The sequence below is a fragment of the Chelon labrosus genome (assembly GCF_963514085.1).
Source record: "Chelon labrosus genome assembly, chromosome: 12".
NCBI lineage: Eukaryota > Metazoa > Chordata > Actinopteri > Mugiliformes > Mugilidae > Chelon > Chelon labrosus.
The window spans coordinates 28791659-29077503 of NC_140345.1; the positions used below are offsets into that span (position 1 = coordinate 28791659).

General features: G+C 43.6%; 21 protein-coding genes and 1 long non-coding RNA gene across 26 annotated transcripts in view; 13 read left to right on the forward strand and 9 right to left on the reverse strand.

Moving 5' to 3' along the window:
- etsrp (ETS1-related protein) overlaps positions 1–2540 on the forward strand; it is a 3927-nt gene extending 1387 nt beyond the window's left edge. Inside the window, exons 3-8 of the mRNA XM_084556403.1 lie at positions 1–141; positions 225–299; positions 386–520; positions 604–837; positions 919–1037; positions 1593–2540. Of these exons, the coding sequence (XP_084412529.1) occupies positions 1–141; positions 225–299; positions 386–520; positions 604–837; positions 919–1037; positions 1593–1859 (971 nt within the window). The 3' untranslated portion in view covers positions 1860–2540. The remainder of the gene's footprint in view (positions 142–224; positions 300–385; positions 521–603; positions 838–918; positions 1038–1592) is intronic.
- Positions 2541–4156: 1616 nt separating this feature from the next.
- LOC311496629 (apoptosis-associated speck-like protein containing a CARD) lies at positions 4157–7520 on the forward strand. Its single transcript, XM_084556527.1, has 3 exons — positions 4157–4435; positions 5474–5515; positions 6015–7520. The coding sequence occupies exons 1-2, from the start codon at positions 4183–4185 to the stop codon at positions 5497–5499; spliced, it is 279 nt and encodes a 92-aa protein (XP_084412653.1). The 5' UTR covers positions 4157–4182; the 3' UTR covers positions 5500–5515; positions 6015–7520.
- A 1167-nt stretch (positions 7521–8687) lies between these two features.
- Positions 8688–11335, forward strand: LOC311496628 (apoptosis-associated speck-like protein containing a CARD). Its single transcript, XM_084556526.1, has 4 exons — positions 8688–8979; positions 9731–9775; positions 10695–10742; positions 10882–11335. The coding sequence occupies exons 1-4, from the start codon at positions 8727–8729 to the stop codon at positions 11142–11144; spliced, it is 609 nt and encodes a 202-aa protein (XP_084412652.1). The 5' UTR covers positions 8688–8726; the 3' UTR covers positions 11145–11335.
- A 31593-nt stretch (positions 11336–42928) lies between these two features.
- On the forward strand, positions 42929–50082 carry LOC311496566 (NACHT, LRR and PYD domains-containing protein 1a allele 5-like; the record flags this gene model as incomplete). Its single annotated transcript, XM_084556453.1, has 6 exons — positions 42929–43051; positions 46490–46618; positions 46728–46863; positions 47214–47243; positions 47943–47990; positions 49820–50082. Coding segments are annotated over 6 exons (729 nt in total), but the record flags the coding sequence as incomplete, so codon positions are not given.
- Positions 50083–52481: 2399 nt separating this feature from the next.
- LOC311497603 (NACHT, LRR and PYD domains-containing protein 1 homolog) lies at positions 52482–59852 on the reverse strand. Its single transcript, XM_084557914.1, has 14 exons — positions 59654–59852; positions 58522–58565; positions 57388–57754; positions 57191–57234; positions 56563–56893; positions 56231–56268; positions 56040–56113; positions 54780–54994; positions 54441–54691; positions 54199–54345; positions 53954–54089; positions 53540–53569; positions 53048–53095; positions 52482–52850 (listed from the first exon to the last, which is right to left on the reverse strand). The coding sequence occupies exons 1-14, from the start codon at positions 59763–59765 to the stop codon at positions 52588–52590; spliced, it is 2100 nt and encodes a 699-aa protein (XP_084414040.1). The 5' UTR covers positions 59766–59852; the 3' UTR covers positions 52482–52587.
- Positions 59774–66332, reverse strand: LOC311496567 (uncharacterized protein; the record flags this gene model as incomplete). Its single annotated transcript, XM_084556454.1, has 14 exons — positions 59774–59798; positions 59851–59942; positions 60023–60063; positions 60306–60588; positions 61295–61329; positions 61550–61844; positions 62142–62185; positions 62340–62715; positions 63490–63533; positions 64369–64657; positions 64738–64778; positions 65020–65302; positions 65969–65997; positions 66224–66332. The coding sequence occupies 14 exons, from the start codon at positions 66330–66332 to the stop codon at positions 59774–59776; spliced, it is 1986 nt and encodes a 661-aa protein (XP_084412580.1).
- Positions 66333–66811: 479 nt separating this feature from the next.
- Positions 66812–171620, reverse strand: LOC311497074 (uncharacterized protein). The gene is made up of 8 exons (XM_084557195.1): positions 171537–171620; positions 171168–171456; positions 168737–168780; positions 73591–73873; positions 73308–73348; positions 72939–73227; positions 68072–68115; positions 66812–67297 (listed from the first exon to the last, which is right to left on the reverse strand). The coding sequence occupies exons 2-8, from the start codon at positions 171277–171279 to the stop codon at positions 66971–66973; spliced, it is 1140 nt and encodes a 379-aa protein (XP_084413321.1). The 5' UTR covers positions 171280–171456; positions 171537–171620; the 3' UTR covers positions 66812–66970.
- LOC311496638 (dnaJ homolog subfamily C member 28-like) lies at positions 76223–78366 on the forward strand. The gene is made up of 2 exons (XM_084556537.1): positions 76223–76239; positions 77188–78366. Exon 2 carries the CDS (start codon positions 77204–77206, stop codon positions 78350–78352), a length of 1149 nt encoding a protein of 382 aa, XP_084412663.1. The 5' UTR covers positions 76223–76239; positions 77188–77203; the 3' UTR covers positions 78353–78366.
- LOC311496639 (potassium voltage-gated channel subfamily E member 1-like) lies at positions 79402–79915 on the reverse strand. The gene has a single exon (XM_084556538.1). The coding sequence runs from the start codon at positions 79848–79850 to the stop codon at positions 79428–79430; it is 423 nt and encodes a 140-aa protein (XP_084412664.1). The 5' UTR covers positions 79851–79915; the 3' UTR covers positions 79402–79427.
- LOC311497475 (uncharacterized protein) lies at positions 87324–99216 on the forward strand (the record flags this gene model as incomplete). The annotated part of the gene is made up of 9 exons (XM_084557796.1): positions 87324–87494; positions 87715–87749; positions 93567–93889; positions 94060–94135; positions 94216–94504; positions 95260–95303; positions 98104–98380; positions 98779–98819; positions 98893–99216. The coding sequence occupies exons 1-9, from the start codon at positions 87440–87442 to the stop codon at positions 99214–99216; spliced, it is 1464 nt and encodes a 487-aa protein (XP_084413922.1). The 5' UTR covers positions 87324–87439.
- LOC311496747 (uncharacterized protein) lies at positions 120105–145948 on the forward strand. Of its 2 annotated transcripts, XM_084556711.1 has the most exons (21): positions 120105–120371; positions 120592–120626; positions 124812–125097; positions 125340–125749; positions 126505–126548; positions 129349–129625; positions 130024–130064; positions 130138–130426; positions 138434–138477; positions 139252–139534; positions 139689–139732; positions 140030–140315; positions 141715–141752; positions 141870–141943; positions 143157–143371; positions 143460–143710; positions 143804–143932; positions 144042–144174; positions 144549–144578; positions 145179–145226; positions 145489–145948. In XM_084556711.1, exons 4-21 carry the CDS (start codon positions 125638–125640, stop codon positions 145749–145751), a joined length of 2601 nt encoding a protein of 866 aa, XP_084412837.1. In that variant the 5' UTR covers positions 120105–120371; positions 120592–120626; positions 124812–125097; positions 125340–125637; the 3' UTR covers positions 145752–145948. The 2 variants fall into 2 exon arrangements, with proteins under 2 accessions (XP_084412837.1, XP_084412836.1); XM_084556710.1 differs by lacking the exons at positions 124812–125097; positions 125340–125749; positions 126505–126548.
- On the forward strand, positions 155579–157382 carry LOC311497672 (apoptosis-associated speck-like protein containing a CARD). The gene is made up of 3 exons (XM_084558019.1): positions 155579–155825; positions 156774–156821; positions 157035–157382. The coding sequence occupies exons 2-3, from the start codon at positions 156812–156814 to the stop codon at positions 157295–157297; spliced, it is 273 nt and encodes a 90-aa protein (XP_084414145.1). The 5' UTR covers positions 155579–155825; positions 156774–156811; the 3' UTR covers positions 157298–157382.
- On the reverse strand, positions 160149–167957 carry LOC311497476 (NACHT, LRR and PYD domains-containing protein 1 homolog; the record flags this gene model as incomplete). Its single annotated transcript, XM_084557797.1, has 11 exons — positions 160149–160411; positions 160522–160535; positions 160607–160637; positions 161080–161109; positions 161528–161663; positions 161773–161919; positions 162014–162264; positions 162353–162567; positions 163283–163356; positions 163474–163511; positions 167597–167957. 11 exons carry the CDS (start codon positions 167955–167957, stop codon positions 160149–160151), a joined length of 1560 nt encoding a protein of 519 aa, XP_084413923.1.
- A 16113-nt stretch (positions 171621–187733) lies between the features above and the next one.
- LOC311497217 (dnaJ homolog subfamily C member 28-like) lies at positions 187734–191013 on the forward strand. Its single transcript, XM_084557414.1, has 2 exons — positions 187734–187842; positions 188781–191013. The coding sequence occupies exon 2, from the start codon at positions 188797–188799 to the stop codon at positions 189943–189945; it is 1149 nt and encodes a 382-aa protein (XP_084413540.1). The 5' UTR covers positions 187734–187842; positions 188781–188796; the 3' UTR covers positions 189946–191013.
- A 30-nt stretch (positions 191014–191043) lies between these two features.
- Positions 191044–191491, reverse strand: LOC311496568 (potassium voltage-gated channel subfamily E member 1-like; the record flags this gene model as incomplete). Its single annotated transcript, XM_084556455.1, has 1 exon — positions 191044–191491. Exon 1 carries the CDS (start codon positions 191464–191466, stop codon positions 191044–191046), a length of 423 nt encoding a protein of 140 aa, XP_084412581.1. The 5' UTR covers positions 191467–191491.
- Positions 191492–194602: 3111 nt separating this feature from the next.
- Positions 194603–206546, forward strand: scn1ba (sodium channel, voltage-gated, type I, beta a; the record flags this gene model as incomplete). The annotated part of the gene is made up of 5 exons (XM_084557022.1): positions 194603–194660; positions 203332–203498; positions 204909–205146; positions 206075–206216; positions 206458–206546. The coding sequence occupies 5 exons, from the start codon at positions 194603–194605 to the stop codon at positions 206522–206524; spliced, it is 672 nt and encodes a 223-aa protein (XP_084413148.1). The 3' UTR covers positions 206525–206546.
- Positions 206547–211497: 4951 nt separating this feature from the next.
- Positions 211498–242585, reverse strand: gramd1a (GRAM domain containing 1A). Of its 2 annotated transcripts, XM_084557986.1 has the most exons (20): positions 242023–242149; positions 239918–240631; positions 232922–233168; positions 230043–230063; positions 229834–229918; positions 228690–228793; positions 228467–228562; positions 228160–228240; positions 226334–226452; positions 224884–225202; positions 223555–223708; positions 222344–222490; positions 220712–220833; positions 219970–220112; positions 219092–219195; positions 218431–218661; positions 217363–217447; positions 214451–214558; positions 213232–213352; positions 211498–213050 (listed from the first exon to the last, which is right to left on the reverse strand). In XM_084557986.1, the coding sequence occupies exons 2-20, from the start codon at positions 240301–240303 to the stop codon at positions 212949–212951; spliced, it is 2775 nt and encodes a 924-aa protein (XP_084414112.1). In that variant the 5' UTR covers positions 240304–240631; positions 242023–242149; the 3' UTR covers positions 211498–212948. The 2 variants fall into 2 exon arrangements, with proteins under 2 accessions (XP_084414112.1, XP_084414113.1); XM_084557987.1 differs by lacking the exon at positions 239918–240631 and having other exon boundaries at positions 242023–242585.
- Positions 242586–243242: 657 nt separating this feature from the next.
- On the forward strand, positions 243243–247741 carry LOC311496569 (sodium channel regulatory subunit beta-1; the record flags this gene model as incomplete). Its single annotated transcript, XM_084556456.1, has 5 exons — positions 243243–243288; positions 246098–246264; positions 246827–247061; positions 247215–247374; positions 247494–247741. The coding sequence occupies 5 exons, from the start codon at positions 243243–243245 to the stop codon at positions 247537–247539; spliced, it is 654 nt and encodes a 217-aa protein (XP_084412582.1). The 3' UTR covers positions 247540–247741.
- Positions 247742–248507: 766 nt separating this feature from the next.
- LOC311496570 (uncharacterized protein) lies at positions 248508–255814 on the reverse strand (the record flags this gene model as incomplete). The annotated part of the gene is made up of 5 exons (XM_084556457.1): positions 248508–249256; positions 250090–250140; positions 252210–252473; positions 254825–255184; positions 255793–255814. 5 exons carry the CDS (start codon positions 255812–255814, stop codon positions 249156–249158), a joined length of 798 nt encoding a protein of 265 aa, XP_084412583.1. The 3' UTR covers positions 248508–249155.
- A 4381-nt stretch (positions 255815–260195) lies between these two features.
- psmc4 (proteasome 26S subunit, ATPase 4) lies at positions 260196–267542 on the forward strand. Its single transcript, XM_084556919.1, has 11 exons — positions 260196–260240; positions 260848–260946; positions 262062–262248; positions 262806–262952; positions 263202–263311; positions 264189–264282; positions 264388–264555; positions 264645–264721; positions 265388–265556; positions 265763–265818; positions 267039–267542. The coding sequence occupies exons 1-11, from the start codon at positions 260208–260210 to the stop codon at positions 267150–267152; spliced, it is 1254 nt and encodes a 417-aa protein (XP_084413045.1). The 5' UTR covers positions 260196–260207; the 3' UTR covers positions 267153–267542.
- A 1643-nt stretch (positions 267543–269185) lies between these two features.
- Positions 269186–283836, forward strand: LOC311496896 (beta-1,4-galactosyltransferase 3). 3 transcript variants are annotated; one of them, XM_084556921.1, is made up of 7 exons: positions 269186–269337; positions 275811–276884; positions 280298–280533; positions 281456–281643; positions 281731–281853; positions 281930–282034; positions 282143–283836. In XM_084556921.1, exons 2-7 carry the CDS (start codon positions 276611–276613, stop codon positions 282366–282368), a joined length of 1152 nt encoding a protein of 383 aa, XP_084413047.1. In that variant the 5' UTR covers positions 269186–269337; positions 275811–276610; the 3' UTR covers positions 282369–283836. The 3 variants fall into 3 exon arrangements, with proteins under 3 accessions (XP_084413047.1, XP_084413049.1, XP_084413048.1); XM_084556923.1 differs by lacking the exon at positions 269186–269337 and adding an exon at positions 269504–269561; XM_084556922.1 differs by lacking the exon at positions 269186–269337 and adding an exon at positions 273309–273422.
- Positions 283837–284502: 666 nt separating this feature from the next.
- Positions 284503–285845, reverse strand: part of LOC311496910 — a 5745-nt gene continuing 4402 nt past the window's right edge. The window contains exons 4-5 of the long non-coding RNA XR_014699361.1: positions 285783–285845; positions 284503–284673 (exon numbers count right to left, since the gene is read on the reverse strand). The exon at positions 285783–285845 is cut by the window's right edge and continues 43 nt beyond it. This is a non-coding gene — a long non-coding RNA (uncharacterized lncRNA). The remainder of the gene's footprint in view (positions 284674–285782) is intronic.

Genomic DNA, 285845 nt, shown 5'->3' on the forward strand with positions numbered 1-285845 from the left:
ACTTCCCTGGTGAAGACCTGTCTTTTCTGTTAGACAGTAAAATGCCCCCCCAGCAGCAGCAGCAGCAGCAGCAGCAGCAGTACGTGGCAGACAGCAGCTACCCAGAGCCGCCAAAAGCCTCCCACCCTTATGACGCCAAAGGTAACGGCTCCGGACGTCCAGCCTGCTTTACTCTTGACAGCGTCGTTGGTGTTTTTGACTCATCTTTTGCTCTTTGCCCTCAGCCAGCTCCAGCGACACCGCCCTCTTCAACCTGGACTCATACCAGGAGTTCAACTGGTGGAGCTCGTACCCCCACGGTGAGCCTCTCTCTGCTCTCACTCTTTAGACTTTAGCGTCTGTGAGGGACCCTGTTTTTGTGACTGACCTTCTTCCTGTGGTGCAGACGGGCCGGCGGTGGACCAGGCCCCAGGCTACCAGGAGCCTCTGCAGACGTACCAGAGCCTGGTGCCTCAGAGTGGCCAGTTCAGCCCGGCCGTGGAGGGCAGCCACAGCCCCTTCCTCGCCGGCTCAGCACAGAGTGAGACATATTTCACCTGCAGATGAATTAAAACGCCTCCGTTTGTTGTTCAGCTCAGTGAGTAACTCTTCCTCCTGCTGCAGGTGAGACAGATCAGAGCTACTACGACTCAGATGGACAGAGGCAGCCCTCGTCCTTCTGGCCTGAATACCCCAGCTTCGCCGCCCCGCCGCCTCACCCAGCACTGGCGTCCTGCCCCTCCAGCCACGGCCCTCAGTCCTCAGAGCCATACTGCCCCCGTGTGGCCAAGCGGAAAACCACGGCGCCCCAGAGACCAGACAGGGAGGGCCAGATGACGGGAATGTCAGCTTATCCAGGTCAGAACCGGCGACCTGTGGTGAATCACATTAAACTGAACTGATCCGCCTGTAACCAAATGAATCAACGTCTTCCCTCAGGGTCTGGTCCAATCCAGCTGTGGCAGTTTTTACTGGAGCTTCTTCTGGACTCCGCTTGTCGAACCTTCATCTCCTGGACGGGAGACGGCTGGGAGTTTAAGATGTCCGACCCCACAGAGGTAAGAAGGAATCCTGCTTTGGATTCTGGTACTTTACACTCTTTGCATTCTCACAAAATACATTCTCTACTGCCGGAGCACTTTTTCAACATGATGTCAGGCCCAAAACCAACAAAGCTGCAAAGGTGATTAGTCTCCCTCCGCTAATCGAGTCCATCACGCACTTTCCTGTCGTCAGGTTCCAGGTATAGAACCATCGGTACCTGCAGCCTGAACAGTTTCCCCTTAGGTACAACCGTAGACTGTAAAAAAAGTGGACGCCATGACAAGTGACAAGTCTTCAGATGGTAGTTATCATTTACAAACCATTTAAAATAAATAAAGTGTGTAATCCAACCTTTATCAGTAACTGGTGGAGGTAGAGCAGAGATCAGTATTAACCCAAAACAAAACTAAAACTGAGCTGCTCAACGTTTCCTCCTTTTAAACTTCCCAAATTTCAGCTGCAAAATATTTGTAGGGAAGAGTAATCACTTGGGATTTGTAGTTTTTTTGCGTCCTTGTTGTTTGTTGGTACTGTTACCTGAGTCTCCGTGGTTCCTGTGGATCCTTCAGGTGGCCAAACGCTGGGGTCAGTGCAAGAACAAACCCAAGATGAACTACGAGAAGCTGAGTCGCGGCCTGCGCTACTACTACCACAAGAACATCATCCACAAGACGGCGGGGAAGCGCTACGTCTACCGCTTCGTCTGCGACATGCAGGGCATGCTGGGAAAGACGGCGCAGGAGGTCCTGAGCAGCCTCAACGTTTTACCGTCAAGCCCCGACTCGTGGCAGCGTCCCGCCGCCGAGCACAGCAGCGAGACGTGGCCTTCGCAGTAGGAAGAGAGTGAGGCGCACGCTCTACAGAGTACTACAGCCTGGACTGGGACGACTGCAGCGTCCTCCCATCATGCATCAGTCTCTGAAGACAGGGACGACTGCAGCGTCCTCCCATCATGCATCAGTCTCTAAAGACTCTCAGTGGCTCCTTGACCTCAGGGCAACCACACACAGATACTATGTGTAGTGTCCAAGAAGGAGTGGATTTGTAAATAGTGTTTATATGAACCGTATGTAGAGTTTTGTGCATTTATGTTCTAATTATTATTATTATTATTCTAATTATTATTATTAACACAGAACTCCGGTCTACCTCTGTCTCACTGTGAAGGTTTAACTGTCATCTGTAAATAAACTGTATATGAACATACAGCGTGTTTTATATTTGACTCTGATGATGGTTCTACAGTCACCTGGCCAGTTCATTAGGTACACTAGTGAATGCATTCTGACGTAAATCCTCCTCCGTGACCATTGTGATGTTCAGAAAGGTTTTAATTCACCTGGATGATCAGTGTGGAGGTGAGACACATTTTAGAACCAGCTACAATTCAATGGTTCTATAAAATGAATCAACATCTCTCAAAACTAAAGCTGAACATTAGAACCCTCATGGAGACTAGATTTAGAGCAGGACTGGTTCCACTAGTGTACCTAATGAAGTGGCCAGTGAGTGTAGCCCAAGCTTAGATTTGCTATTTCCATGTAAATAAAAACATCTTCCTTGTGTTTAATTTACCAAAACCCTTATATGCTTTATATGATACCATTCTATAGTCTTTATTATTTATATTCTCATTTTAATGTTTTATTATTTAATTTCAACCTTTTTGAATTTCATTTCAACTCTTTTACACATACACTCACCCGGCCAGTTTATTAGGTACACCAGTGAACTCATTCTAATACAGTCCTGCTCTAAATCCTCTTTCACGACTGATCTAATGTTCAGAAAGGTTTTAATTCACATAGACCTCTCTGAGTTCTTAGAAACTAATGTTGAATACAAATATACATTCATTAGCGTACCTAATGAACTGGCCAGTGTGTGGAGACAGTACAGTTTACGTCCTATGCATCCTCGTGGAGATTAAAGATGATCTGCTCATTCACATTAAAACTGATTCTTATTACTGGACGTCAACATCAGCTACAGCTGCTCCTCCATCATCACTGGAGGACCTCTGTGTTTTTAACGAGCTCTATCACTGAGATAGTCTAAAGTAGTTTTTACCGCCTGAGAAACATTTCCAAGATCCGTTTACATTTTGTCGTTTAAAGACACAGAGACTATTTTATTTCATCTCCAGCTGCCAGCCTTTAACCAGAACCAGGAAACATGGTTCTATCAGATCTCCACTGATTTTAAGGTCTCATTGATCACTTTTAAATCTCTTCATGGCCCCGGGCTGCACCGCTGACCGGATCGTACCTCGAGATCCTCAGGCAGAGGTCAGGTCTGGTTCCAGGGGCCCGGCTGAAAACTAAAGGTGAAAGGTCGCCCTCGTCTGAGGAATGAGGAAGGAAACCCGAAGAAGTTGGGTCAGCTGACTCTGTGACGGACTTTAAGTCAAACTTTAATCTGAGAGCATTTCCTGGTTTTATCTATCTTCTAGTTTCTGTTTTTATTAACTTAGTTTTATTATTATTATTATTATTACGAGTTAATCTGCGTGGGGTCTGATGATCGTTCTCTAGAAACAGAGAATTCAACTCAACTCACTGATCTTTTATTTATTTGTGTATCGAGGTTTAAATAAAAATCACTGAGTCAGTGTTTACATCTAATTAGCACTAATTAATCTGCAGGTACCTCAGTCTAATTATAATACTACAGTGTACTGAGCTATAACACAGAGTTGTACTGTACAGTATTCTGTTATATTACACAGTATTATACTGTAGTAGATTACATTTATTATACTACATTGATTCATGTTGTACTCTACTATAATGTATAATATACTTATAGTTTACTGTACTTTCCAGTACTATATAATGTACTGTAGCCTATGTTTAATGTACTGTCCTCTAGTAATACTATGAATTGTATTATAATCTACTGTATTATTGTACTATATGTGACCCTGTACTACTCCATGTGAATTACTATAATAAGTTGTTTATGTGATGGCTGTGGTAGTAACGATGGTGACACTCATATTTCCTATTCTTCTTGGCCTTGAACGCACCCTTCCTGGAAGTCATCATCGTCCTCAGCGGTTGATGTGTTGGCGGTAAAAAGTTCTGAGATTCGTCCCGTAGCTGTTCAGACTGAACCCCCCCCCCCCCCCCACCTCACCCACCCAGCAGAGACCGAGCTATGCCCCCCAAGACCGTGAAGACGTCTCTGGCGGACGCCCTGGAGGACCTGACGGCGGAGGACTTCAAGAAGTTTGTCCACCGGCTCGTGGACCGAAGGGAAGAGCCGCGCGTCCGACGCAGCAGGGTGGAGAATAAAAGCTTCCTAGAAGTCACGGACGTGCTGGTGTCACACTTCACAGAGGCGGGAGCCGTGGCCGTGGCCGTGGAGATCCTGAGGAGCATTGGCTGCAACGAGGGCGCAGACGCTCTGGGTGAGCCCCCCCAGCCCCCCCATCCCACCCCGGGTTGGATCAGACTAGAGAGACCAGTGGCTGTAACCAGAACAACAGAGACACGGTGTTCAGTTTAAAAGACACCACAGGCTCTGAAGGTGGAGAAGAAAGTCAGATGTTTGTATAAAAGCAGGATTCAGAGACATTTTAAATTAGCAGCAAAGATATAAAACATAAAAACCTGAACCAATAGATGGACAGTGACGTGGATACGATGCTTTGATGCTTCAGGAATCTGAGAATAAAACATGATCAGAGGGTTGATGCTGCAGCTCAAGGTTAAAATAGACCATGGAGTGGATTAGCTTAGCATAGCATAGCATAGCATAGCATAGCATAGCATAAAGACTTGAAGGTGGAGGAACCAGCCACACCGGTATAAGAGCTAAAATAATAATGTTTGTGTGTGTGCAAAAAAATGACTTGTGGCAGATTAAAATAAATAAATATGGAGCTCATTAGCTTATTTTAGCTTAGCATAAAGACTGGAAGCTCGGGTTATCTTTGACACAGCCTGAGTATTTTCATTCCACCACAGCTGAAACCGGTGCAGCAGGATTTTAACGTATCATGACTGGTTTCTCCAGACTCTCTGAGCTGTGGGTGTTATGTGGGTCACAGTTTTGAGTCTCTATAGGACAGGACAGTAAACACACAACTTTATCTCTGCTTTACAGCCCTCACTGTCCCACCCCTCTTATTGTCCCACCCCTCTTATTGTCCCACCCCTCTCATTGTCCCACTGTAAACAAAGACAGGAATGAAGTCAAATGTCTCTCTCTCTGACTGAGGGGACCAGATAACTACTGAAATGAAACTCATGTAAATAACTTGCAAGAGCTGATCAAGAAATAATTATATAATAAACTTAATCCTGCAAAGTCCTAAAATAATATTATCACACAACTTATGTAAGTTATTATAATCTAACTATATCCATAGAATAGTCCAGGGGTCACAGCATGTTGGACTCTGAGCATCAGGTGACTAACGCTGACTTCCTGTTGTGTTTTACAGTCAAGGAGACAAGTGGAGGACGTTGAACGTCTCATTCTCACAGTGAGTTGTCTTGTAAGGACTTTTTTTTGTCCTGCATGCGCTGACGCTGCTGCAGAGTTATTTCACAGGAACTCATCATTTTGTTAGAAGTTCTATCTCAGTGAAACGTTGAATAATTGGTCAGTTTGTTTGTCTTTATACGCGTATCAGTCGGCCATGGTGCCGTCCTTTCTGCTCAGGATTTCATCAGCTCCTCTCAGTGCTGCTACTTACTGCTAATGCAAAGGGAGCGTTTAGTTTTGTCTGACTTCTTCTTTACCAGAATCTCTGCACATGACTGAAGAGGAAATGCACCAGGAAGTAGAGTTTAGATGCATTTACAGACTCATCAGAGGCTAAAGGTCAACGCTGGTGATTTAACTCGTTAAAACGATCAGATTTTTAATTTCACCGTTTCCTGATTTTGAACTTTAATCCTCTTCGTTCCAAAGGTTGAACGATCAGTTTTTATGTTCGCCTAAGTCAAACTAATCCACTCTGTCGTTCTCCTTTTCTTCAGGGAAACGTGGCGTGCATCAAAACGTTCTCTTCAAGCGAGTGATCAGCGTTGGATGAAGCGCCGCCGTCCAGCAGCCGCCGTGCTGCAACCGCCGTGCTGCAACCGCCGTCCAGCAGCCGCCGTGCAGCAACCGCCGTGCAGCAGCCGCCGTGTCGTCAGCATCAGTTAACGGAGGGTCAAAAGAGACATTTATGGATCCATGAAGGAGGGTCTGGGCATTTCTTTTAGTGTATTAAGTTTGGTTTTAGACTCCAAAATAAAAACTAAAGGAATAAACTATAGAGTTGATTTGATTTCCAATTTAGAAAGAAAGAAAATTTACCTTTGGTCCTTTAGTACATATCAACGGTCGCGTTAACCAAATATTTTTCTGTCACAGTTTATCTGTCATTTTGACAGATTGCAATTCACACCCTGACCATTTAAATTATTTATTTATATATATAAAAAAACCTGCCTGATGGAAGCCTTGATAAAAGTGGGTTTTTGTGCAAATTGTACAAAAAAAAAAAAAAGGAGTTTGCATACCACCGAAGAACTTCAACCCTACGGTGCCATCTAAGAGCTGTTAGCGCTAGCAGTACCGGTCCGTTTTTTATTTTTTTAACCATTTAAAGTCAATACTGGTCTGAAAAAGTACTTCCATGACTTAAAATGTCACTTTCCCTGTCTGTTAAAGGGAGCTTGTTTTTTCTGAGGGTCACAGACCACCATGCTCTGCCTCCTTAGAAACCTTCCCTCTTTATTCTCAATGACAATCTGACTCTCTCTCTGATTTTCTGCATCTCGAGCCCCAGATGAGTCGATCAGATCCTCCAGAGTCTGAGCTTCATTTGATCTGATCAGTTTACCTGATACACACCTGGAGAGAATCTGAAACGTTTCATCTTCATTATCCACCTTAGTTTCTTTAACTGTTGGTGTTATGTTCACTTGCGTCTTGTTCCTGAGCAAGATCTGACACGTTATAAAGTATTATTAAACTGTGCAGCATGGTCTTGGTCTGAGTCACTCCTTCTAGCTGCATAGCTGGCGTTATTCTCCAGCAGCCGTTTAAAACGTTGGTATCTGTTCTCGTCAGACAGGATCTCTGCCTTTCCTTCTGTCTTACGGGACGATCTCGATGTCAATCAGCCCGTGACGCCTCCGGCTTCTAGACAACAACGTGAGCATTACTTCTGAACTTAACGTCTGCTCAGGCTCTGGTTTTTAAATCTGTCTGAATATGAACGAACCAAAACAGGACCTGCACTGGTGTCATGAAGCCTCCAGAGTGACATGAATACACGTCCATGTTTTATTTCTGCTTCCCTGCATCGATTCTTTTTCTTCTTCTTATTATGGATTCATTTATTCCATCCTGTAGAGCTTTCTGCAGGGTTTACTCATTTGATGTTCACCACCCAGAGGAACATTTAGTTTTACCTGCAGACTCACATCAGAACACACACAAGCAGGACGAGGCTGATTCTCAACACCGGTGCTGAGGCTCAGTTCAGTTCTGACTCCCAACACCACTGATGTCCAACCACAGCGCCTCAGCCTCCCTGCAGCCGGTGGAAGACGGCAGCGTCTGGATCGCCTCTGGAAGCGGAGGACGATCAACATTTGTCCTGTGCTGCAAAGGATTCTTCTGCACGGCCACCATGTGTACCTGTGCTTCTACACCAGATGCAAGGTTCAAAGAGTTTATTGTCATGTGCAGAGTGCAGAAACCTACAATATTAAAAGAAATAGAATATAAAAAGACACATATTAGGTGCACCTGGAGAAAAGCCACGCAGGCACAGAGACAAACATGCAAACTTCACTTATTTCACTTTTAAATGACTTGCTAACTTTCAGTCAGAGCTGTTGCTATCTCACTTTGCTGCTGCTGTAAACCTCGAACCTTAAACCCTGTTGCTTTCAAAGGCGGTCAGGAATACTAACTGACCAACTTCCTGTCACGGTTTAAGGTCTCCATGATGCTATGAGGACAAACTCCAAGGTGTTTGATACCAGAGGGCCATGTGTTTATCAGCTGACCCCTAACAGAGTCAGATCAGTCGTGATGAACGTGATGAATGGTCGTTTCTAATGTTCTACAGAGAGAAGGAATCTGTGCAGGTTTACAAACAGTCAGTGCAGGAACCAATGCTCCTGCATGGTGAGAGCTTCTTTATGTCCAGCCTGTACAGACATGAAGCTGCTGCACGTCTCCTTGTACACAAAGGTCTGAGAGCTTTAAATTAAACAGAATTAGAAATGTTCTAATCACGTCTGTCTGACTGAATCAAGTCCTCAGCCCTTAAACTGAACGTTGCCTCGTTGGGTTCGTCCTGTCATCAGGTCTTTCCTCTTTGCGCCGACCCTCTCCCTCTCTGCTCTTTCTCAAAAACTTCCACTGCTCTAAAACATCACCCCCTCCACAGATCACACCCCCAGGTCTCCAGCGCTCCACGGGCTTCCTGTTTATGTTTGACCCTGTTACAAATACAATTACATTTTTTATTTGATCACATTGTTTGTTAGATTCTTATGTCTTATGTGTGTATTATGTATATTTAATGTGACCTTGAGTGTTTTTGAAAGGCGTCCTCAAAAAAAAAAAAAGATTATTTCGAAACCAATGAGTTCAAAATTTCCGACAGCATTGAATGCACCGCAGCTCTCTTCCTATTTCTTGTGAGTTTTGCGCTTTGTTTCTGATCTGAGCCTCGGAGCAGATAAATGGCTCCTAAAAGCACCAAAGCAGTTCTGCTGGAAGTCCTGGAGGACCTGTCCCAGGACGACTTCAAGAAGTTTGTCAACAGGCTCCTGGACCGCAGGGATGAGCCGCGCGTCAGGCGCAACAAGGTGGAGGGTAAAGACCGCATAGATGTGACCAACGTCCTGGTCTCCACGTTTACCGAGGCGGGAGCTGTACCGGTGACTCTGGAGATCCTGAAGAGCATTGATTGCGCAGACCTCGCGGAGAATCTCGGTAAAGACCTCGCGGTTATGTAGACTAGTACAGTATATGATTATTCTACTTATAAACACGATGCTCTGAGTTTTACTTCCCTGATGGCTGCAACCAATCCGGTTCCTCCGTTTAGGAGGGAAAGGGAACTGTTCAATAACATAGAGAACATATTATTATATTATATATTCTTTACTAACACATAATATGCATTAATTACTGTTCTGACTACACTCTCAGTACCATTGTTTGAGGAGTTAGCATTAATCAACCTCTCAGAGAGTCTCCTCCTCCTCTCATTGGTCAGAGTGAGGCTAAAACTCCAGGGATGCAGGCCACGCCATCTTAAGAGTTTGGAGCATAGACTGTACAAAAAGTGGAGGCCATCATGACAGCTCCTCAAAAGTGAAACCAAAGGGTGTGTAGCTTCACCTGGTGGCTGTATGCTGCAGCCGAGGTCATATAAGCCCCGCCCTCCTACATGTTAGTGTGTTTGTCCCTCGAGAATCTTGAAAACTGAGAAAAAACTGATTTGTTATTCATTTAATTAATACTACACTCTGCTCTACCTCCACCAGTTACAAAGAAAAGTCACATTATACACTGTACTCCCACTGTATAAATAAGTCCCGCCCACTAACATGGAGGAGGTGGAGCTGCTGACCTATACTGCAGCCAGCCACCAGGGGGAGCTCTACTTGCTCTGCTCACTCAGTCATTTTCATGTCTGTCTTCATCTCAGTCTAACACCGTGTCCTCTTCATGTTTGTAGTTAAAGAGACAGGAGGACAATCCTCCACTGCTGCTTCCTGTGACAGTGAGTTGTTACCGTTCCGTTTTCTTTTTGCACTTTTGCACTCATCACCGATTACCTGTTGAATTCCATATTATTCATTCCTCTCTGGTACGATTGTTAGTCAAAATGTTGGTAGGACCCAAATGAAGGACGCAGCAAAACTTGACCTGGTTTACATCCACAAAAGACAATAGCTCTGAAGACACACAACAGGACTTAGACTGTCCATCTTAACTCTTGACGTCCCCTCAGCAGCACGTCGTTAGTCAGGACAGGAGCTTCCACTGCCAGTATTTGCAGAGTATTTGCACAAAAGACGGAAGTTTTCATCCGTGCGTCAGCAAAAGACGTCAACAGAAGATCCAGAAATGATCGAATCACTTTAATGATTGTCTTTGACGTCACAACATCAACAACTAGAAGAAAGTCGCCTGCTAGGTTTGAAGGACAATGGTTGAAAAGATCTAATGTTCAAACCAAATTAGGAGACACTGATCATGACTCCTAGTTTGAATGAGGAGAAGATGATGGAGCGTGGCTTGGCCTGCAAACATAGAATAGAATAGAATAGAATAGAACATCCTTTATTGTCATTGCAGAACACAGGTTGTACAGTGCAACACGGTTTAGTTTACAGGTCTACAAGATGCTCAGTACAAACAGTAAAGACAGTATTAAAAAGATAAAAATAATAATAAGAAATATCTAAATCTAAGGTGGAATGGATGGACTGTAATATAAATATTAATAACTATATAAATATGTTATATGCAGAGTAATGTGTCATTCAGTATAGATATGGATTATTTAATGCTCCTAAAAAATAAACAAAACACACAAAAATCATATTTTCTCACAATTATAAATCCTTTTTTTTTTTAAACTAAACCAAGCTCCAGTTTGTTTCTGAGTTGTTAGTGAAGTCTGATATTTGTTTCAGCTTCAGGGGCCTCAGCCGGAGCAGCTGGTGGAAGGACAATGGCAGAAGGTAGGTGTCTTAATTAATGCAACACTTGGTAATCCGTAGAAATCAGAGTCTTAAAGGACAATCATGAGTCGCTCTAACTTTTAGAAACGACAGCTTCATGTCCAGTCACCATGAGGATCATCTCTGCTCCTTTTTCCAGGCAAGCACTTTGTGGATCAACACCAACTGGAGCTGATCAGAAGAGTGAGCAACATCGCGCCCATTCTGGACGAGCTCCTCGTCAAAGACGTTATCCAACAAGAAACGTATGATCAAATCAGAGTTATGTCGACCTGTCAGGACAAGATGAGGGCGCTCTACTCCGGTCCGCTCAGAGCCAGCGTGAAGTGTAAAGATATCTTCTACAAAATCCTTCAGACACAAGAGAGATATCTCATCAGCGACCTCAACAAGGGCCAGTGAACGTACATTATCACATGTGATGAGATTTAAAACCTGATGCATCAAATGTTTCTCTGCTATTTTTATCATGTGAAAAAACAATGAATGAATGAATGTTTTCACCAGAAGTTTTTATCCAGCACACGTCAGACAAATCAGGAGTCTGTTTTTAACCTCATCATTTTTAAATAAAACTGAATTTTTCTCCTCAACGTTTGCATGTTCTTCGTCCCAGTAACGAGGCTACGGTATGTCGCCCTTCTTCAGACGTTTGGGGGAAGGAACGCTGCAGTGCTCAGATGGGTTTCTATCGGTAAATGTCTGAAGAACTCCTGAAGTAGGTCCTGAAAGTAGAGAAAGAGAACCCAGTCAAACATCTGGATTCTTTCCAGGGTTCAGAACGAGCAATGTTGAATCATGGAACTAAAACTGAAGAAGCTCAAGAAACCTGGAAGCTGATGAATCTTAAGGAAGGTTCATCTGGAGTCTCTCCACTGGGATATCATCTGATCACCATGGAGATGAATTAGTGTAGATAGATAGATAGATAGATAGATAGATAGATAGATAGATAGATAGAGCAATTCTGTGTCCAGTAGCATCATCACATAGAAACAGTCAAAGTAACAAAGAGGATTCAAATTCAAATACATCTGTTTTGAGTGGTTCTGTTATGATTCTTAATGACTCTGGAGACTCAGTCATGAGGTTTGAATGTTGGTTAAAACATTCTGTGGACAGATGTTCAGACTAAAGACAGGATCAAAGATCAAACCTGATTCCGGGATATATTCTGGATATTTGACTGAGAACCTTCACAAACCAGTTTATCACTAAATATTCTCACTGACTGCAAAGAAAACTGACACGTACAGACTAATATAAGCATTTATTCTGGTAAATAAGCCAACCTCCTAAACTTTGTGGGTGTCATGTTCGTCTGTCCACTATGGAAGTATTTCTGCCATCTGAGGTTGAACATAAATTTCTGAGGTTGAATTTTTTCAGCATGAAAATAATAAAAAAAATCATCAAATTTCTAGCCCTGAGTTTTTTTTTTTCAATGTCAAAAAATTCAAACTCAAAAATAAATTCAAGCTCAAAAAAAAATTCAACCTCAAAAACTTCAACCTCAAAAAAAATACAACCTCCAAAAGTACAAGCAGAGAGTGCCACCAGAGCCCATCTACGGAGAGCCTTGCCACTCTCTATTAAGTCCCATTGTAACGAATTTTGGTTGCAGTTCCACCAGATTTCCACTGGGGGCGATCGCCATGAGTGCAACATGAATGGGACTCTATGGAGCTAAACGGCTAAATGTGTCTCTTTCACCCGACTGTCGTTGAGAAATCTCAGATTTGATTGTAGGTTTTGCAAGTTCAACATGGGTGATAGGTCAAAAGTTGAATGAACGAGAACTTATGTCCTTTCGTTTTCTTACAGGTTGAGTTGTTGTTGCCCATAACACGCTAGCATTGTGCTAATGAACGCTGATTGGTCAGTGAAGGACTGATTACGACCAGATCCCGCTTGACGGCATCGTGGCATCCGAAGCGGGACCAGAATGTTAAGGCGGACTTTTTCGCCCAAGTTTTTTTTTTTTCAGCCCGGTCTTTTAAAACAACAAAACAAAAACTCTTCTAGCACGTGTATTTACCTGTGGCAGCTGTGTTGTCCATGCCTTGAGAGAAAAGAAAGTGCAGAGCGCGAAAGCACCAAAGCAGTGACTGAAGGATTAAAAAAGCAGTATCTCTGGTCGTACGATGTGTATGACGTCATTGACATTTTAAAATACTTTTTAAAGCAAATAAGTGACTCTAAAAAAATCTAACACCCAGCAATATGTCATTTCTTTGCATCTCCTTTCAAATACAATATTCAAATTACTGCACAAAAAATTATATCCTGAGAAAAGTGGATTTTGAGGGGTATCGCTCCATAGACAGCCATTCATTCTGCACTCGTCCTGAGAGCGCCCTCATATGGAACCAGAGTGGAACTGCAACCAGTTCAGAAGCCGGAAGTTCACTGAGAGGGGCACTTCTCCCCTTATTAGACATTCTCTGGTGCCACTTCTCTTCCTATTAGACATTCTCTGGCTATGTGGCGATCTCCAGTGTCTTTGTTTTTAGCATTTCTAGCTAACGTTAGCTATCACGACCAGTGGTTCTCACATTGATGTCATTGTCTATCTATGTACAATAGTCTTGGTAGTCTGGTCAGAATCATCTAACAAACAAATATTGTCAGATCTGTGATTGAGATTGCCCTATGGACGGTGGAGAATTATTTTATAGACTATATAACATGACGTAAACTACAGTTATCCCTCCTTCCTCTCAGTACAGGGTGTTAATCACATTTATTTTATCTAGGCTGCCTAAGTGCTGTCACAGATGTAAACTCTCCAGACTGGTCTCCTACTTTCATCTTGGCTACCAGAGAGGTAAACCAGCGACAGAGGCATCACGTCAACGTGAGGAAAGATTGAGGGCCAGAAAAGCTGATCAGAGCAACACTGATGCAGAAGAGACCTGCACCGAATACAGGATAATACATGGAGGTTGCATGTAGCCATGTTACATTAACTGTTTTGATAACTACGTATCATACCCACGTATTTGTTTACCTCAGAATTCAGCCTAAACAATTACCACCATCTTGATGAATACAGTTTGTAAATTATACAACTAACCTATCTTTCTCCCTCTCGCCCTCTTTGCCAAATATATTCTATATATGAAATTAAAATATTTTAAATGTTTCAATACTATTACTTGAGTAAGTATTTTAGTCAGATTTTACACAAGTATCTGTTCTTCCAACTGATCATGAATGTATGTACTTTTGACACCTCTGTATATTGTATATGTGTTTTTATATTTGTCTTCTTACTGATAGGTATTAAAAATATTTCATACTTTGTTTAAAAACTACAGAGGGAAGGAATCTGTGCAGGTTTAAAAACCGTCAGTGCAGGAACCAATGCTCCTGCATGGTGAGAGCTTCTTTATGTCCAGCCTGTACAGACATGAAGCTGCTGCACGTCTCCTTGTACACAAAGGTCTGAGAGCTTTAAATTAAACAGAATTAGAAATGTTCTTATCACGTCTGTCTGACTGAATCAAGTCCTCAGCTCTTAAACTGAACGTTGCCTCGTTGGGTTCGTCTACAAGTCCAGTTGCCTTTTTTGAAACTTTTTGGATATACTAGAAACATTAGGTAAAAACCAGTTAGCTACAGTTAGCCAGCTAGCTTGTAGCCTGATGCCAGTGGTACATTCATGTAACGTTACATTAAAGTTGAAACAGCAATGTAAATAGAGTGAATTACATTTACTCACCAGGTCAAAAATAAGACAGGAGTCATTCAGTGCTGCTTTGGATCTGAGGCCGCTGACCCAACCACGTATGCCTTCATTTGGCTAGCGGTATAGTCTCGTCTCGTCTTCTCCCGCTTATCCGGGTCCGGGTCGCAGGGGCAGCAGCTTCAGCAGGGAAACCCAGACAGCCCTCTCCCCAGCCACTTCAGCCAGCTCCTCCGGAGGAACCCCCAGGCGTTCCAAGGCCAGACGAGAGATATAATCCCTCCATCGTGTCCTAGGTCGGCCCCGAGGTCTCCTTCCGGTGGGACATGCCCGAAACACCTCTCCAGGGAGGCGTCCGGGAGGCATCCTTACCAGATGCCCTAGCCATCTCAACTGGCTCCTCTCGACGTGGAGGAGCAGCGGCTCTACTCTGAGCTCCTCCCGTATGTCCGAGCTCCTTACCCTATCTCTAAGGCTGAGCCCGGCCACCCTGCGAAGGAAACTCATTTCGGCCGCTTGTATTCGCGATCTTATTCTTTCGGTCATTACCCAAAGTTCATGACCATAGGTGAGGATTGGGACGTAGATCGACCGGTAAATTGAGAGCTTCGCCTTTCGGCTTAGCTCTCTCTTCACCACGACCGACCGGTTAAGCATCCGCATCACTGCAGATGCCGCCCCGATCCGCCTGTCAATCTCCCGCTCCCTCCTACCCTCACTCGTGAACAAGACCCCGAGATACTTGAACTCCTCCACTTGAGGCAGGACCTCCTCCCCGACCCGGAGTAGGCAGTCCACCCTTTTCCGACTGAGGACCATGGCCTCAGACTTGGAGGTGCTGATCTTCATCCCAGCCGCTTCACACTCGGCTGCGAACTGCCCCAGCAAGAGCTGAAGGTCGCTGTTCGATGAAGCTAAGAGGACCACGTCATCTGCAAACAGCAGAGACGAGATTCTCCGCCCACCGAACCCGATACCCTCCCCCACCCGGCTACGCCTAGAAATTCTGTCCATAAAAACTATGAACAGAACCGGTGACAAAGGGCAGCCCTGGCGGAGTCCAACCCTCACTGGGAACAGGTCCGACTTACTACCGGCTACACGGACCAAACTCACACTCCTTTGGTACAGGGACTGAATGGCCCTTAGTAAGGAGCCATCCACCCCATACTCCTGGAGCACCCCCCACAGGATGCTCCTGGGGACACGGTCGTAAGCCTTCTCCAGATCCACAAAACACATGTGGACTGGTTGGGCAAACTCCCATCTCCCCTCCAGCACCCTAGTGAGGGTAAAGAGCTGGTCCATGGTTCCACGTCCGGGACGAAAACCGCATTGTTCCTCCTTGATCTGAGGTTCAACAATCGACCGGACCCTCTTTTCCAGCACCCTGGCGTAGACTTTGCCGGGGAGGCTGAGGAGTGTGATCCCCCTATAGTTGGAACACATCCTCTGGTCCCCCTTTTTAAAAATGGGGACCACCACCCCGGCCTGCCACTCCAGGGGTACTGCCCCCGATGTCCACGCAATGTTGCAGAGACGTGTCAGCCAAGACAGCCCTACAACATCCAGAGCCTTGAGGTACCCGGGGCGGATCTCATCCTCTCCCGGAGCTCCACCGCCGCGGAGTTGTTTCACTACCTCGGCGACTTCTGCCCCAGAGATTGGACCACCCAACCCCAGGCCCTCCGGCTCTGTTTCCTCTATGGAATACGTGTTGGTGGGATTGAGGAGCTCCTCAAAGTATTCCTTCCACCGCCGGACAATATCCCCAGTTGATGTCAGCAGCTCACCACCCACACTGAAAACAGTGTGGGCATGTTGCCGCCTACCACCCCTGAGGCGCCGGACGGTTTGCCAGAACCTCTTTGGAGCCGATCGATAGTCTTCTTCCATAGCCTCACCGAACTCCTCCCACGCCCGAGTTTTTGCCTCAGCGACTGCCCTTGCCGCGGATCGCCTGGCCATCCGGTACCGGTCTGCTGCTTCAGGAGACCCACAGACCAACCATGCCCTGTAGGCCTCCTTCTTCAGCCTGACGGCTCCCTTCACCTCCGGTGTCCACCAGCAGGTTCGGGGGTTACCGCCGCGACCAGCACCAGCGACCCTGCGACCGCAACTTGAAACAGCCGCCTCAACAATGGCGGAGCGGAACATGGCCCATTCGGACTCAATGTCCCCCACCACCCCCGGGACGCGGTTGAAGCTCTGCCGGAGGTGGGAGTTGAAGACCATCCTGACAGGTTCTTCCACCAGGCGTTCCCAGCAGACCCTCACTACTCGTTTGGGTCTACCAGGTCTACGTGGTGTCTTCCCCTGCCATCTGATCCAACTCACCACCAGGTGGTGATCAGTTGACAGCTCTGCTCCTCTCTTTACCCGAGTGTCCAGAACATATGGTCGCAGGTCAGATGATACGACTATAAAGTCAATCATCGACCTACGACCTAGGCCTTCATGGTGCCAAGAGCACCGATGAACAACCTTATGTTCGAACATGGTGTTAGTTATGGACAAACTGCGACTCGCGCAGAAGTCCAATAACTGAACACCGCTCGGGTTCAGATCAGGCAGGCCGTTCCTCCCAATCACGCCCCTCCAGGTCACGCTGTCGTTGCCCACATGAGCGTTGAAGTCTCCCAGCAGGACAATGGAGTCCCCAGTCGGGGCACCATCCAGTGTCCGTCCCAGGGCCTCCAAAAAGGGTGGGTACTCTGAACTGCTGTTCGGCGCATATGCGCAGACAACAGTCAGGACCCGTTCCCCCACCCGAAGGCGTAGGGAAGCAACCCTTTCGTCCATCTGGGAGAACCCCAACGTACAGGCAGATAGTCCAGGGGCAAGCAAAATGCCCACCCCGGCCTTCCGCCTCTCACCCGGAGCAACTCCAGCAAAGAAGAGAGTCCAACCCCTCTCAAGGACTTGGGTTCCAGATCCGACGCTATGTGTCGAGGTGAGGCCGACTATATCTAGTCGATAGCGCTCCACCTCTTCCACAAGCTCCGGTTCCTTCCCCGCCAGAGAGGTGACATTCCATGTCCCAAAAGCCAGCTTCCGTAACCGAGGATCAGACCGCCAAGGCCCCCGCCTTGGTCTGCTGCCCAATCCACAAAGCACCGGACCCTTCATGAACCTCCTGCGGGTGGTGGGCCTACAGGGAGGCGAGTCCATGTCACCAGTTCGGGCTGGGCCCGGCCGGACCCCATGGATAAAGGCCCGGCCACCAGGCGCTCGCCCACGAGCCCCAACCCCAGGCGGTATAGTAAGACGAGATAATTTGTGATGTTGATGGCCTCATACGACGCAAGTAGGAAAAATCACCTTTACTTAGTGTGTATGGGTCATATCTTTTTTCACATGCAGGCTCGCCCAAAGATTTTGCGTACTCGACTTTCCATCATTTTTAATTACCGTTCTCCACTTCCTGGCCCTCATCTGAATTTTGCGCGTCATCGGAATTGCAAACCACCTATTGGCAGGACGTTGGATGAATTGAGACAGAGATCGATTGCTTCTCCCTGGTTACCCGGATGTTGAGTCTTGAGGTTGAAATTTTTTTGAGGTTGTATTTTTTTTGATGTTGTATTTTTTTTGATGTTGAATTTGTTTTTGAGGTTGAATTTTTTTTGAGGTTGAATTTTTTTTTGAGGTTGAATTTTTTTTGAGGTTGAAATTTTTTGAGGTTGTATTTTTTTTGAGGTTGAAATTTTTTTGAGGTTGAATTTTTTTTTGAGGTTGAATTTTTTTTGAGGTTGTATTTTTTTTGAGGTTGAATTTTTTTTGAGGTTGAATTTTTTTTTGAGGTATTTTTTTTGAGGTTGAATTTTTTTTGAGGGTGAATTTTTTTTTGAGGTTTTTTTAACATTGAAAAAAAAAAACTCAGGGCTAGAAATTTGATGATTTTTTATTATTTTCATGCTGAAAAAATTCAACCTCAGAAATTTATGTTCAACCTCAGATGGCACAGAAATACTTCCATAGTCCGCCTTCCTTGAAAATGTGCGCGCTCCCGCGGCCGAGGGCGCGCCTCCTTCCGGGAACTTTGCCAGGACGCTGGGCTGACGGTGAGCACCGAGTCTCCGTTATCCCGGTCACATCAGCCATGGATACTTGACTGTTATTAAGAAAAACAAGTGGACGGATTTCAGCAGAGCGACTGAAGGTAAAAAACGATTTAATAAATGACATTTGTGTGTTTTACTTTCACTTCTGCAGTTTTACTTCCCCTTAGCAAAAAGTAGTATACTTGAAGTTCATTTTATATGCATGCTTGAGTATAAGGATACGTATAGTAAGTATACTACAGACCATGTACTTGTAGTGTACTAGAAAGTATATACTTTCAAATATACTGCCTCAATTTTAGAATAAAATAAATATACTTGTAGTACTACACTTGAATAAACTACTTTTTGCTAAGGGTCCACCTGAGAGACGTTTTCAGCCAATGACATTCTTGTGAGGTCTCCCACCCATAAAGTAAAGGTTTGGTTCAGGTTAATGACCTCCTCCAGTGAAAAGTGTGTTTTGCTCATTGTTACGTGATGTTTAACCTTCTCTGTACAGGATGTGGTGATCCTACATCACTGCTGTCAGATGGTTTGTGTTTACGTTCTCACCAGAATCAGTCCACCTGTCAACTTTTGATGTAGAACATTTCTCCGAACACCGGCAACATTCAGTACATTTTCACCGAGCTCAAATAGAAGCTTAACTTAGTACATTACCACTGCTGTAGTTTGAGGATAGCAGACCTCCCTAAGGGCCCTCAGGGGTTAACTTCAAACGTTGTTGCATTGCCACTGCTGTAGTTAAAAGTTAATCAGCCCTCTCTAGAGCCCTTCTGTCGCTGAAAACTTTGCACATTGCCAAAGCACGTTAGCATGTTGCCAGTAACGTAGTTTGAAGTTTGTCCAATAGGGAGGTCTCCTACTGTTGTTAGAAACTTTGATTATTGCCACTGCTGTAGTTTAAAGTTTGTCGGCCCTTAGGGAAGTCCCCTACTTTCATTAAAAGCTTCTTTCAACACAGATAAGATACAGAATGCACAGTGAAATGTATTTTTGTACCTGCAGCCAGTAGTAAAAAAGTACTACAGTAAAACAGTAATAATTGCACATAACACACAAGGTAAACAACGTGGTGGTCCTCCCAGCACCAGTCCTCCAGGTGGGACACCTCCCTCCTGTAGGCTATCTTGTCGTCGTGGGAGATTAGTCCTACAACAGTGGTGTCGTCAACTTGATGATAATGTTGGAGTCTGACTTGGCGTCGCAGTCGTGAGTGTACAGCGAGTACAGCAGAGGGCTGAGCACACAGCCCTGGGGGGGTCCAGTGTTGAGAGTCGGGGGGCTGAAGTGTGGTGACCCACTCGAACCACCTGTGGTCTGACGGTCAGGAAGCTGTAGATCCACCTGCACAGGGAGGAGTCCAGACCCAGGTCATGCAGCTTAGAGGCCAGTCTGGAGGGGACTATGGTATTAAATGCTGAGCTGTAGTCAACAAACAGCACAATGTCCACATGGGAGAGGGTCTTGTGGAGGAGGAAGGTTATGAAGTGACAAAAACCCTGATTCACATTCGGTCCTACATGTCCTGTGTGATACGTTCTTATCATTTTCCAGGCAGAAACAATGACGACTGAGAAGATCCTCGTTGAAACACTGAATCAGTTGAGTCCTGAGGACTTTCATCAGTTCAAGTTACTCCTTCACACAAAACGTTTATCACTCAAACCATGGGAGCAACTGATAAAAGCAAACACAGAGGATGTAGTGAAGCTGTTGGTGGAGTTGAACAGAAAAGAGTGTGTGGAGGAGACCAGGAAGATTTTATTGAAGATGAGGAGGACTGATCTGGTGAAGAGGTTGTCAGGGGTCGACTCAGGAGCCAAAGGTAAGACAATGAATTATTCTAATAATATACAGGAGGTCTTTAATATGAAAATCTAGCAGGTTATATGAAGAAATCCATCCAGCAACCTCCAGCATCTGCAGATTGTAATCATGTCACTGTTGAACAGGTTTTAGTGTCACGTTGAGATGAAATCTTTTCTGTTCTAAACCTTAATGAACCCTGACGTTAAACAATTCATTAATAAGTCTTTGTTTCTAAGTTTCAGATCAGCATCAGATTCCACTGACCCACAGAGTGAGTAGTGTCACATTAATCCATTTCACACAGTACAACTTGAATTCATCGTAAACACATCCAACACAAATACAGTTTCTAATTTTCCTCCCATATTCTCCAATATTCTCCCGGGCCCCTTCAGGAGGTCTCCTACTGTTGTTGAAGACTTAGCACATTGCCAATGCTGTAGTTTAATGTTTATGTCAGATGGGGGCCATTTAGGGAGGTGAGTGACTTCACCTTTGACCCATGAACATTTCTTTTGAATTTACCAGGTGGAGATGATGGTGTCTGTTATAGAGCTGCTCCTGGAAACACTGGCTGATCTGAGTGACATCCAGCTCAGAGACTTTCATCGTCACCTGAGAAGAATTCATCGTCCCAGATATGACTCCAGCTTCTCATTGATGCTGGAGGACTCAGACCTGCAGGACACAGTGTTTACAGTGGTGCAGACCTTTGGTCAACAGTCTGTGGAGGTGACCATGGAGGTTTTACAGAAGATGAAGATGACTGATCTGGTGAAGAGGCTGTCAGACAGCAGCTCAGGACCCACAAGTAAGACAACAAAGACAAAAACATGTAATAATCTGTCTCATTAGCTGTGATAGAGGAGAAGTGTTGGGAGGGTTACTTTTAAAATGTATTCCCCTACAGATTACAGATGTCCTAAAATGTAATCTGTAATGTATTCCCTTGAATTACTCAGGTAATGTATACTAAATACTTTTGGATTAATTTAAACTCACTTCAAAATTGTCTAGCTGTGCGTGTTTATCTGGGACACTGAACACATGCTTTAGAGAACGATCTAATTACTGTCTTCAGAGAAAAACATAAATGTGGTGCGTTCTGTCCTGCAACTGATACTATGAGGGAAATTAAAGTGCAACATGGCTGCTTTAACAAGCAAGTGTATAACAAAGCAAAAACATGCTCTGAATGTGCATAAATAAAAATTGTAAATTGCAATCATGCACTTCGTGAACTCACAGTAAACACATTATCAGTTCACAGAAGTAAGGTTGTGCACTGCCAGTCACAAAGTCAAAAATCAGCACATTAACTTTGCTCTGGGTAGCGGTGGCAGGTGCTGCGATGAGCCGCTAACATTTATGCAGAACGCCCTTGTAAAAATACACAATTTAAAACAGGCCTTGTTTGTGAGTGTAGGACAAACAACATGCGAGCCGGTGGACATTAACCCTCCTTTCTTTCCCTGCATGTGAGCACTCTCAGCCAGCGGAGCTGGATTAATAGTTACCAACTTACTTAATTAGCCAATTTACCTCATGAAACTCCTTCAACTTAGACGATGCTGAAAGCAGCTTCATTGATGGTTAGCTTGCACTGCACTGTGATGTTGCGACTTTCTTGACCAGGTTTGTAGGTAAAATGTTCTCTAAATTTCCATGCCAAAAATTAATTTGTCCTCCTCCAGGTCATTTTTCTCATCCTCTGCCATTGTCATTCGGTTGTGTGTGGAAAGTCCTCTCATGCATTGACTTGCAGCGTAACTGCACACATAATGCCACCTGCATCCGCAAAGTGCAACCTGTTGACCTGTGTGTAGTGCCGTAAAGTAATCCCTAAGTAATACGTTCTTTTGAGAAAGTAACTGTATTCAGAATACAGCAAATTAAACTGTAACTGTAACGGAATACAGTTACTCTTATTTTATATTTTAAATACGTAAAGCCGTTACATGTAATCCGTTACTCCCCAACACTGTAGAGGAGCAGGGCCAGATTAACACTTCACTGTACCCTGGGCAACAATATTCAAGGGCCCCATCATCATGACCCCAGGATCACCTTAATCTGGCAAAATACAGAATTAATTACAGTAATATACAGTAAATATACTCAATACTTCAATAACTAAAAGTCATCAAGTGCATTTTGATGTACAGATGTGCAAATGCTCATAGAACTACAAATGCACCACTATGTTCTCTTGTCAAGGCCACTCACTCACTTATGATGTTATGAAAACAAAACACATCGGCATCAGTATAATCTAGCAAAATTGACCCACTACATAGAGAGGGAAGGAAGCGTCCTCCATTTTCACAAAAAAAGCAACCCCTTTCAAAGCATTCAAAATGTATTTAACAACACCTACTCCCAGCACAAATGTATTGAATTGATAGAGCCATCACAGAGGAAGTCCACAGACAAGACACAAACAAAAATCCATAATCTCCTAGAATCAAGTAGCATTTTGGTCCTCAGCTCATTTTAAACAGGACAATCAAGTTATAGTGGAATATAAACATTCTAAAATCTGCCTGTTTTCTCTCAACAACATCTAATTATAACACCCATTAATGAAATAAATTCTTCACACACAGTTGAGGACAAGTAAGATGGTTTACCTCTACCCTTATTGCCATGCTTCTCAAGGTGCTCCTTTAAAAAGGGGTCAAACTCCGCTATCAGTTCAAGTAGTCCCAAATAGTTCCCATTGTGCACGGAGCCCAGCAGTTCGTTGTCGCCTCGAAATGTCAGTCCTCTCACTCCCAAAAATTTAATAATGGCAACCACACATCTAAGGACTTTTTTCCAGTATGCTGTTCTGCTTCACACTGTCGGGCAAGAGAAGTGTCAACTCTGTATGCGTATTTAGACCTGTGCAATAAGGAAAGCGTGTTTTGTCTGTGTTCTGAACTCTTTTCACGGTCACTAATCCTCTCTGGATGATTCCAATCACAGAATCCGCTATTAAATGCATGCTTTTGGGATGACAGGAGTTTGCAGGCATAGCAATAGACTGATCTAGCTGATGGTGAGTAAAGAAGCCATTCCCATGGCACAATTTGATTGTTTGGGACACGGCAATGAAGCAGATCATTGGTGAGGGAGCGTGTCCTACTCCCAAGTCCAGACCCCCTCACCGATGCAAGATACTTGGCAGCCCGGTTCTGGAAAGCTGCAGGCCCTCGGAAGATCGCCTCTTCCTGGAGCGGCTCCATAACTGGCCTCAACAGTGCAGGATCCCCTGGGAGTAGAGGCGTTGAGGTGCAGGGGCTGCTCGCAGACTCGACGAGCGGTTCAGATGGCAGTGAGACTCGAGACCCATCACCACTTCCCTCAACGGTCGCACTCGCAGTAGAATCCGGGCCGTCGGTTGAAGATGCTGCCAGGGGCTCTTCACTCTCAGGGCTAACATTAGCTAGTGCCGGCAGTGAAGAAAGGTCCTGGCTAGCTAAGCTGTCCTCGTTGACGGATTCCGTCTTAGCAGAACATTTGCTAACACTGACTAGCGTGAAGAAATTCCCTATTTTCGGTATATATTTAATATTTTGTGCTTTCCTGATATCCTTCTCCTTTTTTAATTTCTGTTTAGCGCTCCTACTTAGCTTCTCCATGTTTGCATTTTTTGAGTTGTGTTGTGTAGCGGCGCTTGACGTCACGCGACCTGCTCAGTGCACGTTGATTGGCGTCACCTTTGACCTGCCTCATACGGTCTAACCAATGAGGAGAGTCTCAGCTCACGGTCACAGTCACAGGCAGCCAGGGGCAGAGATTATGTGCAGCGCATAGACTGTATAAATTCAGCGCAACGGCTCCGGCTGACATTTTAATATATAAACGAGATATAACCAGATATTTTGCTTGTGCCCTCACTACCCTGGGCCCTTTATAGGTCGTGGGCCCCTGGCCAATTGCCCAGTTGCCCATATAATCCGTCCTTGTAGAGGAGGTGTAATTGTAGTTTAGCACATCTTTACAGAGCCACATTGTCTGATACAAAGAGCTGATGGTTGTTAAATCACTCAGGAGTCTTTTGTCTCCTCAGAGAAACACTCTGTGGACGAACACCACTCTGCACTGATTCAGAAGGTGAGGAACGTGACTTCTGTCTGATTCAGTATAAGACAGCTTTCATTCAAAAGATGCTTCAGTGTTCACAGTACGTGAAAAAGCTTCAGCATGAAAATTTAAAGAAAAAACAACTTTAATACAATGAGGTTCCAACCTCTGTTGGTGCTTGGACCCATAATAAGGGAAAAGGAACCATTGTTTGGTTTGTAGTTTGTATTGATGAATATACAAATGGATCAGGACCTTGTGAAATCTTGGAGACACATTCATGATCATCCCAACAGATTAAACATCCTGAATGTATTAACTGTTCCAGGTGGCAACAATGGCAGCTGTTGAACAGCTGCTTGTGGAAACTCTGAAAGATCTGTCCTATGGGGAGATGTATTTATTCATTCAGCACCTGCAGAGGATTGTCTACCAGAGGAATCCCTCACACACCCCAAAGATGCTCAGGGCGTTGAGTTACACATCATTAAGTTCATATATACTGGATGTGATGATGAATGAGGTTGGCCAACAGTCTTTGGAAGTGAGCAGGAAGATTTTAGAGAAGATGAACAGGACTGATCTGGTGGAGAGATTGTCAGGGGTCGACTCAGGAGCCAAAGGTAAGACAATGAATTATTCTAATAATATACAGGAGGTCTTTAATATGAAAATCTACCAGGTTATATGAAGAAATCCATCCAGCAACCTCCAACATCTGCAGATTGTAATCATGTCACTGTTGAACAGGTTTTTGTGTCACGTAGAGATGAAATCTTTTCTGTTCTAAACCTTAATGAATCCTGACGTTAAACAATTCATTAATAAGTCTTTGTTTCTAAGTTTCAGATCAGCCGCAGATTCCACTGACCCACAGAGTGAGTAGTGTCACATTAATCCACTTCACACAGTACAACTTGAATTCATCGTAAACACATCCAACACAAATACAGTTTCTAATTTTCCTCCCATATTCTCCAATATTCTCCCGGGCCCCTTCAGGAGGCCTCCTACTTTTGTTGAAGACTTAGCACATTGCCACTGCTATAGTTTAAAATGTATGTCAGATGGGGGCCATTTAGGGAGGTCTCCTACTGTCACTGAAACATTGGTACATTGCCACTGCTGTAGTTTGAGTTTTGTCAGGTGGGGGTCCCTTCAGGAGGTCCCTTACTGTTGTGGAAGACTTAGTACATTGCCACTGCAATAGTTAGAGGTATGTCAGCCCTCTGGGGCCTTTCGTACATGAGGCCCCAGGTGATGAGATCAACATTTCAGGTTTTTTTCACATTCGGTCCTACATGTCCTCTGTGATACGTTCTTATCATTTTCCAGGCAGAAACAATTGAGAAGATCGTTGTTGAAACACTGAATCAGTTAAGTCCTGAGAACTTTGATGAGTTTAAGTTATTCCTTCACACAAGAGGTTTATCATTCAAACCATGGAAGCAACTGAAAAAAGCAAACACAGAGGATGTAGTGAAGCTTTTGGTGGAGTTGGACAGAAAAGAGTGTGTGGAGGAGACCAGGAAGATTTTATTGAAGATGAGGAGGACTGATCTGGTGAAGAGGTTGTCAGGGGTCGACTCAGGAGCCAAAGGTAAGACAATGAATTATTCTAATAATATACAGGAGGTCTTTAATATGAAAATCTAGCAGGTTACATGAAGAAATCCATCCAGCAACCTCCAACATCTGCAGATTGTAATCATGTCACTGTTGAACAGGTTTTAGTGTCACGTTGAGATGAAATCTTTTCTGTTCTAAACCTTAATGAACCCTGACGTGAAACAATTCATTAATAAGTCTTTGTTTCTAAGTTTCAGATCAGCAGCAGATTCCACTGACCCACAGAGTGAGTAGTGTCACATTAATCCACTTCACACAGTACAACTTGAATTCATCGTAAACACATCCAACACAAATACAGTTTCTAATTTTCCTCCCATATTCTCCCGGGCCCCTTCAGGAGGTCTCCTACTGTTGTTGAAGACTTAGCACATTGCCACTGCTATAGTTTAAAATTTATGTCAGATGGGGGCCATTTAAGGAGGTCTCCTACTGTTATTGAAAAGTTGACACATTGCCACTGCTGTAGTTTGAAGTTTTTTAGACCTCGGGGGACCATTAGGGAGGTCCTTTACTGTCACTGAGAAGTTGGTGCATTGCCACTGATGCAACTTGAAGTTTGTCAGGTGGGGGCCCCTTAAGAAGTTCTCCTACGGTAGTTGAATACTTAGTACATTGCCACTGCTATAGTTGTAGGTTTGTCAGCCCTCTGGGGCCCGTTAGGGAGGTCTCCTACTCTCACTGAAAAGTTTAAAGCTTGTCAGGTGGGGGCCCCTTTTGGAGGTTTTCTGCTGTAATTCAAAAAAATCTAGCATATTGCCACTGCTGTAGTTTCAATTTTTTTTAGACCTTGGGGATCTTTAATAAACTCAGTTCCTTACTCTCATTGAAACGTGGTACATTGCCACCGCTGTAGTTTGAGTTTTGTTGTGTCATGTGGAGGCCCCAAAATTAGGACTCTAATGTGGGGAGTAGGTGTTGATGCTGTTTTTGAAGAGGAAACATGACAGTTTATAATTACAAGAAAATATGGAACTATTAAAAAAATAAACCTAAAAACAGAAAACAATGAGTCACCTTGTGTCAACTAAAGACATGGACACACACACACAGGTGTAGTTTACTGTATTTGATTATTTGGACAAACAGTGTTGTCACTGGTGACGTTAGTGGATTTAACTGTGATACTTTTTCTTATTTCTAAAACATTAATGAACAGAAATGAACAGATGAGTGACTTCACCTTTGACCCATTAACATTTCCTTTGAATTTACCAGGTGGAGATGATGGTGTCTGTTATAGAGCTGCTCCTGGAAACACTGGCTGATCTGAGTGACATCCAGCTTGAAAGATATCAGTATCTCATCATGGAGAAAATTCATTATGTCAGATCTTTGTCATTGGAGTCATTGATGCTGGAGGACTTAGACCTGCAGGACATAGTTTTTACAGTGGTGCAGACCTTTGGTCAGCAGTCTATAAAGGTGACCATGGAGGTTTTACAGAAGATGAAGATGACTGATCTGATGAAGAGGCTGTCAGACAGCAGCTCAGGACCCACAAGTAAGACAACAAAGACAAGTAGATGACCGCAAGTGATCATAAACGGGTCCATGCCGTGGCCAAGTCGTCCTTGAGCGTGACACAGAGGCATTTACACATCACCAGTAGTGCCCCTTATAGACCATATTGCACGAAACTTGGTGGGCTTGTAAGGAGTCATCCACAGATTATTACTGTCAAATTTCAAGCAGTTTACTGAGGTGGTTTGTGAGATAAACATGTAGTCGTTGTAGCGCCAACTACAGCCCAAATTTCAATAAACGTGGCATGAGTGTACGCAAACATATTATAATGACGGTTGCTAAGTTTCATAAGGATTGGGTGAATACTTCAAAAGTTATAGGCATTAAAGTCATATGAAATGTTTCCATGTCACCTGTAGCGCCCCCGTAGACGTAATGTCACGCAACTTGATGGGCATCTACACAATATGTTACAGATTGTGTATGCCAAATTTCATGAAGTTAACTATTACAGTTTTTCAGATATTGAATTGTTGCGTTTGTAGCGCCCCCTAGAGACAAAGGGTCACAAACGCTGGGGTGCTTGTACAGAATCATGTTATTATCAGTGATATGAAGTTTGATTAAGTTTGGGTATATACTTCACAAAATATTAGCTTTGGAGTTATACTGTGCCACGCGGTAAAAATTAATTTGCCATTAACTTTGTTTCATCAGAAAAACCCCTGGATGAACATCTGTCTGCTTTGATCCACAAAGTGAGTGATGTGTCTTCTGTCTTTTAATCAATAAGAGGCAGATTTACATTTACATAGTTTCTTCATGATCATGTTTTGAATTTCCCAGGAGGCAACACTGGTAGCCATCAGAGAACTGCTTCAGGAAACACTGAAGGATTTGAGTAAACAGGAGCTCAGTAAATTTAAGTGGTTCCTACAGTGCACCTGCTTCCAGAAAAGCCTTCCACAAATCCCACTTGAAGTATTACTGACTGCTGATTCAGCAGCTGTAGTGGATGTCATGATGAGAACATGGGGCCAACAGTCTTTGGGGCTGACCATGGATGTCCTCATGGATATCAGCAGGACTGATCTGGTGCAGAGGCTGTCAGAGACCAGCTCTGGACCCAAAGGTATGAAAGAGTAGACTGCTGTAACAATAATCTGAGACAACCTAACAAATAAATGTGTTAAAAAAGTTAACTGAAGGGACGTCAGGAAAAAGTCTCAGTCAAAGTGTTTCAACCCACATTCTAGGTCTTTGTCCTGATGAGCCATAACTGCTGATGCTCACCAACATGACCAAAGGCTCCTGGAGCTCAGCCGTTAGATTTCTAGTGTCTGCTGGGTCCATAGTTGCTCAGTTCACACTGTAAAAATGATCACAAAGGAGGAAGACCCTAAGGGCCCCTAAAAGTTAATCAGCCCTCTGGGGCCCCTTAGGGACGTCTGCTATTTGGCACATAGCCACTGCCATAGTTTAAAGTTTGTCAACCCTGGGGGTCCTTAGTGAAGTCTCCTACTGTCAGAGTTGGTGCATTGCCACTGCTGTAGTTTAAGGTTTGTCAGCCCTCAGGGGAGATCCTACTAAAATGTGTTATAGTTTGAAAAGGCATCAGTATACCTTAAAAGTAATTCTATACCTCCCAACCCTATCATCACCTGAAGAGCAGCTGTTCTCTTTATCTCAGAACGAGCCGTTCATCTCTACATAGCTTCTCTTCCATCCAGTCCACCATGTTGAACCACCATGTTCTACAAACCTTTTGGGTTTTCAGTGTCCACCACAGCTTGTCCTTCCTGCAATCAGACTGCTGGATATGTCTAAATCCAACACACTGGTCTTTTGAATGAGTCCTTTCATGTTTGTTGTCTCCTCAGTGGAACACAGAGTGGATGAACGTTGGCCTGCACTGATCCAGAAAGTGAGTAATGTCACATCAGGCTGCACCAAACACATCATTCAGTTTCAGGTAGTTACTGACTTGCAGCGCAGGAATTCTGCTTTCTTTCCTTTTTATTTAAATGTCATTGATAATAACATATATATGTGGAACTACATTAAGAAACACACATGAGTATGAGTTCCACTGCCTCTCCCTCTGCATCCAACAGTTCCTCCTTAGCAACCAGCTGGTCTACCTCCAGCCACCAACCTTCTTCTTCTTCTTCTGGTTGTGTTAGCGGTTAGAAAACCAGCGTGGAGGTTTATTACTTCTACCTAGTCCTGCTGTCCACCTGCTCAGCAAACTGTAGCTATGTATATGATCCACAGATTGGTATAAGCTGATGGTTATATCAAAGCAGTTTTACAAGTACAAGTACATGAGCGATACCCATACTAGTATCAGTACCAGGACATCCCAAATTATTCTTCTTATTATAATCTGACTGACTTAAGACAATACAGCTTCACTTCAACAGATAAAGGTTTGTGACATCTCCAAAGTTAAAAAGTGACTTAAACTTAATTCCTGATTTTCATGAAGAACTGAAGCTGCATTGAGTTGTCTTGTGTTCATATGAGGTAGGTCTTCAGCAGCTCATAAATCATCATGAACCTGTTAACAGAAATAGAATGACTGTAAACTCATCATAGTCTTATTTCTAAAACATTAATGAACAGAAAGGCCTGTAACCATTCCAGATGAGTGACTTCACCTTTGACCCATGAACATTTCCTTTGAATTTACCAGGTGGAGATGATGGTGTCTGTTATAGAGCTGCTCCTGGAAACACTGGCTGATCTGAGTGACATCCAGCTCAGAGTCTTTCATCGTCACCTGAGAAGAATTCTTTATTTCAGACGTAACTCAGGCCAGTCATTAACACTGCTTGAGGACTTTGACCTGCAGGACACAGTGTTTACAGTGGTGCAGACCTTTGGTCAACAGTCTGTGGAAATGACGATGGAGGTTTTACAGAAGATGAAGATGACTGAACTGATGAAGAGGCTGTCAGACAGCAGCTCAGGACCCACAAGTAAGACAATTAGATGATCGCACGCGATCATAAAGGGGTCCATGCTGTGGTGAAGTGGTCCCCGAGCTTGACACAGAGGCATAAGCGAGTCGGACACAGCCTGAAAAGAGACAAAGTGTCTGCGGAGGAATCCTTTGGCTGACAAGTGAATGAGAGTCTGGCACTTTGGAAGCAATGAAATTTGGTGGGCTTGTACGCAGTCTTCCACAGGTGCCATTGCCTCAGTCTGTCACTAGAGGGAATCATAGGCTAAAGCAGGTGGGAAAAGACCTTACAGGAGGTCAAGTGTGACTAGGGGAAAGCTGGGTCTGCCAACTGAGTAGGAGATAGGACTCAAATATTTACATGTTACCATTACCGCCCCCTATAGACCGTATTGCACAATCCTTGGTGAGCTTGTAAGGAGTCATCCACAGATTATTATTGTCAAATTTCAAGCAGTTTAGTGTGGTGGTTTGTGAGATGTAAACATGTAGTTGTTGTAGCGCCCCCCTACAGCCAGAATTTCACAATTGCAACTTTGCATGATTGTATGCAAACATATTACAATGATGGTTGCTAAGTTTCATAAGGCTTGGGTGAATACTTCAAAAGTTATAGGCCTTAAAGTCATAAGAAATGTTTCGCATGTTCCAGCACCCTCTGTAGACATAATGTCACGCAACTTGATGGGCATCTACACAATATGTTACAGATTTTGTACGCTAAATTTCATGAAGTTAGCTATTGCTGTTTTTTAGATATTGAAATGTTGCTTGTGTAGCGGCCACTAGAGAGCAAGGGTCATAAAAGTTGGGGTGCTTGTACAGAATCATATTATTATCAATGTTATGAAGTTTGATTAAGTTTGGGTGTATACTTCCCAAAATATTAGCTTTGGAGTTATACTGCACCACGCTGTAAATATTAATTATCCATTAACTTTGTAATCAATAACCCTGCTAAAGTTCTTTTGAAGAATTTCACTATCTTCATCCATAAATGATACATGCCAGGTTTGGTGAGAATTGGACGAACAGGCTAGGAGGAGTTGATTTTGCTTTGATATGCAATTTTTTCAAAATGGCGGAGAAAAACAATGGCAGGCGGAAATGGGTGTGGCATAGTCCATTAGAACCAGTGCTGTGTAAGGAATCAGAGGGATATAGAATTTAGTTTCTAGGGCACACAGTTCTCGAGATATGAGGCAAAACAAATTGGCTTATTATAGCGGCACCTAGCTGCAGGCATGTGTATTGACACTTTGGCAAAGTGTATTGCTAGGACTTCTACCAAGTTACCAGGTTTAATGCCTTTCACCCTTGCAGTTTGTCCTGGGCAGACACTTTTAGGAAAATAGAAAAAAACGAAGGCAAAGAATAATAAAAATCACAACAAAATCAATAGGTTTCCTGCAATGTCGTTGCATGGACAACTAAAAACATGTAATAATCTGTCTCATTAGCTGTGATAGAGGAGGTGTAATTGTAGTTTAGTACATTTTCACAGAGCCACATTGTCTGATACAAAGAGTTGATGGCTGTTAAATCACTCAGGAGTCTTTTGTCTCCTCAGAGAAACACTCTGTGGACGAACACCACTCTGCACTGATTCAGAAGGTGAGGAACGTGACTTCTGTCTGATTCAGTATAAGACAGCTTTCATTCAAAATATGCTTCAGTGTTCACAGTATGTGAAAAAGCTTCAGCATGAAAATTAAAAAAAAAAAACAATTTTAATACAATGAGGTTCCAACCTCTGTTGGTGCTTGGACCCATAATAAGGGAAAAGGAGAAAATTGTTTGGTTTGTAGTTTGTACTGATGAATATACAAATTGATCAGGACCTTGTGAGATCTTGCAGACACATTCATGATCATCCCAACAGATTAAACATTGTGAATGTATTAACTGTTCCAGGTGGCAACAATGGCAGTTGTCCAACAGCTGCTTGTGGAAACTCTGGAAAATCTGTCCAATGAGGAGCTTTATTTATTCATTCAGCACCTGCAGAGGATTGTCTACCAGAGGAATCCCTCACACACTCCAAACAAACTCAGTGCAATAAGTTATACATCATTAAGTTCATATATACTGGATGTGATGATGAAGGAGCTTGGCCAGCAGTCTTTGGAAGTGAGCAGGGAGATTTTAGAGAAGATGAGGAGGACTGATCTGGTGGAGAGGTTCTTAAAGACCAGCTCAGGACTCAAAGGTAAGACACACAACTGTCACATTAGTTCAACAGCACCACATTTGTTAATACACAGGATTAGATCCTTTGTCCCAATATCCCAGGCAAAACACATTTAGAGGCCCTGTCCAACTGAGAAACCCTAACAAACTTACAGTCATGAGATATGACGATTAAACCTACAGTCTAAATTAGCTAACCAAATGTTGCTGGTTTGTCTGGCACACTCAGCCTCTAAACAAACAAAGAAATATCGCTACCAACAAGAAGACATCAGATACCTGGCCTAGTCAACAGCAGTATGCAGCATGTCATTGGGGTTTTCAAGTGGGCACCTCCCTTCACCGATGTTAGGCCCACGACACCTCGAGAAGGCTTAACAGTAAATTCCAGCATCCTGGAGTCATCCCCGTCCTCGCTGCCAGTGCACAACCCCGTTTTTTCACCATTCAGTAACTATCAACAACTAATATTTAAAGCCTAGTCCTTTTATGTAGCAGTCAAACGTACCTGATAAGTTGATGCGGACTGAATCGCGACAAACAAACAAATCTACCATGGTTCGCCCGGTTGATGCGGACTGAACCTCGGACCAATCGACTAAATCTATCATGATTTGCAAACACACTAAAGTCACGCAGCCATCCTTACCTTTAGTGAGCTCCCCAGCTAGCATGCTTCCTCCTTACCCACAGCCACTCACTTGCTCTCTCTGCTGCCCGGGACATGTTGCATACCATAGTCCTCTGGCTTTTTCCGCATATGCCCAGTTTGCTCAGAAGAGCAATCGCAGATTTGCCACAAATCCACGGCAGCCCACTTCTACCGGGCAGACATGAGCCCCACAGGCATTATACTCTGCATCTACTGCCAACTCTGCATACTTAGCTCTCTTGCGCTCGTTAGCCTCCTCAACTCTATCTTCCCACGGGACAGTCAGCTCTATGAAATAGACTACTTTCTCTGGCTCAGCCCACAACAGCAGATCTGGCCGTAGTCAGGTGTTAGCTATCTCTGTTGAAATAACTAGCTGCCCATTTACATCTGCCCTCATCTCCCAGGCTCCTCCTACTCTTAGCTGTCCCATGTTATGCATGATGCCTGCTAGTCTAGCCTTTCCTCCCTCCTGTACAAACTTAATGCGTCTATTCTCTCTGTTAACGGCCATGGAATTTACATTCACCCGTTTTTCCTCAATTACAGCTGCTAAACATCTCAGTACCTGATTGTGACGCCAGGTGTAACATCCTTGGGAAAGACTAACCTTACAACCTGTCAGAATATGGCTAAGCGTGCAGACACAAGTGCACAGTGGGCAGGCAACATCCTCACCTACCCACTGGTTTAGGTTCTGGGGAGTTGGCAGCACAATATAAGTGGCCCTATTATAAATCTAATCCTGCTGGCCTCCATGCTCCAAAGCTCTCTCCACTTCAACTTCCTTTTCTCCACACTCTCCCAGTTCACCCATTGACCCTGCTTAGCCTGCGACACTGCCTTAGTGCATCTTACTGCTTCCTCTTGTTTCTGTACCTCTTCCACTACCATCTTTCTCCTTTCTACTACTGATGCCTTGCTCCACAGTGGTTTTCCTGCACACAGCCCTAGGCCTCCACGCCCTTGCTGTACATGACCTTTGATATACCTGTGCCTAAGGGCTGCCTGTGCTTGCTGTACTTCCACTTCCTCCCTGTCTGAAATCGTGGGCGCTGCACTCCTATCCACTGAATCCTTCAACTGACTGAGTCATTTCTAGTCTAACCTTAGCACCAGACATGTGGACTCGAGTCACATGACTTGGACTCGAGTCAGACTCGAGTCATGATTTTAATGACTTCAGACTCGACTTGATAAAATTCGCCATAACTTGCGACTCGACTTGGACTTGAATGCTATTCACTCGAGACTTGAATCGGACTTGGCCTCTTTGACTTGTAATGACTTGACATGTCTCGAGTCAAAAACTACATTTCCTGATCGTGGACCAAGACACCCCAGAGACTCATTCACTTCCGCGAGGAAAAAAAAAACAAAAACATGCGAGACGAACGGGCAGAGCCTGCTGACCGATACAGAGACATGCAGCCGAGCGTCCGGTCTGCATGACAAACAAAATACCGTAAATCCTCTAATAGAGGCCCAGGCCTTTATTTGACTCAAGCGCATCGCGGCCCCGGCCTTTATTGGAAGGAGGCCAGAATTAGAGGCAGGCCTCTATTTCTATTTGAGCAAAACGAACTACCAGTAGAATAAATATAAACAAGATTTTGTGTCTATTTGAACCTATAAAATACCAGGTTCATTTATTGAAAACGTACAGTTACCATAACATGGTATGCTTACAGAACATTAACAACAAATACCGGTAATTCAGGCTAAATTCCAGTGTAGAAATATGGTAACAAAAACGTAGCAAACATACCGGTAGTGCATTGTAAACACTTAACCATACACGGTGATAATTACCGGTAGGTTATCGTAACAGAAAGCAACAGACACCTTACCACTCCAAAGTTTAACCATTCCTGTCTCGTTTGGTTTGAAGCAAAAAAAATAATAATAAATAAATCCTCCAATTCAATTTAATCCTCGTCCTCCTCAGTTTCCTCCTCCTCTTCATATCTCCCTGTAATCTCCTCATCACTTGCGCCAGCCTCTACAACAAGTTCATTATTGTATCCCGTGGCGAGCGTTCCTCCGCTCGCCATGACTACGCTGTGTGTGGACTGAACGTTTATAAATCAATCCGCGGATCACGTGTGTTCCGAACCGAAGACATTGATCCGAACGGATCACGGATCAATGATCGTTTTTCAGTCACGGGTAAAAACTACACGTAGGCTACACAGTCAACATAGTAAATTATCTAAATGTACAATGTACAAACAATTTAGACCTTAATTGTTTTAGGGCTTTATGGTTTTATTTATTTTCATTGATAACCAGTGCCTTTGGTTGCAGCTTATTTTTACTCTCTCTCTCTCAAGTCTGCTGTTTTTGTTATGCAGATTAAACATTGTTTTATTGAAATATTAAGTTTCATTGTGATTTAAGGAAAATGTTGACCTACTATAACTGGCATCCACTGAAGCATCCAGTAGTTGCCAGTTACATGCATCCACACAGTTCATGCCTCACTAGTCAAGGCGCTTTACCAACTTTAGGATGACAGTGGGTCCTTCCGTGCTAATACATTTCCAACCCACCATTCACACACAATACTTTGAAGGTCTTTGGGCGCATGTGTATATACAGATAAATAAAATATATGCATATTTTAATTTGTGTTTATAATAAAAATAAAATACTGTAGATTAGGTTGATATGTTGAAATTATGATAGTTAGTCTAATAATGGCATTATTAAGTGAAGAGTACATGATGACTTGTTCAGGACTCGAAGAAGCTTGGGACTTGGACTTGGACTCGACTTGGCTTTGGTGTTACTTGGACTTGGACTCGACTTGCCCTTCTCTGTCTTTACTTGGGACTCGACTGCTAAGACTTGGGACTTACTTGGGACTTGCCAAACAGTGACTTGGTCCCACCTCTGCTTAGCACACTTAAACTCCTCTGTTAGGCTGGTAACTGGGAGCTCCAATATGCCTTTCCCATACAAGGCTGCGTCGCTTAAGCAGCGTGGGACACCGAGCCACTTTCTGATAGATGACTTAATTATCCTTTCTAACTTTTCCACCTTTGAAAGAGGAACCTCATACACCATCAGTGGCCACATTAGCCGGTAAACCAAATTGCAAGCACCATAATTTTAACTTCCCTGGTAGCCCTCAATCTGCTGGTACAAGGAGTGGTTGACATTGTAGTCGTCATGTCGTCCTTATAGGCCCCAATTGGAGGGAAGCGAGGCCCTCCCTGCAGCTTTTCTACCCATTTGGAAGCCCTAATAATGACCTCCATTCCTCCATTCAAAAGGCTAGTGGAGAGATTGTACATCCTGCCATGATGCCTACCTCCAGCTGCTGCCATGCTGTAGTGTACTCTGCTGTGGTAAACCGGAGTTGTATGTCTAAAAAGTAGGCTTTGACTAAGCTTTTTATACTACCTGGGACTCTAAACCAGCAGATTGCTGGATAAGTTAAACAGCAACCTGCAGTGGGCTGGGATGAAAGTGAAGCCTAGTAAATCTAGGAGTATTTCAATTGTTAAAGGAAAGGTAGCAGATAAGAAATTTGCTATAAATGATGAGGTGGTGCCCACAGTGCTAGAGAAGCCATTGAAGAATTTGGGGAGATGGTGATAAGGTGCAGTTTGAAGGGTTAGGCAGGAAATGATTCAAGGCATTTCAAGCATAGAACGGTCAGGACTCCCAGGGAAGTTAAAATTATGGTGCTTGCAATTTGTTGATTAAACCTTTACATGAGTAAACTGCTTGTCACGAAGGGGTAGTGGGAATTGGGAGTTTTAGGACCTAAATGCAGAACTTAAGAGGCAGGAGATGACAAAAAAAGATATTTAATACAAAAAGACAAAATTTACAAAAACTAAGGACACTGCCGACGAGGCAGGATATCAAAAAAGGCAAAAATCCACACACTTTGAAAAAAATACAACTTGACATGATACTGTGGCATGGCAGACATGGACATGGCAGACAAACAGTATGACAAACGGAACAAAGGCGAAGGCAGGGCTATATATACACACTTGAGGAACAGAGGGGTGACGAGACACAGGTGAAGCAAATCAAGGAACAATACAAGGTGAAACCTAGCCTGGGTGTTCCCATACTGCTTTGCGCGCGATTTCATTCTCGCTGCAAAAGCAGTCTGGAAACCATCGCCCATATTTTCGCCTGAGATAGGGAACCAATCACAGAACGGGGGGGGGGGGGGCAGCAAGACGATGACAACGTCTATGCGCGACACCGAAGCTTGTAGTGTGTTAATCCAACATGGCAGCGGACCTAACGTTACCGTTCGGTGCAGCCTTAGACAGTGTTTTAAGTAGCTTAGAACGCAAGTTTATTTTAAAAAAAGAGCAACGTTTGGCGTTGAAAGACTTCATTGCCAAGAAGGATGTGTTTGCTCTGCTACCAACAGGCTTTGGCTATGAATCGCGCGCAAGGCAGCATGGGAATTACCAGGCGCATTTGATAGACATTCGTAGCGCCCAATAAACGGCTCTAGGCATTTGTAAAACCACGCCTCAAATACGAGAAAATAAACACGTAGTTTCCAGACCAGCATCTCATTGAGATGTGCAGTCGCGTCAGCCAGGCTAGGTGAAACCAATGACCTAATCAAAAAGAAAAAAGACATGGAGTAACACAAACAGGAAATCCAGTACTTAACAAAATAAAACAGGAAACAGAACAGAAAAACTAAACACTAACCATGACTATAAAAAAAACAAGAACTTAACAAAATACAATAATCAGAAACCCAAGAAAATAAACCATGACAGAAAACATGACACTGCTGTGCAGGAATCTGTATTTAATCTAGTTTTTCTCTCTTTGATTTTTCATACTGTCACTGAGTTATTTACATCAACACAAAATACTTTGACATCCAAAATCCCTGATTGCAAACAGAAGTTCAGGCAGCTCCATCTTAGACTTCACTCAACATCTTGTGCTGCTTAACCTGTTGCTCTCATGTTAGACCAGCGTTACATAGAACATGGTGATCAGACAGAAAGACATGTCCAGTTACTGTGTGGCTTTAAAAGTCAACGTGACTTGATCTGAATTCAATTCTGTGTCTCAACAAGAACCTTCAACAAATTTGGATCCTGAAGGAAGCGTTAAGGTAATCCCTTACATTCATCCATTTGTTCATGTTATTATTGTTTCATTCATTTGTTCTTTACTGTGATGTTACCAAGTTAAAATCTGCCCTCATGTACACAATGATGTTCCTCTGCAGCAGGACTCCAGCGACTGGACTAAACTTGAACCTGAGGTGAACAGGACCGATGCAGCCATGGCTCCAACTTACAGGTAAAAATATCGTCCTAAACACAAAAAGTTCAACTGAGTTATACTGAGATCTTTTTGTCTGATATCACAGTAATGCTGTGCTACATTTTGCATCAAATATAATTACTGCTGCAACGTTGATTTGTGTGAAATACGTCAACGCATTGCTGTGTTGCAAAACTGACTAAATCACAAAAGAAGAAGTTTAAACGCTTATTAAAACTGAAACCTCTATCCATTGTAGCTGAGCTGCTGAGTATCTGGACTATTCCAGTTTTAGTTTAGTCTGATTGATGGTTGGTGATCAGAGCCTGGGAGCCTTAGTTGTGTCTTCATCAGCTATGTTAGTAGTGATGCTAATGGATAGCATGGTTCCATCAGTTTGTTCCTGCACATATAGTCCTCTAAAACTAAACCAGGTAGATTTCCATGAACGTTCTGCTCTAAGTGGATGTCAGCAACCTTGGTTAGCATCACAACCAGTGGTTAGCATCACACCATGAAGGTTCTGATATATAGGGCTACAACAGTCAACAATAATGAGTTGATTTGTGTGGAATCACGTTGCCATTTCGTAGTGTTTATGTCAGTCCCCATTTATTGAGGCTCACTCTGTAGGGAAAATGGAAAAAGGACTAAAAGACAACAAACTTAGCCTCAAGAGTGTGGGAAGTCACTAAACAGAGTAAAAAAGTACGATCATCTCAACAGAGCTCCTCCGAAGAATCACCACCTTAATGTGGTAGAGGTGTTTGTGTGTCCCTGTGATCTTCAACTCCCGCCTCCAGAAGAGCTTCTCATCGGAGGTTGGGGACATAGGATCGGGCCATGTTCAAATCCTGGTGGCTGGTGGGGGCTGTGGCCAGAAGGTTATCGGTGCCTGCCGTGGTGGCAACTAGTGGTGAGGGAAGCCGTCAAGCTGAAGAAGGAGGCCTCTCTGGCCTGGTTAGCCCAGGGGACTCGGGAAACAGCAGGCAGGTATTGGGAGACCGGAAGGGCTGCAGCTTCTGTGGTCTCAGAAGCAAAAACTCAGGTGTGTCACATGGAGGTCTGGGACAGTACCTGTGGAATGGCAGTACCTGGGTTGGTGGTACCCATTTTTAAAAAAGGGGACAGGATGGTGTGCTGTAACTATTTAACTATCACTACTTGGCCTCCCTGGGAAAGTTTATTCCCGGATACTGGAAAGGAGAGTCCAACCGATGGTTGAACTTCGGATTTGGATGAAGCAATGTGGATTCCGTCCTGGTTGTGAAATAATGGACCTGCCCTCATGTACGAAGGTTGCGTGCGTACAAAAACGTTACGTACTCGCTCACAGAAACGTTCAGATGTATCAAGAGTGAAATGTCCGGGAACTTTGTACGTGCCTACGCCAACGACGTGGCTGGCGTACGTTGGATTCTACAGATATCGATCCTTTGGCGACACTTAGAGGTGATGCCGGGAAACTGTCATCATAAAACTGTGAAAACAATTGTGATGTGCCCATGAGAGACACACGAAAAATTAACACTGATGAACAATTAACACACCCAGGTGTCTGTAATTATATGAGTGGATATAAAAGCATGCGCAAAGTGGTGCAGAAAATATCGTTAACAACAATGGCAGCTTTAGCGTTATTAGAAGATATCGCAAATGGTGCAATAAGAAGAGAGCGTGTATTCAGAGACAGAGATGATTTACTGGCAAATAAAGACAACTGGCTCATCAGCCGCTTTAGGTTCCCGAGGGCAATCCTTCTGGAACTGTGCGCAGAGCTGCGGCCGGCACTGGAGCGCGACACAGCAACGAGCAATGCGTTGCCTGTGTCTGTACAGGTACTGACCGGTATTAACCGGGGCATTCCAGAGGGAGCTGGCCGACCGCTCGGGACAGAGCCAGACCCTGAGCAGAGCCATGCCAGCAGTGTGGGACGGAGTTATCTGCATGTCAGCCAGGTATATCAGATTCCCATACAATGCAGCTGAACAGGTCAACATTAAAGAGCAATCTGCAGCGAGAGACGGTTTTCTGAATGTAATCAGAGCTATCGATTGCAAACACATTGATATGCGCAAATGCAAGTAACCAACATTGTGGCAGCGTGCCAAAGAGCACATTTTTGCACATCTCCACTCCAGTGAGTAGCGTCTCCAATTCGCTTTCTGTGAAGTTCTTCTTTTTTCCTGTCTTATTCACTCTTATGTTTTCGTTTTCTGGTCACGCAGAGAGGGTAGTCTCAGGTGACAGGTCAATTTAAATATAATTTGCATATTTAAAAGTTGCATAGACAGGGAGTTGCATATTTAAAAGGGGCGTGGACCGGGAGTTGCATATTTAAAAGGGGCGTGGACAGGGAGGGGTCGGGTATGCTCGATTGGGATGTACAAAGGAAATGTGCTTCTAAATGCTTCTAAATCTGAGCGTGCGCCACATTTTAGAAGGAAGTCCACGCAAGTCTTTGTACATCAGGCCATCGCTCTTTACCCTTGCGGTGCTCCTTAGGGAATAATGGGAGTTGGGCCATCCAGTCTACGCATGTTTTGTGGACTTTTAGAAGGCCTACGTCCGTGTTCCCTGGGGAACATTGTGGAGGGTACAGAGGGAGTACAGGATACCGGGACTGTTGTTACGAGCCATCTGGTCCTTGTATAACCATACGGACACTAAGAGGGCTGTGTCTGTATCCTCGGCATAAAGTCCGGACTCTTCCAAGTCTGTCCCTTGTCCCCGGTACTGTTCATGGTGTTCATGGACAGGATCTCAAGGGTGAGGAGGGTGGAGCGAAGATGGACAGATAGTTTGTAGTAGCAGTTACAGTAATGCGGGCACTGTTTCGATCTGTCCTGGTAAAAAGGTAGGTGAGCTGTAAGAAAAAGCTGGGTTTAGTCTTAGACATATGGTGAGGAGCTCGCACATTTGGAGGGAGCTCGCAGAACCGCTGCTCCGTCACATCAAAAGGGGCCATCTGAGGTGGTTCGGGCATCTTGTTCAGATGACCCCTAGGCGTCTCTCTTTTTTCAGATTCAGATTCATCTCCTTGGTTTTACTGACGTTCAGTTCCAGCTGTGAGCTGTCGCACCACTCTATGAAATCCTGAAGAGCTGGTCCATGGTGATGCGAGGGGCCCAACAGCAGAGACAGGAGAACTGTGTCGTTGGCGTACTTGACCAGGTGGCAGTTGGGCTGTATGGATCTGCAGTCATCGGTATATAGGATGAAGAGCAGGGGTGATGGCACACAGCCCTGGGGGGAGCGAGTCGAGGAAAAACGGAAGTTTGAGAAGAAGTTGTTGACCAGTACTCTCTGGGACCTGTTAGTGAGAAAGTCCAGGATCCAAAGAATTAACTGGTCGTCTAGGTGGAAGTGGGAGGAAAGTTTTGTGGCCAGGATGTGGGGCTGCAGGGTGTTGAATGCCGAGGAGAAATCAGCAAACATTTGTCTGGCTGAAGAGTCTGGGTGCTCCAGGTGTTTGTGGATACTGTCCATGATGAATGTCTTTTTCTTGCGCAATATGCGAACTGGAATACGTCAATCAGAGGGTCTGTTGCTCTGATGATGTGGTGTTTTATGATCCTCTCCATGGCTTTCATCACAAGGGATGTGAGAGCTACTGGCTGAAGGTCATTCAGAGCCTTTGTTTTACTTTTTGGGGGGCTAGGGATGACAGTGGAAGGTTTCCAAAGATGGGGGACGGTTCTACTGTCTATGGAGTGTTCTAAAACTAAACCAGGTAGATTTCGATGAACGTTCTGCTCTAAGTGGGTGTTAGCAACCTTTAGCAGTGGTTAGTATTGCAGTATGAAGGTTGTGGCTAATCCAAAGAATCAATCAACTACTGAGACAATGGTTGGTAGGGTCATTAATTTGCTGCAGCCCTAAATAAAATGTGACCCTGTCATGTCCCCTCATGAGGTCATAGAATGTAACATGTCTCAAATTTCAGCCTACAGTCTGAAGCAGGACACTTTGAATGCAGTGTGTCTGGTCTGCGCTGGGTCTGTGAGGAGAAGGCCAGCTTTAAGTACCAGTTCTGGTCTTGGGAGGGACACATGGAGAGGATGGAACGTATACATTACATGCCTGCAGGTCCTTTAATGGACATTACAGTCATGACTGGGAAGTTAAATGAAGTCCACCTGCCGCACTGGATTTGCATCGGTAAGAGGACATGAAGGAAGTAAGTCAGATGTGTGAAGTACATTTCTGATGCAGATGTTCTCGCTGTGTCTTTGTCCATTTTGTTCAGACGACAACCCAGATATACTGAACCAGTTTGCAGTGCTTCACGTAAATGACTGTGGAGACGATGTGGAAGACGCGTCCGAGGTCACGGCATCACACGTTAAGTTAAAGGAACCGATTTTTTCCCCGAGGGCGGTCCTGCTGAGAGCTGGCTTACCTGTGAAAATCAACTGTAACGTGTTGATATATCAGACCAACACAGCTTTCCTCACTCTGCATGTTTATCTGATCCCACGGGACGACGGCCTGAAACAGGTTATCACATGTCTAATTATGAAACATTAAACTACTTGTAACACTTACAATAGAATATTCCTATTAAATAATACACAATAGATATGAAGAATAAGAATAATAATTTGCTAGGCCACTATATGTAATTTTGGGCTAAGGTTCGACTCAGAAGGTGGTGGTAGAACACATTGTCAAAGCTGACAATGTTGTATCCCATTTCCACGGTTCTTCTCGACTCCGAGCTTTTTCTGGAAAAACTACAAGACCCAGTAATGAAGCGGACTATGAAACATGGCGGACCAATGTGGATTTGTTTCTTACTGATCCTTCTATATCTGACTTGGATAGATCTCGGAAGATTTTTGAAAGCTTGCTGCCACCCGCTGCAGAGTATTGTCCCAACAGCCTCGACAAAACTGTTTCAGTAGATGACGATTGCATTCAGTGGGAGAGACACCACCTCGTTTCATGGCTGTGTTCAAGACAACTTGAAGACGATGTAAATACTCAGAGGGGTTTTCTCCAGAATTTTGACAAGTGCTCAAAAACTTTGCAAAGCACTCATCCCCATCTGCTACTGTACCATATGCTGAATCCAAGAGCTCAAGATATACATACGGTAAGGCTCGAGGGCCCAAGTGTTTGACAATATCTGCAGCGGGTGGCAGCAAGCTTTCAAAAATCTTCCGAGATCTATCCAAGTCAGATATAGAAGGATCAGTAAGAAACAAATCCACATTGGTCCGCCATGTTTCATAGTCCGCTTCATTACTGGGTCTTGTAGTTTTTCCAGAAAAAGCTCGGAGTCGAGAAGAACCGTGGAAATGGGATACAACATTGTCAGCTTTGACAATGTGTTCTACCACCACCTTCTGAACTTCTGGTGGATTAAGCATATCACTTGATAGGATGGAATGACTGGGATGACGCTTTGCTGTTGTTGGAGGGGCAATATAGGAAGCAAATGTATTAGTTAGGCTTGATGGAGTCGTTTCAAGTGGTGTTGGATTGATATTATCAAAAGATTCTTTGGAAGGACATTTCACTTTAGTTTCTTTAGTAGTGGGTGATGCTTGTTCACCACTGTTCAATTCCGGCTTCACCTCAAATTCAAGAGAAGAGGGGGTAATCTTTGCCAACTCCTCCTGTAGCAAAAGTTCAAATGGCTTAGCACTTAATTTTGCAATTGCTTGCAATGATTCCAGGAAAGTCTGGGTGGCGTTACTACAAGCAAGGGGACTGTATATACTAGCCAAAGAACAAATTGTGTAGGTGACATTTGGTGCAGTAGGACTTGTGTAGGTTAAAGGAAGCATAGGGGAAAGATTCTGCATTGCTGTGCCATGGGTAAATTCTATAATACCACGTCTTGGGTATTCAGGAGTGTCAACATAGAAAACACGGTGCACAGAACCAAATGTTGCAAGATAAGTTTCAATTTCCTTATCTATGTCGGTATTAGTCAGTCCGACTATTACAACTGAATCTGGAATTTTTATGGACTCTTGCATTACTATTTCCATGATTTCACAGGTTTTCACTCAACAAACCCAAAAATATATGTTCATTAATCTTCAAACACAGCTCCTGGCTAGCTCGCCAAGTTTTATGTAACACTTACAATAGAATATTCCTATTAAATAATACACAATAGATATGAAGAATAAGAATAATAATTTGCTAGGCTACTATATGTAATTTTGGGCTAAGGTTCGACTTATGGAGCTGTGTGAAGATCAATGAAGCACATGACACAGTACTGATGTTACCGGTATGGTATTGAATATTCTTAGAACAAAAAATACTTGAAATGCATCAAGAAAAACAATGAGCAAAATTATAAAGCCAAAACAATAACACAAAAATCTCACAGTTGCAATGCAATAGGTTATATTCAGTCCTACTAGTAGCGGTTTCAGTAAAAGTTCATTAAATGCACCTCTAAGTCTCAAATTCAAACCTTTCAATCACTTAAATCAAAAGCAGTATGAATTGACAGTTCTTTGTTCATGAGGTGAACAGTGAATGCAGTGTAGGATGTGATGTTCCTACCACACCATTGAGAAAGGCATGAAGCAGGTAGGCTTGAGGCCTGCCAATAGGTGGGGTGGGTGAATGGGTGAATCCTCGAACCCTTCAGAAGTTGTCCAGTTCTTTCAAAGGGGTAGCTCGCCATCAATCTCAAATCTCTCCATCCATAAAAGCCTAACCAGTGTTCAGCCAAAAGTCACTATCCAGAAATCCAAGGCAGCAGTAGAAATGGTTGGGTAATGGAATGGTGGAGGCCAATCCAAGGAGAAGTCCTGTTTCCAAATTCCTTCTGGTTTACGATACAGATTCTGATGTGGAGTGATATGGTGCGATCGAGTGGCTGCTGTGTGTCTGAATGAAGCTGAGTTCACTTCAAACAAAGGAAAGGGTGAATACCAGGTGGAAAGGACTGCAGGTGATTAGCAAGACTGCAGGTGATTGGCTCAGGTGACAATGAGGAAGTCCAGTGCTTTGAAGGTTTCTGATTGGCTGTTTCCTGTTGTGCTTCAGGTTGTGATTTGCGTTGGCCAACAATAAACTATGGCAGAGTGACTTAAGTTACCAGTGCTACATACTGTTACTGCTGCTTCCTGGAGCCTTGTAGCATCTTTTATTGTGTTTTATTAGGGGTCCATGCAAACGAAGTTGCAGGAACCCTATTGATTTTGTTTAGATTTTTATTCTAATAATGATTTCTCTTTTTCTGCGTATGCATAGCTAAAGTGTCTGCCCAGGACAAACTGCAATGGCGAAAGGCATCAAACCTGGTAACTTGGTAGAAGTCCTAGCATGTCACTTTGCCAAGGTGTCAATACACATGCCTACAGCTAGGTGGCGCTATAATAAGACAATTTACGTTTTGTCTCATATCTCGAGAACCGTGTGCCTTAGAAACAAAATTCTTTCTCCCTCTGAATCCTTATATAGCACTGGTTCTAATGGACTAGGCCATAACTAACTTCATGAAATTTGGCATACACAATCTGTAACATATTGTGTAGATGCCTATCAAGTTGTGTGACATTACGTCAACAGGGGGCGCTACAGGTGACACGGAAACATTTTATGTGACTTTATATGACTTTAAGGCCTATAACTTTTGAAGTGTTCACCCAATCCTTATGAAACTTAGCAACCATCGTTATGTTTGCATACAATCATGGAAAGTTTCGTGAAATTGTGGATGTAGGGGGCACTACACCGACTACATGTTTATATCTCACAAACCACCACAGTCAACTGCTTGAAATTTGACAGTAATAATCTGTGGATGACTCTTTACAAGTCCACAAAATTTGGGGCAATATGGTCTATAGGGGGCGGTAATGGTGACTTATGCCTCTGCGTCCCACTCGGAGATGACTTCGCCACGGCATGGATCCCTTTATGAGCACTTACGATCATCTATTTGTGTTTTATTTTCTACAGGCAATCACCCAGGATAAATTATCACGTGGATGCAAAGAAATTGAAAAGTCAAAACCAGAGAAATCTCTGAAAATTAGAAATCGTTTCCTCCTGACAGCAGATGTGGACGGTGCAGAAATCTATCCAAAAGTACGGGTTGAACGACTTTCCTCTGATTTGAAATGTCTCCATCACAGATCACAATGATAAGCTCTGACTCGATGAATTAATTAACCTGCAGCTTGTGGTTTATCTTTAGGGGGGCTTAAAGCTCAGACATGAAACCAGCCCAAACTTCTTTGAGGTGTTCATTGAGAATCCAAACAGAGACTTCCATCTCGAGCTCACACAGAGAAATGAGCTCCAGCCAGTTTGGACGTGTCCCGTACGAAAAGGTTGGTTTAACATGAAACAGGACAGAACATGTCTACTCTGCCTCAGTACTTGAAGTACTTTAGGTCAGTGTGTTTCCAACGATAGATGGTGGTCTGTGGTGAGTAGCAGAACACAAAACGAAGCTCTCCACCAACATCATAGTAGCTCATTGATTGGTAGCTGCTCCGTTTCATAGCAGCTCATTGATTGGTCGCTGCTCCGTCTCTAAACTGGATCTGTGCTGACCACCATCTACTGCAGGAAACACTGACTGTGGATATTACCTCATACTATCCTCTCCAGAGAACCTCTAGGATCCTTTCAGACCAGCTCCATGTTCATCTTCTCTTCCTTGCTGCTTGTTTTTCAGGTGAATACCGAAGCACTGACCCTCCACAAGGTGAGACATGTCTCATGTCGTCTAGACATCTCTTTTCAGGAGAACTCTCCCAGAACCCTGGATGTGATCCGGTCATGTGTCCCATGTGTCTGCTCTTTCAGTCAGGTAGCACTAGACGTCCAGGTCTATGAATTACAGCTGCACCAAGAGTCAGCTGGCCTCTAAACATTAGCCCAATATTAGCTCAACATTAGCTTAACATTAGCTTAACATTAGCTTAATTTATTTATCTGCAGACCAGACCAAAGCAGCACAAAGGAGGAAACACATTCTCTGGTGACGGCCATGGCTTCTTCTTTCTTTCCCTACTTCTTTTTTCTTTCTCTAGTTTCCTTTACCTGTTCTTTCTTTACATGCTTCTCTGCTTCCTTCTTTCCCTCTCTACTTCCTTCTTTCCTTCTCTACCGCCTTCTTCTTTCCCATATTCCTTTCTCCTCCATTTCCTCCAGTCCTGCTGAAAATTTTCTTTCCTTCTCTACTTCTTCTTTCTTTCTCTACTTCCTTCTTCTTCTTTCTCTACTTCCTCTTTCCTTACAAAGTTACAGTGACGTCATGATACTGTCTCATATTCATGACGTCACTGTAACTTTGTCCTGAATCTTGTGTCTTTAGCAGTAAATACAGATGAATCCTTTGTTTTTGTATTTCTTCCATGAACCGGTGTCACCCGTTACTAACATGACCTGATCTTTGTTTCAGCTTCAGGGGCCTCAGCCGGAGCAGCTGGTGGAAAGATGACGGCAGAAGGTAGGTGTCCAGGAAGAGGTCAAGGGTCATGAAGGAAACTGTGGCAGCTGCTGATTAAACTTCTCTGTTGTAGTGTTATGTTGTGTTGGAACTGTATTGTTGAAGCTGTGTAGTTGTGTTGTGTTGTAGTTATATTGATACTTCTCAACTTCCTCCTTTCCTTCTCTACTTCCTTCTTTTTGGGGGTCCATGCAACGAATTAGCAGGATCCCTATTGATTTTGTTGTGATTTTTCTTCTTCTTCTTCTTCTTCGCCTTTGGTTTTTTCTTTTTCCCTAAAAGTTTCTGCTCAGAACAAACTGCAAATGCCGAAGGGATTAAAGTTGGTAACTTAGTAGAAGTCCTAGCATGTCACTTTGCCAAGGTGTCAATACACATGTCCGCAGCTAGGTGGCGCTATAATAAGACAATTTACGTTTTGCCTCATATCTCGAGAACCGCGTGCCCTAGAAACAAACCGTGTGCCCTCAAAGCAAAATCAATTCCTCCTAGCCCGTTCATCCAATTCTCACCATACTTGGTGTGTATCATTTATGGACAAAGATAACGATAAGTTCTCAAAAGAACTTTAGCAGGGTTATTGATTTCAAAGTTAATGGCTAATTCATTTTTACGGCGTGGCGCAGTATAACTCTAAAGCTAATATTTTGTGTGGTATATACCCAAACTTAATCAAACTTCATATTACTGATAATAATATGATTCTGTACAAGCACCCCTACTTTTGTGACCCTTGGTCTCTAGGGGGTGCTACAAAAGCAACATTTCAATATCTCCAACACTGCTATAGCTAACTACATGACATTTAGCACACAATCTGTAAAGTATCGTGTAGACGCCCATCAAGTTGCGTGACATTATGTCTACAGGGGGCACTACATGTGACACGGACACATTGCATATGACTTTAAGGCCTATAACATTTGGAAATATTCACCCAATCCTGATGAAACTTAGCAGCCGTCATTGTAATATGCTTGCATACAATTATGCCAAGTTTCGTGACATTCGGGCCGTAGGGGGTGCTACAACAACTACATGTTTATATCTCACAAACCACCACAGTAAACTGCTTGAAATTTGACAATAATAATCTGTGGATGACTCCTTACAAGTCCACCAAGTTTCATGCAATACGGTTTATAGGGGGCGCTACCGCTGACATGTAAATATTTGAGTCCTATCTCCTACTCAGTTGGCAGACCCAGCTTTCCCCTAGTCATACCTGACCTGTCTGGTCTTTTCCCACCTGCTTTAGCCTATGACTCCCTCTAGTGACAGACTGAGGCAATGGCATCTGTAGAAAACTGCATACCAGTCCATAAAATTTCGTTGCTTCCGACCCGTCTGACTCTCATTCACTTGTCAGTCAAAGGATTCCTCCGCAGACACTTTGCCTCATTTCAGGCTGTGTCCGACCCGCTTATGCCTCTGTGTCATGCTCGGGGATGACTTCGCCACGGCATGGACCCCTTTATGATTCCTTTCTTCTCTGCTTCCTTCTCCCTTCTCTACTTCTTTTTTTCCTTCCCTGCTTCCGATCTGATCTGATCTGATCTGATCTGATCTGCAGGCGGTCCGGTCGATCCCTTCCTTTTTATTTTGTCATCACTTCCATCTGAAACTATCCTTTAAAACCAAAATGAGAAGAGAATCCAAGGAATGAATTGTCTGTTTTTATGACTGGATGGATTTCAGTCGTTTCATGTTACGTTGCTGTTTTCTATAGTTTTTCTGAAAATAACGTGAACGAGAGATCACGACAGCTTCAACATCACGTCAGCTTCATGTCCAGTCACCATAAGGATCATCTCTGCTCCTTTTTCCAGGCAAGCACTTTGTGGATCAACACCAACTGGAGCTGATCAGAAGAGTGAGCAACATCGAACCCATTCTGGATGAGCTCTTTGTCAAAAAAGTCATTCAACAAGAAGCATATGTTAAAATCAGAGTTATGTCGACCTGTCAGGACAAGATGAGGGCGCTCTACCTCGGTCCGCTCAGAGCCAGCGTGGTCTGCAAAGATATCTTCTATAAAATCCTTCAGAAACATGAGAAATATCTCATCACTGACCTCAACAAGGGCCAATGAACGTACATTATCACATGTGATGAGATTTAAAACCTGATGCATCAAATGTTTCTCTGCTATTTTTATCATGTGAAAAAAACAATGAATGAATGAATGTTTTCACCAGACGTTTTTATCCAGCACACGTCAGACAAATCAGGAGTCTGTTTTTAACCTCATCTTTTTTAAATAAAAAATTGAATGAATTTTTCTCCTCAACGTTTGCATGTTCTTCATCCCAGTAACGAGGCCACGGTATGTCGCCCTTCTTCGGACGTTTGGGGGAAGGAACGCTGCAGTGCTCAGATGGGTTTCTATTGGTAAATGTCTGAAGAACTCCTGAAGTAGGTCCTGAAAGTAGAGAAAGAGAACCCAGTCAAACACATGGAACAGAAATATTAGACTGCTGTATTTGTTTATTCAGGAAAGTGAGTCAATATTACATATCAGAGAAGTGCTCCTCTAGTCCATGTGTTCAGAAGTGTTTCCATCAGTGTAATGAGGCTCAGGTGTGGTTCAGTTCCTGGTTTAGCTGAAATAAATCAGTTTTAAAACTTTTCTTATTTAAACAATAGTTAAAACAGTAAAACACTACAAAAACGTATTATTATTATTATATTATTATTATGCAACTTCATGATTAACAACAAATTAGCAAATATTTCCCTGCACAAAAAAAAAACATACAAACAAAAAAAAAAAAAAATAGAAAGTCCATGAAGGCGGCCATTTTGGAAACAGCTGCCAAAAGCTACTGACTGCAGAGCCTGGATAAATCCACCAGGGGACAGATGTCGAGTCTCAAATAGTTTCCAACAGGTTTTTCTGGTAGCTTGAGTATTGTTTGTGTGGGTGGAGCAGAGGTCTCAGAAACTCATGTAACAAATATGATACGCTTTACATTTTATTCTTATTTCAACAAAGACAGTTATAACAGTAATTCATTTCAGAAAATCCATGTGTTAATCTCACTAATGATTCAGACAGTAAAAGTCATTTTGGAAATGGCTGCCAAAAACTGCTCATCTCAAACCCACAGTGACGCTGAAAAGTTTTTGCATAAACGTGAAATAAACAAGTCCTGAAAGTAGACAAACTGAAATATTTTAGGTTTCCAGCTCCTGCTGTGACGTCCTTGTGCAGCAACAACAGCAACTAAACGTTTCTGGTTCACAGTGGTCAACTAATTATTCAGCTAATGTACTGATTACACTGCCTGGCTAAAGAAAAAGTCTCCACCTGGATTTAACTAATCAAACAGGTAGGAGCCTCCTATTGGATAATTACTGCATGGGTGATTATCTTTCAGCTGACAACAAGTTATTTAAGCCCAACTGATGCAATGAGTAGCTTCTCATTTCTTCAACAACCATGTCTAAAGACACATCCTGTGGTCGTGGAGAAGATGTTAGTCTGTTTGAGAAGGGTCAAATCATTGGCATGCATCAAGCAGAGAAAACATCTAAGGAGATTGTAGAAACTACTAAAACTGGGTTAAGAACTGTCCAAGGCATTATTAAAAACTGGAAGGATAGTGGAGAAGCATCAGGGTAAGAAGAGAGGCAGATGAAGTGATGCACCCATCATGCCTAGTGTCTACTGTACAAGCCTGTGGGGGCAGTGCTATGATCTGGGGTTGCTGCAGTTGCTCAGGTCTAGGTTCAGCAACATTATGTGTCCAAAGAATGAGGTCAGCTGACTACCTGAATATACTGAATGACCAGGTTATTCTATCAATGGATCATATTCCAAGATGACAATGTCAGGATTCATGGGGCTCAGATTGTGAAAGAGTGGTTCAGGGAGCATGAGATATCATGTTCACACATGGATTGGCCACCACAGAGTCCAGACCTGAACCCCACTGAGAATCTTTGGGATGTGCTGGAGAAGGCTTTGTGCAGTGGTTTGTGCAATACAAGATCTTGGTGAAAAATGAAACACTGGATGGAAATAAATCTGGAGACACTGGAGAAGCTTATGGAAACAATGAGACAGAGAATGTGCTGGAATCAAAGATAAAGGAGGTCCAACCAGATATTAGAGTGTGGGACCTTTTTTTTTTTTTTTGCCAGGCAATGTCTGATTGTTTTAGTATTTTTTTAGAGTACTTTAACTTTCTACCTGAACTACACTTGTATTCCTTTACAAAAGACTTGAGCATCCATTCCGTGTTTTATCAGTATTGTATGATTTATTTTTTAGTAAATGTAACATTGATGGTCAGCATGAAAGACAAAAAGAGTGGAAGGAATATCCCATTGAGAAGAAGAACCTCTTATTCATGCAAGTCCAGGTCAAGATAGGCAGCAGCAAATACAAAACACATTTACAAAATGACACAGTTCGAACAAAAGACAAACAAAAAGTAAAAAATATAAGAATTTACAAGCAGATTATGAATGGAAATGGAGTAGAAGAGAAGGAAGTGGAGAAAACCCACTGATGTTTTTTCACATGATAAAAACAGCAGAGAAACATTTGATGCATCAGGTTTTAAATCTCATCACATGTGATAATGTACGTTCACTGGTCCTTGTTGAGGTCAGTGATGAGATATTTCTCATGTTTCTGAAGGATTTCATGGAAGATATCTTTGCAGTCCACGCTGGCTCTGAGCGGACCGAGGTAGAGCGCCCTCATCTTGTCCTGACAGGTCGACATACTTGTGATTGTACAATACGCTTCTTGTTGGATAACGTCTTTGTCAAGGAGCTCGTCCAGAATGGGTTTGATGTTGCTCACTCTTCTGATCAGCTCCAGTTGGTGTTGATCCACAAAGTGTTTGCCTGGAAAAAGGAGCAGAGATAATCCTCATGGTGACTGGACATGAAGCTGTCATGATCTTGATTCATTCATTTTGAAGAAGGAACTAGAAAAGTATATATACAGCTCCAACACAACAACATAACACTACAATAGAGAGGTTTAATCAGCAGCTGCCACAGTTTCCTTCATGACCCTTGACCTCTTCCTGGACACCTACCTTCTGCCGTCATCTTTCCACCAGCTGCTCCGGCTGAGGCCCCTGAAGCTGAAACAAAGATCAGGTCATGTTAGTAACGGGTGACACCGGTTCATGGAAGAAATAAAAAAACAAAGGATTCATCTGTATTTACTGCTAAAGACACAAGATTCAGGACAAAGTTACAGTGACGTCATGAATATGAGACAGAATCTACGTCTGAAGAAGAAGAAGAAGCAGGAAAGAGGAAGTAGAGAAAGAAGAAGAAAGAAGAAGAAGTAGAGAAGAAAAGAAAAAGCAATGGCCGTCACCAGAGATTGTGTTTCGTCCTTTGTGCTGCTTTGATCTGGTCTGCAGATAAATAAATTAAACTAATGTTGTTTCATAGACCTGGACGTCTAGTGCTACCTGACTGACAGAGGAGACACATGGGACACATGACCAGATCACATCCAGGGTTCTGGGAGAGTTCTCCTGAAAAGAGATGTCTAGACGACATGAGACATGTCTCACCTTGTGGAGGGTCAGTGCTTCGGTATTCACCTGAAAAACAAGCAGCGGGGAAGAGAAGATGAACATGGAGCTGGTCTGAAAGGATCCTAGAGGTTCTCTGGAGAGGATAGTATGAGGTAATATCCACAGTCAGTGTTTCCTGCAGTAGATGGTGGTCAGCACAGATCCAGTCTAGAGACGGAGCAGCAACCAATCAATGAGCTGATATGAGACAGAGCAGCGACCAATCAATGAGCTGCTATGAGACGGAGCAGCGACCAATCAATGAGCTGCTATGATCTTGGTGGAGAGCCTCTTTTCATGTTCTGCTACTCACCACAGACCACCATCTATCGTTGGTAACACACTGACCTAAGGTACTTCAAGTAGTGAGGCAGAGTAGACATGTTCTGTCCTGTTTCATGTCAAACCAACCTTCTCGTACGGTACACGTCCAAACTGGTTGGAGCTCATTTTTCTGTGTGAGCTTGAGATGGAAGTCTCTGTCTGGATTCTTAATGTACACCTCAAAGAAGTTTTGTTTGGTTCCATGTCTGAGCTTTAAGCCCTCCTAAAGACAAACCACAAGCTGCAGGTTAATGAATTCATGGAGTCAGAGCTTATCATTGTGATCTGTGATGGAGACATTTCAAACCAGAGGAAAGTCGTTCAAACCGCACTTTAGGATATATCTGTACACCGTTCACATTTGCTGCACCGTCTACATCTGCTGTCAGAAGGAAACAATCTCTAATTTTCAGAGATTTCTCTGGTTTTGGCTTTTTGATTTCTTTGTATTCTTCTGGTAATTTGTCCTGGGTGATTGTCTGTAGAAAATAAAACACAATAAAAAAGATGCTACAAGGCTCCAGGAAGCAGCAGTAACAGTAGTTTAATGTTTTATAATAAGACATGTGATAACCTGTTTCAGACCGTCGTCCCATGGGATCAGATAAACATGCAGAGTGAGGAAAGCTGTGTTGGTCTGATATATCAACACGTTACAGTTGATTTTCACAGGTAAGCCAGCTCTAATCAGGACCGCCCACGGGGAGAAAATTGGTTCCTTTAACTTGACGTGTGATTCCGTGACCTCAGACACGTCTTCCACATCATCTCCACAGTCATTTACGTGAAGCACTGCAAACTGGTTCAGTATATCTGGGTTGTCGTCTGAACAAAAGGGACAAAGACACAGCGAGAACATCTGCATCAGAAATGAACTTCACACATCTGACTTACTTCCTTCATGTCCTCTTACCGATGCAAATCCAGTGCGGCAGGTAGACTTCATTTAACTTCCCAGTCATGACTGTAATGTCCATTAAAGGACCTGCAGGCCTGTAATGTATACGTTCCATCCTCTCCATGGGTCCCTCCCAAGAACAGAACTGGTACTTAAAGCTGGCCTTCTCCTCACAGACCCAGCGCAGACCAGACACACTGCATTCAAAGTGTCCTGCTTCAGACTGTAGGCTGAAATTTGAGACATGTCATTAGCATCAACGTTAGCATTTGCTGTTAGCATCACCATTAGCATCTCCATTAACATCATGAGCAAATTTTCAGAAGTGTCCAACTACTTTGTTGTCTTCTTTTGGGTCAGTTTGATGAGACTCTTTAATCTAATCCAATCAAACTTTACTTTTTACAGCATTTAAAAGAATAAACATAAATGAAAAGACATAAACCTTGTGGACATTTTGAGAACCTTCAGCTAAATGTTGCTAACACCCTCTACGTGGTTTAGGAGGTCTGTAGCCTATGTGCAGAAACAAATGACATGCTAGCCATTAGACATACTGAAGCTGTGTTGGTTTGAGGTCAGAGAGTCAACAGATCTACTCTGTCGAGATTATCGTATGTTTTTATTAAGAGTGCTACATCTCTGTTTAATGACTTCCCACACTCTTGAGGCTAGGTTTGCTTACATAGTGAGCCTCAGTAAATGGGGCACACCAACGTGATTCCACACAAATGAACTCATTGTTGTTGACTGTTGCAGCCCTATATATCAGAACCTTCATGCTGTGATGCTAACCACTGCTAAAGGTTGCTAACACCCACTTAGAGCAGAATGTTCATGGAAATCTACCTGGTTTAGTTTTAGAGGCCTATATGTGCAGAAACAAACTGATGGTACCATGCTATCCATTAGCATCACTATTAGCATCACTATTAGCATAGCTGATGAAGACACAACTAAGGCTCCCAGGCTCTGATCACCAACCATCAATCAGACTAAACTAAAACAGTCCAGATACTCAGCAGCTCAGCTACAGTGGAGAGAGGTTTCAGTTTTAATAAGCGTTTAAACTTCTTCTGCAACATGTTGACGTATTTCACACAAATCAACGTCATCAGTCACGATGAGGAGTCGCTGCAGCAGTAATTCTATTTGATGTAAAATGTAGCACAGCATTACTGTGATACCAGATAAACAGATCTCAGTATAACTCAGTTGAACTTTTCCCTGTAGTTGCAGTTTGCTGTGCATCAGTGTTTAGGACGATATTTTTACCTGTAAGTTGGAGCCTTGGCTGCATCGGTCCTGTTCACCTCAGGTTCAAGTTTAGTCCAGTTGCTGGAGTCCTGCTGCAGAGGAACATCATTGTGTACATGAGGTCAGATTTTAACTTGGTAACATCACAGTAAAGAACAAATGAATGAAACAATAATAACATGAACAAATGGATGAATGTAAGGGATTACCTTAACACTTCCTTCAGGATCCAAACTTGTTGAAGGTTCTTGTTGAGACACAGAATTGAATTCAGATCAAGTCATGTTGACCTTTGAAGCCACACAGTAACTGGACATGTCTTTCTGTCTGATCAACATGTTCTATGTAACACTGGTCTAACATGAGAGCAACAGGTTAAGCAGCACAAGATGTTGAGTGAAGTATAAGATGGAGATGACCGAATGTCTGTTCGCAAGCAGGAATTTTGGATGTCAAAGTATTTTGTACTTTAATGCAGATTCCTGCATAGCAGTTTATTCATGTGGTGCTGTTGCACTAATGTGACAGTTGTGTGTCCTACCTTTGAGTCCTGAGATGGTCTTTAACAACCTCTGCACCAGGTCAGTCCTGTTCATCTTCTCTAAAATCTCCCTGGTCACCTCCAAAGACTGTTGGCCAAGCTCCTTCATCATCATATTCAGTATATTTGAACTTAAGGAAGTTTGATGCATCTCATTGTGCATCAAGGGCCTCCTCTGGTAACTCATCACACTGTGTATGTTCGCTGTGTATGAAGGATTCCTCTGGTAGACAATCGTCTTCAGGTGGTCCATGAATGTTTCAAGCTCCGCATTGGACAGATCTTCCAGAGTTTCCACAATCATCTGTAGAACAGCTGCCATTGTTGCCACCTGGAACAGTTAATACATTCAGGATGTTTAATCTGTTGGGATGATCATGAATGTGTCTGCAAGATCTCACAAGGTCCTGATCCATTTGTATATTCATCAATACAAACTACAAACCAAACAATGGTTCCTTTTCCCTTATTATGGGTCCAAGCACCAACAGAGGTTGGAACCTCATTGTATTAAAGTTGTTTTTCTTTAAATTTTCATGCTGAAGCTTTTTCACATACTGTGAACACTGAAGCATCTTTTGAATGAAAGCTGTCTTATACTGAATCAGACAGAAGTCACGTTCCTCACCTTCTGAATCAGTGCAGAGTGGTGTTCGTCCACAGAGTGTTTCTCTGAGGAGACAAAAGACTCCTGAGTGATTTAACAACCATCAACTCTTTGTATCAGACAATGTGGCTCTGTAAAGATGTACTAAACTACAATTACACCTCCTCTATCACAGCTAAAGAGACAGATTATTACATGTTTTATCTTTGTTGTCTTACTTGTGGGTCCTGAGCTGCTGTCTGACAGCCTCTTCATCAGATCAGTCATCTTCATCTTCTGTAAAACCTCCATGGTCACCTCCACAGACTGTTGACCAAAGGTCTGCACCACTGTAAACACTGTGTCCTGCAGGTCTAAGTCCTCCAGTATCAATGAAAAGCTGGATGAATATGTCTGATAATGAATTCCTTGAGCAAAGGCTCTGAGCTGGATGTCACTCGGATCAGGCAACATCAAAGTGAAGATGGAGTCATATCTGTGATGATGAATTTCTCTCAGGTGACGATGAAAGTCTCTGAGCTCGATGACACTCAGATCAGCCAGTGTTTCCAGGAGCAGCTCTATAACAGACACCATCATCTCCACCTGGTAAATTCAAAGGAAATGTTCATGGGTCAAAGGTGAAGTCACTCATCTGGAATGGTTACAGGCCTTTCTGTTCATTAACGTTTTAGAAATAAGACTATGATGAGTTTACAGTCATTCTATTTCTGTTAACAGGTTCATGATGATTTATGAGCTGCTGAAGACCTACCTCATATGAACACAAGACAACTCAATGCAGCTTCAGTTCTTCATGAAAATCAGGAATTAAGTTTGTTTCGTCACTTTTTAATTTTGGAGATGTCACAAACCTTTATCTGTTGAAGTGAAGCTGTATTGTCTGAAGTCAGTCAGATTATAAGAAGAAGAAGAATTTGGGATGTCCTTGTACTGATACTAGTATGGGTATCGCTCATGTACTTGTAAAAGTGCTTTGATATAACCATCAGCTTATACCAATCTGTGGATCATATACATAGCTACAGTTTGCTGAGCAGGTGGACAGCAGGACTAGGTAGAAGTAATAAACCTCCACGCTGGTTTTCTAACCGCTAACACAACCAGAAGAAGAAGAAGAAGGTTGGTGGCTGGAGGTAGACCAGCTGGTTGCTAAGGAGGAACTGTTGGATGCAGAGGGAGAGGCAGTGGAACTCATACTCATGTGTGTTTCTTAATGTAGTTCCACATATATATGTTATTATCAATGACATTTAAATAAAAAGGAAAGAAAGCAGAATTCCTGCGCTGCAAATCAGTAACTACCTGAAACTGAATGATGTGTTTGGTGCAGCTGATGTGACATTACTCACTTTCTGGATCAGTGCAGGCCAACGTTCATCCACTCTGTGTTCCACTGAGGAGAAAACAAACATGAAAGGACTCATTCAAAAGACCAGTGTGTTGGATTTAGACACATCCAGCAGTCAGATTGCACATTTGCACCTTGACCCTTTCCATGCACGTAGGACAAGCTGTGGTGGACACTGAAAACCCAAAAGGTTTGTAGAACATGGTGGTTCAACATGGAGGACTGGATGGAAGAGAAGCTATGTAGAGATGAACGGCTCGTTCTGAGATAAAGAGAACACAGCTGCTCTTCAGGTGATGATAGGGTTGGGAGGTATAGAATTACTTTCAAGGTATATTGATGCCTTTTCAAACCAGATGAGACTAAAAACATTTGTACTGATGTAGAGAGACAGTTCTGATATAACACATTTTAGTAGGATCTCCCCAGAGGGCTGACAAACCTTAAACTACAGCAGTGGCAATGCACCAACTCTGACAGTAGGAGACTTCACTAATGTGCAGTTTACACTTCTGCATTAATTTGACGCTGTAACCTGATGTGCACCTCCCCAGAAAGACTACAGAGCACAAGAGCTGTGATTGGTCCACTTGGTAGTAGTGTGTTTCCTCTTTAGTATTTCCAGCTGCTTCTCCATCTCTGAAATTTTTGAATTGATTCTTTTGGATTAATAAAGATGGAACACATGGAGGAAAGGTTGTTACAGAGCGAGCTAGACTGACGAGAGCACAAGGTATAAACCATTAAGGACCCCCCAGGGTTGACAAACTTTAAACTATGGCAGTGGCAATGTGCAAACTTTTCATCATAAATAGCAGACGTCCCTAAGGGGCCCCAGAGGGCTGATTAACTTTTAGGAGCTCTTAGGGCCTTCCTCCTTTGTGATCATTTTTACAGTGTGAACTGAGCAACTATGGACCCAGCAGACACTAGAAATCTAACGGCTGAGCTCCAGGAGCCTTTGGTCATGTTGGTGAGCATCAGCAGTTATGGCTCATCAGGACAAAGACCTAGAATGTGGGTTGAAACACTTTGACTGAGACTTTTTCCTGACGTCCCTTCAGTTAACTTTTTAACACATTTATTTGTTAGGTTGTCTCAGATTATTGTTACAGCAGTCTTCTCTTTCATACCTTTGGGTCCAGAGCTGGTCTCTGACAGCCTCTGCACCAGATCAGTCCTGTTGATGTCCATGAGGACCTCCATGGTCACCTCCAAAGACTGTTGGCCCCATGTTCTCATCATGACATCCACTATAGCTGCTGAGTCTGCTGCATTCTTTATTCGTCTCAGTGGGATTTGTGGAATGCTTTTCTGGAAGCAGGTGTACTGTAGGAACCACTTAACTTTCCTGAGCTCCTGTTTACTCAAATCCTTCAGTGTTTCCTGAAGCAGTTCTCTGACGACTGTCAGTGTTGCCTCCTGGAGAATTAATAGTAAATGTTCATAAAAATGTTAAATCTGCCTCTTATTTATTAAAAGACAGAAGACACATCACTCACTTTGTGGATCAGAGCAGACAGATGTTCATCCAGGGGTTTCTCTGATGAAACAAAGAAAAGAAAGGTGTTAATGTAACTGAAAGCACAACAATGAATCCTGTTAGTCACAAAGAATTACACTTAAAACCATCAACACATAATGTTTGTATTTCCTCCCTCTCCCACAATATTCTAGAAACATATTTTATACTAAATGACATGTCTTCTCAATACAGAAACATTACTTGTTACTATTACATGTATTACTTGGTATTATTACATGTTTTTGTCTTTGTTGTCTTACTTGTGGGTCCTGAGCTGCTGTCTGACAACCTCTTCATCAGATCAGTCATCTTCATCTCCTGTAAAACCTCCATGGTCACCTCCCAAGACTGTTGACCAAAGGTCTGCACCACACAAAACACTGTGCCCTGCAGGTCTGAGGCCTTCAGTATCAATGAGAAGATGGAGTCATATGTGGGAGGATGAATTTCTCTCAGGTGATGATGAAAGTCTCTGAGCTGAATGTCACTCAGATCAGCCAGTGTTTCCAGGAGCAGCTCTATAACAGACACCATCATCTCCACCTGGTGAATTCGAAGGAAATGTTCATGGGTCAAAGGTGAAGTCACTCATCTGGAATGGTTACAGGCCTTTCTGTTCATTAATGTTTTAGAAATAAGAAAAAGTAGCACAGTTAAATCCACTAACGTCACCACTGACAACACTGTTTGTCCAAATAATCAAACACAGTAAACTACACCTGTGTGTGTGTGTGTCCATGTCTTTAGTTGACACAAGGTGACTCATTCTTTTATGTTTTTATGTTTATTTTCAATTTTTTAATAGTTCCATATTTTCGTGTAATTAGAAACCGTCATGTTTCCTCCTCCACAGTTTGGAAGAACACAAACAGATCAAAACATGTTGGATGACGTCAAAAGGTATTGAGGTGAAATTCTTCAAAAACAGCATCCACACCTACTCCCCCCATTAGAGTCCTCCTTTAGGGGCCCCCACATGACACAACAAAACTCAAACTACAGCAGTGGCAATGTACCAACGTTTCAGTGACAGTAGGAGACCTCCCTAAATGGCCCCCATCTGATATCAGCTTTAATCTACAGCAGTGACAATGTGCTAAGTCTTCAACAACAGTAGGAGACCTCCTGAAGGGGCCCGGGAGAATATTGGAGAATATGGGAGGAAAATTAGAAACTGTATTTGTGTTGGATGTGTTTACGATGAATTCAAGTTGTACTGTGTGAAGTGGATTAATGTGACACTACTCACTCTGTGGGTCAGTGGAATCTGCGGCTGATCTGAAACTTAGAAACAAAGACTTATTAATGAATTGTTTAACGTCAGGGTTCATTTAGGTTTAGAACAGAAAAGATTTCATCTCAACGTGACACTAAAACCTGTTCAACAGTGACATGATTACAATCTGCAGATGTTGGAGGTTGCTGGATGGATTTCTTCATGTAACCTGCTAGATTTTCATATTAAAGACCTCCTGTATATTATTAGAATAATTCATTGTCTTACCTTTGGCTCCTGAGTCGACCCCTAACAACCTCTGCACCAGATCAGTCCTGTTCATCTTCTCTAAAATCTCCCTGGTCTCCTCCAAAGACTGTTGGCCAACCTCATTAATCATCACATCCAGTATATATGAACTTAATGATGTGTAACTCATCGCCCTGAGCATCTTTGGGGTGTATGAGGGATTCCTCTGGTAGACAATCGTCTTCAGGTGGTACATGAATAAATACATCTCCGCACAGGACAGATCTTTCAGAGTTTCCACAAGCAGCTGTAGAACAGCTGCCATTGTTGCCACCTGGAACAGTTAATACATTCAGGATGTTTAATCTGTTGGGATGATCATGAATGTGTCTGCAAGATCTCACAAGGTCCTGATCCATTTGTATATTCATCAATACAAACTACAAACCTAACAATGGTTCCTTTTCCCTTATTATGGGTCCAAGCACCAACAGAGGTTGGAACCTCATTGTATTAAAGTTGTTTTTCTTTAGATTTTCATGCTAAAGCTTTTTCACATACTGTGAACACTGAAGCATCTTTTGAATGAAAGCTGTCTTATACTGAATCAGACAGAAGTCACGTTCCTCACCTTCTGAATCAGTGCAGAGTGGTGTTCGTCCACAGAGTGTTTCTCTGAGGAGACAAAAGACTCCTGAGTGATTTAACAACCATCAACTCTTTGTATCAGACAATGTGGCTCTGTGAAAATGTACTAAACTACAATTACACCTCCTCTATCACAGCTAAGGAGACAGATTATTACATGTTTTTGTCTTTGTTGTCTTACTTGAGGGTCCTGAGCTGCTGTCTGACAGCCTCTTCATCAGATCAGTCATCTTCATCTTCTGTAAAACCTTCATGGTCACCTCCACAGACTGTTGACCAAAGGTCTGCACCACTGTAAACACTGTGTCCTGCAGGTCCGAGTCCTTCAGCATCAATGAGAAGCTGGAGTCATATCTGAGACGATGAATTGCTCTCAGGTGATGATCAAACTCTCTGAGGTGGATGTCACTCTGATCAGGCAACATCAAAGTGAAGATGGAGTCATATCTGTGATGATGAATTTCTCTCAGGTGACGATGAAAGACTCTGAGCTGGATGTCACTCAGATCAGCCAGTGTTTCCAGGAGCAGCTCTATAACAGACACCATCATCTCCACCTGGTAAATTCAAAGGAAATGTTCATGGGTCAAAGGTGAAGTCTCTCATCTGGAATGGTTACAGGCCTTTCTGTTCATTAATGTTTTAGAAATAAGACTATGATGAGTTTACAGTCATTCTATTTCTGTTAACAGGTTCATGATGATTTATGAGCTGCTGAAGACCTACCTCATATGAACACAAGACAACTCAATGCAGCTTCAGTTCTTCATGAAAATCAGGAATTAAGTTTGTATGGTCACTTTTTAATTTTGGAGATGTCACAAACCTTTATCTGTTGAAGTGAAGCTGTATTGTCTGAAGTCAGTCAGATTATAAGAAGAAGAAGAATTTGGGATGTCCTGGTACTGATACTAGTATGGGTATCGCTCATGTACTTGTACTGGTAAAACTGCTTTGATATAACCATCAGCTTATACCAATATGTGGATCATATACATAGCTACAGTTTGCTGAGCAGGTGGACAGCAGGACTAGGTAGAAGTAATAAACCTCCACGCTGGTTTTCTAACCGCTAACACAACCAGAAGAAGAAGAAGAAGGTTGGTGGCTGGAGGTAGACCAGCTGGTTGCTAAGGAGGAACTGTTGGATGCAGAGGGAGAGGCAGTGGAACTCATACTCATGTGTGTTTCTTAATGTAGTTCCACATATATATGTAATTATCAATGACATTTAAATAAAAAGGAAAGAAAGCAGAATTCCTGCGCTGCAAGTCAGTAACTACCTGAAACTGAATGATGTGTTTGGTGCAGCCTGATGTGACATTACTCACTTTCTGGATCAGTGCAGGCCAACGTTCATCCACTCTGTGTTCCACTGAGGAGAAAACAAACATGAAAGGACTCATTCAAAAGACCAGTGTGTTGGATTTAGACACATCCAGCAGTCAGATTGCACATTTGCACCTTGACCCTTTCCATGCACGTAGGACAAGCTGTGGTGGACGCTGAAAACCCAAAAGGTTTGTAGAACATGGTGGTTCAACATGGAGGACTGGATGGAAGAGAAGCTATGTAGAGATGAACGGCTCGTTCTGAGATAAAGAGAACACAGCTGCTCTTCAGGTGATGATAGGGTTGGGAGGTATAGAATTACTTTTAAGGTATATTGATGCCTTTTCAAACCAGATGAGACTAAAAACATTTGTACTGATGTAGAGAGACAGTTCTTATATAACACATTTTAGTAAGATCTCCCCTGAGGGCTGACAAACCTTAAACTACAGCAGTGGCAATGCACCAACTCTGACAGTAGGAGACTTCACTAAGGACCCCCCAGGGTTGACAAACTTTAAACTATGGCAGTGGCAATGTGCAAACTTTTCATCGTAAATAGCAGACGTCCCTAAGGGGCCCCAGAGGGCTGATTAACTTTTAGGGGCCCTTAGGGCCTTCCTCCTTTGTGATCATTTTTACAGTGTGAACTGAGCAACTATGGACCCAGCAGACACTAGAAATCTAACGGCTGAGCTCCAGGAGCCTTTGGTCATGTTGGTGAGCATCAGCAGTTATGGCTCATCAGGACAAAGACCTAGAATGTGGGTTGAAACACTTTGACTGAGACTTTTTCCTGACGTCCCTTGTTAACTTTTTAACACATTTATTTGTTAGGTTGTCTCAGATTATTGTTACAGCAGTCTTTTCTTTCATACCTTTGGGTCCAGAGCTGGTCTCTGACAGCCTCTGCACCAGATCAGTCCTGTTGATGTCCATGAGGAACTCCATGGTCACCTCCAAAGACTGTTGGCCACATGTTCTCATCATGACATCCACTACAGCTGCTGAGTCTGCTGCATTCTCTATTAGTCTCAGTGGGATTTGTGGAAGGCTTTTCTGGAAGCAGGTGTACTGTAGGAGGCACTTAACTTTCCTGAACTCCTGTTTACTGAAATCCTTCAGTGTTTCCAGAAGCAGTTCTCTGACGGCTGCCAGTGTTGCCACCTGGAGAATTCATAGTAAATGTTCATAAAAATGTTAAATCTGCCTCTTATTGATTAAAAGACAGAAGACACATCACTCACTTTGTGGATCAGAGCAGACAGATGTTCATCCAGGGGTTTCTCTGATGAAACAAAGAAAAGAAAGGTGTTAATGTAACTGAAAGCACAACAATGAATCCTGTTAGTCACAAAGAATTACACTTAAAACCATCAACACATAATGTTTGTATTTCCTCCCTCTCCCACGATATTCTAGAAACATATTTTATACTAAATGACATTTCTTCTCAATACAGAAACATTACTGTTACTATTACATGTATTACATGATATTATTACATGTTTTTGTCTTTGTTGTCTTACTTGTGGGTCCTGAGCTGCTGTCTGACAGCCTCTTCATCAGATCAGTCATCTTCATCTCCTGTAAAACCTCCATGGTCACCTTCACAGACTGTTGACCAAAGGTCTGCACCACACAAAACACTGTGCCCTGCAGGTCTGAGTCCTTCAGCCTCAATGAGAAGCTGGAGTCATATGTGGGAGGATGAATTTCTCTCAGGTGACGATGAAAGTCTCTGAGCTGGATGTTACTCAGATCAGCCAGTGTTTCCAGGAGCAGCTCTATAACAGACACCATCATCTCCACCTGGTAAATTCAAAGGAAATGTTCATGGGTCAAAGGTGAAGTCACTCATCTGGAATGGTTACAGGCCTTTTTGTTCAGTAATGTTTTAGAAATGAGAAAAAGTAGCTCAGTTAAATCCACTAACGTCACCACTGACAACACTGTGTGTGTGTCCATGTCTTTAGGTGACACAAGGTGACTCATTCTTTTCCGTTTTTAGGTTTATTTTCAATTTTTTAATAGTTCCATATTTTCGTGTAATTAGAAACCGTCATGTTTCCTCCTCCACAGTTTGGAAGAACACAAACAGATCAAAACATGTTGGATGACGTCAAAAGGTATTGAGGTGAAATTCTTCAAAAACAGCATCCACACCTACTCCCCCCATTAGAGTCCTCCTTTAGGGGCCCCCACATGACACAACAAAACTCAAACTACAGCAGTGGCAATGTACCAACGTTTCAGTGACAGTAGGAGACCTCCCTAAATGGCCCCCATCTGATATGAACTTTAAACTATAGCAGTGGCAATGTGCTAAGTCTTCAACAACAGTAGGAGACCTCCTGAAGGGGCCCGGGAGAATATTGGAGAATATGGGAGGAAAATTAGAAACTGTATTTGTGTTGGATGTGTTTACGATGAATTCAAGTTGTACTGTGTGAAGTGGATTAATGTGACACTACTCACTCTGTGGGTCAGTGGAATCTGATGCTGATCTGAAACTTAGAAACAAAGACTTATTAATGAATTGTTTAATGTCAGGGTTCATTAAGGTTTAGAACAGAAAAGATTTCATCTCAACGTGACACTAAAACCTGTTCAACAGTGACATGATTACAATCTGCAGATGTTGGAGGTTGCTGGATGGATTTCTTCATGTAACCTGCTAGATTTTCATATTAAAGACCTCCTGTATATTATTAGAATAATTCATTGTCTTACCTTTGGCTCCTGAGTCGACCCCTGACAACCTCTGCACCAGATCAGTCCTCCTCATCTTCAATAAAATCTCCCTGGTCACCTCCAAAGACTGTTGGCCAACCTCATTCATCATCACATCCAGTATATATGAACTAAATGATGTGTGACTCATCACACTGTGAATGTTTGGGGTGTGTGAGGGATTCCTCTGGTAGACAATCTTCATCAGGTGGAGCATGAATAAATACATCTCCCCATAGGACAGATCTTTCAGAGTTTCCACAAGCAGCTGTTGAACAGCTGCCATTGTTGCCACCTAGAACAGTTAATACATTCAGGATGTTTAATCTGTTGGGATGATCATGAATGTGTCTGCAAGATCTCACAAGGTCCAGATCCATTTGTATATTCATCAATAAAAACTACAAACCAAACAATGGTTCCTTTTCCCTTATTATGGGTCCAAGCACCAACAGAGGTTGGAACCTCATTGTATTAAAGTTGTTTTTTCTTTAAATTTTCATGCCGAAGCTTTTTCACATACTGTGAACGCCGAAGCATCTTTTGAATGAAAGCTGTCTGATACTGAATCAGACAGAAGTCACGTTCCTCACCTTCTGAATCAGTGCAGAGTGGTGTTCATCCACAGAGTGTTTCTCTGAGGAGACAAAAGACTCCTGAGTGATTTAACAACCATCAACTCTTTGTATCAGACAATGTGGCTCTGTAAAGATGTACTAAACTACAATTACACCTCCTCTATGACAGCTAAGGAGACAGATTATTACATGTTTTTGTCCTTGTTGCCTTACTTGTGGGTCCTGAGCTGCTGTCTGACAGCCTCTTCATCAGATCAGTCATCTTCATCTTCTGTAAAACCTCCATGGTCACCTCCACAGACTGTTGACCAAAGGTCTGCACCACTTTAAACACTGTGTCCTGCAGGTCTGAGTCCTCCAGCATCAATGAGAAGCTGGAGTCATATCTGGGACGATGAATTTCTCTCAGGTGACGATGAAAGTCTCTGAGCTGGATGTCACTCAGATCAGCCAGTGTTTCCAGGAGCAGCTCTATAACAGACACCATCATCTCCACCTGGTAAATTCAAAGGAAATGTTCATGGGTCAAAGGTGAAGTCACTCATCTGGAATGGTTACAGGCCTTTCTGTTCATTAATGTTTTAGAAATAAGACTATGATGAGTTTACAGTCATTCTATTTCTGTTAACAGGTTCATGATGATTTATGACCTGCTGAAGACCTACCTCATATGAACACAAGACAACTCAATGCAGCTTCAGTTCTTCATGAAAATCAGGAATTAAGTTTGTATAGTCACTTTTTAATTTTGGAGATGTCACAAACCTTTATCTGTTGAAGTGAAGCTGTATTGTCTGAAGTCAGTCAGATTATAATAAGAAGAATAATTTAAGATGTCCTGGTACTGATACTAGTATGGGTATCGCTCATGTACTTGTACTTGTAAAACTGCTTTGATATAACCATCAGCTTATACCAATCTGTGGATCATATACATAGCTACAGTTTGCTGAGCAGGTGGACAGCAGGACTAGGTAGAAGTAATAAACCTCCACACTGGTTTTCTAACCACTAACACAACCAGAAGAAGAAGAAGAAGGTTGGTGGCTGGAGGTAGACCAGCTGGTTGCTAAGGACGAACTGTTGGATGCAGAGGGAGAGGCAGTGGAACTCATACTCATGTGTGTTTCTTAACGTAGTTCCACATATACATGTTATTATCAATGACATTTAAATAAAAAGGAAAGAAAGCAGAATTCCTGCGCTGCAAGTCAGTAACTACCTGAAACTGAATGATGTGTTTGGTGCAGCCTGATGTGACATTACTCACTTTGTGGATCAGTGCAGGCCAACGTTCATCCACTCTGTGTTCCACTGAGGAGAAAACAAACATGAAAGGACTCATTCAAAAGACCAGTGTGTTGGATTTAGACACATCCAGCAGTCAGACTGCAGATCTGCACCTTGACCCTTTCCATGTACGTAGGACAAGCTGTGGTGGACACTGAAAACCCAAAAGGTTTGTAGAACATGGTGGTTCAACATGGAGGACTGGATGGAAGAGAAGCTATGTAGAGATGAACGGCTCGTTCTGAGATAAAGAGAACACAGCTGCTCTTCAGGTGATGATAGGGTTGGGAGGTATAGAATTAATGACCAAATGACGAGGCAGCATGGGAGAGAATAGGGGAAAGTTATAATAATGCACTCGTCCGCTCTGCAGACCAGTCAGTCTTCGTTCTCGGGGACTTCAATTCTTGCAGTCTGTCTGACCGCTTGCCTGTGCTTCAGCAATATGATGATTGTCCCACACACTTAAAACGGACGCTTGATCGTTGCTATGGCATCCTGACCAATGATGACATGTTTAGTCGCACGTCGTCATTCCACCGCTGGTTATCTAGGTGGTGTCCAGAAAACAACGTGGCCTTCATTGACAATTGGCACACTTTCTGGGGAAAGCCTGGTCTGATTAGGCGAGATGGCATCCACCCAACTTTAGCGGGTGCTGCTCTCATCTCTAGGAATATGGCCGATTTTATTAACCCCCCGAAACCATGACAACCCAGAGTTCAGACCAGGAGGCGGAGTTGTAGTCTTACACACTTCTCTGCCGCTTCTCAAGGACTGTCTCACACCCTAAACTCTATAAACTCTATAGATGTTCTGTCTGCTCCCAGATTATTTAAACCAATAAATAACAAAAGAGGAGTTTCTCATAGGAACCTTATTCAAATCAGTACAAGTTCATTGGTAGAACACAAGAATAGGAAAATTAAATGTGGTCTTTTAAATGTCAGATCTCTCTCATCTAAATCTCTTTTAGTGAATGATCTGATAACTGATCATCAGATTGATCTATTTAGTTTGACTGAAACGTGGCTACAGGATGATGAATATGTTAGTTTAAATGAGTCTACTCCACCCAGTCATAGTAATTATCATATTCCTAGAAGCACAGGTAGAGGAGGAGGAGTGGCAGCAATCTTCCACTCTGATTTATCTATTAATCCTAGACCTAAGGAGAGCTTTAATTCATTTGAAAGTCTTACTCTTAGTCTTCCCCATCCAGAACAGAAAATACAAAAACCAATTCTTTTTGTTGTGGTGTATCGCCCACCTGCTCCTTATTCTGAGTTTTTAGCTGAATTCTCTGAGTTTTTATGTGATTTAGTTCTTAGAACAGATAAAGTCATTATAGTAGGTGACTTTAACATCCATGTTGATGTTGTCAGTGACAGCCTTAGCTCCTCATTTACATCATTATTAGATTCGATTGGCTTTTCTCAGAATGTAAATGGATCAACTCACAGTTTTAATCACACCTTAGATCTTGTCCTAACATATGGCATAGAAACTGAAGGTTTAATAGTATTTACTCATAACCCTCTTTTGTCTGATCATTTCCTCATAACCTTTGAATTTGCAATAATGGATTACACAGGAACCGAAAAGACATTTCATTACAGTAGATGTTTGTCTGACAATGCTGTAACTAGATATAAAGAATTAATTCCTTCTTTATTTACCTCAGTGCCATGTACCAATGTTGTGGACGACAGTAACCACAATTTAACCCCTGCACTAATAGATTATTTTGTCGATGGCACTGCAGCATCGCTTAGTTCAACTTTTAACTTAGTTGCTCCTCTGAAAAAGAAGGTCATAAATAGGAGGAGGCTAGCTCCATGGTATAATTCACAGTTGCGCTGTTTAAAACAGGCAGTCCGAAAGCTAGAAAGAATTTGGCATTCCACTAATTCTGAAGAAGCTCGCATAGCCTGGAAAGATAGTTTAACAACTTATAAAAAAGCTCTCAGTAGTATTAGAACAGCATATTATTCATCATTAATAGAAGAAAACAAGAACAACCCCAGATTTCTTTTCAGCACTGTAGCCAGGCTGACAAAGAGCCACAGCTCTGTTGAGCCATCTATTCCTTTAGCCCTCAGTAGTAATGACTTCATGAGCTTCTTTACTAATAAAATTGTCGGCATTAGAGAAAATATTCAAGGCATCCTTCCAACAGCTGTTAAAGATGCAAGTACAGCGACATTAGAAACTTTTGTACGACCTTATCAATATCTGGAATCCTTCTCCCCAGTAGATCTTCTTGAGCTCTCTTCAACAATTACAGCATCTAAACCATCAACCTGTCTTCTAGATCCAATCCCAACTAAATTGCTCAAAGAAGTTTTTCCATTAATTAACATCTCCATATTGAACCAGATAAATTTATCTTTATTAACAGGATATGTGCCTCAGTCTTTTAAGATTGCTGTAATTAAGCCCTTACTTAAGAAAGCCACTTTAGATCCAGATGTTTTAGCCAACTATAGACCAATCTCCAACCTTCCCTTTATTTCCAAAATTCTAGAAAAAGTTGTTGCTAATCAGTTGTGTGACCACTTAAACAAGAATGGTCTGTTTGAAGAGTTTCAGTCAGGTTTTAGAGTTCATCATAGTACAGAAACAGCTCTGGTTAAAGTTACCAATGATCTCCTCATGGCTTCAGACAGTGGACTTGTCTCTATACTTGTTCTGCTAGATCTTAGTGCTGCATTTGACACTATTGATCATAATATTTTACTACAGAGACTTGAAAGTGAGGTCAAGATTAAAGGAACTGCATTAGACTGGTTTGAATCCTATCTATCTGACAGATTCCAGTTTGTTCATGTCAATAATGATTCCTCTACTTATACAAAAGTAAGTTATGGAGTTCCTCAGGGTTCTGTGCTAGGACCAATACTCTTCACGTTATACATGTTGCCATTAGGCAAGATTATTAGAAAACATGGCATAAACTTTCATTGCTATGCAGACGACACCCAGCTATATTTATCTATGAAACCAGATGAAACTAATCAGTTGGTTAAACTCCAAGCATGCCTTAAAGACATAAAGGCTTGGATGACCTGTAATTTCCTACTCTTAAACTCAGACAAAACAGAAGTTATTGTATTCGGTCCTAAGCATCTCAGAGATTCATTATCTAATCACATGGTGTCTTTGGATGGCATTACCTTGGCCTCCAGTACTACTGTAAAAAACCTTGGTGTTATATTTGATGAGGATATGTCCTTTAAATGTCACATAAAGCAAGTGACCAGGACTGCCTTCTTTCACCTGCGTAATATCGTCAAAATTAGGAACATCCTGTCTCAGAGTGATGCTGAAAAACTAGTTCATGCATTTGTGTCGTCCAGACTGGATTATTGTAATTCATTACTGTCTGGCTGTCCAAATAGCTCTTTAAAAAGCCTCCAGTTGATTCAAAATGCCGCAGCAAGAGCATTGACAGGAATTAGCAAGAGAGATCATATTACTCCAGTTTTAGCTTCTCTTCACTGGCTCCCTTTAAAGTCTAGAATAGAATTTAAAATCCTCCTCCTTACATACAAGGCCCTTAAAGGCCTAGCTCCATCGTATCTTAAAGACCTTATTGTACCATATCATCCCAACAGATCACTTCGGTCTGAAAGTGCAGGCCTACTTGTGGTTCCTAGAATTTCAAAAAGTAGAATGGGAGGTAGAGCTTTCAGCTATCAGGCTCCTCTCCTATGGAACCAGCTCCCAGTTTGGGTTCAGGAGGCAGACACTCTCTCTATTTTTAAGGTCAGGCTTAAGACTTTCCTTTTTGATCAGGTTTATAGTTAGGGCTGGACTAAACCATCCCTTAGTTATGCTGCTATAGGCCTAGGCTGCTGGGGGACGATGCACCAAACACATGTCCTCCTTCTTTCTTCTCTCTCCTCCCTCGCATCCTCCACTTTCTTTTCTCTGGCACAGAGCTCTTGCCCTCTAATTTCCTATATACTACTAGTCATACAATTCTGTGCTATTACTATGTAGAATGTTTACTGCTGTGTGTGTCCCACCCCCCTCCCCCCCCCCTTCCCCCCCTTCCCCCCCTTCCCCCCTCTTCTTGTGAGTATCTCTGGCCTGGAGTGGTGTGTTTCCTGTGGAGCTCTATACTACATCTGTTGTCGTGGTCTCATCAGCCTGCCTAGTCTTCATGGAATCCTGCAGTTATCCACTCCTACCTGAATGAACAATTCTCCAACCTGCCTATGATTCCTCTTACATTTTCAAACTGTCATGTAACATCATCAGTTTGTATCATAAGATTCCACATGTACACTTTAGTCAGATATGTGTATCTATGACAGATGTATGTTTATCTTGCTGTTCTCTTCTCTTCTCTCTTTCTTCTGTCTGTACCCGGCTGGCCTTAGGCAGATGGGTCCCTCCATATGAGCTGGGTTCTGCTTGAGGTTTCTTCCTGTTAAAAGGGAGTTTTTCCTTGCCACCGTTGCCTTCAGGCTTGCTCTGGGGGTTTCAGGCCGGGTTTTTGTAAAGCGTCTTGAGACGATTTGTATTGTTATTGACGCTATATAAATAAAATTGAATTGAATTGAATCCCCGAGGCCTATAAAGCGGTCAAAAGAGTGAAACCAGTCACTAAGCAAATACAGGTGTGGTCCAATGACAGTAAAGAACAACTGAGAGACTGTTTTGATGAAACGAATTGGGACATCTTCTTTGAGTCCTCTCACGATGGGGACAAACTTACAGACACTATCACATCATATATTAAGTTTTGTGAGGACCATGTGTCTGAAACAAAGATTGTAAAGATATTCCCAAATAATAAATCCTGGGTCTCTAAAGAACAGCAGTCTTCTCTTTCATACCTTTGGGTCCAGAGCTGGTCTCTGACAGCCTCTGCACCAGATCAGTCCTGTTGATGTCCATGAGGAACTCCATGGTCACCTCCAAAGACTGTTGGCCACATGTTCTCATCATGACATCCACTACAGCTGCTGAGTCTGCTGCAGTTTTTATTAGTCTCAGTGAGATTTGTGGAATGCTTTTCTGGAAGCAGGTGTACTGTAGGAACCACTTAACTTTCCTGAACTCCTGTTCACTCAAATCCTTCAGTGTTTCCTGAAGCAGTTCTCTGACGGCTGCCAGTGTTGCCTCCTGGAGAATTCATAGTAAATGTTCATAGAAATGTTAAATCTGCCTCTTATTTATTAAAAGACAGAAGACACATCACTCACTTTGTGGATCAGAGCAGACAGATGTTCATCCAGGGGTTTCTCTGATGAAACAAAGAAAAGAAAGGTGTTAATGTAACTGAAAGCACAACAATGAATCCTGTTAGTCACAAAGAATTACACTTAAAACTATCAACACATAATGTTTGTATTTCCTCCCTCTCCCAAAATATTCTAGAAACATATTTTATACTAAATGACATGTCTTCTCAATACAGAAACAGTACTTGTTACTATTACATGTATTACTTGGTATTATTACATGTTTTTGTCTTTGTTGTCTTACTTGTGGGTCCTGAGCTGCTGTCTGACAGCCTCTTCATCAGATCAGTCATCTTCATCTCCTGTAAAACCTCCATGGTCACCTTCACAGACTGTTGACCAAAGGTCTGCACCACTTTAAACACTATGCCCTGCAGGTCTGAGTCCTTCAGCATAAATGAGAAGCTGGAGTCATATCTGGGACGATGAATTCTTCTCAGATGACGATGAAAGACTATGAGCTGGATGTCACTCAGATCAGACAGTGTTTCCAGGAGCAGCTCTATAACAGACACCATCATCTCCACCTGGTGAATTCAAAGGAAATGTTCATGGGTCAAAGGTGAAGTCACTCATCTGGAATGGCTACAGGCCTTTCTGTTCATTAATGTTTTAGAAATAAGTAAAAGTTCCACATTTAAATCCACTAACAACACCACTGACTTAGACTTAGACTTAGATAAACTTTATTCATCCACAAGGGAAATTGCTTGGTCACAATTTCCCTTGTGGATGATGACAACACTGTGTGTGTGTCCATGTCTTTAGTTGGCACAAGGTGACTCAATCTTTTCTGTTTTAATTTTTATAAACGGGTTTATTATTTTTTAATAGTTCCATATTTTCGTGTAATTAGAAACCGTCATGTTTCCTCCTCCAGAGTTTGGAAGAACACAAACAGATCAAAACATGTTGGATGACGTCAAAAGGTATTGAGGTGAAATTCTTCAAAATCAGCATCTACACCTACTCCCCCCATTAGAGTCCTCCTTTAGGGGCCCCCACATGACACAACAAAACTCAAACTACAGCAGTGGCAATGTACCAACGTTTCAGTGACAGTAGGAGACCTCCCTAAATGGCCCCCATCTGATATGAACTTTAAACTACAGCAGTGGCAATGTGCTAAGTCTTCAACAACAGTAGGAGACCTCCTGAAGGGGCCCGGGAGAATATTGGAGAATATGGGAGGAAAATTAGAAACTGTATTTGTGTTGGATGTGTTTACGATGAATTCAAGTTGTACTGTGTGAAGTGGATTAATGTGACACTACTCACTCTGTGGGTCAGTGTAATCTGCTGCTGATCTGAAACTTAGAAACAAAGACTTATTAATGAATTGTTTAACGCCAGGGTTCATTAAGGTTTAGAACAGAAAAGATTTCATCTCAACGTGACACTAAAACCTGTTCAACAGTGACATGATTACAATCTGCAGATGTTGGAGGTTGCTGGATGGATTTCTTCATGTAACCTGCTAGATTTTCATATTAAAGACCTCCTGTATATTATTAGAATAATTCATTGTCTTACCTTTGGCTCCTGAGTCGACCCCTGACAACCTCTTCACCAGATCAGTCCTGTTCATCTTCAATAAAATCTCACTGGTCTCCTCCACACACACTTTTCTGTTCAACTCCACCAACAGCTTCACTACATCCTCTGTGTTTGCTTTTATCAGTTGCTCCCATGGTTTGAATGATAAACGTCTTGTGTGAAGGAGTAACTTGAACTCTTCAAAGTCCTCAGGACTCAGCTGATTCAGTGTTTCAACGAGGATCTTCTCAGTCGTCATTGTTTCTGCCTGGAAAATGATGAGAACGTATCACACAGGACATGTAGGACTGGATGTGAATCAGGGTTTTTGTCTGTCCTGTACAAAAAAGGTTAAAAATCACGTAACAATGAGCAAAACACACTTTTCAAAGGTGGGGGTCTTTAACCTGAACCAAGCCTTTACTTTATGGGTGGGAGACCAAGAATGTCATTGGCTGAAAACGTCTCTCAGGCGCAGTAAAACTGCAGAAGTGAAAGTAAAACACACAAATGTCATTTATTAAATGTTTTTTTTTTACCTTCAGTCGCTCTGCTGAAATCCGTTCACTTGTTTTTGTTAATAACAGTCAAGTATTCATGGCTGATGTGACCGGGATAACGGAGACTCGGTCACCGTCAGACCAGCGTCCTGGCAAAGTTCCCGGAAGGAGGCGCGCCCTCGGCCGCGGGAGCGCGCATATTTTCGAGGAAGGCGGACAGACGGAAATCAATGAGGTTGTCTTAAGAGAACCACTTAAACAGATTCCTCCAATCACAGGTCAGTAAGTCTCCATTTAAGATCACTTTTTAATCTAAAGTTGGTTTTACAGCATGTAGAAAAAAAGTGGAAACAGCAGCAGCAATGTGCAAAGTTTCAATAACAGAATGAAATAAGAAATAATGAAAAAAGAAAAGAAAAGAAAGTCAAACAGTGATGAATGATGCAGGAAATGATGATTATTAATAATAATAAATATCTAACTGAGTGCTGCCAGTCCTTAACTTTTGAGGAGAAATATTTAAATGATTATTATTTAGTTTTTGTCTTTTTCTCTTGTCCCTGAACAAGTCTAGCGTGGACGTTTTTTTCCTGGGGCCCCAACAGACCCAGACAGCAGCTGGAGATGAACAGAAAATACACCTGAGATACTTTCTAACCATGAAATGAGAAAGGAGGTGAAAGACGGGGGAGCTGTGATCTCCTGGACGGTCGACAGGGGGCGACGGTGAGACGCAGCAGCAGGGAAATGCTAACAGAAGAAGAAGAAGAAGAAGAAGAAGAAGAAGACCAACAATAACAAACAGGAGCAGCTGACCTGGGTGTCTCTCCTGTCCTCTGTGGTTGTGATTTAAACTGGTCTGTGTTTCTGTTTTCATTCAGACTTCATCCCGTTTAATGTTTTCACACTTAACTCAGTTTGACAAGGCTAACTGCTAACTGTTAGCTAAGCTAGCTGAAAAGTTGAAGGCTAACTCACTGCTAGCTAGCTAGCCTCAAGTCTCCTCTTCTTCCTCCCCTTCCTCCTCCTCCTCTTCCTCTTCTACTTCCTCCTTCTCCACACTGTGGAAAAACAGGAGGATGAAGAAGAGGAGGAAGAGGATGAAGAAAAGGAGGAGGAGGAGAAATGAGGAAGATGAAGGAGCAAGAGCATGAAGAAGAAGAGGAGGATGAGGAAAAGGAAGAGGAGAAGACAAGGAGAAATGAGGAAGATGAAGGAGCAAGAGCATGAAGAAGAGGAGAAAGATGAAGAAGATGAGGAGTAGAAAGAAGAAAAGGAGGAGGAGGAAGATGAAGAAGATGATGAGAAATAAGTAAAAGGAAGAAGAAGGAAAGGAAGAGGAGGATGAGGAAGATGAAGGAGGAAGATGAAGAAGATGAGGAGAAAGAAGGAAAGGAGGAGGAAGATGAAGGAGGAAGAGCATGAAGAAGAAGAAGAGGAGGAGTCAGACCACTCAGAGGATCTCAGACCAGTCAGGGTCTCCATGCTGACCTCTGACCTCTGACCTCTGATGGAAGCTCAGAACTGGACCACAGAGACCTGGAGGAAGGAGGTTCTGGTCTGATGGATCTAACCTGGTGGTCACATGACACCAGGGTGCATTATGGGTAGAAGAGGGTGGAGTCAGTGTGATGTTTGGTCCATGTTCTACTGGGACCTTGTGTCCTCCATCCAGCATCGCTGCAGACCATGTCCACCCTCTCTCTGATGTTTTCAGTTGTTGTTATGTAGAAACGTTTCTAACTCTGCCCGACACAATGAGATAATAAAATAAAAGAATAAAACCTTTTTTCTTTCCAAATCAGCCGCAGTGAGCTGGAGATGAGTTGGACTTTCCTGCTCCTGGTTTCCCGCTGTGACTTCCACCATGGACGTCTGCTGCTCGTCTTGTCTCGGGGGTCTCCGCCGGTCAGAGCGCTCAGCTCCGGTCCCCTCATCAGCCTCGGCCTGAAAGAGAGCTTCAGGCTTCTGCAGCTGCCGGATGATGGACACAGCACCCCTGCACAGGTGAAGGAGGCCTACCTGCGCCTCGCCAAGCTCTACCACCCGGACTCCGGTGCAGCGACCGCAGACTCGGCGCTGTTCGCCCGGGTCGAGGAGGCCTACCGCGCCGTGCTGGCGTATCAGAGCAAGATGAAGCAGCCCGGTGGAGAGAAGGAACTGGAGGATGAGGACAGGTCCAAGGGTGCAGCTGTCCAGCACAGACACTACCTCAGCTTTGAGGGCGTGGGCTCGGGCACACCCAGCCAGCGCGAGCGGCAGTACCGGCAGATCCGAGTCGACCGGGCGTCCGAGCAGGTCCTGAACTACCGGCAGAGGGAGCACGAGAGGGCGGCGGCAGCGGAGGGGGCGCTGGTGGAGCGGGACATGCGTCAGCGCAGCCACAAAATCAAGATCACCCAGGCTGTGGAACGGCTCGTGGAGGACCTGATCCAGGAGTCCATGGCCCGTGGAGACTTCAGGAACTTGAGCGGAGCTGGGAAGCCCCTCAACAAGTTCCAGCACAATCCCTATGCCGACCCCATGACCCACAACCTTAACCGCATCCTCATAGACAACGGGTACCAGCCTCCCTGGGTGGTCACGCAACGGGACATCCGAGAGGCCGCCGCCCACATGAGAAAGAGGCTGCTGGACGGGAGGGCCGGGCTCGGCGACCCCATGACCGCCGACGAGCAGCGGCAGTGGGAGCAGCTGTATACGTCGGTCGGGGAGGAGCTGGTGAAACTCAACAAGACGGTGGACAACTATAACCTCATTGTGCCGATGCTCCACATGCAAATGTTTCACTTCAGCTTGTCCAGGGAGGCAGAGCGCGCCGAGAAAGGAGCCCGCCAACGAAGACTGGACCAGCAGAGGGAACGAGAGGAGGAGCGAGAGAGGAGGAAGGAGGAGAAGAAACGAGCTGACGTAGCGAATAAAAACAGGAAACAAGGCCTCGTGTCCTGGATGCAGAATCTCATCCGATGACTTTTGAAATTAGAACCAGACGACAGTTTCTGCTGCGTCTGATGAAAGTAAAACGCTTCATTGAGAAAATCTGCAGATTGTTAAACACTGATGAAAAGTTGTGTAAACCATAGACTGTATATAAACATGGACACCACGTCTCCTCTTCCTCTCATTGGTCAAACTGACTCTATGTTCCCGGGGATACGGGCGGCGCCATCTTGTGAGTTTGGATCCAGAGTCTGATCAGTACGGTCTGAGGGCGGAGCCACGTGGAGCCGTGATATTGATGCCCCGCCCACACTTCCTCCAGACTCACTCATGTTTTAGTTTCATTAATACTACGCTCTGCTCTACCTCCACCTGGTACAAGGACATGATGGATTATACACTGGACTTGTTTTTAAAAATAGTTTTTACAAGCCTCGCAGTCCCATGGGACCACTTTACGTTGTCACGGCAACTGGTGGTCGCCATTGTGTCACATCCTGTTTCTATAGCGTCTAATAACTAAAACGAAACGTATCCAAAGAAATGAGACTTGAACATTCACCAACATGAAATGACAGAAACCATCCTTGAAAAAAAATATCTGACGTGTATTTTAGTGTTTCAGTTTGACCCAAGTCCCGCCCACTAACATGGAGGGGGTGGAGCTTATGACCTATACTGCAGCCAGACACCAGGGGGAGCTCTACTTGATTTGGCTTCACTTTAGAGGAGCTGTTCTACCGTCCATCTTTATACTGTCTGTAACGTAAATCAAAACCTTTGACCTGTACATCTTAGAATTCTACCATTGTGCACGTTATAGAATCCATAAAAATACTTCTATGACAATCCATTTCTCTGTATCATAATGAAATCAGAATGGAGTGTTACCAGACTGATTCTGTAAGAGTATAAATCGTATTTCTGGACATGGAGGAACAGAAACACTAGACAGATGGAACAACTTTATTAGACTGACACTTATTCATCTGGGTTGTTTCTGTGAAATGACTGAAAATACAAACACTGTAATACTTGGTTGCTGTGTGACATTAAGGTGGTAAATCAATAAATCTAGTGCTGATCTCTTGAGAGATGTTTTAAGTCACTGGATGAGTCCTTCTGGGAGATGCTCCACTGTGGCAGGGTTGCAGATGACTGTGGGCTCCTTGCTGCCGCCCGCCGTCGCCCTCTGCAGAGCCTGAGCGACGGCCCGGGACGGAGCCGTCACCCTGGTCCAGTCGTGGGCGATGTACTGGTGGTACGGATCCTGAGAACCCTCCAGCTTCTGGGAGCGGATGTAGCTGAGCATGACGCCGAACGTGAAGAAGCTGAACATGCCGACCACCAGGAAGATGTACACGATTCCCTCAGACTGAGCGTGCACCCTGGCGCCGGCCGCCTGCTGCACAGCCTGCTGAGTAGTGGAGTTCTGAGGCGGGGGCGACTGTTTGCTGGTGGTGTTGAGGCAGTGCTGCAGGATGGAGAGAAGGAGAGACTGCAGCTCGGTGGCGTTAATGTGGGACATGACCGACCTCTGCTGGACACTCAGCAAACTGCAGCCAGGAAATGGAAGAAGACCTTTAATTCATTTATGACTTATTTGTGGATGTTTTAGATGTTTAAAACTTAATGTCAGTTTTCACAATAACACAATTAAATGACTATCATAACCTAAAAATATATATACTTAATAATTCAGAGACACAGATTAAAGTTCTTCAGTTGAGCTTCACATGAACAAGAACAGAAACTTTTTATTTTCTACCAAGAAGCAAAAAATAAAAAGGATCCTTCCTCAGGAGAAAATAAAACCAAACCACCATAAATACCTTATGTACAGACTTAAATAAAACTCATCCAGGAACTACATGTAAACAGTTTAACGTGTTTGAATGGTCCAGTAGAAGGTGTAGCCTACCTGTGGAAGGATCTGAGCTGAGTTCCTGCCGGCGGTGGTTTCAGCAGAGACTCTGAGCTCCTGGAGAAACAGCTCAAGTAAAGAAAAAAACACGAAACAGAAAAGGAACTCCTCCACGTCTCCTCTGGGTCTTGTGCCGCCAGCCTTCATGCTGCTTCGTGTTCCACATGTCAACACGTTTAATGAAACCTGGAGGTCAAAGTCAGGAGCTGAAACGGCTGCCTGCACCATCCGCTGGCACGAAGCGTGTTTAAAGTCAAACCTTGATAAAGTAAAGAGTTAGATCTGATTAAACGTCCTGAAATGCATCGATCAGACGTTTATTTATGATGTCTGATGACCCAGAACAAAGCTGCTTTCAGTCTGGAGGTAGTTTACAGCTCAGAGTATTCAGAGATTGAGTTACAGTCACCTCCAAGTGTCACCTCCCGAACTGCAAACATCCAGAAGGACAACTATTGGTTATGCACTACACAAATCTGGGCTTTATGGAAGAATGGCAAGAAGAAAACAATGAGAAGTCCCGTTTGCAGTTTGCCAGAAGCCATGTGGGGGACGCAGCAAACATGTGGAAGAAGGTGCTCTGGTCAGATGAGACCAAGATTGAACTTTTTGGCCTAAATGCAAAACGCTATGTGTGTCGGAAAACTAACCCTGCACATCACTCTGAACACACCATCCCTGCTGTCAAACATGGTGGTGGCAGCATCATGCTCTGGGGGTGCTTCTCTTCAGCAGGGACAGGGATGATGGTCAAAGTTGATAGGAAGACGGACGGAGCTAAATACAGGGAAATCCTGGAAGAAAACCTGTTGGAGTCTGCAAAAGACTAGAGAATGGTTGGAGGTTCACCTTCCAGCAGGACAACGATCCTGAACATAAAGCCAGGGCTACAATGGAATGGTTTAAAACAAAACATATTCATGTGTTAGAACGGCCCAGTCAAAGTCCAGACCTAAACCCAGTCGAGAATCTGTGGCAAAATCTGAAAACCGCCATTCACCACACTCTCCATCTAATCTGACTGAGTTTGAGCTGTTTTGCAAAGAAGAATGGGCAAACATTTCAGTCTCTAGATCAGGGATGGGCAACCTAAATGATGGCGGGGGCCACAATTTTTCATTGACACTACCTGAGGGCCACATAGGACCGCACACTTAACCAGCTGATAAAACTGCCATTTTAAATATGTTTGTGTATATATATGTTTAGTTAGGCAAACAATTTTTAATTAATTTGTGCATTTTTCTACACAAAGAAAGAGTTTAACATTTTGTCTGTATACCCACTCTACCTCACCACTATCAGTAGTGGGCACTGGTAAAAAGTCGCTGCAGTCTTAATATCGGGTTAAAATGCATTGTAACACCCGTTAGTGACCTTTATACTGAGTAAAATATTACCCTTTTTTTTTTTTTGGAATGCCTTACATTACAGCAAAAAGCAATACATTACAGTAATTACATTACTTTTGTAACTAGGGGTGTAACAAATTACCGATATGAATCGGAAATCGGTTTTGATTTAAAAGATGTGAGTGCATCGATACACAAGCCCCTGGACCGATCTAAATGTACCACGAACCGGTCGATGGCCCGATTACAAAGTTATGAATCGGGTTATTACCGTAATTTCCAGACTATAAGGCGCACCTGAATATAAGCCGCACCCGACTATAAGCCGCACCCAAGCCGCTGGTGTTTTAATGTTTAATTACCGTAAGGGTTTCTTCTACCACGGAGGGGATTGTTGGGACAGAAATGACTGTTTGGAAACGCAAAGCGCCCCATTTATTTACATTTGAGAAACACAATAAAACTTTCAATCAATCAATCGATCAAACTTCCACATCTTTGACATTACAAACAGCATTCGTGCAGTGCACAAATAATACAACGGTGCGCTCCTAGCGCACTTCCTGCAGTCATAGTACCGTAGTAGTGCAGTATAACAAAAAACAAAGCTTACAACGCTTGACGAGGCAATAACGTTAAATGGCTAAATTTAATTTGTTTTTAAAAGTGCTTGCCTGTAACACGGCAGCAAAAGTGCAGTAACCCGCTGCTCAACTAAATAACCTGCATCTTTTTCGAAAACAGCCAACACAGCAGTAAAGGTGCAGTAACACGGCCGTTTACTGTATCTAAATAACCAGCCTACTATACCAGAAAAGTCAGCCAGATCGATCGCCTTTAACTTAAAAGCAGCTCTCGTACTGCATTTGGACTTACTTGGTTTGTTTTGCTCTCGTTACCTGGCGCAAACTGTCTGTCTCGCTCCTGCGCTTCCACGATAGTGCGCCCCTGGTGACCGTTAGTTGTACAAATCCATAATTCGTTGTATAAACCGCAGGGTCCAAAGCAAGTGACAAAAGTAGCGGCTTATAGTCCGGAATTTACGGTATATCAGCAATACAGCTGGAAGCCCCGCTTGCTTATTCTCGTTCTCTCTCTCTTTCCCGCAAAAATCTCGCGAGACTCTATTAAACTTATCACTATGAAGGTAAACAATATCACATTTTTAGGATTGATTTAGGATCATTCATAATGTAAAATGTCTACTTTAAACAAGGAACTATATCGGATTACTCTCTAGGCAATTGAATCAGGTCAGCTGGACTTGGTTTTTGTCTGTGTCTGCGGGCTAGTCAGACTTGCTGCTAGTCTCTCGAACTGATGAAGCCACTTGGATAAGGAGCGAAACGTCTTCACAGACAAAAACCAAGTCCAGTTGACCTGATTCAATTGCCTAGAGATGCCTTTGACCTGGACAAATGAGAATTTGCACAGACTCATCGGATTACATCATATTGCACTGAATTGTACCGAATCGTACCAGATCGGATCGGATCGGATCAAATCCTACCGAATCGAATCGAATCGGTTGTTTTTAAAATGTATCCTTCCTGAATCGTTTCGTACCCCATGTATCTAGATACGTATCGAATCGTCTTATATTGGAGAAATGCACACCCCTATTTGTAACGCATTACTCCCAACACTGTTCACACACTATACATTGATTTACATGTATATATACACTCCTGATCAAAATTTTAAGACCGGTTGAAAAATTGTAAGAATTTACATTTTGCACTGTTGGATCTTAAGAAGGTTCTAAGTAGTGCTTCAAAATGCAAAAAGAAGAAATGGGAGTGAGACAAGAAAAAAAATTTGAGTAAACAATTTATTGCAAACAACCATTAAACTGAAATAGGCTGCTCATCAGCTGATCAGAAGACCACATCTCAAAAAAAACCAAAAACCCCCTAAAACAGAAATAAAATTTTCAGAAAAGGACTCAGTAATGAGCAGCTGCGCCATTCGTGTTAATCACCTCAAAAATTTGTTTCGGCATGCTTGATGCTAGTGTTTCCAGGAGGCTAGTGGGAATGTTGCTCCAAGTGGTGAAGATGGCTTCACGGAGGGCATCCACTGGAACTGGTGTCCATTTTTGTAAACTTCCCTTGCCATCCAACCCCAAATGTTCTCAATTGGATTTAGATCAGGGGAACACGCAGGATGGTTCAAAAGAGTGATGATATATCTCTGGAAGAATAAGAATAAGAATAAGAAAAACCTGTATTAGTCCCGCAATGGGGAAATTGCAGTTCACAACAGCTTACAGAAAGATGCAGAATAAAAAAATAGCAAGAGCAAAAAGGGTAGCTATAAAAGATAAATAGTGGAACAGAATCAGGTAGAAATATTGCACGGGTTGAGTTGTAAAAATGTTTTTACACTTATGGTGTAATACTATTGCACATATTAAGATTGTACGTTGTGGAGCCTAACAGCAGCAGGAAGGAAAGACCTTCTGTATCTTTCCTTCACACATTGAGGGTGAAGCAGTCTGTCACTGAAGCTGCTCCTCAGTCCTGTCAGATCACCATGCAGGGGGTGGGACTCATTGTTCAGCATGGAGGACACTTTAGCCAGAACTCTCCTGTCACCCACCTCCCCCACTGAGTCCAAGGGGCAGCCCAGGACAGAACTGGATTTCCTGATGATCTTATCCAGCTTCTTCCCGTCCCTCTCTGTGATGCCACTGTTCCAGCAGACCACTCCGTACAGGATGGCTGATGCCACTACAGAGTCCTAGAAGGTCTTCAGGAGTGCCCCTTTCACTCCAAAAGACCTCAGTCTCCTCAGAAGGTGGAGTCTGCTCTGTCCCTTCCTGTAGAGTGGCTCAGTGTGGTGAGTCCAGTCCAGTTTGGTGTTGAGGTGAACACCCAGGTACTTATAAAAGTCCACTTGCTCAATGTCCATTCCCTGGATGTTCACTGGTGAGGGGAGGGCAGAACGGCGTCGACAAAAATCCACCACCATCTCCTTGGTTTTCCCCGCGTTGATCAGGAGGTGGTTTCGTTGACATCATTCCACAAAGTTCCCCGTCAGTCCTCTGTACTCTGCATCGTCGTCACCTCTGATGAGGCCAACAATCGCAGAGTCGTCGGAGAACTTCTGCAGTAAGAAGTCCTTTGTCAGGCGGGCGTTGTGAACTGCAGCGTTGTCCTGTTGAAAAACCCAGTCATTACCACACAGACGATGGCCTTCAGTCATGAGGGATGCCCCCTGCAACATCTCCACATAGCCAGCTGCTGTTTGACGCCTCCGCACAACCTGAAGCTCCATTGTTCTGTTGAAGGAAAAAGACCCCAGATCATGATGGCGCCCCCTCCACTGTGCCGTGTAGAAAACATCTCAGGTGGGATCTCCTTGTCATGCCAGAAACGTTGGAAGCCATCAGGAACGTCAAGGTTAAATTTTTTCTCATCAGAGAATAAAACTTTCTTCCACCTTTCAATGTCCCATGTTTGGTGCTCTCGTGCAAACTCCGAAACGGGCAATTTTGTGCCGTTGAAGGAGACGAGGTCTTTGAAGCCCTTAAAACCCTTCTCTCGCAGATGCCGTCTAATGGTTATGGGACTGCAGTTGGCACCAGTGACAAGCTTAATCTGGGCTGAGGATCGTCCCGTGTCTTGATGGACAGCCGATTGGATCCTCTGGCTCAGGGCCGGTGAAATTTTTTTGGGTCTACCACTTGACTTTTTTTTCCCATAATCCTCAGGATCTTTTAAGAAGTTTAAAATGACTGTCTTACTGCGTCCAACCTCAGCAGCAATGGCACGCTGCCAGAGGCCTTGCTGATGCAGCTCAACAATCCGACCGCATTCAAAGAGAGAAAGCTTTTTTGCCTTTGCCATCAGGAGGTCATGACAGTGTCTGACCATTTCTTCTTTTTGCATTTTGTAGCACTACTTAGAACCTTCTTAAGATCCAACAGTGCAAAATGTAAATTCTTGCAATTTTTCAACCGGTCTTGAAATTTTGATCAGGAGTGTATATAAAAGAGGACCAGACTAAAGCCTAACTCAGCTGAAATTATCTTGTTTTTAAATAAAAATCTCTGAACCACCCAAATCCTCTTCCCAGTTTCACAAGAATTTAGTACAACTGCTGTCATCACCGTCCCTAGATGCACAAGCATTTCACTTATTTTGTAAATATATTTTTGTATTTCTATCAATCTTATAAAAGCATATATCTAAAACATACAGTATTATATGATGTCAAACTCATACAAGTATATTATTTTATATAAAAGAAAAAAAATCAAGCATTTCAAGATGCACATACTGTAGATCCTTTATTGTTAAACAAACACAACTTTCTGTTTCACGACCCTTGGTTTCATGTGAATGCTATGTATAATATTATCCAGCAGATGTCGCCACATTTCATTAGATCAAATGCTTCAAAACACCTGAACTGTTTCAACACAACTTCTTCAGATTGATTCAGTGGTTCAGAAAGCTTCGGTTTCTCCATCACTAGTGAAAACATTAAACGGGATGAAGTCTGAATGAAAACAGAAACACAGACCTGTTTAAATCACAACCACAGAGGACAGGAGAGACACCCAGGTCAGCTGCTCCTGTTTGTTATTGTTGGTCTTCGTCTTCGTCTTCTTCTTCTTCTTCTTCGTCTGTTAGCATTTCCCTGCTGCTGCGTCTCACCGTCGCCCCCTGTCGACCGTCCAGGAGATCACAGCTCCCCCCATCTTTCACCTCCTTTCTCATTTCATGGTTAGAAAGTATCTCAGGTGTATTTTCTGTTCATCTCCAGCTGCTGTCTGGGTCTGTTGGGGCCCCAGGAAAAAACGTCCACGCTAGACTTGTTCAGGGACAAGAGAAAAAGACAAAAACTAAATAATAATCATTTAAATATTGCTCCTCAAAAGTTAAGGACTGGCAGCACTCAGTTAGATATTTATTATTAATAATAATCATCATTATCTGCATCATTCATCACTGTTTGACTTTCTTTTCTTTTCCATTATTTCTTTCTGTTATTGAATCTTACCACATTTCCGCTGCTGTTTCTATTTTTTCCTACATGCTGTAAAACCAACTTTAGATTTAAAAAGTGATGTTAAATGGAGACTTACTGACCTGTGATAGGAGGAATCTGTTTAAGTGGTTCTCTTAAGACAACCTCCTAAACTTTGTGGGTTTCATGTTCGTCTGTCCGCCTTCCTTGAAAATATGCGCGCTCCCGCGGCCGAGGAAACGCCTCCTAACGGGAACTTTGCCAGGACGCTGGTCTGACGGTGACCGAGTCTCCATTATCTCGGTCACGTCCAGCCATGAATACTTGACTGTTATTAACAAAAACAAGTGGACGGATATCAGCAGAGCGACTGAAGGTAAAAAAAACATTTAATAAATTATTTATGTGTGTTTTACTTTCAGTTCTGCAGTTTTACTTCCGCCTGAGAGACGTTTTTCAGCCAGTGACGTTCTTGTGAGGTCTCCCGCCCATAAAGTAAAGGTTTGGTTCAGGTTAAAGACCTCCTCCAGTTAATAGTGTGTGTGTGTGCCGATCTCATGGTTTATGCTGCTGGAGCTGAAGTGACATAAACCCTGATTCATATCCAGTCCTACATGTCCTGTGTGATACGTTCTCATCATTTTCCAGGCAGAAACAATGACGACTGAGAAGATCCTCGTTGAAACACTGAATCAGTTGAGTCCTGAGGACTTTCATCAGTTCAAGTTACACGTCCACATAAGACGTTTATCATTCAAACCATGGGAGCAACTGATAAAAGCAAACACAGAGGATGTAGTGAAGCTGTTGGTGGAGTTGAACAGAAAAGAGTGTGTGGAGGAGACCAGGAAGATTTTATTGAAGATGAACAGGACTGATCTGGTGCAGAGGTTGTCAGGGGTCGACTCAGGAGCCAAAGGTAAGACAATGAATTATTCTAATAATATACAGGAGGTCTTTAATATGAAAATCTAGCAGGTTACATGAAGAAATCCATCCAGCAACCTCCAACATCTGCAGATTGTAATCATGTCACTGTTGAACAGGTTTTAGTGTCACGTTGAGATGAAATCTTTTCTGTTCTAAACCTTAATGAACCCTGACGTGAAACAATTCATTAATAAGTCTTTGTTTCTAAGTTTCAGATCAGCAGCAGATTCCACTGACCCACAGAGTGAGTAGTGTCACATTAATCCACTTCACACAGTACAACTTGAATTCATCGTAAACACATCCAACACAAATACAGTTTCTAATTATCCTCCCATATTCTCCAATATTCTCCCGGGCCCCTTCAGGAGGTCGCACCTGGGCGCCTGAAAGAGTGGCAGCAGGTCACCAGTAGCTCCGTGATTTAAGTTATTGTTATGTGTTCCTTCTATCGTTCTTTTCTTTTATTACCCTCCTGACCTAGGGGTGTCAGGGAGGATGACGATAACGATAACCTCTGCTGCGGTCTGAATGTAAACACAAAGAGGCAGAACAACTTGAGCGTCTTTTTAGCAGGACCGCAGGATTTATTCTCAATGTGACAGAACAGCAAGCAAAACATCCTTAACTGTCACCAGTAATAATAAAATGCAACACTTCAGTTCTTCACCATAACAAAACAAAACAAACCCCTTTATTGTGTCTCGTTTACCGTTCGATTGTACCGTCTACATATTAGCAGTTAGCACCCGACATCCAAACATCAGTCTTAAAGCTATAAAAACATAAAATTACTCCGCTGTAACTCTCTGTATTTTCAACAAAGAACCTCGACACTCTTGACCCTCGTTTTGGGACACAGTACACAGAACAATTTTAACCCGCCTGAATGTAAACACAAAGCGGCAGAACAACTTGAGCGTCTTTTTAGCAGGACTGCAGGATTTATTCTGCAGGATCTGCCTCTAGGGGGTTTTGTGTTCCTCTCAGGTGCAAGGCGCCCCCTAGTGACTTGTGAGAGTGTCACGCTAATACCAAAAACAATAACAGTCCAATGAAATAGGCACTGAAATCCCATTTTATGACACAATGAAATGAAATTTAAAAAAAAAACTTATTTATAGGGGTGTCTCGTTTTACCATATTTAACCTTTTTTTTTTTTTTTTTTTACCATGAATTTTTTTCGTTTTTTCCGGACTTTCAGTGTTGAGCTGTAGCGCTCAGCAGAGTGGCCGTCCTTTCTTATAAACACGAGAGCAACTGCTAGCGTTGTCCATACCCCCTGCGCTGTCCGGTGCGAGGCCTGAGATTCCCTAGGAACTTAGGAAAAAGCGCTGGGGATGAGCGAAAGCGAAAGAGCGGAGACAGAAATTCAAACCAGCGGTAGGCCTACCATCTATCTTTATGAGGAACGTAAATAAGATGGATGAACTGTGTGCGCTTGTTCGGACCCAGAGGGAGTACGCCATGAGCAGTATTTTGTGTTTTACGGAGACCTGGCTGCATGCGGACTTCCCGGACCACAGTGCGTCTATACCCGGCTTCAAGACTCTACGGGCGGATAGAGACACGGTCCTGAGCGGTAAGAAGAACGGTTGCGGGATTGCTGTTTTTGTGAATGAGAGATGGTGCAACCCCGCTCATTTGACTGTGAAGGAGCGTGTCTGTACACCGGACATTGAACTTTTAGCTGTGGGAATGCGTCCATATTATTTACCGAGGGAATTCACGTCTGTCATCTTTGTGGGAGTTTACATCCCTCCCTCAGCGGACAAGGCAGCAGCGAATGACACCATCCACACCACTGTTGCCAGGCAACAGTCCAAACACCCGGAGGCCCTCGTTGTCATTTCTGGGGATTTTAAACATATCACCTTGGCTTGGACACTGTTTTAGAACTCTGGACTTACTGTATGCTCATTCAAAGGATGCATACAGTGCCACTGCCCTGCCCCCACTGGGATGGTCTGATCACAACTTGGTGTTGTTAACACCTGAGTATGTCCCTGCAGCGAAGAGACACAAGGACAATTAGGAGGTGGAGTGTGGAGGCTAGCGACGCTCTGCAGGACTGCTTTGAAACCACCAACTGGGACGTGCTCTGCCAGCCCCATGGGAATGACATCGACAGCATGACGGACTGCATCACTGACTATATAAACTTCTGTGAGGATACAGTAATCCCTACAAGGACTGCCCGCTGTTATCCTAACAACAAGCCCTGGATCACCAGCCAGCTGAAGGATCTGCTGAACAAGAAGAAGCAGGCCTTCAGATCTGGAGATAAGGACGAGTTAAAGAGGATAAAGTGGCAACTCAAGGTCCAGCTGAAGGAGTGTAAGGACGCCTACAGGAGGAAGTTGGAGGCCAAGCTCCAGCAGAACAACACCTGAGACGTGTGGAGGGGCATGAAGCTGATCACTGGCTTCAACATCAAAGCCAAGCAACAGGACGGCAGCCCAGACAGAGCCTCTCCCCCCAACTCACCCCCCCCCACCGAGAAGACCAGCCCTATGACTGTGACACCTGGCCAGGTGAGAAGACAGCTGGAGAGAGTCAAGCAAGGCAAGACAGCAGTCCCGGATCGTGTCAACCCCCGGGTCCTGAGGACTTGCGCTTCACAGCTGTCTGGCATCCTGCACTTCATCTTCAACCTGAGTCTGAAGTGGGAAGGATACCGGTATGCGTAGTGCCGGTGCCCAAGAAGCCCATCCCATCTGGCCTCAACGACTTCAGACCGGTTGCACTGACGTCACATGTCATGAAGGTCCTGGAGAGACTCGTCCTGGCTCAGCTGAGACCCCTGGTGACCCCTGTCTTGGACCCTCTTCAGTTTGCGTATCAGCCTCATGTTGGTGTGGATGATGCTGTCATCTACCTGCTGCACCGTGCTCACTCTCACCTGGATGGTGGGATGGGCTCTGTGAGGATCATGTTCTTTGATTTCTCCAGTGCTTTTAACACCATTCAGCCCTTTCTGATTAGTGAGAAGCTGCTCAGGATGGGTGTCAGCTCCTCCACCGTCTCCTGGATTACTGATTACTTGTCTGACAGGCCCCAGTTTGTGCGGCTGGGGGACTCCCTGTCTGATACTGTTGTCAGTAATGTGGGGGCACCACAGGGGACTGTCCTGTCTCCATTTCTGTTCACCCTTTACACCTCTGATCTCCAGTCCAGCTCTGGGTCCTGACACCTGCAGAAGTTCTCTGATGACTCTGCAGTGGTTGGGTGTATTAGAGATGGACAGGAGGTGGTGTACAGGACACTGATCGGAGACTTTGTTGAGTGGTCCCAGACAAACCACCTACTCCTGAATGGGGACAAGACCAAGGAGCTGGTCATTGACTTCAGGAGGAAGAGGACACCAGTGGAGCCCATCACCATCCAGGGCTTGGAGGTGGAAGTAGTGGACCACTATAAGTACCTGGGAGTCCACATGAACAGCAGACTGGACTGGAGGGACAACAGTGATGCTGTGGACAAGAAGGGACTGAGTAGACTCTACTTCCTGAGGAAGCTGTCTTTTAATGTATGCAGCAAGTTGCTGGAGACTTTCTACCAGTCTGGACTTTGCTGTGGTTTGTTTGGGGAGCAGCACCAGCAGAAAGGACATACAGTGGCTTGCAAAAGTATTCATACCCCTTGAACTTTTCCACATTTTGTCACATTACGACCACAAACATGAATATATTTTGTTGGAATTTTATGTGAAAGACCAACACAATGCGGCACACAATTGAAGTACAAAGAAAATTATACATGATTTTATTTATTTTTTACAAATAAAAAACTGAAAAGTGCGTTGTGCAAAAGTATTCAGCCCCCCTGAGCCAATACTTTGTGGAACCGCCTTTTGCTGCAATTACAGCTGCAAGTCTTTTGAGGTATGTCTCTACCAGCCTTGCACACCTAGAGGCTGCAGATTTTGTCCATTCTTCTTTGCAAAACACCTCAGTCAGCTCATAGAGATGGAGAGCATTTGTGAACGGCTGTTTTCAGATTTTGCTACAGATTCTCGATTGGACTTAGGTCTGGACTTTGACTGGGCCGTTCCAACACATGAATATGTTTTGTTTTAAACCATTCCATTGTTGCCCTGGCTTTATGTTTAGGGTCGTTGTCCTCCTGAAAGGTGAACCTCCGCCCCACTCTCTAGTCTTTTGCAGACTCCAACAGGTTTTCTTCCAAGATTGCTCTGTATTTGGCTCCATCCATCTTCCCATCAACTCTGACTATCTTCCCTGTCCCTGCCAAAGAGAAGCACCCCCAGAACATGATGCTGCCACCACCATGTTTGACGGGGGGATGGTGTATTCAGAGTGATATGCAGTGTTAGTTTTCCGGCACACATAACGTTTTGCATTTAGGCCAAAAAGTTCAATTTTGGGCTCATCTGACCAGAGCACCTTCTTCCAGATGTTTGCTGCGTCCCCCACATAGCTTCTGGCAAACTGCAAACGGCACTTCTTGTGGTTTTCTTTTAACAATGGCTTTCTTCTTGCCACTCTTCTGTAAGGGCCAGATTTGTGCAGTGCACGACCAATAGTTGTCCTGTGTACAGATTCTCCCACCTGAGCTGTGGACCTCTGCAGTTTGTCCAGAGTCACCATGGGCCTCTTGGCTGCATCTCTGATCAATGCTCTCCTTGTTCAGCCTGTAAGTTTAGGTGGACAGCTGTGTCTTGGTAGGTTTGCAGTTGTGCCATAGTCTTTCCATTTCTGGATGATGGATTGAACAGTGCTCCGTGAGATGTTCAAAGCTTGGGAAACCTTTTTTATAGCCTAACCCTGCTTTAAACTTCTCCGCAACTTTATCCCTAACCTGTCTGGTGTGTTCCTTGGACTTCATGATGCTGTTTTCTCCCCAATATTCTCTATACAAACCTCTGAGGCCATCACAGAACAACTGTGTTTGTACTGAGATTAGATTATACACAGGTGGACTCTATTTAGTCATTAGGTCAACATTCGATTATTCAGCAATCATCAGGTGACTTCTGAAGGCAATTGGTTGCACTCAGAGAAAAGGGGGCTGAATACTTTTGCACACCACACTTTTCAGTTTTTTATTTGTAAAAAAAAAATTAAATCATGTATAATTTTCTTTGTTCTTCACAATTGTGTGCCACTCTGTGTCAGTCTTTCTCATAAAATTCCAATAAAATACATTCATGTTTGTGGTCGTAATGTGACAAAATGTGGAAAAGTTCAAGGGGTATGAATACTTTTGCAAGCCACTGTAAGTAGGATCGACAAATTGATCCGAAAGGCTGGTCATGTCACTGTCAGTGTGTTGGAGACGTTTGTCTCAGTGAGGGACAGGAGGACACTGGACAAACTGCTCTCCATTATGGACAATCCATCTCATCTACTACACCAGACTATAGAGGGACAGTGGAGCTCATTCTCAAACAGACTGATCCAGCTCCGCTCCCACACTGAACGCTACAGGACGTCATTCATACCATTCTCTGTCCAACAACTCACGATGGCGCAACAACTGTACAACAACTCACCTGTCTGTAACAGATAACGCCATGTTAGTCATGTTAATGGACACTATTGCACCACACTCATCCCTGTGTATATAATATATTCTTCCGTCTCTATTTCTTGTACATTTGTCAATATGCTAATTTGTACATTTTGCTTGTACTATTTTATTTTATTCTGCTAGATTTTATTTACTTATTTTTATTTTATTTTATCTTTTTTTTATCTGTGGTTCTTAAGGGTGTTACTGCTACTGTGACAAAGCAATTTCCCTTGTGGATGGATAAAGTTTATCTAAGTCTAAGTCTAAGTCTAAGTCTACTACTGTTGTTGAAGACTTAGCACATTGCCACTGCTGTAGAAGTTTATGTCAGATGGGGGCCATTTAGGGAGGTCTCCTACTCTCATTGAAATGTTGGTACCTTGCCACTGGACAAACAGTGTTGTCAGTGGTGACATTAGTGGATTTAACTGCTACTTTTTCTTATTTCTAAAACATTAATAAACATGAATGAACAGATGAAAGACTTCACCTTTGACCCATGAGCATTTCCTTTGAATTTACCAGGTGGAGATGATGGTGTCTGTTATAGAGCTGCTCCGGGAAACACTGGCTGATCTGAGTGACATCCAGTTTGAAAGATATAAGAATCTCATCATGGACAAAATTCCTTATGTCAGATCTTTGTCACTGAAGTCATTTATGCTGAAGAACTCAGACCTGCAGGACACAGTGTTTACAGTGGTGCAGACCTTTGGTCAACAGTCTGTGGAGGTGACCATGGAGGTTTTACAGGAGATGGAGATGACTGATCTGATGAAGAGGCTGTCAGACAGCAGCTCAGGACCCACAAGTAAGACAACAAAGACAAAAACATGTAATAATACCAAGTAATATGTGTAATAGTAACAAGTAATGTTTCTGTATTGAGAAGACATGTCATTTAGTATAAAATATGTTTCTAGAATATTGTGGGAGAGGGAGGAAATACAAACATTATGTGTTGATGGTTTTAAGTGTAATTCTTTGTGACTAACAGGATTCATTGTTGTGCTTTCAGTTACATTAACACCTTTCTTTTCTTTGTTTCATCAGAGAAACCCCTGGATGAACATCTGTCTGCTCTGATCCACAAAGTGAGTGATGTGTCTTCTGTCTTTTAATCAATAAGAGGCAGATTTAACATTTCTATGAACATTTACTATGAATTCTCCAGGAGGCAACACTGGCAGCCGTCAGAGAACTGCTTCTGGAAACACTGAAGGATTTGAGTAAACAGGAGCTCAGTAAAGTTAAGTGGCTCCTACAGTACACCTGCTTCCAGAAAAGCCTTCCACAAATCCCATTGAGACAAATAGAGAATGCAGCAGACTCAGCAGCTGTAGTGGATGTCATGATGAGAAAATGTGGCCAACAGTCTTTGGAGGTGACCATGGAGTTCCTCATGGACATGGACAGGACTGATCTGGTGCAGAGGCTGTCAGAGACCAGCTCTGGACCCAAAGGTATGAAAGAGAAGACTGCTGTAATAATAATCTGAGACAACCTAACAAATAAATGTGTTAAAAAGTTAACTGAAGGGACGTCAGGAAAAAGTCTCAGTCAAAGTGTTTCAACCCACATTCTAGGTCTTTGTCCTGATGAGCCATAACTGCTGATGCTCACCAACATGACCAAAGGCTCCTGGAGTTCAGCCGTTAGATTTCTAGTGTCTGCTGGGTCCATAGTTGCTCAGTTCACACTGTAAAAATGATCAAAAAGGAGGAAGGCCCTAAGGGCCCCTAAAAGTTAATCAGCCCTCTGGGGCCCCTTAGGGACATCTGCTATTATGAAATGTTTGCACATTGCCACTGCTGTAGTTTAAGGTTTGTCAGCCCTCAGGGGAGATCCTACTAAAATGTGTTCTATAAGAACTGTCTCTCTACATCAGTACAAATGTTTTTAGTCTCATCTGGTTTGAAAAGGCATCAATATACCTTAAAAGTAATTCTATACCTCCCAACCCTATCATCACCTGAAGAGCAGCTGTTCTCTTTATCTCAGAACGAGCCGTTCATCTCTACATAGCTTCTCTTCCATCCAGTCCTCCATGTTGAACCACCATGTTCTAAAAACCTTTTGGGTTTTCAGTGTCCACCACAGCTTGTCCTACGTGCATGGAAAGGGTCAAGGTGCAAATGTGCAGTCTGACTGCTGGATGTGTCTAAATACAACACACTGGTCTTTTGAATGAGTCCTTTCATGTTTGTTTTCTCCTCAGTGGAACACAGAGTGGATGAACGTTGGCCTGCACTGATCCAGAAAGTGAGTAATGTCACATTAGGCTGCACCAAACACATCATTCAGTTTCAGGTAGTTACTGACTTGCAGCGCAGGAATTCTGCTTTCTTTCCTTTTTATTTAAATGTCATTGATAATAACATATTTATGTGGAACTACATTAAGAAACACACATGAGTATGAGTTCCACTGCCTCTCCCTCTGCATCCAACAGTTCCTCCTTAGCAACCAGCTGGTCTACCTCCAGCCACCAACCTTCTTCTTCTTCTTCTGGTTGTGTTAGCGGTTAGAAAACCAGCGTGGAGGTTTATTACTTCTACCTAGTCCTGCTGTCCACCTGCTCAGCAAACTGTAGCTATGTATATGATCCACAGATTGGTATAAGCTGATGGTTATATCAAAGCAGTTTTACAAGTACAAGTACATGAGCAATACCCATACTAGTATCAGTACCAGGACATCCCAAATTCTTCTTCTTATTATAATCTGACTGACTTCAGACAATACAGCTTCACTTCAACAGATAAAGGTTTGTGACATCTCCAAAACTAAAAGTGACTATCCAAACTTAATTCCTGATTTTCATGAAGAACTGAAGCTGCATTGAGTTGTCTTGTGTTCATATGAGGTAGTAATTACGAGATCCTGATCTCGTAATTACGAGATCTTTTCTCGTAATTACGAGATAAGGTGTCTATTTTTTATTTTTTTTCCAGTGAATGCAATGCTCTTCCGTAAATGTCTGTTGACTCACTGCTCTCTGTTAAGCAGAGACTCGTGAGTAGCGACTCCACTACAGATTTGCTACTCATGAATCCCTGCTGGCTGAGTGCAGGTGGTGCTGCTAGTGGCAGAGGTGGACAGAGTACACACCTTAACTACTTGAGTAAAAGTACAGATACTCCTTGTCAAATATTACTCCAATACAAGTAAAAGTAGCTTAGTCAAAATATTACTAAAGTAAAGTACGAAAGTATTTGCTTAAAAAAATACTTAAGTAAAAGTATTTAAAAAGTATCTCAGGAAATACAGGAAAGGAAAGTAGCTTTATTGTCATCATACAATCCACTGATGCGATTCTAACGCACGCGCTCTCTCTCGCTCTCTCTCCATACCGCGACGTGCTTTTTCAGGTTGGAAGACGAGTTCTTGTAGGCCGTGATAATTTGTTCGCGGTAGGCACAACAAACATTTGAACTGAAACAAATCAGTTTTTGTGGCAAAAATCTCAAACATGGGTTTGACATAAGGCCACAGGTGCTCGGTGGGAGTTTCTCCAGGTGTTTCTCCAGTTTCTTCCTCCATTGTATGGATTGTATGGCATGATGTATACGACTAGGACAAACCATATGCGAATCAGCAGAAACAGTTTATTTTCTCAGAATTTTGAAAAAATAAAAAAATAATCAGCTGACGTAAGCTCAAAAGTAGCGAGTAACGAGAGCATCAACCGAAATGTAGTGGAGTAAAAAGTACAATATTTGTCCTTCAAATGTAGTGGAGTGAAAGTAAAAGTATCCCCCAAAAATAATACTCAAGTAAAGTACAGATACTCAAAAACTGTACTTAAGTACAGTACTCAAGTAAATTTACTTCATTACTGTCCACCACTGGCTAGTGGTCAGGTCGGGTAGTACATTTTGTGATCTCACTCAGCAGAGAAGCAAAATGTACGTATGTAAGACGTTTGAGTGGTGCCGTTTATTGATTATGTATTAATCAAATGTGGTAGGACTCAACTGAGCCGATTCAATAGACGTCTAGATTCATAATTCTTGAGTCTTCTTTGGTGGCCGGTTCAATGAGCCAGATCCCGAATCTTTTTTCCACCGCTAGTGATGACGCAAGCAGCAACCGCAGCCAGCACGGGCATGTCTGCCATGTGGACGTATTTCAATACCTATATAAAGTATTAAATAAATATTATACACAGACCCACTGATAGCGATCTGCAAAACGTGTAATGCTGAAATTTCAAGAGGGATGCATCTGCAAAGAATTTCTCCATGTTGGTTTTAATTTATTACCTGAAATCCAAACATCCAAGCAAGGAAGTTTCCCAGTGATGGGCAGGAGTGCCCCATACTTCGATCGCGATGTAGATCGCGAAGGCAGTGCAGGTAGATCGCGTGCCATTGGGGAAAAAAAAAAAAATAAAAAATTCAAAATGTTAGTCTAATCATTTATCTGCTGCACCTCCAAAACAAACAGCAAGGTTCATCTTTTTGTTTTGTTTTTTCACTTTTATTGTGACATCCCTTCAGCGGCACACATCCACAGCCGTGCACAGCTTCAATTAAGACTACCGTCTTTCTTAAAGGGACAGCGTTATTTTTCTAAAGGTGCAGTGCACCAATTTTTCTTAATAAAAATCAAAACAAATATGCTCAGTCTAACATCACAGTGGATCGATGCTGATTTCCAGCTGCTTCTGCTCCATTATTATTTAATGTACACATGAGTGGAGTCAAGTTAAACATTTACTTTGAATTTTATTTTATTTTATATTGTGCATAGTTGGAATGTGCTAAATAAATATTTTCATAATTTTGTAATTAATTTATTCTTTGAAACATTAATATTAATTTATGCAGTTGCAGTGCCTTGATTTTAGTGAGGGTAGTAAACAATCATAGCCATGAATGCAAATTGTCATAATAATGTCTTTCGGTGTTTTGGCCTGTGGTTTTCGACCTTGGCGTCTTCATTTTCGTTTTTTTTTTTTTTTTTTTTTGGTTTCGGCCAAGAATTTTCATTTTGGTGTAACCATTCCAGATGAGTAACTTTACCTTTGACCCATGAACATTTCCTTTGAATTTACCAGGTGGAGATGATGGTGTCTGTTATAGAGCTGCTCCTGGAAACACTGGCTGATCTGAGTGACATCCAGCTCAGAGACTTTCATCGTCACCTGAGTGGAATTTATCGTCCCAGATATTCCTCCAGCTTCTTACTGATGCTGGATTACTTAAGCCCGCAGGACATAGTGTTTATAGTGGTGCAGATCTTTGGTCAACAGTCTGTGAAGGTGACCATGGAGGTTTTACAGAAGATGAAGATGACTGATCTGATGAGGAGGCTGTATAGCTCAGGACCCACAAGTAAGACAATTCAATTCAATTCAGTTCAATTCAATTTTATTTATATAGCGTCAATAACAACACAAATCATCTCAAGACGCTTTACAAAACCTGGCCTGAAACCCCTAGAGCAAGCCTGAAGGCGACAGTGGCAAGGAAACCTCCCTTTTAACAGGAAGAAAACTTGAGCAGAACCCAGCTCATATGGAGGGACCCATCTGCCTAAGGCACAGCCGGGTATACAAAGACAAAACACAACAATACTTCTCAGCATGTGTCTCATAAGTCATAGGTCCTACGTCAGCGTATCTTATTAAATGTTGAAGGGTTTTTAAGTGTTATTTGGTGTTGACTCCTATCCATTGTGTTTTGTTTTTTTACAAACCAGTATTCATTGTTGTTTTTCTTTGTTTCATCAGAGAAACCCCTGGATGAACATCTGTCAGCTCTGATCCACAAAGTGAGTGATGTGTCTTCTGTCTTTAAACCAATAAGAGGCAGATTTAACATTTTTATGAACATGAATTTTCCAGGTGGCAACAGTGGCAGCCATCAGAGAACTGCTTCAGGAAACACTGAAGGATTTGAGTAAACAGGAGCTCAGGAAAGTTAAGTGGCTCCTACAGTACACCTGCTTCCAGAAAAGCATTCCACAAATCCCATTGAGACAAATAGAGAATGAAGCTGACTCAGCAGCTGTAGTGGATGCCATGATGAGAATATGTGGCCAAAAGTCTTTGGAGCTGACCATGGATGTCCTCATGGACATCAACAGGACTGATCTGGTGGAGAGGCTGTCAGAGACCAGCTCTGGACCCAAAGGTATGAAAGAGAAGACTGCTGTAACAATAATCTGAGACAACCTAACAAATAAATGTGTTAAAAAATTAACTGAAGGGACGTCAGGAAAAAGTCTCAGTCAAAGTGTTTCAACCCACATTCTAGGTCTTTGTCCTGATGAGCCATAATTGCTGATGCTCACCAACATTTATTTATTTTTTATTTTACTCAGTTTAAGGACAGCATGCGCTTACGTTAATCCTTTCAACGAAAAAAGAAAAGATGGGCGCATCAGATTTAGCAGAAGCTAATTTCCATCTGTAGTCCTATATAAAACATAAAATAGACACCACATAAAAACAAAATGCTTACAAGACAAGATAACCTTAGGTACACACTCAGCCTAGAGCTCAACAATTAGTACAAGTAAATTATGATTAAAATGTTTCATTTAAAAAAGATAAAATTGAGGTTGGACATAAGTGCGTCTGTTGTTCTCCTATAAAATGCCAATGCCTAAATTGCAATACTCATGTAAAGTGCTATATCAAGTGCAAAGAGTGGACCATTTTGAAGGTCTTACGTTAGGTTTTGATAACCAGCGTCCATGCAACAACGTTGCTGGATCCCTATTGATTTTGTTGCGATTTTTATTATTCTTCACCTTCGGTTTTTTCTATTTCCCTAAAAGTGTCTGCCCAGGACAAACTGCTGATAACTTGGTAGAAGTACTATCACGTCACTTTTCCAAGGTGTCAATACACATGCCTACAGCTAGGTGACGCTATAATAAGCCAGTTTACGTTTTGCCTTATATCTCGAGAACTGTGTGCCCTAGAAACAAAATTCTTTCTCTCTCTGATTCCTTACATAGCCCTGGTTCTAATGGACTAGGCCACGCCCATTTCCGCCTGCCATTTTGTTCCGCCATTTTGAAAAAAATTGCAACTTCAAGCAAGATCAACTCCTCCTAGCCCGTTCATCCAATTCTCACCAAACTTGGCATGAATCATTTATGGACAAAGATAATGAAAAGTTCTCAAAAGAACTTTAGCAGGGTTATTGATTACAAAGTTAATGGATAATTAATTTATATGGCGTGCAACAGTGTAACTCAAAAGCTAATATTTTGTGAAGTATATACCCAAACTTAATCAAACTTCATATCATTGATAATAACATGATTTTGTACAAGCACCCCAACTTTTGTGATTTGGTCTCTAGGGGGCGCTGCTACAAAAGCAACATTTTAATATCTCAAAAACTGCAATAAGTAACTTCATGAAATCTGGCATACACAACCTGTAACATATTGTGTAGACGCCCATCAAGTTGCATAACATTACGTCTACAGGGGGCGCTACAGGTGACACGGGAACATTTCATATGACTTTAAGGCCTATAACTTTGAAGTATTCACCCAATCCTGATGAAACTTAGCAACCGTCATTATAATATATTTGTGTACAATCATGACAAGTTCCATGACATTCGGGCTGTAGGGGGCGCTACAATAACTACATGTTTATATCTCACAAACCACCACAGTAAACTGCTTGAAATTTGACAATAATAATCTGTGGATGACTCCTTACAAGCCCACCAAGTTTAATGCAATACGGTCTATAGGGGGCGCTGCTGGTGACATCTTCTACTCAGTTGGCAGACCCAGCTTTCCCCTAGTCACACTTGACCGCCTGTCTGGTCTTTTCCCACCTGCTTTAGCATATGACTCCCTCTAGTGGCAGACTGAGGCAATGGCATCTGTGGAAGACTGTGTACAAGCCCACCAACTTTCATGCTTCTGACCCGCCTGACTCTCGTTCACTTGTCAGCCAAAGGATTCCTTCAAACACACTTTGCCTCCTTTCAGGCCATGTCCAACCCACTTATGCCTCGTGTGCTTGAGCTATTGGGACAGTGGATGGTTGAGCGTGTAAAAACTGTCTGCCTAGCCCAGAGACAGAACTTATAAAATAAGTATTAAAAATAGTTGCCTTCAAAGCTGTCACTCACAGTTCTGCATGATGTTAGGCCAGAACTCTCATCAGGAGTCACTCTGAGCTCTAAGGGGGCACGTTTATTTTGTTTCCTACCAGATAATTTGTCCATGCAGTTCCAGATTCTCTTGCTGTTTCCCTTGACTTGCTGAATTATCTCTAAACAAAAGTTTGCTTTGGATTTTCTGAGCTGTCTCGTTACTTTGTTTCTGAGACCTTTAGAGCAGCATCCCTGTTTTTGATTAATTTTTGCAGTTCCTCAATGAACCAGGGCAATGGCTGCCTGCATTTATACTTAAATCATTTTTTTTTTTTTTTTTTTTTTGTGAATTTAGGCAGAAATTCTGTGAAGATGTAAGTACTGTCTGAAGCTCCTTCCGTGCCTGCACGTAGCTTACGGTTATTGTTACTCTGTCCCAGTTTATTCATTTTAAGTCATTTTCCAGAAGTTCTAAATCCTTCTTAGGGATAAACAATGCCAATGTATCCTCTTTTGTTCCATTCTGTGCTCTATATCTTAACTTATTTAACTGTCTCAACCAGAGGTTGCGCTAGACTTGTTCGTTGCCTGTCATTTTGACGTCATCATTTTTACCCGTCACTTTAATTTTTTAAAATAATAATAATGACATATTCAATGGCATTCACATTCAAGTTTCATTAACTTTAAATACTTTTCAGAATTGACTTTAAATGGTAAAAAAAAAAAAAAAAAAGTGGGCTGCCGACAGTCAATGCTGCCGACACATCTTGTCCGTACTTGGAACGGGACTGTTTTCTTAGACGGTACCGTCGGGTTGAAGTGCTTCGGTGGTATGCAAATTTGGTAGCCTTTAGCCACAAATATATATATGTGTATATATTAGGGCTGGGCAATATGGCTGAAAAATGTATCACGATATAAATGTTTCATATCAGTCGATATCGATAATTATTGATTCGTTTTTTAACCTTCTACCCAGACTTCTCACCTGTGCTGAACTGCATCCGTTATTTCTTTATATCGCTTTGATATTTTGTCGTATGGCACTGCTGCCGTGTTCCTCCAGATCGGAGGTTCCTCTAGACTTTTTCACTGTCCATCATTTTGACTGACAGGGTCATAAAAAACCCGTCATAAACTATTTTTACCCGTCACTTAATTTTTTAAAAATGATAACAATGACATATTCAATAGCATTTCATTTTCATTCATTTTTAATTAATATTCAGTAGCGGTGGAAAAAAACATTCGGCTGAAATAACTGGCAAACTAAGGCACTCAGACACTCACTCACTTAAGCACAATACGCAGAGAAACGAAACTTAACCGACTACTAATCAAGAGACAAGTGCCAATTAATATGCTCACTCGCCACCAAGTTAGCAGACAACATCGGTCTGACTCTTGTCTGACTTAAAATAACCAAAATATTGCCAAACTGGTGTCGTGACCTTTCCTTTTTTATCTACAATTTCCTCTCGCGCCGTCGCACACATATTCTCCTTTCACTCCATGCCGTTCTTTTTTTGTTGTTGTTGATGCCACCAGCCTGGCTTAGCCGGGCAGTGATAGGTCAAGAGGCTAAAGTCCTTCCTCTGCCTACATCCCCCAGAATGACTTGCAGTTCTGGCTCGGGCTTTTCTTCCTAATTTGTTCTAACGGAGTTCCAGTGAAATTATCGAACATTCTATCGAACGTATTTTCTATTGATATCGATCACGTGTCTATTGCGATATATATATCGTTATCGTTTTATCGCCCAGCCCTAATATAGAAATATATTGTATTCAATTATTCAAGGATTCTTTATTGTCATTTCAACACATGTTGGTACATGGGATGGAACGAAATTAGTTTCTCTGGTCCCGATTCAAGCCATAGCAGAAATAGAAAATAGAAAAGTATAAATATAAATAAAATTAAAGCTGCAAGCAGCGTTGAACGGGCCCTCGCAATCCACGCCAGTCGGCATCCGGCAAGGACGGGGTCACCGCAGATCTCAGGGGAAACAAAGGAGTAACAATGCACCGTGGCACGATAGCTAACAGTTCTCCAATAACAGGCAAAGTCTTCTTGCTTCAAGGATTTATTTTGTCACTCCCAATTGACCTTTGGCTAAGCCCCGCCCTAGAATGTAGATTGACCAATCACAGCCAAGAGAGCTCCCACAGGGGTCCGACACTTTTTCCACAGCGCTCCATTGACTTTAACGCAGGCGTCTCATATTTTCGGTCTCAGCAGGCTATACTGTCGGTATATATCCAGCATCTAGGGTATGGATAAGCCCAATGATGTGTGTGCAAAACCCCGTGGAGCTAACCAAAACATCACCGTTACAGCTTAAGTTGCATAGTTGTTGATACGCTAGCACACGCTGAAGAAATACAACGTTATACGTGCGTAACGTTAGTCCGTTTGCTTCGTAATAACGATTATAGAAGTGAATAGAGACGTACCCAGCTTTGCATGAACAGTGTTGCTCCTTGATATTGATACCAGAGGCTTATAAATAACCAGAAAACCACAGCCCAGAAGAGAATGTCGGACGTAGCAACAGTAACTAAGGGGGGCGGGGCTTAGCCAAAGGTCAATTGAAGTTTACTGTGAAACTGAAATACATACAACAAAAGATGATTAAATATAAAATTATGAATACATCTTAAGTATCTCTAAGTATCTCTAACTTCTCTTTACATCTAGTAAAGACTGACAAATACTGTAAATTTATGTACAACAACCCCCCGCCCCACAAGTTTACCAGTCTATATTTTTATTTTTATTTCATTTTATTTCTCTATCGGTGTACATTACACTTATATTGCTTACCTTGTGTGCAAACTACTGTTTACTGTAGTACTTATATATATTTTTTTACTACTGGCTGCAGGTACAACAATACATTTCACTGTGCATTGTACTATGTATAACTGTGCATGTGATAAATAAAACCTATCTATCTATCTATCTATCTATCTATCTATCTATCTACCTACCTACCTACCTATATATCTATCTATCTATCTGCCTATACATCTATCTATCTATCTATCTATCTATACATCTATACATCTATCTATCTATTTATCTATCTACCTACATATCTATCTATCTATACCTATCTACCTATCTACCTGTACATCTATCTATCTATCTATCTATCTATCTATAACAACGGATAATCTCCGCTAGCTTAATGCTAATGTACAATGGGAAACACCATAGACAGGCTAACGGAACTAGCATCGCCATAGCGGCGGCAACACCAAACTCTTTTGAATGTATTCTCTCTGTGGCATCAACAAACAGTTGTATAATTATTCTCTCTGTGTCATCAAAGTATGTTAAAACAGCTACACCCATCATTACACCTTTAACCAACACACACACACACACGCTGACATTCAGCCAGTAGAGAGAAATACTTTGGCTCCATCTGCTGCACAAAGTAGCGAACTACGTGCAATCATTATGGAATGAGGGAGATGGTGACAATTTTCACATTCAGTATAATAAAAGGCCCTAAAGTTTAACGAAAACTCACAATCTTCGCAGGGAGTGATCATGAAGATCATAAGTATGTCCTGATAACATCTGAAGACAATAAAAATCATCCTGACAGGAATGGCAGCTCATACAACAGACTCTATTTAAATCAGACATTTCCTGCCCACAATAGGTGGCGCTACAATAATTGCATGAATATTGACATATGGATGTGTTCAGTTAGGGACCAGTAACAATACTGTAAAGTTTCATGCACTTTGGACTGAATTAAAGCACGTTTAATGCAACTTCCTGTTTCATGGCGGGTCAAAAAAATTTCAGGGGCCAGCAGACCCACGCCACTTCGACGAAAAGTATATGCGCCTATTTTAGTTTTTGTTCATCGAGATTCCACCTACCTAATTCCATAGTTTTGAAGTCAGTCTGACAAGATTTAATACCTCATTTACAAACTCTAAGAAACGCTGTTTTTGTCCAATTTTCTCCAATTTTCACACTTTTAATCAAAATAGCAGACTTCCTGTTGGGTTTAGAATATGGCTCCAAGAGACTTTTTTGTGCGTCCTGGGATGTTACATATATGTGACATATTTCCAGATTTTTTGACGCAACGGGCTTCAGGGGCTGGTCCGTAGAAGAACCGTAGGTGGCGCTATAGAGCCATTTTGCCACGCCCATGCTCGAGGCCCTGATACATTAAAGTTTTCGGGCGAACGAATCTTTCTGCAAATTTTCAGGACTTTTCGTGCATGTTTAGACACCGAAACGATTTTTTAAAAATCCAAATAAGAATAATAATAAGAAACTACGAAAACAATAGGGTCCTTGCACTTCGTGCTCGGGCCCTAATTAACTAACTAAGAATTGTAGGTCCTCCAGCGTTCAACAGTCTCACAGCCTCCGGGAAGAAGCTGTTCCTCAGTCTATGGTGGTCCTGCTCTTAATGCTCCGTAGCCTCCTGCCTGAAGGGAGAGGGATGAACAGTGTGTGCAGGGTGGGTGGTGTCTTTCCTGATGCAGGTGGCCCTTTTCCTGCATCTGGAGGTGTAAATGTCCGTAGTGGTGGATAGACTGTGTCCCACAGTCTTCTGTGCAGCTTTCACCACCCTCTGCAGAGCCTTCTTCTCTGCTGCAGAGCAGCTGCCGTGCCACACAGTGATGCAGGAGCACAGGACGCTCTCCACCACACACCTGTAGAAGGATGTCAGGGCTGAGCTCCCCAGTCCGGCGCGCCTCAGCCTCCTGAGAAAATAAAGGCGCTGGTGTGCCTTCCTAATCAGGCAGGAAGTGTTGGTGCTCCAGGTGAGGTCGTCGGTGATGTGGACGCCCAGGTACCTGTAGCTGGATACCACTTCCACCGCTGTCTCTCCGATGTGCAGGGGAGGGGGGAGGTGTCTGTGTTGCACTCTCAAGCAGACATGACTCCATCTCACGTTTGGCAACTTTATTCGTCCCGGTTCGTTTCACTTTTTTCTGTTAACGAGCATACACAGACGCAGGGAAGCACACACTCTCTGATGTAAACAAAACAAAAAAACTCTGCTGCGCGCCGGCTGACGACATCACGTCACCTATGACCTCAGTCCGAAAAATATAAAATATAAACAAAATGAAAATACAGTTGGCTTCGTTTTACTTTCTCAGTTCTACAACTCACTGGCATCTAAATGATAAAAATGTAAAATATAAAAATGTAAATTAAATAATACATGTTATATCTAGGTCTCAACACCCTCCCCCACTAAATAAAATGTTGCCAAACATTTTCTTAATCTCTTAACTAGTGAACACTTTGTGAAAAGGTAAGTAAACAGTTATGTATGACACACGGCACATCTTCTTTTACAGGATGATGAGATTGTACTCTCTTGATAGTCCATTCTTTGTTTTCTTTGCAAAAGTCTCTCATGGCCACAATACGGAACCAAATAATATAGTCCATAAGTATTGAAGGATGCATAGTCCATTGAAGCATTGGTGGGCCCCCCAAATCTTCACAAATGGGACAAGGAAACTACCATTTACATCCATAACTGTGTGTTAACACATTTCACAGCCATATGTTAAGTCTATTCTGTACACACAGCTAATTCCTACTTTACAGTATGTACCACACTACTGTCTTGACTACAAAATACTAGAATGACAACCCCACATTTCCTGTAGTTGTTATTGAAATAAATGTTCAGATAACCTGTTTTTCTTTATATTCTGTAATGTGTGTCATTTACCACATTAGACTATAACTTCTATAACATATCAATAATAAACTAACTTATTGAATTGTCTTGTGTGTGTATGAATCTCTATTCATGACAAAAAGGATACATGGATGATGATCTCGTCGGCAGGTCATGGCTGGTCTCAGAGGGCTCTCTCACACCGACAGGGCAGGTTTTCAGCTGCTGGAAGGTTGGCTGGCCTAGCTGGTCATAGGTGTAGACACGCCTGGGCTGTCGAACTCTCTTAGGCCTTTCTCTTTGTGTTTCAGCATCACTCTGCTCATCCTCGGATTCCACAGCTGGAGCGTCACTCTTTTCCTCCACGCCATGTCTGTCCTCCACATGTTCCTCTTCTGAGTGTTCCTCAGGTATAAACGTCACCTCAGGTCTGTTTCTGGGCGTGTCACTCCTGGGGCAGAACTCTCTTGCTTCTGCATTGAGGGGCAGATCTGCTTGTCTCGCTGCTGTCCACAAGTGACACTCCTCTTCACTGGAACTGTCTGTGTCAGCTGGGTAAGTGTTGTGCTTGTGAGTATGTTGTCTTCCTGTTCTCTGCTTTGATTTGTTTCCACTGTTTTTCTCTTTCAGGTTGGATTCATCCACCTCTGGCTCTTCAACCAGGTAAGGACACGGCAGGAGTAGGTTTCTGTGTAATACACGTCTTCTCCCAGTTCCTTGCAATGGCTCAACCACATAGACTGGACTATCAGGGCCTTTCCTTCCCTTGACAACATAAATCACATCTTCCCAGTAGCTGCGCAGTTTTCCGGTGCCACCTCTGGGTGTGAGGTTTCTCACCAGGACATGGTCACCTGACTCAAGTGTTGAGCTCCATGCACGCTGATTGTAATTCTTCTGTCCTCTTTTAGCACTTTTCTTCATATTCTGCCTTGCAATGGCATAGGCTTCTTGCATGACTTCTCTCCATTTTTCTGCATAGCCAGTCCGTGACTGGTTTCTCTCCTCTCCTCTCCTGGGGAACATCAGGTCCACTGGTAGTGTTGGTTCACGGCCGAAGAGAAGGAAGAATGGAGAAAATCCTGTTGCCTCATTCACAGTTGAGTTATAGGCGTGGACCACTTTGTTAAGGTGCTCCTTCCACCTTGACTTCTGAGACTCCTCCAGTGTTCGCAGCATTCCAAGCAGTGTTCTATTGAAGCGCTCTGCAGGGTTTGCTTGAGGATGATAGGGAGACGTGCGGGAGTGACGAATACCACAGTAGTCTTGGAGCTTGTGGAACAGGGTGTTTTCAAACTCTTTTCCCTGGTCATGGTGTATCTTGGATGGGAAACCAAAACGCATGATAAAGTCATCAAAAAGTTTTCTGGCTGCTGTCTTCCCAGACTTGTCTCTTGTTGCATATGCCTGCGCATATTTAGTAAAATGATCAACAACTACAAGTATGTATTCCTCACCTCCCTTACATTTGTCCAGATGTAAGTAATCAATGGAGATCATCTCAAATGGCGCAGAAGTCTCTATACTCTGTATAGCTGTTCTGGTTACTCGGTTCGGTTTCTTCCTCTTGATGCAGCGACACACTTTAGTAACATAATGTTCCATCTCCTGTCTCATTTTAGGCCAAAAGAAGCGTTCTCTTGCTAGAGCCACCATTCTATCTGCACCTAAGTGTCCCATTTCTTCATGTAGTTGTTTGTACACAACTGGTTTCAGAGACTCAGGAACAACTAGCTGCTTCCTGGTTGCAGTTTCTCTTCGGAGGATACCATCACCATCTATCTGCAGACGGGACCACTCCCTGAGAAGCTGTCTGACGCTTTCATTCTCTCTCAGCTTGTCTTTATGTTTCAGGTGGACATATGTTTTTTTCAAAGTCACTACTCTGTTTATGACTAGGTCTGCATTTTGAGCTGCCCTTATGTCGTTTGCTGCAAGAGGCTGAATTGGCTCTGAGATGTTGCATCCTTCTGGCAGCGCATCTTCATTACAAGTAACAGCAGAGATCCAATTCACTTCTCCTGTCTTGTCTATGTCCAGGGCTTTCCTGATGCATTTGACGGTTTCCTGTTGACACTCCTCAGTACATTCTTGGATGACATCCTCAATGGATTCTGGTCGGCGTGACAGAAAGTCTGCATCCCTATTTGCCGTTCCAGGTCTGTATTTCAATGTGAACCTATAATCCGCTAACTCTGCCACCCAGCGGTGTCCGGATGCATTCAGTTTTGCTGACTTTGTGACATACGTCAGGGGATTATTGTCACTGTAAACTGTAAAGTGGGGCGCATGGAAAAGATAGTCCCGAAACCGCTCTGTTATGGCCCATTTCAGCGCCAGGAATTCTAGTTTGCCAGAGTGTAACCTGTAGTTCCTCTCTGCTGCTGTTAGGGTTCTTGATCCATAGGCTATCACTCTGAGAACTCCCTCTTGACGCTGGTACAAAACTGCACCTAGACCTTCTTCAGAGGCATCCACATGTAGCACAAAGGGTTTCTCCAGATCCGGGTACGCCATGACTGGTGGGTTTGTCAACTGGTCCACGATTTTGTTTAGTATTTCTTTGTGGAGTGCTGTCCACTGAACTGGATGAGAAGGTGGCAACTGAGCAGATTTGCGGCTAAGCTCCTTTTTCTTTTGACTTTGCTTCACCTCAGACTTGGGCTTTGCTAAGAGTTCATAAAGGGGCTTGGCTGTCCTAGAAAAGTCTGGTATGTAAGATCGGTAATAACTAAGGAAACCCATTAGTTTTCTCACCTCTCGCACAGTAGTCGGTGTTTCATGTTTCAGTGCTTGAACCGCCTCTGCTTCTTTAGGATTCATCTTGTATCCTTCTGCAGAGATGACACGACCTACATAACAGACCTCACTTTTGAAAAAGTCACATTTTTTCGGTCTCAGTTTTATGCCACACTCCTGCTGTCGTCTGAGCACCTGTCTCACATTTTGGATGTGTTGATTGAAGCTGGAGCTAAAAACCAATACGTCATCCAAATATGGGACACATACCTCGTCTCTGAGGTCTCTCAGACATCCCTCCATGTAGCGTTGAAAGCAGGCAGGGGCGTTGGTCAGCCCGAATGGAATCCTCACCCATTCATAAAGTCCCCATGGTGTTATGAACGCGGTGCAGGGTCTGCTTTTCTCACTCACGAAGCCCTGGTGGTATGCTTTTCCCTGGTCCAGCACCGTGAACCAGGAATTGCCACCAAGGTTGTCAAGGATCTCTTGAATCCTCGGGATGGGATGACGATCAGGCAGTGTCTTCCCATTCAGTAGCCTGTAGTCTATACAAAGCCGCAGACTCCCATCTTTCTTCCTGACGCATACTACAGGTGAGGAGTATGAGGAGCAGGACTCCTGGATCCAGCCTCGGTTGAGTAAGTCCTGTATGTGTGCTTTTACTTCCTGATAGAGATGTTTAGGGATTGCATTGTATGTTCGTTGTACAGGCACATTGTCTTTTAGCTGTATCTCCATCTCCAAATCTTTGATGCACCCTGTATCCCAGTCGTCCTTTGCAAAAACATCACATTCTTCCCTGAGCATTTGTTTTACCTGTCGTTGCTGGTCTTCTGACAGATGACTCAGGTCCACAGGCGGATCCCAGGGCTCGCCTCGTGATTCTCCACTCGACTGCTGTGCAGGCGGAGCAGCACTGCTGTCTGGCGCTTGTGGTGTTTGTTCCTCAGCCGACTTTGTCTGCAATGGGTAGATGGCAACAACACTGTGCAGCAGGCCAATTGTGGTGCGACTGCAAAGCACAATATCATTATCAGTCATATTTTCCACAGTTACTTCAATTTTACCATTATCTTCTGAAGGAAGCTCAATCACTTGTTCTCTGATGGCTAGGCCGGATGGCCATGGTGTCTCAGGGTTTGGCTCTAACACTACATGTGATGCCCTTACCACCCTCTTGTTTAGCCGACCACACTGTACAACCATCACTTTGTTTCTTGGAATGGTCACTGATTGTCTGCCTACTCTGGCTAAGTGGGGCTGGTTTTCAGGCTTTTGCTTTTTCAAAACAGATAAAACAGCTCTTGCAGTTCTGTGGCCTACCTCCAGGGCTGTGCACAGTCTCTTAACCATCTGACCCGATGAAATACAGTCTTCAGTTGTGTCATTTGTCAGGGCAAGTTCCTCGATTACATTAAAGCCAATGATGGGGCGTTCCATGTCACTGTTGGCCACAAGGATGGGTACCAGGACAGGTTTGTCGCTCATTCCAGCTACAGCATCTTTGGATAAGGTGACTTCAATTTCCATCCATCCCTTATATGGAATCTCAGTTCCGTTCGCAGCTGAAAGCTCCAATGGTCCCTCTTCAAGCAGTTCAGTCACTGGTCTCACTTCAACATCTGGTAGGTGCTCGGTTTTCCAGTTGGCTCCCACAATTGATACCTGTGAACCAGTGTCCCACAGTACTGTGGTGTCAACTCCTCCTAGAGAAGCTCGAACCAGACATCTTTTTCCAACCAGCTTCGCCGTTTGCAGCTGTTTACCAGTGAGAGGTGCTCTTAGACTGAAAAGTTCTGCTTTCTCTGCGTTTTCTGGTGGACAGTGCAGGATTTCAATTTTGTTTGTGCTGGCTGTAATATTTTTCATTCGGCATCCTGATGCCCAGTGTTCTGTGCTGCCGCACTTGTAACAGTGATCACATTTTTCTCCAGGTTTTGATTGTTGGCATTTCCGACATTGTCTGCTGTTAACAGTCCTGGGTCGTGCGTTGTATTTTCGACTTGGGTCTTCACTGACTCTCCTTTGTTGAACATGAGACTGAGGGACATGTTGAAGACTCGCGATGTGTGTGGTGAGGTTCTGAATAGCTTCACATATGGCTTTGTTACCTTGATCAACCTTTTCCATGAGTGTATCACGTTTGTTTGTTTCACCACTTTTTTTCTTGTTTGGTTCTGGCACATGTTCAGTTTGTTCATTTTCTTCACTAATTGCCGCCACTCTGATCGTTTTTGCTTTTGATGTGGTTGACAACTTGTTCTTTCTTTCCATCTCCAGGCTGTATGCAGCTGTCATTTTTTCCAGAAGGACTTCATCTGTGACTTTAGGGTTTTGTAAGTATGGCTTTATGTCCGTTCGAATGGTGTCATCGTGAAGACCAGTCATTACTGTTTGAAGGAACTGATTTTGAATTAGTTCTGCACTGTACTTCAAACCAGACTTGATTCTATCTGAAGCGAGGACAATTTGTTGTCTCAAGTCCATGGCTCGCATCAAAAACTGTATGGGCGTCTCTTTGGGCTCCTGAACTGCACGTGTGAGGGAGTGATACAGCTCTGTAGCGTCTTTTTCAATGTAATGAGTCCGTAGAATTTGTCTGAGGGCCTGCAGTGTCAGATCTATCCTGCTCTCCAAATAACTCTTCAGTTTTGTTCCTGGAGCTATTGCTTGAATAACAGCCTCGACAACTTCTCCTTCCTCATATCCCTTTTTTAGTGCTCTTTGAATCTGTCTCTCCAAACTTGAGTAGGTCAATTTGTCCTTTTGATTTGGTTCTCCAATTTGTCCAATTATTTTTAACTCTCTCCTGTACAGTGGATGGACAAAAGACACATTTTGACTACTTACAGCAGCTGTTGCATTCAGGTTTAACCCATTTTCCCTTTGTCCGTCTGTAGATGCAGTTCCATTTCTGTCCACAAGGTGGTGCTCTTGTGATGCATTTTGAGGCAGGAGTCCGTGGCTATCCTCAACTTTCGCTTTTATTTCATCAATTTTGTCATTTAATTTCAGCAAAACAGACATTCCTTCATCCTCCAGTGAGATGATATTTTCTCCTTCTATACACTGAAGAACAAGCCTTCTCAACTTGCGAGGTAAGTCTTTATCACGTTCCTCCACTGTAAGACCAAGTGCTGCACACACATCATTCAAATCCGGTGCTTTCAGTGTCAGTAACTTTTCTTCTATCTCTGCCACAGCACTTTCCCAGTCTGGCGACATCTGTTTCATCTTCGACATGATAGAAAACTTTTACCGTCACTGTATGTGGCTTTAGATGCCTGTAGGCTTGGTTAGCAGCTAGCATTAGCTCGTACAATGTCCGTGTTTGTTGCTCGTCATTCGTCTTGCTTCGCGCTGAAGAAAAACCTCCGACCGGGCGGAAACACCAAGTTTATGTTGCACTCTCAAGCAGACATGACTCCATCTCACGTTTGGCAACTTTATTCGTCCCGGTTCGTTTCACTTTTTTCTGTTAACGAGCATACACAGACGCAGGGAAGCACACACTCTCTGATGTAAACAAAACAAAAAAACTCTGCTGCGCGCCGGCTGACGACATCACGTCACCTATGACCTCAGTCCGAAAAATATAAAATATAAACAAAATGAAAATACAGTTGGCTTCGTTTTACTTTCTCAGTTCTACAACTCACTGGCATCTAAATGATAAAAATGTAAAATATAAAAATGTAAATTAAATAATACATGTTATATCTAGGTCTCAACATCTGCTCCTTCTGAAGTCCACGATCATCTCCTTGGTCTTCTTCACGTTGACGCAGAGGTTGTTTTCTCTGCACCAACCCTCCAGGTGTTCCACCTCCTTCACAATCAGACAGCTCGGGTGAATCGCTGAGCAGTCATATGTGAGCAGGGTGAACAGGAAGGGGCTCAGCACACAGCCCTCGGGGGAGCCGGTGCTGAGAGTGATGGAGGAGGAGGAGATGTCGTGGATCCTCACAGACTGCGGCCTGTCGGTTAGGAAGTCCTGGACCCAGTTGCAAAGGGTGGAGCTCAGTCCGAGTGTTGTCAGTTTATGTACCAGGGTCTGTGGTATGATGGTGTTGAAGGCTGATGTGAAATCCACAAAGAGCATGCGAACATAAGAGTCCTTGTTCTCTAAGTGGGTGAGGGCTGTGTGGACCACAGAAGATATGGCGTCCTCTGTGGATCGGTTCTTCCCGTATGCATACTAGTGTGGGTCAACAGTGACGTCGATGCAGTCCTTGATGTGGGCCATGACCAGTCTCTCGAAGCACTTCATGACTATCGGGGTGAGGGCTACTGGTCGATAGTCATTCAGGCTTGTCACTGTGGACGTTGTATATGGTCAACTGAGCTCTGACGTGTGCTCTGACAAAACTCTGTGATGTTTGAAATGCAAACTGGGATGAGAGACAAGAGTCAGTTAATAAGTGGTCAAGTGGTCAGGGGTGTGAATTGCAATCTGTCAAAATGACAGATGGCCTTCGGATTCAGTGACGGAAAATATTCGGTTAACGTGACCCCTAGTCTCGACACTGAAGTCAAGTTATGATCAGAAATACCTGTGATCAAATTATAGCTTTTGGAAATATGATACAAGCCAAGACACGACCAAAGGCTCCTGGAGCTCAGCCGTTAGATTTCTAGTGTCTGCTGGGTCCATAGTTGCTCAGTTCACACTGTAAAAATGATCACAAAGGAGGAAGACCCTAAGGGCCCCTAAAAGTTAATCAGCCCTCTGGGGCCCCTTAGGGACGTCTGCTATTATGAAATGTTTGCACATTGCCACTGCCATAGTTTGTCCACCCTGGGTGGTCCTTAATGAAGTCTCCTACTGTCAGAGTTGGTGCATTGCCACTGCTGTAGTTTAAGGTTTGTCAGCCCTCAGGGGAGATCCTACTAAAATGTGTTATATAAGAACTGTCACTCTACATCAGTACAAATGTTTTTAGTTTCATCTGGTTTGAAACGGCATCAATATACCTTAAAAGTAATTCTATACCTCCCAACTCTATCATCACCTGAAGAGCAGCTGTGTTCTCTTTATCTCAGAACGAGCCGTTCATCTCTACATAGCTTCTCTTCCATCCAGTCCTCCATGTTGAACCACCATGTTCAATAAACATTTTGGGTTTTCAGTGTCCACCACAGCTTGTCCTACGTGCATGGAAAGGGTCAAGGTGCAAATCTGTAATCTGACTGCTGGATGTGTCTAAATCCAACACACTGGTCTTTTGAATGAGTCCTTTCATGTTTGTTTTCTCCTCAGTGGAACACAGAGTGGATGAACGTTGGCCTGCACTGATCCAGAAAGTGAGTAATGTCACATTAGGCTGCACCAAACACATCATTCAGTTTCAGGTAGTTACTGACTTGCAGCGCAGGAATTCTGCTTTCTTTCCTTTTTATTTAAATGTCATTGACAATAACATATATATGTGGAACTACATTAAGAAACACACATGAGTATGAGTTCCACTGCCTCTCCCTCTACATCCAACAGTTCCTCCTTAGCAACCAGCTGGTCTACCTCCAGCCACCAACCTTCTTCTTCTTCTGGTTGTGTTAGCGGTTAGAAAACCAGCGTGGAGGTTTATTACTTCTACCTAGTCCTGCTGTCCACCTGCTCAGCAAACTGTAGCTATGTATATGATCCACAGATTGGTATAAGCTGATGGTTATATCAAAGCAGTTTTACAAGTACAAGTACATGAGCGATACCCATACTAGTATCAGTACCAGGACATCCCAAATTATTATTAGGTGTCCATGCAACGACGTTGCAGGATCCCTATTGTTTTTTTCCCCCAAATTTTATTCTTCTTCACCTTAATGTTCTGCTTAGCTAAAAGTGTCTGCCCAGGACAAACTGCAAGGACAAAAGGCATTAAACCTGGTAACTTGGTAGAAGTCCTGCCATGTCACTTTTCCAAGGTGTCAATACACATGCCTACAGCTAGGTAATATTTGGTAATATTTTATTTTGCACAGTTTAAAAGGAAAAAATACAAGATTGACGAAGAATAAAAAAGTAACACACAGTGCAGGAAGAAGCAGAAAGCCTAATGGGCTTATTTGAAGCCTCTACCTAATTAATGTTAAAATTTTACAATATTTAAAAAAGAACACAAAATTAACATACAAAAAAAAAACATCTAACTATATCAAAGTAATAACAAACTAATAATCACAAATAAGTAAAAAAAAACAACAAATAATAAAGACAAAAACCCCCCCCCCAAAAAAACAAAAACAAACATTTAACATAAGAACAAAAATGTGAGTGTGTGATGTGTGCGTGTGTGTATGTATGTGTGTGTCTCCATGAGGGAAATATTGGTTTATACCCCTAAAATTATTGATTCCTTGAGCATGAGTGAATCAAAAATAAAACACAGAGACATGAACAACAACACATGAAGAAAAGCAAATTACAAAACGACCGTTAAATAATCTTTTAAGTGCCTTTTGTAGAGTTTTATAGAGGAACAGTTTTTTGCCAAATGGGAAAAGTCATTCCACAATTTAGTACCCCTAAATCTGTGGCGCTATAATAAGCCAATTTAGGTTTTGGCTAAAACCGTGTGCCCCAGAAACAAAATTCTTTCTCCCTCTGATTCCTTATATAGCCCTGGTTCTAATGTTCTAGGCCACGCCCATTTCCACCTGGGCGTGGCCTAGTTCTAATTAGTTTTTATGGCGTGGCGCAGTAAAACTCCAAAGCTAATATTTTGTGAAGTATATACCCAAACTTAATCAAACTTCATATCATTGATAATAACATGATTCTGTACAAGGACCCCAACTTTTGTGACTCTTAGTGTCTAGGGGGCGCTACAAAAGCAACATTTCAAAATCTCAAAAACTGCAATAGCTAATTTCATGAAATTTGGCATACACAATCTGTAAAGTATCGTGTAGATGCCCATCAAGTTGCGTGACATTACGTCTACAGGGGGCACTACAGGTGACACAGAAACATTTCATGTGACTTTAACTTTTGAAGTATTCAAGTATCATGCCAAGTTTCGTGAAATTTGGCCTACAGGGGGTGCTACAGAAACTACTGACTCCCGCCTGACCCTCATTCACTTGTCAGCCAAAGGATTCCTCCACAGACACTTTGCCTTCTTTCAGTGCACTTATGCCTCTGCATCCCGCTCTGGGACGACCTCGCCACGGCATGGAACCCCTTATAATCGCTTGCGATCATTTAGTTATTAATATAATCTGACTGACTTCAGACAATACAGCTTCACTTCAACAGATAAAGGTTTGTGACATCTCCAAAATTAAAAAGTGACTTAAACTTTATTCCTGATTTTCATGAAGAACTGAAGCTGTATTGAGTTGTCTTGTGTTCATATGAGGTAGGTCTTCAGCAGGTCATAAATCATCATGAATCTGTTAACAGAAATAGAATGACTGTAAACTCATCATAGTCTTATTTCTAAAACATTAATGAACAGAAAGGCCTGTAACCATTCCAGATGAGTGACTTCACCTTTGACCCATGAACATTTCCTTTGAATTTACCAGGTGGAGATGATGGTGTCTGTTATAGAGCTGCTCCTGGAAACACTGGCTGATCTGAAGGTCTTCCCGCTCATAGACTTTCATCTTCACCTGAGTGGAATTTATCGTCCCAGATATGACTCCAGCTTCTCATTGATACTGAAGGACTCAGACCTGCAGGACACAGTGTTTACAGTGGTGCAGACCTTTGGTCAACAGTCTATGAAGGTGACCATGAAGGTTTTACAGAAGATGAAGATGACTGATCTGATGAAGAGGCTGTCAGACAGCAGCTCAGGACCCACAAGTAAGACAACAAAGACAAAAACATGTAATAATCTGTCTCATTAGCTGTCATAGAGGAGGTGTAATTGTAGTTTAGTACATCTTTACAGAGCCACATTGTCTGATACAAAGAGTTGATGGTTGTTAAATCACTCAGGAGTCTTTTGTCTCCTCAGAGAAACACTCTGTGGACGAACACCACTCTGCACTGGTTCAGAAGGTGAGGAACGTGATTTCTGTCTGATTCAGTATAAGACAGCTTTCATTCAAAAGATGCTTCAGTGTTCACAGTATGTGAAAAAGCTTCAGCATGAATATTTAAAGAAAAACAACTTTAATACAATGAAGTTCCAACCTCTGTTGGTGCTTGGACCCATAATAAGGGAAAAGGAACCATTGTTTGGTTTGTAGTTTGTATTGATGAATATACAAATGGATCTGGACCTTGTGAGATCTTGCAGACACATTCATGATCATCCCAACAGATTAAACATCCTGAATGTATTAACTGTTCCAGGTGGCAACAATGGCAGCTGTTCAACAGCTGCTTGTGGAAACTCTGAAAGATCTGTCCAATGGGGAGCTGTATTTATTCATGCAGCACCTCCAGAGGATTGTCTACCAGAGGAATTCCACGAACATACGGAGTGCGATGCGTTACGCTTCATTAAATTCATATATACTGGGTATGATGATGAATGAGCTTGGCCAACAGTCTTTGGAGGTGACCAGGGAGATTTTAGAGAAGATGAACAGGACTGACCTGGTGCAGAGGTTGTTAAAGACCAGCTCAGGACCCAAAGGTAAGACACACAACTGTCACATTAGTTCAACAGCACCACATGAATGAACTGCTGTGTAGGAATCTGCATTAAATCTAGTTTTTCTCTCTTTGATTGTCATACTGTCACTGTAGGGCTGGACAATATGGACCAAAAGTCATATCCCGATATATTTAGGCTGAATATCGATATACGATATGTATATCCCGATATGGAGCTTTTTCAGGTTGTGGATGGCTCACGACTAGGGCTTCTGCGGCGTGCAGTTTCACACACTTTTCGTACTGCAGTTTGTGCCACTGTTTTAGGTGGTGAAAAAGATTTGTAGTGCTTCCAGCCCTGGCTGTAATTTGTTTATGGCACTCCCTAGATATAACCAGGGGTCGCGTTAACCGAATATTTTCCATCATTGACCGTTTTTTTAAAACTGTGATGAAAAAATTTGACGGCCATCTGTCATTTTGACAGACTGCGTTTCACATCCCTGACCACTTGGTGGCGAGTGACGTTATTAATTGGCTCTTGTCTCTAATCGCAGTTTGCATTCCAAACATCGCAGAACTTTTATCGATTTTCTGGTACACAGATTATACTGATGTACACGTCAGAGCTCAGAGCGTTGCTAGGACTGATGAGTTTTTGTGCAAATTGTGCAAAATAAAAGAGTTTGCATACCACCGAAACACTTCAACCCTACGGTACCGTCTAAGAGCTGTTAGCGCTAGCAGTCCCGGTCCAAGTATGGACAAGACGGCAGCCCAAACTTTTATTTTTTCCTACCATTTAAAGACAATACTGTCAATACTGGAAAAAGTACTTAAAGTTAATGAAATTTTAATGAAAATTAAATGCTACTGAATTGCATTATTATCTTTTTTACAAAATTAAAGTGACGGGTAAAAATAGATTATGACAGGATTTTTATGACCCTGTCAGTCAAAATGACAGACAATGAAAAAGTCTAGCGCAACCTCTGTATATAACGTAATTTCATCTGATACTTTGAATCCGAACCATCTCCAAATTACTGAGCCACTGCTTTTTCTTTTACTAACCAATTTCCTCGCCGCAGTGCGAGAGCTCCGGGTCAGCAGCTTGCCTGGAGCAAGGATTGCAGCGCAAATTTGAACTATATCGATATATACGATATAGTCTAATTCCATATCGTATTAAAAAATTATATCGATATATTTTTATATCGATATATCGCCCAGCCCTATGTCATTTACACCCTATGTTATTTACATCAACACAATATACTTTGACATCCAAAATACATCATGCGAACAGGTGCTCGGTCAATTGCCGCCAGTTTTCAGCTCCATGTTAGACTTCATGATGATCAGAGACATGTTCAGTTACTGTGTGGCTTTAAAAGTCAACATGACTTGATTTGAATTCAATTCTGTGTCTCAACAAGAACCTTCAACAAGTTTGGATCCTGAAGGAAGCGTTAAGGTAATCCCTTACATTCATCCATTTGTTCATGTTATTATTGTTTCATTCATTTGTTCTTTACTGTGATGTTACCAAGTTAAAATCTGACCTCATGTACACAATGATGTTCCTCTGCAGCAGGACTCCAGCAGCTGGACTAAACTTGAACCTGAGGTGAACAGGACCGATGCAGCCAAGGCTCCTACTTACAGGTAGAAATATTGTCCTAAACACTGATGCACAGCAAACTGCAACTACAGGGAAAAGTTCAACTGAGTTATACTGAGATCTGTAAAAAACACCAAATTAATCAAAAAAAACATTTAATAAATTATTTATGTGTGTTTTACTTTCAGTTCTGCAGTTTTACTTCCGCCTGAGAGACGTTTTTCAGCCAGTGACGTTCTTGTGAGGTCTCCCGCCCATAAAGTAAAGGTTTGTGTGCCGATCTCATGGTTTATGCTGCTGGAGCTGAAGTGACAAAAACCCTGATTCACATCCAGTCCTACATGTCCTGTGTGATACGTTCTCATCATTTTCCAGGCAGAAACAATGACGACTGAGAAGATCCTCGTTGAAACACTGAATCAGTTAAGTCCTGAGGACTTTCATCAGTTCAAGTTATTCCTTCACACAAAACGTTCACCATTCAAACCATGGGAGCAACTGATAAAAGCAAACACAGAGGATGTAGTGAAGCTGTTGGTGGAGTTGAACAGAAAAGAGTGTGTGGAGGAGACCAGGGAGATTTTATTGAAGATGAACAGGACTGATCTGGTGCAGAGGTTGTCAGGGGTCGACTCAGGAGCCAAAGGTAAGACAATAAATTATTCTAATAATATACAGGAGGTCTTTAATATGAAAATCTACCAGGTTATATGAAGAAATCCATCCAGCAACCTCCAACATCTGCAGATTGTAATCATGCCACTGTTGAACAGGTTTTAGTGTCACGTTGAGATGAAATCTTTTCTGTTCTAAACCTTAATGAACCATGACGTTAAACAATTCATTAATAAGTCTTTGTTTCTAAGTTTCAGATCAGCAGCAGATTCCACTGACCCACAGAGTGAGTAGTGTCACATTAATCCACTTCACACAGTACAACTTGAATTCATCGTAAACACATCCAACACAAATACAGTTTCTAATTTTCCTCCCATATTCTCCAATATTCTCCCGGGCCCCTTCAGGAGGTCGCACCTGGGCGCCTGAAAGAGTGGCAGCAGGTCACCAGTAGCTCCGTGATTTAAGTTATTGTTATGTGTTCCTTCTATCGTTCTTTTCTTTTATTACCCTCCTGACCTAGGGGTGTCAGGGAGGATGACGATAACGATAACCTCTGCTGCGGTCTGAATGTAAACACAAAGAGGCAGAACAACTTGAGCGTCTTTTTAGCAGGACCGCAGGATTTATTCTCAATGTGACAGAACAGCAAGCAAAACATTCTTAACTGTCACCAGTAATAATAAAATGCAACACTTCAGTTCTTCACCATAACAAAACAAAACAAACCCCTTTATTGTGTCTCGTTTACCGTTCGATTGTACCGTCTACATATTAGCAGTTAGCACCCGACATCCAAACATCAGTCTTAAAGCTATAAAAACATAAAATTACTCCGCTGTAACTCTCTGTATTTTCAACAAAGAACCTCGACACTCTTGACCCTCGTTTTGGGACACAGTACACAGAACAATTTTAACCCGCCTGAATGTAAACACAAAGCGGCAGAACAACTTGAGCGTCTTTTTAGCAGGACTGCAGGATTTATTCTGCAGGATCTGCCTCTAGGGGGTTTTGTGTTCCTCTCAGGTGCAAGGCGCCCCCTAGTGACTTGTGAGAGTGTCACGCTAATACCAAAAACAATAACAGTCCAATGAAATAGGCACTGAAATCCCATTTTATGACACAATGAAATGAAATTTTAAAAAAAAACTTATTTATAGGGGTGTCTCGTTTTACCATATTTAACCTTTTTTTTTTTTTTTTTTTAACCATGAATTTTTTTCGTTTTTTCCGGACTTTCAGTGTTGAGCTGTAGCGCTCAGCAGAGTGGCCGTCCTTTCTTATAAACACGAGAGCAACTGCTAGCGTTGTCCAAACCCCCTGCGCTGTCCGGTGCGAGGCCTGAGATTCCCTAGGAACTTAGGAAAAAGCGCTGGGGATGAGCGAAAGCGAAAGAGCGGAGACAGAAATTCAAACCAGCGGTAGGCCTACCATCTATCTTTATGAGGAACGTAAATAAGATGGATGAACTGTGTGCGCTTGTTCGGACCCAGAGGGAGTACGCCATGAGCAGTATTTTGTGTTTTACGGAGACCTGGCTGCATGCGGACTTCCCGGACCACAGTGCGTCTATACCCGGCTTCAAGACTCTACGGGTGGATAGAGACACGGTCCTGAGCGGTAAGAAGAACGGTTGCGGGATTGCTGTTTTTGTGAATGAGAGATGGTGCAACCCCGCTCATTTGACTGTGAAGGAGCGTGTCTGTACACCGGACATTGAACTTTTAGCTGTGGGAATGCGTCCATATTATTTACCGAGGGAATTCACGTCTGTCATCTTTGTGGGAGTTTACATCCCTCCCTCAGCGGACAAGGCAGCAGCGAATGACACCATCCACACCACTGTTGCCAGGCAACAGTCCAAACACCCGGAGGCCCTCGTTGTCATTTCTGGGGATTTTAAACATATCACCTTGGCTTGGACACTGTTTTAGAACTCTGGACTTACTGTATGCTAATTCAAAGGATGCATACAGTGCCACTGCCCTGCCCCCACTGGGATGGTCTGATCACAACTTGGTGTTGTTAACACCTGAGTATGTCCCTGCAGCGAAGAGACACAAGGACAATTAGGAGGTGGAGTGTGGAGGCTAGCGACGCTCTGCAGGACTGCTTTGAAACCACCAACTGGGACGTGCTCTGCCAGCCCCATGGGAATGACATCGACAGCATGACGGACTGCATCACTGACTATATAAACTTCTGTGAGGATACAGTAATCCCTACAAGGACTGCCCGCTGTTATCCTAACAACAAGCCCTGGATCACCAGCCAGCTGAAGGATCTGCTGAACAAGAAGAAGCAGGCCTTCAGATCTGGAGATAAGGACGAGTTAAAGAGGATAAAGTGGCAACTCAAGGTCCAGCTGAAGGAGTGTAAGGACGCCTACAGGAGGAAGTTGGAGGCCAAGCTCCAGCAGAACAACACCTGAGACGTGTGGAGGGGCATGAAGCTGATCACTGGCTTCAACATCAAAGCCAAGCAACAGGACGGCAGCCCAGACAGAGCCTCTCCCCCCAACTCACCCCCCCCCACCGAGAAGACCAGCCCTATGACTGTGACACCTGGCCAGGTGAGAAGACAGCTGGAGAGAGTCAAGCAAGGCAAGACAGCAGTCCCGGATCGTGTCAACCCCCGGGTCCTGAGGACTTGCGCTTCACAGCTGTCTGGCATCCTGCACTTCATCTTCAACCTGAGTCTGAAGTGGGAAGGATACCGGTATGCGTAGTGCCGGTGCCCAAGAAGCCCATCCCATCTGGCCTCAACGACTTCAGACCGGTTGCACTGACGTCACATGTCATGAAGGTCCTGGAGAGACTCGTCCTGGCTCAGCTGAGACCCCTGGTGGACCCTGTCTTGGACCCTCTTCAGTTTGCGTATCAGCCTCATGTTGGTGTGGATGATGCTGTCATCTACCTGCTGCAACGTGCTCACTCTCACCTGGATGGTGGGATGGGCTCTGTGAGGATCATGTTCTTTGATTTCTCCAGTGCTTTTAACACCATTCAGCCCTTTCTGATTAGTGAGAAGCTGCTCAGGATGGGTGTCAGCTCCTCCACCGTCTCCTGGATTACTGATTACTTGTCTGACAGGCCCCAGTTTGTGTGGCTGGGGGACTCCCTGTCTGATACTGTTGTCAGTAATGTGGGGGCACCACAGGGGACTGTCCTGTCTCCATTTCTGTTCACCCTTTACACCTCTGATCTCCAGTCCAGCTCTGGGTCCTGACACCTGCAGAAGTTCTCTGATGACTCTGCAGTGGTTGGGTGTATTAGAGATGGACAGGAGGTGGTGTACAGGACACTGATCGGAGACTTTGTTGAGTGGTCCCAGACAAACCACCTACTCCTGAATGGGGACAAGACCAAGGAGCTGGTCATTGACTTCAGGAGGAAGAGGACACCAGTGGAGCCCATCACCATCCAGGGCTTGGAGGTGGAAGTAGTGGACCACTATAAGTACCTGGGAGTCCACATGAACAGCAGACTGGACTGGAGGGACAACAGTGATGCTGTGGACAAGAAGGGACTGAGTAGACTCTACTTCCTGAGGAAGCTGTCTTTTAATGTATGCAGCAAGTTGCTGGAGACTTTCTACCAGTCTGGACTTTGCTGTGGTTTGTTTGGGGAGCAGCACCAGCAGAAAGGACATAAGTAGGATCGACAAATTGATCCGAAAGGCTGGTCATGTCACTGTCAGTGTGTTGGAGACGTTTGTCTCAGTGAGGGACAGGAGGACACTGGACAAACTGCTCTCCATTATGGACAATCCATCTCATCTACTACACCAGACTATAGAGGGACAGTGGAGCTCATTCTCAAACAGACTGATCCAGCTCCGCTCCCACAATGAACGCTACAGGACTACTTTCATACCATTCTCAGTCCAACAACTCACGATGGCGCAACAACTGTACAACAACTCACCTGTCTGTAACAGATAACGCCATGTTAGTCATGTTAATGGACACTATTGCACCACACTCATCCCTGTGTATATAATATATTCTTCCGTCTCTATTTCTTGTACATTTGTCAATATGCTAATTTGTACATTTTGCTTGTACTATTTTATTTTATTCTGCTAGATTTTATTTACTTATTTTTATTTTATTTTATCTTTTTTTTATCTGTGGTTCTTAAGGGTGTTACTGCTACTGTGACAAAGCAATTTCCCTTGTGGATGGATAAAGTTTATCTAAGTCTAAGTCTAAGTCTACTACTGTTGTTGAAGACTTAGCACATTGCCACTGCTGTAGAAGTTTATGTCAGATGGGGGCCATTTAGAGAGGTCTCCTACTCTCATTGAAATGTTGGTACCTTGCCACTGGACAAACAGTGTTGTCAGTGGTGACATTAGTGGATTTAACTGCTACTTTTTCTTATTTCTAAAACATTAATAAACATGAATGAACAGATGAAAGACTTCACCTTTGACCCATGAGCATTTCCTTTGAATTTACCAGGTGGAGATGATGGTGTCTGTTATAGAGCTGCTCCGGGAAACACTGGCTGATCTGAGTGACATCCAGTTTGAAAGATATAAGAATCTCATCATGGACAAAATTCCTTATGTCAGATCTTTGTCACTGAAGTCATTTATGCTGAAGAACTCAGACCTGCAGGACACAGTGTTTACAGTGGTGCAGACCTTTGGTCAACAGTCTGTGGAGGTGACCATGGAGGTTTTACAGGAGATGGAGATGACTGATCTGATGAAGAGGCTGTCAGACAGCAGCTCAGGACCCACAAGTAAGACAACAAAGACAAAAACATGTAATAATACCAAGTAATATGTGTAATAGTAACAAGTAATGTTTCTGTATTGAGAAGACATGTCATTTAGTATAAAATATGTTTCTAGAATATTGTGGGAGAGGGAGGAAATACAAACATTATGTGTTGATGGTTTTAAGTGTAATTCTTTGTGACTAACAGGATTCATTGTTGTGCTTTCAGTTACATTAACACCTTTCTTTTCTTTGTTTCATCAGAGAAACCCCTGGATGAACATCTGTCTGCTCTGATCCACAAAGTGAGTGATGTGTCTTCTGTCTTTTAATCAATAAGAGGCAGATTTAACATTTCTATGAACATTTACTATGAATTCTCCAGGTGGCAACACTGGCAGCCGTCAGAGAACTGCTTCTGGAAACACTGAAGGATTTGAGTAAACAGGAGCTCAGTAAAGTTAAGTGGCTCCTACAGTACACCTGCTTCCAGAAAAGCCTTCCACAAATCCCATTGAGACAAATAGAGAATGCAGCAGACTCAGCAGCTGTAGTGGATGTCATGATGAGAAAATGTGGCCAACAGTCTTTGGAGGTGACCATGGAGTTCCTCATGGACATGGACAGGACTGATCTGGTGCAGAGGCTGTCAGAGACCAGCTCTGGACCCAAAGGTATGAAAGAGAAGACTGCTGTAACAATAATCTGAGACAACCTAACAAATAAATGTGTTAAAAAGTTAACTGAAGGGACGTCAGGAAAAAGTCTCAGTCAAAGTGTTTCAACCCACATTCTAGGTCTTTGTCCTGATGAGCCATAACTGCTGATGCTCACCAACATGACCAAAGGCTCCTGGAGTTCAGCCGTTAGATTTCTAGTGTCTGCTGGGTCCATAGTTGCTCAGTTCACACTGTAAAAATGATCAAAAAGGAGGAAGGCCCTAAGGGCCCCTAAAAGTTAATCAGCCCTCTGGGGCCCCTTAGGGACATCTGCTATTATGAAATGTTTGCACATTGCCACTGCTGTAGTTTAAGGTTTGTCAGCCCTCAGGGGAGATCCTACTAAAATGTGTTCTATAAGAACTGTCTCTCTACATCAGTACAAATGTTTTTAGTCTCATCTGGTTTGAAAAGGCATCAATATACCTTAAAAGTAATTCTATACCTCCCAACCCTATCATCACCTGAAGAGCAGCTGTTCTCTTTATCTCAGAACGAGCCGTTCATCTCTACATAGCTTCTCTTCCATCCAGTCCTCCATGTTGAACCACCATGTTCTAAAAACCTTTTGGGTTTTCAGTGTCCACCACAGCTTGTCCTACGTGCATGGAAAGGGTCAAGGTGCAAATGTGCAGTCTGACTGCTGGATGTGTCTAAATACAACACACTGGTCTTTTGAATGAGTCCTTTCATGTTTGTTTTCTCCTCAGTGGAACACAGAGTGGATGAACGTTGGCCTGCACTGATCCAGAAAGTGAGTAATGTCACATTAGGCTGCACCAAACACATCATTCAGTTTCAGGTAGTTACTGACTTGCAGCGCAGGAATTCTGCTTTCTTTCCTTTTTATTTAAATGTCATTGATAATAACATATTTATGTGGAACTACATTAAGAAACACACATGAGTATGAGTTCCACTGCCTCTCCCTCTGCATCCAACAGTTCCTCCTTAGCAACCAGCTGGTCTACCTCCAGCCACCAACCTTCTTCTTCTTCTTCTGGTTGTGTTAGCGGTTAGAAAACCAGCGTGGAGGTTTATTACTTCTACCTAGTCCTGCTGTCCACCTGCTCAGCAAACTGTAGCTATGTATATGATCCACAGATTGGTATAAGCTGATGGTTATATCAAAGCAGTTTTACAAGTACAAGTACATGAGCAATACCCATACTAGTATCAGTACCAGGACATCCCAAATTCTTCTTCTTATTATAATCTGACTGACTTCAGACAATACAGCTTCACTTCAACAGATAAAGGTTTGTGACATCTCCAAAACTAAAAGTGACTATCCAAACTTAATTCCTGATTTTCATGAAGAACTGAAGCTGCATTGAGTTGTCTTGTGTTCATATGAGGTAGTAATTACGAGATCCTGATCTCGTAATTACGAGATCTTTTCTCGTAATTACGAGATAAGGTGTCTATTTTTTATTTTTTTTCCAGTGAATGCAATGCTCTTCCGTAAATGTCTGTTGACTCACTGCTCTCTGTTAAGCAGAGACTCGTGAGTAGCGACTCCACTACAGATTTGCTACTCATGAATCCCTGCTGGCTGAGTGCAGGTGGTGCTGCTAGTGGCAGAGGTGGACAGAGTACACACCTTAACTACTTGAGTAAAAGTACAGATACTCCTTGTCAAATATTACTCCAATACAAGTAAAAGTAGCTTAGTCAAAATATTACTAAAGTAAAGTACGAAAGTATTTGCTTAAAAAAATACTTAAGTAAAAGTATTTAAAAAGTATCTCAGGAAATACAGGAAAGGAAAGTAGCTTTATTGTCATCATACAATCCACTGATGCGATTCTAACGCACGCGCTCTCTCTCGCTCTCTCTCCATACCGCGACGTGCTTTTTCAGGTTGGAAGACGAGTTCTTGTAGGCCGTGATAATTTGTTCGCGGTAGGCACAACAAACATTTGAACTGAAACAAATCAGTTTTTGTGGCAAAAATCTCAAACATGGGTTTGACATAAGGCCACAGGTGCTCGGTGGGAGTTTCTCCAGGTGTTTCTCCAGTTTCTTCCTCCATTGTATGGATTGTATGGCATGATGTATACGACTAGGACAAACCATATGCGAATCAGCAGAAACAGTTTATTTTCTCAGAATTTTGAAAAAATAAAAAAATAATCAGCTGACGTAAGCTCAAAAGTAGCGAGTAACGAGAGCATCAACCGAAATGTAGTGGAGTAAAAAGTACAATATTTGTCCTTCAAATGTAGTGGAGTGAAAGTAAAAGTATCCCCCAAAAATAATACTCAAGTAAAGTACAGATACTCAAAAACTGTACTTAAGTACAGTACTCAAGTAAATTTACTTCATTACTGTCCACCACTGGCTAGTGGTCAGGTCGGGTAGTACATTTTGTGATCTCACTCAGCAGAGAAGCAAAATGTACGTATGTAAGACGTTTGAGTGGTGCCGTTTATTGATTATGTATTAATCAAATGTGGTAGGACTCAACTGAGCCGATTCAATAGACGTCTAGATTCATAATTCTTGAGTCTTCTTTGGTGGCCGGTTCAATGAGCCAGATCCCGAATCTTTTTTCCACCGCTAGTGATGACGCAAGCAGCAACCGCAGCCAGCACGGGCATGTCTGCCATGTGGACGTATTTCAATACCTATATAAAGTATTAAATAAATATTATACACAGACCCACTGATAGCGATCTGCAAAACGTGTAATGCTGAAATTTCAAGAGGGATGCATCTGCAAAGAATTTCTCCATGTTGGTTTTAATTTATTACCTGAAATCCAAACATCCAAGCAAGGAAGTTTCCCAGTGATGGGCAGGAGTGCCCCATACTTCGATCGCGATGTAGATCGCGAAGGCAGTGCAGGTAGATCGCGTGCCATTGGGGAAAAAAAAAAAAAAAAAAATTCAAAATGTTAGTCTAATCATTTATCTGCTGCACCTCCAAAACAAACAGCAAGGTTCATCTTTTTGTTTTGTTTTTTCACTTTTATTGTGACATCCCTTCAGCGGCACACATCCACAGCCGTGCACAGCTTCAATTAAGACTACCGTCTTTCTTAAAGGGACAGCGTTATTTTTCTAAAGGTGCAGTGCACCAATTTTTCTTAATAAAAATCAAAACAAATATGCTCAGTCTAACATCACAGTGGATCGATGCTGATTTCCAGCTGCTTCTGCTCCATTATTATTTAATGTACACATGAGTGGAGTCAAGTTAAACATTTACTTTGAATTTTATTTTATTTTATATTGTGCATAGTTGGAATGTGCTAAATAAATATTTTCATAATTTTGTAATTAATTTATTCTTTGAAACATTAATATTAATTTATGCAGTTGCAGTGCCTTGATTTTAGTGAGGGTAGTAAACAATCATAGCCATGAATGCAAATTGTCATAATAATGTCTTTCGGTGTTTTGGCCTGTGGTTTTCGACCTTGGCGTCTTCATTTTCGTTTTTTTTTTTTTTTTTTTTTTGGTTTCAGCCAAGAATTTTCATTTTGGTGTAACCATTCCAGATGAGTAACTTTACCTTTGACCCATGAACATTTCCTTTGAATTTACCAGGTGGAGATGATGGTGTCTGTTATAGAGCTGCTCCTGGAAACACTGGCTGATCTGAGTGACATCCAGCTCAGAGACTTTCATCGTCACCTGAGTGGAATTTATCGTCCCAGATATTCCTCCAGCTTCTTACTGATGCTGGATTACTTAAGCCCGCAGGACATAGTGTTTATAGTGGTGCAGATCTTTGGTCAACAGTCTGTGAAGGTGACCATGGAGGTTTTACAGAAGATGAAGATGACTGATCTGATGAGGAGGCTGTATAGCTCAGGACCCACAAGTAAGACAATTCAATTCAATTCAGTTCAATTCAATTTTATTTATATAGCGTCAATAACAACACAAATCATCTCAAGACGCTTTACAAAACCTGGCCTGAAACCCCTAGAGCAAGCCTGAAGGCGACAGTGGCAAGGAAACCTCCCTTTTAACAGGAAGAAAACTTGAGCAGAACCCAGCTCATATGGAGGGACCCATCTGCCTAAGGCACAGCCGGGTATACAAAGACAAAACACAACAATACTTCTCAGCATGTGTCTCATAAGTCATAGGTCCTACGTCAGCGTATCTTATTAAATGTTGAAGGGTTTTTAAGTGTTATTTGGTGTTGACTCCTATCCATTGTGTTTTGTTTTTTTACAAACCAGTATTCATTGTTGTTTTTCTTTGTTTCATCAGAGAAACCCCTGGATGAACATCTGTCAGCTCTGATCCACAAAGTGAGTGATGTGTCTTCTGTCTTTAAACCAATAAGAGGCAGATTTAACATTTTTATGAACATGAATTTTCCAGGTGGCAACAGTGGCAGCCATCAGAGAACTGCTTCAGGAAACACTGAAGGATTTGAGTAAACAGGAGCTCAGGAAAGTTAAGTGGCTCCTACAGTACACCTGCTTCCAGAAAAGCATTCCACAAATCCCATTGAGACAAATAGAGAATGAAGCTGACTCAGCAGCTGTAGTGGATGCCATGATGAGAATATGTGGCCAAAAGTCTTTGGAGCTGACCATGGATGTCCTCATGGACATCAACAGGACTGATCTGGTGGAGAGGCTGTCAGAGACCAGCTCTGGACCCAAAGGTATGAAAGAGAAGACTGCTGTAACAATAATCTGAGACAACCTAACAAATAAATGTGTTAAAAAATTAACTGAAGGGACGTCAGGAAAAAGTCTCAGTCAAAGTGTTTCAACCCACATTCTAGGTCTTTGTCCTGATGAGCCATAACTGCTGATGCTCACCAACATTTATTTATTTTTTATTTTACTCAGTTTAAGGACAGCATGCGCTTACGTTAATCCTTTCAACGAAAAAAGAAAAGATGGGCGCATCAGATTTAGCAGAAGCTAATTTCCATCTGTAGTCCTATATAAAACATAAAATAGACACCACATAAAAACAAAATGCTTACAAGACAAGATAACCTTAGGTACACACTCAGCCTAGAGCTCAACAATTCGTACAAGTAAATTATGATTAAAATGTTTCATTTAAAAAAGATAAAATTGAGGTTGGACATAAGTGCGTCTGTTGTTCTCCTATAAAATGCCAATGCCTAAATTGCAATACTCATGTAAAGTGCTATATCAAGTGCAAAGAGTGGACCATTTTGAAGGTCTTACGTTAGGTTTTGATAACCAGCGTCCATGCAACAACGTTGCTGGATCCCTATTGATTTTGTTGCGATTTTTATTATTCTTCACCTTCGGTTTTTTCTATTTCCCTAAAAGTGTCTGCCCAGGACAAACTGCTGATAACTTGGTAGAAGTACTATCACGTCACTTTTCCAAGGTGTCAATACACATGCCTACAGCTAGGTGACGCTATAATAAGCCAGTTTACGTTTTGCCTTATATCTCGAGAACTGTGTGCCCTAGAAACAAATTTCTGTCTCCCTCTGATTCCTTACATAGCCCTGGTTCTAATGGACTAGGCCACGCCCATTTCCGCCAGCCATTTTGTTCCGCCATTTTGAAAAAAATTGCAACTTCAAGCAAGATCAACTCCTCCCAGCCCGTTCATCCAATTCTCACCAAACTTGGCATGAATCATTTATGGACAAAGATAATGAAAAATTCTCAAAAGAACTTTAGCAGGGTTATTGATTACAAAGTTAATGGATAATTAATTTATATGGCGTGCAACAGTGTAACTCAAAAGCTAATATTTTGTGAAGTATATACCCAAACTTAATCAAACTTCATATCATTGATAATAACATGATTTTGTACAAGCACCCCAACTTTTGTGACTTGGTCTCTAGGGGGCGCTGCTACAAAAGCAACATTTTAATATCTCAAAAACTGCAATAAGTAACTTCATGAAATCTGGCATACACAACCTGTAACATATTGTGTAGACGCCCATCAAGTTGCATAACATTACGTCTACAGGGGGCGCTACAGGTGACACGGGAACATTTCATATGACTTTAAGGCCTATAACTTTGAAGTATTCACCCAATCCTGATGAAACTTAGCAACCGTCATTATAATATATTTGTGTACAATCATGACAAGTTCCATGACATTCGGGCTGTAGGGGGCGCTACAATAATTACATGTTTATATCTCAGAAACCACCACAGTAAACTGCTTGAAATTTGACAATAATAATCTGTGGATGACTCCTTACAAGCCCACCAAGTTTAATGCAATACGGTCTATAGGGGGCGCTGCTGGTGACATCTTCTACTCAGTTGGCAGACCCAGCTTTCCCCTAGTCACACTTGACCGCCTGTCTGGTCTTTTCCCACCTGCTTTAGCATATGACTCCCTCTAGTGGCAGACTGAGGCAATGGCATCTGTGGAAGACTGTGTACAAGCCCACCAACTTTCATGCTTCTGACCCGCCTGACTCTCGTTCACTTGTCAGCCAAAGGATTCCTTCAAACACACTTTGCCTCCTTTCAGGCCATGTCCAACCCACTTATGCCTCGTGTGCTTGAGCTATTGGGACAGTGGATGGTTGAGCGTGTAAAAACTGTCTGCCTAGCCCAGAGACAGAACTTATAAAATAAGTATTAAAAATAGTTGCCTTCAAAGCTGTCACTCACAGTTCTGCATGATGTTAGGCCAGAACTCTCATCAGGAGTCACTCTGAGCTCTAAGGGGGCACGTTTATTTTGTTTCCTACCAGATAATTTGTCCATGCAGTTCCAGATTCTCTTGCTGTTTCCCTTGACTTGCTGAATTATCTCTAAACAAAAGTTTGCTTTGGATTTTCTGAGCTGTCTCGTTACTTTGTTTCTGAGACCTTTAGAGCAGCATCCCCGTTTTTGATTAATTTTTGCAGTTCCTCAATGAACCAGGGCAATGGCTGCCTGCATTTATACTTAAATCATTTTTTTTTTTTTTTTTTTTTTTTGTGAATTTAGGCAGAAATTCTGTGAAGATGTAAGTACTGTCTGAAGCTCCTTCCGTGCCTGCACGTAGCTTACGGTTATTGTTACTCTGTCCCAGTTTATTGATTTTAAGTCATTTTCCAGAAGTTCTAAATCCTTCTTAGGGATAAACAATGCCAATGTATCCTCTTTTGTTCCATTCTGTGCTCTATATCTTAACTTATTTAACTGTCTCAACCAGAGGTTGCGCTAGACTTGTTCGTTGCCTGTCATTTTGATGTCATCATTTTTACCCGTCACTTTAATTTTTTAAAATAATAATAATGACATATTCAATGGCATTCACATTCAAGTTTCATTAACTTTAAATACTTTTCAGAATTGACTTTAAATGGTAAAAAAAAAAAAAAAAAAGTGGGCTGCCGACAGTCAATGCTGCCGACACATCTTGTCCGTACTTGGAACGGGACTGTTTTCTTAGACGGTACCGTCGGGTTGAAGTGCTTCGGTGGTATGCAAATTTGGTAGCCTTTAGCCACAAATATATATATGTGTATATATTAGGGCTGGGCAATATGGCTGAAAAATGTATCACGATATAAATGTTTCATATCAGTCGATATCGATAATTATTGATTCGTTTTTTTAACCTTCTACCCAGACTTCTCACCTGTGCTGAACTGCATCCGTTATTTCTTTACATGGCTTTGTTATTTTGTCGTATGGCACTGCTGCCGTGTTCCTCCAGATCGGAGGTTCCTCTAGACTTTTTCACTGTCCATCATTTTGACTGACAGGGTCATAAAAAACCCATCATAAACTATTTTTACCCGTCACTTGATTTTTTAAAAATGATAACAATGACATATTCAATAGCATTTCATTTTCATTCATTTTTAATTAATATTCAGTAGCGGTGGAAAAAAACATTCGGCTCAAATAACTGGAAAACTAAGGCACTCAGACACTCACTCACTTAAGCACAATACGCAGAGAAACGAAACTTAACCGACTACTAATCAAGAGACAAGTGCCAATTAATATGCTCACTCGCCACCAAGTTAGCAGACAACATCGGTCTGACTCTTGTCTGACTTAAAATAACCAAAATATTGCCAAACTGGTGACGTGACCTTTCCTTTTTTATCTACAATTTCCTCTCGCGCCGTCGCTAGGGTGACCAGATGTCCCGCTTTGTGCGGGACAGTCACGCATTTTCATTACTTTTCACACGTCCCGCAAATTGAGACGTTGTCCCGCATTATTGACAGTCAGACTCCAGTTTTGAAATGCGTGTTTTATAATCTGGCATTTATCAAATAGCAGTGAGGGCTGTCATCAGGGGTCGGGGCGGGCTGTTTGATCATGTCAATCAAACTGGGACGCGGACGCAGGTTAAGGGCACGCCCACCAACAACAAACAATGCAAATCAGATCAGAACGGCATGCAGCGAGAGACATGGAGGGAAGCACAAGCCGGCTAAGAAGAGGAAATGCAGCTATGATAAAGACTAGGAAACGATCTATCCCTGGGTGAAACCAGTGCAAGGCGAGTCTGGTAAAGTTTGCTGTGAAGCTTGCTTGAGTCATTTTTCCGTTTCACACGGAGGTGAATACGACGTGACACAGACAATGCGAGACAAAACGTGCTGCTCAACTTGGGAACTTGGGAAAGTTGCATTTAAATAAGTTTATATATATATATATATATATATATATATATATATATTTATAAAATATATTATAAAATATTTTGGCGGCACAGTGGAAAGGTGGTTATCACTGATGCCTCACAGCGAGAAGGTCCCGGGTTCGAATCCATGGGCCGGCTGGCCTTTCTGTGTGGAGTTTGCATGTTCTCCCTGTGTCTGCGTGGGTTCTCTCCGGGTACTCCAGCTTCCTCCCACCATCCAAAGACATGCTCATTAGGTTAATTGGTGATTCTAAATTAGACGTAGGTGTGCGTATGAGTGTGAATGGTTGTCTGTGTTAGCCCTGCGATAGACTGGCGACCTGTCCAGGGTGTACCCCTGCCTCTCGCCCGATGACAGCTGGGATAGGCTCCAGCACACCCCCGTGACCGTTAACAGGACTACACGGGTATAGAAGATGAATGAATGAATATATTTAAGTTTTTATTTGCAGGCTGTTATGTGCTACTGAATCAATCAGATGGCAAAGCATAGTGATGTTATAAGCAAAGGGGCAGAATAGAAATGTTTATTTTTTCTTTTAGTTCTTTTAGGGTACCTTGATGCACTGGTATCTCACATTGTCCCACATTGTCCCACATTGTCCCACACAAACGTAGCCTTTGTCCCACATCTGGTGAATTGGGATCTGGTCACCCTAGCCGTCGCACACATATTCTCCTTTCACTCCATGCCGTTCTTTTTTTGTTGTTGTTGATGCCACCAGCCTGGCTTAGCCGGGCAGTGATAGGTCAAGAGGCTAAAGCCCTTCCTCTGCCTACATCCCCCAGAATGACTTGCAGTTCTGGCTCGGGCTTTTCTTCCTAATTTGTTCTAACGGAGTTCCAGTGAAATTATCGAACATTCTATCGAACGTATTTTCTATTGATATCGATCACGTGTCTATTGCGATATATATCGTTATCGTTTTATCGCCCAGCCCTAATATAGAAATATATTGTATTCAATTATTCAAGGATTCTTTATTGTCATTTCAACACATGTTGGTACATGGGATGGAACGAAATTTGTTTCTCTGGTCCCGATTCAAGCCATAGCAGAAATAGAAAATAGAAAAGTATAAATATAAATAAAATTAACTAACTAAGAATTGTAGGTCCTCCAGCGTTCAACAGTCTCACAGCCTCCGGGAAGAAGCTGTTCCTCAGTCTATGGTGGTCCTGCTCTTAATGCTCCGTAGCCTCCTGCCTGAAGGGAGAGGGATGAACAGTGTGTGCAGGGTGGGTGGTGTCTTTCCTGATGCAGGTGGCCCTTTTCCTGCATCTGGAGCATGGAGTTTTCCGTCATATGACGGATTTCCGTCAACTCGGGTCTCAAAAGGCTAAAAATGAGATCGGTGCAGATCCGAAGAGAAAAAAAAAAGAGGGGCGGGTCTACAACACCGATATGATACGCAACAACTTCACCTATCAGCTGTGGAGTTTTAACTGTCTGAGAGGAGCCTGCCTGCCTGCGCGCGCCTCCGGATGCGCCGAGCTCTCCTCCGGGGCGGAGGGAGACACGCCGCGGCCCTCGGCCGAAAAAGGGAGGCATCAGCAGCAGACCAACCTCGCGCCAGGCGGAGGTGGTTGCGCCAGACCGTTAATGATCCTTCCGCAGGTTCACCTACGGAAACCTTGTTACGACTTTTACTTCCTCAAGATAGTCAAGTTTGATCGTCTTCTCGGCGCCCCGCCAGGGCCGTGACCGACTCCGGCGGGGCCGATCCGAGGACCTCACTAAACCATCCAATCGGTAGTAGCGACGGGCGGTGTGTACAAAGGGCAGGGACTTAATCAATTAGGGACTTAATTATGACCCGCCCTTACTGGGAATTCCTCGTTCATGGGAAATAATTGCAATCCCCAATCCCTATCACGAGTGGGGTTCAGCGGGTTACCCACGCCTCTTGGCGTGGGGATTTATTTATTTTTTTTTAATGCTCAATGCATGTTTTTCCTTATGTCGTGTCAATTTATCATTCAGTCAAACATGACCAAAAAGAAAGGCACAAGGCATGTCCACAAACAAAAGGTTAAAACTCCACAAAGTGATTGCCTAAAAAATTTTTCAGTCAGATGATTTTTTTTTGCTTTAATCCCTGATCTGGAGGTGTAAATGTCCGTAGTGGTGGATAGACTGTGTCCCACAGTCTTCCGTGCAGCTTTCACCACCCTCTGCAGAGCCTTCTTCTCTGCTGCAGAGCAGCTGCCGTGCCACACAGTGATGCAGGAGCACAGGACGCTCTCCACCACACACCTGTAGAAGGATGTCAGGGCTGAGCTCCCCAGTCCGGCGCGCCTCAGCCTCCTGAGAAAATAAAGGCGCTGGTGTGCCTTCCTAATCAGGCAGGAAGTGTTGGTGCTCCAGGTGAGGTCGTCGGTGATGTGGACGCCCAGGTACCTGTAGCTGGATACCACTTCCACCGCTGTCTCTCCGATGTGCAGGGGAGGGGGGAGGTGTCTGCTCCTTCTGAAGTCCACGATCATCTCCTTGGTCTTCTTCACGTTGACGCAGAGGTTGTTTTCTCTGCACCAACCCTCCAGGTGTTCCACCTCCTTCCTGTAGTCGGACTCGACGTTGTTAGCGATGCGTCCAACCACAGCTGTGTCGTCCGCAAACTTCACAATCAGACAGCTCGGGTGAATCGCTGAGCAGTCATATGTGAGCAGGGTGAACAGGAAGGGGCTCAGCACACAGCCCTGGGGGGAGCCGGTGCTGAGAGTGATGGAGGAGGAGGAGATGTCGTGGATCCTCACAGACTGCGGCCTGTCGGTTAGGAAGTCCTGGACCCAGTTGCAAAGGGTGGAGCTCAGTCCGAGTGTTGTCAGTTTATGTACCAGGGTCTGTGGTATGATGGTGTTGAAGGCTGATGTGAAATCCACAAAGAGCATGCGAACATAAGAGTCCTTGTTCTCTAAGTGGGTGAGGGCTGTGTGGACCACAGAAGATATGGCGTCCTCTGTGGATCGGTTCTTCCCGTATGCATACTAGTGTGGGTCAACAGTGACGTCGATGCAGTCCTTGATGTGGGCCATGACCAGTCTCTCGAAGCACTTCATGACTATCGGGGTGAGGGCTACTGGTCGATAGTCATTCAGGCTTGTCACTGTGGACGTTGTATATGGTCAACTGAGCTCTGACGTGTGCTCTGACAAAACTCTGTGATGTTTGAAATGCAAACTGGGATGAGAGACAAGAGTCAGTTAATAAGTGGTCAAGTGGTCAGGGGTGTGAATTGCAATCTGTCAAAATGACAGATGGCCTTCGGATTCAGTGACGGAAAATATTCGGTTAACGTGACCCCTAGTCTCGACACTGAAGTCAAGTTATGATCAGAAATACCTGTGATCAAATTATAGCTTTTGGAAATATGATACAAGCCAAGACACGACCAAAGGCTCCTGGAGCTCAGCCGTTAGATTTCTAGTGTCTGCTGGGTCCATAGTTGCTCAGTTCACACTGTAACAATGATCACAAAGGAGAAAGGCCCTAAGGGCCCCTAAAAGTTAATCAGCCCTCTGGGGCCCCTTAGGGACGTCTGCCATTTATGATGAATAGTTTGCACATTGCCACTGCCATAGTTTGTCCACCCTGGGTGGTCCTTAATGAAGTCTCCTACTGTCAGAGTTGGTGCATTGCCACTGCTGTAGTTTAAGGTTTGTCAGCCCTCAGGGGAGATCCTACTAAAATGTGTTATATAAGAACTGTCTCTCTACATCAGTACAAATGTTTTTAGTTTCATCTGGTTTGAAAAGGCATCAATATACCTTAAAAGTAATTCTATACCTCCCAACTCTATCATCACCTGAAGAGCAGCTGTTCTCTTTATCTCAGAACGAGCCGTTCATCTCTACATAGCTTCTCTTCCATCCAGTCCACCATGTTGAACCACCATGTTCTACAAACCTTTTGGGTTTTCAGTGTCCACCACAGCTTGTCCTACGTGCATGGAAAGAGTCAAGGTGCAAATCTGTAATCTGACTGCTGGATATGTCTAAATCCAACACACTGGTCTTTTGAATGAGTCCTTTCATGTTTGTTTTCTCCTCAGTGGAACACAGAGTGGATGAACGTTGGCCTGCACTGATCCAGAAAGTGAGTAATGTCACATTAGGCTGCACCAAACACATCATTCAGTTTCAGGTAGTTACTGACTTGCAGCGCAGGAATTCTGCTTTCTTTCCTTTTTATTTAAATGTCATTGACAATAACATATATATGTGGAACTACATTAAGAAACACACATGAGTATGAGTTCCACTGCCTCTCCCTCTGCATCCAACAGTTCCTCCTTAGCAACCAGCTGGTCTACCTCCAGCCACCAACCTTCTTCTTCTTCTTCTGGTTGTGTTAGTGGTTAGAAAACCAGCGTGGAGGTTTATTACTTCTACCTAGTCCTGCTGTCCACCTGCTCAGCAAACTGTAGCTATGTATATGATCCACAGATTGGTATAAGCTGATGGTTATATCAAAGCAGTTTTACAAGTACAAGTACATGAGCGATACCCATACTAGTATAAGTACCAGTACATCCCGAATTATTCTTCTTATTATAATCTGACTGACTTCAGACAAAACAGCTTCACTTCAACTGATAAAGGTTTGTGACATCTCCAAAATTAAAAAGTGACTATACAAACTTAATTCCTGATTTTCATGAAGAACTGAAGCTGCATTGAGTTGTCTTGTGTTCATATGAGGTAGGTCTTCAGCAGCTCATAAATCATCATGAACCTGTTAACAGAAATAGAATGACTGTAAACTCATCATAGTCTTATTTCTAAAACATTAATGAACAGAAAGGCCTGTAACCATTCCAGATGAGTGACTTCACCTTTGACCCATGAACATTTCCTTTGAATTTACCAGGTGGAGATGATGGTGTCTGTTATAGAGCTGCTCCTGGAAACACTGGCTGATCTGAGTGACATCCAGCTCAGAGTCTTTCATCGTCACCTGAGTGGAATTTATCGTCCCAGATATGACTCCAGCTTCTCATTGATACTGAAGGACTCAGACCTGCAGGACACAGTGTTTACAGTGGTGCAGACCTTTGGTCAACAGTCTATGAAGGTGACCATGAAGGTTTTACAGAAGATGAAGATGACTGATCTGATGAAGAGGCTGTCAGACAGCAGCTCAGGACCCACAAGTAAGACAACAAAGACAAAAACATGTAATAATCTGTCTCATTAGCTGTCATAGAGGAGGTGTAATTGTAGTTTAGTACATTTTCACAGAGCCACATTGTCTGATACAAAGAGTTGATGGTTGTTAAATCACTCAGGAGTCTTTTGTCTCCTCAGAGAAACACTCTGTGGACGAACACCACTCTGCACTGATTCAGAAGGTGAGGAACGTGATTTCTGTCTGATTCAGTATAAGACAGCTTTCATTCAAAAGATGCTTCAGTGTTCACAGTATGTGAAAAAGCTTCAGCATGAAAATTTAAAGAAAAACAACTTCAATACAATGAGGTTCCAACCTCTGTTGGTGCTTGGACCCATAATAAGGGAAAAGGAACCATTGTTTGGTTTGTAGTTTGTATTGATGAATATACAAATGGATCAGGACCTTGTGAGATATTGGAGACACATTCATGATCATCCCAACAGATTAAACATCCTGAATGTATTAACTGTTCCAGGTGGCAACAATGGCAGCTGTTCAACAGCTGCTTGTGGAAACTCTGAAAGATCTGTCCAATGGGGAGCTGTATTTATTCATGCAGCACCTCCAGAAGATTGTCTACCAGAGGAATTCCACGAACATACGGAGTGCGATGCGTTACGCTTCATTAAATTCATATATACTGGGTATGATGATGAATGAGCTTGGCCAACAGTCTTTGGAGGTGACCAGGGAGATTTTAGAGAAGATGAACAGGACTGACCTGGTGCAGAGGTTGTTAAAGACCAGCTCAGGACCCAAAGGTAAGACACACAACTGTCACATTAGTTCAACAGCACCACATGAATGAACTGCTGTGTAGGAATCTGCATTAAATCTAGTTTTTCTCTCTTTGATTGTCATACTGTCACTGTAGGGCTGGACAATATGGACCAAAAGTCATATCCCGATATATTTAGGCTGAATATCGATATACGATATGTATATCCCGATATGGAGCTTTTTCAGGTTGTGGATGGCTCACGACTAGGGCTTCTGCGGCGTGCAGTTTCACACACTTTTCGTACTGCAGTTTGTGCCACTGTTTTAGGTGGTGAAAAAGATTTGTAGTGCTTCCAGCCCTGGCTGTAACTTGTTTATGGCACTCCCTAGATATAACCAGGGGTCGCGTTAACCGAATATTTTCCATCATTGACCGTTTTTTTAAAACTGTGATGAAAAAATTTGACGGCCATCTGTCATTTTGACAGACTGCGTTTCACATCCCTGACCACTTGGTGGCGAGTGACGTTATTAATTGGCTCTTGTCTCTAATCGCAGTTTGCATTCCAAACATCGCAGAACTTTTATCGATTTTCTGGTACACAGATTATACTGATGTACACGTCAGAGCTCAGAGCGTTGCTAGGACTGATGAGTTTTTGTGCAAATTGTGCAAAATAAAAGAGTTTGCATACCACCGAAACACTTCAACCCTACGGTACCGTCTAAGAGCTGTTAGCGCTAGCAGTCCCGGTCCAAGTATGGACAAGACGGCAGCCCAAACTTTTATTTTTTCCTACCATTTAAAGACAATACTGTCAATACTGGAAAAAGTACTTAAAGTTAATGAAATTTTAATGAAAATTAAATGCTACTGAATTGCATTATTATCTTTTTTACAAAATTAAAGTGACGGGTAAAAATAGATTATGACAGGATTTTTATGACCCTGTCAGTCAAAATGACAGACAATGAAAAAGTCGAGCGCAACCTCTGCATATAATGTAATTTCATCTGATACTTTGAATCCGAACCATCTCCAAATTACTGAGCCACTGCTTTTTCTTTTACTAACCAATTTCCTCGCCGCAGTGCGAGAGCTCCGGGTCAGCAGCTTGCCTGGAGCAAGGATTGCAGCGCAAATTTGAACTATATCGATATATACGATATAGTCTAATTCCATATCGTATTAAAAAATTATATCGATATATTTTTATATCGATATATCGCCCAGCCCTATGTCATTTACACCCAATGTTATTTACATCAACACAATATACTTTGACATCCAAAATACATCATGCGAACAGGTGCTCGGTCAATTGCCGCCAGTTTTCAGCTCCATGTTAGACTTCATGATGATCAGAGACATGTTCAGTTACTGTGTGGCTTTAAAAGTCAACATGACTTGATTTGAATTCAATTCTGTGTCTCAACAAGAACCTTCAACAAGTTTGGATCCTGAAGGAAGCGTTAAGGTAATCCCTTACATTCATCCATTTGTTCATGTTATTATTGTTTTATTCATTTGTTCTTTACTGTGATGTTACCAAGTTAAAATCTGACCTCATGTACACAATGATGTTCCTCTGCAGCAGAACTCCAGCAGCTGGACTAAACTTGAACCTGAGGTGAACAGGACCGATGCAGCCAAGGCTCCAACTTACAGGTAAAAATATCGTCCTAAACACTGATGCACAGCAAACTGCAACTACAGGGAAAAGTTCCACTGAGTTATACTGAGATCTGTTTATCTGGTATCACAGTAATGCTGTGCTACATTTTACATCAAATAGAATTACTGCTGCAGCGACTCCTCATCGTGATTGATGACGTTGATTTGTGTGAAATACATCAACACATTGCAGTGAAACTGACTAAATCCCAAAAGAAGAAGTTTAAACTCTTATTAAAACTGAAACCTCTCTCCACTGTAGCTGAGCTGCTGAGTATCTGGACTGTTTTAGTTTCGTCTGATTGATGGTTGGTGATCAGAGCCTGGGAGCCTTAGTTGTGTTACTTCATCAGCTATGCTAACAGTGATGCTAATAGTGACGCTAATGGATAGCATGGTACCATCAGTTTGTTTCTGCACATATAGTCCTCTAAAATCAAACCAGGTACATTTCCATGAACGTTTTGCTCTAAGTGGATGTTAGCAACCTTTAGCAGTGGTTAGCATCACAGCATGAAGGTTCTGATAAATGGGGCTGCAACAGTCAACAACAATGAGTTGATTTGTGTGGAATCACGTTGGTGTGCCCGATTTATTGAGGCTCACTATGTAAGCAAAATTGAGAAGGACTAAAAGACAACAAACCTAGCCTCAAGAGTGTGGGAAGTCATTAAACGGAGACGTAGCACTCTTAATAAAAACGTACGATCATCTAAACAGAGTAGATCTGTTGACTCTCTGACCTCAAACCAACACAGCTTCAGTATGTGAACTATTCCAGAGAGTTTAGTCTGATTGTTGGTTGGTGGTCAGAGCCTGGGAGTCGTTGTTCAGGACGAAAGAACTCAACAGAGACTCCAGAGCAGATTCTAATGGTGATGCTAATGGCTAGCATGTCATTTGTTTCTGCACATACAGAACTCCTAAACCAGGTAGAGGGTGTTAGCAACATTTAGCTGAAGGTTCTCAAAAGGTCCACATGGTTTATGTCTTTTCATTTATATTTATTCTTTTAAATGCTGTAAATAAAGTTTGATTGGATTAAAGAGTCTCATCAAACTGACCCAAAAGAAGACGACGAAGTAGTTGGACATTTCTGAAAATTTGCTCACGATGTTAATGGAGATGCTAATGGTGATGCTAACGGCAAATGCTAACATTGATGCTAATGCTAACGTTGATGCTAATGACATGTCTCAAATTTCAGCCTACAGTCTGAAGCAGGACACTTTGAATGCAGTGTGTCTGGTCTGCGCTGGGTCTGTGAGGAGAAGGCCAGCTTTAAGTACCAGTTCTGGTCTTGGGAGGGACACATGGAGAGGATGGAACGTATACATTACATGCCTGCAGGTCCTTTAATGGACATTACAGTCATGACTGGGAAGTTAAATGAAGTCTACCTGCCGCACTGGATTTGCATCGGTAAGAGGACATGAAGGAAGTAAGTCAGATGTGTGAAGTACATTTCTGATGCAGATGTTCTCACTGTGTCTTTGTCCATTTTGTTCAGAGGACAACCCAGATATACTGAACCAGTTTGCAGTGCTTCATGTAAATGACTGTGGAGACGATGTGGAAGACGTGTCCGAGGTCACGGCATCACATGTCAAATTAAAGGAACCGATTTTCTCCCCGAGGGCGGTCCTGCTGAGAGCTGGCTTACCTGTGAAAATCAACTGTAACGTGTTGATATATCAGACCAACACAGCTTTCCTCACTCTGCATGTTTATCTGATCCCACGGGACGACGGCCTGAAACAGGTTATCACATGTCTTATTATAAAACATTAAACTACTGTTACTGCTGCTTCCTGGAGCCTTGTAGCATCTTTTATTGTGTTTTATTTTCTACAGACAATCACCCAGGACAAATTATCACGTGGATACAAAGAAATCGAAAAGTCAAAACCAGAGAAATCTCTGAAAATTAGAAATCGTTTCCTCCTGACAGCAGATGTGGACGGTGCAGAAATCTGTCCTGAAGTACGGTTTGAAGGACTTTCCTCTGGTTTGAAATGTCTCCATCACAGATCACGATGATAAGCTCTGACTCCATGAATTCATTAATCTGCAGCTTGTGGTTTGTCTTTAGGAGGGCTTAAAGCTCAGACATGAAACCAGCCCTAACTTCTTTGAGGTCTACATTAAGAATCCAGACAGAGACTTCCATCTCAAGCTCACACAGAAAAATGGACCCAGAGTTTGGACGTGTCCTGTACGAGAAGGTTGGTTTAACATGAAACAGGACAGAACATGTCTACTCTGCCTGAGTACTTGAAGTACTTTAAGTCAGTGTGTTTCCAACGATAGATGGTGGTCTGTGGTGAGTAGCAGAACATGAAAAGAGGCTCTCCACCAAGATCATAGCAGCTCATTGATTGGTAGCTGCTCCGTCTCATAGCAGCTCATTGATTGGTCGCTGCTCGTCTCATATCAGCTCATTGATTGGTCACTGCTCCATGGATCTGTGCTGACCACCATCTACTGCAGGAAACACTGACTGTGGATATTACCTCATACTATCCTCTCCAGAGAACCTCTAGGATCCTTTCAGACCAGCTCCATGTTCATTTTCTCTTCCCCGCTGCTTGTTTTTCAGGTGAATACCGAAGCACTGACCCTCCACAAGGTGAGACATGTCACATGTCGTCTAGACATCTCTTTTCAGGAGAACTCTCCCAGAACCCTGGATGTGATCTGGTCACGTGTCCCATGTGTCTGCTCTGTCAGTCATGTAGCACTAGACGTCCAGGTCTATGAATTACAGCTGCACCAAGAGTCAGCTGGCCTCTAAACATTAGCTCAATATTAGCTCATCATTAGCTGAACATTAGCTTAACACTAGCTCAACACCAGCTCAACATTAGCTTAACATTAGTTTAATTTATTTATCTGCAGACCAGACCAAAGCAGCACAAAGGAGGAAACACAATCTCTGGTGACGGCCATTGCTTCTTCTTTCCCTGCTTCCTCCTTTCTTTTTCTACTTCCTTGTTATTCTTTCTCTACTTCCTCTTTCCTTTCCTACTTCCTTTTTTGCTTCCTTCTTCTTTCTTTACTTCCTTCATTCCATCACTACTTCCTTCTTCTTCTTTCTTTCTCTACTTCCTTCTTCTTTCTTTACCTTCTCTTTCCTGCTTCTTTTTCTTCAGACGTAAAACTGTCTCATATTCATGACGTCACTGTAACTTTGTCCTGAATCTTGTGTCTGACCTGATCTTTGTTTCAGCTTCAGGGGCCTCAGCCGGAGCAGCTGGTGGAAAGGTGACAGCAGAAGGTAGGTGTCCAGAAAGAGTTCAAAGGTCATGAAGGAAACTGTAGCAGCTGCTGATTAAACCTCTGTTGTAGTGTTATGTTGTTGTGTTGGAGCTGTATTGTTGAAGCTGTGTAGTTGTGTTGTTTTGTAGTTGTATTGATACTTTTATGCTTCATTCTTTCTTTACTTCCTTCTTCAAAATGAATGATAAAATGAATGAATCAAGATCACGACAGATTCATGTCCAGTCACCATGAGGATCATCTCTGCTCCTTTTTTCCAGGCAAGCACTTTGTGGATCAACACCAACTGGAGCTGATCAGAAGAGTGAGCAACATCAAACCCATTCTGGACGAGCTCCTTGATAAAGACGTTATCCAACAAGAAGCGCATGATCAAATCAGAGTTATGTCGACCTGTCAGGACAAGATGAGGGCACTCTACGCCGGCCCACTCAGAGCCAGCGTCGTCTGCAAAGATATCTTCTACGAAATCCTTCAGACACATGAGAATTATCTCATCACTGACCTCAACAAGGACCAGTGAACGTACATTATCACATATGATGAGATTTAAAACCCGATGCATCAAATGTTTCTCTGCTATTTTTATCACGTGAAAAAAAACAATGAATGAATGAATGAATGTTTTCACCAGACGTTTTTATCCAGCACACTTCAGACAAATCAGGAGTCTGTTTTTAACCTCATCTTTTTTAAATAAAACTGAATTTTTCTCCTCAACGTTTGCATGTTCTTCGTCCCAGTAACGAGGCCACGGTATGTCGCCCTTCTTCAGACGTTTGGGGGAAGGAACGCTGCAGTGCTCAGATGGGTTTCTATTGGTAAATGTCTGAAGAACTCCTGAAGTAGATCCTGAAAGTAGAGAAACATAAACGCATGAACCAACACAGGAGAGCAAGCTCATCAGGAAACGATTCAGCGGTCCACCTACACCTGAAGGACAAAGGACATGCCTTTGAAGATAACAACGTCCAAATCGTAGCCAGAGAAGACCGATGGTTTGAAAGAGGAGTAAAGGAAGCCATCTATGTCAGACTGGAAAAACCTTCTCTGAACAGAGGAGGTGGACTGAGATTTAATCTGCCATCTGTTTATATGATCATAGTGCTCCACTGGCTGCATGAGATACACTTTTTTATTTATTTTTTTACATTTTAAACATTCATTCAATCATCTTCTGTAACCGCTTGTTCGTGTGAAGGGTCGCGGGGGTCTGCTGGAGCCTATCCCAGCTCTCATCAGGCGAGAGGCGGGGTACACCCGGGACAGGTCTCCAGTCTATCGCAGGGCTAACACAGAGAGACAGACAACCATTCACACCTACGGCCAATTTAGAATCACCAGTTAACCTAACAAGCATATCTTAGGACAGTGGGAGGAAGCCGGAGTACCCAGAGAGATCCCACGCAGACACAGGGAGAACATGCAAACTCCACACAGAAAGGACCCAGGTGGCCCATGGATTTGAACCCGGGACTTTCTCACTGTGAGGCATCAGTGCTAACCACCTTGCCAATGTGCCGCCCAAATCTCTAAACATTTTTATTATTTTTTATATGTAAATACTGGCATTTAGCTCAATAGCTTCCAGGTCATGGGATGAATTGACTCCAACTCAGTGTGGGTCCACAGTGCTCCACTGGCTGCATGAGATACACCTGTTGTTTTTACATTTTAAATCTCTAAATATTTTTTATTAATTTCTATATGCAAATATTAGCATCTTAGCTCAAGAGCTTCCAGGTCATGTGATCTATTGACTCCAAATCAGTGTGGGATCATAGTGCTCCACGGGTTGCATGAGATACACCTCTTGTTTTAGCCCAAAACCTTCTCTGCTTCAAATAACCCACATTTTTTATTTTGAAGACCGGAAGTCAATACACGCTGTAGCTGTCTTCTATCTCCGTGTGTTTACCATACAGTCTGTAGTAAGAGTGCAGTTGGAATGTTGGAGTTGCACTGTACCCGTAGCGAAAAAGAGGTTTACCCAGAGTGAATGTCTGTCGAATATCCAACTTAAAACTAACTTCACTGCATAACGAAACCGAGGTTTACCCATGGCGAATGTCTGTGGAATATCCAACTTAAAACTAACTTCAGTGTGGTTTTGTACGCATATTTTTGATTTGAGGTCCGCTACGATAGCGGCGCTTGCAGCTTCAGTATACTTCTCATATTTAGCTTTGTGCAACGTGTTGTAGTGGCAACTTAAATTGAAATCTTTCATAGCAGACAGTATCTTAAAACAGACTAAGCGCATAGGTTTGCCTTTACATTCTGTGAACACATAACCTTCTTTTACCTGAAAGACACGATATTCTCGATCAAGTTTTCTCGCTCTTAACCATGGCTCAACTTCTCTTCTTCACTGATAGAAAAGACCCGGTGGAAGCGTGTACGAGGCGGCGTCTGCATTGGTGGCGCCATCTAGTGGCCAACCGTGTTATTACAACTGATTATTACAACACATTTATGTAATTATCAAAAATTTATCTAAGGGACACTTCGAGTGAGGTCAAGCGCCGTGTGTGGCCCCCGGGCCGCCAGTTGCCCATCCCTGCCTTAACCCCGTTGAGAATCTTTGGGATGTGCTGGAGAAGGCTTTGTGCAGTGGTCAGACTCTCCCATCATCAATACAAGATCATGGTAGATCGTCTTATAGAAACAATGATACAGAGAATGAGCTGGAATCAGAGATAAAGGAGGTCCAACCAGATATTGGGGGGGGGGCATTTGTTTTTTTTGTTTTTTTGACCAGGCAGTTTTAGTTTTTGTTTTAGTGTTCTTTTAGAGTACTTTTACTTTCTACCTGAACTACACTTATATTCCTTCACAAAAGACTTGAGCATCCATTCAGTGTTTTATCAGTATTGTATGATTTATTTTTTAGTAAATGGAACATTGATGGTCAGCATAAAAGATAAAAAAAGTGGAAGGAAGATCCCATTGAGAAGAAGAACCTCTTATTCAAGCGAGTCCAGGTCAAGATAGGCAGCAGCAAATACAAAATGCATTTACAAAATCACAGTTAGAACCAAAGACAAATGAAAAGTAAAAAAAATAAGTATTTACAAGCATATTATGAAAAACAAGTGCATATTGTGGAGTCTGCCTCAAGTCCTCTCAGACTGGATTTAAAAGAGCTCAATGAAGTTAACATATTCCCAGTGTTGGGAAAGTTCACTTTCTACGTGAACTAGTTCAAACCTCAGCTCACAAATTTTAAAATGAACTAGTTCATTTTATAGTTCATAATTCAAAATTTTGAACTAAGATCACAGTTCCAAAAAATGAACTAGTTCAGTTATTTTTTTCCATATATTGCTCAATTATTGCCATAGCCCATATAGAACCACAGACAATTATTATTATTTTTTTTTAATAAATTTCCATTTCAAATTCCATTTCAGTACAGTAAAAAGGAATACTGGAATCTGGCAGGTTGTCCAGCTACGGCTGGGAGATGACAACGGACCCACTACTGTACGCTGTTACTCTAATTTGGGTCGAGGATGAGGATTTGTCCTGACTGTCTTTTGTTTTTTTAGTTGCTTGCACATACCTTGAGAGGCTAGCCGTGTGCATTAGTTCAATATGCCTTTTTGGATTTGCTGTGGATGTTACTGACGTGCGGATTTTCTTTCTGAAAGCCAGCGGGCACAGTTTGCACATAAATGTAAGATTGCTCCCATCATCCTCACCGACCACCTTGTCATAAAACTGACTTAAGTGATCATACTTTGTCGCCTCCATGCTGCTGTGGCTTCCACGCTGCATTTTGTTTTGATGACGCATGCGGCGCTAGGCTACGACACTGGTGGCTGGTGTTGCCAGATTGGGTGTTTATTCCTCTACATATTGTTCATATATGTTTACGGTGTGTTTTAGCCGAGGTTTCGCCTGGAAGGCTTTATAGAAATCTGGCACCCTACAACTGAGAGAGCGTGCCGTTCACAGACACCAGAATGAACGAGTTCACAGTAACGTTCATCAGGCAGTAATACAGTACGTTCAGTTCACGTTCGCCCAAAATATGAACGAGTTCATGAACTATCGTTCAATGAACGCGTTCAGGCACAACACTGCATATTCCATGCACAAGGTGCAGAGTGGACAAAAGTCCTTTACTCAGTTCAGTACAGGCGTATGAACAGAAAGCAACAGATGATCTGGTGAACAGAGACAGTAAGGACCAGCTCTTCTCTGTGCAACTAACGTACAGATGTAGGAACTGTCCAAGTATTAGACTGAAGTTTTCCTGTGTAAAACAGGTAGTGAGTAACAGCTGTCTCCAACGGCAACAGAGTGAAGCTTCCTCCTGATGAGGACAGACGTCTGATTGGTGACACTTGGCAGAGGTGGATTTAGGTAGGGGCCTCCTGGGCAGGAGATCAGGTTGGTTTCAGGTAGTTGACCTCTACAATAGATACCAAGCTACTGTTAATATAGACCCATTACTGCACAGACAGGAAGTAGGAGGAGGAAGAAGAGAAGGAAGAAGAGAAGGTAAGAAAGTAAAGACGGAAAGGAAGTAGTACAGAAGGAAGCGGAGAAAAGAAAAGGAAGAAGAGAAGGAGGCAGATAAGGAAAGGGAGTAGAAGAGAAGGAAGTGGAGAAAACCTACTGATGTTTTTTCACATGATAAAAATAGCAGAGAAACATCAGGTTTTAAATCTCATCACATGTGATAATGTACATTCACTGGTCCTTGTTGAAGTCGGTGATGACCTTGTCTGGAAAAAGGAGCAGAGATGATCCTCATGGTGACTGGACATGAAGCTGTCGTGATCTTGATTCATTCATTTTGAAGAAGGAAGTAGAGAAGAAATGAAGGAAGTAAAGAAGTATCAACAAAACAACATAACACTACAACAGAGGTTTAATCAGCAGCTGCCACAGTTTCCTTCATGACCCTTGACCTCTTCCTGGACACCTACCTTCTGCCGTCATCTTTCCACCAGCTGCTCCGGCTGAGGCCCCTGAAGCTGAAACAAAAATCAGGTCATGTTAGTAACGGGTGACACCGGGTCATGGAAGAAATACAAAAACAAAGGATTCATCTGTATTTACTGCTAAAGACACAAGATTCAGGACAAAGTTACAGTGACGCCATGAATATGAGACAGAATCTACGTCTGAAGAAGAAGAAGCAGGAAAGAGGAAGTAGAGAAAGAAGAAGAAGGAAGTAGAGAAAGAAGAAGTAGAGAAGGAAAGAAGGAAGCAAAGAAGGAAATTAGAAATTGAGAAGGAACGGAGGAAATGGAGGAAAGAAGGAAGTTGGAAGTAAAAAAAAGAAGTAAGAAAGAATGAAGTAGAGCAGGGATGGGCAACTGGTGGCCCAGGGGCTGCACACTGCCCACGACCTCACTCAAAGTGTACCTTAGATTAATTTTTGATAATTATATAAATGTGTCCTCTGCGGCACTGAATCAGTTGTAATGACACAGTTGGCCACTAGATAGCGCCTCTAATGCAGACGCCACCTCGTGCATGCTTCCACCGGGTGAAGAAGAGACGTTGCGCCGTGGCTAAGAGCGGAGGAAAGGGAAAAATTTATCAAGAATATCGTGTCTTTCAGGTGAAAGAAGGTTATCTGTTCACAGAATGTAAAGGCAAACCTATGTGCTTAGTCTGTTTAGAGAGGCTATCTGACATGAAAGATTTCAATTTAAGTTGCTGCTACAAAACGTTGCACAAAGCTTAATGATTTGTAACTCATTCCTTGCTCCGACAAAGTTAGTGCCTCGGTCACATCTGATCTGTCTCACCGCTCCTCGTATTGCTATGTAACATCTTAAAGCGTTTAGGAATGCATCAGTTGTGAGATCCTCCAGCATATCGACGTGGATTGCTCTGGAGCTTAAACATGTGAACATCAGACCATACCTTTTGTTTTCCTTCTGACCTGTTTGTGTGGAAAGGGCAGAAGCAGTCAATTCCGGTATATGAGAATGGTGGAGAGGGATCTACTCGGTCAACTGGCAGGTCCGCCATACGTTGCTCTTCGATTCGTCCACACACCTTCCTGCAGATGACACAATTTTTGATGTATTTGGCCACCATCTTGCTGGCGCCGATAATCCAGTATCCACTGGCCCTGAGCTCGTTCATTGTTTGGGCACGGCCTTGGTGTTGAGTTCTCTTGTGACAGTCGTCCAATATCAGTTGTGTGATGATACCTTCCCTAGGTAGGATCACTGGATGCTTCAGCTCAAGGGATGCAGAAGATCATCTAAGCCGCCCTCCGACCCTGAGCAGTCCATCTTCAAAGGTAGGATCAAGTTGATACAGTTTGCTTGTTTTTGGTAGTTTTTTAGATTTCTGGCTAAGCCATTTCTGATCCTCTTCAAAGGCTTCTCCTTGTGCTACCTTGATGAGTGTAGTGGCGGCCTTTCTTCACTCCTCTACACTAATGGGCCCAGAGTGGTCTCTGCTAGCCAGCCTTTTAATCCGAGCGATAGTGTTGAGGGCTGTATTCCAGTCTGAGAATCTTGACAACCGCTCAAGGAAGTTTTCACCTTCCAAGGCATCTGTTTTGAGGACCTTGACCTCTGGGTCACCAACAAGAAGCTCTGGGGATCTTTGATTCATTGCTATCTTTTGTTCCCATAGGAACTTAGGACCTGTCAGCCAGTTTAACTCGCTCAGGTCTGCCACCTTGAGACCCCTAGATGCATGGTCTGCTGGATTTTGACTTGTCTCGATGTAGAATCATTGGTTTGGGTCTGTAGTGTCTCTTATTCTTTGGACTTGATTGGCGACGAACACATGGAAGCACCGGGCTTCGTTCTTGATATACCCAAGCACCACCTGCGAGTCGGTCCAGAAGAATTCCTGGTCTATCTTCAGATCAAGCTCTTCTCTAAGAATATTGCTCACTGCAGCAGAGACTGCGGCTGCACACTGGTGTGTGCATACACCAAGATTTCTGGGCTTTCTTTTGCTTCACAGGACAGCCACACCAGAACAATCATTGAAGTGCGATCACTGTTGTCTACTCTCATACTGTGAGAAGATGCACTTTCTTCTGGTGGCAGAGTTTCTGGTCTCTCCTTCTGAGGACACTCCTCATAAAGCAGAGTGGGATGGCTTCATTTGCAGATATTACATGTGGCCCTTTTTCTACAGTCTTTGGTGACATGGCCAACCCTAAGGCAACCATAGCACATCTTGTTGTCTAGGATGAACTTCTTCTTTTCTTCCTGAGACATAGTTGTGAATTTTTCACATTTATAGCTCTTTACAGCAGACACACTCTAGTTGCCTTTTGGTCTCTGCATTTTTAGAGCCTTTATCTCCATCTAATGCACTGGAGTCTTTGTCTTATTGGTCAGTGCATTTTGTTTTCTGAGACACCTTTGCTGAGGTCATCAGGGTATTGACTTTGAGACGTTTCTTTTCTCTTCCTGAAATTTCATCTCCGCCTTTTAGTGCATGAAGGGAGGAGATTGGATTGCACGCTATGCGCGCCTTTTCTGCTATGAAGTCTGAGAACGCCTTCAAATCTGGATATGGCTTCTCTCCATCCAGTGCTTTAATGACATGGCGATTCCAGCGGGTTGTTGCCCAGTCAGGAAGTTTCTGTAGTAACTTCTGATTTTCTTCACAGTCATCTAGAACCTTCAGACCTTGCACGTGGGGCATCGTATTTTTGCAGGGGATGAGGAAATCACTGAACTCCCTTAGTTTGAGAGACTCCTTCGGACCAATATTTGGCCAGCTGCTTAGTTTTCCACTGAAAGCTCTCTGGATTATGAAGGAGTGGCCATAGCGTTTGTTCAGGGCATCCCATGCCTGTGTGTAGGCTTCCTCGTCACTTCTGTAGAATGCTCCTTCTAGCACACTAAGTGCTTCTCCATCTATGTATTTCTTCAAGTAATACAGTCTATGTGCTGGGTCTGTACAGCTTGTTTCAATCAATGCCTTAAAGCAGCTGCTCCATTCAGTGAACTTCAGTGGGTCTCCTTTGAACACAAAAGGCTCTAGTGCTGGGAGTCTAGTCGTTGCCAGGGTTTCTTTTAACACCTGAGCCAGAGAGACCTCATTTGCTCCTGAATCTAGCTTACTTACAGCGTGAGGAGGGACTGAGATGTTTTGGGGAACTTGGATGCATGGAGCACTGTTTTCTTGCACTGGAAGCTTACCTTGAGGTTGAGTGATTATTACTCCATCATTCTCTATTTCAGTGTTCCATTTTGATTCTTCTTCAGCATACACATTGTATTCAGCCTCCATGGCTTCGATGTCCCTCTGAGCTTCCAGCATTTTTATTCTCTCTTGCTGGGCAAGCAACTCCTCCTCTGCTCTGTTCTGCTGCTGGACAAGCAACTTCTTCTGTTCTGCAATTTCTTCTTCACTCTTTATTTCAGCTCTTTTTGACGCCAAGCGTGCTGCTATTTCCGCCATCTTTAGAGACATCTGACTTCCATGCTGACTACTCTGTTCAGCTCTTGACACAGTCGATCCATAGATAGATCTGGCATCCTCTCTTTTGAGTAACTGGTGGAGTGTTTCCTTTTCAGCCACTGCATCAAACTTCTTGACACCAGATTCAGTGTGACGCCTATTCAGGACTGCAGTCATTTCAGAGGTAACTGTGGTCATTACACGTAGACTCTCATATAATTGTTTTAGTTCTGACTCATATTTCTCTAGAGCTGTGATCATGTCACTTAACTCCTCTCTAGCACACTCATTTTTAAGCTTAGATCTGCTATACTGGACCTCTGCTTTGAAGTTTACATACGTAGACATAAACTTTCTTTCCTTTTTTGCCATTTCTTCCCTTTGAAATGCAAGGATTTTTTCTGTGGGATCCTTCACCCTTTCACTTCACCTCAGCTCTTGCTCAACATTACTTGCTGGCTCTGACTCTGTAAGCCTTACATTCTTTATCCCAAGCTCTACATGAATCTGTAACTGCTCCCAAAGGTTTTCTTCTAGCTCAGGCAGACTTGACGACTCAACCAATGAGTCAACACTTTATTATCACGCATCCACAGTAGATGAACATCTTTTTGGTGAAAAACTGTAACAGAAATAATATACGTATAATATATATTACATGTCAAATAAACAAATACACATGGTCACATATACCGTTTCGCCTTCTGAACTGGAATTCAGGAGTAGTTAGGAGAATGTGCCTACATATTGCTTCCTTTGAACCATAAACTGGACGTATTGAGCAACTCTTGCTCTCGGCTTCCTTCTCAACCGAACCATGCGATCCTGATCGCCTGACCTTCCTACACCACATTCAATGCAACTCTTAAAGGAACAGCAGGGGGCGCAATTAACCAAATTAAATGTGAAATTTCACAGCATATTACACCTGTAGTAATATTACAATCATGAATGTAGAAAGGTAAATTATTTATTTATTAATATAATCATGAACTTAAATCCAAGACAGTTTCAGATTCTTCTGCACGGCCACCATGTGTACCTGTGCTTCTACACCAGATTCAAGGTTCAAAGAGTTTATTGTCACGTGCAGAGTGCAGAAACCTACAACATTAAAAGAAATAGAATATAAAAAGACACATATTAGGTGCACCTGGAGAAAAGCCACGCATGCACAGAGACAAACATGCAAACTTCACTTATTTCACTTTTAAATGGCCTGCTAACTTTCAGTCAGAGCTGTTGCTGTCTAACTTTGCTGCTGTAGTAAACCTCGAACCTTGAACCCTGTTGCCTTCAAAGGCTGTCAGGAATACTAACGAACCAACTTCCTGTCACGGTTTAAGGTCTCCATGATGCTATGAGGACAAACTCCAAGGTGTTTGATACCAGAGGATCATGTGTTTTTCAGCTGACCCCTAACGGAGTCAGATCAGTTGTAATAAACGTGATGAACGGTTGTTTCTAATGTTCTACAGAGAGAAGGAATCTGTGCAGGTTTACAAACAGTCAGTGCAGGAACCAATGCTCCTGCATGGTGAGAGCTTCTTTATGTCCAGCCTGTACAGACATGAAGCTGCTGCACGTCTCCTTGTACACAAAGGTCTGAGAGCTTTAAATTAAACAGAATTAGAAATGTTCTAATCACGTCTGTCTGACTGAATCAAGTCCTCAGCTCTTAAACTGAACGTTGCCTCGTTGGGTTCCTCCTGTCATCAGGTCTTTCCTCTTTGCGCCGACCCTCTCCCTCTCTGCTCTTTCTCAAAAACTTCCACTGATCTAAAACATCACCCCCTCCACAGATCACACCCCCAGGTCTCCAGCGCTCCACGGGCTTCCTGTTTATGTTTGACCCTCTTACAAATACAATTACATTTTTTATTTGATCACATTGTTTATTAGCTTCTTATGTCTTATGTGTGTATTATGTATATTTAATGTGACCATGAGTGTTTTTGAAAGGCGTCCTCAAAAAAATGTATTATTTCGAAACCAATGAGTTCAAAATTTCCGACAGCGTTGAATGCACCGCAGCTCTCTTCCTGTTTCTTACTGAGTTTTGCGCTTTGGATCTGATCTGAGCCTCGGACCAACGTCCTGGTCTCCACGTTTACCGAGGCGGGAGCTGTACCGGTGACTGTGGACATCCTGAAGAGCATTGATTGCGCAGACCTCGCGGAGAATCTCGGTAAAGACCCCACGGTTACATGTAGACTAGTACAGTATATGAATTTTCTACTTATAAACACGATGCTCTGAGTTTTTTATTACTTCCCTGATGGCTGCAGCCAATCCGGTTCCTCCCTTTAGGAGGGAAAGGTTTGACAAAAGGTTGGTAGACACTGATCATGACTCCTAGTTTGAATGAGGAGAAGATGATGGAGCGTGGCTTGGCCTGCAAACATAGAGAATAGAATAGAATAGAATAGAATAGAATAGAATAGAATAGAACATCCTTTATTGTCATTGCAGAACACAGGTTGTACAGTGCAACGAGGTTTAGTTTACAGGTCTACAAGATGCTCAGTACAAACAGTAAAGACAGTATTAAAAAGATAAAAATAATAAGAAGAAATATCTAAATCTAAGGTGAAATGGATGGACTGTAATATAAATATTAATAACTATATAAATATGTTATATGCAGAGTAATGTGTCATTCAGTATAGATATGGGTTATTTATACAGTAAAATATATCATGTCTTCTACAAAATCAGATCAGGAGTCAGTTTTTAACCTTTTACATAAAAAACAAATGAACAAAAGCCTTGTGCTAGATTTAAAGAAACAATGGTTGATCAGATCTAATGTTCAAACCAAAACTAGCATTAAAATATAATGTATAAAATCTAAAGCCCTGGACCTGTAAAAGAACAGAACTGTGTGGATTATGCACTGATCAGTTAAATATGTCCTCATTAGTAAATATCTGTTAATAAATGAAATGACCAAAAACAAACAAACATCTGATTAACTGAAACTATACGAGCCACAGATTCACCAAATGTGCTCCTGAAAAATAAACAAAACACATAAAAATCATATTTTCTCACAATTATAAATCTTTTTTTTTTAAAACTAAACCAAGCTCCAGTTTGTTTCTGAGTTGTTTGTGAAGTCTGATCTTTGTTTCAGCTTCAGGGGCCTCAGCCGGAGCAGCTGGTGGAAGGACGATGGCAGAAGGTAGGTGTCCAGGAAGAAGGAAGTGTCCTTCACATCAGTACCTCTGTTTGTCTTTTAATTTCACACACACTTTAAAGAAATCTCTAATTAATGCAACACTTGGTAATCCGTAAAAATCAGAGTCTTAAAGGACAATAATGAGTCGCTCTAACTTTTAGAAACGACAGCTTCATGTCCAGTCACCATGAGGATCATCTCTGCTCCTTTTTCCAGGCAAGCACTTTGTGGATCAACACCAACTGGAGCTGATCAGAAGAGTGAGCAACATCGCGCCCATTCTGGACGAGCTCCTCGTCAAAGACGTTATCCAACAAGAAGCGTATGATAAAATCAGAGTTATGTCGACCTGTCAGGAAAAGATGAGGGAGCTCTACGCCGGGCCGCTCAAAGCCAGCGTGAAGTGTAAAGATATCTTCTACGAAATCCTTCAGACACAAGAGAGATATCTCATCAGCGACCTCAACAAGGGCCAGTGAACGTACATTATCACATGTGATGAGATTTAAAACCTGATGCATCAAATGTTTCTCTGGTATTTTTATCATGTGAAAAAACAATGAATGAATGAATGTTTTCACCAGACGTTTTTATCCAGCACACGTCAGACAAATCAGGAGTCTGTTTTTAACCTCATCTTTTTTAAATAAAACTGAATTTTTCTCCTCAACGTTTGCATGTTCTTCGTCCCAGTAACGAGGCCACGGTATGTCGCCCTTCTTCAGACGTTTGGGGGAAGGAACGCTGCAGTGCTCAGATGGGTTTCTATTGGTAAATGTCTGAAGAACTCCTGAAGTAGATCCTGAAAGTAGAGAAAGAGAACCCAGTCAAACACATGGAACAGAAATATTAGACTGCTGTATTTGTTTATTCAGGAAAGTGAGCCAATATTACATAGCAGAGAGGCGCTCCTCTAGGATTAAATCAGAGTCCATGTGTTCAGAAGTGTTTCCATCAATGTAATGAGACTCAGGTGTGGTTCAGTTCCTGGTTTAGTTGAAATAAGTTAAAACAGTAAAACACTACAAAAACTTATCATTATTATTATTATGCAGCTTCATGATTAACACAATTAGTTTTATGTGCAACTTCCTGTAAGTCTCTTTCTCTAAATTAGCAAATATTTCCCTGCACAAAAAAAAAAACAACGAAAAACTATAAAGTCCATGAAGGCGGCCATTTTGGAAACAGCAGCCAAAAGCTACTGACTGCAGAGCCTGGATAAATCCACCAGGGGGCAGATGTCGAATCTCAAATTGTTTCCAACAGGTTTTTCTGGTAGCTTGAGTATTGTTTGTGTGGGTGGAGCAGAGGTCTCAGAAACTCATGTAACAAATATGATACGCTTTACTTTTTATTCTTATTTCAACAAAGACAGTTATAACAGTAATTCATTTCAGAAAATCCATGTGTTAATCTCACTAATGATTCAGACAGTAAAAAGTCATTACTTAACAAAGGTGAAGATTTTTAAGTGAATAATGAAGCTGATGGGGTTTTTTCAACAGATAAATATGATCAATTATTATGGATTACTTTACTGGATTACTATTACTTTACTGGATTACTATTACTCTACTGCATTACTGTGTTTTGGGAGCCCTGGTTTTTCTTTACAGGAACAAACCGCCATCTAGTGGCCGGATGTCATCATTGCGCAGGGGACAAAGTCACGTTGCATTGTGGGACATGTAGTTTAACCATGTGAAGCCTCACATATGAAATAATACAATATTATTTTAATCTGAAGCAGTTATAGGATCTTTAAACGAAATGAAAATCAATAAAATAACTTTTGTTTTCTATCCCAGTTTATACAGCAGATACTTACGGCAATTTGATGACCACAATTCTTTTTTCTTTCTTTCTTTTTTATTTAAGATCTGAAAACATGCAGTTAATTTTATTTTGAACATTTTAAACATTATTTTCTTTCTTTTCGTTTGGTTTGATGTTTTTTCCCCAAACAGGATCCTCTGGGATCTTTTTATTTTGCTTTGTGGAAGAAAAAAAAAAACAGTTTCCATCGTTGTTCAGGTAAAGATGGACTGAAAAACTAATCAAAGAGGTAGGAGCCTCCTATTGGATAATTACTGCATGGGTGATTATCTTTCAGCTGACAACAAGTTATTTAAGCCCAACTGATGCAATGAGTAGCTTCTCATTTCTTCAACAACCATGTCTAAAGGCACATCCTGTGGTCGTCTGTTTGAGAAGGGTCAAATCATTGGCATGCATCAAGCAGAGAAAACATCTAAGGAGATTGTAGAAACTACTAAAACTGGGTTAAGAACTGTCCAAGGCATTATTAAAAACTGGAAGGATAGTGGAGAAGCATCAGGGTAAGAAGAGAGGCAGATGAAGTGATGCACCCATCATGCCTAGTGTCTACTGTACAAGCCTGTAGGGGCAGTGCTATGATCTGGGGTTGCTGCAGTTGCTCAGGTCTAGGTTCAGCAACATTATGTGTCCAAAGAATGAGGTCAGCTGACTACCTGGATATACTGAATGACCAGGTTATTCCATCAATGGATCATATTCCAAGATGACAATGTCAGGATTCATGGGGCTCAGATTGTGAAAGAGTGGTTCAGGGAGCATGAGACATCATGTTCACACATGGATTGGCCACCACAGAGTCCAGACCTTAACCCCACTGAGAATCTTTGGGATGTGCTGGAGAAGGCTTTGTGCAGTGGTCAGACTCTCCCATCATCGATACAAGATCTTGGTGAAAAATGAATGAAACACTTGATGGAAATAAATCTGGTGACATTGGAGAAGATTATGGAAACAATGAGACAGAGAATGTGCTGGAATCAAAGATAAAGGAGGTCCAACCAGATAGTAGAGTGTGGGACCTTTTTTTTTTTTTTTGCCAGGCAACGTATGATTGTTTTAGTATTTTTTTAGAGTACTTTAACTTTCTACCTGAACTACACTTATATTTCTTTACAAAAGACTTGAGCATCCATTCAGTGTTTTATCAGTATTGTATGATTTATTTTTTAGTAAATGTAACATTGATGGTCAGCATGAAAGTCAAAAAGACTGGAAGGAAGATCCCATTGAGAAGAAGAACCTCTTATTCATGCGAGTCCAGGTCAAGATAGGCAGCAGCAAATACAAAACACATTTACAAAATGACACAGAACAAAAGACAAATGACAAGTAAAAAAATATAAGAATTTACAAGCAGATTATGAATGGAAATGGAGTAGAAGAGAAGGAAGTGGAGAAAACCCACTGATGTTTTTTCACATGATATAAACAGCAGAGAAACATTTGATGCATCAGGTTTTAAATCTCATCACATGTGATAATGTACGTTCACTGGTCCTTGTTGAGGTCGGTGATGAGATATTTCTCATGTTTCTGAAGGATTTCATGGAAGATATCTTTGCAGTCCACGCTGGCTTTGAGCGGACCGAGGTAGAGCGCCCTCATCTTGTCCTGACAGGTCGACATACTTGTGATTGTACTATATGCTTCTTGTTGGATAACGTCTTTGTCAAGGAGCTCGTCCAGAACGGGTTTGATGTTGCTCACTCTTCTGATCAGCTCCAGTTGGTGCTGATCCACAAAGTGTTTGCCTGGAAAAAGGAGCAGAGATGATCCTCATGGTGACTGGACATGAAGCTGTCGTGATCTTGATTCATTCATTTTGAAGAAGGAAGTAGAGAAGTATATATACAGCTCCAACACAACAACATAACACTACAACAGAGGTTTAATCAGCAGCTGCCACAGTTTCCTTCATGACCCTTGACCTCTTCCTGGACACCTACCTTCTGCCATCATCTTTCCACCAGCTGAAAGCTGAAACAAAGATCAGGTCATGTTAGTAACGGGTGACACCAGTTCATGGAAGAAATACAAAAACAAAGGATTCATCTGTATTACCACTAAAGACACAAGATTCAGGACAAAGTTACAGTGACGTCATGAATATGAGACAGAATCTACGTCTGAAGAAGAAGGAGCAGGAAAGAGGAAGTAGAGAAAGAAGATGAAAGAAGAAGAAGTAGAGAAGAAAAGAAGAAGCAATGGCCGTCACCAGAGATTGTGTTTCGTCCTTTGTGCTGCTTTGGTCTGGTCTGCAGATAAATAAATTAAACTAATGTTGTAATTCATAGACCTGGACGTCTAGTGCTACCTGACTGACAGAGCAGACACATGGGACACATGACCGGATCACATCCAGGGTTCTGGGAGAGTTCTCCTGAAAAGAGATGTCTAGACGACATGTGACATGTCTCACCTTGTGGAGGGTCAGTGCTTCGGTATTCACCTGAAAAACAAGTAGCGGGGAAGAGAAGATGAACATGGAGCTGGTCTGAAAGGATCCTAGAGGTTCTCTGGAGAGGATAGTATGAGGTAATATCCACAGTCAGTGTTTCCTGCAGTAGATGGTGGTCAGCACAGATCCAGTTTAGAGACGGAGCAGCGACCAATCAATGAGCTGATATGAGACGGAGCAGCGACCAATCAATGAGTTGTTATGAGACGGAGCAGCGACCAATCAATGAGTTGTTATGAGACGGAGCAGCGACCAATCAATGAGCTGCTATGATCTTGGTGGAGAGCCTCTTTTCATGTTCTGCTACTCACCACAGACCACCATCTATCGTTGGAAACACACTGACCTAAAGTACTTCAAGTACTGAGGCAGAGTAGACATGTTCTGTCCTGTTTCATGTCAAACCAACCTTCTCGTACGGTACACATCCAAACTGGCTGGAGCTCATTTCTCTGGGTGAGCTTGAGATGGAAGTCTCTGTCTGGATTCTTAATGTACACCTCAAAGAAGTTTTGTTTGGTTCCATGTCTGAGCTTTAAGCCCTCCTAAAGACAAACCACAAGCTGCAGGTTAATGAATTCATCAAGTCAGAGCTTATCATTGTGATCTGTGATGGAGACATTTCAAACCAGAGGAAAGTCGTTCAAACCGCACTTTAGGATATATCTGTACACCGTTCACATTTGCTGCACCGTCTACATCTGCTGTCAGAAGGAAACAATCTCTAATTTTCAGAGATTTCTCTGGTTTTGGCTTTTTGATTTCTTTGTATTCTTCTGGTAATTTGTCCTGGCTGATTGCCTGTAGAAAATAAAACACAATAAAAAGATGCTACAAGGCTCCAGGAAGCAGCAGTAACAGTAGTTTAATGTTTTATAATAAGACATGTGATAACCTGTTTCAGACCGTCGTCCCGTGGGATCAGATAAACATGCAGAGTGAGGAAAGCTGTGTTGGTCTGATATATCAACACGTTACAGTTGATTTTCACAGGTAAGCCAGCTCTAATCAGGACCGCCCACGGGGAGAAAATTGGTTCCTTTAACTTGACGTGTGATGCCGTGACCTCGGACGCGTCTTCCACATCGTCTCCACAGTCATTTACGTGAAGCACTGCAAACTGGTTCAGTATATCTGGGTTGTCCTCTGAACAAAATGGACAAAGACACAGTGAGAACATCTGCATCAGAAATGTACTTCACACATCTGACTTACTTCCTTCATGTCCTCTTACCGATGCAAATCCAGTGTGGCAGGTGGACTTCATTTAACTTCCCAGTCATGACTGTAATGTCCATTAAAGGACCTGCAGGCCTGTAATGTATACGTTCCATCCTCTCCATGTGTCCCTCCCAAGAACAGAACTGGTACTTAAAGCTGGCCTTCTCCTCACAGACCCAGCGCAGACCAGACACACTGCATTCAAAGTGTCCTGCTTCAGACTGTAGGCTGAAATTTGAGACATGTCATTAGCATCAACGTTAGCATTTGCTGTTAGCATCACCATTAGCGTTTCAATTAACATCATGAGCAAATTTTCAGAAGCATCCAACTACTTCGTCGTCTTCTTTTGGGTCCGTTTGATGAGACTCTTTGCCTAATCCAATCAAACTTTATTTACAGCACTTAAAAGAATAAACAGAAATGAAAAGACATAAACCTTGTGGACATTTTGAGAACCTTCAACTAAATGTTGCTAACAAACACCCTCTACCTGGTTTAGGAGGTCTGTATGTGCAGAAACAAATGACATGCTAGCCATTAGCATCACCATTAGCATCTGCTCTAGAGTCTCTGTTGAGTTCTTTCGTCCTGAACAACGACTCCCAGGCTCTGACCACCAACCAACAATCAGACTAAACTAAAACAGTCCAGATACTCAGCAGCTCAGCCACAGTGGAGAGAGGTTTCAGTTTTAATAAGAGTTTAAACTTCTTCTTTTGGGATTTAGTCAGTTTTGCATCACTGCAACATGTTGACGTATTTCACACAAATCAACGTCATCAATCACGATGAGGAGTCTCTGCAGCAGTAATTACATTTGATGTAAAATGTAGCATGACATTACTGTGATACCAGATAAAAATATCTCAGTATAACTCAGTTGAACTTCTCCCTGTAGTTGCAGTTTGCTGTGCATCAGTGTTTAGGACGATATTTCTACCTGTAAGTTGGAGCCTTGGCTGCATCGGTCCTGTTCACCTCAGGTTCAAGTTTAGTCCAGTTGCTGGAGTCCTGCTGCAGAGGAACATCATTGTGTACATGAGGTCAGATTTTAACTTGGTAACATCACAGTAAAGAACAAATGAATGAAACAATAATAACATGAACGAACGGATGAATGTAAGGGATTACCTTAACGCTTCCTTCAGGATCCAAACTTGTTGAAGGTTCTTGTTGAGACAAAGAATTGAATTCAAATCAAGTCATGTTGACTTTTAAAGCCACACAGTAACTGGACATGTCTTTCTGTCTGATCACCATGTTCTATGTAACACTGGTCTAACATGAGAGCAACAGGTTAAGCAGCACAAGATGTTGAGTGAAGTCTAAGATGGAGCTGACTGAACTTCTGTCTGCAATCAGGGATTTTGGATGTCTAAGTATTTTGTACCGGTGCAATGTGGATCGGGCAGCAGACCAAGGCGTGGGGCCTTGGCGGTCTGATTCTCGGTTATGGAAGCTGGCTTTCGGAACATGGAACGTCACCTCTCTGGCGGGGAAGGAACCGGAGCTTGTGGAAGAGGTTGAGCGCTATCGACTAGATACAGTCGGCCTCACCTCGACACATAGTGTCGGCTCAGGAACCCAAGTCCTCAAGAGGGGTTGGACTCTCTTCTTTGCTGGAGTTGCTCCGGGTGAGAGGCGGAAGGCCGGGGTGGGCTTTTTGCTTGCCCCTGGAATATCGGCCTGTACGTTGGGGTTCTCCCGGGTGGACGAAAGGGTTGCTTCCCTGCGCCTTCGGGTCGGGGAATGGGTCCTGACTGTGGTCTGCGCTTATGCGCCAAACAGCAGTTCAGAGTACCCGCCCTTTTTGGAGTCCCTAGGACGGACGACGGATGGCGCCCCGACTGGGGACTCCATTGTCATGCTGGGAGACTTCAACGCTCATGTGGGCAACGACAGCGTGACCTGGAGGGGCGTGATTGGGAGGAACGGCCTGCCTGATCTGAACCCGAGTGGTGTTCAGTTATTGGACTTCTGTGTGAGTCGCAGTTTGTCCATAACTAACACCATGTTCGAACATAAGGTTGTTCATCGGTGTTCTTGGCACCATGACGGCCTAGGTCGATGATTGACTTTGTAGTCGTATCATCTGACCTGCGACCGTATGTTCTGGACACTCGGGTAAAGAGAGGAGCAGAGCTATCAACTGATCACCACCTGGTGGTGAGTTGGATCAGATGGCAGGGGAAGACGCCACGCAGACCTGGTAGGCCCAAACGAGTAGTGAGGGTCTGCTGGGAACGCCTGGTGGAGGAACCTGTCAACATGGTCTTCAACTCCCACCTCCGGCAGAGCTTCAACCGCGTCCCGGGGGTGGTGGGGGCCATTGAGTCTGAATGGACCATGTTCCGCTCCGCCATTGTGGAGGCGGCTGTTGCAAGTTGCGGCCGCAAGGTCGCTGGTGCTGGTCGTGGCGGTAACCCCCGAACCTGCTGGTGGACACCACAGGTGAGGGGAGCCGTCAGGCTGAAGAAGGAGGCCTACAGGGCATGGCTGGTCTGTGGGTCTCCTGAAGCAGCTGACCGGTACCGGATGGCCAGGCGGTCTGCGGCAAGGGCAGTCGCTGAGGCAAAAACTCGGGCGTGGGAGGAGTTCGGTGAGGCTATGGAAGAAGACTATCGATCGGCTCCGAAGAGATTCTGGCAAACCGTCCGGCGCCTCAGGGGTGGTAGGCGGCAACACGCTCACACTGTTCTCAGTGGGGGTGGTGAGCTGCTGACATCAACTGAGGATATCATCGGGCGGTGGAAGGAATACTTTGAGGAGCTCCTCAATCCCACCAACACATATTCCATAGAGGAAACAGAGCCGGAGGGCCTGGGGTCGGACCATCCAATCTCTGGGGCAGAAGTCGCCGAGGTAGTGAAACAACTCCACGGCGGTGGAGCTCCGGGAGCGGATGAGATCCGCCCTGGGTATCTCAAGGCTCTGGATGTTGTAGGGCTGTCTTGGTTGACACGCTTCTGCAACATTACGTGGACATCGGGGGCAGTACCTCTGGAGTGGCAGACCGGGGTGGTGGTCCCCATTTTTAAAAAGGGGGACCTGAGGGTGTGTTCCAACTATAGGGGGAACACACTCCTCAGCCTCCCCGGCAAGGTCTATGCCAGGGTGCTGGAAAAGAGGGTCCGGTCGATTGTTGAACCGCAGATCGAGGAGGAACAATGCGGTTTTCGTCCCGGACGTGGAACCATGGACCAGCTCTTTACCCTCACTAGGGTGCTGGAGGGGAAATGGGAGTTTGCCCAACCAGTCCACATGTGTTTTGTGGATCTGGAGAAGGCTTACGACCGTGTCCCCAGGAGCATCCTGTGGGGGGTGCTCCGGGAGTATGGGGTGGATGGCTCCTTACTAAGGGCCATTCAGTCTCTGTACCAAAGGAGTGCGAGTTTGGTCCGTGTAGCCGGTAGTAAGTCGGACCTGTTCCCAGTGAGGGTTGGACTCCGCCAGGGCTGCCCTTTGTCACCGGTTCTGTTCATAATTTTTATGGACAGAATTTCTAGGCGCAGCCGGGTGGGGGAGGGTGTCGTGTTCGGTGATCGGAGGATCTTGTCCCTGCTTTTTGCAGATGACGTGGTCCTCTTAGCTTCATCGAACAGCGACCTTCAGCTCCTGCCGGGGCGGTTTGCAGCCGAGTGTGAAGCGGTTGGGATGAAGATCAGCACCTCCAAGTCTGAGGCGATGGTCCTCAGTCGTAAAAGGGTGGATTGCCCACTCCGGGTCGGGGAGGAGGTCCTGCTTCAAGTGGAGGAGTTCAAGTATCTTGGGGTCTTGTTCACGAGTGAGTTTAAAAGGGAGCGAGAGATCGACAGGCGGATCGGAGCGGCATCTGCAGTGATGCGGATGCTTAACTGGTCGGTCGCGGTGAAGAGAGAGCTAAGCCGAAAGGTGAAGCTCTCAATTTACCGGTCGATCTACTTTCCAATCCTCACCTATGGTCATGAACTTTGGGTAATGACCGAAAGAACAAGATCGCGAATACAAGCAGCCGAAATGACTTTCCTTCGTAGGGCGGCCGGGCTCAGCCTTAGAGATCGGGTTAGGAGCTCGGACATACGGGAGGAGCTCAGAGTAGAGCCGCTGCTCCTCCACGTCGAGAGGAGTCAGTTGAGGTGGCTAGGGCATCTGGTAAGGATGCCTCCCGGATGCCTCCCGGGAGAGGTGTTTCGGGCACGTCCCACCGGTAGGAGACCTCGAGGCCGACCACCCAGGACACGATGGAGGGATTATATCTCTCGTCTGGCCTGGGAACGCCTGGGGGTTCCTCCGGAGGAGCTGGCTGAAGTGCCTGGGGAGAGGGCTGTCTGGGCTTCCCTGCTGAAGCTGTTGCCCCCGCAACCCGGACCCGGTTAAGCGGAAGACGACGAGTACGAGTAAGTGTTTTGTACTTTAATGCAGATTCCTACACAGCAGTTTATTCATGTGGTGCTGTTGAACTAATGTGACACTTGTGTGTCTTACCTTTGAGTCCTGAGCTGGTCGTTAACAACCTCTGCACCAAATCAGTCCTGTTCATCTTCTCTAAAATCTCCCTGGTCACCTCCAAAGACTGTTGGCCAAGATGCTTCATCATCACATCCAGTATATGTGAACTTAATGATATGTAACTCATCACACTTCGTATTTTCGCTGTGTATGGGGGATTTCTCTGATAGACAGTCTTCTTCAGGTGGTCCATGAATGTTTTAAGCTCCTCATTGGACAGATCTTTCAGAGTTTCCACAAGCAGCTGTTGAACAGCTGCCATTGTTGCCACCTGGAACAGTTAATACATTCAGGATGTTTAATCTGTTGGGATGATCATGAATGTGTCTCCAAGATCTCACACGGTCCTGATCCATTTGTATATTCATCAAAACAAACTACAAACCAAACAATGGTTCCTTGTCCCTTATTATGGGTCCAAGCACCAACAGAGGTTGGAACCTCATTGTATTAAAGTTGTTTTTCTTGAAATTTTCATGCTGAAGCTTTTTCACATACTGTGAACACCGAAGCATCTTTTGAATGAAAGCTGTCTGATACTGAATCAGATAGAAGTCACGTTCCTCACCTTCTGAATCAGTGCAGAGTGGTGTTCGTCCACAGAGTGTTTTTTCTGAGGAGACAAAAGACTCCTGAGTGATTTAACAACCATCAACTCTTTGTATCAGACAATGTGGCTCTGTAAAGATGTACTAAACTACAATTACACCTCCTCTATCACAGCTAAGGAGACAGATTATTACATGTTTTATCTTTGTTGTCTTACTTGTGGGTCCTGAGCTGCTGTCTGACAGCCTCTTCATCAGATCAGTCATCTTCATCTTCTGTAAAACCTCCATGGTCACCTCCACAGACTGTTGACCAAAGGTCTGCACCACTGTAAACACTGTGTCCTGCAGGTCTAAGTCCTCCAGTATCAATGAAAAGCTGGATGAATATGTCTGATAATGAATTCCTTGAGCAAAGGCTCTGAGCTGGATGTCACTCGGATCAGGCAACATCAAAGTGAAGATGGAGTCATATCTGTGATGATGAATTTCTCTCAGGTGACGATGAAAGACTCTGAGCTGGATGTCACTCAGATCAGCCAGTGTTTCCAGGAGCAGCTCTATAGCAGACACCATCATCTCCACCTGGTAAATTCAAAGGAAATGTTCATGGGTCAAAGGTGAAGTCACTCATCTGGAATGGTTACAGGCCTTTCTGTTCATTAATGTTTTAGAAATAAGACTATGATGAGTTTACAGTCTTTCTATTTCTGTTAACAGGTTCATGATGATTTATGAGCTGCTGAAGACCTACCTCATATGAACACAAGACAACTCAATGCAGCTTCAGTTCTTCATGAAAATCAGGAATAAAGTTTGTATAGTCACTTTTTAATTTTGGAGATGTCACAAACCTTTATCTGTTGAAGTGAAGCTGTATTGTCTGAAGTCAGTCAGATTATAATAAGAAGAAGAATTTGGGATGTCCTGGTACTGATACTAGTATGGGTATTGCTCATGTACTTGTACTTGTAAAACTGCTTTGATATAACCATCAGCTTATACCAATCTGTGGATCATATACATAGCTACAGTTTGCTGAGCAGGTGACAGCAGGACTAGGTAGAAGTAATAAACCTCCACGCTGGTTTTCTAACCACTAACACAACCAGAAGAAGAAGAAGAAGGTTGGTGGCTGGAGGTAGACCAGCTGGTTGCTAAGGAGGAACTGTTGGATGCAGAGGGAGAGGCAGTGGAACTCATACTCATGTGTGTTTCTTAACGTAGTTCCACATATACATGTTATTATCAATGACATTTAAATAAAAAGGAAAGAAAGCAGAATTCCTGCGCTGCAAGTCAGTAACTACCTGAAACTGAATGATGTGTTTGGTGCAGCCTGATGTGACATTACTCACTTTGTGGATCAGTGCAGGCCAACGTTCATCCACTCTGTGTTCCACTGAGGAGAAAACAAACATGAAAGGACTCATTCAAAAGACCAGTGTGTTGGATTTAGACACATCCAGCAGTCAGATTCCACATTTGCACCTTGACCCTTTCCATGCACGTAGGACAAGCTGTGGTGGACACTGAAAACCCAAAAGGTTTGTAGAACATGGTGGTTCAACATGGAGGACTGGATGGAAGAGAAGCTATGTAGAGATGAACGGCTCGTTCTGAGATAAAGAGAACACAGCTGCTCTTCAGGTGATGATAGAGTTTGGAGGTATAGAATTACTTTTAAGGTATATTGATGCCTTTTCAAACCAGATGAGACAAAAGCATTTGTACTGATGTAGAGAGACAGTTCATATATAACACATTTTAGTAGGACCTCCCCTGAGGGCTGACAAACCTTAAACTACAGCAGTAGCAATGCACCAACTCTGACAGTAGGAGACTTCACTAATGTGCAGTTTACACTTCTGCATTAATTTGACGCCGTAACCTGACGTACACCTCCCCAGAAAGACTACAGAGCACAAGAGCTGTGATTGGTCCACTTGGTAGTAGTGTGTTTCCTCTTTAGTATTTCCAGCTGCTCCTCTATCTTTGCAATTTGTGAATTGATTGTTTTGGATCAATAAAGATGGAACACATGGAGGAAAGGTTGTTAAAGTGCGAGCTAGACTGATGAGAGCACAAGTAGAAATGTCTCACACTGGTGAAGGTTACAGCATCTATGTTCCACACAGGTAGAAACCATTAAGGACCCCCCAGGGTTGACAAACCTTAAACTATGGCAGTGGCAATGTGCAACCTTTTCATCATAAATAGCAGACGTCCTTAAGGGGCCCCAGAGGGCTGACTAACTTTTAGGGGCCCTTAGGGCCTTCCTCCTTTGTGATCATTGTTACAGTGTGAACTGAGCAACCCAGCAGACACTAGAAATCTAACGGCTGAGCTCCAGGAGCCTTTGGTCATGTTGGTGAGCATCAGCAGTTATGGCTCATCAGGACCAGTGCCATCGAGAGAGAGAGTTGCGACACTCCCATAGTCCTCCGTTGTAAAAAATGGCGGCGTTTTTAACCGCCTACTTCCGGATTTGAAAATCGGATTAGTTCCAAATACTGTCATTTGGGCGTTCGACCTCATTCACTTACATTGCTGCGCATCTTGTTGTTCCAGAGGTAAGTTGCTGAAATATCGACCTATTTTGAATTGTCAACTGTCTATATTGTATCAGAGGCCCTTTGCGATGCTTATACTGGTCTTCATTTGTATATGCACAGCGTAATTATTTATATTTTATCTTGGTTGTTTCAACCAATTTTCTAGCATTGCGTGCTAGCTAATAGCCAGCGCGACTTCCCCTGCTGTGAAGGTAGTTTGGTGATGAATCACTACCACCTTTATAGCAACTTTTATTTAATTGAATTTTGGGATATACTATCTTTTCATTATGTGACGTGTTGGCTGTACTTAATTTGTTGTACTGTTCCTGTTCCATGTTCACTTGGATAGTGTACAATTTGCCCAGCGCTACTTGCTGATGCTTGATGAGATGCTGATAGATTGCTATCCCATGCCATGAGCTCGTGATCGGGGTATGTCAAGGCATTGTCGTGACTCCTGATTTGAGCGAGGGTTATTTAATTAGGAATAACGGGAATTTTAGGACTGGCGAGTTTGGCGTTGTGGTCCTGGGGGTGGCCACTCATCAGAAGAAGTGAGCTAGCTTCTAGGCGAATTCTGAACGGACTGCCATGGCAGACCTCTTTGCGTTATCACGAAGGTAGGCTAATAGCTGAATCGGACTTTATAAGCAAAATCACGGGAATCAATAGCCTAATACAGCCCAGTTGTGCTCAAATGAATATCACGAGACGTCTACCATCAGATGAATGATATGGAAAAGTTAAGTGAGAGCCTCTGAAGCCAGTGCTACTACCCATGCGAACATGAACACTAAGCTTTTCCCTCCATGTAGCCTAAAACTTATCTAAGTAAGTTTTTCGTTGTCACCCTGCCTCTCCAAATGCAAAACTGACATTAACAAAAATGCAATAATGTAATAACAGCTGAAAAAGTACTTGGGTGTGTGTTTTATTTTATATTTACCGTTCAATAATGCAATCGCTGCTGTCTGTCCCATAGAAGAACATGACAGCCAGCGCATGTTTTGGAACTAATTGGGTTTACATGAACCGCGTGACAGCCATAGCGGCGACATCAAAGAGTGTCGCAACTCTCTCTCTCGATGGCACTGATCAGGACAAAGACCTAGAATGTGGGTTGAAACACTTTGACTGAGACTTTTTCCTGACGTCCCTTCAGTTAACTTTTCAACACATTTATTTGTTAGGTTGTCTCAGATTATTGTTACAGCAGTCTTCTCTTTCATACCTTTGGGTCCAGAGCTGGTCTCTGACAGCCTCTGCACCAGATCAGTCCTATCCATGTCCATGAGGAACTCCATGGTCACCTCCAAAGACTGTTGGCCACATGTTCTCATCATGACATCCACTATAGCTGCTGAGTCTGCTGCAGTTTTTATTCGTCTCAGTGGGATTTGTGGAATGCTTTTCTGGAAGCAGGTGTACTGTAGGAACCACTTAACTTTCCTGAGCTCCTGTTTACTCAAATCCTTCAGTGTTTCCAGAAGCAGTTCTCTGACGGCTGCCAGTGTTGCCTCCTGGAGAATTCATAGTAAATGTTCATAAAAATGTTAAATCTGCCTCTTATTGATTAAAAGACAAAAGACACATCACTCACTTTGTGGATCAGAGCAGACAGATGTTCATCCAGGGTGTAAATTCCTAAACACCGAAGCCATGAGCTTGACGCTCTCCTCCCTCGTTATCCACTTAAACGACAAAAAAAACTCCACAGATTCCTTCGTTTCTTTTCATTGTTTACTCCGAAAATTGGGCAAAATACAATAATCCAGCATTATGAAAAATAAAAAAGGCAAGAGCTAAATATAGCGAGAATGCGGAGTCTAACGGTAAAGTAAAGAGCAAAAAGAAGAGAAGAGAAGAGGTCAAAAAACTGTATGGCTCCACTCCATGATGACTGCACCTGACCAACTGCTTTACGTCAACTGCTTTACGTCAACCACGCACACACGTATACTCCCCATTAAAGCTTACATGCACGATTTTTAAACCTAAGAACATCCACACATTTTTAAGTGAAATAAATGAAATATTAACTTATTAACATGAACCTTTCGCTTGTAAATAATGTAAAAACCTCTTTTTTTTATCATAATTTTTATCACAACCTTTTTCCACATATCAACTTAAATTATTATTCAAACACTAATAAACAACAATAGCATTTAGGCTCCTATATTACCGGCCCCTAATTGTTCTCAATGTCCTTGAAACAATTACTCCAAAAGTGTCAACTTAAATCAAAGGAGCCTGAATAACATTACTATCATTCAGTGAAAGAAGCTTGGTGCTCGTAGTCCCATTCAAGATGAGATCTTCATAACAGTCCATCAGTTATCCTCTGATTCTTGAAGAAGACATATCTTTGTTATAGGGCGACAAAGCTCGTTGGTCTTGGTCTTCACTTTAACCTGACGGACGAAACCATTTCTATCAGGAAAAGTCTCCACTATTCTTCCAAGTGGCCAGGAGTTTCTGGGTGATGTATCGTCCACGATCAGCACCACGTCGCCGACACAGAAGTTTCTTCCAGGCGAAGACCATCGCTGACGTTCTTGGAGCTGTGTTAGATACTCTTTACACCAGCGTTTCCAGAAGACATTCGCGAGGTATTGAACCTGTCTCCACCTGCGGTTGACATACTGATCGTCTTCATGAAATACCCCTGGTGGTAACTCGGGCTTGACTTTGAGCAACAACAAGTGGTTGGGCGTCAGGGCCTCTAAATCATTGAGGTCTGATGACACCTTTGTGATGGGCCTGCTGTTTATGACCGCCTCAGCTTCACAAAGTAGGGTGTGGAGACCTTCTTCATCCAGCAGTTGCTCCTTGACTGTGACGTTCAGGATCTTTCTCACTGAACGGATTAACCGCTCCCAGCTGCCTCCGTGGTGTGAACCTGCTGGCGGATTGAAATGCCACTGAACACCTCTCTGTTGCAAGTGTTTCTCAATCTTGTAGGTGTTCCATTCCTTGATTGATTTCCTCATTTCGCTGTCAGCTGACCGAAAGTTGGTTCCATTATCTGAGTACATCTCTCTGACTTGTCCTCTTCTTGCCAGAAATCTTCTGATTGCATTGAGACAGGCATCAGTGTCGAGAGAAGATGCAACTTCCAGATGCACTGCACGTATAGCAAGACACGTGAAGATAACGCCGTATCTCTTTACTTGGACTCTTCCTCTTTTCACTAGGAACGGACCGAAGTAATCGACACCGACTCTCGTAAAAGGAGGGTCATCTGGCAGGACCCTGCATGTTGGTAGATCTGCCATGAGCTGCTTGCCTGCAGCTCCATGTAGTCTTTTACAGATGACACACTTGGACAGGAACCTTCTGATAGCTCCACTGGCTCCAGGGATCCAAAATCGTTGCCGTAGCTGAGCCAACATGTGATTCCTTCCGGCGTGAGCTGTAATGTCATGAACGTGCCTTAACACAAGCCTTGTGACGTGTGAATCCTTAGGCAAGATGGCTTGCTGCTTGGAGTTATCAGGCATCGCAGCGCGACTCAACCTTCCGCCAACTCTCATAACTCCGTCTTGGAGCACTGGATTTAACTTAAAGAGCAAGCTACTTTTCTTCACTCTTTGCTGCTCCTTTAGCGTAGTTAAGTCTTCTTTGAAGCTCTGTTTCTGACAGCATTTCACAATTTCTATTTCTGCTTCAGTCAAGTCATCAAAAGTCAGATACTTTCCTTTAATGGCTTTCTTGAACTCCGTCATCTGGCTTTCTCCATCTACTGTTCGTAGCTCCTTTCTCTTTTCCTTTAGCTCTTTCAGCAAATCCTTAAGTTTCAGAAACCAGCCTACAGCGCGCTTCAACGCTGTCCATGAAGAGTAGTGGTTCATCCACTGATCCATGAAATCCTTAGGCTCCTGTGCCTGAATGACGTGCACTTGAGTCACTCTTTTGACCTCTGGGTCGTCAATATCCAGCATGCCCGGATCTGGATTTTTAGGCCACTGGTCTTGTGAGCTGAGCAAGAAACTTGGTCCTGAAAGCCAGCTCTCATTTTTCAAAAATGCTTCCACAGTCTGTCCTCTTGAGACAACGTCAGCAGCATTCAGCGTGGTATTGATGTATCTCCACTGAGATGTTTGAGAGTGATTCAGGATTGCTGAAACCCTGTTGGCAACGAACGTCTTGAATCTGGTGCTCTCACTGTTCAAGTACTTTAGCACAGCCGTGCTATCGGTCCAAAAGGTGGATTTGTGAAGCTCCAACTCAAGCTCTTTCCTCAGAAGATTGTCCATTTTTACTGCGAGTGTGGCTGCAGTCAGTTCCATTCTGGGAATAGTTGGTGACTTTAAGGGAGCGACCCTTGTCTTTGCCAGGATCAAGGTGGATTGAGCTTCACCCGTTGAAAAGCGCAGCAGTAAGTAGCTCGTAGTTCCGTAGGCGTCTTCACTCGCGTCAGCAAAGTGATGAAGCTGTGCAAAGACTGGAGCACCAAACTGCTTCGATTTGACATATCTGTCGACTCCAAATGTCTCAAGCTGTGGCAAACTTGAGATCCACCTGTTCCAACCTTTAACCACAGTGTCGGGTAGGTCTTCATCCCAGCTGTACTTCTGCCGACATAAATCCTGCAGGATTCTTTTGGCGGGCAATATTACGGGAGCGAGAAAGCCCAGCGGATCAAAAATTGAGCTGACCAAGGAAAGCAGGCCTCTCCTAGTGAGTGGTCGATCTTTGAGGTTGATCTTGAATCTGAACCGATCTGATTCGGCACACCACTGGATACCTAATGCTCTCTCCATGGGCAACTTGTCCTCGTCTAAGTCCAGATCTTGGAACCCTTGAGCTTTTTCCTCTTCTGGGGTTGAGTTAAGCAACTTCCTGCTGTTGCTTGACCACTTTGTCAGCCGGAATCCTCCTTTTACCAACATGTTTCTCAACTCAGAACACAGTGTGATGGCTGTATCTTCATCAGAAGCCGACTTAAGACAGTCGTCCACGTAAAAGTTTTTCCTGACTGTTTTAGCCGTCTCCTGTCCAAACTCCTCTGCAAAGTCTGTTGCGCATTTCTGGAGCGCAAAGGTGGCGACACTTGGCGATGATGTTGCGCCGAAGATATGCACCAGCATCTTATGTTCGACGAGATCCTGCTCATAGTTGCCGTCAGGCCACCATAGAAATCTCAGTAGATCCGTGTCTTCATTACTCACTCTGACTTGGTGGAACATGGCCTCCACGTCAGCCATGACCGCCACAGCCTCCTGGCGGAACCTCATGAGGACCCCCACCAGCGAGCTTGTAAGGTCCGGACCCTGTAGGAGCTGCTGGTTTAATGATATTCCTCGGAAGCTTGCGCCGCAGTCAAACACGACGCGCAACTTCTGCTTTGTTGGATGTCTGACCCCATGGTGAGGCAGATACCACGTACGCCCCTCATTAGGTTCACACTCCTCACCTTCAAGCTTCACGGCGTAACCTTTCTTGAGCATGTCGTCCATGAACGCCACATATTCTCCATAGAACTTGCTGTCCTTTGAGAATCTCTTCCGTAAGTTCAGTGCACGTTGCTCCGCGACTGCTCTGTTGTTCGGCATACACAAACATTTTTTCTTCACTGGAAGACAAACATTGTAATGACCGTCTTTAAGTACAGCAGACTGTGACACCATGCTGATAAACTGATGGTCCTCCTTAGACATCTCGGTGTCTTCGTCTTGTCCAGCATCAGGAAAGTCCTGCTTGAATTGTAGCTGCCAAAGTTCTTCAAGCTTGGCTACTGAGATTCTGTTTGCAGTAATTCCTCTCAGTGTGTTTGCCTCCACTGTGTCACTTCCACCTCTGAGTGGTCCGTTCACTGTCCAGCCTAATATTGTCCTCACGGCGTATGGTCCATTGTCCACACTGTTGACCACTTGAAGCGGTTCCATAGCCTTGGGAACATTTGCTCCGATGAGCAATCCAACTTCTGCTTGGATAGTGGGAATTTTCACCTCCTTTAGGTGGGGCCAACTATCAATATCCTCTTGGCGGGGAACATTGTCCTTAGCTACAGGAATGACCTTCTGTGAATACACCTCCGAAAGTTCAACAAACTGGTTGCTGTCCAAACTGCTGATCTCCAGACCAGCCACAATGCGTGTGTTCACGACTGATTCATGTCCCATAGTTCGCAATGAGATGCTTACATTGCGTCCGTTCATGTTCAGTTTATTTATCAGTGACTCTGTAGCGAAAGTAGCCGAGCTACCGGGATCCAAAAACGCGTAGGTTATCACTGTCTTGGTTCCTTTTTGTGCTTTGACACACACTGGAACGATCGAAAGAACGCAGTCCTCTTTACCGGCCCCTGTGACTCCAAAAGTTTCAGCCGTTTGTACAAGGGCACTTGAAACAGATTGCTGATCACAACAGTCCTTTCCTGTGTCTTCTCTTGTGTCTTTGTTGGCAATGTGCAATGATGTGGGATGCGGTCTGGAGCATTCTTCACATTGAAGCTTCTGTTTGCAGCTGCTACTCATATGACCGTGCTTTAAACATGCGAAACACAGACCTTTGCTCCTCAAGAAACCAATCTTGTCTTTATGTTGCTTGCTCTTGAATTTCTTGCAAACTGTGAGACTGTGTTGCTCTCCATTACAACAAACACAAGGTTTACTGAAACCATCCAATGAGACAGGTTGAGTTTTTGCTGCTGTCTGTGTTGCATTTTCTGTCTTGGGGGGCATAACAACTGTTGTGAAACACTTTTCTTGATTTGAGTGTCTCTGCGTATTGTGGTTTTGGTTTCTGTTTCACTGACTCTTTCGTGTTTATTGTGTTTTCTTTTATGTTTCCGTAGAGTGGATGCAGGAGATACATAACTTGCTTATTCACAAAGTCAACAAAGTCCTTGAACTTGACTCTTTTTTTTTGTTCTTTCTTGCAGGTCACAAGCCAGCTTCCTCCAGGATTCCTTGAGCTTGTATGGAAGTTTATTTGTCAGTGCCTTTATATTAGCTGTGTTGTCCAAGTCTTCCATGTAGCTAATATCTGTCATTGTGTTAGAGCAGCCCGTTCGGAATAGTGCGAAGGATTGAAGAGATGCACCATCTTCTGGCTTGATCGTGGGCCAGTCCAAAGCCTCCTTTATGTACGCTTCGGCTATCTTGAAGTCGTCACCAAAGAACTCCTTTAACATTTGTTTTGCTTTAGCATATCCTGCTGAAGACTCCATGTGGATGCAACTCTTAACCAACTCGTGTGGTTGTCCACTTGTGTACTGTAGCAAAAATTGAAGACCATCACGATTGTCACTGGTGCGGCCCTCAATCCCATGTTCAATGGCTCTAATAAAGGATTTGTATTCCAGTGGGTCTCCTTTAAATGTTGGGATGGTGAGATCAGGAAGTAGTGAAGCTTTGTGACTCCTCACAAGATACTCTGTCACGTTGGCTTGCTGAGAGATGGCTTGGCAAAGCTCATCAAGCACTGGTCCCTGTGGCTCTTTAATTTCAGTCCTTGGTACAGACGTAGCCAACTGATCAGTTGCTGCTGGAGTATTTTGTCTAACCTTGGCCGCTGGTAAGGTGGGTCTTGATGGTGGTTGAGGGGTGGGTTTTGTGTCTGTTTGACTGTTATCATCAGCTTTAACTGTGCTACCATCTTCTTGTGTGTTCTCATATTTTTGTAAGACCTCCATTTTAGCGTCAGACTCAGCCAGTGCAGTTTGCATTGCATGCATTTCTTTTCTAGCCTTTATTGAAGCTTCAATCCTTCTTTGTTGGGCTTCAAACTCTGCTTTTCGCTGCTTTTCTTCAGCTTGAAGTTGAACCTCCCTGCATCTTGTCTCTGCATACCAATCTGCTTCTTCCTGTTCTATGGCCAGTTTCTCCCGTAAAGCTGCAGCTTTTGCTCTTAATAATGCTTGCTCCATTTCTGCCTTTAATCTGACTGAAGACGTTGATGAGCGTGAGCTTCCACTCCGTGATGTAGCTTTACTTCGACCACTAGCGGACACTTTTGTTGATGTAGACCTACTGTCTGCAGGTGTTACCTGCCTGTCACACTCTTCAGCCTGCTCAACACGCCTCAAAACGTCTTTCATCCAATCCTCACATTTCCAGAAAAATTCATCCATTGATTCATTCTTTGGATCAAACCAGTTCCTTTGATCGCCTGCAAATTCCTCTTCATTCATTAATTTCTGAAGGCCAGAATTAAGCTCCAAAAATTCCTGATGCAGGCCACTGAAGTCAACACGGAGCTTATTTTTTACAGTGTCAACATTTGCATCATCTTCCATTAATTGTTCGATGTGATTTTTCAAGCTAGTTATCTGGGAGAGCTTTGACCTGCGTGCCTGGATCTGTCTGGATGTGTGTTCTTCTATGGCCTTCTCAGTCATCTTTACCGTACGTTTTCCACTCTCTGGTTCATCCATAACAAGCTATTGTTTCCACTTTTAATCAGTAAAGAAGCCGAAGCACCACAGAGTCTCACTTCGCTATTCAGCCGAACAACGATCCTATTTTTTTTTTTTTTTTTTTACTCACATGCGTCCGCGAGTAGACTCACATCAATTAACGATCCGACGCCAGTCAGGCGAGCTCCCTCTTGCAGCTTAAGACTTTTTCTTTTCCAAAAATCTCCGTCGTGTTTGTCAGGTAGTTCCACGCTTCATTAACCCACGAAGAGCAAGTTTTTTGACTAATGTAAATTCCTAAACACCGAAGCCATGAGCTTGACGCTCTCCTCCCTCGTTATCCACTTAAACGACAAAAAAAACTCCACAGATTCCTTCGTTTCTTTTCATTGTTTACTCCGAAAATTGGGCAAAATACAATAATCCAGCATTATGAAAAATAAAAAAGGCAAGAGCTAAATATAGCGAGAATGCGGAGTCTAACGGTAAAGTAAAGAGCAAAAAGAAGAGAAGAGAAGAGGTCAAAAAACTGTATGGCTCCACTCCATGATGACTGCACCTGACCAACTGCTTTACGTCAACTGCTTTACGTCAACCACGCACACACGTATACTCCCCATTAAAGCTTACATGCACGATTTTTAAACCTAAGAACATCCACACATTTTTAAGTGAAATAAATGAAATATTAACTTATTAACATGAACCTTTCGCTTGTAAATAATGTAAAAACCTCTTTTTTTTATCATAATTTTTATCACAACCTTTTTCCACATATCAACTTAAATTATTATTCAAACACTAATAAACAACAATAGCATTTAGGCTCCTATACAGGGGTTTCTCTGATGAAACAAAGAAAAGAAAGGTGTTAATGTAACTGAAAGCACAACAATGAATCCTGTTAGTCACAAAGAATTACACTTAAAACCATCAACACATAATGTTTGTATTTCCTCCCTCTCCCACAATATTCTAGAAGCATATTTTATACTAAATGACATGTCTTCTCAATACAGAAACAGTACTTGTTACTATTACATGTATTACTTAGTATTATTACATGTTTTTGTCTTTGTTGTCTTACTTGTGGGTCCTGAGCTGCTGTCTGACAGCCTCTTCATCAGATCAGTCATCTTCATCTCCTGTAAAACCTCCATGGTCACCTTCACAGACTGTTGACCAAAGGTCTGCACCACTGTAAACACTTTGTTCTGCAGGTCTGAGTCCTCCAGCATCAATGAGAAGATGGAGTCATATGTGGGAGGATGAATTTCTCTCAGGTGATGATGAAAGTCTCTGAGCTGGATGTCACTCAGATCAGCCAGTGTTTCCAGGAGCAGCTCTATAACAGACACCATCATCTCCACCTGGTAAATTCAAAGGAAATGTTCATGGGTCAAAGATGAAGTCACTCATCTGGAATGGTTACAGGCCTTTTTGTTCAGTAATGTTTTAGAAATGAGAAAAAGTAGCTCAGTTAAATCCACTAACGACACCACTGACAACACTGTTTGTCCAAATAATCAAACACAGTAAACTACACCTGTGTGTGTGTGTCTCCATGTTTTTAGTTGACACAAGGTGACTCATTCTTTTATGTTTTTATGATTATTTTCAATTTTTTTAATAGTTCCATATTTTCGTGTAATTAGAAACCGTCATGTTTCCTCCTCCAGAGTTTGGAAGAACACAAACACATCAAAACATGTTGGATGACGTCAAAAGGTATTGAGGTGAAATTCTTCAAAAACAGCATCTGCACCTACTCCCCCCATTAGAGTCCTCCTTTAGGGGCCCCCACATGACACAACAAAACTCAAACAACAGCAGTGGCAATGTACCAACGTTTCAGTGACAGTAGGAGACCTCCCTAAATGGCCCCCATCTGATATAAACTTTAAACTATAGCAGTGGCAATGTGCTAAGTCTTCAACAACAGTAGGAGACCTCCTGAAGGGGCCCGGGAGAATATTGGAGAATATGGGAGGAAAATTAGAAACTGTATTTGTGTTGGATGTGTTTACGATGAATTCAAGTTGTACTGTGTGAAGTGGATTAATGTGACACTACTCACTCTGTGGGTCAGTGGAATCTGATGCTGATCTGAAACTTAGAAACAAAGACTTATTAATGAATTGTTTAACGCCAGGGTTCATTAAGGTTTAGAATAGAAAAGATTTCATCTCAACGTGACACTAAAACTTGTTCAACAGTGACATGATTACAATCTGCAGATGTTGGAGGTTGCTGGATGGATTTCTTCATGTAACCTGCTAGATTTTCATATTAAAGACCTCCTGTATATTATTAGAATAATTCATTGTCTTACCTTTGGCTCCTGAGTCGACCCCTGACAACCTCTGCACCAGATCAGTCCTGTTCATCTTCAATAAAATCTCCCTGGTCACCTCCAAAGATTGTTGGCCAACCTCATTCATCATCACATCCAGTATATATGAACTAAATGATGTGTGACTCATCACACTGTGAATGTTTGGGGTGTGTGAGGGATTCCTCTGGTAGACAATCCTCTTCAGGTGGTGCATGAATAAATACATCTCCCCATAGGACAGATCTTTCAGAGTTTCCACAAGCAGCTGTTGAACAGCTGCCATTGTTGCCACCTAGAACAGTTAATACATTCAGGATGTTTAATCTGTTGGGATGATCATGAATGTGCCTGACAGATCTCACAAGGTCCTGATCCATTTGTATATTCATCAATAAAAACTACAAACCAAACAATGGTTCCTTTTCCCTTATTATGGGTCCAAGCACCAACAGAGGTTGGAACCTCATTGTATTAAAGTTGTTTTTTCTTTAAATTTTCATGCTGAAGCTTTTTCACATACTGTGAACACTGAAGCATCTTTTGAATGAAAGCTGTCTGATACTGAATCAGATAGAAGTCACGTTCCTCACCTTCTGAATCAGTGCAGAGTGGTGTTCGTCCACAGAGTGTTTCTCTGAGGAGACAAAAGACTCCTGAGTGATTTAACAACCATCAACTCTTTGTATCAGACAATGTGGCTCTGTAAAGATGTACTAAACGACAATTACACCTCCTCTATCACAGCTAAAGAGACAGATTATTACATGTTTTTGTCTTTGTTGTCTTACTTGTGGGTCCTGAGCTGCTGTCTGACAGCCTCTTCATCAGATCAGTCATCTTCATCTTCTGTAAAACCTCCATGGTCACCTCCACAGACTGTTGACCAAAGGTCTGCACCACTTTAAACACTGTGTCCTGCAGGTCTGAGTCCTCCAGCATCAATGAGAAGCTGGAGTCATATCTGGGACGATGAATTTCTCTCAGGTGAAGATGAAAGACTCTGAGCTGGATGACACTCAGATCAGCCAGTGTTTCCAGGAGCAGCTCTATAACAGACACCATCATCTCCACCTGGTAAATTCAAAGGAAATGTTCATGGGTCAAAGGTGAAGTCACTCATCTGGAATGGTTACAGGCCTTTCTGTTCATTAATGTTTTAGAAATAAGACTATGATGAGTTTACAGTCTTTCTATTTCTGTTAACAGGTTCATGATGATTTATGACCTGCTGAAGACCTACCTCATATGAACACAAGACAACTCAATACAGCTTCAGTTCTTCATGAAAATCAGGAATTAAGTTTGTATAGTCACTTTTTAATTTTGGAGATGTCACAAACCTTTATCTGTTGAAGTGAAGCTGTATTGTCTGAAGTCAGTCAGATTATAATAAGAAGAAGAATTCGGGATGTCCTGGTACTGATACTAGTATGGGTATCGCTCATGTACTTGTACTTGTAAAACTGCTTTGATATAACCATCAGCTTATACCAATCTGTGGATCATATACATAGCTACAGTTTGCTGAGCAGGTGGACAGCAGGACTAGGTAGAAGTAATAAACCTCCACACTGGTTTTCTAACCACTAACACAACCAGAAGAAGAAGAAGAAGGTTGGTGGCTGGAGGTAGACCAGCTGGTTGCTAAGGAGGAACTGTTGGATGCAGAGGGAGAGGCAGTGGAACTCATACTCATGTGTGTTTCTTAATGTAGTTCCACATATATATGTTATTGTCAATGACATTTAAATAAAAAGGAAAGAAAGCAGAATTCCTGCGCTGCAAGTCAGTAACTACCTGAAACTGAATGATGTGTTTGGTGCAGCCTAATGTGACATTACTCACTTTCTGGATCAGTGCAGGCCAACGTTCATCCACTCTGTGTTCCACTGAGGAGAAAACAAACATGAAAGGACTCATTCAAAAGACCAGTGTGTTGGATTTAGACATATCCAGCAGTCAGATTACAGATTTGCACCTTGACTCTTTCCATGCACGTAGGACAAGCTGTGGTGGACACTGAAAACCCAAAAGGTTTGTAGAACATGGTGGTTCAACATGGTGGACTGGATGGAAGAGAAGCTATGTAGAGATGAACGGCTCGTTCTGAGATAAAGAGAACAGCTGCTCTTCAGGTGATGATAGGGTTGGGAGGTATAGAATTAATGACCAAATGACGAGGCAGCATGGGAGAGAATAGGGGAAAGTTATAATAATGCACTCGTCCGCTCTGCAGACCAGCCAGTCTTCGTTCTCGGGGACTTCAATTCTTGCAGTCTGTCTGACCGCTTGCCTGTGCTTCAGCAATATGATGATTGTCCCACACGCTTAAAACGGACGCTTGATCGTTGCTATGGCAACATCCCCGAGGCCTATAAAGCGGTCAAAAGAGTGAAACCAGTCACTAAGCAAATACAGGTGTGGTCCAATGACAGTAAAGAACAACTGAGAGACTGTTTTGATGAAACGAATTGGGACATCTTCTTTGAGTCCTCTCACGATGGGGACAAACTTACAGACACTATCACATCATATATTAAGTTTTGTGAGGACCATGTGTCTGAAACAAAGATTGTAAAGATATTCCCAAATAATAAATCCTGGGTCTCTAAAGAACAGCAGTCTTCTCTTTCATACCTTTGGGTCCAGAGCTGGTCTCTGACAGCCTCTGCACCAGATCAGTCCTGTCCATGTCCATGAGGAACTCCATGGTCACCTCCAAAGACTGTTGGCCACATGTTCTCATCATGACATCCACTACAGCTGCTGAGTCTGCTGCAGTTTTTATTAGTCTCAGTGAGATTTGTGGAATGCTTTTCTGGAAGCAGGTGTACTGTAGGAACCACTTAACTTTCCTGAACTCCAGTTCACTCAAATCCTTCAGTGTTTCCTGAAGCAGTTCTCTGACGGCTGCCAGTGTTGCCTCCTGGAGAATTCATAGTAAATGTTCATAGAAATGTTAAATCTGCCTCTTATTGATTAAAAGACAGAAGACACATCACTCACTTTGTGGATCAGAGCAGACAGATGTTCATCCAGGGGTTTCTCTGATGAAACAAAGAAAAGAAAGGTGTTAATGTAACTGAAAGCACAACAATGAATCCTGTTAGTCACAAAGAATTACACTTAAAACTATCAACACATAATGTTTGTGTTTCCCCCTCTCCCAAAATATTCTAGAAACATATTTTATACTAAATGACATGTCTTCTCAATACAGAAACAGTACTTGTTACTATTACATGTATTACTTAGTATTATTACATGTTTTTATCTTTGTTGTCTTACTTGTGGGTCCTGAGCTGCTGTCTGACAGCCTCTTCATCAGATCAGTCATCTTCATCTCCTGTAAAACCTCCATGGTCACCTTCACAGACTGTTGACCAAAGGTCTGCACCACTTTAAACACTATGCCCTGCAGGTCTGAGTCCTTCAGCATCAATGAGAAGCTGGAGTCATATCTGGGACGATGAATTCTTCTCAGATGACGATGAAAGACTATGAGCTGGATGTCACTCAGATCAGACAGTGTTTCCAGGAGCAGCTCTATAACAGACACCATCATCTCCACCTGGTAAATTCAAAGGAAATGTTCATGGGTCAAAGGTGAAGTCACTCATCTGGAATGGCTACAGGCCTTTCTGTTCATTAATGTTTTAGAAATAAGTAAAAGTTCCACATTTAAATCCACTAACAACACCACTGACTTAGACTTAGACTTAGATAAACTTTATTCATCCACAAGGGAAATTGCTTGGTCACAATTTCCCTTGTGGATGATGACAACACTGTGTGTGTGTCCATGTCTTGAGTTGGCACAAGGTGACTCAATCTTTTCTGTTTTAATTTTTATAAACGGGTTTATTATTTTTTAATAGTTCCATATTTTCGTGTAATTAGAAACCGTCATGTTTCCTCCTCCAGAGTTTGGAAGAACACAAACACATCAAAACATGTTGGATGACGTCAAAAGGTATTGAGTTGAAATTCTTCAAAATCAGCATCTACACCTACTCCCCCCATTAGAGTCCTCCTTTAGGGGCCCCCACATGACACAACAAAACTCAAACAACAGCAGTGGCAATGTGTCAACTTTTCAATAACAATAGGAGACCTCCCTTAATGGCCCCCATCTGACATAAACTTTAAACTATAGCAGTGGCAATGTGCTAAGTCTTCAACAACAGTAGGAGACCTCCTGAAGGGGCCCGGGAGAATATTGGAGAATATGGGAGGAAATTTAGAAACTGTATTTGTGTTGGATGTGTTTACGATGAATTCAAGTTGTACTGTGTAAAGTGGATTAATGTGACACTACTCACTCTGTGGGTCAGTGGAATCTGCTGCTGATCTGAAACTTAGAAACAAAGACTTATTAATGAATTGTTTAACGTCAGGGTTCATTAAGGTTTAGAACAGAAAAGATTTCATCTCAACGTGACACTAAAACCTGTTCAACAGTGACATGATTACAATCTGCAGATGTTGGAGGTTGCTGGATGGATTTCTTCATGTAACCTGCTAGATTTTCATATTAAAGACCTCCTGTATATTATTAGAATAATTCATTGTCTTACCTTTGGCTCCTGAGTCGACCCCTGACAACCTCTGCACCAGATCAGTCCTGTTCATCTTCAATAAAATCTTCCTGGTTTCCTCCACACACTCTTTTCTGTTCAACTCCACCAACAGCTTCACTACATCCTCTGTGTTTGCTTTTATCAGTTGCTCCCATGGTTTGAATGATAAACGTCTTGTGTGAAGGAGTAACTTGAACTCTTCAAAGTCCTCAGGACTCAGCTGATTCAGTGTTTCAACGAGGATCTTCTCAGTCGTCATTGTTTCTGCCTGGAAAATGATGAGAACGTATCACACAGGACATGTAGGACTGGATGTGAATCAGGGTTTTTGTCACTTCAGCTCCAGCAGCGTAAACCATGAGATCGGTATTTGCAGGTATCTGATGTCTTCATGTTAGTTGGTAGCGATATTTCTTTGTTTGTTCAGCTGCTGAGTGGGCCATACAAGCCAGCAGCATTTACTTTGTTCATTTAGATTGTAGGGCAATCGTCATATCACATGACCGTAGGTTTGTTAGGGTTTCTCAGCTGGACAGGGCCTAAATGTGTTTTGCCTGGGATCTTGGCACAATGGATGGGCCCCCAGGAGTGGACAAACTTTGTAGCAATGTGCAAACTTTTCAACTCTGGCACCGAAGGGCTAAAAAGACATTTAACTACAGCAGAGTCAATGTATTAAGTTTTCTCTGACAATAGGAGACCTCTCTAAGGGCTCTAGGGGGCTGATTAACTTTTAACTACAGTAGTAGCAATGCACTAACTTTTGAGGATAGCAGACCTCCCTAAGGGCCCTCAGGGGTTGATAAACTTCAAACTACAGCAGTAGCTAAGTTAAGCCTCTATTTGAGCTTGGTGAAAACAGTACTGAACATTGCCAGTGTTACTTTCTGGAAGAGAAATGTTCTACATGAAAAGTCAAAAGTTGACAGGTGGACTGTTTCTGGGGTTGCCAACCATCCCGAAAACGGAATCATCCCATTTAAAAACAAAAGTAAGCGTCCCGTATTGAGCTCAAATGGGACGCACTTTGTCCCGTATTACTGTGAGAATCAAAAATACTGTGTAAAAATGTCAGTGGAATGAATAAATAACAGGACGCTTTATATGAACATTTTACGGTAAATTATTCCCAGGCTGCCTCCTGCTCAATGAGATGACAGCAGGGTACTGGAGAAGATGCCAGAAGACATCAAAGCAACAACTTTTCCTCACACTTTTCTTATTGCACTATTACGAGAGGAATGTTCTGCTTTCTATTGTTTTATATTAATTTATACAGTTTTCAGTTCAGCAGGACAGGTTTCTGTTTAAGAAAGATATTTATTTTATTCTGTTAATTTTGTTATTTTGTATTAAAAATAAATTGTTGAATAATAATTTGTTTTCCATGTGTTCATACCACTTAGAAATATGAATCTAATTAAATTCAGGTGTGAGTCGAATAGTTAAAAAATTGTTTCACACACAAATAAGGGCTAAAAAAATTCACCACGCAGGGAAGATGAAGGCAACCGGGTCGGCTGGCCCTGACAATCAGGTGTCCCTTATTTATTTTTCAGGGAGTTGGCAACCCTAACTTCTGGTGAGAACATAAACACAAACCATCTGACAGCAGTGATGTAGGAGCACCACATCCTGCACAGAGAAGGTTGAACATCACGTAACAATGAGCACAACACACTTTTCACTGGAGGAGGATTTTAACCTGAACCAAGCCTTTACTTTATGGGTGAAAACGTCTCTCAGGCGGAAGTAAAACTGCAGAAGTGAAAGTAAAACACACAAATGTCATTTATTAAATCGTTTTTTACCTTCAGTCGCTCTGCTGAAATCCGTCCACTTGTTTTTGTTAATAACAGTCAAGTATTCATGGCTGATGTGACCGGGATAACGGAGACTCGGTGCTCACCGTCAGACCAGCGTCCTGGCAAAGTTCCCAGAAGGAGGCGCGCCCTTGGCTACGGGAGCGCGCATATTTTCAAGGAAGGCGGACAGACGAACATGAAACCAGTTTAGGAGGTTGTCTTAAGAGAACCACTTAAACAGATTCCTCCAATCACAGGTCAGTAAGTCTCCCTTTAACATCACTTTTTAAATCTAAAGTTGGTTTTACAGCATGTAGAAAAAAAATGGAGACAGCAGCAGAAATGTGCTAAGATTCAATAACAGAAAGAAATAATGGAAAAAAGAAAAGAAAGACAAACAGTGATGAATGATGCAGATAATGATGATTATTATTAATAATGAGTGCTGCCAGTCTAGCCTTAACGTTTGAGGAGAAATATTTAAATGATTATTATTTAGTTTTTGTCTTTTTCTCTTGTCCCTGAACAAGTCTAGCGTGGACGTTTTTTCCTGGGGCCCCAACAGACCCAGACAGCAGCTGGAGATGAACAGAAAATACACCTGAGATACTTTCTAACCATGAAATGAGAAAGGAGGTGAAAGACGGGGGCAGCTGTGATCTCCTGGACGGTCGACAGGGGGCGACGGTGAGACGCAGCAGCAGGGAAATGCTAACAGAAGAAGAAGAAGAAGAAGAAGAAGAAGAAGAAGACCAACAATAACAAACAGGAGCAGCTGACCTGGGTGTCTCTCCTGTCCTCTGTGGTTGTGATTTAAACTGGTCTGTGTTTCTGTTTTCATTCAGACTTCATCCCGTTTAATGTTTTCACACTTAACTCAGTTTGACAAGGCTAACTGCTAACTGTTAGCTAAGCTAGCTGAAAAGTTGAAGGCTAACTCACTGCTAGCTAGCTAGCCTCAAGTCTCCTCCTCGTTTTCATCTTCCTCCTCCTCTGCATCGTTTTCCTCTCCTTCGTCTTCTTCCTCCCCTTCCTCCTCCTCCTCTTCCTCTTCTACTTACTCCTTCTCCACACTGTGGAAAAACGGGAGGATGAAGAAGAGGAGGAAGAGGATGAAGAAAAGGAGGAGGAGGAAGAAAAGGAGGAGGAGGAGAAATGAGGAAGATGAAGGAGCAAGAGCATGAAGAAGAGAAGAAAGATGAAGAAGATGAGGAGTAGAAAGAAGAAAAGGAGGAGGAGGAAGATGAAGAAGATGATGAGAAATAAGTAAAAGGAGGAAGAAGGAAAGGAAGAAGAGGATGAGGAAGATGAAGGAGGAAGATGAAGAAGATGAGGAGAAATAAGGAAAGGAGGAGGAGGAAGATGAAGGAGGAAGAGCATGAAGAAGAAGAGGAGGAGTCAGACCACTCAGAGGATCTCAGACCAGTCAGGGTCTCCATACTGACCTCTGACCTCTGACCTCTGATGGAAGCTCAGAACTGGACCACAGAGACCTGGAGGAAGGAGGTTCTGGTCTGACGGATCTAACCTGGTGGTCACATGACACCAGGGTGCATTATGGGTAGAAGAGGGTGGAGTCAGTGTGATGTTTGGTCCATGTTCTACTGGGACCTTGTGTCCTCCATCCAGCATCGCTGCAGACCATGTCCACCCTCTCTCTGATGTTTTCAGTTGTTGTTATGTAGAAACGTTTCTAACTCTGCCCGACACAATGAGACAATAAAATAAAAGAATAAAAGCTTTTTTCTTTCCAAATCAGCCGCAGTGAGCTGGAGATGAGTTGGACTTTCCTGCTCCTGGTTTCCCGCTGTGACTTCCACCATGGACGTCTGCTGCTCGTCTTGTCTCGGGGGTCTCCGCCGGTCAGACCGCTCAGCTCCGGTCCCCTCATCAGCCTCGGCCTGAAAGAGAGCTTCAGGCTTCTGCAGCTGCCGGATGATGGACACAGCACCCCTGCACAGGTGAAGGAGGCCTACCTGCGCCTCGCCAAGCTCTACCACCCGGACTCCGGTGCAGCGACCGCAGACTCGGCGCTGTTCGCTCGGGTCGAGGAGGCCTACCGCGCCGTGCTGGCGTATCAGAGCAAGATGAAGCAGCCCGATGGAGAGAAGGAACTGGAGGATGAGGACAGGTCCAAGGGTGCAGCTGTCCAGCACAGACACTACCTCAGCTTTGAGGGCGTGGGCTCGGGCACGCCCAGCCAGCGCGAGCGGCAGTACCGGCAGATCCGAGTCGACCGGGCGTCCGAGCAGGTCCTGAACTACCGGCAGAGGGAGCACGAGAGGGCGGCGGCGGCAGAGGGGGCGCTGGTGGAGCGGGACATGCGTCAGCGTAGCCACAAAATCAAGATCACCCAGGCTGTGGAACGGCTCGTGGAGGACCTGATCCAGGAGTCCATGGCCCGTGGAGACTTCAGGAACTTGAGCGGAGCTGGGAAGCCCCTCAACAAGTTCCAGCACAATCCCTACGCCGACCCCATGACCCACAACCTTAACCGCATCCTCATAGACAACGGGTACCAGCCTCCCTGGGTGGTCACGCAACGGGACATCCGAGAGGCCGCCGCCCACGTGAGAAAGAGGCTGCTGGACGGGAGGGCCAGGCTCGGCGACCCCATGACCGCAGACGAGCAGCGGCAGTGGGAGCAGCTGTGTACGTCGGTCGGGGAGGAGCTGGTGAAACTCAACAAGACGGTGGACAACTATAACCTCATTGTGCCGATGCTCCACATGCAAATGGTTCACTTCAGCTTGTCCAGGGAGGCAGAGCGCGCCGAGAAAGGAGCCCGCCAACGAAGACTGGACCAGCAGAGGGAACGAGAGGAGGAGCGAGAGAGGAGGAAGGAGGAGAAGAAACGAGCTGACGTAGCGAATAAAAACAGGAAACAAGGCCTCGTGTCCTGGATGCAGAATCTCATCCGATGACTTTTGAAATTAGAACCAGACGACAGTTTCTGCTGCGTCTGATGAAAGTAAAACGCTTCATTGAGAAAATCTGCAGATTGTTAAACACTGATGAAAAGTTGTGTAAACCATAGTCTGTATATAAACATGGACACCACGTCTCCTCTTCCTCTCATTGGTCAAACTGACTCTATGTTCCCGGGGATACGGGCAGCGCCATCTTGTGAGTTTGGATCCAGAGTCTGATCAGTACGGTCTGGGGGCGGAGCCACGTGGAGCCGTGATATTGATGCCCCGCCCACACTTCCTCCAGACTCACTCATGTTTTAGTTTAATTAATACTACGCTCTGCTCTACCTCCACTTGTTACAAGGACATGATGGATTAGACACTGGATTTGTTTTTAAAAATAGTTTTTACAAGCCTCACAGTCCCATGGGACCGCTTTACAGAACGGTTGTCACGGCAACTGGTGGTCGCCATTGTGTCACGTCCTGTTTCTATAGCGTCTAATAACTAAAACTAAACGTATCCAAAGAAATGAGACTTGAACATTCACCAACATGAAATGATAGAAACCATCCTTGAAAAAAATTATTTGACGTGTATTTTAGTGTTTTAGTTTGGCCCAAGTCCCGCCCACTAACATGGAGGGGGTGGAGCTTATGACCTATACTGCAGCCAGACACCAGGGGGAGCTCTACTTGATTTGGCTTCACTTTAGAGGAGCTGTTCTACCGTCCATCTTTATACTGTCTGTAACGTAAATCAAAACCTTTGGCCTGTACATCTTAGCATTCTACCATTGTGCACGTTATAGAATCAATAAAAATACTTCTATGACAATCCATTTCTCTGTATCATAATGAAATCAGAATGGAGTGTTACCAGACTGATTCTGTAAGAGTATAAATCATATTTCTGGACATGGAGGAGGAACAGAAACACTAGATAGATGGAACAACTTTATTAGACTGACACTTATTCCACTCGTGGCATTCATCTGGGTTGTTTCTGTGAAATGACTGAAAATACAAACACTGTAATACTTGGTTGCTGTGTGACATTAAGGTGGTAAATCAATAAATCTAGTGCTGATCTCTTGAGAGATGTTGTAAGTCACTGGATGAGTCCTTCTGGGAGATGCTCCACTGTGGCAGGGTTGCAGATGACTGTGGGCTCCTTGCTGCCGCCCGCCGTCGCCCTCTGCAGAGCCTGAGCGACGGCCCGGGACGGAGCCGTCACCCTGGTCCAGTCGTGGGCAATGTACTGGTGGTACGGATCCTGAGAACCCTCCAGCTTCTGGGAGCGGATGTAGCTGAGCATGATGCCGAACGTGAAGAAGCTGAACATGCCGACCACCAGGAAGATGTACACGATTCCCTCAGACTGAGCGTGCACCCTGGTGCCGGCCGCCTGCTGCACAGCCTGCTGGGTAGTGGAGTTCTGAGGCGGGGGCGACTGTTTGCTGGTGGTGTTGAGGCAGTGCTGCAGGATGGAGAGAAGGAGAGACTGCAGCTCGGTGGCGTTAATGTGGGACATGACCGACCTCTGCTGGACACTCAGCAAACTGCAGCCAGGAAATGGAAGAAGACCTTTAATTCATTTATGACTTATTTGTGGATGTTTTAGATGTTTAAAACTTAATGTCAGTTTTCACAATAACACAATTAAATGACTATCATAACCTACAAATATATATACTTAATAATTCAGAGACACAGATTCAAATTAATTAGATTATTTTCTACCAAGAAGCAAAAAATAAAAAGGATCCTTCCTCAGGAGAAAATAAAACCAAACCACCATAAATACCTTATGTACAGACTTAAATAAAACTCATCCAGGAACTACATGTAAACAGTTTAATGTGTTTGAATGGTCCAGTAGAAGGTGTATCCTACCTGTGGAAGGATCTGAGCTGAGTTCCTGCCGGCGGTGGTTTCAGCAGAGACTCTGAGCTCCTGGAGAAACAGCTCAAGTAAAGAAAAAAACACAAAACAGAGAAGGAACTCCTCCACGTCTCCTCTGGGTCTTGTGCCGCCAGCCTTCATGCTGCTTCGTGTTCCACATGTCAACACGTTTAATGAAACCTGGAGGTCAAAGTCAGGAGCTGAAACGGCTGCCTGCACCATCCGCTGGCATGAAGCGTGTTTAAAGTCAAACCTTGATAAATGAAAGAGTTAGATCTGATTAAACGTCCTGAAATGCATCGATCAGACGTTTATTTCTGATGTCTGATGACCCAGAACAAAGCTGCTTTCAGTCTGGAGGTAGTTTACAGCTCAGAGTATTCAGAGATTGAGTTACAGTCACCTCCAAGTGTCCTTTAACTCTCTGCCTGTGCCCCCCCCCCCCCAGGGTTTGCTTGTACTTTCATGTGCATGTACATTTCTTCTTCCTCATACTCTCCTCAGCATTCAGGATGTCCTTTGTCCTTTGTCCTGTGTCCTTTGAGGACAACCAAGTCCATATTTTAGCCAGAGAAGTCCATCGATGTCAAACTGAACAGGGAGATATAACCTGACATCAGTTTACCACACAGCCTCAGAGACTCCTCCAGGTCCAGGTCCAGGTGAGTATCAGGTCATTACCAGACTCTAGTCATGTGACCTTCAGGTGGACTCCGGCCCCAGATGTTCCAGATAGAAACGTAAACCCTCCACCATCATTTAGAGCTGAACACTCGGAGGAAACGTCTTCTACAAACACAACACACGTCCACACTAGTTTGTTCTAGTCTGAGTTTTGAGCACCCCCCCCTCCGACCTTGACCGACATCATCTGATCCCTGACAAACTGAATCTAGTTTCTCAGACGGTGTCATGGCAGCTTGTTGTTGTTGTTTGAACCGAGGCAGCTCAACGTGACACGAACCAAACCATGTGGTTCCTTGGTCGAGACAAAAACTCGATTTAAAAGACTTTCTTCTGCTGATTGTTCTTCTTCTTTATCCAGGTGACACTAAGCCACGCCCACAAACGATCTGATTGGTCCAGCAGATCTTTTCTGGAGCAGAATCAGTTCCAAAGAGAGAGACTCCAGACCCGTTTTTACAGAAGGGACAAACATCACAAATATAAATGATAACTTCTGTTTTATTATTTAACGAGTAGAATTAAAAGACTACGTCACATCTAGACTCTGCATAAATGAAATGACACATCACTATGGATATGTATGAAGTCTGAAAGGTACTAAATAAATAAAACAAATAAAATAAAATAAAATAAATAGAAATAAATAAATAAGTTCATGAATTGATTTATTTTTAAAGCTCAGTCAGCAGCCAGGGTTGATAAGGAACTGAAATAATTTACATAAAATAAAATAAACTCTCTTTGACCTCACGTGTCTTTTTTATTTTTTTGTTTTGTTTTTCATTTTATTTCATTTTATTTCTCTTGACGTCTTGTCTCTGATTTTAGGACCCAACTCTTCATCCTCTTTTTCTGGAAGGGATGAAGAAAATAAATAAATCCATGTTGCCATGACAACGGCTCTATACCTCCTCCTCCTCCTCCTCCTGTTCTTTCTCCATCCCTCTGCTGCAATGCATCACCCCCTCCCTCCTCCCTCCTCCTCCCTCCTCCTCCTCCTCCTCCTCCTCCTCCTCCCCCCTCCCTCCCAGAGGCTGATCAGCGTCCCTCCCTCTTGTAACAGGAGGCTGCTGATTCCTCTGCTCCTCGCTCGGCTCCTGCAGGAGGAGCAGAGGAGACGTTTGGTCTGAGGCGGAGGGAGAGGGAGGCCATCCACGTCTGACCCGTCAAGAGGAGGAGAGGAGGAGGAGGCGCTTCAAGGCTGACGGAGAGGAGGAGAGAAGGCGCAGAGGGGACAGGTAAACGGACTCAGAGACGCTGCGCTTGGCTCCGCCCCCTTTCAACGCCTTCTTCATCTCAGATTTTTTATTTTTTTAGAGACGAGCTGATTGTAAACCTCAGCCTCTGGAATGAAGAGGAGCAGGAGGAGGAGACAGTCTGACCACCTGCTCCTCATGAGGATGAAGATGATGATGATGATGATGAATGGGAAACCGGAGACAGAGAGCAATAACCCCGACCAGAGGCAATAACCAAACAATAACCCCCCCCCCCCCCCCCAGAGGAGCCAGAGAGCCGTGGAGTCTCTGTGAGCTCAGTGCTTTCAGCTCAGCTCAGGTCTGGGGAGGGTTCCCTGAACGCAGCATTCTGGATCAACTCCTTCGTCTTCCTTTTCATCCATGGAGCTCTCAGCCCCAGCGACCCGTGTGTCCACCTCAGAGAGTAGAGAGAGCTGAACCAAAGGCTGAAACCTGAGACCTGAAACCTGAGACCAGGACTGATTCCTCCCTCTGGTAACTGGAGCTGCTCCGTCTGTCACAGACTGATTCAGAGAGGACGAGGAGACACGACTGAGGTTTTAACAGGTGTGTAAATAGATCACCCCCCACCCCACCGCCCTCACTGGGCCCCCAAAGAGAAGAAGAAGGAGGAGGAGGAGGAGGAGGAGGAGGAGGAGGAGGAGGTCTCCGGGTTGGACCACACCCAGATTCCCAGCAGCAGTGTCAGGAAGGAGTCCCCCCCAGGACGTGAGGACGTGTCTTCAGTGCTCTGAGGTCTCCAGAGTGTCTGTCTGTCTGTCTGTCTGTCTGTCTGTCTCGTTTGTCTGTCTTGTGACGCCGCTGAGAGACGCCGTCAGGATGTCTGTGGTACGAGAGCTGCTGCTGCTGCTTCCTCTGGTCCTCCTGGTCCTCCAAGGTGAGTGGGCCGGGGTCGCCACGGTGACGCCTCGGGACATAAGAGCCCCCCACCAGCAGATTTAGCTTCTTTTTTGTTTGTTTGTTTTGTCAGTGTTTGAGGAGTTTGCTGTTGAGGAGTCAGTGACAGAGCTGTCAGAGTTAATGTAGTGTGGAGAGGGTAGCTGGTACCTTGTGTTCTCTACTCCAGAAATGTTCTGGTCATCCAACGCTGCCATAAACTCCCTAACCCTCTCTGGAAGATGTTTCTCCTTGACGCTGTCTCCAGGAAACTTTTCTCTTCTTTTAAACGTTCAGTGTTTGTTGTTGTTGTTTGGGTGCAGCCTTTGACTGAGTGGACTCCATGGATTCTGTTTGGTGACTTTATAGTAACGTTCTTCATCACAGCAGAACAGTTTAGTCTCTGGGTTGTACTTCTTCTTCTTCTTCTTCTTCTTCTTCTTCTTCTGTAATTTCTGTCAGATTTGTCTCTGATGCAGATAAAAGCAGTTAACTGGTCGATTGATCGTCTCTTTGCTCAGAGATTTTCTGCACATGTTCATTTAAATGTTTGTTGATCTCATGACTCTGTTTCTCATAAATGCATCTAATATCCTTTAAGAGAAACAGTCACAGCCTCAGACAGCCTGAACGTCCTTTACTGCACGCAGCTTCATCCTCTCAGAACTATTTAAAAAAAGGAATCGGTTGTAGTGGGTTTGTGCCGAGCACACAGAGCTGCAGGAAGCTTTTGGAAAGAAGGTTACACAACGCCGGCGGTCTGGTGGAGGTTAGTTAAGGACCGGAGAGAAGCACATCTGGATCAGACGGTGAAACTGGAGGGAGGGAGAGGAACAGATTGAAGTGTGTGTGTTTAAAAACCAGGAGAAAAGAATTAGAGGAACTAGGATGATGTGTCAACGTCCTGCAGAGGACAGATGGACTCAGAGAGAATGAAGAGGGATGCAGGACAGAGAGAAAACCAGCATGAAGTCTGCACCGGAGGAAGAAGAAGAAGTAGCTGCAGCTTCAACACTCAACATGTTTCTTGTCTTGTGCTCAGTGATCACATTCTTACTTTGCAAGTCTCCCTCACCAGCAACACGAAATAAACTAAAGGAATATAAAACCTAAAAAAGCAAGGTGCAGGGGCTTTGTCCTGAATACAGTTATAGAAAATCAGTTATAAGAAGGTGTAATGTGACATTAAATGACAAAAAATTATGATTTTATAAAGTTATAATTCAGAGATATTTGGATTCAGTGATTAGTCTGTGGCTTTAAACATCTGGATGTGTGCATGAAATGACTCTTTGTCATCCTCTCTCTCTCTGTCAGCATTCATAGATTCATGAATTATCTTCATATTTATCATAAAAGCCCTGATGCAGATTTAACTAATGCACCACAGAGACATTTAGTCTGTAAATGGCCGTCGACAGGATATCTGAGCAACCGCAGCGCGAGTTAGAACCGCTGCAGCACTTTCTTAAAAAGCCTCTTAACGCTGCAGCTCAGAGACGCGTCAGAAAGTTGAGAGTCTCGTCTCTAAAGCCTCGAACGGATCCGTTTTTATCAGGAGCTCTAGATTGATGCTCTCCATCAGAGCAACGTTCAGCAAACAAACAGTTTTTCTGCTCGGTCTGCAGCTGCTGCACCGATCTAAATCTATCCTGAACTCTATTTTTAAAGCGTCTGGTTCTGAGCCGCGGCCTGATTACAAGGCTCACACCTGGGTCTGAAGGACGGCGTGACCTTGGTTTGACTTGAACTGATGTTCTTCTGAATGTGAAAGCATCTGTTTAAACGGTTGATCAGTCTGTGAACAGTTGCCGTCTGGAACGTGTCCAGATCTTCCACAGTTTCCAAAAGCTCAGGAAAAAAAAACAAACACACACGAGTCCTTGGACAGAAAGCTGTGACGATGGCTCTGATGAAAGGAAGAAAGGAGCAGAGGAGGCCAACGTCCTGGAGACAGAAGGACCAATGAGGAGAGAGACGATGCTTCCTGCAGCGGGGTAGAGCTCAAGGGCAGACAAGGACGAATGCTCGCCGTGAATCAGTGTGAAGACGGATCGTAGTTTCTCAGCAGGGAATCACTGCAGACGGACCTCCACCCGCTTTAGTGACTTTCCTCTCATTGTTTTGGTTTTACAGCACCAGACATCCCTCACACGGCTAGAAAGGAGCTGGTGGAGACCAAAACTAAATGAAGGATCTAATGCTGCATTCACTTACTGTGAGCACAACGACAGATGTTAGGAAAAGTTTCCATGTGGATCATTATAGTGTGTTTCTGCTCATTGTTTTGGTTTTACGGCACCAAACAGCTGTCAGACAGTTAGAAACCAGCTGGTGGAGACCAAAACCAGAACTAAAACCAGAGCTAAACCACAGCTAAAACCAGAACTAAAACCAGAACTTTGACCAGGGCTAAAACCAGAACTTAAACCAGAGCTAAAACCAGAACTAAAACTAAAAAACAGAACTAACTAAAACCAGAACTAAAACCAGAACTTAAACCAGAGCTAAACCAGAACTAAAACTAAAAAAACAGAACTAAAACCAGAACTAACTAAAACCAGAACTAAAACCAGAACTAAAACAAGAACTTAAACCAGAGCTAAACCAGAACTAAAACTAAAAAAACAGAACTACAACCAGAACTTAAACCAGAGGTGAAACCAGAACTAAAACCAGAGGTAAAACCAGAACTAAAACCAGAACTTAAACCAGAGCTAAACCAGAACCAAAACTAAAAAAAAAAAAACAGAACTAAAACCAGAACTAAAACCAGAACTAACTAAAACCAGAACTAACTAAAACCAGAACTTAAACCAGAACTAAAACCAGAACTAAAACCAGCTCCAAAACCAGAACTAAGACAAGAACTTAAACCAGAGCTAAACCAGAACTAAAACTAAAAAAACAGAACTACAACCAGAACTTAAACCAGAGGTAAAACCAGAACTAAAACCAGAGGTAAAACCAGAACTAAAACCAGAACTTAAACCAGAGCTAAACCAGAACTAAAACCAGAACTAACTAAAACCAGAGATAAAACCAGAACTTAAACCAGAGCTAAAACCAGAACTAAAACCAGACCTTAAACTAAAGCTAAACCAGAACTAAAACCAGAACTTAAACTAAAGCTAAACCAGAACTAAAACCAGAACTTAAACTAAAGCTAAACCAGAACTAAAACTAGAACTTAAACTAAAGCTAAACCAGAACTAAAACTAGAACTAAAACTAAAGCTAAACCAGAACTAAAACTAGAACTAAAACCAGAACTTAAACTAAAGCTAAATCAGAACTAAAACTAGAACTTAAACTAAAGCTAAACCAGAACTAAAACCAGAACTAAAACCAGAACTAACTAAAACCAGAGGTAAAACCAGAACTAAAACCAGAGCTAAAACCAGAACTAAAACCAGAACTAACTAAAACCAGAACTAACTAAAACCAGAACTAAAACCAGAACTTAAACCAGAGCTAAAACCAGAACTAAAACTAGAACTTAAACTAAAGCTAAATCAGAACTAAAACTAGAACTTAAACTAAAGCTAAACCAGAACTAAAACCAGAACTTAAACCAGAACTATTCCAGAACTAATGAAGGAAAGTAAGTCAAGATATTCAGTTCTTCTAAAATGCTGCATTCACTTACTGTCAGCTGGCTGGGAAAAACACCCATTGGTCATTCTGTCAGTTTAAGTCTTGACGTTAAGGTGTGAACCCTCATCATGGTTTGACTCCGTCTGTTTTAGTGTCTTTGAGCTGATTGTTTTGGTTTTCCAGCTGTGACCATTAGACTGAAACGTGCGTCATCCATGTGATTCATCCTGCAGCTAGCTGTGCAGTCGTATCAGATTAACGGAGTAAACACTCTGCTTCTGCTCTGAGATGTGTTGGCAGCGGTTTATTTCCAGATTCTGTTGAGTTAATGCTTCTTAAAGGTGAAAAAAAAAACACATTCAATACGCGTATGAATCTAATATGAGTGTCAGTGTCCTGACTTAACGAGGTTCTGCTCCATTTAGCTGCACTCTAAGTGAGCCTGCATGCACTTACTGTAAATGCAACAAAGCCGTCGCTCGTATTATTAGTTCCACTCGTGTGTTTCCTGCGTCGTGGAACATTGTGAGAAGGAAAAGCTCTGTGCTGCAGACGAGCTGAGGATGAATGTGTGTTCTGTGTTTCATTCTCAACAACAGATTCAGATCTGAACAACAAAAATGTCACAGAACTGACGAGCCTGCTGCAGGATGAATGAGACGAACATGAAACCAGCAGCAGCAGCAGCAGCAGCAGCAGGATGGATGCATGTGCCAGATTGTTTTCCATTCATGCTCTAATAACTGCCTCACATGAATCGTTTCCTCCTTGAGCTGCAGCTGCAGTCAGAGTCGATGCAGCTGGACATTTATTGTGTTGCAGTAATCTCTGCTGATGTGCTCGATTGTTGGAGAAGAGAAGTGAATAGAAGAGACACTAGAAGGTCGTCTTCATCTGGGAAGGTTTGAGAGTTTTGTTTCTGTTTTCTTTGTAATTTGAAACGAGGAATATGGATATAAAATAACTAGGGAAGGATTCCTCTGGCTGTCAATTTTAATTTCATTTAGGACGGCAAATCATAACTAAGAATTAATTTGGTATTACAGAGAGAAACCCAACAACTGACGTCCCTCGTCTTGGTTGCAATCAAGTCCAACGCGTCACTTTCACAAGAAGAAAAGGACGGTTCGTCTCCCAGCACCATGTCCAATTCCTCAGAACCTGACCTGACTTATTGCGTGGCATTCTGGGCTCCTCTAAATCTGTTTTTAAGATGCTCTGTCTTTGATTGGTTGGTAGCATTGTCCTATATATGAGAGGAGTCAACAAGTTTCCGCTGCACAGAAAGAGAAATGAGCTACGGTGGTTCCTGGGTCCACAGACAATGTTTTAGTCATCCAGTTAGGGTTAGGGTACGTACTTCAGTCCTTAATGTGATCCAGGATGCATGTTTGTTCAAACTACAGTAAGAATGTTGTCCTGATCTGGATGATCTGTTCACAAGTGGCTGCTTTATTCAATGATCTGATCTCAGAAATAAAGAAATATGACTGAGTACTGCCGCTTTTAATCCCATCATAAAAATACACATTAGCGCTAATTAGCAAGTGAGCGTTCATGTTGATGTAAAACAGAGACCTGGTTCCTCTTTGTCTCTAAAATAAATCAGATCTTAACATGTGAGAGTCTTTCCATCTTGTTCCAACATCTGGATCATGTCTCCAAGTCAACCAGCAGCTGTTGATGGTTCTGATCCAGCGGTAGGTAGAGATCCATTAGAGACAGCAGCTGCTACAATATTCTACTGACCACATGGTGGCGCTGCTGATTTACAGACACACACACTGAGATCAGATCTCAAGAGCTGGCTGGGGACGCATGTGGAGACACATTTAGATTAAGACCAGGTGGATGGACAGGTGTTGATGTGAGGTCTGAATGGGTCCAGGGTCTGATCTAAGTGTGTTCACACCTGTACTTTGAGGTGACCCCTTGTGATCAGATCACTCAGGTGTGAACGTTTGTTTTTAAGGGGACGAATCCTCCTGCTTGATGGTGACAACAGGTCATAAACAGTAGAATGAAAGAGTCTCTCGGAGCAAAGTGCTTCAGTGTTCGACTTGTTCCAGTGGAAAGTCTCTGGCTTGCTCGGTGTCACGGGAAATGTCACAGGCGCTTGGCATTTCCCCAGGTTATGTGTGCACGCAGGAACGAAGCCATGGAAACAGACGATGTCCTCTCTCACGTCTTATCTCGCTTATCCAGTTTCCTTTTCCCCCGTCTCTTTCTTTTAGGGTCGGTTCTTTAGCGTCCAGTGACATGCTAAGCTAGCTGCCCTCCAGTGACATGCTAAGCTAGCTGCCCTCCAGTGACATGCTAAGCTAGCTGCCCTGCCCTCCAGTGACATGCTAAGCTAGCTGCCCTCAGCGGGGTGGATGGTCCTTTGTGCAGCTCGCTCAGGTTTTTTGCTTCGTAGGCCTCAGGGCTAAACAGCAACCGATGTGAGGGATTAACCATCGCCTGTCAGGGAATAAAATCTCCTAATCTGCAATTTCTGGAATATCCGTTGCATAATCTGAAAGGCCAGTCAGCAGATTACGCAGAGGCTTTGCAGTTTTTGATGCTGTGTGTGTTTGTGTCCTGCTGCTCCCACTAAGACTCATTGTGTGGTGACTCTGTTTAGTCTGCACTCTGTTAAGTTCCCATTGTGTCTGCTTGCATGTCTGTCTCGCTCTGTCTTTTCGCCGTCTTCTGAACTTGCTGCCTCAGCTTTGGACAGTCAGCAGCGTCCCTGCTCACGTTGCACGGTCCGGCCTCTCGCTGCGTCACCGTCCTCCCTCAGGATTACTGCCTCCCTCTGGAGCTTCATCCGTTCTTTTTGTCCCGCAGCACAACTCCTGCACTCGTCTCTTAGTTTCTGCTTCTGTGTAAAGAGTAAAGTGTCTCTTCTGTCTGTTCTCTCGTTTTGTCTCAAAGCTGTTGTGTCTTCACCGTCCTGTGTCCTTCTGGTTTTTGTCTGCACCCTGAAATCACAGGTCAAACGGTCGCTGCACATTAACACTTAACCTGAATTTTGGTTTAGAAAAAATGTCAGTTGTTTGATTTTCAAATGGTCTCCTGTCCTGAGATGGACGACTTTCATCGACCTCTATCGGCGTCTGAGGATTAGCAGCAGCAGCAGCAGTGACAGCTGGTGCAGCTAACGGTAATTAACACAAACAATCACGTCCCGTTTGCAGCAGACAAGAGAGATAATATAAAATATCAGGTAGTGCAGTTTACAGTGTCAGATTATCCACTCACTGTGACATAAAACACCAAGAGCCCGTCGTTTATGCTTCTGCGTCCGTCAGATGGACGCTGTGGCCCAACGGTCACCTCCTCATGGCGACGCAGACTTCAACAACAGCTGATTGTTTCTCCACGTTTCTCAGAAAACTCTTCCCACACCATCCACTGTTACACGCAGCTTGTTCCAAAATATGTGTCATGTCCACAAGTCAGAGATCTACCAGAGACAGCAGCTGGTACAGTACTACAGTACTAAAGTACTACAGTACTACAGTGTTAGGCTTTAGCCCAATTATGTCAGTGTTAAGCATAAAGACAAAGTGAGATCAGATGTCTGCTGGCTGTGGACGCATGTGGAGACACAGGAAACTCTCCGTCCGTCTGTCTCCTCCTACACCATTGACTCACAGGTGTTTTAGCATAATCTCAGAACAAAGTGCAAAACTTTAAATCTACGCCGTCGTAGACCCGTGTCAGGAGTATAAACCTAGCTCTACCGTCGATGGTCTCACTTAAACCCTGACCAAAATGAAGACGTGTTACTCAACGGCTCCAGGCTGTGGACAAATCTACAACTGAACTGAATCCAAATCAAAGGAACCGAGGAACAAAAATATAAAATCTGAAATCTTCAACACGTTCAACAACATCTCATTTGTTTTAAACAACAAACACGTGGTTTTCCAGGAGCCAGAAGTCGAACCAGACCGTGTCCGTGACCCTGGAGTCGTCCTTTAAGACAAACTGAAAACCGGTTTGATGACTCCAGCTCCAGCAGATCTTCATGTCAGGAGACACATCAGCATCTTTATGCATCTGAACCAGACGATGATTTAACCTTTTCATCCAGATTCTGATCTCTGCCTCCGTCTGCGTTTAAACGCACGAGTCCATCTCTTCTTTCAGGATGTGGTAGCCATGCTGGGTTGATGTATTTGTGAAGTCGTACATTATGACCTTAACTTTCTCTTCTCCTCCTTCCCCCTCTTTTCTCTCTCTGCATTAGGCCTCCTCCCTCCTGCTCCGCCCTCTCCCCCCTCTGCTTGCTGTTATAAACTGAAGCATGTGCTAACTCTCTCTCTTTTTATCCCTCATTCCTCATGTTTGTTTTCATCTTGTGCAGCTCTTCTCTTTTGTTTAACGGACGATGAACCTTGACCTTGGTTGTGTGCCGTGTCTTCCTCTCCTCCTCCCTCATCCTCCTCCCTCCATCTGACAATTCAAAACAAAAGCTTCCCCGGGGGTCAGAGTTGAGAATAGCAGATCATTGGTTGCTGAGGCGTCAGTGGAAACTGCAAGGTGCAGTGTCAGACAGAAACATGTGGAGTTACAGGTGTGTAACTCCTGGCCCGATGAGAAGTATGTGTCATGACAGCATATATAGACTCACGCTTCTATATATGCTTCTAGCTCAGTCAGCCGTTGAACAGCAGAATCTCTTTATTTCCTCTCAGTTTCACACACGTTCAAAATGAAAATCACAACTAAACAAACAGAAAAACACTAACTACCAACAAATCTGTGAAATGAAATGATGAGTGGAAATAAAAACAATGCAAGAAAAAAAGCCACGGCCAATACGAAGGAAAAGACAAGAAGTAAAAACACTCGCATGCAAAGAGCAATGACAGCAAGCACGCAAATAAATAAATAAATAAATAAATAAATAAATAAGAGATGAGTTCCAGAAGCTGTTTTCTGACGTACTGTTTAGACAGTCTGCCTGCAAGTACCGAGAGAAAACGCCAGAGCTCTGCCCGTGAATCCGCCTCTAGCCTCGGCCACGTCAGCCAGAGACGGAGGAGCTTTCTAACCGAGTGTCCTTCGTCCCCCTTCCCTCTGCAGCATCCCGTTGCCATGGCGCCTGCGTGGAGGTGGAGTCGGACACGGAGGCCGTGGTCAACGACGGCTTCAAGCTGGGCTGCATCTCCTGCAAGAGGAGGGGCGAGGTGAAGGCCACCGCCACCGTCAGCTGGCTCTTCAAGGCCCGAGACGAGACCGAGTTCTCACCTGTAAGTACTCACCTGTAAATACTCACCTGTACGAACTCACCTGTAAGTCACGCTCATGTGCCGGGCCAATCAGACCGTGGCTGTATGGTGATGGACAGAAGACTGAGGCGGTTTAGGCTTCTGCGTCATTTTGTCGCCTAAGCTACGGTGACAATGCAGACCCGAACGCCTCCTTAACATGGAGGGGGCACGGCTTATACGACCTGTACTCGTCCTGCCACCAGGGGGACGTCCACATGCTTATTTCGGCTTAGACTAAAATACCTGCAGGAGGCCTGAGGAAGGAAACCTGTACATCTGATGAGCATAAACCCACTGTCATTTTAACCGCTGCTGTTTTCTCTCTGATGTAATCACGTTTCCAAATAACACAAGCCTCTGTGCTCTTCTGGGAAGCGTCCGCTTTGCATTTATCATGAGACAGAGCTGAGTCCTGCATTTTTCATGACAGGCTTCTGCGCCGCTCCTTGTGTCGACTGGATGACGAGTGTTTTTACTTCCCATAGGGAGCCCTCAGAGGCCAAAGCAGAGAGGCCATTACTCTGCATTCCTGCAGCCGGACAGATTCCATTAGCTTCGAGCTGCACCCATTAGCATCACTAATTTTCCAGGAAGTGCAGAGGTGTGGCTGTAACTTGCAGCTCGGTCGATGCAAGGAAAGGCAGCGGTGATGGTGAGGAGGAGACCGGACGTCTGTTACTTAACGAACGACAGGAAAGACAGACACTCAAAGTTTGTTCTACAAACAGCAAAGAGAAAGAGACAAAGAGGACGTCAAGCCTCCTAGCCTCTTAGCCTCACAGCTAATGACAACTCCTCTTAGCTTCCTAGCCTCCCAGCTAATAGGACCTCTTCCTAGATAGATAGAGTCTTTATTGTCCTATAAAGGATATTCTTCTTCACACATCAATTCATTCCATAAAGAAAGACAGCAGCATTTGATGTTAACATCACAGTCTCATACAAAAAAAATCACACATCACATATAACATATAACATATAATATGACACGCCATACACGCCTAGCTTCTTAGCCTCCCACCTAACAGTAGCCTTCTCCAGCCTTCCAGCTAATAGTAGCTCTTCCTAGCTTCCTAGCCTCACAGCTAATAGTAGCTCTTCTTAGCTTCCTAGCCTCCCAGCTAATAGTAGCTCTTCCTAGCCTCCCAGCCTATGGTAACTCCTCTTAGCTTCCTAGCCTCCCAGCTAATAGCAACTCCTCCCAGCTAATAGTTGCTCTTCCTGGCCTCCCAGCCTATGGTATCTCCTCTTAGCTTCCTAGGTGTTGAACATGTACCAGCTGGTCATTGGCAGTTTTATTTTTCTGATTCCAGACCACTGATTCTAGACTCGGTAGACTTTGATAGACACCATTATTGCCTCTTCTTTACTCTGCTGCTCCTGTTCCAGTTGTACAACTACAGTAAAGAAGGGGGCGAAGTCATTGACATGCGTTTCTACGACCGCCTGCACTGGAACGGCAGCAAAAACACCGAAGACCTGCAGGACGGCTCCATCTACATCCTCAACGTCACCATCAACGACACGGGCACCTACTTTTGCAAGTTCAACCGGATCCTCATGTACGCCAACCTCGATTATCCCAGCAGCGCCAACAAAACTATCGTCTTGCGCGTGATGCCACAACGTAAGTCAACCCCGTTCCACCCGACATTTGAAACTAGAGAAGCTACTAGAGAAGAAGCTCAGAATTTCTTCATGTCTCAATATTTAATCAGTTCCATACACGGTACTTTGCCTCCATCTAGTGGTCTAGTGGTGGTACTACAGATAATAAACAACAGCCTCTTGTATGGAAGAAGGCCTTTACAAAGATATGTAACATGACTCAGTGACTTACTCTTCTTCTAAGTAGTTATAGATTATCTTGATATCCTTGCTTAGTCATTTTTTTTCCTGAAAAATCTTCTCAGTTTAAAGAAATGTTTTAAATCCACAACAGTGCAACACATTTGTAAATGATAAAGAGGCGTTTCAGTTATTGGAAACAAAGATTGACAGTGTTATTCCGGTTGTTTCGACTTCTGGTAATATATTTTTAGACTGGCGGATTTTATTCTAGTAGTTTGAGAGGAAAGGTGAAGGATTAGTATTTACTTTTTTCCAGTTAACATCATTATGGGTCGTTTGTTTTTTAGGTGTCAAAATGTCAAAATTTTTCAATTTTTATTAACTTCAGTGTATTATGGTACAAATAAGAAAGGACACAGATCGTGAAAGTCTTTCCAAAAGAATAGGGGAAGTAATAAGTGCTTAAATTAACACAGAGGTGTTCCTCAGGGTTTAATGCTCGGTCCTCTGATTTTAATTTTCTTTGCTACGATTTACCTTCAACTTGTGGAAGGTTTTTGCAGCAAAACGCTGAACCCTTGTGAACATCAGATAGATTAACCCACGTCTGCTGCAGGATTCAACAAAAGATGAATTAAGAGGCACTGTAATTAAAAAACAAACCAAAAAAAACTAAACTCCTCGCCCCTTTTCACGGTGCAACTAAAAATCTAACCACAGATGCTATATATCTTGGCCTCATGCTTCTCTGTGCGTCTCTCTAGTCACCAGGGGAATGGCGTCCATCTTGTCCGAGGTGATGATGTACGTCTCCATCATTGGGCTGCAGTTCTGGCTGCTGGTTGAGATGATTTACTGCTACAGGAAGATCTCAGCTGCAGGAGAGGAAGCTCTGAGAGAGAGCGCGTGAGTTACACCTCAAACAGAAAAAACACTCGAGCAGCCGGCCTCCTTCCTCCGGTGTCCAGATCCTGCTGGGACGTCCAAATGTCCCGATCCCCTCCACCTTCCACCCTTGTTTTTCCCACTGAGACAATCTGCTCTGTTCAAAAATAACATTTCCCTTGTTTTTCTAACTGTACTGATGCTCTGATTTACTCAACCTGACTTCCTGAATGTCTCTTTTCTATCACTCTCTTTCCTCCAGGGCGGAATATTTAGCTATAGCATCGGAAAGTAAAGATAATTGTGCAGGTGTACAAGATGCAGAATAGCACTGGTAGGTCTTTGTTCTGTTTCTTTTGTTCCTACTTATATTTAAATCATCACTGCTGGTACTTTGGTAAAAAACAAAAAAAAAGAATTTTCTACATTTCTTCATAAAAATGTCTCAAAGCAAAAGTAGAAACAGAAACAGTATACCTGTGTATTTGTTTGTTCAAGAAAATGAGCCAATATTAATACAATACAATATTACAGACCTGTGAGTTATAGAGTAACTGAACTCTTCCCGGTTTCTGGTAACAGCTGATCAGTGGTCTACAGCAGCTTGGAGGAATTTTAGCCCATTCCTCAGAACAGAACCACTTCAGTTCTGAGATGTTGGTGGGTTTCCTCACATCAACTGCTTGCTTCAGGTCCAACAGCAACATTTCTATTGGATTAAGGTCAGGACTTTGACTTGGCCGTTCCTAAACATTCATCTTGTTCTTCTTTAACCGTTCTATTGTAGAACCACTTGTGTTCTTGGTTCTCGTTGTCTTGCTGCATGACCCAGTTTCTCTTCACATTCAGCTCATGGACAGATGTCCTGACATTTTCTTTTAGACTTCACTGGTAGAATTCAGAATTCATTGGTCCATCAATGAGGACAAGCCGTCCTGGTCCAGATGCAGCAGAACAGGCCCAAACCAGGACATTAGCACCCCCATGTTTGATGGAGGGATGAGGTTCTGATGCTGGAATGATGCAGTGTTGGTTCATCTCATTTAAACCAAACTATTCTACTTTGGTCTCATCTGTCCACTAAACATTGTCCCACTAGTCTTCTGTCTTGTCCACATGATGTTTAGAAATGTTCTTCTTGGAGAGCAGTGTCTTTGTCCATCACACCATGGTTGTTCAGTGGATTCATCAACATTAACATCAGCCAATGAGAGAGAGGCCTTTAGCTGCTTAGAAGTTCCCCTGGGTTCCTCTGGGACCTCTCAGACTATTATGGAGTGATCTTTGTTGGTGGACCACTCCTGTGGAGGGGAACAGTCGTCTTCAATCTGTCTGACTGTGGATTATTTGTGGGTTCCAAACTCTTTAGAGATGGTTCTGGAACCTTTTCCATCCTGATGAGCAACAACAACTCTTTCTCTGAGCTCCTCAGAAAGCTCCTTTGTCCACAAACATGTGTTGTGAAGATCAGACTGAGACAAATCCCTGATTTATTGAAACTAAACCAGGAACTGAACCACACCTGAGTCTCATTACACTGATGGAAACACTTCTCAACACATGGACTCTGATTGGATGGTAGAGGAGCTCCTCTCTGATATGTAATATTGGCTCACTTTCCTGGATAAACACAATACACAAGTATATGTTTTGAGTAATTTTTATGCAGGAATAAAAGAAAATACTTTTAAGCTGCATGTTCATGTCCACTGATATTACTGACGTGCTGCCTCTCACTCGTTCCTTTTTATTCCTTTTGCCAGGAACAAGGTTTACGAGCTTGGTGAAAGTGTTACTGCTCCACATTTAGGTTTCATTTCACTGACAGTTATTTATTTCCTGTACTTCAGGTTGAGGAAGAATTCAAGGCGACTTCCTTGAGGAGTTTCACCTCCACCTCTTGTGCCCTCTCCTCTCACCGTCACTCACATCCCACCATCATCTCCACAAGACGGACTCATGGAACCACAGAGAAGACAAAGATCTCCATGGAAAGTGTTTTTTTTTAACATGACTTCCTGCATAAGGATGGAAAGGACTGAGGCGTGTGGCGTCCTGAGGGATATCAGGTCATTGTGAAACAAGACTGAGGAGGAAACATTTTAACTGTATATAGTCGTCTGCACAGATAATCTTTTAACACATGTAGAGTATATTAAACACTGTATATCACTATTTGCATGCTTACGAAAACAGTTGACATGCCTCTGATGTGCAGCTGAACCAGTTTGATCAGATTTAATTTAACATGGATGGGATCAACGTTTCCTCTGCAGCTTTACAGAGAAAACCTGCAACTAAAATTTTTAAACACTAGAAATATTCTCCAATAAAAGGCGACTAAAAGCTGCAGAGGAAACAGTGCACCTTAAAAAAAAGTCTTCTGATATTTAATGCAAGAAAATGTGAAAGGTAAAACCTGGTTCATCGTACCGTGCACTTTAAATGTTTTTGCATCCTTCAGTATTTTCTACATTTCTGAATAAAGTTCTGAAAATAAGAGAACAAAATGTTTTGAGATATTTTTACGCAGAAATGTAGAAAATACTGAAGGATGCAAAGATGTTTTAAAGCGGCTCAGTACAGAATCAGACGGATTCTAACCAAGATAAACATGTCGTGTTAACTCGAGAGGAAATCTGACTTTCACACGTCTGCTCAGAAATGTCCAAAATGTTTTACGTCCAGCAGGAGTTAGGACACTGAGACTTTTAAATATGTCAGCAGACCACCACTGTGTTTAAACTAATCAACTCTAAATTTTGCTCTTCCCAAGAAAACACAGGAGCAGAACACGTCCAGACACCTGGAGCCGTGAATTCTGTCTTTCACACTAAAGTGTCTTTGTAGAAACGTAAGGGCTTGACAATCTGCTCTTCTCTAAACTGCCGTGGTAGAAATCACCACTCAGACCCGTCCGGTGTGCCTCCCAGAGAAACCAAACGAGAGCAGAGATGAAGCCTCGTCTCCAGTCTTTCCGTGTCACTGCCAGTCTGCAGGTTTACTGCAGGTTTACTGCTCATCTCTTTTCTACTGAACCACGTGGAGCGTGCTGCTTTCTGAGAGGACACACTGCCTACCAGGTGATTTTGAGTTTCAGCTGGTTTACATCCTCTAAACGCCTCTTCCTCGTGTCCATGAGCTTCCCTTCAGCCAGATTTACTAATTAAACCGCAGTCTTCACTTCATGTGTAGGTGTGGGAATGTTGCCTGCCAAAAAAATAAAGAAACCAGAGACGGAAATAAAATCCTGATGTGACAAAAATAATCAGACGTGTCGAGTTCTTTTAATGAATAGAATCCTGAGAAGGTCAGAGGAGTTCGTTTGAGAGAAAACACTTGTTGAAAAATGTGAAATGATGTTTGAGGTTTGATTTTAGAGAAGCTGTAACAGTAGAGAGCTGCTGGGTTCTTGTTTTGGAGCCAAAGGAACTCGTTTATAAAAGTTAGTTCATACTTTTAGACGTGGGACGTGTGGGAAGGATTTTCTGACAAAGCAATTAATCAACATATGATCAACGAAGCAGATATGAGCAAAGAACGGGTCTTAGCATCAGCTCGAGTTCTTTTAATCTTTTTAGAAGACAATTAAACCAAAACATATTCGTTGATGCTGAGCACGTCTAACTTCCTATCAGACGTTTACTGAGTTTAAACGTCAGCAGCCAGCCTGTTTCTGATGATACTTGATCTTGTTTCAACCGATTCTGGAGGAAAAGTCGCTGCTAAATACAAGAAGTAGAAATTGTGTCGGGCTCAAAGATCGTACGTTTATAAAGAAAGTCTTTAGTGAAGACATAGAAACTGTGATGGAAAACACATGGGGTGCATCCGAATACCCATACTAACGTATTGTTCAGTAGGCGAGACGCAGTACGCCACAGTAGTAGTACGTCCGAATTCTTAGTAGACATCGACTAGTAGGCGAAAAATCCCCGGATGGCCTACTACCTCCACAGTCTACAACGGTAGCTCACTACGCTATCCCACAATTCAGCGGGAGCCCGCTAAGCGTAGAAGACGACGAGCCGCCGGGAAAATCAAATCAGACAAAATGGCTGAGACCGTTGTGACAGCTACAGCTACGACAACCGAAGTTTATAAATGTCAGTATATTAGGATAAATGTTGAGTTTAAAATGTTGGTTGTTTCGAAAATACTTCTCCGAGGTGGCTTTAAAATTTTGCGGCACCCGCCGGTGTGCGTCATATGTGTCGGCGTCACATGTAAAAATCCGGGGTCTAAGGACAGGCAAGATGGCTGCCCAGTACGTCCTTATTGTAGCCTACTACTCGCTCGCATACATAAATAACGTACTAAATTTACGGTTGAGTCGTACGTTCTAACCGATGTTAGTATGGACTGACTATTCGGATGCACACATGGAGTACCTCTAAAGTGAAGCCAAATCAAGTAGAGCTGCCCCTGGTGTCTGACTGCATTATAGGTCATAAGCTCCACCCCCTCCGTGTTAGTGGGCGGGGCTTGGGTCAAAGTAAACACTAAAACACAAATAATATTTTTTTCAAGGATGGTTTCTGTCATTTTAGGTCGTTAATATAACGTTGATGAATGTTCAAGTGTTAATGTTTTGGATAAGTTTCGTTTAGATATTTGACGCTATAGAAACGGGATGTGACATAATGGCGACCACCAGTTGCCATGCCAACCGCTCCGTAAAGCGGTCCCATAAGAGTTGTTTAAAATAAATAAATAAATAAATGAATAAACTGGTGGAGGTAGAGCAGAGCGTAGCATTAATTAAACTAAAACGTGAGAGGAAGTGTGGGCGGGGCATCAATATGAGAGGAAGAGGAGACGTGGTGTCCATATTTATATACAGTCTATGCTTTAGATGCAGGATATCTGGGAGCTACTGTCTGACACAATCAATTAACCAGAGATGTGTTTCTACTCTCTTCTCTTCTACTTTACATCAGCTGCATGTGATCTGATAAAACCTCCGTCCACAGAAAGACGACGGAGAAACAGAAGCCCTGGGACAACGTCGTTATCAGAAACATTTCTCTCCTGATAAGATCGCTGCCGTCGTCTCTGTGTCAGGAGTTTAGAAATGTCTGTCGCTGATTTAATCAAGAGCTTCCTCTGTGATTAATTCATTAGTTTTTATCACCACTAACTCAACAGAACTGCTTTAAGCTGTCTTCCTTCCATCCCTCTGATATGAAACGGAGTATTTTCGCATTCTTTATTTATTTAAATCTGCTGCAAAGATTTGAGCCTCGATAGAAACAGAAAGAGAGAGGAGACAAAAAGAGAGACGAGGACTCGCTGCGTGTTTTGGAACTTTTCATTTCTCTCCACGGTCGTCGTTGTTGTTGTACAATCACATCTTTACAGTACATTCTCATCTCTTCTTCCTCCTCCTCCTCCTCCTCCTCCTCCTCCACCTCAATAAATACGACACCCCTTTAATTATCACGGACGGCCATGCACAGCAGGGCCTGAACGCTTCTGCAACCGTTATCATCAGAGAGAGAGGGAGGGAGGGAGGGAGGGGGAACGGGGGAGAGACAGAGTGGGGTGGAGTGATGAGAAGATAAACTAAGAGGGGGAGTTTCTGACGAACAAATACAGAAATGATAAAGATAGAAAAAGAATAAAAATAGCTGAAAGTCCACACACACACAGATAAATCCATACAGGACGACGCAGGACTAATGATTCCCTTTTTTCTTTCTTTACCGGGACAAAACAAAGACTCTGGTTGGTCCTCTTTGTTTTGAATCCTGAAGCGAACGAACGAAAATATGAAAATGTAACCGGACTCCTGGAGAACACACACACACACGCACACACACACGCACACACACACACACACACATAACGGGATCTTTGCTTGTTTGTGTTTTTCACTGCTTCTATACACATTCACACACACAACTCACATCATCATTATTATTAATTATTATTATTATTATTATTATCTTATACTACTGTTGTCTGAGACATTCAGAAACAAGAATCACTATTGTCATTATTGCTGTGACCAGTCGTCGCTCTTCTCCTCTTGGTCCACATCACAACAGCAACATCAGAGCACGGTCTTCTAAGCAGGACAGGACATGTGGTCTTAATAAATACTGTAACAGGTCCCAACGCACTGATCTGGAAACCCAGACGAGCCTGAGGGCGAGCGGGCGAGAGGGCGAGCGAGCGAGCGCCTTTTCAGGTTTCATCCTCGGAAAAGTTTTAGAATTGTTCCGCTCACAGACGGCGGACGGACCGACAGACGGATCTCGTCCTTTCTGCTTCAGCAGGCGTTCTCTACAGGCAAAAGGGTTCTAGCTGTCCTGTTCTGGAGAGTTCCCACTTCTCAGGAACCTCCAGCTATGAAATGTCAGGAGACGAACAAACAACGTCTGTGATAGTCGTAAGAAAACAACTGTGAATGAAAGAGACTCTGGCCGTGGTTGGTGAGGAGTGGGTGGTCTTGAGTCGGGCCCACCAGTGGCCTCTTCATACTCTATTTACAGATGAGGGTCAGTTATTGCTGTGGTCCTGAAGTTGTTGAGTGGTTGAGGATACTTCAAGTCAGTCAGGTGAGCAGAGTCCAACCCCTGCGTGCCCCGCTCTGAAATGGGTTCTGATTTTGGATATGAGATAGACAGCATATCGATGGGAGCTGATCAGCCCTCGGCCTCTACTCTACCAGTCCACCAGTGGACGGGGGGGACGGGGGGGTCCAGAGGAAGGGGGGCAGTCAGGGGTGTTGGCCGGATGAAGCCAGGCTCAGGGCTCAGTCAGGGACTCTGTGAGGGTGTCGGCAGACGAATCCTGCTGCACCTCTGAGACCACGATGCCCTGGTGGAGCTTTTCTAAGGACTGCTTCATCTGGATAAACATGGGGGGGGGGGGGGGGGGGGGGTGATTGGAGGGTGGGGTGGGGGGGGGGGATGGGTAAGGGGTAAGAGAGAGAGGACTGGTCAGATACACTGGATTAAATACCGCAGCGGTGAAGAATCTGTTTTCACGTCTTGTTCGCTGCAGATCAGAGCAACAGAAACAAACATACCTGGTCCAGAAGTGTGACGGAGGACTGGAGGATCTGCTGCCACTTACTGAGCTGAGCCTGATGAAACTGTCTCTGCAGCTGCAAGACCTGAGCCCACTCTCCAGCAGTCTGAGGCAAAGGGCTGAGGAGACAGAGCAGGAAAAACACAAATTAAACCCGAGGACAAGCTCTAAACTCACTGACGTCTCATCATCACTACAACGATGTCAGAATATCATCCAGACGTAGAACTGAACTAGAAGAGGACGCTTAAAAATGACTCAGAACATCAACAAAGAACCCAGTCAAACACATGAAACAGAAATATTATACATGTGTATTTCTTTATTCAAGAAATTGAATTCAAGGAATTTTAGCCCATTCCTCAGAACAGAACCACTTCAGTTCTGAGATGTTGGTGGGTTTCCTCACATCAACTGCTTGCTTCAGGTCCTTCCACAACATTTCTATTGGATTAAGGTCAGGACTTTGACTTGGCCGTTCCTAAACATTCATCTTGTTCTTCTTTAACCGTTCTTTTGTAGAACCACTTGTGTTCTTCTTGCATGACCCAGTTTCTTTTAGTAAGTATTCTGTCTCAGTGATTTGATTGGCAAATCTTTGCTGGACTATACAAACAAATACTGAAGGAAGGGCAGCTGGACTTGTAGAGTTCCTTAAAGAGTCCGTTAACGACCAGATACTCACCTGTCGTCTTTCCCGTCTCAAGGTGTCGATGCGAGCTTCCCTACTCTACACCAGCCTTTTACAAATGACGACACTACTGGGATGAAACGTCTTCAAGAAACCCAACAAGTCCAGCTACCTTTCTTTCAGTGTCTTTTGTTTTGATATAGAACAACCTGGATGACTGAGAACCTTCACAGGTGTCTTTTCTGGAGCATAATCAGTTCCCAACGGACAGACTCAAGACCGACTTTTCACCACACAACTTTTGTGGGCGAAAGGAAGTTGGGGTTTCTTCCAAGGCTAAGGATCTAGACACAAACTAGTTGCTAACTTTTCTAGTAAGCCGTCTTACGTTGGTGTTAGTCCAACCAACGGTCATGCTGTAAACCCATCTTAAAAACCCATTTTATCTCTTTACGTATACAAAACTCAAGAGCAGGTTTTATCTCGACATTACAGACCAAGCTCCAATCAACGCCTGGATCCTGTGTTCCCAGAGGAATGGAAAGAACAGTCTCTATTTGTTTAGGAAACAACGCATGGTGTTTACCTGTCAGCAACAGAGTAGGAGTGCCACGTCTCCAGTGTATGAGCCGCCCTTTCCAGAGCGTACAGCTTGTAGAACAGCAGCATGTTGAGAGCCACCAGCACCACAAGACTGACGGGACAGAGAAGAGGACTTTAAACCATTATACAGACGGGTGCAGACAAACATTAATGGAGTATTTCAGGGTTTGTCACAGTTGTTTGTTCTGATACAGGAACAATCCACCAGATATCAGCCTCTAAACACGTCAAGTTAAATGGTTTGTTTAATTGATCATATGATGGAAGACACTCAACAAGTCAGACACAATCATGAATGTGAAGGAAAGGTAAAGAAATCAAGAGCTAATCTCTGAAGGTTGATTAAATGTAATCGTGGTTAAACCTTGAACTGACTGAGCCGATACATGAGGCCGGCTGACGGTAGACCGTGGTGTAAAGGAAACTTAAAAAGCACCACGTAGTCAAGTATTCACCTCTCCTATGGTTTTATGAAACAGAATCATGGTCGATATCATTTTATGATGCTGCCACCGCCATGCTTCACAGTAACGATGTCTGGTGTCCCACAGACATGAAGCTCCGTTTCTGTCTCATCAGACCAAAGAACCTTGTTGGAGTTCATCTTGGAGTCTCCCACGTGTCTCTGGACGAACTCTAGTCGAGATTTAAGAACCAATGCAACACTTGTTGTATTCAGAGTCTGAAGCTTTGAACTCCTTCAGAGTAGTCCTAGGTGTCTTGGTGTCCTACCTAACTAGTCTACTTCAGAGTAGTCCTAGATGTCTTGGTGTCCTCCCTAACTACTCCCCCTCAGAGTAGTCCTAGGTGTCTTGGTGTCCTCCCTAACTACTCCCCTTCAGAGTAGTCCTAGGTGTCTTGGTGTCCTCCATTATTGTAGTCCAAAGTGTCTTGGTGTCCTCCATCATAGTAGTCCTAAGTTTCTCAGTGTCCTCTCTAACTAGTTTACTTCAGAGTAGTCCTAGGTGTCTTGGTGTCCTCCCTAACTAGTCTACTTCAGAGTAGTCCTAGATGTCTTGGTGTCCTCCCTAACTAGTCTACTTCAGAGTAGTCCTAGCTGTCTTGGTGTCCCCCCAACCAGTCTACTTCAGAGTAGTCCTAGATGTCTTGGTGTCCTCCCTAACTAGTCTACTTCAGAGTAGTCCTAGATGTCTTGGTGTCCTCCCTAACTAGTCTACTTCAGAGTAGTCCTAGATGTCTTGGTGTCCTCCCTAACTAGTCTACTTCAGAGTAGTCCTAGCTGTCTTGGTGTCCTCCCTAACTAGTCTACTTCAGAGTAGTCCTAGATGTCTTGGTGTCCTCCCTAACTAGTCTACTTCAGAGTAGTCCTAGATGTCTTGGTGTCCTCCCTAACTAGTCTACTTCAGAGTAGTCCTAGCTGTCTTGGTGTCCTCCCTAACTAGTCTACTTCAGAGTAGTCCTAGATGTCTTGGTGTCCTCCCTAACTAGTCTACTTCAGAGTAGTCCTAGATGTCTTGGTGTCCTCCCTAACTAGTCTACTTCAGAGTAGTCCTAGATGTCTTGGTGTCCTCCCTAACTAGTCTACTTCAGAGTAGTCCTAGCTGTCTTGGTGTCCTCCCTAACTAGTCTACTTCAGAGTAGTCCTAGATGTCTTGGTGTCCTCCCTAACTAGTCTACTTCAGAGTAGTCCTAGGTGTCTTGGTGTCCTCCCTAACTAGTCTAGTTCAAAGTAGTCCTAGGTGTCTTGGTGTCCTCCCTAACTAGTCTACTTCAGAGTAGTCCTAGGTGTCTTGGTGTCCTCCCTAACTACTCCCCCTCAGAGCAGTCCTAGATGTCTTGGTGTCCTCCCTAACTACTCCCCCTCAGAGCAGTCCTAGATGTCTTGGTGTCCTCCATCATAGTAGTCCTAAGTTTCTCAGTGTCCTCTCTAACTAGTTTACTTCAGAGTAGTCCTAGGTGTCTTGGTCTCCTCCTTTTCTTTTTTTCCTTTCCTTGCAAAGTAACTCAGTTAGTGAGGACGTCCTGCTCTATGCAGACGTCCCGTATTCCTTCTATTTCTCAGCGATGGATTAAACTGAACTCCAGGTTATGTTCTGTGACTTCTATCCGTCCCTTGACTTATACTTTCCATCTTTCATCTCAGTTTCTTGTAGTGTTCTTTAGTCTTCGTGGTATAATTGCTGCCAAGAATAACGACTAACCAGTGACTGCACCGTCCATTTCACTAACTGGGACACTACGACCACCAGATAGTCTAGACTTAGTTTAAAAGAGGGTGATGACTTGTGCTTCACAGACATGGGTTAACGTCAACAAAAAGGACCAGAAAATAACGTGAGCACTTTTACAAAGAAGACTGGATTGAAAACTGTCCAGATGTTTCACGTCTGATGGATTGTTCCCGTAAGAACGTCATTATTCTCGTGTCTGCAGCCAGTAAAATCAAAGCCTCTCATACGAACCTGATACAGATCCTATGGACAAGAAGTATCGCAGAAAAGGGAAGGGGAGAAGAGAAACAGCCAGAAAAGGCATAAGGAGGCCGTTAGTAGGCAGAATATCCAAAGTGTCTGAATGAGGACACATTCAGAGGTGGATAGAACCAAACAGCAGGAAGCTAATGTTATCAGGAACACACAATCAAACCAGAGATTTGATCAGGACTCTAGTACAACAGTGTATAACTGAGAACGATGTCAACATGCAGAGACACACACGTGCTTTTACTGTAATGTCTTCCACTCTATAACTGTACAGTCAGAAATTCCCTTTCTTATATAAGATCCTCTTTCTAAAAACGCTCCGGGTAACTCATCGTGAGAGAGATCCACGTGATTAGTGTGCAGCAAAACACAAAGCATGCTGGGAAATAGCCAGAAGACGAAGCAGAGGACAGGGATAGAGAAGGTCTGCAGTTATACGTGGCGTCCTTACATGAAACTGACGATGAGGAGGATGGTGGATATACTGCTGTGTCCTCCTCCACGTGAACGTTCGCCCAGCTTCATAAATGGAGCATCTGAAAGAAAAAGCAGCATGATTTATTTAAAAACACACACTGCAGCTTCTAAGGTATCACTTCCAACGTAGACAAACAGAACCCAGTCATACACATGGAACACAAATATTATACTTGAGTGTTTGTTTCAGGAAAGTGAGCCAATATTACATATACATGTAGGCTGAAACGCGTAAGCATGTTTAAGTAGTCTAATAAAAGTTTTTATATGCATCTTTTCTGAGTGCCTCGGATCTTTCTTCTTTTTCTAAATCTGGAATCCCTGCACCGAAGAGCACCAAAAAGGATTTACACCTTGCAGCTCTCCAAACAGACCTGTTTTTCTTACATATACATACTTACATATTACAAAAGTAAGTGAACCCTGGTTTCCAGTGTCTGCTGTGACCTCCTTGAGCAGCAGTAACATCGACTAAACATTACAGATAACAGCTGATCAGTCGTCTACCTTTTCCAGCCTGATGAGCAACAACAACTCTTTCTCTGAGCTCCTCAGAAAGCTCCTTTGTCCACAAACATGTGTTGTGAAGATCAGACTGAGACAAATCCCTGATTTATTGAAACTAAACCAGGAACTGAACCACACCTGAGTCTCATTACATTGATGGAAACACTTCTGAACACATGGACTCTGATTGGATCCTAGAGGAGCTCCTCTCTGATATGTAATATTGGCTCAACTTTGTTTGATTGGGTTCTCTTTCAGGACTTTCATGGAAAACTGTAGAACACGCAAAATGGGTGCAAAATACTTTAAGCAGCACTTTAAGTAAAGTTTTGCTCAGACTTTCTACAGCAGGACACGTGCATGAATAACAAGGCAGTAAAATTCAGGATTTAAAAAAATGTTTGCCTAAGAATGAAACGTGTTCCTGTTATAGTTCATGAGTTTTGGACGTAGCTCCAGACAGAACCACTAGAGGTCAGCGTTGTTCTCGGGTGCAGCAGCCTCAACATCAGCACCAACAGCTGCTTCCACTCACTGGCTTCTCGTCGGTCCCGGTCCTCCCCGACTCCCCGGTCTCCTCGGTCTCCCGAGCCGACGCCTCCTCCCTCCCGCTCTCGTTCCCTCTCGCCCTGCCGCCGGGAGCAGGTGCGTTTCCTGCGGCGCAGGGCCGGCGGCGTCTTGGCAGCGTCGGCGCCGACTGCTTCGCCTGTGGTTACCACGGAAACCTCCGACTGCAGCAGCGTCTCCAGCTTGTTCACCTCGCTCTCTGTGAACAGACGGAAGGAATTTAAACACACAAAACCCAGGAAGGCAGCGATGAGGGATATTTAATTAGCACTAATTACAAGTATAGTTGTTAACTTAAAGGCTTTGATTCGAAATTAAAAGTTTAAAACATGAGATTGTGTCACTGAAAAGTCCAGTCTCAGAATACGCGTGTGGGGATTTTACTTGTGATTAATTAAACACCTGAATCAGGACGGCATTTAAAATACAAGTAAACAATTACATTTTTATCTGAACCATCTCTCTTACATTAATGTTGATGGAGAAAGCAGAATCAATACATGATGCTTCAAACCACAGTAACGTGGTGTGAACATGAAACTGTGCTTTTGGTTTTCACTTTCAGTTACTGCATCTAAATATGTTTGGTCTCAGTGTGTATTTGGAGGCGACGCCGGCCGATGACTCACCCATGTGTCTATAATACTCGTCGATGCCGCTCCAGGTGTTCTTCTCGATCAGTGCTTTGACCAGACTCCACGGCTGCTTCCTGTAGCAGATGTCTGAGGAGACTCTGAGCAGAGAGACGACGACAGTGAATTCTTCGTTTTCAGTTTCTCGTAAAGAAAGTACACGTTGCTTAAATTTAATGACGACTAATGATGTCAACGCAACTCCCGATGCTGCCAGGCTTTCTGAAAATGACTGAACCTGACCATCAGGAAGTGTGGGAGTTCATTCAGTCTGAAACATTTAGGGTGAAATACATACGAGAGGATATTTAGCTTTTAAATGAGCTTGTTTCATCTAAAAACCTTCATGGTCTTTTATACTCTAAAGTAGTAGCCCACCATTAAGCAGTCTGTTATTTATTGCACTAAAATGTTAGTTGTTGCTTTTAAAAAGAGTCTGGAATATCTAGCTAGCCTCAAAGGTGCTGAGTAGGACTGCAACACATTGATCTGCTAGCTTACATGAGCAGAGACAAACAGCTGGAAATCTAGCCATTAGCATCACCATTAGCATCACCATTAGCACCACCATTAGCACCACCATTAGCATCACCATTAGCACCTACTCTACTTTATTGTGTCACAACGATGACTCCCAGGCTCCCACCACCAACAATCTGTCTAAACTCACTGTTGATTGGTTGGATGTGGGGAAGCTTCTCACTTCTAATGTTCAGGTTCAGTTCTGACATAAATAGCCAAGGATATAAACATCGCGTCGCCTCGTTATACTCCGCTACGCAGTGACGAGGCGTTTTTGACTTTGATCTGATCCTGATCCTTAAGTTCTCCCCGTATCCCTCCGTGTGTGTTTACATGCGGAGAACCACCCGTACCTGAGTCGGCTCTTGTGTTTGTTGATGGAGGTGAGGCAGTATCTGTGGACCGTGTAGAAGTAGTCCTGGTAGGGAATGCCTGAGGTGATGACCTCGGAGTCCACGACGAAGCACTCGCCCCGGGCGCTGCTTTTATGCAGCGTCTGTCAGCGGGGAGAAAAACAGGAGGAGGACAAAATTAACAACAAAACTAAACCGTTGAGAGCTAGTTCTGGTTTCACAGAGAAGATGAAATCAGTATCACAACTCGTACCATTCACCTGTGGTGACCTGAGCCACTTTGACCTGTTAGATTAATTAAATCTGATCTGAAGTTTAAAACGGTACCTGGAGATAAGTATCTTAAATTTACCTTTATCATGTTTATACTCAAAAGACAATGCTAAAATAAACTGGATTTGGTTTTATAGTCCCATGTTACCAGACTCTAGTCATGTGACCGTCAGGTGGACTCCGCCCACAGAAACCTAAACTCTCCACCGTTATTTAGAGCTGAACACTTGGAGGAAACGTCTTCTACAAACACAACACGTCCAGAGTTTGTTGCAGCTTGTTTTATCCCATGACCTGGACGACTGACAATCTGAACCTTTAATCCTGTTTGATGATTCTTGGCAGTGAAATCGACACTTGAACTTCCTCCTGGGCCCAATATGTGAGCCATAAAGATAAAACTGGACCGTACCGAGGACGTACTGCCTGTGGGCTAAATAATAAAACCCAGTGTTTGTCCCGGACTGACCTGCGTCTCCACCACTGGGGCGGTCTTGGGGCCGAGGGGGTTGTTGAGGGCGATGGTGTAGCTGAGCACACGGCTGGTGTTCCCACTGCTGCCGTCCTGCTGCCATTCACCCACCGATAAGTCTGAGAAAAGAGCCAAAGAGGTTTAGAGAGGGGAAGGACACCAGAGGCTGGACATTCATGAATGGACAGAGAGAGCACAAGCTCATTCATGACAAGAAAGAAATGCCCCAATTAGAGCGACACAATGTTCCCCCTCCAGTGGGCAGGGCCTCGAAAACCAGCCTCAAAACTTCACTTCTGTCTTTACTCAAGCAACAAAAAACACATTCACGCAAACAGGACTTCAAATAAGAGTCTCCTCAAATACAGAGATCTGGTACGATGAAAAGAGAAAGATGATTAAAAACTAGATGCTAACGCGGCGTAAACGACGAGCGTGGCGTCGTCCTCATTAGTGAGCTACAGCCTCGTCTGCTGGAGGCGGGGGCGACTACATTTGTGTTCATCAGCTGGGTCACTGTTTGCACCAATAACATGACGTTACAGTGACAAGACACCAATCAGCCATAAGATTATGAACACAGATTATCTGGCTGTCGTGGCTCTAGTCAGTGTGTTTGTGGATATATCAGACAGGAAGCTGGACATCCTGTTAATGAGGTAACGTTAGAAGTAACAGAGGAGAAGAAGAGGAACAACAGGAAGCTGATGAAGAATTAGTCCCAAACGGTCCGAGGACAAAGGAGAACCAGGGTCAGGGTCCTGGACCAAGGATCATTGGTTCTGACCCGTGTGGTTCTGGTTCTGAAAGGAGTCAGAACACTCAGAGGATCTCAGACCAGTCAGGGTCTCCATGCTGACCTCTGACCTCTGACCTCTGGTGGAAGCTCAGAACTGGACCACAGAGACCTGGAGGAAGGAGGTTCTGGTCTGATGGATCTAACCTGGTGGTCACATGACACCAGGGTGCATTATGGGTAGAAGAGGGTGGAGTCAGTGTGATGTTTGGTCCATGTTCTACTGGGAGACCTTGGGTTCTTCCATCCATGTTCCTTTGTCTTGTAGCTCCTCCCTCCACCCTCTCATGGAGACAGGACTCCCTGATGACCTCTTCCAGCAGGATGATGCTCCCTGGAACCAGATCTCAGTCCAGTCCAGCATCTGTGGGACGTCCTGGAAAAAAACTGATCCACGGAGGCTCCACCTCTCAACCTGAAGCAGGACTCAAAGGATCTGATGCTGACGTCACAGAACAGCTTCAGTCTAGAGGAGTCCAGGACCGGGTGGTCATAATGTTATGGCTGACTGTTGCACACTGAGAATAATAGAGCGTGATATCATCCACTGAGGCCCGCCTCGACAACTCACTGAGCGGCAGCGGCAACAAACAACAAACTGGGCCATAACCGCCTCCGTCTCAACAGGAAAAACTTGCTCTTTCTCTGTTGAGCAACAAGTCAAGTCAAGTTGTGGTTGGAGGTTGTTGAAATGAATTCCAACACAATTCAGGAACTTCACATCATCGGCTTCAAAGCAACAGAGAGAACTCTTCGCTGAGATCTTTCCATTATGGGTTTGACTCCCCCCAAATAAAAACAGGACCATGAATTAAAAGTTTATTTTGTCCTACCGGTGAAGTGTCTCTGGGAGAAGAGGTGCTGGATGAAGTGTGTGTCTGCAGAGAAGAGCAGGTCGTGCAGCTTGTCCACGCTCATGCGGACCACGGTGTTGATGTGTAGTCGGCCGCTGAGGTTAGTGCAGAACGACTCCACTTCACCTGGACGTCCAAAGAAAAGAGGGGATGGAGGGGGTGGGGGGGGGGGTTATCAGAGTTACTCCTAAATATTTATACAAGAGGTCAAACATTTATCTCTGAGGCAGTGACCTCCACCAGTACACAGTAAATGTTTGTGTCTTTGGAGACACAGCTGACTGAACGCTACCGTTCTGTTTAACTTATTCAAATCTTCTGGGAGACATTAAACCTCCAGGGAATCATATCATCACGTACCATGTAAATGTTTTGATTTGGTTCAGAACAGATTCAACCCAAAGAGAGACGCTGGAGTGAACCACACGCAACTCAGTGAACATACTTCATCCACGTCAGACGTTTTAAAATCTTCTCTTATCTTATCTCATCTATCTCTACCATAGTCTGTATAAAGATGGGCGGAGGAACAGCTCCTCTAACGTGAAGCCAAAGCAAGTAGAGCTCCCTATACTGATATACTGCTGGATGCAGCAGAGGTCATAAGCTCCATGTCCTTGTAACAGGTGGAGGTAGAGCAGAGCGTAGTATTAATGAAACTAAAACATGAGTGAGTCTGGAGGAAGTGTGGGCGGGGCATCAATATCACGGCTCCACGTGGCTCCGCCCTCAGACCGTACTGATCAGACTCTGGATCCAAACTCACAAGATGGCGCTGCCCGTATCCCCGGGAGAATAGAGTCAGTTTGACCAATGAGAGGAAGAGGAGACGTGGTGTCCATGTTTATATACAGACTATGCTCTGGACCTAAAGTTGTTAAGACTCTCACATGTTAAGATCTAATTTATTTTAGAGACGAAGCTCAGATTAGAGCTGAACCCTGGAAGCTTCATCCTCAGAGGAATGTAAAGGTAAATAAATGCTGGTTATTATATAGATAATTAGTCATTTAACTCCACACGGCTAATCTGCATGTGTTTGAACTCAGGGTGTGGTCAATTAATAATCAGGTCTGATGATGGTGAGAGCAGAACCGTCCAGTACTCTGAGCCCAGTTTTAAATTATAATGTGTAGACAGATTCATTTATACCTCACATCTCTCATCCCCTGGTCTGAAACAACACTCACTCTCTTCTTGTGTGTCCGAGGAGTTGCTGGGATCCGTGGGCAGCTCCTCGTCGTTGGTGATGTCCAATGAGGAGAGGTTTCCCAGACTGGTGGTTGGTGGAGGCAGCATGTGATTGGCCGACTCAGACAAGCTGTCGCCGCCCTCTTCCAGATTCTAGATGCGGAGGAGGTGGGGGAGGAAACACAACGGAGGACAGTTAGCGAGAGGTTTGTAGGGAAATCACCCCATTGTCATATGACTTGAGAGGAAAGAGGCTGATTTGATGCAGCCTGAGCCGACTAATCTGAAACCAGACTTAACGTGGTTTGGGAAGGTCTGACTGTTTCAGCTGAAAGGAAACAACTGCAGCATCTGTCCCAGAGCAGACTATCCCATCCTCATTTATATTACACATCATTCAGCTTCTCTGTTTGTTTGCTCTTCCTCTTGTTTAGAAATGTCAATCATTTCAGAGACTGCTCTTTATATTCTGCTTGAAACATGTCACACAAATCACAAATTATGAGAAATAATTTAAAAACATATCAAATATCCAGTTATGAGGTCGTGATGGCAACAAGAAGGTGTCGTTCATTTACATCATTTGAAGTGAGCAGGAAACAGTTGCAGCAATGAAAGTGTTGCTCTACCGCAACGATGAGGAAACAGAGTTTTATAGTTTGGCAATGTCATTTCTAAATGTGACGTTGGTTTCCCAACACATGTAGATAAGTCAGGCCACCATTACTAATTAGAGCTGTCACAGTAGACTCACGTATTAAACCTGATTATTTGCATGATAAACATAGTTAATGAGACATTGACGTGACTAAATCGCACATCTTTAAATCGGCTTTAGCAACGTGGGAGTGGACAAAACTCGCTGCTTGTGCAAATGCCAAAAGAAAACGACAAGCACTGTCCAGAATAATGTCGTCCAGGCGTCTCTGTTGTAATTTATCCAGCCGCTTGATCCGGTGGTAACTCAGAAACGCATCTAGCAGGAGTCTGAAGCTGAATCTGACGTTCAAAACACATCTTACCTCCTCTTAATTTCTGCTCTTTCTGCTGCAGGTCGTATTACTGCCACTCTACGGGGTTAAATTATTTACAGTGACCTCAGATTCTGCTCGCTTTCCACTGTGTTACTGCTTCTATGATCAGTTCTCCAAACTACAAATGTGTGGCGTTAAAAGGAACTAGCGCTAATTGTAACAGCCTTGATCACAACCAAAGAAGTGGCTCTACACCTCAGATCCACGTAGGTTGAATCTTAGTTTGTGTTGTAAACATATAACAGGCGCCTGTGCATATAGAAAGCAGAAATCAGGATTCTCAATGTCACTCACAAAGGAGGCAGCAGCAGAGGCCGGGGCAGAGGCAGAGGCAGAGGCGTTGGTCGGGGTGGTGGATGGCAGTGAGCCGTGGGAGCTGGGTGGGCTGGGTTCAAGGGGGTCAGAGCTGAGTCTGCGCCCCGACGAGGAAGGCACCTCTATGGGCTGACAGGAGGCGGCGGAGGAAGGCGGGGAGGATCCACAGAGGCTGGTGGTGGAGGAAGAACTGGCTGGACCGCAGGGCACCAGGGGAGGAGGGGAGCTGCCCGTGGAGGGAACCGACACCGAGCTGAGGTCCAGTAGATCGGTGACCGACACCGACTCGTCTCCTGGACTGGAGGACAGAGGGAGAGGACATGAGAAAGTCAGTGAACTGTCCTGGTTTTATTTAGTTAGAAACCACAGTTATATCATGGCTCCTCTGTCGTAATCCTGTTGGAAACACAAATCAGGTTTGTTAAGATAAACCATGATTATAGAAGCCATGTTATGCTTTTCATTGAGATCCCAAACTGATCAAGTATCTGTGGGATGATCCACAGAGGCCCCCCCCCACTAACAACAGGACACCCTCAGAAGGCCCATGTCCATTCTCTGATGAATCACCACAAGAGAGACCTGCACAATATTAGGAAGGTGGTCATAATGTTATGCCTGATCGGTGTATACACTCAGCTGCGTGTTCATACACTAGTGAAGACATTCTAATATAAATACTGCACTACGTCTAGTCTTCATGGAGGTTCTGGTATTCAGCATTTGTTTAAAATAACTGAGAGAGATGTTGATTCAACTGTGTTTTCATTTCAGAGGGGATCTGGACTGGAATGTATTCACTAGTGTACCTAATGAACTGGCAAGGGAGTGAACAAAGCCCAGAGTACACGCCACCAAGGACGTACGGTCTCTCACAGAAAACACTGCTCCTGAAAAGCCTGTGATGATTTGTCTGCAGCCCGACATTCTCTCTCTACGTCATCATGTAGAGACAGCGACACACCAAATGGACTTCAAACATCTGCCGGCAACGAAGGCCGACGGTGACGCTGCCTCACGTCTCCTGTGTTAGGAACAAAAAGCTTGAACGCACCACAAAGACTACAGCCAACCGCCGGCTGCTACTATCAGCTGAGAGGATGGAGAGCTAGGAAGAGCAGCAGCTGATTCATGCTCGATGGTCGTGTTGTTGTGTTTACTTTGGTCAAACTGCAGACAGAGGTCTAACTAGAGCCGACGGTGCAGAGAGGCCCAATGAGGTCCTAACAGAGGCCCACCGACGGGCCACTGGAGGCTCCAGCAACGTCCCAACGACGGCCCAACAATGGGTCAACAACTGCCCCCAAAAAACAACTTATTCTAACAGACCCCCAAAATAACATGAGCATAGCATGGAGTCATTACATCTCACCGACAGAAGAATGTGACCATTAACAGCGTACAGCGTTGTTCACTGATTAACACTCACAGCAGGCCGTTCATGTGTTCAGCGGTGGGCGAGACGTAGTCGTCGTCTTCACTGGTGAGGCCCAGCTCGGTGCCGTAACACTGGTGTACGATGTGCCACAGCTCTTTGGGCGACAGAGACTGTAAACATAAACACAACTCTTGATCAGGATCTAATTGACAGCACTGATCTGGAGACATCATGGATTATTGGATGTAGTAGCTCTTCACCTACAGTCTGAATGAACAGCTGGTGTGTAGACCAACGTATACTGAGGTGTGTTCACTAGTTTAGGGTTTTATTCAGTCCAGGGTATACGCAGGTATATGGAGTACACCCACTTCTAAAACCCCCTGATGCTGCCAGGGCCTTCACTGATTGACCGGGTTAACTTTAGGCACGAGGACTAATGAGACAGTCAGAGGCAGAGTAGGGCGGGGGACGCGTTGACCGCCTCTGGAACCTGATTGGACACCTCAGGTGCCTCCAGTTGATTGACGGGTCACTGCACGTCCCGTTGAAAGATGCGCGATTCGAATGAATTGTATGTGATTGAGAAACGCAGCGTCTTCCAAGTAATTTTGAGGTAAGTTTTAAAGTAATTTCAAAATAGATAGATAGATAGATAGAGTCTTTATTGTCCTATAAAGGATATTCTTCTTCACACATCAATTCATTCCATAAAAGAAAGAAAACTACTCGCAACATGACTATACATTTAGAGCAGAGATCTGATGCCAGTAGTTACAGTAGGCCACAGTTATGAAAGAATAATGTTATGTTAGCCTGGAGCTATGAAGGTATGTAGGTATGTGGGGGGGGGGGGGGTTCAGAAAGTGTATCATCAACCCAGTTCATAAGAATTTCATACTAGACTGTAACGTTAGATGAAACTGTGATAAATGCCCAGAGATTATATCAATGTCCTTGAAGCCCGTTTGTTCTTGTAAAGGTCTAAAAGTATAACGTTAGCCGAGTTACTTCACCTGACTGACTGAGCTACAGGCTGGTAGTTGATTTTAAAGTAAGTTAAAGTACAAGGATGGAGACAAATAGTTTAAGATTTGACCTAACATATACTGAGGTCTAACCAGGCTGTCTTATTTTGTGTAGGGACAGATAACAATGAAAAGGAAAATATTCCAGACTTGTTTGTAAAGAAGTCTCCAGCGTCACGTTTTTGTTCTGCTGGCTTCGGCCTAGTTACTGTGTTTTACAGACACACTGATACTCCCACTCAAACCAAAATGTCTTTCTTGGTTGTTGACTTTATTTAAATAAAGTGGTTAAACTTTACGCTTAATCTGTGTCTCTCCTTTTGTTGCCACGGATTACGAGCCAGGTCATGACAAAAGGTAAAACAGAGAGTATACCCACTTCTCCAGGGACGACTACACCACTGTTCTCAGCTGCATTAGATGACAATCAACAGGAAGAAGACTTAACGTGGTGGCTGGTAAGTAATAATATGACAGCTGCATCGTTACATGTTTACACCCACTTGGCCAGTTCATTAGGTACACTAGTGAACACAGTCTTATTTAAAATCCTCCTTCATGACTTAAAGTTCAGCTGATGTTGAACTAGTGTACCTAATGAAGTGGCAGGTTTCTCTACGTCCATGAGGACTTATAAGTTTAAGTCAAGGTTTGCAGCATAGCATCTGATGATTGTGTTTTTAAGACGAGGTTCAGTTCCCGCACTGAAACAAATGTCTATGTTCAAACCGGCAAATAACAGTAATTTAAAGCGTCTCCTGCTTCTCGACGCTGCTTTCTATTCTGAGATGTTAACTACCGGCAGCAGCAGCACTAACCACCAGGGAGTCTACGAGGAGGAGGCTGTACCTTGTCCAACAGAGCGTTCTGCCACAGACGGAAAATCATCATGAAGCTGCGATCCCTCGCTCCGAAAGACGTGAAGAAATGCTGAAAGGGAGAATGTAAATGAAACAGGAGGGAGGGAGGGAGGAGGGAGGGAGGGAGAAAAGAAGTGACAGTGGATTTAATGGATGCTTCCCGTCCATTTGCTTTGTCGGCTGGTGGAGATAAAGTAGAGTCAGCTCGTTTTTTTTACTGCTTCAACAAGCACAAAACAGACAGCGGCAGTAAAACCACTCTTTGAATATGTTAAGTAATGCGATCCGTCACCGACCTTCTCGTTGTCGGTGCTGATCTGGATGGCGTTCGGGATGAGCTTAGCCGTCTTCTCCTTGGTCATTGAGGTCACGTCTTTCAGCAGGATAGTGATCTGAGAGTTTATCGATGCGGAAACAAAGTCGTTAAAGAAGAAGAAGAGCGTCTGACCTGGCTGCTGGCGTTAACATTAACCTGGACGTTTGTGTTTGAGCTGCACACTGCGTTTGTTTGTGACTTACAGCGGTTTCCCAGCGGAAGATGTTACTGTAGAAACAGAGCCAATTCTCGGACAGGTAAAGACGCCCCTGGAGCAGGATGTCTTTCTGCAGAGCACACGAGTAGTCTGGGAAAATAAAAAAGGAGGTCGAGAGGTTGGTGTTCAAGTGTCTGTTTGGCTGATTGTGGTTTAATCCCCTTCACCCGTCACTGATCACAGGGTCTGTCTGAAAAAAATACTTATTTTAACTTATTTCTACTCCCAGAGTGTGGATTAAGAGGTAGAAAGAAATAAATAAATGTCACATGATGTGTTTAAGAAATAGAAAAAAGTCAAATGTGCACAGAAGAACGCTAAAGTTTGAGAATAAATTTAATACTGAAGCTACAAACAGAAATTTCAGAATGCTTATGGAAGGTTATTGAAAGAAAAAGAACGTTATTTACTGATTTACTCATTATACATTAAAAACTAAAACCTTTCTCTTGGGTCTCTGTACTTTTTGTTAAAGTACACAGACTGTGTAAGTTTGGTTTTAGACTCGATGATATGAAATAAATAAATAAGAGTTAATTAGATTTTCAATTTAAAAAAAAAAAAAAAAACGCTTAACAAGTAAATTTACATGTGGTGCTTTAATCTGAAAAAAAAATAAAAAATAAACCAGAAAGAGAAGGAAAGGAGAAACCAGTGGTTACTAGATTCATCTAAAACTAGAAGTTTTTGTACCTGGACCAGTGGTCACCATGGAGACTACTTCCTGGACCAGAGAGACCTGGACCAGTGGTCACCATGGAGACTACTTATTTATTCTATTTTTCTCGGTGTACATTTACACTTCTATTGTTTACCTTGTGTGTTAAGAAATTTGCAAGTACTACTGTTTACTGTAGTACTTTTTTGTGACAAATAAAAACCTATCTATCTACTTCCTGGACCAGTGGTCACCACGGAGACTACTTCCTGGACCAGTGGTCACCACGGAGACTACTTCCTGGACCAGTCAAGGACAATATCACTAGTTTTAAATCTCCTTAGTAGAAATAAATAATGCATATTAATTTTATCTTTTCATTTTAGACTAAAGAATAAGAGCTTGTTTTTGGATTTAAAGATAATAATCAAGCTCAAGGGCTTTCTCATTGGTCGGAGCTCTTATCACCCACCCACTATAAGTCGCTCTGTCTCTGGAAGCTTCTTAAAGAGTTTACGGAAATCCTCGTTCCGCTGTTTGTACGTGGGACTGAGAACCTGAGGGTGAGAACAGGAAAGAGAAAAGAGAACATGGTACTCTGCCTCACAGCCGACAGTTTGGTTTGGTTTCAACAGTTGAGAGGGACACTGAAGCACGTAAAATAAGGCGGCGTCTACTCACATTGTACCAGCTCTGCATTTTCTGTAAAGAAAAGAACAGCTGATTTAGTCGTCAAATCATTTAAAAATAAACATGTTCAACACTATCTAACTCTGTTTTATGCAACACTCACAGTTTCCATATGAAGCAGCCGTTCTTCAGCTCTATTTAAAAGGTATTTGTCATACGTGCTTATTCATTCGGTACGCTAGTAAATGCTTTCTAATCTGAATCCTACATCATGACTGAGCTAATGTTCAGCTGATGTTGAAACAGCGTCAGAAAGGTGGTGATTCAACTGGATGATTAATGTGGAGGTTTGAGGAGATGATCATATTTAGGAACCAGCCACAGGTCAACAGTTCTACAAAATGAAAAAACAGCTGAATCAACATCTGAGTTCTTAGAAACTAAAGCTGAACACCAGAACCTCCATGGAGACTAGATTTAGAGCAGGACTGTTCCCACTGAACTGTACCTAATGAACTGGCCAAATGAGTGTTTACGATAATTATCTGAACAACAGGTGAAGGCTTCAACAAAACAAGCAATGGTACATTTACAGAGTAAACATGTGAACATTTTATTCTGCTGACATAAAGTCAACACTGGAAAAACTGACACGGCTACAAGGAAACCTATCAGAGACACTAAACAAACATTCACTTATTATCTGGTGTGGAAGAACATGTCACTGATAATAACAATAATAATTATAATAAGAATAAGAATAAGAAGAATTCAGCTTGTTCCAACATCTGGATCATGTCTCCAAGTCAACCAGCAGCTGTTGATGGTTCTGATCCAGCGGTAGGTAGAGATCCATTAGAGACAGCAGCTGGTACAATATTCTACTGACCACATGATGGCGCTGATGATTTACAGACACACAAACTGAGATCAGATCTCAAGTGCTGGCTAGCATTTTAGAAGAAGAAGAAGAAGAAGAAGAGGTAGAGGAAGAAGAAGAAGACGAGCCAAAATCCTATGACTTAACATGTTTGCCGTGTGGGAGACAAAGACGACAAAGATAAAGACAAAGTTGTTTTAGGTCTGCTGAAAACCAAAACCAGGAAGTAGACAAAGAAGAAGAAGAAGTAGATCAAGAAGGCAATGAAGAAGAAGATGAAGAAAATGAAGGTCGTCCTCTGTTAGTCAGTCACTAGTGTAATGTGGATGTGTGGTGAGGTGGTAGTAGTTGATGATCTAAACAGAATCCATGGAGTCCACTCAGTCAAAGGCTGCACCCAAACAACAACAACAAACACTGAACGTTTAAAAGAAGAGAAAAGTTTCCTGGAGACAGCGTCAAGGAGAAACATCTTCCAGAGAGGGTTAGGGAGTTTATGGCAGCGTTGGATGACCAGAACATTTCTGGAGTAGAGAACACAAGGTACCAGCTACCCTCTCCACACTACATTAACTTTGACTGAAAGATTTATTGGACTGAATCCAGTCCACTCTAGGAGAAGACAAGGAAGACAAGGACAGACTTTAGGAAGACACAGGAGACCAACTCTAGGAGAAGACAAGGAAGACAAGGACAGACTTTAGGAAGACACAGGAGACCAACTCTAGGAGAAGACGAGGAAGACAAGGACAGACTTTAGGAAGCTACAGGAGACCAACTCTAGGAGAAGACAAGGAAGACAAGGACAGACTTTAGGAAGCTACAGGAGACCAACTCTAGGAGAAGACATGGAAGACAAGGACAGACTTTAGGAAGCTACAGGAGACCAACTCTAGGAGAAGACAAGGACAGACTTTAGGACGCTACAGGAGACCAACTCTAGGAGAAGACAAGGAAGACAAGGACAGACTTTAGAAAGACACAGGAGACCAACTCTAGGAGAAGACAAGGAAGACAAGGACAGACTTTAGGAAGACACAGGAGACCAACTCTAGGAGAAGACAAGGAAGACAAGGACAGACTTTAGGAAGACACAGGAGACCAACTCTAGGAAAAGACAAGGAAGACAAGGACAGACTTTAGGAAGACACAGGAGACCAACTCTAGGAGAAGACAAGGAAGACAAGGACAGACTTTAGGAAGCTACAGGAGACCAACTCTAGGAGAAGACAAGGAAGACAAGGACAGACTTTAGGAAGCTACAGGAGACCAACTCTAGGAGAAGACAAGGAAGACAAGGACAGACTTTAGGAAGACACAGGAGACCAACTCTAGGAGAAGACAAGGACAGACTTTAGGACGCTACAGGAGACCAACTCTAGGAGAAGACAAGGACAGACTTTAGGAAGCTACAGGAGACCAACTCTAGGAGAAGACAAGGAAGACAAGGACAGACTTTAGGAAGCTACAGGAGACCAACTCTAGGAGAAGACAAGGAAGACAAGGACAGACTTTAGGAAGCTACAGGAGACCAACTCTAGGAGAAGACAAGGAAGACAAGGACAGACTTTAGGAAGCTACAGGAGACCAACTCTAGGAGAAGACATGGAAGACAAGGACAGACTTTAGGAAGCTACAGGAGACCAACTCTAGGAGAAGACAAGGACAGACTTTAGGACGCTACAGGAGACCAACTCTAGGAGAAGACAAGGACAGACTTTAGGACGCCACAGGAGACCAACTCTAGGAGAAGACAAGGACAGACTTTAGGACGCTACAGGAGACCAACTCTAGGAGAAGACAAGGACAGACTTTAGGAAGACACAGGAGACCAACTCTAGGAGAAGACAAGGACAGACTTTAGGACGCTACAGGAGACCAACTCTAGGAGAAGACAAGGACAGACTTTAGGACGCTACAGTGGAGGAAGTTTAAGACCAGGATCAGCTGATACTGAACAGGTTGGTGCTGGGACGTCTCTGGGACGTCTCTGGGACGTCTCTACGTGGCTGCGGTGTAAACAGGAAGTGAGTCTCTAGAGTGGCGTTACCTTTGCATTGCGGCTGAAGTGGCGAGAAGCTAGTGGGTAGGCGGATGTGAGGGAGGAGGCTGAGGGTATGGAGGGCAGTGGGCTGTCTGAACCTCCTCCTCCTCCTCCTCCTCCTCCTCCTCCTCCTCCTCCACTGCCGCTCTTCTCTCCTCCCCCCTCACCCTCGCTGGCCCTGCCGCCGCCCAGGACCCTCCGTCGTAGGGAGGGGGAGCTGCCGGGGGTGCTTCGTGGAGAGTTACTGGCCGTACTGGAGAGACAGAGAGACAGAGAGACGGAGACGGAGACGGAGAGACGGAGACGGAGTCAGCTCAGGGAAGAACAGAGGAAACTCTTTCATTATTTATTCGCTTTAATGTGAAGAAAAGCTGCGGGCGTTTCCTATTTGATAACTGCACGCCGCGGTCTCTGAAGACCAAAGACAAGGCCGTGTGAGGACAGCCAGACAGACAATTTAGTCAAGGACATTAAGACGTTGTCCAATCAGGAAGCGGAAAATACCACCAGGTCATAAAATGAGAGGTGAGCAACAGATAAGAGACAATCGTCGAGTCCTGAGGACAAAAATACAACATTAGACAGAAACAGGAAGAGATAAGAGTCAGTCAATTAATTTATCAGTCAGCTGACGGAGACGTGATCAACGGCAGCTGAAACAAACCAACTGTCTCCCATGAGACGATTCGCTGACGTCCAAAAGACAAAATGAGACATTTACACCACTCACATGCCAGTTTATTAGGTACGCTGGTGAACACATTCTAACACGACAGTCTTGCCCTAAATCGATTTGTGCCGACACATGTTTCTATCAGAATGTATTCACTAGTGTACCTAATGAACTGGCAAAGTCAATGTGTCTATGTGTATAATTAATAAACTTTATGGCACATTTATTTATCAGACGTAAACAAGGAGAAAGAAAAGACGCTTGACAATTAAAACCTTTCAACAGCTGATGTGATTTCTGAGATTTATCAAATAACTCCTCATCAAACTATGACCTGCTCCTCATTCAACTGCCAAAACATTAGGTACACCTGTGCATACATGCTAATATTTGTGCACCAAATCATCGCTCCATGATTTACTCTGATGTTGAAACAGCGACGGTCATTTAAAGACTTGTTTCTGTTATACAGCCTAGCAGACTGACTTAATATGGGGTGGCCAAAATAATGTGAACACAGCTACAGCTCAATACACAAACCACAGTCTCCAAAATGAGTTGAATCAGCAGCTCTCCCAGTTATCTGACGTTCAGTGAACCTGATGTACCTGTTGAGGCTCAGCATCCAGGTGAGTCTATAAGAGTCAAATCTCATTTTCCCTTTTTTTTTTAAATAAATCACAATTTCCAGCTCACATCCCTAAAAATGTTATCAGTTTAACTTCATGTGTTATTGGTGACTACTCTGTCACGGTGGCTCAGTTTAAAACACGGTGGGTATAAAACCTTTAAACTAGGGACGTCCCGATCAGCACCAGGGCCGATCCAGGAATGTTTTTAAATGATCGCATCGGTATCAGGCTTCAGCCAAGTCCGATCTCTTCTCGTTATTTATTTTAGCTCCGCCATAAACCAAAACCACGTCCCTGTAACGTCAGAGCTGCTTCTTCTTCTTCTTCTGTTTAAACTGCGGTTGGCCAGCGTCAAAGCTGCCAGAAGATCTGCTCTTTACTCTGGAAAATAAGCAGTTTATAAATCAAATAAAACCATCTAAACAGAATCATGGAGTCCACTCAGTCAAAGGCTGCACCCAAACAACAAACACTGAACGTTTGGAAGACAAGGACAGACTTTGGGACGCTACAGGAGACCAACTCTAGGACATTTAGGACCAGACTGGGGCTTCTATTAAAAGATCGAGACAAGTTCATTCATCAAATCTTAAAAGCTGCAGAATAGAATATGTGTTGTGCAGAATTTGCAACGACTACACCTTAATATTATTATTATTATTATTATTATTAAACAGTAAGACAATCCCCAGGACATAATGAGGTCCACGGCGGCGACGCTGACCAGAGGCATTATGACAGGCTGGCATTAGGCTATCTTTAGGTACAGACTAGTAGTTGATGTAAATCTGTGTCAGCGTGTGTTTACAACCTCAATCTGCTCCCTCTCCATCCCTGTCACAGTACAGGACCACCAGCTAAATGTGCAGCTAGCGCATCCAGACCAGAACCAGAACCAGAACCCAGAGACAGACAGACAGAGGGACGGAGCCCAGGCCTGTGGAGGTGGAGCACCGACGGCACAAACGTAAACAAATCCGGTTTAGGCTGTATCCACTAACCCCGTCCCACCGCGCTGCTACCGGCGGGACGCAGCTCATCACAAACCGAACGGACACGTCGCGGCTCGGTTCCGAGGTCACACTTACTCGAACATGTTTCAGATATCCAGCTGATAATAATCCTGAGAACGGTTCTCCGTTGTGTGAGTATGGGATGGGGGGGGGGGGGTGAAGCCAGACGGACGCTACAAGGATATAGGGAGGGAGGGGGGGAGGTTTAGGAGGGGGGGGTGTTCGTCCGCTCCTCTGCCGCCTTCGCTTCGCTTAGCTCCGGGCTAAGAACGATGCGCCCATCGTGCAGCGTCCTGGTCCCCGCTCAGATGTCCGCTAATGTCCCATCGTGTCCAGCGTCTCTGGTTCCGGACACGCGGCTACTCCCTGGACCGATAGCAGGGGCCGTTAACGGGGGCAGCCGTCCCTGCGTCCATCCGTAATCCCTTAGCATAGAGACAGGGAGGGAGGGAGGGAGGAGGAGGAGGAGGAGGGAGGGAGGAGGGAGGGGGGAGGCTCCATGTGTTGAGGGTTTTTTTTAAACAGGGAGGTGGCGCAGAACTGGAGGCATCGATAAGATGATAAGACAAACTGAGGGTTTATCTGAATACAGACACATGTTTACTATGATTAATCTACAGGAGCTGCAGCTTTCTATTTATTATTATTATTATTATTATTATTATTATTGTTGTTGTTATAGTCTAGTCTCCTGCATCCTGTAGCACTGCCAACATTTCCATTAATTTAATAAATTGTGCCAAAGAGTTTTAAAATAATCTGCAGAATAAAAGACGCGTCCATGTCCACCTGAGCCAGAGCCCACCCAATCCCCTTTAACCCTCAATCTCTCCCGTCCATCCCGTCTGGATTAAGAGTCCACATCATAATCCAGGCTGGGACGAGCCCAGAGCAACGTCTCCTCGCCCGTCCTCACCCCTCCTCACCCCTCCCTCGGTGTAATCTGTCTTTCACCGACGGCGAGAGCTAGAGGAGGTCACCAGAGAGAACGTGGACGACGGCGTGAAGCATCGACACGTCTCCATCAGAGACGGACCGTCACCGTGGAGACCAGATAAAAGGACGTGATCTGATCAGCATGTGTTTACGTCAACTCATCAACGGCTGCAGAAGTTTAAAGATGAAGAAGAGCATCGCATCTACTGGAAATAGAACAGAAGAAGAAGAAGAAAGGAGATGAGGAGGAAGAGGAGAAGAAATTAAGAAAAGAGGAAGGGGAAGAAGATGAAAGAGGAGGAGGAAGAGGAAGAAGAGAGTGAGGGAAGAGGATGAGAAGAAGACAGAGGAGAAGAAAATGAAGGAAGAGAAAATGAACGAGGAGGTGGATGAGAAGAAGAATGAGGATGAGGAGGAAGACATGAAGAAGGAAGAGAGGGAGAAGACGAGGACAAGGAGGAGAATTTGAAACAGGAGGCAGAGAAGAAGAAAGAGAAGAATGTCACAATAAATGAAGAAGAAGAAGAAGAAGTAGTAATGTTTAGAGTCCTGAACGTCTGGAGAAGAAGAACGTCTCCAACGTTGCTCTCGTGATTCCAGCTCAGTTCATCTCTTGTAGTTTTTCTGTCTCTGTTGTAGTTTTATATTATTTCAGTCGTAATAAAGTAGAATCAGATTAAATCTCTTTAAAGACATTTAATCATCCAGCATCTTTTAAACTACAGCTTATTCTGATTTACTTTTCTTTTCATTAATCCTGAAGGACGTGTCTGTCCCGCAGTAAACCAAGCAAAAATGAAAATACACCTTCAGAAAAAGCAAAATAATAAAATATTCAAGCTGTAAAACACTGGAACCTGTTGCAGATGTTTGTCTATTTATATATTATGTTATTTAAATTAGAGTTTTCTTCATTTATAAGTCAGTAAATAAAGAGGACAAGGGGCCCAGCTGTTCACATGGAGCCCAGGGGAGAGTCACCCTCTGTGGGTCACTGCAGTGGTGCACAAGAGGGGCCTCCTCTGATTGGCCGCACATGACATCATCAGACGGAGGGGCTGCTCCCATTGGCCGACAATGAGGTAACGAGTGAAGAGGAAGGATAAACGGCTGCAGAAGCCACGCCCCCAGCTCCCGGTCTGCTCATCCTGGCTGCAGAGTTTCTGTGTTTACTCTTTACGTTTAACCTCGCTGCTCCAGAGACAGCGTCCGTCCTCCAGAGACAGCGTCCGTCCTCCAGAGACGCTGTCCGTCCTTCAGAGACGCTGTCCGTCCTTCAGAGACGCCGTCCGTCCTTCAGAGACGCCAGTAGACTACTGATAACCTCATCTAAGAAGCTGGTTTTTATTTGACACTCAAGTCCTTCAATCTCACTGCTTTAGTATTATTATTATCTGACGTCATAAATCAACTTGAGGATTTTAACGGGCTTTAGCCATTAGCTAATTAGCTCCATAGTGGCTTTCACACCTCGACACTTTTACTTATTTAGCAGATTTTGATTAAAAAAAAATAAAACATAAGATGCAGCACATTTAAATCTGCTGCCACGCGTCATCCATCATGAGCTCAGTTCGTCTGACGGGTTTCAGATTTTCTACACAGATTTTCCTACGACGCAGGAGGAGAAGGATGTAAAGAATGAAGGGAAGGAAGTAGAGGAGGAGGAGGAGGAGGAGGAGGAGGAGGAGGATGGTCGGTTGTGCCCTATTCAGACGGGACCGGTTTAACGAGAGAACATTTAGTAATTAGTAATAATGTCAGAGATCGTCTGTGATTTTAATCCTGTGCTGAATCAGTCACGTCTGTAATTTATTAAGTAAAGATTAAACCGTAAATCACCACATTTCTCCTGTGATAAAACTACTGCAGAGGGAAGTTTAATGACTTTAAAGAGCTTTGATTTGACTCGGTGCCTTTTTTTCACCCCAGAATGATGAAGACTGTGGTGTAAATCAAAGTCTGGACAGATGTTTGGGTGAAAAGTCAAGATGTCGCTGCGTGCACACACAAAAACATAAGTTATTACACAAGATGTTAAAGATGTCAGGGCTTGTGTTGAGATAATCCAGCGGTGGTAGAGGGATTAAATGTTTAATATTACAGGCAGGAAGTAGCAGAGATGTCACTAAGATCACTGACAAACTCTGCAATTATTTAAAATTATGAGGGTCCCCGGGAAAAAAGGGTTTAAGGAGTCACTAACTTCATCCTTCATCAACCTCAGCCCAGTCTGACCTTTCTAAGTTATTTATTTTAGGTCCGTCATAAACAAAAAAACTTCTTATTTTTCTGTTTAAATGGCAGTTAGCTGGTAGTAGAGGAACCAGAGTCCTGTGAGTAAACATGTCTGCAGTTTGGAAGAACTTTACTCTGGAAAATAAAGTCAGACAGAACTGTGTGATGTGGATGTTTGAGGTGAGGTGGTAGTAGTTGATGATCTAAACAGAATCCATGGAGTCCACTCAGCCAAAGGCTGCACCCAAACAACAACAACAAACACTGAACGTTTACAAGAAGAGAAAAGTTTCCTGGAGACAGCGTCAAGGAGAAACATCTTCCAGAGAGGGTTAGGGAGTTTATGGCAGCGTTGGATGACCAGAACATTTCTGGAGTAGAGAACACAAGGTACCAGCTACCCTCTCCACACTACATTAACTTTGACTGAAAGATTTATTGGACTGAATCCAGTCCACTCTAGGAGAAGACAAGGAAGACAAGGACAGACTTTAGGAAGCTACAGGAGACCAACTCTAGGAGAAGACAAGGAAGACAAGGACAGACTTTAGGAAGCTACAGGAGACCAACTCTAGGAGAAGACAAGGAAGACAAGGACAGACTTTAGGAAGCTACAGGAGACCAACTCTAGGAGAAGACAAGGAAGACAAGGACAGACTTTAGGAAGCTACAGGAGACCAACTCTAGGAGAAGACAAGGAAGACAAGGACAGACTTTAGGAAGACACAGGAGACCAACTCTAGGAGAAGACAAGGAAGACAAGGACAGACTTTAGGAAGCTACAGGAGACCAACTCTAGGAGAAGACAAGGGAGACAAGGACAGACTTTAGGAAGACACAGGAGACCAACTCTAGGAGAAGACAAGGAAGACAAGGACAGACTTTAGGAAGACACAGGAGACCAACTCTAGGAGAAGACAAGGAAGACAAGGACAGACTTTAGGAAGCTACAGGAGACCAACTCTAGGAGAAGACAAGGAAGACAAGGACAGACTTTAGGAAGACACAGGAGACCAACTCTAGGAGAAGACAAGGAAGACAAGGACAGACTTTAGGAAGCTACAGGAGACCAACTCTAGGAGAAGACAAGGAAGACAAGGACAGACTTTAGGAAGCTACAGGAGACTAACTCTAGGAGAAGACAAGGAAGACAAGGACAGACTTTAGGAAGACACAGGAGACCAACTCTAGGAGAAGACAAGGAAGACAAGGACAGACTTTAGGAAGACACAGGAGACCAACTCTAGGAGAAGACAAGGAAGACAAGGACAGACTTTAGGACGCTACAGGAGACCAACTCTAGGAGAAGACAAGGACAGACTTTAGGAAGACACAGGAGACCAGCTCTAGGACGTTTAGGACTTGGATCGTAAGAACACACCTTCTCTGTTCTAAGCCTCTGAACTTTACGTGCGGCTGCCGGTAAAACCAGCTCTAGTTTGTCTCATTGTCTCGTGAGGACGCAGACTAACCGGCGGCTGGTTATTTGGGACGAGTCCAGCGCACTAACCTGCAGCCGTCCCAGTCAGAGTCTCTGCTGAGGAGGCTCCTGAGGGACCAACGGGAGCGTCGGCTTGGCGAGGGGCTACGAGACCAGGAGCGAGACGGCGGCAGGAGCAGGTCCACCGAAGGGCCGTCCTGATCCCCCTCCATCTGAGCGTCCTCGGACCGGACCGGGGACGGTGAGGGGCTCCGGCGTCCATCCTCAACCACGATTTGCGGGGCTTTGCTCCGGCGGTCGTCTTCGCTGCGTCTCTTGGTTCGAGTCCTGCTGCGGTGGGACCGGCCGAGGCGTCCCGACCGCGACGGCCTGGGGCTCGGCGAGCGAGACCAGGACTCTGTGTCCGAGGACGGGGGCAGGACGGTCAGCGTCGGGACAGGGGAGGACATCGTCATCTTCTGAGCCGCCCGAGGATCAATCTTAGTCTCTCCTGGTCGAGTGGAGGGAAGCGACAGTAACGCGCTGCATCTTTAGAGCCCAGACGTTTAAAGTTTCTTCACATCAGAGAAACGCCGCTGTTTCTTCACAGCTGATCTGTTGCAGCAGGAAGTTGGTGAAGTTTCTCAATTCTCTCCTCTCAAGCCGAAACGCTTCCTGTCGTCCCGCTAATAATCTCCTCTCAACAGAACCTCTGCTCCTCTCGTTCTTCAGCTCGGCCTCTCGGTGCGATTCAAAGTGTTCAGATTCATCACAGAGACACGGACGGATGTGGACGCGGCTTTCCTGAAGAGTTAAAAGTAAAAAAAAAAAGAGACTTGGTATTTAAAACGACGGCCTGCCTGAACCTGATCAGAACTTCACTGGAATGTTTTTACTTGTGAAATATTTGTTTGAAATGTTGGAACTGATTCTGTCAGAGAGGAAACAGGAGGGGCTGATGAAGAAGAAGAGGTGGAAGATGAAGGAGGAGAAGAGGTAAGGGAAGGAGAGGGGGAACAAGGAGGCAGAGGAGGAGATGAACATAGGAGATGAAGGAGGAGGAGGAGGAGAAGGAATGGAGACAGGAGTAGGGGATGGGAGAGGGGAAGAAGGAAGTGGAAAAGGGAGGGAGGGGGAGAAAGAGGAGAGGAAGGAGGGGGAAGAGAAATGACATGTAAAGAAGAAAGGGGAGGAGAAGAGGGAGATGGGAGAGGAGGAGGAGGAGGAAGAAAGAGAACGGGGAGGATGGTGAGGAGGGAGGGGAAAGAGGAGAAGTAGGAGGAGGAACAGAGGGAAGTGGAAAATGAGGAGGGGGAAGAGGAGGTGAAGGAGGAGGAGAAGGAATGAAGACAGGAGTAGGGGAAGGAGGAAGTGGAAAAGGAGGGGGAAGAGAAATGGCACGTAAAGAAGAAAGGGGAGGAGAAGAGGGAGATTAAATGCAGACAAGAGAAGGAAGAGGAGGAGGTGAAGAAGCAGCCTCCCTCCAGTCCTGAATTGATTGCGTAGAAGAAGAAGAAGAAGAAGAAGTAGTTCTGTCTCCTTTGTTTTGATCTGAGAATGTGCTCGACTTTTGCTCTGTGAATCATTTTGATGTTTTATTTACCATCGTTCCCTTCAAGTGACTCAGAAAGTTGCCACGCAAACCTCTCCCCCTCTTTCTCTCTCTCTCTTTCACAAGATAAATATAATAAATAACTCCCAGCACTTCCAGGGGAAAGACTCCCAGCCTCACAGAGCAGCAGCAGCAGCAGCGACCAGACGAGAGACCGGGATTTAAATGCCACCACAGTCTACAGGAAACCCGCAGATGTGTCCTCAGGACGGGGGGAAGCCATTGTTTGCCTTCAAAGCCAGACAGTATTTGATGTGATCTGTTTGAACAAGAAACAATCTTGGCAGCGACTTGTTTGTCCAGAGTGATAATCCTTCACTCCTCCAGGTCCCAACACACACACACACACACACACACACACACACCTCCACAAACCTCCAGCAGCTCCTGTCTGGCCATAAACCCGAAGCCACAACACAACACAACACAACACTTAGACCCGGACACCGCACCAAACCTCCTGTTAGTGCGTTAGTTCATGTTTTTAAAGAATAAAACCAAACCGTTCAGATGACACGACACCGACAGCAGTAATGAACTTTGCAGCCGGGCTGGACGGGGGGGTAAAGTTTTGAGTTCCTACCTCCCATTGGACGAGTTTCCTCCTCCGGTCCTGTTATCTAGCTCGGCCTCGAAAACCAGCCGAGCCACGGTGCGGGGAGCAATGTTAAAATCCACTTTCTCACAGGAGGAACACATCAACATTGTTAGAGGCGCACAGAAGCATCCGCCGGCCGCCGGCTAACCGTTAGCCTGTAGCAAGCTAACGCTAACCAACCGTCCTCCTCCTCCTCCTCCGACCTCAGAAGGCCGACGACAACAACAACAACAAAAAAAAAAGATGACTATCCGACTAACAGACTTTAATTTCCAGAAGGGAAAGTTCCACTCCGACGTCTTCCATTCTCTCTATAAAAACACCCCCCGTTTAAAACACCGCTGTCGGGCTAAATGTGAAGATAACGTCCGGAGTTAGCTTAGCATTAGCATCAGCGAACTAACTTGATTTAAAGTAACGTTATTTGACGAAAAGTGAAAAGGAACGAAGTCAGTCGGATCAAACGATTCGCTGCGTACGCCGGGGGGGGTGTCGTCAGAAGTCTCGTAAAACTAAACTAAATAATCACTGCCGTGTCTTTTAATAAAACACCAACACAAACATATATCGTTTAAGGTATTATAAATGTTACGCGTAAGAATTAACAACCGCGTCTTAAAATGCACGTTTTGTCAAGACCGAACCAAATCGAACACCCCTCCAGCGAACTTTGTGGTACAGTCCGGGGAAAATAACTGTCCTGACCATAGAGTGAGGCGAGAGGATTGTTGACAATAAACAAACCGGTAGAAAACACACCAAAACTGCTTCTAAGATCACATTTAATCAGCTATAATTAAATAATTAACCGAGCAGTAGCCTGTATATATATAAAAACTGGATTTATTTACACGGTTGTGTTGTTTTATTTCGAGGAGGACCGGTTTAATTTAAAAGTCTTTGTTGTCACTTCCGCGTGCAGTCTGCAGGTTCTGAGCAGCAGCAGCAGGTGAGGGCACGCGCTTGGCTTCTCTTTCAGAGTCAGTTTGAAGGGAGCTGAGGTGAGCAAAAAGTCGTGCACAAGGAGCTTTGCGACCTCTTGTGTCCTACACGTGCAATCAGCGGTAACCTCGTGTTTGACCTGACACTAAAGACTGGAGCTGAGGCTAGTCTGACAAAGACTGGAGCTGAGACTAGTCTGACTGAAGAACCAGATCACTGCTGCAGAATCACTGTAACACGGTGTACAAGGAGAATACACAACAATGATCTCACCTCCGGACTCTGGCAGCGGCATCGCTTTACCCTCTGGTGGGCTGTAAGAGGAGATTAGATGTCATTCCTTCAGGACAAATCCAGTAAACACAGGTCACCTTGTCTGCAGCTGAAAACAAGACGAGAACAAACAATCCATAAATGTATATATGCTTTTAGATTTAGTCCAGTTGGTTATTTGGAGAAAAAAAAGCATTGATCAGCTGATTTATTGAGTGACCAAGCTCTTTGCACATTTGACGGTTTAACAGGAAGTTGTAGTTTATTCAAATGCAGGCATGCACACTTTGCATCTTACAGCCTTGACCCAGAATAACATGGAACACCAGAGCTTACAGTAAAAATGAGCAACTGGAAACATTTAGGAGGAGAAAACTGAATGAATCGTCTCGCGTGTTAATGAATTCATCTTTACCTCGCTGTCAGTCTGGACCTGGAGGCAGCATCTGTTTCTGCATCCTTTCTGATCAGTGGCAGGGCATCACTATGACTTGGCAATTTCAAATTCTTCTATAGGTGCACGAGGCGTCTTCTTCTTCTTCTTCCTCCTCCTCTTCCTCCTCCTCTTCCTCCTCTCGGCGTGTGGTACTCAGCCCCGGGACAGGAGCTGCTCCTACGCTGCAGCTTTACGGGCTGTTGTGTTGCTGTCGGCTGCTGAATCGAGAGGACTGGAAACTCGATCTGTGCTAAAAATAAAAAAACATCACCAGCAGCAGCAGCAGCATAGCGAAGGAAGGAGGTGTGTCACACAGTTTGGTCACAGTGGCACGTAAAAAACAACACAGCACACACACACACACACACACACACACACACACACACAGGGGTTATCAACATATGTCAACATTTCCTTGAAGGAATGTTTGAATTCAGATTTTCACCGTCCCTATCATTCACTGGCGAACACAAGGTCGAGAGAGACAAGGACCCTCATCAGAGCTTCATCAGGTTACATCACATGACAGCATCCATGACCTCCACGGCAGCCAAAACACGGAGACAGACATGTTTAATCATCTGACCCGAACAGCCACGACAGAAAACAGACTCATCACCTTCATCGTGTCAGAGCGACGAGGCCTTCGGTCCACGTCCGTCCGTCCGGGCGGGCGGGCGGCCTTGACCTCGCCGCCCTCGTTTTTTCTGACTGCGTCGATCAGACGTGATAAGACGAGCAGCCGCTGGTTGGTGACGTTTAGCAGATTAGCAACGACGCTTTCCCCTTCCGTTGCTTTTATAAATGGAATCAATGGAAACTCAGATTTGTACAAACTAACGGCAATGACACCAAGATAACGCTGGGTCAGAACCATGACCAGCTGTTTGTTATGTGGAAGAAAGAAAAAAAGAAGATAGTAGAAAGGAAGGAAGGAAGGAAGGAAGGAAGGAGGGAGGGAATGACCATAGAAACAAGGTGTGTCCACACCTGTACTTTTAGCTGGACGCCTGGGACCAGGTGTCCAGCTTGGACCGGACGTCTGTATCTTTAAATCAGTACCAGCCCAGATGTCCTACAGCGTCTCTGCTGAAGTGCCCTTGAGCCTCAGAGTTGGACGGTTACAGACAAAAATAAAGATGTTTCTAGTTTTCAGTCGTACTCTCTCTGTGACTTCTCTGTAACAGCTGTTTTTGTTTTCTTCCTCTCAGCTCATTTGTTTAACAAATCATGTCGGATGGTTTTAGATTTCAGACCTGCTGCTGCTGCTGCTGCACTGAAGAGGAACGAGTGAAAACAGAAATGATGACAACCAAATAATAGCTGTACAGTCTGATTATTATTATTATTATTATTATAATTATTAGTGGATAACTGAGAGGAAACATGGCTGCCGTCCTGCTCTGGACCTGGTCCTGGATCAGGTGTCGTGGTCTCAGGTTTCTCCTGGATTCACACGCTCTAATTTTAGCCGCCGCCTTAAAGTCAGACAGGACTTCAGCAGAGCTCTAAAACTTTCAGAAAGGTTTTTATGTTTTGTTTCCTGTGTCAGGTCCCGATCGTTGACGTGTTTCCAGACTGAACATGGACCTAACCAGGGCAGCAGAGGCGTGGATGTAACCTCGGCAGCGCTGGTATTTCTCTGCAGCTTCACGTTTCAGCTCCAGCGCCGGCAAACAGCTGCTCCAGCAGAAATGAAATGTTTGGTTTTAGTCTTCAGTCTTTTTGGTAAGACTCCTCTTGTTTCCCTCTAGTCCCTGTTCATCAGACTCTAAAGGAACACGTGGGAATATTTCTGAGAGTCCTATGAAGTGTTTAAAACCAGAAAAAGATTAAGAAAATAAAAGGAAAAGAAGTAAAACATTTTATTTATGCAATATTGAAAATATTTTAAATAATTAGAGGCAAAAGAAAAATGAAAATAGCAAAAAAAAAGGGGTAAAAATTAAAAATATATAAATAAAAATACATTTAAAATAGTTACAGAACAAAACAGGGAAAATAATTTATGTGTAATAAATAAATAAATATTTAAAAATATATAGATTTTAGTTTCTACTAATCTACAGTATATAACATATAAATAAACACATTTTATTTATTTAATTATTCCTGTTGTTATTTTTAATTTTAGACGTATTTCTTTACATTTTATTTCTTATTCTTTTACAGATGTTTGTTTGTGCTGCTCCTCTGACTCCATGTTCTTAAGAGTCTGATCATTTAACACGGATTCACACTTTAAATTTAAAGTCCTCTCTTTTATTCTTATTTCTCTTCGTCGTCGTCTCTGTCTTCTCCTCCATCATCATCATCTCCTTTCTTCTTCTTCTTCTTCTTCTTCTTCTTCTTCATCTTCTTCTCTTTCCTCCTCCTCCTCCTCCTCCTCCTCCTCCTCCTCCCCTGCAGTGTCCCAGTGCAGCGCCGGCTGTTCGGAGGTGGACTCTCTGACCGAAGCCGTGGCAGGAGAAGGTTTCCTTCTGGGCTGCATCTCCTGTAAAATGAGAGAGGAGGTCCCAGCCCAAGCCAGCGTGGACTGGCACTTCAGACCGGAGGGAGAGGAGGACTTCAGACATGTGAGTCCATGGTCCAGGAACATCTGATCCTCCTCCTCCTCTTCTTCATCACTCAGTCTCCTCCTGATGTTGACATGAACTCTGTTCTCACATCTTGTTTTCAATCTTCTCCTCTTGGTTTTTCTTCTTCTTCTTCATGTTCTTTATTCTTTTTTATCTTCTTCTTCTGCTGCTGCCATGTCTTGAATCTTATAAATAATTAGTTTAATTAAATCATAAATATTGGCAAATAATACTTAACCTTGCCACACATACAGCTGCTGTAACATGTTTTATCCACAACCTTCCAGCGTAATGTACGAAGTAAAATCTAACTATAGGTTGATTCAGTCAATATTCATGTAGAAATATCAGCAACAACTTATATTATTTTCTAAATGAGCATTTTCTAATAATATTTACAACAAAAAAAAACAAACAAACTAGAAAGTCCATGAAGGCGGCCATTTTGGAAATGGCTGCCAAAAGCTAGTGGCTGCAGAGCCTTGATAAATCCACCAGGGGACAGACAAACTTTTTTTTTTTGTTTTTATTTCTGTCCCACATTTCTTTCATCTCTCAGATTTTCCACTACGACCACCCCACTGCTGAGATCCTCCACGAGGATTTCAGCGGCCGCCTCGAGTGGCACGGGACGCTGAACAGGGACATTCAGACCGGCGCCGTCTACCTTCACAACGTCACCTTCAACGACACGGGGACGTACCGCTGCACCTTCCACCGCACGCTCTTCCTGTCGCTGTCCAATGAAGAGGTCACCGTGGAGAAGGAGGTGGAGCTCTCTGTGGTGGCTGTAGGTGAGGAGGCCATCCGGACTCTGGTCAAAGTCTTTCATTTAAAACGTCCTGGACTTATAAAACACCAAGAGACCATTGGTTTAATCTGTAAAAACACACGTTCTCCCTTATAAACTTAACTGAAATTAAGTTACATTGGTTTCTGTTTTCCAGCCAATCGGGAGCTGACGTCCGTGATCGCAGAGATAATGATGTATGTGCTGATCGTGCTCCTGCAGCTGTGGCTCATTCTGGTTCTGATCTACTGTTACAAGAAGACGTGGGACGAACACGAGGGTCGGGAGGCTCGCAAAGCTCGTAAGGCTCAGGAAGCGTAAGTCATTTTCTTTGTCTCTTTTCTTTTTTGCTTTAACCGACCCACTGGACTCAGAGGTCTTTGGCATATGTGAGAGTTTGGTTTGATGTTGTTTCTCTTCCTTTCTGTGTTTCCAGACTGTTGAAGTCAACAGACAACTGTGACGGCGTCCAGCTCGAGTAGCAGCAGCTTTCAAGTCCTCAGTGACGTCTGATTTAAGAAAACGTGACGAGGCCTTTGTCCTTTGCGTGTTTTGTGATTTTATAAGAGATTCCTTTTTAATGCCTTGACCGTGAATAGGAGTCTAATGTACTACATCGACTATAAAGCTATAAAAGTACCTGCTTTTACTGATTTTACTTACTCTACTTTTTTTAAAAAAACGTTTTAGGGCCAAATTGAAAGCAGATTTCTGTAAAGCAATGATGATTAAAATGGATCTCTACCTACCGCTGGATCAGAACCATCAACAGCTGCTTGTTGACTTGGAGACATGATCCAGATGTTGGAACAAGATGGAAAGTGGTCTCGCCTGAAGCAAACACGTTAGAGAACAACATGTATTTAATTTCAGGATGCTGCCCTTTGACGTGTGTAGATTTAATTTGATTTTAAATGAATAAAAAGCTCAGAATGAGAAAATGAAAACAGTTCCTTTGGCACTAACACACCTGGATGTGGTCACATGTTCTGACTTTTAAAGACCAAGTCAAGGTTAAAAAGTCCTTGTGTGACTTTCTGCTGTCAGCGACCACCAGAGGGAGGCAGACTATCAACACCTTACAGTGTTATGATTTAAAAAAACGGAAGAGAGGCGAGAGGAGGAAATGAAAACTGAAAACTGTGAAAATAAAACCACATGAACTCGTCTCTGAGAAAAGGGGAACCTGAGGACTGAGATTTACTACGACTCTGGTCGGTCGACCCTTTAAACTCACAAGAAGTCGGTTTTACAACATGAAGAAGTAAAAACTAACTTCTATTTTTCTAACTGAATGTGAAAACCTTTTTTTTTTTTTTTTTTTGACGTGTCATGACATATCACAAATTACGTTTAATTCTTTATTTGGAGATTTATATTTTCCTTGATTTATATACAATTTATGATAGAAATACAGTAATTAAATGTAATTAAATATGTAGCTGGTTATATGAAGGGTCATGTCCTCTATGGTAACATTTATTAGGTCAAGGTCAAGGTCAAGGTCAGGTTTATTTATATAGCACCTTAAACCAAAGTGCTTTACAATTAAAACAATCACAATTAGAACATCAGATTAAAAAACACAACAAAGCAAAATAAACATACAAGCATAAAGTGTGTGAAACAATAAGAAACACTACAAATAAAAACACAATAAAAACTATGATGATAAAACTTTCAGTCATGGGTTAAAAGCCAGGGAGAAGATTATTAGTCAACAGGAAGTCAGGAAATCACACGCTAATGTTTTCATTCTGAAAACATTTAGAGATATTTTCTCTTATTAGACAAACTGACTCTCCATGAAATGTGACCGTCCACATTTATCACCATTAAAATATTATACTTGTAGTTTATCCAGTATCTGCTGTGATGTTTCTGGTAACTGCTGATCAGTGGTCTACAGCAGCTTGGAGGAACGTTAGAATGTTATTTGTCAGTGAACTGTGACTCGTCAGCGACACAGTGACAGGATGCAACACTTTATTTAGAAGCATACCTGACTTTTACCGTCAGTAGTGAGTCATTGTTAATATATGGCAGTTTGTTGTTTATACAACAACTTGATATAAGAGTCTGACAATGAAGAACAGCCTCATCTGCGCATCAGTGTGGCGGTGACCACGCCCAGCATGAAGGCGACGGGCACAAGCAGGAGGGCGGTGTACAGGAACCACGGCTCTGGGTACAATGGTGCTGGGAAACACAAATTAGATTAAATTAAATAAAATAAAATTAAATTATTATGTAAATTCAAATAAAATAAAATAAAATAAATTCAAATTAAATGCTATGAAATTAAATTATATCAAATAAATAAACAATAAAATTAAATTAAATCAAATTAAATTAACAATAAATTAAATTAAATGCTATGAAATTAAATTATATCAAATAAATAAACAATAAAATAAAAATTAAATTAAATTAAATTAAATTAAATTAAATTAAATTATGTAAATTCAAATAGGTCAGCTTCTGCCAAACAAGTATTTTTGGTGTGCTACTACTCTGATCAGGTGAAGTGATGAAAGCAGCAGTAACTAATCTAACTCTAAAGTGTGAGTCTGTACAGACCAAGACGAAAACCAGAGACTGTAAAGAAAGTGGACGCCATGGCAGCTTAAAGCGTGTGGAGCTCCCCCTGGTGGCTGGCTGCTGTACATGCATTATAGGCCATGTAAGCCCCGCCCCCTCCATGGGACTTGGGCCAAACTAAAACATTAAACAAAATTATAACATAATGCTGATATTTGTTGGTTTTGTTTTGTTATTTCCAACATTTCTTAGTAACTGGTGGAGGTTGAGCAAAGCCCACTGGTGAGTCTAGATGAAGTGTAGACTCTCAACATGGCGACGCCCGTATCCCAGGATACCAGCATCAGTTTGACCAATCTACCAATCTATGGTGGAAACGTCTCAAAGAGTCTTTCTAGAAACAAACCACCAACAGAAAAACAAGGCATCTCCTCTGATTTTGTCTGATTTGACTCTCTAAGTTTCTTTAAGGACAGTTTGGACAGACTCACCTCCAACACCAGGCCACTGTGTCCCGGACATATTTTGTTGTCCATGTCCACCTTGTCCAGACACACACACACAAAAAAAAAAAATCATTAGAGTCATGAAAGTAAAGCTTTAACACAAAGAGCTTCATATTTGTTACATGAGTTTAATCAGTCAACAATTAGAGACTCATAGATAATTAGCAGCTTTTGGTAGCCATTTCCAAAATGGCCGCCTTCATAGGACTGCAGGGAAATCTTTGCTAATTTTGGAAACGTTATGTTATGAATATAGTTTATGTTGTTACTAATATTTTAATATGGATATTTAATTTATCGAATTAACTTATAATCAGTGTTTGGAATAACGCCGTTTAAAGTAACGGCGTTAGGTAACGCCGTCATTTTTTCAGTAACGGGGTAATCTAACTAATTACTTTTCTCGTCGTTACAACGCCGTTAACGTTACTGGACATTAAATGCGGTGCGTTACTATACATCGATTGAATAAACTGTGTAATCCGAACGCACCCCTGGCTCACCGCTAGTGAGGAGGTGGGTTAATAACGAGATAAGCGATTATGATTGGCTAAGGCAGAGTCATGTTTCATGGTAGCCAATCAGAGCCAGTGGTTTTACACACATGACAGCACACGCGCCACACACACACCCAACAGCTCAACAGAGATTCGATGAAGCAGCAGAGACGGCGAGTCAGGAGCAACCCGATGAAAAGTTGGCATTTTCAAGGTGGAGATATAAGCACTACTTCAATAAATAAAAGAATTCACTGTGGTCAAAGGGAGGAACGTGCATGTAATGTGTACATTATGTCCAGGAGCAAAGACTTTCTCGACATCCGCTGTAAGCAACTCTAATTTAATGAAGCATCTCACAACGACACACGCATTTACAAAGCTAGTGGCCAAAAACACCGATACCTCCACCACAGACGATAGCTCGCCGTCTAAACCCTACCGAAATATAAATATTATAAAAATAAATTTAATATAAATATAATTATAAAATATATATATAAATATCGAAAGTTATGTACAAACACCTGTCTGTTCTAGTCATTTCAACTGACTTATGAAAACTGCTCAAAAAAATCCAAATTCTTTGACATATAGCAACTTTTTTTTTTAACAGTAACACAAATAGTTACTTTCCCTGGTAACGAGTTACTTTTATTATAGAGTAATTCAGTTACTAACTCAGTTACTTTTTGGAACAAGTAGTGAGTAACTATAACTAATTACTTTTTTAAAGTAACGTTCCCAACACTGCTTATAATAACTTCATATTTTATATATTATGTTAGAGTAAAATCAAACATGATACAGCAGGTACACAAAATATTTTTCTAATTTAATTAAACTGATTATTTGAAAGATTTAAACGTGCATTCATTTATTCCATATTAGTGGATTTTTTAGATATTTATGTGATATTTCTGTTCAACTTAATGTTGCAGAGGTTCATCATTGTCTTAAATCGTCAGAATAACACAATTAAATGACGATCAGAGCCTGTAGAATATATATTTACCAATTCAGAGACACAGACTTTAGTTTTGCAGTTCACCTTTTCCTGAACAACAACAGAAAATGTTTTAATTTTCAACCAAAAGGTAAAACTAAAAGCCAAATAAATATTTAAAGTGTTTGTTGTTGCTCTAAAATTCGGTTTAAATGTCCTAAAAGGATTTTATTCATTATTATTTCATGCCTCAGGCTTCACAGGGTTAATTCTCCACAGTGTGCAAAAGCTTTGAGGCGTCTCAGACGTTTAGTTTGGTTTCATTTGTTCAGTTTTCTGTGAACATAAGCGAACAACAACGACGGCGAGGAGCAGATTCTTTGAAGCCACTTCCTTTCGCTCTGGAAACAGCTTCCCATGACTCACAGAGACAGAGCGGGTGAAAGAGATCAGCTCCTAACTCACTTAAATCAGAGCTAGAAGAAAAACTGTAAAACGTTTGTGTTGTAAATTAAAACACGAGAAGCTTTGAGTTTTGTAAACCTCCTCCAAATAAATGTGAATTCAGTGGTTTATATTTGTAGTAGCAGGAAAGATGAGCACATCATCTGACCAGTGACTCCAGACTGTTTAAGGCTATTCATGAAAGCTGCAGCTGTTACCAGGCAGGTGGCTGTAGAAGATGCTCCTGGTTATCAGATCTCTGTTCAGACGCAGCTGACACTCATATTTCCCTCCCCCCCTCAGAGAGAAGGTCTCGGACAGAGTGACGAACGGCCCGGAGGCGTCTCCTAGAGCCGAGTCGTCCGTTTCCAGCCTGCAGCCCTCGTGGAGGACAGACAGAGTGAAGCCTGCGCCCCTCGTCACGGAGGCTTCGCAGCGGAGCAAAGAGTCGTTGTGGTTGGTGACGCCGAAGAGCACCGTGCCTGAAAACAGGATTTAGATTTTAAAGAGCTTTTTAGTAGCTGCTCACATGCAGGATGTCACAATCAGAAATGCCTTCGACGTCCAGATCCTGCAACAAACCCAAACCCTAACCCTCACGTTAAATCATCTTCTCACACTTCTTTGAACCTCTTTGAAGCAAACCTCTCAGTTTCATATTTACTTCCTCTTTCTCTTTAATTATCCAGCTGATGTAAATACTCTGCTTTCCTGACAATGTTGTTCTCCTTAGAAACCTTTTAATAAACACAACACAGAATCAGGCCTGACAGAGACTTCCTAAAAAGCTTCAACAAACTCAACTTGGCCTTGATTCTGCACTCGACTCATGAATCAAATCTGATTTTAATGAAACGTAAAAACTGAAACGTGGAGTTGAACACTAAAGATTTAAACCTGCATGATGTGTTCTTTATTTAGACCCTCACAGTGATATCCATCCTCACTGATCTGGTCTCTAGAGTCCAGGTTGAGAGGTAGAGATCCATCAGAGACAGCAGCTGCTACAATATTCTACTGACCACATGATGGCGCTGCTGATTTACAGACACACAAACTGAGATCAGATCTCAAGTGCTGGCTGGGGACGCATGTGGAGACACATTTAGATTAAGACCAGGTGGAGACATCTGCAGAGGACATACAACGTTTAACTTTGCTTTACATCTAAAAATCAAAGCTGATCCAAACTCATGTGTTTGGATCACCTTGTGTTTGTAGAAGATGTTTCCTCCAAGTGTTCAACTCTTAATGTCTGGTGGGGAGTTTAGGTTTCTATCAGGAACATCTTTAGGTGGAGTCCACCTGAAGGTCACATGACTAGAGTCTGGTAACCACCTGATCCTCTCTTGTCTCACTGTTCAGACTAATCTGGATGGCAACCTTCAGTTAAAACTGAGGAAGCCGCTTGAAACATCATCCTGAAAGTAGACAAAGGGAACCCCATCAAACACATGGAACTGAAATACTTGTCTCCAGTATCTGCTGTGACCTCCTTGTAACTAAATGTTTCTGGTAACTGCTGATCAGTGGTCTACAGCAGCTTGGAGGAGTTTTAGCCCATTCCTCAGAACAGAACCACTTCAGTTCTGAGATGTTGGTGGGTTTCCTCACATCAACTGCTTGCTTCAGGTCCTTCCACAACATTTCTATTGGATTAAGGTCAGGACTTTGACTTGGCCGTTCCTAAACATTCATCTTGTTCTTCTTTAACCGTTCTTTTGTAGAACCACTTGTGTTCTTGGTTCTCGTTGTCTTGCTGCATGACCCAGTTTCTCTTCACATTCAGCTCATGGACAGATGTCCTGACATTTTCTTTTAGAGTTCACTGGTAGAATTCAGAATTCATTGGTCCATCAATGAGGACAAGCCGTCCTGGTCCAGATGCAGCAGAACAGGCCCAAACCAGGACATTAGCACCCCCATGTTTGATGGAGGGATGAGGTTCTGATGCTGGAATGATGCAGTGTTGTTTCATCTCATTTAAACCAAACTATTCTACTTTGGTCTCATCTGTCCACTAAACATTGTCCCAACAGTCTTCTGTCTTGTCCACATGATGTTTAGAAATGTTCTTCTTGGAGAGCAGTGTCTTTGTCCATCACACCATGGTTGTTGAGTGGATTCATCAACATTAACATCAGCCAATGAGAGAGAGGCCTTTAGCTGCTTAGAAGTTCCCCTGGGTTCCTCTGGGACCTCTCAGACTATTATGGAGTGATCTTTGTTGGTGGACCACTCCTGTGGAGGGGAACAGTCGTCTTCAATCTGTCTGACTGTGGATTATTTGTGGGTTCCAAACTCTTTAGAGATGGTTCTGGAACCTTTTCCAGCCTGATGAGCAACAACAACTCTTTCTCTGAGCTCCTCAGAAAGCTCCTTTGTCCACAAACATGTGTTGTGAAGATCAGACTGAGACAAATCCCTGATTTATTGAAACTAAACCAGGAACTGAACCACACCTGAGTCTCATGACGTTGATGGAAACACTTCTGAACACATGGACTCTGATTGGATCCTAGAGGAGCTCCTCTCTGATATGTAATATTGACTCATTTCCGTTTCATGTGTCTGACTGGGTTCTCTTTGTCTACTTTCAGGACTAGTGTGAAAATCTTTTGACGTTTTGAGTCATTTCTACAATGAACTGTAGAAACATCGTCTGGAGTCTTTGCTCAGACATCAACCTCAGTCCTTCCCTCAAACCTAAACTTTAATCTACTTCTGTCTTTAATTTGAGAAACCCCAGGAGAAGATGAACCTATAAACGTGAGGACATGTGTTCCTCTTTTACAGCAATAAACAATGAGAAAAAAACCCACGTCATATTTACCATAAACCAGCAGTGTAGTCTCGTTGCCCTTTCTCCTGAAACTTCCCTCCGTCGTGGTCGTGATCGAGAGTTTGCACTGGTACTTCCCACTGTCAGTCCACTGGACATTTTTGAGAAGTATGGATTTATTCAACGAGTCGGGGTCGTCCAGAAGGTCTACCCGTCCGACATATTCCTCCGAGGGGGTCCACATTCGGGGTGGGGGGGTCATGTCCTCCTTCAAGTACATCCAGTACAGGACGGGTTGGGAGTCCATCTTCACGTTCCGGGAGAGCTGCAGCCAACAGGGCAAGACGACGTCCTGATCCAGAGCAGCGGTGATGACGGGAGGCTGGTAAACCGAGACCGTGGAGAGGGCACCTGGTAAAAAACAGGGTCAGGACCAGAGGTCACAACTTTGTGAGTTTAACATGAAGCTGTTTTTGTTTTCAGCTTGAAACAGGAAGCTGCTTTTACTTTTATTAGCTGAGGTCAGCACTGGGACAAACCGACCTCTGAGGGAATGTTTGATTGCCTCTTTCTCTCATCACTTACCGGACCCCAAGAGGAAAATACTCTTTTGAGGGGAGGACGTTCTGAGCCCGAGAGGAAAACCCAGCTTTCAGGAAAAAAAAACATTATAACACAATGACTTAAAGTTTACTAAACAAGAAGTGAAATAAAGAATTTTCTTTTAAAGGAGAACTAAGGCGGTGGCTCTGATGGGAAAAAAAAATCACTTCCTAAATGATTCATCTGTCAACATCGTCAGGTGCTTTGAGTTCTCGCTAACTCAACCTGGAGAGACCTGGACGACAGATGACGGGCATCTGGGATGGACGCTTCCTGTTCTGAGCACGGTCACAAAACCAACACAACCACTTTGTTTAAAGGGATCTGTCTGAAGAAACCTGCAAGAGACCTGAAGAAACCTGAAGAAACCTGAAGAAACCTGCAGGAGACCGAAGCTCAGATGTCTTCAAATTCACCTTGAAGATTCTGCAAGTTCATCACCTGACGCTGCAGATGTACGATCAGATTAGTTCATATTTCCTGTCTCATTTAGAGGAAGTGCATATATTCTTCAAAAACAATTAATAAGAATAATCACTGCAAACTTTCCGAGCGTCATCACACACACAGAGAAGCAGCCAACGAAGCCGTCTTCAAAAAAAACACCTTGCACTCAGTAGCCAGTTTATTAGGTATACTAGTGAATGCATTCTAATGAAACACACCTGCAGAGAACTGTTCTGTGGTTGGTAGAAATAAATAGAGATAAATAATTAAATGAATAAATACTTTGTACTTTCAGTAAAAAAGACTTCACAGCTTGTTCCAAAATATCCATCATCTCCTCAAGTCAGTGCAGTTCAACAGCTCCACAGACGCCATCCTCCACATTGATCATCAGTTAAATCAAAACCTTTTCTGAACATTAGATGGTCATACACTTTAAATAGTCTGTTTGCACAGTACTATATACTGAATATTGCACTAGTTTAGTAACATTAGGCAGCTACTGCTTATTGTTTTTGGACTGTTTAATTTCTCACTTTATCTGTTTTTGTATCAACTAATTTATCATCTGATCATCTCTTCTATTGTAAATTATATTATAGGTCCTGTTTATAGTCTACTCACATTTAACGAATAAAATCAATCTGTGTAATATGTTCATGCTAAACTGCATTTCGTTGCTCTGTACCTGTACATGTGTAATGACAATAAAGTTGATTCTAATCTAATCTAATCCAGGAGGATTTGAGATTAGACTGAATTCACTAGTGTACCTAATAAAGTGGCCAAGTCAGTGTATGTTAATATTTCTGTGGCATAGACAACCAGTAGACCACAGGAAGAGATCCAACCTCCAGATACTTAAATAAATTAAACCACATCTACAGTTTCGGTTTTTCAATAAAACTGAAGTTTCTAACGCGCGCTCTGCTCCTCAACGGAACGAGAAGAATCGAAAGAACTCTGGTCTCCTGTTGGGTTTCACAATCAAATATAAATCTAAGGTTTTCCTCTAGAGTCTGGAGTAGCTCAGCTTCAGGTTTAATTTAATTTAATTTAAAGAAAAGAATAATCTTTTACCTGTGATTAGAAAGCAGAGAAACATCCACAGAGTCCATCCTGATTTCACCAAAACACAACTTTGCTGAACTTTGCTGAAGGTCATGTTTTGTCAGATGGAGACAACTCAGAGCGCGCAGACAGACTGAGTATCAAGGAGCTTCCTTTATAGCTGTTCTCAGGAAGTGGGCGTTTCATTTAACTCTAGTGTTTTTTCTATGAGAGTCTATGTTACGTGACAGGCAGGGTCAGGGGGCAGAATTCTTTGTATGTGTGTCTTCCCCTCCTGTTCTCTTCTTCCCCTCCTCCTTCTCACTCCTCTCAGGTTAACTCAACCCAATTAGAGTATACCTGTGGATCACACCTGGCCAATCACCCCAGGGGAGAGGTTTTTGTTTGTATTTTGTTTCAGCTGTAGTCTTAGGCCTCGTCCACACGGAAACGCAAAAACGCAGAAACGCAGAAGTTTTTCATCGTTTTGGCCGATCGTCCAGACGTATCCTGTAAACACATAGCCCTAAAACGCACTTTTCTGAAAACGGGTCCCAGGGTGGAGAAACTCGCAAACGCAGCTCTTGCGTTTCTTTGTGGACGGACACAAACGGAGAAAACGATGACGTCATCGCCACACCCCCGAGCAGCCTTCCACATCCCGCGAGACGTCTCATAACAACATCAACAACAATGGCGGACTACATGCTCGTGTTCCTGCTGGAGAAGATATTGAGCCTATTAGGGTTACTAGGGCAACATATCATGCTCCTGTGCCACCACGCTGAGCAAAAAAGGAGATTTGTAAACAGCGCTCAAGATTTGTGCGCATGCTCCGCCTCTTCCTCTCCGTTTTTGGTTAATTTCTGAAACTGAAACAGCGCCACCTATAGGCCTGGAATAGGAAGTAGCGTTTTCGGTCGTGCTGAAACGGACCTGTGTGGACGCGGATATTTCTTGAAACGATGATCGAAAACGGAGAGGGAAAAGACCGTTTTCGTACGTGTGACCGTGGCCTCAGTATAGGCCTAGTTTTGCAGTATGTTTTTATGATTATTTGGCACAGCCACACCGTCTCACTCTCCTCCACAATTGTGTTTTTGTATTAGTAGTGTTGCTTGATTAATAAAGCATTTTTCTTTTCTTCACCACACAAACACTGGCATATTTAGTTTGATTGTTGTGTTTATGTCTCGTTGCATTTAAGGGGTCGTAACAGTCTACAACAACCTGTTGACAGAACCACTGGACTGGACCACACAGCGTCTTGAAGTCTGCAGGAGAAACCAAGGTGGAAGTTTCCAAGAAAAGTTTCTGCTGCTCAAGATACAAAAAAAATTTAAAAAAAAAAGAGGAAAGTGTATGTTTAGGGAAGCAGCTCTGGGAGTTTTTCTAAAATGTTTTTTGGAAAAAAAAAATCATTTTTCTCTTACATAAATAATCATTAACTATGAACTGTGGACATTTCTCTGTAATATTGCGACAGTTTCTGGGACTTTCCAGAGATTAAAGTGACATAATACCGTCTGAACTGTCCCTCTCTCATGAACATTAGGTGTACCTAATAATAGATAAAATAAAATCATAAAGTGGAAACTGAAAGGGTTGTTTGCACCTGAAACAACAACTAAGCTCAGACTCAAAACCATGAACAGCTGTTTCTTGTTTGTGCGTCACATAGTCTGTATATAAATATGGACACCACGTCTCCTCTTCCTCTCATTGGTCAAACTGACTCTATTTTCCCGGGGATACGGGCAGCGCCATCTTGTGAGTTTGGATCCAGAGTCTGATCAGTACGGTCTGAGGGCGGAGCCACGTGGAGCCGTGATATTGATGCCCCGCCCACACTTCCTCCAGACTCACTGGCGTTTTAGTTTAATTAATACTACGCTCTGCTCTACCTCCACTAGTTACCTCCACCTGTTTCTATAGTGTCAGATAACTAAACTTATCCAAAAATTGCCATTTGAACATTCATCAACATTATATTAACTACCTAAAATGACAGAAACCATCCTTAAAAAAAAAATTATTTGACGTGTATTTTAGTGTTTTACTTTGGCCCAAGTCCCGCCCACTAACAAGGAGGGGGTGGAGCTTATGACCTATACTGCAGTCAGACACCAGGGGGAGCTCTACTTGATTTGGCTTCACTTTAGAGGAGCTGCTCCACCGTCCATCTTTATACCCTCTATGGTCCGTCATGACCTGGGAGGTTGATCCCTATTTTAGAACAAACTGTGAAGTCTCTGGCACGTTAAGTTATTATTTATTTCTTGATCTAAGTCTTGATGTTAGTTAAAGATCTGGAGGCAGATGTCACTTGTCAGTGTTTGGTATTTGTCAAATATTTGGGGAAGCTTGAGAAACCCCTCAATAAATAATCATTAACTTTGAACTGTAATCCTGTGACAGTTTTGTTGAGATCCCAGAGATTAGCGAGGCGGCAACTGTAATGTAATTACTCTCTGTGCCAGTAGGAGGAGACAAACGTTCCCCACTGCTGCTTTAATTACTGATGTTCATCAAGTCCACTCGCTGTCTCTTAACTCGTTTAAATGTTGTTTCCTAAGTCAAAGCTGAAATAATATTTTAAAGGTAATTCATATTTGATTTTGTAAATATAAAATGATATATATTTTACAAAATACTGATGGATGTTGTGTGATTAAAAGCTCTGTTGTTGAATTTGCTGCTGTTTTAAATTTATTTCTTGCTGACTTTTAGCCACATGTGATTGTGACTGGATGTCAAACTGAGCTGTACCATGACCTTTAACTAAATCTGCCAAAACCGGCTATACTGACTACACATTTTTTCCGTGCGTAGGCTAAATATTTCCCTTGCAACTGTTCTTTTTGTAGTATCACAGAGTATTTGTCAGTTTGACACCGAAGCCTCATGGCAGTGCATTACCGAGGTGTGAAGACCACCCACTAGAAAACAGGATATGTATTCCGTCTCTGCAAACCCACTCGAGCAGTCGCTTCATCTTGGTATAAAACATCCTGTGGTAAATGTGTGTCAAAAAACTGCATGCCACTTTTAAATAACATGAGGGGAAGAATCACATATTTTAGCTTCATGTGACTTAAATAATGATAATAAATGTGCCTCAGATGGGTTTATCTAAGCTGAAGTCCTGTCAGAGTTAATGTTATAAAACATCACGCGATTATTTCGTTTTAAATCAGCCTAATATGTACAATTTCCGCTGGTTTCAACTATTTATTAAACCTAGGGAGGAATTGGAGCAAAGAACTCCATTACCCATACACCCCTTCTGTCCGGGTGTTACGTCAGGACGTACGCTCGGCAGGCAAAATCCAACATGGAGGACTTCGTAGCTGTGGAAAAGAGCCCGGTAAGAATGAGTGACATTCGTTTTCTGGTTTTTGCGCTTTAAAACCGACCGAGTGTTCGCGGTGAGCTTTTATAAAAATCACATTTCAATTAATTTCTTTACGCGCGCGTTTATTGAAGTCGAATCTTTTGAAATGTGTTAGCTTGTTAACGTAGCTCAACCGTAAACCTGCCAATTCATTCTCCACCGTGCAGTTGCTATGTCATGCAAGTTAGCTGGTAGCATTAGCATTATGTTTTAAACTGCTCTAAAACACGTTTCTGTTCAAAGTGTGTGATGAGACTGTGTAAAGATGAATCTAAATATGTCCGATGCGTTATTGTGTTCTGGTTTTAATCGGTGTATTGGTTTTAGAAGTCTCCATCTTCGTCTTTATGTCAGCTAACGCTAGCTAGCAGTGAACGGGCTAATGCTAAGTAAGCTAGTGTCTGACAATAACAAGCTAGGATGTTTGTTTTTTGTTAAGTTTCGCCTCTTTTATTTACTGAGCTGCAGTCTGCACCATAAATACATCCCCCCTGTAGTCTGGTTGAAGTGTCGCGTTATGTTAACGACACTAGTTTGTCACATTTAAACCCTTTATTCGTGTTTTGTGTCACCTTCACAGGAGGAGATGCCGGCAGTACTGAGCTCCAGACCTCAGACGGGTCTGTCCTTCCTGGCACCAGAACCAGAAGACCTGGAGGACCTTTACAGCAGATACAAGGTCTGACAGCCTGCTCACACATGAAACATATCAGCTGCACAGAATATACACGATTTATTTGGTCCATTTAACTGAAGTTAATGAGACAACCCGGCAATAAATCTCCATGTCATGGAGGGTAACTGTTGTTTTACATTTATAATCATTTAGGAAGTTGCATATTTAACTATAATACATGACAAAGAGGGCATATAATCATTTTTGTAATTTATTAGTAATATCTGCCTTTTTAAAGGACTAATGAGGTTGAAACTGAGGGTTTGCTTATATGTACGAAAACAAAGCAAAGGAGCTGTTGAGACTTTATCTGAGTAACCAGCTGATAGTAGTTTGTTCTCATGGTCAGATGTTTGTTGACTCGGGGAGATGATCCAGATTTGGATTAAACGAGATGGAAAGTCTTTTAGTTCTTCTTTATTTTAGAGATTAATCTCAGATTAGAACTGAACCCTGGAGGCTTCCATACATCATAATAATAATAATAATAATAATGATAATCAATTTTATTTGTATTGCACTTTACATTTAAAGCAATCTCAAAGTGCTACAGGGCAAACAGTTTAAAAATAATGTAATTTAAAACAACCAGGGTCAAGAATTAAAATTAAGGTTAAAAAAATAGAAGAAAGAAAAAAATACATTTTAGTTGTAGGCTTTTTTAAAAAAAGATATGTTTTTAAGTCCTTTTTAAAAGTATCTGATGGAATCACACCCTCTATATTCTGATTCAGTAAAATCATTTGTTAATTCTTGTTTAGATTTATGTATTATTAGTTAGTTAACAGATACAAGGATAGAATATTTTAAACAGCTCTCATTACTGATGAACAAAGAGCAGAACACTGTTCTGAGTTTACATGGCACTGTGTGAACGAACGGATGAGTCAGATCCAGAGGAAGGAAAAATCATAATTATATTATTATTGTGACAACAGTTTATTATTAATGGCCTGAATTGACATATTAGGGTGAACCTAAAACAACCTAAAATAATTTCATAGTTTCAACAAATAGTTTCAACAGTGTCCCTAATGTTTTGTCGGGTGACTGTATGTTCCCAGATACTGACAGAACAGTGATTTAAATGAGTTGTCTGCTGACGCCGTCTGTTACAGAAGCTGCAGCAGGAGCTGGAGTTCCTGGAGGTCCAGGAGGAGTACATCAAGGATGAACAGAAGAACCTAAAGAAGGAGTTCCTCCACGCTCAGGAGGAGGTGAAGAGGATACAGAGCATCCCTCTCGTCATTGGCCAGTTCCTGGAAGCTGTCGACCAGAACACGGCTATTGTTGGTTCCACTACAGGTATGAAGAAAGGAATTAAAGTCAGGGGCGTCCCTATGAAGGCATTTTTAAAAATGATCAGAGATAAAGTTAGGGACTTTTTGTAGTTAATTTGTTGTTGGAACATGTTGAAGTGCAGAATGTTTTCCTGATGAACAACCAGACGACTGATCGACCAGTTACCTGCTTTATAGTTGAGATCAGCTCCAACTTCTCCAGTGACGGAGGTTTAACAGCAGGCGTCTGGCGTCAAAGCTGCAAAAACCTAAGAAGAAGAAGAAGACGCTAAATCATTGCTCATATAACTATATATGTTTATGTGAAAAACATATTTTTTCTAGTGTTTTGTGTGGCTTTATAAAAATTGTATGATGTATTGAAAATAAATGTGTTAAATACGTAAATAAATGAAGCAGAGGCTCATGAACTGATAATAACAAGCTGCATAAATGCTTCATCGTGCTCCGGCTTTGGAGAAAACGCAGCAGAGTTGTACCGTGTTCTGTTGATGTTTAGTTATTCAGTGTGAGTACATGTTTTAAATCTGTACTGAGTGCCCCCCCCCCGTGCTCTTCCAGGGTCCAACTACTATGTTCGCATCCTGAGCACCATCGACAGAGAGCTGCTGAAGCCCAACGCCTCGGTGGCTCTGCACAAGCACAGCAACGCTCTGGTGGACGTTCTGCCTCCTGAGGCCGACAGCAGCATCATGATGCTGACGTCAGGTACGCTTCGTATGGAACACACTGAGACACAGTGCAGAGTAGTCAAGGCATGTAAGACATATATGAAGGGAAGAGCAAGTGTGAGAAAAATTATACTGTTTACAGAAAAAATAATAAACGATAAAGAGTAAAAATTTAGGCGCTGCAGCTTCAACCTTGTTCTTGTGACGACCAGAAGAACCAGATTAAATGAATTATTATTGTTTATTTAAACCCAGTGCTTCTTGTTTTCATCGTTTCTGCTCCCAGACCAAAAGCCAGATGTGATGTATGCTGACATCGGCGGTATGGACATCCAGAAGCAGGAAGTCAGAGAAGCTGTGGAGCTGCCACTCACACACTTTGAGCTCTATAAACAGGTGAGATGTTCTGCTGGCCCGACCCACAAACACCTGAAGGTGGTGAAGGTGTTCAGGAGTCTCTCTGTTGGCAAAGATCTGCCCGGCCAATCAGATCGTTTGGATGGACAGAAGTCATACACGTTGAATTAGTTTAAATGTCTCTGATTGGTTGGAGGACTCAAAGGTAAATGTTAGAGATGCACCGAAATGAAAATGAGGAAACAACGGCTGTATAATTAATATTAAAGTTTCAAAGAATAAATCAATTATAAAATTCTGAAAACATTTATTATAGACGGTCGTCTTAGTTGTTGTTGAAGTCGTTCATGTCTGTGGATGTGACGCAGCTGAAGTGAGGGCAAAAAAAATAAAAGATGAAAGTTTCTCTTGCTGTTTGTTTTGGAGGTGCATCAGATAAATGATTAGACTAACATCTAAAACATTAGTCACCGTGCGGTCGACGTATCGTCACCCCCGTCCTCTGCCTTCTCTCCATCACTGGGAGACTTCCTTACCTTTTCAAAGACGTCCGTCACAGCTGGAGTGGGTCGTGCTCCGAGGGATTTTCCTTTTCTGTGCCACATCCCTCTCAAATGCACCCCCTCTTAAAATTTCAGCCTTACACGTTTTGAAAATCGCTGTCCGTGGGTCTTTCTCAGATATGTTGAAGTACGTCCACACCGTAGACATGTTGTCCCTTCAGACAAGCCCGCGCTGGCTGCAGGTTTTGTTTGCGTCATCACAACATCCTGTTTCTGTCGTGATGTTTCAGTGATGACATTTATTTATTTATTTTCATTTCAGAGTCTCAAACCCAGACTCATGATCGATGAGAGAACTGATTTCTACGTGGACGGGTTTTAAGATTATTCACGTCTCTGTTTCCCTCCCTCAGATCGGCATCGACCCGCCCAGGGGCGTCCTCATGTACGGGCCTCCAGGATGTGGAAAGACCATGTTGGCCAAAGCTGTGGCTCACCACACCACAGGTGAGTCAGGAAGTCTTCTGGTGGACATTGTCTTTTGTTTAGAGGACGACTGAGAACAGTATTTTAATGAAGACGAAGAGACGAGTAAACTTTCTTTCTCTCCAGCGGCGTTCATCCGCGTGGTCGGCTCTGAGTTCGTTCAGAAGTATTTGGGTGAGGGTCCTCGGATGGTGCGTGACGTCTTCCGGCTGGCGAAGGAAAACGCCCCCGCCATCATCTTCATCGATGAGATTGACGCCATCGCCACCAAGCGTTTCGATGCTCAGACCGGAGGTACGAGTCCCGGCTTTACCCTGAACGCCTCGTGTTTACTTTTATAAACGCTTCAGTGTGAATCAGCTCCTCGTTGTTTTGTTCTGCAGCCGACAGGGAGGTGCAGAGGATCCTCCTGGAGCTCCTGAATCAGATGGACGGCTTTGACCAGAACGTCAACGTCAAGGTGACTCAGAGCTTATCCGTCCGTCCACTCAGTCATTGTCACCACGTCTGGAGTCCTTCAGCTTAGACCAACATGCCCAAGGCTCATGTTGTCATTCATCAAACCAGCACGTGGACGTTTTAGCCGTGAACTGTTTGAACAAGAGCAGCAGCAGCAGAGAGTTATGATCTGGAGGAGGACTGTAGTTTTATATCCTTAGTTCAACCACTGCCTTAGGCTTGGTTTTATTCACATTCATTTGGCCACTTCATTAGGTACACTAGTGGGTCTAATCTAAATCCTCCTCCGTGACTGCGTCAGAAAGCTGCTGATTCATCTGGATGATGTAGTTTGTGGTGAACTGTTGATGTGATTTGGGGAAGTGAGACGTATTTTGGAACAAGCTTCAGTTAAATAGTTGAATCAACATCTCTCTGTTATTAGAAACTGAATATAAATATACAAATATCAGAATGCATTCGCTAGCGTACCTAATGATGTGGCCAGTAGAATGCTGTCTCTGATGGATCTCTACCTACTGCTGGATCAGAACCAGTTGTTGACTTGGAGACATGATCCAGATCTTTGAATCTTGATCTCCGTCCTGACGTTGCCTAGTTTACAGTTTCTCGTCACACCGTCCTTTGACCTTTGACCCCCCCCCCCCCCCCCCCCCCCCCCCTGCAGGTGATCATGGCGACCAACAGAGCGGACACGCTGGACCCGGCCCTGCTGCGTCCTGGACGTCTGGACAGGAAGATCGAGTTCCCGCTGCCCGACCGAAGGCAGAAGCGTCTCATCTTCTCCACCATCACCAGTAAAATGAACCTCTCTGAGGAGGTCGATCTGGAGGACTGTATCCTTCACAACGGCCCGCGTTACGCTGGCGTGTTCTTGGTTTGGTTTCTGTCGAGGGTCTACAGTGATTGATGTTTGGATGTAAACCCAGTTTGATTCAGTCTCCATGGTAACGGCTCATCCTCTGATGAGCCGTTGATGGTGTTGCTTGATCTGGTTTCTCTGTCCCACGTCTGCTTGACTCGTCCTTAACCTCATGAACAGACGTGGCCCGACCGGACAAGATCTCTGGAGCCGACATCAACTCCATCTGCCAGGAGGTGAGTTAGCGTTAGATAGAGCTTCATTAGGGTTCATTTACAGAGTTAATCAGAAGTTATTTAATTGTCAGAGTTAATTAGACTAGGGCTGGGCGATACGGCTGAAAACTGTATCACGATATACGTTTTTCATATCGGTCGATATCAATAATTATTGATTCGTTTTTTTTTACCTCTTCTACCCAGACTCCTCCACTGTGCTGATCGGGAGCATGTCCTTCGCTAATTTAATTTTTTAAAATGATAACAATGACATATTCAGCATCATTTAACTTTCATTCATTTTAATTAATATTCAGTAGCGGCTCATAGAACCGTCCATCAAAGACGACTCCAAGAATCATGAATCTAGAGGCTATGTAAGCGGCTCAGTTGAGTCGCACCACGTTGGACTGATATAAACGGAACCGTTCAAACGTCTGACATCTCACTCTGCAGAGAAACAAAACGTACTGTCAGACATGACCACCAGCAAACTGAGGCATTTACGCACAATACGCAGAGAAATGAAACTTAACCAACTCATAACCGCTGCTCGTGGATCCCTGCTTAACCGAGAACCGGCAGCCACTCACTGGGCCGGCAGAGAAACGAAACTTAACCGACAACTAATCAAGAGAGAAGAGCCAGTTAATAAGCTCTACAACATCAGTCTGACTCATATCTGACTTAAAATTAAATAACCTTTCCTTTTTTATCTACAATTTCCTCTCGCGCCGTCGCTCTCATATTCTCCTTTCACTCCACGCCGTTCTTTGTTGTTGTTGTTGTTGTTGTTGGCTTAGCTGGGCCGTGATAGGTCGAGAGGCTAAAGCCCTTCCTCTGCCTACATTCCCCAGAATGACTTGCAGTTCTGACTCGGGGTTTTTTCCTATTTTTCTCTAACGGAGTTCAAGTGAAATTATCGAACATTCTATCGAACGTATTTTCTATTGATATCGATCACGTGTCTGTCGCGTTATATATCGTTTTATCGCCCAGCCCTAAATTAGACGTTAATTAAACGTTAATTGATTGTGGGTTAAGTGGAGTTTAATTATCAGAGTTCAAGGTTATAGAGATGCTAACTGGAGGTTGATAAAAGGTTAATTGAGCTAATTAACAGTTTCTGGTCAGAGTTAACAGTGTCTGTTAATTGTCAGAGGAGGTTAAACTGTTAATTAGGAGTTAATTGTCTCTGTCTCTCTGTCTCTGTCTCTCTGTCTCTGTCTCTGTCTCAGGCTGGCATGCTGGCGGTGCGTGAGAACAGGTACATCGTCTTGGCCAAAGACTTTGAGAAAGCCTACAAGACGGTGATCAAGAAGGACGAGCAGGAGCACGAGTTCTACAAGTAGAGAGGGAACAAAGAGGTGGAGAATAGAGAGAATAAAGGAGATAGAGAAAGAGGTGGCCGGACACACACACACACACACACACACACACACTAGTCTGTTCATTTCCATGTGTGTGTCTGTGTTTCTATTCAGTGTGTCTGTAGTGGATTGATGGCTGGTCTGCAGCTCAAGGCCTAACGTCACATTAAACCCTGAGATGTGAAGGAAGGAAGGAAGGAGTGTGGGCTTGGGTTTCATTTTATTTTGTTTTGTACAGGCACTCGACTGGCTCCTAAAAAATACCTGACTGTAGCCGTGGAACATTTATATCAGTGTGTACTCATTCAGCAAGACTTTAAAAACATTAAAGGTGTTTTCCATTAAAAAGACAAAATGATTGTTGTCGTTTTTCATCCATCTATCGTCTATTTATCTGTCTATCTATCCTCCATGGGTCAACAGGGATCTAGTTCTTAATGGATCACTAATGGATCACTAATGGATCACTAATGGATCACTAATGGATCACTAATGGATCAGCTGGGCAGGACCAGGTGTGATCAGACAGGTTTATTGACATCCATACATCAGATAAATGTACTGCCTGTTTGTCAGCGGTTCCTCTTGGACTTTACAGAGTCGGCTCAGGTAGATGCCGGTGTTGGGTCGGGGGTCTGCGGCGGCCTCTACGAGGGGTCGCCTCCTCTCTCTGTTGTCGTCGGCCCACGATTGGAAGTGTCTCAACCTGAGGCTGCAGTTCTTCCTTTAGGCCACAGGGGGGAGGAAGAGGGTCGGTTATAGCGCTGCTAGCAGCAGACATGAGCTCTGGTGACGTGACGCTGTGTTCATACCACAGCACGGGGTCCCACGTGTGTCTGACCGGCTGTCTGCTGGGAAGGCTGGACGTGACCTGGTCAAAATAATAGGGACACAGCTGCAGGGTGGCCCACTCGGGCCACAGGGACATCCTGGCAAAGACCTGGTCCAGGCGGTGGTCGGGTCCAAGCCTGTGCCGGGGGAAGAGTCTCCGCCACAGGGCCGACACCAGAGCGTCGACGCTGGCCAGAGCCGGCGAGGGGCACGCAGGAAGTGGCCGGTACATCTGAACAAACCGTGTCCCAGCAGAAACGAGAAGGAGCAAGGCGTGTGATGATCGGCGTTGTCACGGAGACGCGTCTACTCAAGAGTGGGACGATGATCTTCAGCAGGAAAACATGTTGACCTTTAAACTTCTGGATGTCACGACACTTTTAAACGATAACATGGAGGAAACGTTCCATCCATCCTCCAGGTTATATACCTTTATATATTTGCATATTATTGCCTTATTTTATCTTTACAACTTTTTATGACATAATGTACAAACAAATAAATCTCTAATTAAATTGAGTATGGACTCAAATAATGACCTTTACAACATAATTCAAATCAAACCCGTTGGCTCAAACGGGCCTGACAGAAACATAACCAAGTGGAGCTTTTACTTTTACATCTTTATAATCATTTACAAGCCAATCAGACACATTAGTTCAAAAGTTAGTACAAACAGATATTTCTAAAGTAATTACAGTGAATATTAATTCTTTAACTATTTATAACATCATTTACAAATCTGAAATGTGTTAAAAACTCCACATAAACTAATATAAATAAGTACAGGTGTTGTTTTAAAGTAATCTGAGTAGATATTTTTTTATGTTTTTTTTAACATAATTTACAAACTTATCTGACATATTAACTCAAAACTTCCCATAAAGTCACAATAATATAAACACAGTCATTAATAATTATAGTTTTTCTTTCATAACTTTATTTATAACGTGATTTACAAACAAATCTGACATTTTTCAAAACTTTTACATAAAACGATGATGGAGATAATTACAGGCCCAGATAATAAAGACTGGAGTTACAGGTGTGTGTGTGTGTGTGTGTGTGTGTGTGTGTGTGTGTGTGTGTGTGTGTGTGTGTGTGTGTGTGTGTGTGTGTGTGTGTGTGTGTGTGTGTGTGTGTGTGTGTGTGTGTGTGTGTGTGTGTGTGTGTGAAGGGGAGGGAGCAGAGACTCAGAGACACCGACTCAGCTCAGTCTTCACCGAGGCACCAACTTCACAACACGACGGAAACACGGAGGAAGGAGGCGGTTGTTGAGATCCCCGTTAACCCGGTACCTCCTCCAGCCGGTCCCGGACTAAATCAGCCCGGTCAGGTGAGAACGAAACCCAGAGGACATGTTTGGTTTTTGAATAAATGGCGGAAACTGCTCCGTGGGGCATCGCTAAGTTAGCTAGCTGGCTAGCTGGCGAGCTAACCGGCTAACTAGCGTCCCCGGCCGCAGCGGTTAGCTCGGCTCGGCTCGGCTCGGCTCCCACAGCTGGCCAGGATTAGTCTGGAGTCCGCGGTGAGAGGACTTTAATCAGCTAACACGTCTTTGTGAGTAAATAGATTAGATAGAAGCGCATTAGCTTCTGTTAAAAGGTTTAAAGTTGATCTTGAATTAAAAGTAACGGCTCGTTATTAAACAATTACTGCTGTTAATTGGCTAAACGCTTAGCTTAGCTTAGCTTAGCTTAGCTTAGTTTAGCTGTCAGACGAGCTAACTTTGATTTATAGTTGTTTAACTGTTTCACAAACGCGTAAAAGTTTGTTGAAGTCACAAATCAGTCAAGTGGTAAAAACGAGAACAACTTTTTTAGAGAGTTAAGAGTAAACATCTGTGATTAACGGCTAACGGCTAACGGCTAACGGCTGACGGCTGCCTGGGAGCCGGCGGACCGGAGGACGGTGACCGGGCAGGGTGTCGACATGTCGGGTTGGTTCTGAGGTGGAACAGGTTTCGTAGCCTTTGAGTTGTGGTGTAAACACTGAGCGGAACAAAGGGCCCCAGCGTGGCGGCCCCCCCTCCCCCCTAGACCTGGTCTGCTATCTGTGGTGGACTCTGATCGAGCGGCTTGACACTGTTCAGGTCTGAGGTTTGAAGCCTGCTCACTCCGGATTGTTGCACAACCCTCCAGGCTGAAACTCTTTGAGGAACGTCTTCTTGCAACATCAGAACAAAGACTGAAGTCAGAACAGATGGATCTCTGAGGAGGCGCTGGGCTGAAGGTGAAGACTAGATCAGGGGGTAGCTCCGGGGCCACATGTGACCCAGTCTGAGGTCAAGGGGGGGCCGGACCAGTAACACCATGTCTACCTGTAAATAACGACAACTCTAAATGTTTCCCTTTGTTTTAGTTCAAAGAAGAACATCATGAAAACATTTAATGACCGGACGTTACTGAAGAGAAATAAATGCAGTTTGTGTTTAGTTGTAGGTCTCAGTGTTGTTACGTCCACGACTCTCAGTAAATCTGTGTGAACCTGATAATAGCAGTTACTTTTAATGGAGAAATGGCAGTTAATGTCATTTTTTTGCAAGTCACAAATTCATCCCGCGGCCCAGATTTGGTCCCCGGGCCTTATGTTTGACACGTATGGTGTAGATCTGTATGGACATCTGTCCCGGCTGATCTGGTCTCGAGTGTCCAGGTGTCAGTCCACATGTGGAGGTGGTCTGGGACACGTGTGACCTCCTTCCTTTGGGTCCTGGGTCACATTAAAGACCAGCTACTCAGCAGGGCTGGTCTGAGGAAGAGGAGTTCTTCATGTTCCCAGCTGATGTCAGCTCTTCACATCCTCCTCGCCGTAGAGTAACTTTACTAACTCCTTCTCCGTGTTGTCATCAGATCATGGAAGAACAGACCGTTTTAGATCCTCCTCCTGCTCCGTCCCGGTGCAGTTGACGTCCTGAGTCAAACACGACTGGATGTTTGATTGTCGCCCCGTCAGACTGTTGACACGGCTTTTGTTCCTATTCTCTTTCTGTTGACGGTCGCTGTGCGCCTGCTTTCTGTCGGCCTTACGCAGCACTTCTTTGTTTGAACGCGCCCCGCGGGACCTTTAACGGCCCCCGTGGGGGTTTCATTATCAGCAGCCCCGTGTGCGTCACTGCCACTGGACAAGATCCTTTCCCCGGTGGAGTTGGGAGTTGAACGCCGCACCATAGAAACGTCCTAAGCAACCAGAGGCAGGAGGAGGATGTGTTATCTCCTCTGTCCCAGCAGAGCCGGCCTCTGGGGAGAGGGGGGGCGCCCTCCCTGGATGGTCAGGGCCCCGGGGATGGGTTGCCATGACAGCGTTGTTATGCAGACACCTCTTTCTGTTTCTCTTTCTCAGGGCATGTTTGCACGTTGCCCGGTCGGCGCCTGGTCGAGAGAAAAGAGCCGCGTACGAGCACAGAATGAGAACGACGTCTGTTCCTTCCCAGCCTGCTGCTCTTGTGTAACACCTCATCGTACGCGCAGGGAACATGATTAGTAATACGCACATTAAGGTCCTGGTTGTGTGGGTTTCAGCAGCTGTGGAGACCGGCCGCGTCTGTTTTACAGTAAATAATTTAACCCTTTATCTGTGACGCACCGATGTTCTCAGCCTCGGCTCGGAAGAGCGAGGATGTGACGGCGTGAAGCTGCGGCTAATGCCCGTTAATGCTGCTGGAGTGAGAGGGAAACAACGGGTGAGGCTCAGCGTTAAAAGGTTTGACGGATCGACCTCTCAGCCTCCGTGACAGTTCACGGGAGGCTTCAGGCGCTGAGTGGTTCCCGGTGAGATACAGACGCGCTGCAGCCAAGGTAGAGTCTCCAGAGGGAACGGGTCGCTGCTTTGAGTTCAGACGTCGGAGGAGGACGGGGTCACGTGGGGTCACGGTGGAAGTTTATTTTTAATAAAACTGTCAGACTGAACAAAAACCAACAAACTGATTTTATTCTTAAAGCTGTTCGGTGTCGGCTGCAGACTAAATGAAGAGGACCGATCCAGTTTGACACGACATTAATCTGAGTCGGCTAAATTCATATTTACAAGTGACACAGGTCAAAGTTCATCCTAAAACCAGGTCATACTGTTTTTAGCCACTGGCTTTAGCATTAGCCTTAGAAGCTAGCCTGTTTTCACTACCTGCTAACACACTTAGCATGCGTCTGTGCTAATTTACATGAAGTGAATGAGCCTAGAGGACACACAACACATTCATGACAAGTTCAGTTCCTGCTTCTTGCTTCGACAGGTTTTTCCAACATGTTTTGAATAAAGTCTCTGAGACGGAGAGAGCTCGCCTGATTGGCTGCTCTGAACCAGAGGAGGTTACCGAGGTCAGAACTTATCAGCAGGTAGTATATGTGATTAAACGGATTATTTTGGGGGAAAAGAAATGATCAGTGACTTAGAATAAATGCGTCTGAGACACAGACACAGAAATCAGACCGTGTAGAAGAACATAAATAAAGAAGTGGCTCCAGTTCAGAGATAACTGTGATGACGAGGGGTCTCATATGATCCTTAGACTGGATCTGGAGCAGAGTCCTACTGAGTTAGCATCCTGTCAGTAAGCTAGCGTTAGCATTCGTCTGCCTGAGCTGTGGCAGGGTGTAAATGCTGGTGGTTGAGAGGTTGATAACCTGCACCGTGAACATGTCTGTGAATCATTACATGAGCTGATAGAGGATCAAAATTAGTCGACAGCTCCTTCAGACTGAGCTGTGTGGACGAGACGGACGTCTACAAGGACACAGAGCAGCTGATTGGACGCCTTGAGGCTAACCGTGGCTAGCCAGCTGCTAAAGAATAGACTGAATATCTGATAACAGGAACCGATCCTGACTAGGGTGTCCTCATCAGGTTTTAATATTGAGTCCTGATATCTGGTCCTAAATGTCCTAGAGTTGGTCTCCTGTGTCTTCCTAAAGTCTGTCCTCGTCTTCTCTAGAGTGGACTGGATTGTTGCGTCCTCTGCTCCAGCGTTCAGTGTTTGTCGTTTGGGCGCAGCCTTCGACTGAGTGGACTCCGTGGACTCTGTTTAGTCGTTTTATTGGTTTATAAACCAGAGTGAAGTTCTTTCCACTCAGCGGACATGTTCAGTCGGAGCATTTTGTTTCTTTGGCAGCCGTGACGCTAAGCTTTGCTGCTGCAGGGACATCGTTTTAGTTTATGGCAGAACTAAAATAAATAACAGATCGAGACAGACTGCAGCCAGATTATTGTTTTACGTCTCAGGCTACATTTTAAACTCTAGCTGGACTTTTATGACGCGTCTGACGCACCCTGATACTATGACCTGTTTTTTTCCCAGACGTAGCTGCTACTGGTTAAAAGATAAAACGCAACCAGAGGCCGTGAAGCTTGAGCTTGAAACCAAATCTGTGTGGAGGAAGTGAGAGGGATTTCATGAACTTCCCCCAGATTCAACAAGAAGCTCAGGTATTAACAAGCTGCCGCGCCCCTCCAGGCGCTGGAGGCGGACGTGAAGGCGTCGTCCTCTAACGCACAGCTCTGTCGTGTGCTTCCTCTAACCAGAGCACAGGTGTCGAACATTCCTCTGCTTCGCTGTCACGTTGAAACGCAGTCGAAGCCGTTTTTCTGTGCAGTGAAACGGTCTCTTCCTGAAGTCGGGGGCAGGCCACGTCGCCGAGCGTCTGATCTGAACCATCTGCTCCTGGAATGTCTGGCTCAGATAGCAGGCGACTGTGAAACAACCCTCGGCCGGTTGCTGCTGAAAATACGATGATTTGTGCTTTGCTGTTGATCAGTAGAAGTTGAGGGTCGTCAAGAGGAGTGTCTGGTGAGGTGTAAAGTCCTCGGTGTCTCCTGGGCTTGTTTATGTAGCTGCTGTCCTTCTAGGATCTAAACCAGAGCCTCAACGTTTCTGACTAAATAACAGTTTACTGATAAAACCCAAACCCAAACGTTAAAAGTGAGGGAACTAATTAAACTGAGACCCTGATGCTGGTTGTCCTGCAGAGGCCAGTAATATGAGTGGTAGAAGTGGTTTAGTCTGACTGAGCTGCTCTGGTCACGTATAGACCTCTAAAACTAAACCAGGTAGGTGTCTGTCAACGTTACGCTATAAGTGGGTGTTAGCAGCCTTTAGCAGGGGTTAGCATCATAGCATCATAGCATCATAGCATGCAGGTTGTGGTATCAAAGGCTGCAGCTGTCAGTGATGATCAGAACGGTTCAGCGTGGCGTTACCTCAGCGTGCTGCAATGTTTTCACGTTAGTCCGTCGTCACCGTGGCTCCGGGCCGCAGGGGGAAACTGAAAAGGACGAGAAAACAAACAAACCTGAACATGAAATGTGTGGGAAGTGATTAAAGGGAGCCCCTCGCACGCTTGGTTAGAATTAAAAACATCCCACCACAGCTGCACAACCGCTGAGCACCAGCTTCTCAACACAGATCTAGTCCGGCCTCAAAGAACTCAACAGTGACTCCAGAGCAGACGCTAACGGGGATGCTAACGGTGACGCTAACGGCTAGCGTGGCAGCACTGCTCTCTGGCCCTAACTTGATCCACTGTTGTCCATAATCTAAAGTCCCCAGATAATAATCAGTATTTATATATATATATATATATATATATATATATAGCTCCTATATCCCCGTCCTCTTTATTTTCTTGTTGGCCTTCTTTGTCTTCATTCATGTGTGAACCAGCAGGCGTGTGGACATACCACATATATGTAATATTAATGCCCCCTGGGTGGGAAACAAGACGTTCCGTTTGTCAGCGGTTGTGTGGCGGCTCTGCTGCTTAAAGCACGGATAGAAGACGACAGCAGTGGTGCTGAGAAGAAGAGCGAAAAACACAAAGAACAAGTACTTACTTAGTAATCCTGTAAGTATCAGGAGTACTCTGATAGTAAAGGATCAGGTCTGCGTGTTCAGTTTTTGTTGAATGATCCAGCTCAGGTACGCCGTGGCCCTCCAGCTGTAGAGCGAACAGGTTCAGGTGATCATGTGAGAACAGACACAGATGGAGTGTAGAGCCCTTCACATACAGATCACTGCTCCTGTCTGACTGAACTCTCCTGTGGGATTAACCAGAGTCTCTGATCTTTATAAACCATATCTATAATCTGTGGGGTTATTCTAGTGAGAGGGGTCAATCTGCTGCCATCTGCTCCCCCCCCCCCCCTTAGACCCACACATCCCTCAGAGAAAAACATTTATTGTCTTTGAACTTCAAGACAAAGACACTTATCAGGCGTCTGTCTTCTGTTGGTTTTGTTTTAAAGGAACATTTAGTTCTTTTCAACCTGGCGGCTTAAAACTAGACGTTAAAATAAAATGAACACAAGTATTTATAATAAGTAATTATAATTAGTGCTGCATTATTATTTTATTATGTTTTCAGTTGATGTCTCAGTAGTTGTTGTAATGTTTGCAGCATTTACCTTCTTTAACAAGATTTTGGGATTAAACTCTTTTAAAATCTGAATTCTGTGAAGATCTGAGCGGCGGCGGTTGTTGTGTCTCCGGCGCTGCGGCAGCGCTCAGTGGGATTAGGATTAGTAATCTGAGGCCGGCTGCTTTTAACGAGGACTAATTGATCCGGGACGGAAGGATGTGTGGGACGCTGCAGCAGAGCAGGACGACAGGTTACACAAGCTCTGCACCGTTAGCATCGGCGTTAGCATCGGCGTTAGCATCACCGTTAGCATTTTTAGTTCTAGGAAGTTTTCCTGTCCACCCCAGGTCAGAGGAGCTGAGGGACAAACTGGGTCGTTGTTCATCAACATTTTTAACTAACGTGTGTCCTCTTCCTCCTCTTCCTCCTCCTCCTCCTCCTCCTCCTCCTTGTGTTTCAGAGTCGAGCTGGAGCGACCGGTCCAGTTCTTGTCCACCCACCCTGTCCCAGCCGTGGGTTGAAGAGCAGCAGTGGGAGTCGAAGCTCTCCTCCTCCTCCTCCTCCTCCTCCCCCCCCGTTCCTTTCTCTCTCTGGCTCCTCCCCCTCCACCTAAACAACACAAACACATGCTCCCTCTCCTCCCACCCCTGGTCATGCTCCACTACTCCCCCTCTCCCTTTGCCTCTCCAGCCAGTGAGGCGGTGAGTCGGTGGTGTGATCCTCGGTGAAGTATCGGCTGCACATGCTTCCCTTTGTCATGGCGGCGGCGGCGGCGGCGGCGGTTGTTGTTGTTGTTGTTGCCTCCCCCAGGAGAGGACACGAGGGAGAAGAGGAGGAGGTGTAAAGAGAGTCTTTCTTTTTTTATTGACCAGAAGACGAATGAGCTGGAGCTTCAGTGGGGGTGAAACCACATGATGTGGGACAGCCATCGTCACCCTACCTCCCCCTGGACCAGCAGCCAGCTCTGGAGATATCTGCCTCCTGCCGACCGGAGACAAGGAATGCAGTGAAGCAGCAGACGAGCAGACTAAGACTCTTTATTATTAGTTTTTCTTGGTGTAGAATATTTTTCTATTTTTCTGCTTCTTGGTTTTACCTTGTGCCCCCCCCCCCCCCTTCCACCAAAAGTGCCTTTTTTCTATCGTTCCCTTCATATCAAAGAGTGTTTGACTTTACACCCGACAATCGTCTCATTTAACTTCTCCGTCTTGGAGAGAGAGCTAGCTGAACGCCGCCACCTCCGCCGCCGCCACCGCCACCATGATCGGGATCCAGTCTAAATGGCGCTACCTATTCATGTTCCTGGGCATCCAGCTGGTCGTCATGGCGCTGCTGTCCCGGGAGGGCTACCAGAAGAGAGTCACCTACTTCATCCGCATCTTCCGCAAGCCGGACGGCGGCGCCGCGTCCGGACGCAACCACACGGCGCCCGGCATCAACGGGGGGGACGTCTACGCCAACCTGTCCCACCTGTCCAAGGCCCACAGCCAGGCGGACGACATGCCCTACTGCCCCAGGAAGTCCCCTCTAATAGGTGAGTGGCCTGTCCCGCTGGAGGTCTGCGTCCTGGTACCGGTGTCTGGGACGATCCAGATGTTTCTAACGTGAGGAGGTATTTATTTTAGGTCTGACGTTAGATGAGAACAAAGAAGAACGAGTTGTTGTCGTACTAGTTGTGGTAGTTTTTCTAGTAGCTGTTGAACAGAGGGGACACTCTAGAGACAGTTTTATAACAGTGAAGTTTTCCTGTAATAAAATCTGTTGATGTGTTTTAAAGGTTGAGCCTGTATCTGGTAGAGGAGGTGGAGGAGGAGGAGGTAGAGGAGGAGGTAGAGGAGGAGGAGGAGGAGGAGGTGGAGGAGGAGGTGGAGGATCAGGTTCAGTCAGGAAACTTGAAAAACCTGAACGACGTCTCATTAAAGGACGTGTCAGGATTCTTGACGGAGCTGGAGGGGTTGGACATGTGTCTTAAAAGAATGTAGGAATGTTTTTGAGTCAGAGCCCAGATGGAGTTACACTGAAACTGGTTCATGTTTCACTGGTTCCTCTTCAACAGCTCCACCAGACGCTGCTCAGAGGCTCTGAGTTATCAGACAACTAAAGTAAAAACTGATTTAAAGAGGACGGGATGCAACTGATGCAGGAAGTCATCATGTCTCATCATGGGCTCCTCCTTCGTTGTCCTCTTCCTCATCTTTGTTTCCTCCTTTGTCTTCTTTGTCATCCTCCTTGTCTTCTCCTTCGTCTTCTTCTTCTTCATCCTCATCTTCATCTTCTTTAACTTTGTGACACAGACGCTCAAATAAAAGTGTTGTGGTTCAGGTTCAGGTTCAGGTTCAGGTTCGCTGCTCGTCTCTTCTCGTCTCGTCTTCCTGCTCTCGTCCTTTGTCTCAGTCAGAGTTTGTCTCTCACGGAGGACAAACTCTTGACTGATGTGTCTGTGATCAGTCAGGAGACAAACACACCTGTGGACCCGTGTCCCGGATCAGAAGCCGTGAAGTCCAACCACCAGACCAGGACTGGGTTATCACGGAGGTTTAAACTGAGCCGGTGTTAATCTGGGACGGCCCGTGAGTGAAGCTGTGTTTGTTGTTGGAGCAGGACGTCCTGGTACTGCTGTCCCGTCCTGTTCAAACTCCTGGAGGATTTAATGTTTTACTTCCTGAGCTGCTTCATAGATTAGATTTCTCCTTCAGAGGTTTCAGTCGTATAAAGATGATCAGAATGAGACGTCCTCGTCCTCAGTCACAGCCAGGGACGCCCCGACTGAGAGGGAACTGAAGATGGAAAGACTGGTGTCACTGAAACAGGATGTGGTGATAACACGAGCAGGAACCACAGCCAGCACGGGAACGTCTGCCATGTGGACGTATTTCAGTATATAAAGTATTTTATAAATATTATATAAAACGATTTGCATTTAATTTATCACCTGAACTCAAAACGTCCAAACGAGGACGTTCCCAGTGACGATGCCAAAGTAAAAGGAGAGACCAGTACGATGGTCATGGAGCCAGAGTGGGTCGATTGTTGGAAGGTTCTGAATAAATCTTTTCATAATTTTGTAACTGATTTATTCTTTGAAACATTAATTTATGAAACCTCACTGCCTTGATGTCTATGACTGCGTTTACATGATCTTTAGTATCCCGGCTTTGAGGCTTATCCAGGATATGGTGTTTACATGGAACACAGAGAAACCCGGTTATTCATATCCCCGTATACATGATAAATACCAGAAACCCGTTTTCCGATCACTGCATCCTATCTGCGCATGCGTGTTTTACGTCTTTTTCAGTGTTTTCCAACGCGACCTAACTTGCTCAACGGAGCGAGGTGGAAAACCAGCGTCACGTAGCTTTTCCGCAACAGATTTGAATACATCAGCATGTCGGTGTTTTCTGCATCTAAACACGTCGTTATGTTTAGTTCTTTCACTGTCTCTTCGTCGCTCCAAAAGTGAGAAGTTCTCGTTGCCGCCATGTTGTTTGTATATCTAGTGCGTCACTTGGCGTCACTCGCGCCTGCGCAGACAGTGGGCAGCCGTCAGAGATCGGGATAAGGTGTATACATGCTCCAGTATCCCGGCTTCTATCGGAGTACTCCAGGTAGGAAAACCGGGTTTCTTGAAATCGGGAAATGAGCATATCCCGATTTCTGAATTCGGGATATGGTGTTTACATGGACAAACACGAAATCGGGATACTTCAAAAACCCGATCAAATTCAGGATACTAAAGACCATGTAAACGCAGTGAGTGACGTTAGAACAGTCAGAGCCATAAATGAAACTAATAATCGTCATAATCATTTCTTCCGGTGTTTCAGTTTTCGGCCAAGAGTTTTCATTTTGGTGCGTCCCCAGTCACAACAGACCCAGCTCCTCGTCTTCATCGTCTTTGTCGTCTCCTCCCTGTTTTTCATCTTTGTCTCCTCGTCCATCTTCTCTGTTGTCCTCTTCTTCATGGTCTTTTTCTTCTTCTTTGTCATCGTCTTCTTGTTCTCGATCTTCTTCCTCATCTTTGCTGTCTTCCTCTTTGTCTCCTTCCTCCTCCTCCTCCTTCTATTCGTTCTTCTTCTTCTGTTGTATTTCCAGTAGATGTGACGCTCGTCTTCATCAGTAAACTTCTATAATAGTTGATCTAATCATCAGGATGGAGATCAGTAAACATGTCCCCTCTCTTTAACGTCCACACGTTTATACCATGTTACCTGGGACAGTTATCAGGACAGTTATGGGACAGCTACAGGACAGTTTGACCTGTTGTTACAGGGACAGTTACCTGGGACAGTTACAGGACAGTTACAGTTACCTGGGACAGCTACAGGACAGTTTGACCTGTTGTTACAGGGACAGTTACCTGGGACAGTTACAGGACAGTTACAGTTACCTGGGACAGCTACAGGACAGTTTGACCTGTTGTTACAGGGACAGTTACCTGGGACAGTTACAGGACAGTTACAGGACAGTTACCAGGGACAGCTACAGGACAGTTTGACCTGTTGTTACAGGGACAGTTACCTGGGACAGTTACAGGACAGTTACAGTTACCTGGGACAGCTACAGGACAGTTTGACCCGTTGGTTTCCTTCTAGCTCTGTCCGCTCCACTAAGTCTAAACTCAAAGACTGAAGCAGAGACACAGTGGACAGACAGTGAAGCTGGATCAGGCTGCTGAGGTGTTTTTGTCTCTGATCGTCCTGAGGAGGGACAGAGACAAAAACAGGTTTGACGTCATGTTCTGGTTATGAAACCGGTCCGGTTGGAGTCACCAGTTGATCTGAGTTCAAGCTTTCAATCACGTCGTCTCCTCCCTTATCGTCTTCTCCGTCTCAGTCTTTGTCTCCTCCTCTGTCTCCTCCTCTGTCTTCTCTGAACCTGAACCCAGTCTCAGATCTGTCCTGTCTCTTTACTTCCTCCCGGTGACGTCCTGTTGTCCTCCCCCAGGTGGACCGATCCACGTCAGCTTCCCGTCAGGACTGACCCTGGCCCAGGTCCAGAAGAAGAACCCCCTGGTGGTCCGCGGGGGGCGCTACAGGCCGCCGGACTGCGCCGCCCGGCACCGGACGGCCATCATCATCCCGCACCGGCACCGGGAGCACCACCTCAAGTTCCTGCTCTACTTCCTGCATCCCTTCCTGCAGAGACAGCAGCTCAGCTACGGCATCTACGTCATCCACCAGGTGAGAGTCAGGACCAGGACCAGGACCAGGACCAGCAGCGCCCTCTGGTGGGCTGGTACCGCCACGGTCTGCTGTCCTCTGATCAGTCAGCTGATAACGTCTCTAAAAGAAATAAAGTTAAACTTGAAGCTCTAATGAATCAGATCAGTCTCTTCTACAAACGCTTTAATAAAAAATAAGAAACCTGGAAAAGTAGAAACAGAAAATCATTCTGTCTCTTTTGTCTTAATGGTTTTTATTGTCCTCATGTTGTTTCTCCTTCATTGTCTCCTTCTGTCTCCTGTGTTGTCCTCTCTGTCTTCTCCTTTGTCATCGTCTCCTTGTTCTTGATCTTATTCCTCCTCTTCTTCTTCCTCCTTCATCTTCTTTGACATCGTCTCCGCTTACGTCTCCATCTTCGTCTTCTTTGACATTGCTGTCTCTTTCTTCTTCATATTTGTCTTCTTCTTCGTCGATGTTCCCCTCGTTGCCTCTCGTTGTCTTTGACGTCTTCATCTCCTTTTCTTTATCGTCCTCTTCACCTTTGTCTCCTGTCGTTGTCCTCTTCTACTGCATCGTCTTTGTCTTATTTGTTGTCTCTCTGTTACCGTCTTCATCTCCGTCTTTGTCATCTTTCTTTTCGTTGTTCTTCTTCTTCTTTGTCCACGATTTATTTGTGTTCTTCTTTTTTGTCTTCGTCTCCCTCTTGGTCATTGTCTTCGTCTCCTTCGTTGTCTTCGTCTCCTTCGTTGTCTTCCTCTCCCTCTTGGTCGTTGTCTTCGTCTCCTTCGTTGTCTTCGTCTCCCTCTTGGTCGTTGTCTTCGTCTCCTTCGTTGTCTCGACAGTTCCGTTCTGATCATTGATTAATTAATAATTGAGAGGACTAGAGGACAGCAGAGCGTCTCTCAGACAGACGTCTCATCGCTGGTGTTTGTGTCTCCAGGCCGGTAACTACACCTTCAACCGAGCCAAGCTGATGAACGTTGGTTTCCGTGAGGCCATGAGGGAGGAGGACTGGGACTGTCTCTTCTTCCACGACGTGGACCTCATCCCGGAGGACGACCGCAACACGTACGTCTGCGACTCCAACCCCAAGCACGCCGCCATCGCCATGGACAAGTTTGGCTACAAGTAAGTCTCCGGACGTCCCGTTGAAGGCTCCCTCTGGGTTTGACCCTCGGCTCTAACTGTCCCAACTGTCCCAACTGTCCCCTCCAGGCTTCCGTACAAGATGTACTTCGGAGGAGTGTCCGCTCTGACGCCTCTGCACTACCTCAAGATGAACGGCTTCCCCAACAACTACTGGGGCTGGGGGGGGGAGGACGACGACATCGGAGTCAGGTGAGGAGACGTTGTTACAGCGAGCTCATCAGAGGACCAAAGAGGAGGGTTTGAATTTTGTCTCCTGTCTCCTCAGAGTGTCTCTGGCCGGGATGTACATCACCCGTCCATCGTTGAAGGTCGGCCGCTACAAGATGATTAAACACAAACTGGACAAGGGCAACGACGTGAACCCCAAGAGGTACAGTAGACAGACGCTGTCCCGCAGACGCTGTCCCGCAGACGCTGTCCCGCAGACGCTGTCCCAGCTCTGTAGCGTAAACCCTGACGTGTCTCTCTCTGTTCGAAGGTTTAACATGTTGGCCAAGACGCGTCAGACCTGGAAGCTGGACGGGATGAACACGGCCGAGTACGAGGTCATCTCACGGCAGCACCTTCCTCTCTACACCAACATCACCGTCGACATCGGCACCGAGGCCGGCCTGCACCCCGCCCCGCAGAAGGAGCGTCCCGCTGGAGCTGCTGCCGACAAACCCGCGGCCCAGGAGAAAGACCAGGCCGAGGCGTCCCGCTAAGGAGAAACAATCTGCCCCGTCTCCAGAGGGACGAATGCTGGAGCTAGCTCCTCCTCCAGGTCGTAAAGACGAGAACTCTCCACTTTGGTTCCTGCTTCTTCTGATTCTTCTTCTGACGGACCGACGGCTCAGAGAGAGAGAGAGAGGGAGAGAGAGGGAGAGAGAGAGAGAGAGAGAGAGGGAGGGAGGGAGGGAGGGGTGAAAGTTGGACTCTATGAGTTTCTAAATAAATGAATCTATAAACCTGCAGCGCTGACGTCGCTGCTCCACACCTCCAGAGGCCTTAGGACGTTTCCCGTCTTCTTCTTCTCTCATCTAATTCAGAGTTGAATGGAGCTGCAGCCGCACTGTGCCACCACACACTTTATCATCATGTTCATTAGTTTTTGTCTCAAAGCCAATGAACCGAGCTGCTGCAGTGACTGCACACATATCTGACGCTTTGTTTTAAAAAGGGTTTTCAGAGTTAAACTTATATAAATATATATAAATAGTATTTTTCTTGCCTGTGAAGAGTAGTTTTCCTGTGCGGGTGTTAGCGGGCGTTAGCGGGCGTTAGCGGCGTGCTAGCCTCTCAGATCCCCGTCCCATACCGCAGCACACCTGATACCTGGTCTGTGACGGTGACGGGACTGTTCACACCACGTGGAGTCTGCTTGACTTTTATTTTTCTAGAGATATATCGACGCGTGTAAATATCACTGCAGTGGATCCTTTATTCACCAGATGTTTTCTAGAAATGAATGAATGAGTTAATAAATGAAGTTGTGCACATCGTTGACACGTGGAGACGAGCTCCAACCAGAAACTGTCCCGTCACGTTATTCATTTAAATCACATGGAGACGGTTTCTCTCTTTTATAAACGGTTATCAAACGCACCACGTAGCCAGCCTTTATCAACACCTCCTCCTGTGTCTGTATGTTAATGAGGTGGGCGGTCCTTATCCTCAGACTGAAGCGGGATTGGCCAGCCGGTTGTTCCAGACAGAAGCAAAGATTACTGCCTAAAACGACACAGGCTAGCTATGCTAACGTCCCGTTAGCTACAACGAGTTTCACAAACAAAATAAAAATGTAGGAATATTTTTTTCTGACTTTTATGTGATGAGTTAATTGTTTTCTGGTTTATTGGTTAATGATGATCACAACGTCTGGCGCTAGTTCTTCCTCTCATCAAATGAATTAGTGACAATAGAAGCTGCACAGAAACCAGATGTTGGTTCAGTCCTCGTTATTTATTTTCTCTTTAGTTCATCCAGAGAGTTTGTCGTTTCTTTTCCAGACAGTTTGTCAGAAACCAAAGACGTCACGGTGACGATGAATGAGGAGCTGAATGACTGAACATATCAGGACTGAAGAGAAGGACTGAGAGACTCTGATCTGATGTGACTCAAACTGAAGCTGCAGCAGGAATCTACTTCCTCATCTGAGACCATGTGACCAGACGCCTTAAATAAACTGATTCATATGGAGGAGAAGAGTCTGAGTCTTTACTGGAGGGAGGGAGGGAGAGTGGGGTGGATAGAAGGAGCGAGGGAGGGAGAGGGGTGGAGGAGGGAAGAATGATAGAAGGAAGGGGTGGAAGAAGGGACGATGAAGGGATAGGAGGAAGAGGGAAAGGAGGGATGGATGGAAGCATGGATGATAGAATGAAGAGATGAAGAGATAGAGAAAGGGATGGATGGATGGAGGAATGGAAGGAGAGTGGGTTGGATAGAAGGAGGGAGGGAAAGTAGATGAAGGGAGGGATGAAAGCATGAATGATAGAAAAGAGACGGGGAGAAAGGGATGGACAGATGGATGATATATAGATGAAAGAATAGAAGGAGGGAGAGTAGATGGAAGGACAGGAGAGGGAATAGAAGGAATGGAGAAGGAGAGATGGATCGAAGCATGAATGATAGAAGGAAGAGATGGAGGGATAGAGGAAGGGATGGAGAGACAGAGATGGATGGAGGAATAGAAGGAGAGAGGAAGGGAGGGAGAGTAGATGGAGGGAGGGATGAAACCATGAATGATGGAAGAGATGGAGGAAAAGAGGGATGGACAGATGGATGGATATATAAATGGAAGGAGGGACGGAGGGAGAGACGGATCAAAGGACAGAAGGAAGGAGTTCATGATGTAAATGAATAGTTTCAGACACAGTCGTTCTATCAAATCATTTATTACAAAACAAAAATATAAAAACAGCACAAACTGGACCGCGTCGTCGTGGTAACCAATCAGTTCGACCTGTTAAAGGTCTCTGAATGTAAAAACAAAGAGGAGGCGACGTCAGCAGGTCGATCAGGTATTAATATCTGCAGGGGAATGAAACAAACAGGAAGTGAAATATTAATAAATACAGAGCAGCTAAAAGAAGTAGAGAATATTAGACTAACATGAGCCAATATTACATATCAGACAGATGTAAACCTGAGTGAAGCCTTCTCTGGTTTCTGGTAACAGCTGATCAGTGGTCTACAGCAGCTTGGAGGAATTTTAGCCCATTCCTCAGAACAGAACCACTTCAGTTCTGAGATGTTGGTGGGTTTCCTCACATCAACTGCTTGCTTCAGGTCCTTCCACAACATTTCTATTGGATTAAGGTCAGGACTTTGACTTGGCCGTTCCTAAACATTCATCTTGTTCTTCTTTAGCCGTTCTTTTGTAGAACCACTTGTGTTCTTGGTTCTTGTTGTCTTGATGCATGACCCAGTTTCTCTTCACATTCAGCTCATGGACAGATGTCCTGACATTTTCTTTTAGAGTTCACTGGTAGAATTCAGAATTCATTGGTCCATCAATGATGACAAGCCGTCCTGGTCCAGATGCAGCAGAACAGGCCCAAACCAGGACATTAGCACCCCCATGTTTGATGGAGGGATGAGGTTCTGATGCTGGAATGATGCAGTGTTGTTTCATCTCATTTAAACCAAACTATTCTACTTTGGTCTCATCTGTCCACTAAACATTGTCCCAATAGTCTTCTGTCTTGTCCACATGATGTTGATCAAACTCTCTGATATGTAATATTGGCTCATTATAGTCTAATATTTCTGGTTCATTAGTTTGACTGGGTTCTCTTTGTCTACGTTCAGGACAGCCTGGAGGTGTTGCAGCTATGTTAATTTTATGATCTAAGACACATGATTTTAACAATTCATCTATTACATATGTATGTTCTTAAGTTTGTTTTATGTCCATAGTGGGACATGTGTGTTAAACTGGTTTGTGTCATTTCCAGCAGCTAAACGTTGATTTTAACGTATTTCCAGGTGTTAACAGGAAACATTTCCCTTAAAGCTTTAACTTCATATTAAAGATTAACATATTAGGATTAAGATTAAAGTGATCTTTATTTCAGTTTTGTTTGCTTGCATTATTTAAATTCATGTTTCAGGTGAGTGTGTTCTTTGTCTGCTCTCACCTGTTGCCACTGACGAGGTTGTCTCCGCCCCCTCATCACTGCAAGATCAGAAGGACAGTGCAA

Coding starts and splice junctions, on each gene's coding strand:
- LOC311496629 (XM_084556527.1), top strand. CDS start 4,183: ATGCCCCCCAAGACCGTGAAGACGTCTCTGGCGGACGCCCTGGAGGAC. Junction 4,436..5,473: donor CGAGGGCGCAGACGCTCTGG/GTGAGCCCCCCC, acceptor TGTGTTTTACAG/TCAAGGAGACAAGTGGAGGA.
- LOC311496628 (XM_084556526.1), top strand. CDS start 8,727: ATGGCTCCTAAAAGCACCAAAGCAGTTCTGCTGGAAGTCCTGGAGGAC. Junction 8,980..9,730: donor AGACCTCGCGGAGAATCTCG/GTAAAGACCTCG, acceptor TCATGTTTGTAG/TTAAAGAGACAGGAGGACAA. Junction 9,776..10,694: donor CACTGCTGCTTCCTGTGACA/GTGAGTTGTTAC, acceptor TATTTGTTTCAG/CTTCAGGGGCCTCAGCCGGA.
- LOC311497603 (XM_084557914.1), bottom strand. CDS start 59,765: ATGATGAGAACATGGGGCCAACAGTCTTTGGAGGTGACCATGGAGGTC. Junction 58,566..59,653: donor GACCAGCTCTGGACCCAAAG/GTATGAAAGAGA, acceptor TTTTCTCCTCAG/TGGAACACAGAGTGGATGAA. Junction 57,755..58,521: donor GGCCTGCACTGATCCAGAAA/GTGAGTAATGTC, acceptor TGAATTTACCAG/GTGGAGATGATGGTGTCTGT.
- LOC311496638 (XM_084556537.1), top strand. CDS start 77,204: ATGAGTTGGACTTTCCTGCTCCTGGTTTCCCGCTGTGACTTCCACCAT.
- LOC311496639 (XM_084556538.1), bottom strand. CDS start 79,850: ATGTCCCACATTAACGCCACCGAGCTGCAGTCTCTCCTTCTCTCCATC.
- LOC311496747 (XM_084556710.1), top strand. CDS start 120,110: ATGACGACTGAGAAGATCCTCGTTGAAACACTGAATCAGTTAAGTCCT. Junction 139,733..140,029: donor ACTCTGCACTGATTCAGAAG/GTGAGGAACGTG, acceptor TAACTGTTCCAG/GTGGCAACAATGGCAGCTGT. Junction 144,175..144,548: donor GACGTGTCCTGTACGAGAAG/GTTGGTTTAACA, acceptor CTTGTTTTTCAG/GTGAATACCGAAGCACTGAC.
- LOC311497074 (XM_084557195.1), bottom strand. CDS start 171,279: ATGATGAGAACATGTGGCCAACAGTCTTTGGAGGTGACCATGGAGTTC. Junction 73,349..73,590: donor CAGCAGCTCAGGACCCACAA/GTAAGACAACAA, acceptor TTGTTTCATCAG/AGAAACCCCTGGATGAACAT. Junction 67,298..68,071: donor GGCCTGCACTGATCCACAAA/GTGAGTAATGTC, acceptor TGAATTTACCAG/GTGGAGATGATGGTGTCTGT.
- LOC311497217 (XM_084557414.1), top strand. CDS start 188,797: ATGAGTTGGACTTTCCTGCTCCTGGTTTCCCGCTGTGACTTCCACCAT.
- gramd1a (XM_084557986.1), bottom strand. CDS start 240,303: ATGACGATGTCCTCCCCTGTCCCGACGCTGACCGTCCTGCCCCCGTCC. Junction 233,169..239,917: donor TCTGACTGGGACGGCTGCAG/GTTAGTGCGCTG, acceptor CTGTCTCTCCAG/TACGGCCAGTAACTCTCCAC. Junction 228,241..228,466: donor TCAGCACCGACAACGAGAAG/GTCGGTGACGGA, acceptor TCTCCCTTTCAG/CATTTCTTCACGTCTTTCGG.
- psmc4 (XM_084556919.1), top strand. CDS start 260,208: ATGGAGGACTTCGTAGCTGTGGAAAAGAGCCCG. Junction 263,312..264,188: donor ACTTTGAGCTCTATAAACAG/GTGAGATGTTCT, acceptor TCCCTCCCTCAG/ATCGGCATCGACCCGCCCAG. Junction 264,283..264,387: donor TGTGGCTCACCACACCACAG/GTGAGTCAGGAA, acceptor CTTTCTCTCCAG/CGGCGTTCATCCGCGTGGTC.
- LOC311496896 (XM_084556921.1), top strand. CDS start 276,611: ATGATCGGGATCCAGTCTAAATGGCGCTACCTATTCATGTTCCTGGGC. Junction 281,644..281,730: donor ATGGACAAGTTTGGCTACAA/GTAAGTCTCCGG, acceptor TGTCCCCTCCAG/GCTTCCGTACAAGATGTACT. Junction 281,854..281,929: donor GACGACGACATCGGAGTCAG/GTGAGGAGACGT, acceptor CTGTCTCCTCAG/AGTGTCTCTGGCCGGGATGT.